Here is a 260,688-nt window from a genome sequence, read left to right on the forward strand (position 1 = left end):
TAAAAAAAATGGTATTCATTAAATAAATTTACTTTGATGTATAATATACTTTTTAAAATACAAATAAAAATGTCTATTTACAAAAATTTTGTCTGTCAAACTAACAAAGTTAACAGAAAAAGCATAATTGTAGTGTTTTTAATAATTAGAATACCCGATTGAAATTTTTAATAATTGAAAGATCTAATTTAACTTTTAATTATAACTAAGGGATCAATTATATAATCAAACCAATTTTTCAAGATGCTAAAATTATGACATTTTACTAATCTTCCGTTTTATATATTAAAAAAAAAACTCAAGTTTCACCGTGTAAGATAAAATATATAAATGGTAGACAACTCTCATCTTAAGAATTAATTTTTAGGATTGAATTAGGTCCAAAATTCATATTCTAAGATGGTATTAGAGGTTATCAGATCCATCAAACGGGTCACTCATCATGTCATCCACACACTAAGCCCAATAGTGTTAAACATGAAGGGGTGTGTTGAGAAAAAACTCAAGTTCTACATCGACTAGAGATAAGATTACAATAGTATATAAGTTAGAGACAACATTCATCATATAACTTAACTATTGAGGTTGAGTTAGGTTTAAACTCACATTCTAAGAATATACCGTCTCTATTGACACATCCTAACTTAGATAATCCTCTAGAGTTTAAGAATACTCATATGTTCAAGACGATAAGGCCAACTCTAATACTACTAGGGCTTGGATCCAAAAATATGCCATGTGGTAAGCTCACTAGTTAATGTGCAATTATTTTATATATTTCCTACCATAAAAAGTAAGTCAAAAAACTTGAATTTTTATAACACAATTATTAGTAGGATTTTTTATAAAAATTTATATTTAGTCATATTTAATTATAAATTCATGAAAACAGTTGTGAGCTTAGGTATTTAAAAAAAATAGTTTGTTATTTATATAAATATTTTGGATCAGTTTAAAATACATAATTATATATATGTGTGTTATATAAAATTTGATATTTATATATTTATTGAATAAAATTTAATTGTTTTTGTCGGGCCCCTGGATTGGGAACATGGGTCCGCCCGTTTGTCATCACATGATGCCTTAGCCAACAACTAATTAGCTCCATATTTTCTTTTTTGTGATTTTATTTTACTTTTCTTTTATAGTTTGCAGGTTTTTAGATCCTTGCTAACATTGAAATACAATGTCTTGATGTGGATAGGTAGAATATAATAGACCCTGCCTCCATTACAGTGAAATTGGATGCCAAGTTCAGGATTTTAGTATTCCAAATATATATCCCTACTTTTTTAGGAGTTAGGAGTTAGGGGTTAGCACCATGTACACTTCATCAGTTCCACTGGGAAGAAGGGACAAAAGACTAGTAGTTTTGCTGTAGCTTGAAGATCCTAGCTTCTTAAGAGCAACTTGGTGGGCTTCACAACAAAATAAAGTTTTCAACTGCAAAAACAGTTCTCTTACCGATTTACCGTACCATTTGTAAAACAAATTATTAAAAAAATGTATAGAGATGACTTAAAAGAGTAAAAATGGATATCATGGAATTCATTTGAGAAATTTTTGTGAGTTTTTTTTTTGTTGAAGTAAAAATTTGATTGAGTTGTTTGAAATAAAAAATTTGATATGACATTATAGAAAATGTAAATTATTATTAAAAAAAATAGAAGAGAAATTTTTTGTGGATTTATTGGTCGGAGTTGTTCTAAGAGTATCCTTGATTATTCCTTATTGTTTCAAGACGACTAGTAGTTTTGCTTCTTCTTTTTTTTGGTCGGTGTTGAGACTTATTTTATTGATGTATTTATAACTTTATACACAGCTGATATATTTTTTTTTATCAGACTTGGTGATGAATATACGTTAAACTTTATTTTCATTGATATTGCTACTGTTTATAGATATCATATTATATTATGGCTTTAGTTTATTGTTCTTTTAATATTTACCCACGAAATTTATATGTTTCTTTTTTTTTTACATAACCATATTTGAGGATGAAATTAAGATTTAATACATTGTATTCAAATCCTTCGGTAAACTAATCATAATTGTCGTATATGAATTTTGTTTTTGATTCGTGATAAAATTTTTTTGAATTAGATTTTTTATATTTAAATAGTTTTATCTTAGATGTCTGTCATTGGTTGATATGTATGTTAAATATTTGATAATATTTTGTGGAAACTTAAAAAATAGTTAGTATTTGTTTCAAAATCAAATTTAAAATAAATTTCTTTTTATCTCCTATTCCATCCTTATTTTTTGTCTTTCTCTCTTTCGTCCTCTTCTCTTTCTTCCTCCTTGTCATGAACATATAATCATAGTTACTCTCATAAACCCCTTTGTTTTGTTTCTTTCATGTTTCGTCATCTTTGTTCGTTACTCTCATGAATCCCTTAGATTTGTTCCTTTCATGTTTCGTCATCTTTGTTCGTTACTCTCATGAATCCCTTAGATTTGTTCCTTTCATGTTTCGTCATCTTTGTTCAATGCCTTTAGATTGAATGTTTTTGTAGTGAGTTGATTAAAAACATAGAAAAGTATAATTTAGGAATTAGTATTATTAACTTAAAATCAACAAATCTCCCAAAATTAATCAATACATCGACACTATCGGCGTGCCACCTTCCCCCACCCTAACCATTATTTTGAAATCGATGATGCTACGCAAGTGGTGCAACCCCCTCCCTCACTCCTCAAAGGAAAATCCGATTTGAAATAGGAGTTGGGAATGAAAACGACACGGGGTGTTTGAGGGCCAGGGCCTTGAAGGTCGAGCGAGAGAGGAAGGTGCGAATGGAGACGTTGCGAGCACCGTGTCATTGAGAAGGCAATGTCCATCGTCATCTCTGGCGTCATCGAAGTTGTCGGAACCCCGATCGCCGCCACCACCACCGCAACCCAACGCACCCTCCACCATCGAACCTTCCCTAATTGACGAAGTCTCCGAAGTTAGAGCACCATTTCCTCATGGTTCCTTTCGAGCACTACAAGAATACTCTTTGTGCCAACCATCATGTCGTTGAGAAGGAGATATCCACCATCATTTTCGACGTCATCAAAGTCGTCGCCATCAACCTATCCCCCGATGATGTCGTCAACCACCTTAACTCCCTTGTCTCCCGCCTGTAAGGGCTTAAATGAAAGGTAGTTGCTAACCTAATTTCTTATTTTGAATTTCGATTCATCATTTGATTCTTAAAATTTTTATATCCTCCCTTCTCCTTCTAAATGTTTGATTTATTCAATTTTAGTTTAATTAATTATAACGGCTTTTAACCACCAGGAATTTTTAATGTTATTTTGAAACAAATACTAGTCATTCTTAAGTCACCACAAATTACATTATCAAATATTTAACAGATATGTCATCACTTAATTAACGACAAGAATCTAAAATAAAAATTTTCAAATATCAAAAAATTGTTTCAAAGAAATTTTTTATTAAGGATCAAACACAAAATTCATATATATATTGCGAATCAAAAATATATTTAAGTCCTTTTTAAAAAAAGTCAAATTAATTTCATTATATATATATATATTATATATATATATATATATATATATATATATATATATATATATATATATATATATATATATAATGACTAGGGTAAGTAAACAACAAATTAAGGTGGATTTATCATTTATCTTATTGGTCTAAAATTTTGATAAAATCATTTATTTAAACTTTAACTCAATCAAGACCTCAAATATCTCAGATAGGATAGTCAAACTGATATTTTGACTTTTTTTTATTAAACTAGGTGATTTCATAAATTATATATCAAATTCGATAGTTTTAAAAACTATTATCCAAGATGATGTTTTTGACTTTTGATATTGATGATGGTTATAACTGATGTCAAAAGCCAATATAAAACCATTTAGTTTGGCAAAAAAAATCTTAATATCTTAACATAATATATCAATATTTATATTATATATAATTAAATTATACAAAAAAATAAGTATAAACTTAAATAAAGGTATATTTTACATATATTTTAAAATAAATAATATTATATATATATATATATATATATATATATATATATATATCATGTCAAAAATAACGTTATCTATTAAATAAAAAATATTGTTATTAGATAATTGTTAAAAAAAACATACTTTTCAAAAGAATGTGTGGACACTCCAGTAAATTAGGAAGTAACAAAACAAAACTACACTAAATTAAGACAACTCAAAATATAACCTAAATCCATCTTAAAATGTACATAGATTAGATTGGGCCAAATAATACTCACTTCTAATAAACCCATAATTATGAAAAACATAATCCAATATAGTAAATCTTTAAAAATATAAAGATTTAAATATATTTTTATTTCTCAATTTTGGAATCTAACTTTTTTAGTCCTTTAAGTTAAAATTTATTTATTTTTAGTCTCTTCAATTGGTGAAATATTTTTTTAGTTCTTGACTAATTTTTGATAATTCAGATGCATAATTTATGATGGTTTTTTTACCACAAAAAGACTAAAAAAAGCATTTCATAAATTTAAAATACTAAAAAATACAACTTTACATTTAAAGAATTTAAAAACAAATTACTGTATTTAAATAACTAAAAACTGAAAAACATATTTGAACTAAAATTAAAAAAAAAACATTTTTTGGGTCACTTTAACGACCTCTGTGACTGTAACTTGTAATACTTGGAGAAACAAACTGATTCGTTATGCGTAGTTTGCATTAATTAAGTTCAATTTAGTGTATGTTTGATAGTGGAGAAATAAGAGAAAAAGAACCAAAAGTTCTCAAAATTTTGTGTGAGCCTCATAATTCTTTTTTATACTTCTCTTTCATTCTTTATATATATATATATATATATATATATATATATATATATATATATATTACCAAATTCATCCTCTATGTTGATTTGATAACGTCAATGACTCAATATGAAAGTCAATAATTCTTGTGAAAATATTTTTTTTTGCTGAATTGTGAAAACTAAATATGAAGTCAATAACATATTCAATGTTCTGAAATAAAAAACACATATTCAATGAATCAAACTGATTTTTTCCATAAAAATTAAATTCAAATATGAAAAAGACATAGCAACTGATACACATTACTCAATCAAACTAAATTATCTTGTTTGGTAACAGCAACCCTGCTTATATTAGTATTTTAATATTAACCATACAAAACTAGTAATATAATATATTATTATAATAAATCTATTGTAATATTTTTAAGATTATACTTTTTGGTTTATATAAATAGTTAAGCCTATTCACTTATATACAATTTAGATCTACTAATTAATCTATTTAAAGATAATATTTATAATTAACTTATTTACGAAATAAAATTTTAAATTAAGTAAAAATTTCTACAAAGTAAAATTATACATTAAAAGGACTTACATTTAAATGAAAATCAATGAAATTTAATAGTCTTATCTATCTCATTTTAACATGCTCATGGTGAATCCACGTCTTGGTACACTATTAGTACTGTAGTGTGTGGAGTGTCAGTGTTCTGCTACCTCACACATGTATTACAACTTTTTTTTGTTCTTTGTCTGCCATTCAGTAAACTCACATCAACTTTATCGTTTTGCCAGACAAATCTAAATAACTTTTTAAGTGGTAACCAATGACCAGCCATTTCATTTAATAAGTCATAATATTAAAATACTAATATCATATCATATTATAATATTATAACTTATCTCTTTCATAATATAATATATTATTAAAATAACATATGATGAAGCCAGATCCTGATATGATATGACTTGTGTCTTCTGTAGTCACCTTATCAACTTTAGGCCTTTTTTATTATTACGAAAAATATTATTAGATTTTTTAAAATTTATTTCAACAAATTTCCTCTCCCATATAATTATTTCTCAAAATACGCTCCTCCTTCTTGGTGGATAAATTAGGCAAAATCACCATTCTGGGTTACTTTCAGAAATTATTTACCAGAATGGGTCTCTTTGTTTTTTATTTACTAAGGGGTGCTGTTTTGGCAGGAAAGTGCTTACCTGAGGGGCGCTTACCGGAGGAAGGCGACACGTGGAGGCTGCTGCAGGTGGTGCAGACGGGCTGGAAGCGCCCTGCAACAAGCGCGAAGGTCGCGCCCTGCATGCAGACGCTACTGGTCGCGCCCTGCACGCAGGCGCGTTGTCGTGCCTTCCCGAGGCGCCTTGGTTCGCGCCCTGCCCCAGCGCGTCCAAGCCCCTTAATGGGGTCCCCCCTCCCAATCCCCTTCGGTGTTCCCCCCCCCCAGCAGTCCCCTTCCCATTCCCCCCTCCCCAGCAGGTTTTTTTTTTTGTTTTTGTTTTTTAATTTATTTATTTATATAAATGTTATATTTTAATATATATATATATTTTTTTTTGCAGCAGCTTCTCCCCCTGTTTGCAGGTTCCCCTTCCCTGTTTGGTTAGTTTTTATTTTGTTTTTTAATTTAATGTATATAAATTGTTATATTTTATATATATATATATATATATATTTTTTGCAGATAGGCAGTTTATATTTTTTAGTGGATTTATTTGTAGAGGTAATTATTATTAGTTTGATAGTGTGTTACATTTTTAGTGCTTTGTTATATATTTTTTTGTAGGTAGATAGGCATTTAAATTGATATATATTTTTAGTGCTTTGTTTTTTATTTTATAATAATATAAAATTGTTAATTATTGTTGAAGATAATTATAGATAATAATATTGTTATTTAAATACTATATAAATTGTTATATTTTAATATTATATATATATATATATATATATATATATATATTTTACATATAGGCAGTTTATATTTTTTAGTGGATTTATTTGTAGAGGTAATTATTATTAGTTTGATAGTGTGTTATATTTTTAATGCTTTGTTATATATTTTTTTTATGATAGATAGGCAGTTTAAATTGATATATATTTTTGTGCTTTGTTTTTTGATTTTATAATAATATAAAATTGTTAATTATTGTTGAAGATAATTATAGATAATAATATTGTTATTTAAATATTATATTATTATTTTTGTTAATATTTAATTATATTAATTATAATTGATGTTATTTGCAATTGTAAGACTTTGTTGTTGTTGGGTTGATAATTTTAATTTCTAGAATATAATTTTAATTAAAATTAATAATAAATATTACTATAATATTGCTATTGAGCGTATTTAAAAAAGAAAGGCATATTGAGTTTGATACAATATATCAATAGTTTAAAATTAAAATCAAACTCTAAATTATAATTAATAACTTTTAAAATAAAAAGTTAAAATTAAGAAAAAAAATTGCTGAAATTGCTGCTATATATATATGTGTGTGTGTGTGTCATTATAATTCATTTACTTAAATTATGTGTTCATTTCTAAAATTTAAATTATGTATTTTTTTAGAATATTTTTGCGTACGTATTTAAAATGTATTTAAATATATTGTAATTTATTATTAATTATTTATGATATGTGTGATTATTAATTTTTTTTCTTTTATACAGGAGTTTTAATATGGCAAGTTCGTCATCATCTAATCATTATGACGTGGCATCTGGACCATTAGAGGATGATTTATTGTGGATGCAAAAAAATCATATATCACAACATATTTGGAATGGTGCTAATCAAAGGACGTTAAAAATTCGACGAGCTACACCACTGTATAATCATAGAGAAGCACCGCCCGAGAAATTATTCCTTATTACAAGTTTCGGGTTTGTACCCGATAATGAAATTGGCGCAGTTGAAAGTAAATGGAGCATTAGTTAATGCTTTTATTGAAAGGTGGAGGCCAAAACGCATACATTTCATTTGAAGTGTGGCGAGGCAACTATTACACTTCAAGATGTTTCTGTGCTACTTGGTATTTCTGTGGATGGAAGACCTTTAATGGCAATACAAATATTGACTGGTTTGAGTTGTGTCATGAATTATTGGGTGTCATGCCTGACGATGATGCAGTTGACGGGAACTCACTTTTATTGAGTTGGCTGACTTCTCATTTGCAAATATTAATGATTTTATAGGCAACCAACAAGGGCTTGAAAGATTTGCTCGTGCTTGGATCTTACGATTCATAGGAGGGGTAATGTTTGTTGACAAAAGCAGCAAACGGGTGCATTGAAATATTTGCAGTTTCTGAGAGACCTTAGAGAGTGCACAGTTATGCATGGGGAGTTGTTTTGGGTAACCTTTATAGAGAGATGTGCATCCAACAGACTATAATATTAAATCAATAGGCGGTTTCACTCTCTTGATTCAATTATGGGCATGGGAACGATGCCCAACGTTAGCCCCTCAGTTATTCCTCCACAACAACAAAACACGCCACTTGGTTACAGGTATACTTTCCTTTACTATTTTGAATTCATTATTAATAAACATGTTGTTGATGTTAATCATTATTCTATGTAACATTTTATTTTGTTATTTATTTTTTGTGAAGATGGTTGGGAGGTGAATTGCATCACATAGGCAATGACAATTTAATTGAGTTTCGTCGTAAATTAGATGTCATGAAACGCGACGAGGTAACAATTTTGATGTTTGTTTATTAAATGATGTTGTATTTCTTAATTAATTTATTAAATTTAACTTTTATATGCAGTTTTGACATTTGCATGTGTTTCAGCCATGACGGAAGAACGGCATAAGACTCATCCCAGTCGCCATATTCAATTGTTATTGCCTTTTGCTTTGCCTTCCACGCTTTCCTGTAAGAAATGTTGTAATTAAACATTCCATTGATCCTCTCTTGAATCAAAGAAATCTTGAGTGACGGATCTTCTTTGATCATCCCTATAAAAATAAGTACGAAAAATTATTGTACACCACACCAACAAACACAAAAAAAAAGATAAATAAGAATGAAAATTTATAATCATATCTAGTACACAAGTGGCAATCAAATCAGAATCCAATTTATCATGGTCTTGAGTTATACTCATATTCAAGCAACTGTGTGGTCCTCCCCATTGCGTAACTTTCCATGTATCAGTTTTTTTATTTTTTATAAAATTGCCCTCATATAAAAAGGGCATGGGATGTCATCGCTTCTATTTCCACAACAGACGACATATTTCTACGATTTAGATTCAACAACTTTGAAACTTTGATGCATTTTCATTACATATTGTTGTAATGCATTTTTTACTGCGCTTTTGGTATCAAATTCCATACCAACATATAATTCTTGACCCATATTAAAATTTGATCCCATATCTAAACCGCAAATTTCTTCTTGGTCAGGATGACTCCAATTAATATTACTATAGTGAGAAGCAGAATCCCAAAATGGAGTCTGACTTCCACCTACAAAAACAATATACCAAAAATTTATAATTCAAGGGTAGCGAATTATTTAAATATTATAATATTTATTTATATATAACAATAAATATACCTTCTCCCGATTGCACAACTGTAAGTGGTTCGATCAAACGGGCAACTTCATCATCTGTGTCAGACATTTCATCAATATCCTCATCCTCATCTAATGAGTCCTCAACGTATGAATTAGATATTAAATAATCATCATCATCAAAATCTTCTTCTGAATTTGTTCCAACTGTTGCACTACCCGATTCATTGTGAGACATATTATTTCCGCATGATAACAATGAATTTGTCAAATTAATTGCAGAAGCACCCGCAACATCAACTTCAACACATAATTCTATGACAGACATTTCTTGTTGTTGTTCAAAACTTTGAATCATTGTTTCAACATCTTCATCGTCACAAATTTGCAGTGCAATATATTTACCTGCAACTAAAAATCTACAAGTGATAGTAGATATACTTTCATGTTTTTGTAATTTTACCTTGTCGTGTATCCTTTTTTTTAAACTCTCAAAACTAATACCACGCTTTATTTGAATAGCTTTTTTAGGGCCTTCAAATGTGATACCATCATCAGTTTCGTACATCTTACCATTTAAATAGACGAGTGTAATAATTGAATTCATTTTTCAAAAATATACCTACAATAAAATAATTAATGTCGTCAACAAACAATAATATAAAAAATATATTAACATAACGTAAATTATTAACCTAAAATAAATTAACAACAACAAATTACTCTAAATAAATGAAATTACTGTCACAACAATTTCCTACTTCGCACACGAATGACGCAAAACAATCGGCATTTATTTTTAATGTCTATGTATAAATTTTGGCTATTAAAAAAATATACCAACAACATCAATAATTATGAGCTTAACTAATAATAATAATAATGTGCTAGACATAAAAACTACTACAATAAATAATTATTGTCATCAACAAACAAATATATCATAATTATAACCAAAAAATAAATTATTAAGTTACCAAAAATTACTAATTATCACACAAAAAATATAAACAAAATTACTATTTCATTTTATAGTTCAAGTCAATTTGTTTATGCACCTACAAAATATAATCATTATTATCATCACCAAAATAAATATTAATTAATGCTATAATGTATTGAAGATAAAAAATATTTACTAGTTTTGAACAAAATTTCTAACCGGTACGTTTCAACTCAGCTTCAAGGTTTCCAAATGAGCTTGATTTTTGTGTGAAAATGAAACGGAGGGCAGATGGTTTTATAGGGAACAGGGACGTGCCAGGGGCCCCACCACTAGTGGAAGTGCCTGCCAGGCTACCACTAGTGGTCGCGCCTGGCAGGTAGGCACGACTGGTAGCGCCTGGCAGGCAGGCACGACCACCCCTGTCACATCGTCCTGTCCAGACAAGCCACGTGTCGCGTTCTGGTGGAACGCGCTCCTCAGGTAGGCGCTTTGTAGTAAAATAACAGACCCCCTTGATAAATAAAAATAAAACAGACCCATTTTGGTAATTAATTTGTAAAAGGGACCCAATTTGGTGATTTTGCCGATAAATTATCTATTTCGTACTTGAAAATGTTAGATTCCAAGCTTATTTGTATTTTTTTCCCCGTATCTATTAATGCTTGTATTAGATATATACTTTAGAGGGAAGTTAGAGATGAAAAAAAGTTTAATGAAAAATTAAAAGAAACATAAATGTAAAAATTAGAGTGTGAAAATATTAAAATTAAAATTAAAATGATTTTACAAATGCGATACGTAAACCAGATTTTATGAAGAACTTTTCATGGATTAATAAAAGAAATTGTGAGCAAACCAAAGATATTTGCCAACCGATAGTCTGAAGTTAATTCCTTTTAAAACTAGAGATCACTTAAATGAGTTCTGCCATTTTTAATAAAATTTGTTCCATTTGACATTTTCATGATATGAATCAAACTCTAACAACATTCTTAAAAAAATCCATTCATGTATTAATAATATAAGTATGATGAACAAACTATTTCCTTTTATATTTTTCCCTTATATAAAAAGTAGCTTTTAATTAAAAATAGATTTAAAATATATAAGATTAGTTACATTTTGTAATAACAATGGAAAAGAAAAACCTTACAATTATTAATTTCTTCACATATTAAAAAACTAAGAAAAAAATCTAATAAACATGGAAAATATATGATGTGCAAGAGGAAAATATTAAACACACATTATAAGGACCATAATTTTTTTAAAAAAAAAAACCACATAATTACTTTAAAAAATTATATTGTAATTTAAATATTCATATAAGATCTAACTAATATTTCTTTTTTCCCTCTCTCGTATATTTAAATATTAAATGAATAATATTCCCACCTCATAACTTCATTCATCTCATTAAGGAATTAAGATGCTACTGGTATCTCGTACCTCTGCTTGATTTCTTAAAGTAAATGCTTTGTATTGTGATTTTTTCTATCGTTTACACTGGTAAACCCTATCTGTCCTTTAACAAAATGAGCATGTTTGTTTTGCTATTTGTCTGCAGAGTGTATTCCAATGAATGATCCAATGGGTGAACGAAGAAGTAAGGAGGGGCATGTGTTGGCCAATTAATGTCCGTTTGAGGCTCCAACAAAGAATAATCAAACATGCACTATATTGTTTAATTTAAATTTAAACATATAAACCCTAGCTAACACCACTTATCTTGCATGAACCTCAACTACGTGGACCCCAATCGTCATCCATTCTTGTTGTCTACAATTAAAATGAATATATAACAAAGTCAAAACTTATAAACTCATAAAATAATCAATAAAGGAAAATACTATTAATACATTTTCTAACGTAATATTTTAAAAACATATTTTTATTATTAATTAAAATATTTTAAAAACTATAAAATTTTATGGATCTCACTTCATATTTATAAATTTGAATCTTAGTCATAATTTTATATTTTTTTAATTAATTTTAACCAATAATAAAAATGAATTAGAAAAAATGTATTAAAATTGTGATAAACAATTAAATAAGAAATATTTCAAATAGATAGCAAAATTTAATATACTAAATAAATTAAATGTACTAACCACAATTAGTACCATCCACTTTTTAAGTGGTGAATCCTAAGCATCACTCACTTGATATCACTTGTCCTTTTGACCCTATCAACTTCTTCCGGATGCAAGAGACCTTCAAACTTTTTTTTTTGGCTGACTAGAGACCTTCAAACTTTTAATTACCACTACACACATGGGATTTATCTATAGATTTTAGGGGTTAACGAAGGTTAAATTTTTCTTGTAGTGAAAAAAATATGATTACTTAAACTTGACTTGTTTATTTAAATAAGTCTAAGGAAAGTTTGAGCTTAAGTAGCTTGGTCTTAACTTATTTATTTCATTTATAATTTAATTATTTACTTTTATGAAAATTTCTGAATTTAGTTTTAAAATTTTATCAATTTAGTATTTAATAAACATTTTAATACCATATATAATGATCTACAAATAAAAATATGTATTCAATATTTGACATGTAGAATTCAAAGTTTCAAACATTGTACTATTATATTTTCATATATAATCAAATAAAATCATAACATTTTTTACTCAACAAAGTTTTTCATTTTTCCATTTTAATTTTCATAATGAATATATAAATAACACAGGATAATAATGTTTTTATTATAAATTTAAGAAAATGAGTTTCTCACAGGCTATTAATATCTAAGATTATAAAGCTTGAATTTGATTCAATTAAATAATTGAACCAAATCTTAAGTTCGAAATTTATTTATTTAATTAAGAAAAAAACTAACCAGCTTGAATGAACATTATTTTATGAGCTGAGTTTCAAATGGTTCACAAATGGCTCAGTCTATTTATACTTTACTTACGGTATTTTCTTTTTTCAAAGCAAAAAATGAAGGCTTAGCTAATAATAGTATGCCAAAGTTCAAGATAATGATATTATTATTCCAATACTCATGGTGATATTTCTCTCTCTTTAGAATGAGTGTGAAGCACAATGCAAAAACAAAATATGAATGGAGAGAGTTGTTGTGACCACAGACAATTTCGTTGGCGACAAAAAAATAATAATAATTCAGATAGTGTACATGTGAAGCTCATGATATATTAGTTATGAAGTTAAATGATTAAGTCGTGCACATCGACAGAGACGTGAATGCAATAAATTCCATTCCAATTTGATATGTTTCAGGGAAGGCCCATAGCAGCTGATGATGGGGTCATATGCTGTTGTTTTTTTCCATTGAAAAGTTGAACTAATCAATATTGGAATTAAACTTGATATCAACAACCATATCAATTCAGTAGATCGAGTGGAAAGAAACAAAAAAAATTAATTGAGTTGAGAGTTTTAAATTAAAATAAAATATAAAAATATGAGTCTTATATTATTTTTTATTTTTTTTCTCTTCAAACGAAGGACACGGAAAGATATTAATTAAATTTTAACATAAAAAAGTTACACACCTAACAAATTATTTAACAGCCGAAGTCTTTCAGATTTCTTGCGATTAATTTTTAAATTTTACTTTTACGTTAAAATATTAAAACAAGTAAAAAAAAAAAAAACATATGTACGACCCTTGGCATCATAGTTTGTAAAAAAAAGAAAAAAAAAACACTTCGGCCTCTTGGCACGTATTATTATATACTGAAAGAAACATATGTTCACACTAGATTTGAGAAAGTTTTCAGATTTTAATATTAGAGGTCTCTCCGGCCTCATCTACGATTTAAGAGTTCTATTATATGAGCATTTAAAATTTGATGCAGTTTATGATATTGTATATCACCAGTATCTCATACTTTTTTTTTTTTTTGGATTAATGTGATTTTTTATTCATTATAATTCGTAGTTATTTTGTTTTAATATGTTAAGTTTTAAAAGTTTTATTATCATTTTTTATGTTTTAAAATATATTGTTTTTGTCCTTTTTTTATTTTCGTTAGAAACATTGTGTTTTATTAACTTGTAATTTTTTAAAAATGATAAAACAATATATTTCAAAAATATAAAAGATTAAAATAAAATTTGTAAAACTTAATGCACCAAAAGTGAAATATAATAGATCAAAAATGATATTAACATTTTAAAATAATTAACTTTATAAAATGGTGGTTAAAAACGGCCACAGTCTTTATTTTTTAAAATAATAGATAATTAACTAAAAAATCATCATTTCCTTAAAAGACATCAACACATAATATCATTGAAATCATAAAAAATTCTTATATTTCTCATTGAGAAACCAAAACCTTTTAACAATTTCATGAGAATTAGACTTTTCAAAACATGTCCATTTGCATGATTCCAAAATATAAATTCAAATAACATTAGTCTCTTTAAAACATAAATTCAAACTCTAACTCATGTTATATAACACATGAGGGTACGTTAGTCATTTCTTGGGTAACGGATATCCGTACGTGTTAGTATTACTATATCCGCCTCTCTCAACTAACAAACAGTTAATTAAAATATTGGTATCCCTAAGTAGCAGATATCCATTTTTAGTACCTATTTAATTATATCCATTACAGATTTTGCCCGTGGATATTCATTAGAGTATGTTTAGATAAAGAATTTTAACTGAGAAAAGTAATTTATCAGATAATTTAGATTTCTGTAATCTAGAATTCATTGTTTTGATGTTTTTTTTTGAAGAATTTAAAATTTTGGAATTTTAAAACAGAATTTTAAACAACTAAAAATCTGGAATTTTAATTTCCTTCTAAAAGATAAGAAATTGAAATTCTCTTCTTACAGTCTTCTTCAAGAAACACATCGTATGAGATTGTGGAACACCGATCGGATCTGAGCGTAGAGGAATATGTATAACTAGCACACCAAACATATCTTTTCTTTTTTTTTCATTCATTTTTTTCACCCTCGTAGTTTTAACTTTTTTTATCCAAACACAAAATTTTAAAAATAAAAAAATTTCAAAATGTTTAAAATTTCTCAGAATTTTAAATTCCTCCATCCAAACGCACTCTTAACGTTTTTGTCATCCCTAATCATTCTGTTTTTTGTCATCCCTAATCATTCTGTGTGTTATTGATCTCCTTTCAATGTCCAAAAAACGTTACATGATTTGAAACCCCAACAACACCGATGGCTTGTTTTCACGAACTAATAATTCAAAACCAACACAATGTAGTGCTTAACACTATGAAGCAATGAAAACCAAATTAATAAAAAAAATAGCACAAATAAAACCAAACTCTAATTTGATGATGGGCATGCAACTAACATTCAACACCAAAACAACAGCAAAATGTCACATTTACATCCTCTGATACTCCCGAAAATTTAAGGGCACTATATATTATTAAGAAACTTTCTCACTCTCCCAATACATGCAAATTAACAATTTTTTTTGGATAGGCCACACCTGGTCATTAAAAGAGACTATCCTACCTGAGTCGACTAGTTCAGTAGAACTACTAATATTGTAGGCAACAAACAAAGTTCTTCGTCCAACTCTGAGACTAGGAATGATAAACCACTTACCAAAACTCGAACTCAAAATTATTATTTAAGCTGAAACAAACTCGATTAATTATTAGTGCAACAAATAAACTATATATATCAAAACCCTTAATTAAGCTTCTCTGAATACTATAGCAACTCCGGATAACCGATCCATTCAGTGCTTCTCAATGAACTCCTTGATCCTAGAAATGAGAGCATCGGTTTGAGCACTAACATTGGGGTCCATATCCACAGCAATCTTATTCAGATAAAAACTATGTGTCATCCCTTTGCTAACATAAAGTTCCACATCCTTGTTGGCCTTCTTCATGGCCTCATAGTACTCCATCTCCGTGTCCCTCACCAAGTCCATCTCCGCCACGCATAGCAGCACCGGAGGCAGTTTCAGCCCTTCGAGTGGCGGTGCCGCCTCACCCATCGGGCACGTAAAGGGGTGGTCCTTGGTGGCCCCAACAGGAAGCGCCAAGGCTAAGAACTTGTCCAGCATGTCCAACGTTAAAAACGGTGTCTGTGGCATTTCCATCTCGGACCGGCTCCGGTTGGACCGGACAAAACCGGGGTGAACCGGAATTGCCCCCGCGACCCGGACCGGGCTTAGGTCCGCCGAACCGGCCCTCGCGGCCACCTCATGCACCGAGTTTCCGCCAGAACTGTCTCCTATGAGGAAAACCCGGTTGAAGTCACCGTGTTGCTCGAGCCACGGCTCGAGTGAACCGGACCGGGCCACGGTTTGGAGCCAGAGGAGGGTGTCAAAGCCGTCATCGATGGCGGCGGGGAGGCGGTGCTCTGGGGCACGGCGGAGGAACGGGGAAACCACGATGGACCGAGTGGACCGGGCGAACCGGGTGTAGACTTGGTAGTACATGAACCAGTCCGGTTCACTTATGCAAAACCCGCCGCCGTGGAAATGGAGGACAATTGGTAGTTTTTGGCTGTCTTCCGGCTTTATCTCTGGCAGATAAAGTCGGACATGGTGGCCACTCTGGCCACCACCGTGAGTAACGGCGACGTCGCGAATGGCAACGCCGTCTATGAATTGTTCATGGGGAGGGGCCGGTTCGGCCATGAACTTGAATTGGTCCGGTCCGGACCATGTCCGGTCCACTGAACCGTCGTCATAAATTTTGAGCCAACCGGACACCTCGTCAACTAGTTTCTTTTCTTGGACCATGTTTTAGCAAGTAAAGGGAAATGTTAGTGTGGTGGCTTGGAATTAGAAAGTATATTGTTGCTCTTATATAATGGAAAAGAGTTATGGCTTTTGAGCCGTTTGGTGTGGAAAAATAAAAAGATTAGTGGATCATATAAACTCACGAAGATTCTAGGAATTTCCCACGTAAAGGGTGTGTAAGACTTGCAAGTTCCAAGAAAATAGAAGTCATCAATAAAATAAAATAGTAGTAGATTTTCTTTATACCCTTTTGGTGAATTAGATGTGGAGAGAAGAGAACGATAATATGAAGAAATTAATTATTAATGCTGTAACGTGTGCGAATACGTGAGACTAATAAGACTAATATCAATAGAAAAGTAAATATATATATATAAACGCGCGCTAAATGTGTGATTTTTTTAAAATTATGAAGATTATAAAAAATTATAATTTTAAATAAATTATACAAAATTAATTTTAAATAAATTATAAACAAACTATATAAGTTTTTTAAAATTTATAATTATTATTTCAAATACTTTTCCTTAAAATATATGTGGATAATAAAGTTAATACTATATAATCAATAAAGAAAGCGAAATATTATCAACACATTTTCTAATACATTTTTCTACAATGTTATTTATTATTTAAAATTTAATAAAAATTAAATAAAATTATAAATTTTATTTCTTATTTAACAAATTTCTTGTGTCAATCTTTTTTTTATAATAAATATCAGTTATAGTTTTATGTTTTTTTAAATAAATTTTAATCAATAATAAAAAAAATAGTTCAAAAATATAAAAAATTGTATTACTTATCATTAAACAAGAAATATTTCAAATAGATAATACAATTTAAGATAACCACCACTTTTTAAGTGGGGACTAGTGAATGATAATTGATATCACTTGTATTTGTTGACCATTTGACCCTATCAACTTCTTCCGCACGCCGAGCCCTTCAAACATCAATCACCATTCATGCGTTCAACCAACTGTTCCTTTTTTTTATATATAAAAAAAAAGAGCAACTGTTCCGGTAATTTTTTCTTTTTGAAAAGCAAAATTTGAAAATCATTAAAAATAGACCAAAGCTTAGCATAAGTATAAGATGCATGTATGATATTATTTTGATACTCATATGGTGATCTCTCTCTCTCACACACACATACACTCGCGAATGAGTGTTAATAAACACAATTTAAAGACAAAAGGAACCAAACCCCCACCCCATGCCAAAAGAGACAAAAGGAACTTACTTACCTTCAATGACCACAAGTAGGCTGCAGGTGGATGGGAGGTGTTGCCCTTGTGGGATGGTTCAATCTGTTGCGGGAATCGCTTGAGTGAGACGCGCCATCGCGGGTGGGAGGTGTTATTCATTAAGGGTAATTTAGTAATTTTAAATGTAATTGGGAGGTGTAGGATGCAACTCCCCGTGAAAAAATAAGAAGCCCGAAATTGAGCCCAAGAAAATAAGATAAAAAAGAAACTAGGCCCAGTTATTTGCTAATTGCTAGCGTGCGCAGCTACGGTAATACACTAATACTACAGCAGTTGTTGAGTCAGCGGTTCTGGGTTGGAGACAGAGAGAGAGAAGTTTTCAGTTTCAGAAAGAAAGCAAAAGCAATAGCAATGGGTTGGATCGGTGAGACTGTTGATTCCATCAAATCTCTTCAGATCCGCCAGGTCCTCACCCAGGCTGTGAGCCTAGGTCAGTTCGGTTCTTCTTCTTCTTCTTCTTCTTCTTCAATTTTCAACTTCTCCAATCTAACCTTCTTTTTAGGGTTTTTTTTCTCAAACTTCTATTTAACAGTTACAAAAGCATAATGGGACATCATTGTCTAGAACTTTAATTAATTTCTTCACTTTTTACTATCACTGGTTATAGATTATCAGGATCACTGTATAACCCTTTGGGTTGACTTAGTGGTGTAAGATTCCTCTGATTTTACATGAGTCATAACATCTATTTAGTGGGAGACCGGTGTTCGATTTTCTCCGCGTGTAAAATTTTCTTGGGCCAGAGGCAGTCATACACCATCCGAGGACCAAAAAAAATTGATTTATGTTAAATAGATTATGCAAACAACATAGGGTATCTTGACATACTTTGTATGCACATGCTGAAGACAGTAATTGAATTGGTTTTTGGTTGATAACTTTGTATATGGTATGCTGATTTTGCTATATGTGCTGTTGTCAGGCATGATTGTTACGTCTGCACTGATAATATGGAAGGCATTGATGTGCGTTACTGGCAGTGAATCTCCCGTTGTTGTTGTTCTTTCTGGAAGCATGGAACCCGGATTCAAGCGGGTATGTCAATAGTATGGAAGTCTTTTTTCTGTTTCTTATACCCATAATTCAATTCTGTTGTTTCATTTGTGTCAATAATTTACTAATTGTAAGGTTTGCTTTCATGCTATATATATCCAGGGAGACATCTTGTTCTTGCACATGAGTAAAGATCCTATTCGGGCAGGGGAGATTGTTGTGTTTAATGTTGATGTAAGTTTTCTATCCGCTTGCTTCTTTATATTTTGAATAATAAGTTTGTTTATTAATTTTCTGCTTCTTTGTTTTCTGCTCACTACTTTCCTATCCTTATTGACATAATGTAACTTTTTTTATATCTAGGGACGTGAGATTCCAATTGTTCATCGTGTAATTAAGGTAAGCACCTCTTGGACACATTAATAATGGATATGATTGATTACTTCCTGAATCCCTCAGACACACAATACATATTCACTGGTTTAACATTCTTTTAGGCTTTCTGAAACATACATATTGACTGGTTTAGGCTTTGTGGAATTTATAAAAATTATGGTTGCCCTATTTTGGAGTCTCAACACTTGATCATTTTGTAGGTACATGAAAGGGAAGATACTGGGGAGGTTGATGTTCTCACAAAAGGTAATGTCTATTTCATGACCAGATAACTTACGGAAATGTTCGTCATGCTACTTTTCAGGTCCTCCATTTTAGTTAGTGGTTATATGTTAATGTAATGCTGTCCCTTGATTTATTTTATTGTCCTTGGCAGGAGACAACAATTATGGGGATGACAGGCTACTGTATGCTCATGGTCAACTTTGGCTGCAAAGGCACCACATTATGGGTAGAGCCGTCGGGTATAACATTTCTTTTAGTAGACTTGTTTACTAAATCTATCTTGTTTAAGCCAGTACTCACCTGTTGTGGCAACCACTCATGGTTTGTTACAGTATTTGGGTTATATGCTTCAATTCTCCAACTATAATAAGAGAGGATTTTGGTTTATTATTGGGAATTTTAGGTCTTTATTGGATAACGGGTAGTTTGGAATTTTGGGATTTGTTTCAAATAATAAATAACTTGATTTATAAAAATGAAGTTAATATTTTTTTTTTCTTACTTTGTTTGCCCTCTTGCTATTTTGTGGCCTCTGTGACATTAAAGCATTATGCATTTTCGGCTACATGCTAAATGCCACTAGAAGAGCATAGTATGTAACCATGTGCACAATTTCTAACACCCAATGGGTGTTTGAACATAAGGGTTAATCTGACTTTGTCCCGCAATGATACCAACTGTGTGGCATTCAAGTTTTCTTGTAGTATGAAGCATTTTCAGTTGATAAGTAGTTTTCTGGTATTTGTCAATGGCAGGTTCTTACCATACGTAGGCTGGGTGACCATCATTATGACTGAAAAGCCTATTATCAAGGTTTGTTTGCTGTGCCAATATATTCTGTTTCATCTAGCTGATGTAGATTGTTTACGGTTTGAAACTTAATAATTCTGTTGTCATGTCTGATCTATTGCACAAAGCAATCTATGAAGATGACCATTTTAAAGATGCATGATACATATTGAGTTGCAGCAAGAATGAAGTGCTCTAAAACTGTATCTTTCCTTGCAGTATATTCTCATTGGTGCTTTGGGGTTGCTCGTGATAACTTCGAAAGATTAAATGATGAATATGAAGTCAAAACTGCGGTCTAACTTCGGATGGTAGGGTGAGCAGAATATAATGGTAAGATTAAAAGATGAATCTGAAATCATTTTGTACCATTCATAGTATATGGGGGACAATATGATGTTAAGGATTTATGCAAAATAGTTGAATTTTGGTATATTCTTACTTCTTCCTACTCCTTGATGAGTTGGTATCTGACTGAAACCCCTCTTCCTTTGCATTTTGAGTGAAACCCCCCTTCCTTTATATTTTAATTTGGTGCAGTTTAAGATTAAGCATATAAATCAGCTGTTCCTTATCCACAATGCCTTCTGCTGCCTTTACAAGACTACTTTATTTCTTTGCGACAAATTTTAGCTTGCTGATGCGTTATAAATATTGATATAATTATTAAAATTTTGTCTACATCGATCCTTCATGAATATTATGTTTGTATGGTGTTAGAGTGTTAGTTTAGTTTTTCTTTTGATTATTTTATACTCCCTCTTGTCGCATTCATAAGAAAAATAATTGATTTTACACTTAATAAGAACATTGAATTTTTTTAGATAATTATAGAACATTAGTTAAGTTCATTAAATAATGTGAATTTCAATTAATTTTTTTTTCTGTAAACTAGTCCTTCCGATTTTTGGTCTTGATTATAAAAGAAAAAGACATGTTTCACATTGACTAAAGAAATAAGTTAGTTTTATTAAATTGTGTCATTTTCTAAAGAAATAAGTTAGTTTTATTAAATTGTGTCATTTTCTAAAGAAATAAGTTAGTTTTATTAAATTGTGTCATTTTCTAAAGAAATAAGTTAGTTTTATTAAATTGTGTCATTTTCTAATAGAGGTGTGGATTTAAAAGTTGTGAACTGGGATTCAAAAATACTATATATCTTTTCAATCACATTCCTGAAGGATGCATGAAAAAGATTGGATAATTCATTTTCATTTTGAGGGACATTATCCTTCTGCAAAATCTTGTGGACGATATCCCACGCCTTGAAATGGATCTAAAGATTGATTGGTGTCGATTTGGAAATCCACGATCTACTGAAAAGTATTTACCTGATAAAACATAATACATATCAAATTAGTATAGAAAGTATAAAAAAAAAGTTATTTATCATAAAAAAAATTAAGTACTTGAACACTTTAAGTCCATTCCTCCTTGTCAAAACTCAAAAGCATCATTAAGTAGCTTGGAATTATGAGTTGAACCTCTCCACCTGCTAAGACTGTACTTGAATTTCAAATCAAAGTTACAAATTACTAATACATTTTGTGATATCTTTTCATGATTACAATAATTGCTCACTTTTTGTTCCTCGCCATTGTCGGTGGCCAAACTTCAACTGAAAATGAACGGGAGCCACAAAATGATTTAATCTAATATATAATATTCTAGTAAATATTTCAAACTTAAGTTGTAATTTAAACACAAAGTTAATAATAAAAAGGATAAATAATAAAATTGGTACTTGAAAGTGTAAGCCACTGATAAATTAATCGATAAAAAATTCAAATTCAACCCCTAAATATATAAAAAGTGTGATAAGTTAATATTACAAATAATTTAATGATAATTTGATTCTTAAACTTTATAATTTAATGTCAAAATGGTTGTAAAAAAATATAATTTATTTTTAAATTAGTCTGAATATTATAACTTATTATTAAATTTATCATCGCATTACACTTGAATTTGACTATATATATATATATATATACTCAAACAAATATTTAGAATCCTTAAATTTATTACATTACTTCCTATTTCCTTCGATATTTGAATTCTCAAGACATTTTTTGAAATGTGAATCTTCTTTTTTAAATGTTTTTCTCTAGAAAACAGAATTTACTTTTGATCATTATTTTTTAAAAAATTAATTTATCAACGACATAGAAAAAAAATTATCTATATAAATATCACAAATTAAAATAGATAAAGTTTATAATCATCTACTTGAGCATACATGTAAACTCAATGAAAATTTATATAGTGCATAAAGATACACAATATATATATATATATATAAAGAAAATAAAAATATACAAAAAATTTAAAAGATAACTTGAGCAAATATTGTTTTAGGGTTAAATTAGTATTTTGGTCCTCTAATTTATTATTTATGTTCAATTTGATCATTTAATTTTTAAAACTGATTTAATTTGGTTCTCTAGTTTTTTTTTTCCGGATCTAGTCCTCTAATTTTTAAAATCAATTCTGTTTTTTTGAAAAATATGTATTATGTGACAATTTAAAACTACTTAATGGTGATTTTGAATCGTCACAAAGAATAATTTCTTATAATTTAAAATGAAGAACCAAATTAAATCAATTTAAAAAATTAAAAGACTAAATTGAATAAAAAAATTAAAAGATCAAATCAAATATAAATAATAAATTAAAAATTAAAATACTAATTTAACCCTATTCTATGAGTTGAAATGTGCTACTACTAGAGCTACACTATAGACGGTCCCTTAGACTTACAGGATATGACTACCTGGCTTAGTCTTGACCCATTGCAGTAGTTTTTTTTTTTTTTTTTATCTATAATTTTCACATATAATTTTCCCATTACACTATGTCTTGGTCTTCATCGTTTTCCTAAACAACTATAAAATAATATTTTTCTTTTGTCATTATTCCCTGACTACTTCTTTCCAATTTTATTTTATTATATTGAAAATTAGCATATGAGTGACTTCAGCATGCCATCATATAACTTAATAAACACCAATCAATATAGCATTGAACATGCATATTGTATCCCAACGCCATTCAATTAGCCTAACCTTTAATTTGGGTAGGAAGTGGGTCAAGTGTGTGAACGTTGGGAGTTTATTTGTGCTTAAAATTGGGTTCATTTGTTATTGCTTATTGGGCAAGGGCGTAAGAGTTAAGCAAAAGACTTTGTTAACAACACTCTTACTTTAGATTAAGGTTTAACTGCCTTTTAATCCATATAATTATAACATTTTTTTTGTTTTTAGTTTTTATAGTTTAAAATATCTCAGTTTGGTTTCTATAGTTACAATTTTTTAACACTTTTGATCTTTTGCTATCTAAAATCACTTAACGTGATTACTTTTAGATCCTTTACAACTGCTATAAAACTTAATTGTCTAAATTTTTTGATAATTTTTCACTGCTAATTTCAGTTTCGTAACAATTTTAAAGGATTTTGATGTAATGGTTTTAGGAAATTTTACACCGCAAGCATTAAAAGGTTAAAAAATTGTAATTATAAGAGCTAAAATGGGACATTTCAAACTACAAAATTAAAAGGAAAAGTTTTTATAATTACAGAAACCAAAAGGATAATTAAACCTTAGTTTAACTGTTCTTTTCTACAAAATTGTTAAATTTCTAACACAATAGAAATAATTAATAAGTTTCTATTTTTTTTATTAGCCGAAACAAATTTCTACTATGTAACTAATTTTATATGCAAATTACTTTTTTAAAAGTAATAAAGTTAATGATGATATTATTTTTTCAATTAAAATTAAATAAACTACGATGCAATTTACACTGGTATAAAAAGTACATTTTTCCAACTATTATGAATGTGTTTGGCATAAAATTAAGGTATATTTTTTCCCAACAAGGTCCAAAGTTGTTGGCTTACTTATATATTTCTCAACAAAAAAGAAAATTAGTGCGATAAATATTGGTCATTCAATCATTTGTCAGTAACATCTAAATAGTTTGCATACAAATGTATATCTTTTCAGCAAAGTCTGAAGTTGTTGACATACTTGTTAAATTATGATACCATTCATAACAATATGACGTGTAGTTGTAATATCTATCTATCTACTTGTCAACCATTTGACGAGGTTGTTGGTAAATATTATAAGTGACTAAAGTTATCGTTGGAATAAGTATTATTTTCTAAATAATATTAGTGTTGTTGACAAAAAGGAATATCTTATCTAAACAAAATTTAAATGACGTTAAATATATGTTTTTGCTAACAATTCATTTGTGGCTAAAAATCGTCGTGAATATCTTTTAATCTTGTAGTAAACAAGAGATTATTAAAGACAATTCAACAGACTGATGAGTTTTATATATATATCAAATGAAAAGAAAAACAATCTTACCAAATATCATAAAATGAAAAGAAATATCATAACATGGAAAGGAATAAAAGGTGAACTAAAAAAGTTCCTATACATCACACTAATTAGTTTCAAGATTTCTCTTTTTTTAGCTAGATTACAAAATGTAACATTTACTAAAAAAGTTCCTATACATCACACTAATTAGTTCCTATACACCACCCATATTTGTTTCATATATAATTATTTGAAGCTGTATAAAATGTAACATTTATAAACATGGTTTTCAGTTAATTGTAGAGGCGGGTCCATTTGCTGCTTCCAACATAGCATGATCTGTAGTATTCATGTTGCTATAACCAACATTAGGGTTCTTAGATGCATGCTTTGATATTTCTTTCTCAGCTATTTTTCCTGCTTTTTCCACGTGTATATCCATTTCTGCTTCAGCTTCTTTTGCCAACCTAACCTCGTGAGCAACATTCTTTCTGGCATCAGCGATCTCTTTCTCAGCCTGCAAAACCATAACGAATGTTATAGGCTGAGTGGCACACTTTTTTTCCCCTAATCCTTCCATTTATTGGAAGAAATGAATTCTGATTAATCCAAAGTTCAATGCATTAATTATTTATGTCAAATCATTTAATTAGGTAGAGGGATCACTTTGTTTCTTTTGACAAGAGACAAAATATTCAAATAAAAGAAGAGTGTAATTAACTAATAATATAATTAAATGGGCGCCTCTACATTCATATATATATTGATATAAAGGTAGATATGGCTTAGACAATTAGGTACAATATTGTCCACAAATGGAGACATGTAAATTAGGGACACTTAAATTGAAACATGTCTGGCAAAAGTCAATGAAAGTTTGTGGAAGAAAAAAATATAATTGTGATTTTTCATTATTTTATGACTAACATTAAGCAAAGAAAGGATGAGATTAAAATTCTCATGTTAATTAGAGTAGAAGCAGTTTATTAAATTAATTGGTCACGTGTATTAATTATTTTATTAGAAGTTTCACTAGAAAAAGCAAAGAAGGATAAAAATGACGAGCTAAATCATCTATATAGTACAGGATAAGGCATATTTTTCTAAATTTCCTACAACATTGGAGTGATACAAGAGGTGTGCTAAATTGTCTATAATGGTTTAAACAATGTCTAAGTTTTAGTGTTTTTTTTTGGATCGTTCCTTTATTGCCTCCTAATCCTGCATTATGAGCATTAACAATACAATGTTCAAGTACCTTTTCTTCGGCCCTTGCTTCAGCCTTGGCCTTACGCGCAGCATTTAAATCTTTTAGCTTTTCCTTCACAGCCTGCATTTTTCCTAAGATTTTGTGACCTTGTATTTCTCAGTGTTACTTTAAAGATATTAGAAATTAATGCTCTTTTTCCCCCGGTGAAATAATGCTCTCTTTATATAGATGATGAGAAACACAATTGTCTATATAATTATGGGTTCTTATTGCTTCCATTTCTCTCTCTCATTTTGATGGCTCTTTTGGTGAGCAAGTGTTGTCCTAAACATGTCAGGACAATTTTGTGGATCACACTAAATGGAAGATAAGATCATTTTGTGGATTGCATTGTCAAGACCATCTTGTGGACAAGAAACAAAACATCAACATTTTCCATATTTAGATAATGTATTCTAATCCATTAATTAACAGTATCAGTAAAGGATTGATGTATGTGGGCTTGATAATGGACTATGGAGAAAAATATATAAACCAACACCTTATTTCCTCAGGAATAAAATTCCTCACTTGCTTTTGTAAGAAAAATATATAAACCAACACCTTCCCTTATATATATGTGTGTGTACCCCACTTGGATATAATCAATATATGTATAGTTTTTTTTTTATCATTATATATGGATAGTTTAATTACGCATTATCAAATTACACTACACACTTAAGTAAATTAGTTTTAATTTAATGTTAATTTATTAGTATTATTTAAGTTAATGTAAATTTATTTTAAAAAATAAATATTGAAAAAATGGTATTTTTCACTTTGTTGAATTTTTATCTTAAATTTACAGTAGCTATTTATTATTCATATCACTTAAAAACTAAACCAATTGAAAAATTTAATTATATTATGTATTATTTTGACTTGGATATATTTTTTATGCTATATAAATTATTAAAGTATTTTTTTATTAATTACTGAAAATACAATGAAATAAACTACATTATAAGTATGTGAGTTCAAGTATAAATTTTTTAGTTCCCTTTTCAAATGTAATAATTGTTTATCTGAACTGTATTGAGTTGTGTAGTAGGATATATTTGTTTCTTTAAGTCTTTCAGTTAGTTTAGAAACATGTTACTTGTACAGTTTTAATATATTGAATGTTACTGCATGCTGCTGCGCGTAGTCCTTCAAATAGATAGGGATAGTGGCTTGTCTTTTGGGCCTTGCTTTCTGCAGTCCCTTATTGCTATCCGTAACACCTTCCTTAGGAGTGTATATTATGTGAGAATCAATCCTAGATCTTTCCTTATAAATTCAACGTATATAATTGTCAATTGAATTACACTCATTGAATTTATATGTCATTTTATTAAGGATATACAAGGTTGGAGGTGGAAGGAAAAAGAGAAAGAAATAGGTTACAATTTTAATCCATTCCACTAACATTCTAACAAAAACTAACAAGTAAGTAATATTTGCCATAAAAATGTCATTTTAATACATTAAGATAAATGTGATAGCCACTCAACTTAGTAAAATATATTTCCGGTTATTAAATTCTATTTCAGTCTTTCAAAAGTTTATATTATTTTCGTTATTCTAAATTGAAAATATTTCATTTTTATATTTATCATTTATAGCCATTATTAAATTTTAATTATAAACATCCTGGGAACTTAAAAAAAATGAAGTTTTTCCAAATGAAAAAAGAAAGGTTAAATTATATTTTTAGGCTTCTAATTTATTATTTTGATTTAGTTTGATTCTTTATTTTTTATGAATTTAATTTTATTCTTCTAATTTTTAAAATTGATTCAATCAGATCTTTCAGTTTTTAAAATAGATTCTTACAGTCATATAATTCTTACAATTTAATCTAAAGGAACAAATTAAATTAATTTGAAAAATTAAAGGATCAAATTGGATCTTAAAAATAAATTAAAGAACTAAAATATTAATTTAACCAAAAAGAAATATGAACAGTTATTTTAAGTGGTTGCTTCCTTTAAAACTCAATAAATAATTGTTATCAATAACATGTAAAAAAAATAAAAAAAGTAAGGTAGGAGGCCTTTCTTAAATATCAGCCCATTTTGGGCGGGAAGGGTTACCCTCTTCTCTCCAGTCCGAAGAGTCGCATTCGAATTGCAAGAAATCAAAGAAGAACTAATCAATAACACGAATAATTCAAGGTAACCAATTTTATCTCATTATCTCAGATTCCATTTTCCCTTGTTCGATTTGAGTTTTCGACAGTTGAAGAAGCCTAGAAGGAACGCTACTCATGGCTAAGTGGGTAAAATTAAAAATAAAAGTGTTAATTAATGTCACTTATTACTGCTTTGCTTGATTATTGCTATGCTTTGCTTTTCTACCAAGTAAATTTGAAATCTTGCTATGAAATGGACGCGGATTAGGGTAATTGAAGGAATAATATAGTAAAGTAATGCCCTTTGGGAGATATAAGGTTGGCCCAGTGATTGAGGATTGATAAAGAGAGAAGGGAGGGGGAGAAGTGTGGGTTCCAATCCCGCCAACTGACATTTCTAACAAAACTAATAAACTGACATTTGCCGATAAAAAAAGTAATGCTCTTTTAGAAGCACCCAATTTTAATTCCTTTGGTTTTGGGAGTTGGAAGCTTCATCAAATCTTAGCACAAATAAAGAAATAAAAAAAGGAATTTGTTGATGAAGTGGACAAAGGAAACTAATTTATTTGTAGCAGAGAGAGAAAGAGAAAGTTTTTGCTACCCATTTTAGTCATATTTGGTTCATTTTCTTCATTTAAGCTTCTGGTGTTTTTCTTCTGATAAACTTCATTTGGTAAAGCCCAGATAAACTATTTAAATAATAAAATCAATGATAACATTTCTAGAGACATTGAAAGGATAAACTGCTATACATTAGAATTATTATGCAGTGTTTCTGTAACAAATTGCTAGAAACATATCTAACAATGGAGGTTTTAAAAAACGGTCTGTGACCGTGATTTGAGCCGCAACATGAAGGTTTTCTAACTGTCTACGACCGCAATGCTATCACGACTGATATTTAAAACCTTAAGCATATATACTAAAATATTGATTAAACTTGTATTTTTTCTCTCCCTAACTTCAGGCCTGGTGTAGTATGTGAAAATATGTTCATTTTTGTTTTTGGCTAACTAATGCTTTGTACTTAGTGAGAGGGAGAAATGGAATTGCCTCCGCAGTCGGGTTCAATAGGGGCAGAAGCACTAAAACATATAGCTCCTGGATCATCAATTTCTGTTGCATATCACTCATCTTTTGGACCATATGAAGACCTCCTCTTTCTAGAGCTTGATGAGAAACTTCTCCCAGATGTTCTGAATGAAAGGTGTGCAATGACCGACAATCAGTTGCTTGTAACTCTGTCCCTGCCCTCAGCTTCCCCAATTTGTGTTTTTAACTTTAACATGATTACTACTCTATTCCAGGGTGGTCTTGAGAGGACAGCCTGACGAAGATGCAGTTCTTTGTACTCAATCCAAGACATACGCTATGAAGTTTGTTGGAACTTCCAATTCTGTTCTGCTTGTACCACCTGCAAATCATTCAGAATATTATGAAAATCAACTAAAGAATGATAGTAATAGTGATGAAGAGAAAGTTGTTGCACCTGTACTCAAAGTTGTATCTGGTAATATGGAGCTTATTGAGACAGCCCCCAGACTTGATAAGCTTAAATCACTTCTGTCAGAAAAACCTTACAAATTGGAGGAGGATGACATGGGAAATTTAGAAGAGAATCAGGAATCTAGAATAGGATTATATAACTGGAATGATCTAGTAGACAATATTCAAGCTAGTGATGAGGAATTATTGTCCGGACTGCAGGCTCTTTCGGCACTGGAGATTTATGGGTATTGGAGATTAGTTGACGGGAGTTACATGGACATGATTCTGGGAATGATTTTGAAAAATGCAGTGTTGAATGACTGGTCACTTAATGCTTTAAATGAAGATGAAGTTGTGAGTACACTGGAATCAGATGGATTTCCTGGGGTGCTTGCTAGGCATTGTTTGAATGTATATGGTAACAGAGTAAATGAGTGCATGCCTAGCTTTGTCTGGAAGTTGGATGAGAAGCGAGTATGCATACATTTTGCAAGAGACATCCTAAAAGGGGGTAAGAGGAAGTTAGAGAGTTTCATGGATGAATGGAGGCAGAAGATTCCAGACGGAATGCAGCCCACTTTTGATCTTGTGGAAGGAGAGGTATTAACAGAGAAAATTGGAGTTGAAACATGGGTCCACGCCTTCAGTGTCGCTTCTTTGCCTTCCACTCCAGCTGAGCGTTTCTCTATTCTTTTCAGAGAGAGGCCAAAATGGGAATGGAAAGATCTTCAACCCTATATCAGGTGAACATCTCATAATTATTTTTACCTTCAAATGCATAATCTTTTTTACATTTGAATTAACCCCTTCTGGGATGTTTCAGAGATCTGAAGTTACCGGGTCTTTCTTCAGAAGGTTTGCTACTCAAATACACTCGAAGGACACAACCATCAGCTGACGCAGAACCAGTTTTCAGTGCAAGATAGTATGTACTTGTGTATCTTCAACAGTCCTTATTTTCTTCTCCCTCACTTCAGATTGACAATGTCCAGTACTTCTATGTTACAGTTTAGAATTTCTTGTATTTCCACTATATGCGTGTGTGTAAAATTAAGATTCGTTATATTACTAGAAATAACTTTTGTGGTGATAAGCTTTGTGTATTCCCTTCCATGTTTGGAAATTACTGATCTCTTTTAAAATGTAGATCTACCAAAATCCTGAGACTAATTTACATGGCACCAAAACACTGTCACAAACAGGCTTTAGTGACAGAAATGGATTGCCTAACCCCCTGCCTGAGAAAACAACTGCCACATATAGAATATAACTGTCTCGTACATGCCTATAAAAAAAAACTGTCGTACACAAATTATGACTGCTTTTTATTTTTACTTTTTGACATGAACCTTCAATTAGAAATATTTGCTTACCAAAAAAAAACTCTACTTTAGAAATATCTTACACTTTTGCAATTAATGATTTAGCTATCCCTAAGATTAACTTCAACATGCCTTTGGACTAACAAAAATGAAGTTACTCATTATCTATATCCATTTCTGACTAGACCAAGTTCTAATGTCAAATTCTATGGATTTGAGTTAATGTGGGTTCTTGTCATGCTTTCACAGTATCATATCATGGAAAATTAACTGTTTTGTTCAATGATTGAAAAGTCAGATTATATTTGAGAAGTTAGGATACATTATTCAAATAGAACTGGACACTGGCACAGTAATGCATATACATGAGCACATAAATTCTTTGAATAATTTAGGTGCAAGTCTTTGGTTGAGATACATGTTTAATCTGTGAATGCAAATAATTGTTTCTGGGTTATACTTATTGAGTTTTACTTGTCTACTCTTGATTTTGATGTACATATCTGATACAATAATTTGTGATGGCTTGGTCTAATTTTTTTTTAATCTATTATTAGGCAAGAAAAGAGCTTCCGCATATGCTGTAACTGTGTGAGTTGGAAAAGCATAACATGTTTTTGTAATCAAAAGCAGAATTAGATCGAAAGCTTTACATTATACCCATTGGTTAGAACTTTTTGTGCTCGGTTCTGCATCTCAAGAGCTTCAGTTGGGCAATTGAAATTTTGTGGGACAGGTAATCGAAAACAAAGTGATGCTTATTCAGGATTTTCAGATCCAAAAGACCATCAGAGGTGGGAGTTGGTTCAAATGATAGGCACTTCTTCCTTTCTTCTCCTATTTATGCCTGTTTAAAGTCTTTTGGACTATTAGAGATCCTACTCGAATCTTGTGGTCAATCCTATTTCCAATAGGACTAGATGATAATTGAATCCAATTTTTTCCATAATTTTTGTATTGATAATAGTGTGAAAAAAAAGTCTAATTTCAAGAAGTTGTTTAAAAATAGTGGCGTTAGATTTCTTGACCCTTTGCCTTAGGAATAATTAGTTCTTGATTTCTTGATTGGGTGTCTTCATAAAGGAAGAGAAAAGGAAATGGAGAGTAGAATAATTGCTTATGGTTTGAATGAGTGGAAATTAAAGGAAATTGTGGGACTCATAAAAAAAAATGATCCCCTCCTCAATAGCTATGAAATGGGAGGGATAAATAAGTGTTTTAATTTTGTCTTTTAAATATTTAAAAATTAGATTATTTTCAATATTTGTATACTGGATTTCAACTTTATATAGTTGTTGATGGAGACTAGAACTTTATAATATTCGTTGGATTTAATCAAATTTAACATAATTATAAAAAAATTAAGCTAAACCACACTGCCTCAAGGGAGATAATAAACCCCAAACTGAGATTAACCCATCTAACTTAAAGTCAAAGTCAAACGTCTCGTAACGCAAAAACAGCTCCACCATAAACAACCTGCACAACAGAACCACCAGATTCTTCCCATTCGCCAAAGCACGTGCTTCAGCATCTTATCCCTCCCCCTTCTTCACCTCGAACGACGCCGTTTCTGTCATTTCGAAGAGTTTGATTAATTTTCAGGGTATCGTGGGAGAGTAAAATTATAAATAAAGAGGATCCAAATAGAGGAAGTTTAAATATTTTTTATTCCTAATAAATATTTGATTTTTTATATTTATTTTCTAATAAATTTTTGTATTAAGTTTTTAATAAAATAATAATTTTATTTTTTGTTCTTGATACTTATTTTTAATTTATGATAAATTAATCAATTTTGTGTTAATTATTTGTTAAACTTTTATTTATTTATTATTAGTTGAGACTAAAGCAAAATTGGTTAATTTATTAAACAGCAAAATCAAAGACATAAAAAGTATTATTTTATTAGAAATCCAATGTAAAATAAAATTTTATTAGAGAATAAACAAAAAAATAAATGTTTATTAATAATAAAAAAACATATTTAAGGAAAGTTGGAAAACCCAAACCCAAAGGCCCAAGCCCCACCAGCCAGCATTTTTCATTTTTGTTGAGGCGGGAAAAAAACCAAAGCACATTAAAATGTGTCTTTTCGCGGGCAGATAGAGAAACAAAAAAAACAAACAAACCCTACCTTCTTCCCATTCCCATCTATCAGAATCAGAGTAATCCAAGAAAAGAAAAATGCCTCCGAGGAAGAAGAAGCTCAATCTACAACAACAACAACAACAACAACAACAACAACCACCTTCCAAGTTCGGCATTCAGCACTTCTTCGAACGCGCTTCTCAGAAGCAGCAACATCTCCAACCCCACACCACCACCACCACCACCACCGCCAATGCACCACCACCAGAAGAACAACAACCACCCAACGAGGTGTCTCCGCAGACACGCTTCAAATTCTCACCTGGGATGGTAAGTGGTAACGCATTAGAATGTTTTTTGCTTACTGGGTCTGTTTTTTTTTTTTTTTTTTTTGCTTGTGGCGTTATGGTGGGGGAGGGGGGGGGGGGTAGATTCCATGACTTTAAGACCACGCCTTTCTAAACACCTGTGTCGGCCGCCCCAAATTTTACACTTGTTTTAAAAATTATCTTCCACTTCCGGGCATTGAGGATCGTGGAAGGAGTTGCGGCAAAGGTGAAAGGGGGTGCAAGTTTCAATCAGAGAGGGTCGCGCTGTTGGAAGTTGTGATGCAGATGCCTCCATTCTCAAAGCTGTTATTCATCAATGTCTTCGTTATTTTTTTTCGTTTCATTGCTTTTGGACTGGTCATGACTGTTGTGCAGAGAAGAATAGAATCACTGTGAGTTTTCTCTCATGTTAATGTTTGGTATGGGCAATGCATCAAACAGAAAATGGGCAGCTGAATTGACAGGTTTCATGTGTATCAGGTTAACGTGAGACAGTTGTTAACAGAACAATAAGGGCATGTTAAATATGACCATGGGTTTTATTCTACATTTTGGTGGCAGTAACGTGTTACTTTTGCTGCTGTCTAAAGCTTTCTTCCATTTCTATTGAGCAGCAGAGCTTCAGTTTTGACATATGAAAACTAAGTTTGGTTGAGTAGATTAGGTGGCATTAGTTTTGTTGTAAATTACTATTCTTTTCTTAGTATTGGACTGGATCAAAGTATTGTAGCATACCATTTTAATCTTTGAAAAATGGCAATATGCAACTTATCTTGTTTTTCACTCTAACCAAGTAATGTAGTGTACCATTTTGATCTTTGAAATATGCCTATGAGAGTTCGTGGGATGGGTCTGAGTTGGATGTTGCTGCATGCTGTTGTAGAGTGTATTCGAATTTTATATTTGTAGGGGAAAACCAGTGCCAGAGTTTCTGTTTGTTGTAAATGGGTTTGGTTTCAATTAGTATGTTTCTCTTGGCTTATATAAGAAAAAAATCTTCAATTGCAATGTAGCTTCCCCTCCCCCTTTTTCTTGACTTGTTCTAAAAAATTTAAGTAAAACGTGGTGTGCAGTTGGTGAAGCAGAGCCAGGATGAGGTGGTTGACGAGGTTACCTGGAAGATATCTCCTGTCAATGAGAGGCTCCAGGCGGTTTCGAAATACACGCCGGAAGTGATTAAAGCCTTGGCCGCCTCTTCCAAAATCAACTTGTCGCCAATTCGCAGCAGCGGCAACAAGGAGGTAATTTTTTTTTCATCTCTTTTTCTTTTAATCTGATACTTATCATTAAGAGAAATGCTAACAACACCCTTCTCATTTAGTGAGTCTGTCTTCATTCTATAGTTTTCAATAGATTTTAACTTATAATAGTGCTGTAAAAAATGTTTTAAGGAGTGTGCTGTTTGTACTCATTTCATCATCAATCTGAGTGAATGAGTAAATGAATGATATTGTGCTGCAGACTTGTCTTGATAAGGTTATTACTTCGCCGACTCCCAAGGTGCCATTGAGCTTCAAAAGGATAAGCTCGGCCCGCGATGTGAGTGGACAGAGCCCCTTCAGAACTCCACCATCGTATCGCCCTGACAAGGTGATTCCTTTTGTACAAAAATGGAAGCTTAAATATTCCGTTTCCTTGATTGACTAATGCTCTTGGAAATTTGTTTGTTTTATCCTTCTTGTATATCAAATGACTAGTTTGAGTTTCTTCTTTGCTGTTACTTGTAGGTGCAGCGTGTCAAGGATATTGAACGCATCAGACCATGCGACAATCTTTTATTAAGGCAGAACAAAAAGGTTAGGTTATGTTCTGTGCCATATTCATTTTGGTGAAGTGGATATGAAAGAAAGAAACTTTGGGATCGAGAAAGAGAAGAAAATCATTTAATTTTGGAATTAAAATGAACATGATATAAGTTTTGACATGACTGAAACGTAATTCTAAAGGATGGTATCCCAAACCATGCTTAGAGTTAGAGAGAAATGGAACCTCAAATGTATGTACGGAATAGCCAGAATCAATCACTTTAGCACATTTTGATGCATTATAATTCATGAGTTTTAACTTGTAAAACCTTGTGCTGCTAAAGTTTTATAAAAACTACTATTTTTTTTTTATCAGTGGTCAATGAAAACTAGTTTAATAAAATTTCTTTCCCTTACCGCTATGGAGAGGATCCCTCTAAAGTCTGAACCATTGTCAAACTTTATGTGTTTCATAAAGGAGTCTTGTGACCTAATACTTGTCATTCTCTGAAATGCTTAAACTTTTGTACTTTGGAAGCCACATATTAACATGAATATTTATTTCTATAGGCATTGCTTGAACTGTTAGATCAAGTTGAGGATGCCATTGCTGTTGATGATGTTACAGTTTGTAATAACAACACTTATTCCTTTAAAGTTCCGCAAGATCTAATTGCTAATGAGCTTCCTGTCAAAGTCAATCCTACAGTAGAAAGGACTAAATCAGATATACCTAAAGAGGTTGTTGATGTCTTCAGTTCTAATTATTTGGTTTTGGAGGTATGATTTTGGAACCAAGTTCTGTTTTAATGGTTTTTTGGTTCACAAAAAATGAATTCTGATTGGCTTATTACTATTAACTTTCTAATTTAGGTATCTGAACTTAGGTCTGCTGATTCATCTGATGCCCCATGCTCATCATACAAGGTCTTGTAAGGCTCATTGCTACAACTTCTTACTGCTTCTAAGAATCTGACAAATGATATTAGTTGATTGACTGCTTTCCAGGTGCTTCGTTTGCTAAATGAACAAACCGGAGAAGAGAGGGCTGTAAACCTTCATAATGAGTGGTAAGATGGTGTGCTCTATTGTACTTGGGCTTATATCGGTGTGCCTATCTGGCCTTTCAATCCCATATATTTTGTATAATAAAACATTTTATGTTATTGTTGTAATGGAATAGTACATGGCTCAGTTATTGTTCTCTGTTTTATTTATTATTTTTAGTTATTTATAGTAATGCTACTTAGTGCATGCTTGATATAAATTGTTTTTGGGGGTAATAATCACCTTTTTTCCCAAAAATTTCTTGTGAAGCTGACAAAAATAAGTGATTATTCTTTCAGAATAAGTTGAGTCAAATATGCACTTATATTAGGGTTGCATTCATTCTCCTTTGGTTATAAAATACACAGATATAAGGTGCTAGACACTTGCTTGACTCCAATTCAAAGTAATTCATTTTTTCTCTTGATCCTTTTTCTACATTTATTTACGTTCTATCCATTATAAAGGGGAGGAGCACCTAACTTCCCCCAAAGTAACTCTAATTCTCCGACCAATGGGGAATGGGGATTTCATTTCACTGCTTTTGCAGTAGCATGTTTCTCTCTGTTTTCTTGTGCCTCTTTCCATCCCAAAATCCATTCTTCTTTTATCATTGCATGTCTTGGGGATCTACTCTGCTTCAGACTATCCTGATCTGTAACATCCTGAGGTTGTATTGTCTCCAGGCTCTGCATGTGCTCCTATGTGCCTGCCAGCCATTGCCATTGCATTGTTCCAAGTGATATATAGAACAATATTAACCACAAGCTATAACAATTTTTCTCACTTATCAGAGTTATTATGAACTCTTGGCATAATGATACAGTCAATGGTAGTGCAAGCTTAGAAGAGTTGATGCTGTAACCCTTAAATGCTCTTCTTTGAGAGTTTGGGAGTGAGCATGGAGCTCTGCTTGAACTTGCCTGGTCTGCTATGATACAGCCACACTGGCCACTATTGAGTGTTGACTATCCTGCTAAACATAGGTTGATTATAGTTTCATTTGGGAGATGATATTGCCAGGATGAATTCCTATTTGTTTTGTCAATTTGAATAACCAAACATCAGATGTATTTGTTACTTTTTGTGGAGGGGCATCTGGATAAATCCAGACCTATGGATGCCTAATTCTTGCAATACAGCTTGTATTAGGACACCATAGGTCTACACATAGTATGACAACAGTGTAAATATAACAGTACCACTTGTACTAATCTTAATATTATAATACATATTACTTTTTGCTGATAAAAAAGTCTCTCTGGTACTTGATTTACTACATTTTTCACAGGCCTGTTGCAATCTGTATGCTCTATAGGTTGAGAGGGCAAATGAGTTTGTAGTTGTCATAATTATTGTAGTTATAATTGTATATAGCTGTTTTACTGCTGTGACAAGCTTTACACAACATTTTTTTTTTTATTTAAGTACCAATTCAATAGAATTAAGGCAATCCACTCCATTTCACAGTAACCAGGTTTTCTCTATTCATTCAGTTTTGCTGTCATTTACTCAAGTTATAATCATTCTTGTACAAGAATATCCAAATGTTTGAGTTATCAGTTTTGTATTGTCCTTCCTGTCAATTATTGTCTTTCTAATTATAATATTTCTAGCATTTCTAATTCTTTTTCTAAATCATCACAGGTTTGATAGTGTAATTGCACCTGGAGATACTGTGCACATAATCGGTCAATTCGACCTGGGGGGAAATTGTGATATTGATCACAATAAAAACTTTTTGATTGTACACCCAGATATTCTAGTGTCTGGAACACGGGTAGTTATCTTTTTCGCTCTCAACCATAGTACATATTTCCATTTGGAACTTCAGTCTTCTACCTTAATTTACTATGGGAAATATAATATAGGCGATTTATCAAAAAATTATTAATGAAACAATGATTTATACAATCTAATTATCCAACATTACTAATTACTGTGAACCTCTGAGAATTGTGATGAGCTTTATGTTTATAATAAGCCACTGATGTTTATGACTGTTTGAGTGTTTATATTTGCTTGTTGTAATGTTAAAAGGTTTATTTGTTCCTACTTTTTCTAATTGGGAAGCAGGCTTACTGTTGTTTACTGCACTTGTTTCTGTGTTTTAACAGATGTTCAAATATAGTGTTGGATGTATATTGTATTGTTATCACATTTTCCACTTTGTAGTCTCTCTTTGCTATTATTTTATTAACTTAAGCATCGTATTGAAAGGAAAGAAGAAAATAATGTGATGTTATTTAAGATAGTGCATAGCTAAAGGGGAGTTATGACAAAAATGTTTATATTTAACCTGCATGCCTGCAAAATGTTATTTTAAATATTTCTCTTTCTACACATATCAATGCCTTAAAATTGGTGGTTGAAGCATATATGTCAAGTGCAATTTGTGTAGTCTTATAAAATTCAATCAATTTATTTTCTAGTTCAACTTAAGAAATTTGATCCTCTTTTGCCATTCATTTCTCTGAAATGTAAGAAACTGGACACTTTTCAGGTTATATTGTGTGGTGAATGACCTTATAGCAGTTCAATGTATTCTATGATATATATTTATGTGTGCATCTGTGTATGTGTAATTTCTAATATGAAGGTTTGTTCCAGGTTGCTGCCAGTTTAAGTTGCCCAAGGAGAACTGTCTTAGACGAGAGGTTAAAAAACAATGATTACTCAATTATAGCATTAACTGGAACGCTGCTGCACCAAATTTTTCAGGTACATATATTCTCTCAGTCTGATGAATCAGACTTTAAGATTTTTTTTTAAAATTTTTTATTCTTCAATTTCATCTTGTTTTGCGGTGAAGAAACCCATGGTGGTGAGAGAGAAAGAGATAAAATTGTAATATTATGAAACCGTTATTGTATTATGAATGAGTTAGTTACAACAGAATTACACAGTAAGGTATATATGGAGAATTCTAACTACAAAAGTAGTTAGCTTAACTAATTAACTCTTATGTTGAGTCAGCAATGAATCAGCTGTATCTACTATACACTATTATGCGGTTTGGTTTATTGGTGCAGGCTGGGCTTACGAAAGAAAATCCTACAGTAAATTTCATGGAAGATTATGCAGAAGTGGTATTACAGAGAAACATTGAAAGTTTGTATGCATGTGGAGGTATGATATTGTGTCTTTATATGTATGACATTTATATTTATATTTATATGTACACACAACTCATCTAAAGTTTGGAAGTTAATCAACAGAAATTTTTCTTCAATTTAACTTATTGAGTGTTGACTCCGGACCATTTCTTTTGCATATGTACATTGAAGTAAATGAAAATGATGTTCGCAAAACCTTGAGAGATGCTATTCCTAGAATATTGAGTTGGATCAAGCAGTTCAAAAATACGAAGGTACATCAAAATGGTTTATTTTTTCTGAAACATTTTTTATTTTATCCTTTGTAATAGAAGTAATTCCTTTTCTGTTGCCAAATGTAACTGATACTTGAAGGCCATATGGTCTCTTTGTAACTTCTCTTGAATATGTATTTTCAGATTGATGATTAGTAGCAATCTCAATAGGTATAGCAATTAGAGATGTGATTTATATTTATTAAAATTGTGACTGATGGCTTGGTGTTTTGACAGGAAAGAAAAGACCTCAGTGTCAATTTTGGATTTGATGACGAGCCAAAGAATGTTGGCATATCAGAGGCTAGCTCCAATTTATTCTCTTGTGCTTAACTAACTGATCTTTTACATAATATCATGGGGACATAGATATGCATCTTGATTCTTGTAGATGATGCACAATTGTAATAGCTAAACAAGTTTTGGGGAACACTTCTAATGTTTAATTTCTCCACAAATATGCATCTACCTTTTCAATTTGGTTATTGTTGTGCCTTTTCTCTCTTGTATTTTATAAGAGTGTTTACTGTTGTGTGTTGTTATCATACACACATTAATTTATTTATAATCATAGGTAGAAGATAATTAAGGAAACTGAGGAAAAAGAAATCCTTACATATCTGTACAGATATACCTAATTTCCCTTTTTACATCCAATCATATTAAATCATATATTTAACATATTTAATATAATTTTATCTCTTGTCTATGGTTGTGTTTTATTTGAGCCGTGTTTGCTAATTTAGAATGTGAATGTTGATAGTGTATTGCCCGTGTCATCCGAGATGTGCTCATAAATGCTTCTTAGATTGTCCTTAATATTGTACATTTCCCCCAAAATGAACATTATATGTGTGTGTATATTTATATTCTGTTTGTGATTAATGTTGTAGGTAATTGATATTGAAGAGATGGCTTGGGCTCCAAAATATGGTTTGAAAGGAATGATTGATGCTTCAGTCAGAGTGAAAATTCAATCACAAAAAGATGATCCGGAGGAAAAGATCATGCCATTAGAGTTCAAAACTGGAAAAGCACCATACAGCCAGGCAAGTTCTGGTCCTCATTTAAATTCAATCATAAAGAATGAGATAAGATAGATACTCCAATGAACACATTTACAGCACTAGAAAGATTATATTAATACTAATTATTTTTGGTATTTTTAACTTACAACTCTTGCATTTCAAATCTGCAGTCATCAGTAGAGCACAGGGCCCAAGTAATTTTGTACACTCTCCTAATGTCTGAAAGGTGCAAACTATTAATTTCTAACAGTATATAGAAGATTTCTTTTCTGAAGCTTTTATTTATTTTGTCTTGATTATATTAATAGGTATCAGAAGGCTGTTGATTCTGGTCTTCTATACTATCTCCGATCCGACCAGACACAGGTAAGATTTGTTGCTTTAGATTATCAGTTTCTTTCTGTTATGAAAATGTAATATTGTTTTATTTTTTATTTACAAAGGGTATTGTGGTTCAAAGATCTGACTTAACTGGGCTTATAATGCGGCGAAATGAACTAGCAAGTGATCTTCTTAAGGCATTAACTTTGCAACAACTGCCTCCAATGTTACAGGTATGGGCTTTTCCATAATTTATATAATGTATTTTTAACAACTTCATTGGATTGCCATTACGAGCCTTCATTTTCTGATTGTAGAGTCCTAGCATTTGCAAAGGTTGTCGCCATCTTAATGTGTGTAGCATTTATCATAAGGTACTTCTTTACCTTTGGAAGTGAAGAAACTTTGCTAACAGTTATAACCGCTTCTGCAATAGACCCTGTTATGGTTGTATCTGCTGATGATTTTAAGGTTCAAAATCATGATTTACTTAGATGTGTTTTGCATAGGACCAAAAGTGACTAAGTTTTTTCCTCTTCAGATTTCTATATATAAATAAATATATTTTGAATTGCATTTTTACTTCTATAATAAAAAGGTCTTACTTTAAAATAACGATTCGTTTAATCAATTCAACCATTAAATAAATAAATTTTGTTTAATAACACACCCAATCGTCCGGCTTTGCTGCACTGTTTTCCTTCCAAATCATTATTACTGAAAATAATGTTTAGTGTTATCTAGTGTCATGTCCATAGATGTTACACATTTGTCTGTGCTCTGTTATATAATATGATTAATTAATATGTACTATAGTAATAAGGATATACAAAAAATCGAAAACAATATTTTTGTATGAAGTTTATCATTTTATTGCATGATTTGAGCACAAATCTATTCTAATTTCTAGGTAATATGTCTATTCATTTTCTTGTGACACTTTACTGTAAAATGCTTTAGGCACATGGTGGAAGCACAGAGAGCAGTGGGTTGGGAGAAGCTTTTGATTCTCTTAGTAATCACATGACATCTTCACATTCTAAGTTTCTCTGCCGTTGGGATCGCTTGATTGACTTAGAAGCTAAAGAGACTGAGGTTAATTTTCAAAATCTTTGTTCTAGTTTTACCCTCGATATTTGTTTTCAATCAACTTGTCAGTTTAAAAGTCTTTGTTTTTCTTTTACTTCCCTCCCTTTACTGTTTCAGCTTTTAAAGAAAGGGGTGTTGCAATCACATAGATTAAACAGTGGTGGCCTTTCTTCTATTGTTCTTGATGCTTCACAAGGAATACCTCATCAGAAATCTCTCAATGATAATAAATTCGTTTATCATTTCATACAACAAGATTCTTCTTCTAGCCTCTCTGGAGTTTTTGATGCGTCTTCTAGTGCCTCGTTGAAAAATGATTTAGATTTCACACTTAGAAGTGGAGATCATGTGGTATGAATAATTTACTTTTACTATTTTTGAAATATTTTTTTTGGTAAGGTATTTCTGAATTAGTTGATTTAGTTGTGATATCTACATGTTTGACAAAATCAAGGAACATTTTGGAATGTGGTGTGGAGTGGACAACCCGTAAAATAGCTGTTGTAGTGAAGAATGCACACAGTGGAGTCCTAACTCCTAACTCTTAAGTCTGTTTAGGAAATAAGAAGAAAAGCAAGGGCCTATCCAGAATAAGTAGGTAATAGTTTATAGATATACAATATAGGATTAGAACCCGAAAGTCAATAAATATAATAGAATGTAGAATTGGAACAAAAAGGCATGTGTACAGAAATATAGGAAAATAGAATCACAACGAGACATTAAACATGTTGCCATTGGCAACAAGGTAGTTATTAAGGATAGTGTATTAAGCACACGGTGAATGTGCTTGAGGTAATTATGTCCTTTTTATCCTGTACTGCATTGTACTAGCCTAGTTTTTCATATAGAGATAGAGAGATTTTCCATATAGAGATAGAGAGAGACACAACAGAATTATGCTATATTGGGTTAGTCATATCGTAACCTACAAAGTACGTCTAGGTAAGTCCATATATACTATCAATCATAGTTATCAGATCGTATAGCAGTGTGTTACTGCCAACCCCAAAAAGGCTATAGCTGGATGATCATCCTTATCATTTAGGTTCTTCATTTCTCCCATCTGCCACTCATTACAACCATGAATCATCAATTTAGGAGAATGGGATCAATCACATCGCAACTTTCATAGTGATCTTGTAGAAAACTTTTATTCCACTAAGAATTATTGGTTACGTGTAAGATATAAATAGGGATTAGGTCAATAGTTGTACACTAATTTAGGCCCAAAAATCAGGAGAGATATTCTCCTTTAATTGGCAGCAAGCTAAAAAATGAAATAATATACAAGAGGGGGCTTATCAATCGGACAATTCCATTATTGTTGTATATTTGAATAAATCTCCTAAAATTAATGTCTGAATGAATTGCCTAAAGAGGCTCTATCACTGACATTCCCCTTCAAGCTGGTTGATAGAATTGGATCTAATGTTCTTATAACTGGGCCTCAGAAGAGCTTTAGTTAAAATGCCTGCAGTTTAGATAGACCATAGATGATGTTACATGATCAAGACTAATACCCCATGGCCAACCTTTTCTTCTATGAAATGCTGTTCAATCTTCACATGCTTAGTTCTATCAAGATGAACTGTTCTTGGCAATGCTTATGACAACTTTATTATGACACAAAACTCTCTTAATTTTGCTTGCCTGTTCATTGTCACTCTGATATAGATTAGAAATTGGCATTACACTTCAGACAATCTCATGGAAATTTTAGTTGACAGAGCCTATAAGCCAGTCATTCAAGCAGTACTAAAGAGATATTATTGTTTCCTACCCATAAAATGGATGTTTTTATAACTGCCTATTGTAAAATGGTTGTGTTATGCATCTTATTTTATTACTGATGCCATTATCTTCTAATTCTTATTTTAACATGTTGTGTGACAAACAAAATATCTTCCTTTTGTATTATGCAAATGATACTGCTAATTCATTTGATCATGGACAGGCAAGAATGTGCACATTAACTTGAATTATATGTGTTGATGGACATATCGTTGATGCCGTAGTTTACTTAGGTGAAATCATCACTGCGAGGGATCTACTGCCCTTTCAATATGTGAAAATTGCAGTTTGAATACTTTACTTAAGAATTAGAAGTCCCAGAAACTTGTTAGAGACTATAAGGATGAGAGAGAGAGAGAGAGAGAGAGAGAAAGTGAGGGAGAGAGATGGTGAGAGAGATAGAGAGGGAGATGGCGAGAGAGACAGACGCGGGGCCAGAGAGAGTGATGGTGAATGGATACGAGTCGTGTCCAAAAAAGATAGACGGTGGGAGCGAGGTAGTAAGGATCCTAGGCGAAGCTTTGCCGGCACCAAGCCGGTGCAACAACTCAACCATACACGCACTACTTGGAGAGAGTTCAGACGTTTCAACCTTTTACTTCACGAGGTTTCCTGAGGATGCTACTGAGAGGGACCTCTGGTTTCATTTCAAAAAATGGGGGGATGTTAGGGAGCTCTTTATTTCTAAGAAGAGAAACAAAATGGGCAGGAGGTACGGCTTCGTGAGGTTCAAGGGGGTTTCCGACGTCCGTGCACTAGAGAGGCAACTAGATAACCTTGTAGTGGGAGGCCTGAAGATATACGTGAATATCCCGAAATACGCAAGAGAAACGGGGAGACCGGTGTCTAGAAAAACAGAGCCCAATCTCCAGGAGGTGGGTAGCAGTCAACGCCCGATACCACCTCAATCAGCACCTTTTCAGCAAAGGGTCCCTGCGCCGTCGTACGCAAATGTCCTGCGCAGAGATACAAGGCTCACAAAGCAAACGCGAAATGCAGATCAGGCAAGCTTCGGTCAAGAATGGTCTCAATCATCAGTTTACATCGACACCGTGGTTGGAGCTAAACCGTGGTTTTCCGAGGCGTGGGTGGGGCGTTTAAAGCATATATCCAGCTTCGACAAAGTTGACGATGAGTTATCCTGGGAACTAGGAGCAGAAATAGTTCCCAAGTATTTAGGGGACGATATGATCCTACTCCTTGGACTTTCAGATTCCAAAGCGGAAGAAATGGTCAATGAAGAATCTCAGCGTGGAACGACGCCATTTTATTCTCTGGAGAAATGGAATCAAAATATCAGAACGGGTCACAGATTAATTTGGGTCCTCTGTTGGGGGATTCCTTTGATGGCGTGGGATACTGCAAACATTCGCAAGATCGTAGCTGCGATAGGTGACCTGGTGGAGGTGGATGATGATGTGGAGGAGCTCCGTCGGCTGGACCGGGCGAGGGTGCTTATCAGAACCCCATGGAGGCCCGCAATTCAGCACACGGTGAACCTTGATATCGGCGGGGAGGTTTATCAGGTCCACATAGTTGAAGAAGCAACGCATAACTCCGGAAAGTGTTCCTGTTCTGGTCGTAGCAACTTCGGCTCATCGGAGGAAATCTCCTCGTTCGACGGCGACACCGACGACACTACCTTGAATGATGAGGGACCGCCGGAAATTGACAAAGAACCACCTGGGGTCGACGGAAACTTCGTCACCGTGGGACAGGTTAGGGGTAACTCACTTTTACCCGGTGGACAAACCCCCAATGGTCAGAATCCAGGTGCTGAACCAGTGGATAATAACCACGGTACCTGCTGCGCTGCCAATCAGCAAGGTGAATCAGTATCGGGAGCTCTAAATGGAAAGTTTTCAGAGACGAGCCCCATTGTAGAGATAGCGGAGGACTGCGAGAAAAAGGAAATAGCCACAGATGTCAGGAAGTCAGACGTCGGGATGAGGGAGAAGCAGAATAAGGCAGACGGTCCTCACCATTTGGATAAAGTTGACCATTTAGGAAGGGGGCAGACAATAGATGAGAGAGATTTCATAGGGTCACAGCTGGCAACACCCTATGACTTGTGCAATACAGGTGTCACCTGTGGAGAGCACGTGAACCTTGACGAAGGCAACGTTTCCCCTGCCTCACGTGATGTTAGTATTGGGCCTTTGAAGTCGGGCCTAGCAAATACCACGAAAACTAATGCTGATTTTTCACAACTCTGGCCTAGCCCGACTAAAAAGCCATCTGAAACTCCTGGAACATGGAAGGTTTACTCTAGAGGCAGGTGGTGCAAAAAGAAAATGTTTCTAAATAGTGTGGACTGCAATCTACCGGAAGAAAATGACACGAGTAGCTTGGCTGTTGATAATGGGCCTATGAACCTGGGCTTATTAAATAGCACAATTGCAGCACCCCAGCAAGCTAAAGTAGCATCAGATACTTCCCCCATGTCTGATTCAGTCCACCTTCAGGAGGCTGAACACCATTGGAGTGTGGTACAGAATTTGGGAATGACCTGCGACCTGAACCATGATAGCATCATTGAAAGTTTCCGGGCCATGGAGAACAGAGATAAGAAAGAGGCAGAGAAGCTGGGTAATAGAATTCGTGCCTCATGAATATTCTCTCATTCAATGTAAGAGGACTCGGGAGGGGCGTCAAATGGAGTGCAATCAGGAGGATGGTGAGGAAACACAATCTAGACCTACTGTGTCTTCAGGAGACGAAGAGAGACCGAATCGACAAACCACTGTGTCAAGCCCTATGGGGAGATGGTGATGTAAGCTGGGAATCGCATCCCGCAGAAAATACTGCAGGGGGCTTATTATGTATATGGTCTGATAATAGATTTAAAGTAGAAAGAAAAGTAACAGGTAGGGGATTCATTATGTTGGATGGCATATGGGTCAGCGAAGCTCAACACGTCTGTATAGTAAATGTCTATGCTCCCTGTGATTCTCAGAACAAAAGACTTCTCTGGGAATCCCTCAGGCAGCAAAAAATCCTGTGCCCAAATGTTTTATGGTGTCTGATGGGTGACTTTAACAGTGTTAGAAACCCTTCAGAGAGGGTGGGCCTTTCTCAGAGAGGAGTGGACGACAGACTTATCAGAGAATTCAATGACTGGATAGCGGATCTCGAAGTTGAAGAGCCGCCATGTGTGGGGCGTAAATTCACCTGGTTTAGACCAAATGGTGCTGCCAGGAGTAAATTGGACAGAACATTCGTATCAGCTGAGTGGTTCTCTAAATGGCCAGCAAGCACACAATTTATTCTGGATAGGAACTTCTCTGATCACTGTCCTGTTCTGTTCACTTCAAAATATGTGGATTGGGGACCTAAACCCTTCCGTGTTCTTGACTGCTGGCTCAAGGACAAGTCTTTCTCGAAAATGGTTCACGATTGCTGGTCACAGTTGCATCTAGGGGGGTGGGGAGGTCATGTTCTAAAAGAGAAGATCAAGCGGCTTAAAGTAAGAATGAGATCCTGGAACACTGAGCAGTTCGGTGACACATTCAAGAAGGTCCAGAACCTACAGTTCGAATTGAATAAGCTGGAAACTGATATTGCTGACAGGCAATTAACTGATCAAGAGAATATGCAAAGGAAACAACTGCAACAGGACCTTTGGGCAGCAGCACAATCATATGAATCACTAGTGAGGCAGAAAGCAAGGTCAAAATGGATCAGAGAGGGGGATTGTAACTCCCGGTACTTCCACTTGGTGATTAACTATAATCGTAGACACAACGCTGTGAACGGATTGACTATTGATGGCTCCTGGGTTGATGAACCAGCTAGAGTAAAAGAGGAGATTTACAGGTTCTTTCAACAGAGATTCCAGGACCCCCACCAATGCAGACCACAGCTGAATGGGATTAGCTTTAATACTGTCGGACAGCAGGAACGTCAGCTGCTGGTGGAAAGTTTCAAGGAGGATGAAATAAGGAGGGCGGTTTGGGACTGTGGAGGTGAGAAAAGTCCAGGCCCGGATGGACTTAATTTCAAATTTATCAAGCATTTCTGGCAACTTTTGAAACCGGACTTTCTTCGCTTCCTCGATGAATTTCATACAAATGGGGTCTTTCCAAAGGGAAGCAATGCCTCTTTTATCTCCCTAATTCCAAAGGTGCCCGAGCCTCAGAGCCTTAATGACTTTAGACCCATCTCTCTCATTGGCTGTACCTATAAGATTGTGGCTAAGTTGCTGTCAAACAGGCTGAAGAAAGTAATGCCAAGTATCATAGATGAAAGGCAGTCTGCTTTCATACAAGGTAGGCAGCTGCTGCATAGTGTGATTACTGTTAATGAAGTGGTAGAGGAGGCAAAAAGGGGTCGCAAACCATGTTTGGTGTTCAAAGTTGATTTCGAAAGGGCTTATGACTCCGTTTCGTGGGATTACCTACTACATATGCTGCGCAGAATGGGCTTCTGCAGTAAGTGGATCCAATGGATTCATGGCTGTCTCAAGTCTGCTTCTATTTCGGTTTTGGTAAACGGAAGTCCTACCTCTGAATTTTCTCCGCAAAGAGGCCTACGACAAGGCGACCCTCTAGCTCCTTTGCTGTTTAATATCACAGCGGAAGGCCTAACCGGACTCATGAGAGAAGCAGTTAATAAGAATCATTTCTCTGAAGTTCTAGTAGGAAAAGACAGCGTCCCAGTTAGCATTCTTCAATATGCTGATGACACCATCTTTGTTGGCGAGGCAACTATGCAAAATGTTGTCACCATCAAATCCATTCTGAGGGGATTCGAGTTGGCGTCTGGTCTTAAAATCAATTTCGCGAAAAGCTGTTTTGGTGCAGTGGGAAAAACTGAACAATGGACTAGAGAGGCTGCTGAACTGTTGAACTGCAGAATCCTCCCCATGCCTTTCAAATATTTGGGAATCCCCATTGGGGCAAACCCAAGGCGGAGTGAGCTGTGGGATCCGATACTTCGGAAGTGCGAGAGGAAGTTAGCTAGATGGAAACAACGCCATTTATCCTTTGGGGGGAGAGTGACCCTAATTCAGTCTACCCTTTCTTCGATCCCCATTTATTTTCTCTCTTTTTTCAAGTTACCAGCAAAAGTAGCAGATAAACTCATTGGAATCCAGCGCAGGTTTTTATGGGGAGGGGGATCGGAGCAAAAGAAAATAGCTTGGGTTAAGTGGGAAACTGTTTGCCTCTCAAAACAAAATGGGGGCCTGGGCATAAAAGACATAAGAACCTTCAACAAAGCTCTTCTTGGAAAGTGGAGATGGGATTTGTTTCATCAACATAAGGAGCTGTGGGCCAGAATACTTGCTTCTAAATATGGCGGATGGAGATCATTGGTTGATGCTAAAAGAGTCAGCAACGAGTCAGTGTGGTGGCAGGATTTGTTGGCAGTGACCCATGACCAACAATTCAATAATATACTTAACGAGGGAACAATGTGGAGGGTGGGGTGTGGGGACAAAATCCGTTTATGGGAGGATCGCTGGACTGGCAGTGGGCAACCACTAATGCTGAAATATCCCAGGCTATATCAGATATCCAGTCAGCAACAAAAGTTAATTCTGCAAATGGGGACCTTCATACAGTCAGCCTGGGAATGGAATCTTTTGTGGAGAAGGCCCCTATTTGACAACGAGGTAGCATCGGCTGTTGGGTTTTTAGAAGACATATCTCACATCACATTACAGCAACACGAAGCAGATAGTTGGACATGGAAACATGAGTCCAATGGTTATTATTCTTCTAGGAGTGCCTACAGACTGCTACAAGGGATTTCAGATGTGGCAAGCATGGATGATATATTCAAGGACTTATGGAAGCTGAAGATACCGACTAAAGCCACGATCTTTGCGTGGAGGTTAATTCGAGATCGATTGCCGACTAAGTCTAATCTACGGAGAAGGCAAATAGATATAAGTGACAGCCTATGTCCTTTCTGCAGTATTAAGGACGAAACTGCATCTCATCTCTTTTTTGAATGCAGCAAAATACAACATCTGTGGTGGGAATCCCAATCATGGATAGGGACTTCGGGGGCATACCCTATAAATCCTAGGCACCATTTTTTGCAGCACAACATTGGGATGAAAGGTGGGAAGATATACAAGAGGTGGAAGTGCTGGTGGGTTGCTCTAAATTGGTCCATCTGGCAGCAGAGGAATAAGGTTATTTTTATGAACGCCCCATTCAATGGTAGTAAGCTGTTGGAAGATGCACTATTTGTGGCATGGACATGGTTCAGAGCAATGGAGGAAAACTTTACAATACATTTCAACTTTTGGTCAAGCAATCTTCCAGCTGGTTTTCAGTAAACTAGGATGACACCAGCTGTGGTTCTGTAATCGTTGTAGCTTTATAGTAGGCTAGTAATCTCCTATCAGTCTGTACTCAGCCTGATATGAGGATTTACTAGCTTTACTTACATACTCTTGTATCTATAGTACCTCTGGTACTTTTTCATATATCAATATATATTATTTTTGCTGACCAAAAAAAAAAAACTGATGCCATTATCTTTTAATTAATAACTACTTTTTGGTTTACTTTTTAGATACTGAGTAATCAATCTAGCCATCAAATTATTGCTAAAGGGGTGATATCTGATATTAGTCCGATCCATGTATCTGTGAGTATTATAATACTGCCCCTTTTCTTTTTGGTTCTGAAATTTACCCTTTTGTAAGGTAGCATTTTTACTTCATATGATCATATTCACAACTTTTAAGTGCATATATCGCCATTACCATCATAATCCTTGGTTGGACAGTTGTCTTGCTGAGTTGATAATTTCAAATTATTTACATTGTAAAATTCCTCTAGGTTTCCTTTTCCAAGCGTTTACGAATTCCTGGGAGTTCTTCCACTGCACATGATCTCAGTCAGCAGGTTTGGAGAATTGATAAGGATGAATATGTGACTTCATTTGCTATTATGAGGTGCTTCTCTGACTACTGCTTCATTCAAAATTTAATTTGCTTAGTGTCTGCTGGTATTAAAAGTTATTTAATTGTATGATTATTTTTTGCATTTGTTTTGTAGGTTTAATCTTGTACAGCTTTTTCTACAAAATGATCAAAGTGCTCATCTGCGGAGGATGATTGTTGATCTTGAGGTGAATTACTTACTACATTTCTGTCTGAATTACTTGCTACATTTCTTTATGACTAACTACTTGACCCTTTCCTTTGTTCTGATTTCTTCTGGCTGAAGGCTCCTAGATTTGACAGTGGATCTTTAGTTAGTCAGGATCCAGCGATATCCTATGTTTGGTCAGAGAAGAGTTTGAATGATGACCAACGTGGAGCAATTCTCAAGGTTTGCATGAAGCTTTAATTTCTTGACTTTCTTTTCTAAATTTAACATGCAAGCTGGTTTAGTTTATCATTAAAATGATTTTTCTTTGTGACTCAGCTTTGTTATTGATTTTCAGATACTTACAGCAAAAGATTATGCACTTATATTAGGGATGCCTGGAACAGGGAAAACATCCACATTGGTCCATGCTGTGAAAGCCTTGTTGATTAGAGGGACATCCATTTTGCTAACTGCGTATACAAATTCTGCTGTCGATAATTTACTCATCAAATTAAAAGCACAGGTATCCATGTCAACATATTATATTGTCTTCATGTATTATATCATATCATTAAATATGGCTACATGTTGCTGGAAAAGAATGCATGCCATTTATTTAAATTGTTCCGTCAACTATTCTCCATAGTCCAAAGGTCTGAAGAAGATGTGATTGATTGGAAAAATATGAAATTAGAGTAAAATAAATACCGGGTTTAGGCAGTTTTGCTTTTGGTCTAGAAAGCACTCAAACCTCTAGGAGTGGTTAAAATGAACTTAACACATGAACTTAATGCAGCCATGAGTCAACAACTTATCTCATTTTTTGTCTCATTGAGTAATTTTAGTCTACATTCTATGTGAAGCACAGCAAACATGGCTTAGAGTGAAGCACATTAACATAAGCACTGTTTTTTGTCCTCCATAATAGCTTCTATCAAGCATCCTCCTTTTATCAATCAAGTTCAATTTATCAATTGTGGATGGTGGTCTATGGTGGAAAGCCAGAACACTGCCATATGATATTGTGGATAACATTGTGGACAATTTCTAGAAGCATGGTGGATGAATTAAAAAATGTGTGTATATATATATATAAATACAAAAAGAAAACTGCTAAATATAATAAATATTAATAATAAAAACTAATAACATATATGGAGATAATAGATTTAGAAATATATTCTATTAAATAAATTCATATTCATCAAGTCTCATAACATAAGCATAACTTCTCATAAGATCACTACCAAGAAAGATAAAAGCTGCACAACTAAAAATGTACACAAGAATATGTTAATAATCTCACCCTCTTGATGCTCCTTCTTTCCTTTCCTCTTTCCGAATATAATCATAATTCTTCTTGTCAGATAAAGAGGCATATCCTTTAGCTTCTCTTGAATTCTCAATCAATATTTTGCAATTCTTGCCTTGATTGCTCAGTTTTATCTTCAGATTGCAATTCTTCAACTTTAACCACTTTCTCTTTTCCTTTTCTAGTTGAAGCACTTCCTGAACCCTTTTTAGAAACTCTTGCAGGTTGCTTTATTTTCTTATACCTAGGAAGGGGAAGGTTTTCTGGTGGACTGCAGATTGACTACTAAGAAACAAAGGGAATCAAATTCAAAACCAATCTTAAAACAGATTCAGGTTGTTTTAGAGGAGTTTCTGGAGGTTTTTCAAGAACCCTGAGGTCTGCCACTGTTTGGTCCTCTTAATTTTGAAATCCCCTTCTACCACTGTTTGGTAAACTGTAAACCTTGGGCTCTTGATACCATTTAGAAAGTAAGAGAAAAAATTCATATATTATTCAGCAGTGAAAGTACTGCTTCAATAGAAAGATTACATTAAAGTCTTCCTTGAATCAAGGAATGATAGGATAGTAAAAGGAAATAAATAAAAACAAATAATGATGGAGATCTTATTTCAAAAATAAAACAAATCAAATTGCTGATTCCTCTAGTATGGAGATTTGCGACATCTCTTAATTGATACACTTAAAATTCACCTACTGTGTGTCTGCCCTGTGGCTTCTGCTATGTCCCTTCACCTAGGACTTCTACTGTGTCTTTACCTTAAATCTTCTGGCCCGTGTCTTCTACCTGTCCCCATGTTCTATTCCAGTTTCATGTAGCACCATGCTTTTTAGCTTCTACTTTGGTGAACTGTCAAGGCTTATCCTTTAGTGATTCAAAACTTCTGTTTTATTTCATTATTGTTCTCCCTTTCCTGTATGAAATCCCAGCATGGCAGCTTGGATTAAATCGATTTGATTGATGCCTTGCATGGTGTGCTAAATTATCTTTACTGATGCTTGCCTCTCTGTTATCTAAATGACTATCATATATTGTGTTTCCTTATGTTCTTCAATTTCTACTTTTTATATGTCATATTGCATGTCATTAAAATGTAAATGGATTTAGGGGATTGATTTTGTACGAATTGGAAGACATGAAGTAGTGAATGAGGAGGTTAGAGAACACTGCCTCTCAGGTTTGCCAATTTATTGCTTGTACACTCCCTTTTTAAGTTATAATAATATTTGTAATAAATCTTTTGACCGTAGTTTCTATTTCAGCAATGAATGTACAAGGTGTTGAAGATATCAAAATAAGGTTGGAACAAGTCAAAGTTGTTGCAGTTACTTGTCTCGGCATTTCTAGTCCCTTGCTTGCCAACACGAGGTTTGATGTATGCATTATGGATGAAGCTGGACAGACAACTCTACCAGTATGCTTATTCCTTTCGTATATTTTTCAGCCTACATGCGATACTTATTATTATTGCTCATCATTATTTAAAATATATATATGAAACTGGAGATCAGAGCTGAAAATCTTGTTACATTAACGCCAGAATTTACTCTTTGCTATTTATGTAATCTGATATCAATAACAAAAAAAAAAGAGTTTTTGTTGAGAAAAAAACTCAAGTCCCACATCAACTAGAGATAAGGCCAAAATAGAGTATATAAATGGAAGACAACCCTCACCTTATGAGATAACTTTTGGGGTTGAGTTAGGTCCAAACCCACATTCTAAGATGGTATAAGAGCCTATCCTAAATCCATTAAATGGGCCACCCACCATGTCATTCATGCTAAGCCCAAAAGTGCTCTGGGCGTGAGTGGTTGTGTTGAGAAAAAATTTTTGAGTCCCACATTGGATAGAGATAAGGACAACTTAGAGTATAAGTGGGAGGCAACCTTCACCCTATGAGCTAGCTTTTGGGGTTGAGTTAAGCCTAAACTCACATTCTAAGAGTTTTTAGGAACAAGGGGCCTATTACTAAAGTGTATTCTAGAAGGAATATAGGAAGATAACTCATAAAAACTTGGTATCTTATTAGAAACAATAAGGGCTTTCTTACCTCAATACAGTGTTTAACTTGCAGAACTTTGAGGGTCTGAACCTCCCAATGCTCAAAGGCCCCAATTCTCTCACAAATGACAAAACTGATGTCTCTTCCCTTCCTACTTATTTATCGGCAACATGCCTTATTCAGTCTATCTAACTCACCAATGTAAGGGTAACTAACCTGTCATAAGTAACTGCTTTTAGGGTTACCTAATAATAACAAACTGGACTGACTCACAAGTCAAATTAGTTGGCAAGTTACATGGGTCAGTTAGGTAGTTAGGAGTTATTTTGCTATGCGAGAAATGCTTAAATAACAGTGTAGATACTGCAGTGGCGTATTTTTGGAAACTTGTGGAGAGTGACGAGACTTGAATTTTCAGTAAACCATTGCATGATTTCTCTCTACCTCTTTGCGTACTGGTTTGCGAACTTGGGGAACTCACCCTTTAAAGCTAGCTTTTAAGGGGGAGAAACAAGCACACTTAAATACTCCAATGAGCATCCGATACTACTTGATGTGGGGCTTAGGCACCCCATAATAACCAAGTGCCTATCATATAAATACATATAAATAATGGTTAATGTAATGCACCTCAGTTACTATCAATTCGTGTTTCATTCTCTTCTATCTCTTGTCCTCCCTGTATAAGTAAAACTATATAAATACAAACAAAGCATGCCATAGGAAAAGTTAAGAAAAAGAAAATGATTGTTCATGTGTATGTAATAATGTTGTTTACTTTGAAACAAGTTTTGTTGTAAATATTGCCATTGCAGGTGTCCTTGGGTCCTCTAATATTTGCTTCGACGTTTGTACTTGTTGGGGATCATTATCAACTACCACCACTTGTTCAGGTATGCGTCTAAAGTATTTGGCCTAATAACATCGCAGTGTTTAACATTTCACTAACATTTATTTGAAAATTTTTATCTGATAATTCCTAGAGTGCAGAGGCCCGAGAGAATGGCATGGGCATAAGTTTGTTCTGTAGGCTCTCAGAAGCACATCCAGAGGCTATTTCAGCTTTGCAGAGTCAGGTATGTTCTGGATGCTAGATTTAGATTACAAACTTTGGTTTGGTCCTTTTTGCTCCTTCGTCTAATGACTTCACTTACTTGGTTAAAATATATACAGTATCGAATGTGTCAGGACATTATGGACCTTTCCAATGCCTTGATATATGGTGACAGATTGAGGTGTGGTTCATTTGAGGTAGCTAACTCAAAACTTGAGTTTTCAGGCTTAAACTGTGATTTGCCTTGGCTAGAAGATGTAAGGCTCTTTTAATCTGGATTCTGACTATCTTATCTGTTGAAGATTTTGCATTTATTGCTTAATTTTATCTATTCATAGGAGCTTGATCTCACTTGGTATTATAATAATAGATAGTACTACTTTAGGAAATATTGTCTGTCTTAATATAGACTATGTTGGGAAATTATGCTGAGCTGTATTTGTCAGTCATAAATAATGGATTGTCATACTCTAATAATAAATATGTTTATTATAAGATGTCTTCATAGTTCATAATTATTTTGGATAAAGTTCCAGTTTTAATAAAGTTGAGTGGGTGAATGTAAACTACACAATCTTTAAGGAAATAATTTGTCAATGTCACAGTTAAAAATATTTATACTAGGATAAGATAAAATTGTATTGTTTGTTTAATTGAATCTTATCTCTTCTTGTTTAAACATATGCAGGTTTTGAATCCTCGAAGACCTGTTATATTTATTGACACTGGTTTGTAAACATCATTTTCCTTTACATCCTTTTTATCCTAAAGTTCATTGTAAATGTGGTTGCTTATATATTTATTTTTCCATTTTAGACAAGTTGCCTGCTTTAGAGGCAAGAGATCAGAAGATTGTAAATAACCCTATTGAAGCTCAGATAATTGCTGAGGTAGGTCATTTTCCATCTTAGACAAGTTGCATGATAAATATGTTGGTGATCATCTTTCAATGGAAACAGGTTGACATCCAAACCCTAAAGTTGAACAATTTTGTGGGTTGACTGGATTGGTTCTTTTTCCTTTTCTGATTAAAGATTCGTTGGAAGGTGCAAAATCAATAGGTGTCGGAGCATGTCATTTGACTGTCTTGCACACAAATTAATTTTACATTTATTTATATGCAGGTTGCAAAGGAATTGGTAAAGAATGGAATCGGAAGTGAACACATTGGCATTATTACTCCCTATAATTCACAGGCAAACCTCATCCGGAATGCTGCTTCCATGACTTCCTTGGAGATACATACCATAGACAAATACCAGGTTAGGCTCAAGCTAGCATCAAGAATTGTTATCAATTAGGCCTTTGGACTTTTGAGCCTGTGTTACAAAAATTCAGTCTTCCTAATACAATCACAGTGTTTAACATGTCACTGACATTTAAGACATAACATAGCTGTTTCTGTCTGTTCATTTCCTTTAATTTTGTTTGTTCTCATTACACAGATAATGATCCTCATTACTCATAAACTGGTCATCTGTTTGTTTGTTTTGTCCAGGGTAGAGATAAAGACTGTATATTAGTATCTTTTGTAAGGTCTACCGAAAACCCGACAAGCTGTGCTGCTTCTCTGCTTGGAGACTGGCACAGGATAAATGTGGCTCTTACTCGCGCTAAGGTAATCCTCTTGTGGCTCAAACACTTTCTACCGTTTCCAGCAGACAGTTTTCACTACACTTGATCATAATTAAGCTCCACTAATCATGTTATGCTTAGTATTGAATAAATGCATATATAAAATGGATGAAAATGTTTTTTTTTCCCTGTTTTTCTTTCATATATAATTGTATATCATCGTACCTCATGTCATGATGAGAACTTTTGTAAACCCAACTCCCTTTAATTCAGAATTTATTAAACTAGCATTTTTAAATTAGCTCTTGATATTTTAAAAAATATTTCGTAATTAAGGGGAAATCCAACTAATTAATTGCTTTCTTATGAGTGTGTAACTAATGAGGAAGTTGTTCCTAGATATTTATTGGGTTATTTATCATAATCCAAGTACCTTTATTTCTTTTGGTTTTTATTTTTGTATTTTCATAATCCAAGTACTATACCTCTTCAAAAAAGAATGAAGTTTAATTATATATTGTAGCCATAAACCAAAAAATAAACAGTAATGACAGAAGAAATTGGATTAGTATAATGAAAGCTTTCTTGAAGGCAAAAGTCCTACTTAGAAGTTAGAACGAGGAATAAGGCTCTTCTTTCAGGTCTCAGGAGTCTTAATAATTATTCAGTGTTGTGTTTCTCGAACATTTAACACAACCATTTTTTTTTCTTTTCATACGCACATGAATATATTCCGTTAAGATGTTTTATTTTTTGTTGTGTCATAACTAATTTTGCTATGTTTTTGCTTACAGAAAAAGTTGATCATGGTTGGATCTCGGAGAACTCTTCTTAGGGTTCCTCTATTGAAACTTCTCATTAAGAAGGTTGAGGAACAATCTGGAATTTTAACTGTGACTAAGAAGGATATCTATCGAAAAAGTGAGCTCAAGAGATGTTCTCAAATGAGATGAATGGAAATTCTTTTACCCTTATTTTGATGGGTTATAATATTATATCATCATACAAATCTCATGTATGATGTTGTGATTGATTTAGAAATGTAAATCTATACTGTATAAAAGGAATTTTGTCACTCATCGAATAATGTAACGAAAAATATAGAAATGACAAAAGATAAACGTGAAACAATAGTTTTATATATTTAATTGTTGTAAAAAATACCTTTTATTTTTAACTAAGTTGATTTTACCTTTTAACATGAAAATATAGGTTTAGTTGACAATAATAATGGAACTTAATTCTTTTCGCGCAAATGTCTTTCATCAATTGCTTCGAAGGAAGGGAACTTGCCAAAAGAATCTATTCACGATTGTACTTTTCAAACAGGATTTCTCATCCCATAAAAGGGAGAACATAGGATAGAGATAGGAACCAGAAGAAATTTTTAATCAAAATTATAGCTAGCTTCTTTAATTAATTCTTTATAAATATTCAAATTTCTTCCTGAAAGTATAATTTGGTGGCATTAGTCTCAAATAAAAAAACTAAAATTTAATGTATAAAAATTGTGACATTAATTTTCCTGTTAGTTTTATCCATGATTCTTAATGTTGCTTATGTAACAGCTAAGGATTGAATTTTCATGAGAAAAAAAGTGTCACATTATCACATAGGAAAAAAGTATACTCAAATCCTGTGAGTATTCTAAAAAATATTTGCAAGATGAGTAATTATTTATAATATTGAGATTGAATATCTACTTATAAATTTACATGAGTATCAATGTAGATTCTCATATTATAATATGGGAGAGAATTTACTTACTCTAAAAATAAGTTTAAAATGTTACTCTTAATCTGGACTTTTTACCTTATTTTAATCTAACTGTTTAAATTAAACAACTAAATCCTCCTCACGTGACCTCTGTTCCTATCTTGTGGTCTTGTACAAATTCTTGAGCACCGGAAAGCTGTTCCAGCTCTCATCTTAATAAGGTAAAAAGGTCACGTGAGGAGGAGATCTAGAAGGAAAAAGTACCTTTTTACCTCAGAGGAAACTAGAAGGAAAAAGTAGGTGGAGATGGATAAGGTAAGAGGAAGCAATTTTCCATCACCTACTCTTGCTTTGCTTCTCAATTTCCCATCTCGTGATTCTGCTTCCCCTTCTTTAATCTTTTCTCATACTAAGATCTAAAATAATGGGTGAACAGAAAACAAGAGATCATTCATAGAAGACTAAAATTTCACTCACATAATAATAATAATAATAATAATGGGGTCTATGAGTAACTCAAATCCAAATCCATGGACTCCAAAGGATTGTTCTGAAGGAATTTGTAGCATCTATTGTCCTCAGTGGTGTTACATAGTGTACTCTCCTCCTACTCCAATTCTACTAGGTGATGGTGATGATGACCCTTCTGGATTTGAATTCTCTCCTCTCATAGTTGCTGCGATTGGAATCTTGGCTAGTACTTTCATCTTGGTCACTTACTATACCATTATCTCAAGGTTATGCAGGCAAAGACACAACACAAATGATCCAACAGAAGACGATGGAAACAGCGAATTGGCGCGAATTTCTTCGTCTGCCAATTCTGGTTTGGATGAGGCTCTCATCAAATCCATCAGGGTTTGCAAGTACAACAAGGGTGGTGGGTTGGTGGAAGGTCACGATTGTTCGGTTTGTTTGATCGAGTTCCAAGAGAATGAAAACTTGAGATTGTTGCCAAAATGCAACCATGCTTTTCATCTCCCTTGCATTGATACTTGGCTCAAGTCTCATGCTACTTGCCCTTTGTGTCGTTCTTCTGTCACCGCTTGTCCAAATCCGAATCCAAATTCTTCCATGGAACCCCCACCAAGAGTCATTGTTAATGCCTTGGGACACCAACTTAGGAGTAACCATGTTGTTGTTGTTGAGAGTTCTGAGGAACAACAGAAAGATGGTTAGTTTTGATGCTCATACTTTGAATGACAGTGAAGGGTATCATACATAGGGGAAGCTAATATTTGGGGAACAGATCTGCTTCAACAAGTACACAGAGATCCATGTTCACAAGGCATATACTATACATATATAGTAAGTGAATGAATTCTGTTCTTCCAATTATTTATTTGCATCTAATCAAAATAATTTGTCTTTTTAATTTTAGATTATCTTAGTGGTTGTCACTGTCGCCGTCACCCCAACCACCACAACTGTCACAACAACCAATGTTGTCACCAAAACCCTTGGTGCTCCTCCTTCCCGCATTTATACTATCATCCCTAAAACCTTCACCATTGTTTTAGTGGCCTCCAACCCTTCGGCCACCAACACCATGTCTCTCCCCTCCACTGCCATACACTAGATTAGACCAACCATTGTTGCCATGATCAAATTTTCCTGTGTATCACCATGGTTTCACTCCTCCCTCTTAAGAACCTCAACATTGGGTTTCAACACTACAACTATTGCCGCCACAGTGGCTAATGCTACAATCATTGCCACCACAGTCGTTGTCGCCTTTGCAATAGGCACCACCACAATGTCTGCCAACACCATGTCTCTCCCCTCTGCTATTATACCACACATCCAACCTGCCATCGCTACCATCATTAGGTTTTTTGGTGTACTGATTCATTCTTGCCTCGGTAGACCTTCAACATTGGACTTTTATGCAATGATCATCGTCATCATCTTAACCGTCATTGTCTCTGTCACACTGGTCAATGTTGCAACCATCGTTGTTGCATACCCAACCAACGTACCCCTATTTCCACCAAACCCATCCATTCTACTTGGGTACGATTCCTTTATCCTTGAAGAAAACCACAACTCTGCAACCAACTCTTGGACTTCTCATTCCCCATCATCAGATGACATCTCTATTCTACCATTCAAACAAAAAATCCTAACAACCATCAGAACCATCCACATATACACCTTCTTCCACCTATAGCACTTTTAATTAAAGTTGTTTTTCCCTTCCAACCATTGGATCAAGACACATATCAAGTGCCTTTTTTTTATATTTCACTTGAGCCTAAGCCTCTTTCAAATTCAACTATGATTCACAATCCAACATTTGGCCCAACAATTTTATGTACCCATTTTATTTGTCTGTAACCAAAATTTTGGGCCATTTTTACTGATCAAACAGAAATTTTTAAGGACCTTGAGGGCAAGGTCCAATCTGAAAGGGGTGATAATGTTAGGATAGGCTTAGGGAGGGAGGCTCAAATATGCCCTCAAAATTAAATGGTTAAGAGATTATACAGGATGCAATTTGATGTGTGTATTATAAATTATAATTTTATTGTAAATAATGAGATGTTGCCATATAGATAAATAGTATATATTGATTAGCATCAATTATGATTATATATAAATATATTTTTTTTTTCAGAAAAATGAATCAATTAGAAATTAATAAAATTTATATTGTTTTCCTTTTATTTTTTTATAGTCTTTAATAGTATTTTTCTTAGTAGTAGATTAGCATAGTTTTTTGTTCTCTATCAAGTCACTAATACTAAATGTTACATTTTGCTTTGTTCTTCACGCATGTACATTATTTATGGTATTATAAAGGGGTTAATCATTCAAGCATTACGAAAATTTTATTATTTTCTCATAATAAATCGATGTTAATTTACAACGAAAAGTGATAATCTGACCAAATTAAGGTGGTAATTGTGAGCATTCCACTGGCCGCAATAATCAAATCTTCATATTCTTTGATAATTATTGATTTCTTGCACCCTTGGGAACAAAGTTATGTTTTCATACAAGGAAGTACAGCACAACCACAACAACGTCTATCGGTTCACGTAATTGATGATTAGAAATATTTTCCAAACATATGATAATGACAATTTTCTTGATTTAAAAAATTCCAAAAGATACCTAGTGCTTGTCTGAAATTATCCAAATATTGGCATAACTATTGGCTCACATTTGTTGCAATTGGATCCAACATGGGGGTTTCTGTTGGTAAATTCCACTTTACTAAAGTGGGTTATCCTCACACATAAGCTTGCCCCGAATAGTAGTCTAACAACATTATTAATGAATGTGGACATTACGTTCTTATCACTACATAATTCAAATTCCTTGTTGCATAGAATAGACGCTTCCTCGCACTCTTGCATTCATGAACATAATAACAATATGAACTATTTGTATACGTACGAATTCACAAATTGTGAAGTGTTTTCTGATTCTGATTTAATTAACATTTGTTTGTTTTTGTTTGTGGATAAGTCCAAGATTTTATTAATATACTAAGTGATACATAATATGCTCACTTTTAATTTTTATTTGTTTTAAAAAGGGTATAATTTATTTAACAATGTCTCATTTGTACCCAATTCGTGCAAATGGTGCAATTAATGGTTTTTCGTACTGAATAATTGAACTTTAAAAAGGGAAAAAGTAGTTACTTATTATATGCAATATTCACTAGGTTACCTGAACTTTTGTTTTGAAATCGGTGGCCATCCGTGTTTATTATTTTTAATGAAACTTATCGTCTGAGAATCATATTTCAATAAGGCAGAGTATGCGGATAAGAGAAGAAAATTGCAAAGCTTTTTGTCTTACTGGAAAAAATTGCAAAGTTGATTAAGAAGCAATAACAAATATACACTTGGAATCAAATTAGCTATTTTGCCACTACTAGCTAGGACTAATTTGATAACATTAACTTTAATAATTTTTTTGTACTTCTTATTATTAGATAAAATTTTATGCGTATTTCATTAGAAAATACCTACGGGCCATATTTCTTTATTAGAATTTCCATAAAGTTTATATGACAATATTTTTTATTATTTTAACTATGAACTGAGAAATTGCAGTCTGAGTTGCGAAAAGAATTTCTGAAATAAAATGCTTCATGCTAAGCCTTGTCATTCATGGTTGATGACTCATCATTTTGTATATATACTTCTTTTAGGAAAGATTGCTGTCGATGTGGAAACTGGTGGCATGGATGAATTGTATACTTTTGGAAATTTCTAGATAGGTGTAGGCTTTCTAGCACTTTCATAACGTAATATATGAAAACTATAAGTGATCAGTTTTATACTTTTATAGGTGGGGGAAATAGTCATTTTAACTGAAGTTTTTCTATAAAAAAAACCCTGAAGTTTTCTTTTAAGAAAAAAAATTAAGTATTTGTTATTAAATAAAGTACTTAATAATATTTTCAATCAAACTTTAGCGTAAAAAATGTTGCCTAAAAAAAGCATGAAAAATGTTTAAAATATATTTTTTCTCCTTTTTATATCTTATTGTGAATTTTCTTTTAGATCTCTTATTTTTTTTTAAAAAAGATTTATTTTCATCATTTAACTTTCAATTCCGGAAGAAAAAAAACTAAATTTTAATTTGATTTAATGTTATCATTTTAAAATAACGATCACTTTTTATTTTATGACAATATGATTTGAATTTTTTAATTAATTTAATACGTAAAATTTGTATCGTATGATTCATTTATATAAAAATAATAAAACTCAACTAATGTTTGTAAAGAGTATATACATAATGAAAGTTATGTGAAAAAATAAATCTGATCGTAAAAGAGAATTTTCTTTTTCTTTTTGGTAGTATTGTAAAAGAGACTTAAATTGTTCACAACCATTGATGGAGACATTTTTTGTAGAGATCATTGCTGGAGACATAAATTTTACATATGGCCGTTTGATCAAACCTAATCAAATTTAACACAAATAATTATATTAAATTAGCATTCAAACATATAAAAATATTGAATAAATGATCTTTAAATTCACTTTCTATATTTTTAGAGCTATATGTTCTAAAATCGTAGAATATTTACTCAAACCAACACAGCAAAATAACTATAATTATTTTAACTTAATCCCTAAACAAAATTTTTATCAGTCTTAATCCTTAAATTTTTTTTACTTTGTTAATACTTTTAGGGTTTGGGTTATTGCGGGTTTTAGATTTAATTCCTTATTTATTTTTTATTTTTGTTAGATTTGAGTTTGATTTTCATATGGAGTTATGTATGTCTTTGTTTATTTTGATTTTGATTTTGGATTTGGTTTGATTTTGAATTGAGCTAGCTTGCATTGATTCATGGAAGAACGGGAAAAATAAAAAAAGTAAAATATAATTTTTGAGAGTTTTTAATAGTAAAAAATTATTTAATTTATTTTAATAAAATAATTTTTGGTGGTTTAAAGATACTAAAATAAACTACATAAAACATAATAAAATATTTAGGAACCAAAAATATAATCAACTATTTATTTTATCTATCAAGTCAGCATTGCTTGGTCCAAACAATGCTCACTGGGGGACAATGCTATGGAGGATACACCTATTTTCCCTATTTAGTACTGTTGAAGCCCTCACAGGACTTTAGCATATGAAAACAACCCTAAGAAATACCAAGTGTTCAACCAAACCAACAAACTAGACATGACAATGGGAGTCAGGTACGGATATTATCTTTCTAATCCCTTACCCCGACTTCTCAACATATCCCCATACCCGTCAAAGTTGGGACGGATTCGGACGGGTACCCACGGGTACGAGTTTTCTTGTCATGTCTACAACAAACTAAAAGTAAAGGACAAACTTAAGCAAATAAGCACCTAAACACGTTAAGCTCACATTCTGATTTGATCATCAGAGTCTATATGTCTCCACCGAAGTCATTCCCGGTGGAACACCGTAAGCCACCGTACGAGTTGCCAGAATCTGCCTCCTCTTCAGCACCACACATGCAACAATTGCATACTAATTTATACCAACTTAACTAATGTTAATTTTATAATGGTATATATTTACCCTATCTCTAGCTTTTGCCCCAAGCAGTTTCATATGTATTGGAGAATTTTGTTATGAACACAATAATTGTTGTTCAGACGAAATTCACTGCTGGTCAATTGTTTTTTTTTTCCCCTCTCTTTGACAATAATGTCACAAATTTATTAAGAAAAAATAGAAAAGATAAGTAAATAAATTAATTTTTGACAAACAGAATCGTATCTTAAAAGATAATTGTCATTTTCATATATAAGCGTGAAATACCCAACAGAGTTGTGGAGTCTGAGACACCTTCAAGTGGAGCACCAAACATGTATAAATGACCATCTAATCATCTCCAATCATTATTGATCACGGTCCCAACAATAAAGTGGAACCCTACTGACTTAGCTATAGCTCCCTGTGTAGAGAAATTGTGTTCATGCATATATAGTTCTTTGACAACAAAAAGAGATCACAAAAAAAATGGAAAAACATGATACAGGAGTGTTGATATATATGATGTTAAGAAAACTATACCACTAATTGAGATAAAATATGTATAAGTTACTTAACTAGAATGTGACATTCTGGGAGATAATTAACAGGAGACAAAACACTCAAAATAGATTGCTTAATAAAATTATACCTATTGAAGCTAGACACTTAGAGATTTTATATGATCCTCCACCATTGTTGCCTGTGATGAAGACTTCCACGTCAGCACAAGATATGGTATTGGATGTCCTTGGATTCATGAAGAACAATTAGCAAGTATTAATTTCAAATGGACAAATATATCTTTCCAAATCAAAACCTATGTTGTGATCCCGCAAGTAACAGTCGCAAGCCAAAGGAGCTTTAGTCCTACACCAAATAAAAGGACAAATGTTATATATATATATATATATATATATATATATATATATATATATATATATATATATATATATATATATATGTATGTGTGTGTGGGGTCGGCCACTAAAATCAAGTGGCTGGAAGGAGAGAGGAGTATAGCAAAATGACCATAATATCTGTGTATATGTTGAAACCCATGGTGACACCACTACAACAAAACAAGGTTGTGATCTCGTTCATTTTCCTTGTCTATTATCTGCGTGCATGTACAACTGTGCCAACTTGAATATGTTTATAGTTTCAGCAATATTATAAAAGTAAAAATACTATAGCATCACTCTCTCCCTCTAAAACACACACAAAACACAGTCACAGACACGTAAGTCACACATATATAGGGAAAATATTGATTTAATTAGGTGTGAATTTTTTTTACTTATTTGATCACTTAATGTCTTTTTATAAAATAAAAAATTAGCCATTATTGTTGAAGATTTGTTTCAAAATAGATCAAGTTTATAACTTCATGCAAATCAAAAGCTACAATTGCAACTTAATTAACACTCCTTTATTTTGACATATAATGATATAATTGCTATTTAAAACATAAGTGATCCGGTGGAATTTTGTTTCAAGAATAAAATAGATGACACTCTACGATGTTTCTAATAAACAAATATATTTTTATATTGGTGAGACTTAGAATTAATGACTAGTGAGTTCTATTTACTCAAACTAACAACATTATATTGTGTTTTTAACTTGAATCTACAAGACACGTTAAAATATCAATTCTAATGTGATTAAGATTCTAATTAGTATGTAAAAAGTTCAATTCGATTTATAAAGTCTAAATTGGAATTAATTTTGAATTTATTAATTATTTGAATTAGTATAAAACTTGTAAATAAGACATTGAAAGTGTTCACATTGTTGAACACTAGAGTGAACATAGTGTCCTAGTTCAAGCCCCGTCAGTGTCTCTTCTAGCTCCGCCTAACTATCAAATTTTGAACACAATGTAGGAAGTTAAATGTTCAAAAATTTAAAAGAGAAGGAAATAAATAGTCTGAATGAATTTAAAGTGCATAAAATGTAAAAAGAAAGCAAATAAATCAAAATGTAAAATATAATTAATCGTCAAGAATGTATAGAATTGAATTAAAAGTGGGTGTGAACATACACATCACTAAATGAATAGCCATTTTATTCGGTGTTTAGGTATTACAAAGGTATTTTCCCTATAAAAAAAAAGGTATTACAAAGGTACTAAAGTGCGATGTTTCAATCCAGGAAAAATGGCTACATTTGTTCTCTATTTATAATTTACAGATTTTTTGCCTTGATTGTTAAAACAAAAAGGATCTATACATGTGTGTACGTTTGTCTAGGATATTGACTATTTGTGTCATAGGTCACAATTAATTTGTGTCTTATTTTGGTAAATTGAGTGATGTGTAATTCTCATATATTTTGACTCGAAATTTTCAATATGTCTAGTACTCCAACACTTATGCTTTGCAGAGGAGGTGGATTAGCAATGTAAATGTTTTTTACAGTTGGGAGATCAAGTTGGAGTAAACCTAGGTCACATGAGTGAGTTTAGTGATTTTATAAGAAATTAAAGGTCAGATTATAATAAAATGAACGGGTGAGATTTGGTGTAACTTTTTCAAAATTGACTGGAATATAATGATTGGAATAAATTTATTTTTTTAAAATAAATTATTCTGAAGAAATAAAGATATATTAACCCTTTTTAATTAATTCAAACTTTGCCATGATTTAACGGTTGGACTATACTCCTTTTAATGTTTTTCTTATAATTAAGATAGATAGATAATTAACCGATCAATTCCTAAGGTCTAATAAAAAAGAAGAAATTCTACATTTGGAAAGAAATATTTGAGAACGAAAATAAGAATAGACAAAACACGTGTTATGGTGATGTAAAGACAAGCGTGCAAGAAAATGAAAGTTTTATGTTTTCTTTTTTCTTTATTGTGATGTGATGAATAAAGTTCTTGTTGGAATAAAATATAGCAACAGAAGCTTTTCATCCTTTACATTGTCACAAATATTAATTTTACTCACTATGCTTGGTCTCTAATCTCCTATTAGTATACCCATAAAACTGTACAGGCAAAAGGAATTTATATTCACAAAGCCTGTTTCGTTCGAAACAACCCGAATGACCACCATACATATATAGTGATATGTCTTATATTTATATTGTCGAATAATAGTTAATTTTCTAATTTTTATAATATTAAATTACCAGGGTTTTGTCTCCAACCCAATTTGTTGATTTTAAAGTTTTCTATAGTTCGTCGTATTTTGGATGTGCATATGTGTAATTGAATGCCACGTACATATAGGCACTATAAATCGTGATAGTGAAGGAAAGCAAACCAAGTCAAAGTAAAAAAATACGTTAATTTTTTGACACATATGTTATCTGATTTTCAGTGGTTAATTAAATTAAAATAAAGGGCGAAAACATTAAAGCAGCGGTAGCTTAGTCATCCATAAAGTAGTTTTCAATTGAAAATCAACAGTTTTTTGGTGAGAATTGTCATTTTGTACATTTCCTGCTTTTCATTTTCTACTGCAAATATTTCTTTGCATATATACCTAATGTACGTACCGAAAGAGACATAAAACAAACGGAGAATTTTCTTTACATGATTACTTAAATATATATTTACTATTTTCATTATCAAAACAAATATATTCAGAGAGTTCAAGAAACTATTATATTCCAAACCCAATGCAACATGAAATCTCTGAATTCTAAAAAATTAAAATAAGAAACACGGCCAATGGTCATCTTTTTTAAGAAACACTGTCTTAACTTGCGGAACATCGATCAGGTGTGGACATAAGGGGCATGTAGAACTGCACCCGTCTGTCAGGGGAGCAGTCGTCGTTACCTATCATGTAGCGAAGGTGCTCGTCGGTGCGGAGGGCTTGGATCATGCCTTGTGCCATTGACTGAATACTTTGATCATGTATAGTGGTATACGCTACCGTGTCCCGGTTTTCCTGTGATTTTCATCTCATACCGCATCAATATTCTTCTATTTAGAAACACACCAACCATATCTTTTCTTCTCTTTGCATTTATTTTCTTTCACTCTTGCAATTTTAATTTTTTTTATCCAAACATAAAATTTTAAAAATAAAAGAATTTCAATAAAAATATTTTAAATTCTTAAAATTTCTTAAAATTTAAAATTTGCTTGTCCAATTACACTCTAAGGAATTAATTAAATCACCAACGACAAAAGCAAAAGATCTTTCTGGTTTAGACGAAGCCACGACGAAGAGCATACTTTACGAGATTCATGCTTCTAAGAATATCAAATTGTTCCTGCATAAACAGTCAGACCTTTTTTTATTTTCACTACACCACAATAAGCTTTAAAGCTTTAATAGCAACTTTTTTTTTCCATTGGAGTAAGCTTTAATAGCACCTAAAAATAGCAATTTTATATTAAAAGTCTATTAAAATGGGTGTGGTGCCAAAAGAGTCTATTTGTCCAAACATTATCTTATGTACGTTATTGAACTTTTAACAGAAACATAGAACAACTAAATTATAATTAATTTTTTTGACAAATTTTTTAATGAAATTGTATATTAACGAAAAGTAAAAAGTAAATGATATTCTTGTTATGGATTGTGCTTAGCCAACATTTTGTTGCCACATAGAATGACTAAATCCTTCGGCGATATAATAATTGTAGTAGAACTTAGTTGATGATAAGAAAAAAAAGTAACAATAATAATGAGAACATGTGTGTTGGATATTTCACACAGATGACTAGTGTGATCAATTCTATATAAGTGGACGAAAACATAATTCGATAACTCTGTTTCGTAAGAATGAGTTAATTAAACTTAAATTTTAAATTAATATGAATGTTTATTGTATTGATTGTTGTCGAGCTTGTCAGGTCTCTCATTATTCAATTATTACTGAACAATACATAGATGTTCAATTATATAAGCTTCATGTTTGAGATTTCCAATCTCAATGAGAGATATATATGTTGGAGATTTCATATTGATTCATTATACAATCAAAGTAGTGTGAGAGACAATTCACACTTTATTTAGAAGTCAATTTATGGAATTGAATTATGTCCCACTCTGAAGTAACAATAATGAGAATATGTATCCACAATGTGAAGCTCAAGTGGCTAGTAACTTAAATTCTTCAAGCATATGATAGAGGTTTCATTCCTGATTATGTAAATAGTGTAAAATTTGTGAGGAGAGGAGTTACCTCTTAACCGATACTCAATTTCTTCAGGGATTAATCTCATGATTTTCAGTTGTGAGAATATTTGCTTTAAAAAAAATGAGAATATGTGAATAATGATGATATATATTGATAATGATAATACAAAAGCTAAAATAAGAAGGAACAATCCATTCACCAATCTTGTCTCACCTTTTCCTAGTATGTACTAACATATATTCGCTGAAATCTTGCTTTCCTTTAGTCATGCGTATATGAATTATTCATGTCTCTTGTTTAGTTGTCTTAGCATACTTCGAAGCAAAATAAAGTTCCTTTATGGTCCACATTCCGTCCCCAATTCATGCTATACCTGGCCCTTTGAGAGACTGAATTTTAAAAGGAAGTAGTGCACTCTGGCATTTTTGCATGCTGCGGTGCCCATTAATTGTAGTACTAGTTCTAGGTAGTTTAGAAAATGGTCATTTCCAAGACCCTAAAAGCCTTCTATTATTGAACCATTCCAAGTGTTTCAACAAATAGAGAAGTTATGGTCAAAGATTCTTGTCTTTGCCTCTGGGGAGTGAATCTACAGAGGGGTCAACTTGCCCATACAATTTGTACATAACAAATTGTACATGGGTGGATTAAAGAAATTGAAGGAAATGCAATCAAGAGGACAATGGGTTAAAGTATTAAAGTATTTTTAGATAAACAAATCACTTAAGTTGAAAGCCTACACTTTTTTATACATTTAGACATTATCTACACAAACAAATGTTGAAGTATAAGCGTCCATATATACCGTACTATATGTTTTGATGATAATAAAGATTATTGAAGTTTATAAACTGCTAACAGTGCATTTCATGTGCAAAAAGAGTCAGCTAAAATTGAATTTTTGTATGTTGCATATCATTTATGGCTTTTTTCAAGCTATAAGGTTGTTTTTATATATCTTCATAACTCTTCCTAAGCTTAAGAAGGTGGATCAAGTTTCTTTAATGAGATTATCATCAACAAGGTAAAGATAAGTATGACACTAAGTTAATGATATGCAGAAGAAGTTTATTCAAAATAAATTTGTCCTTTATCCTATGTAAATTTTTTCTATTGCATATGGTTTAGGGAAGTGCTTTCTCCCACCTTTCTGATAAGTTTATTTTCTTTTTTAGTAACTTGATCCACCTTTAGAAGCCTAGAAAAACCTATGAGGATAAATAAAACCCTCTTCATTGCATCATCTTCATCTCCAAGCTAAGCTGCAAATTTCAGTGCTACACAAAGCTAAGCAAATAATACCTATAGCTAATTGATTACAAAACTTTGCCAAGCTATGTATTGTTGGTGGGATATTATTGAGAAACAAAGGTATGATTTTAATTTCATAGCTTTTAAGTTCTACGGAGTGCCACTGCTAGCTTTAGTATATTAATAGTTGATGTGTTATGTAGGAGATGGAAAACAAAAAAAGAAGGTTCATGCATATATGAAATCAATTGCTTGGTTTGATCGCGGTTCAAAATTTGGAGAGGAGAACACATGCATGTTCGTAGTACATGCTATTTTTTTGGGAGGGGGATTATGTTCTTGTTTATTATTGTATGCACTTGGAGACTCTTATATTTTTTTTATTGATAGTGAAGTTATTTCTTTAGTTTAGATAACTCATAAGTTTTATCTTTATTTTGAAGTGATTTTTATGTTAAAAATTTGTGTCTCTTTTGTGAGCTTTTATTTTATAATTTTATTGATAATAATTTTTAATTTATAATATATGATGTGTGTGATCCTAAAACTGCAATAGAGTTACAGGTATGCAAATCAAGATGGTGAACGTTAAATGAAGACTAATCTTTTTTATATAAAAAAGAATTACAACTTATGGCTGAAATCGTAAAAAGCGACACTTTCTACATCGGTTTTTTCACTAACCGATTTAGAAAATGACTTGATATATACTTGTAACATGTGTCATTTTCTTCATCTCAATGTAAAAATTAAGGATTCTCTTCCCAACCCTTTGATGTTATAACTTAACATGTTCATATATTATTATCTTGACAACTTGGTTCTTCTTCAGCTTGCTTTACCCCCTCCTCCTCCAATCTCAATTTTATCTCTGTTTTTCATCTGCCTAATTCTTTTAACTATCAACTCCTCCTCCCTGAAAACATCACACCCAAAGTTTTGTCTATTTCCCATAATTTATTTTCCGCAAGTATATCATTTTTCAGCCAAATTAAAATAGCGTATTGCATTTCACGATATTACAGTAAGAGATGAAGTTACAGATGAAATGGCAGATACCCCTTAATTACCTCCTTCCTCTGTCTTGCATTTGCACCCCCTTTGACAATTTTTTTAACTCCTATATTAGTTCATGCCCTTTATTTTTAACTCCTACCAGATGACGACGACAATTTTCCGATCGATCAAGTGGTACCTCTAGAGAATGATCCAGAGATAACCTACAACTATAACATTTTTAATGTGTATATATCCTCTTTTCTAGGGTTTAATTTGTCTTGGAAGATATATTCCACTGGAAACTTGATAACATCATGCCATAAGTCACACTGAACCATGATCACCTTATTATCTTCTATATAAAACTTCACAAATTTAGTGTTAAAATTAAATAATCTTATGTTACAAAAAGTGCAATCAATTATTGATTTATAACTTATAAGTGCATTATCCACTAGTTTTGTGAGAATGCTTAGAGAACTAGGTTATTTATTACAAATAATGAATAGAAAAGGGTATACCCCTTGTACCCATAGTGATGATATGTTTCCTTTTAGCTTGTAAAAAAAATAATGAATAGAAGGGTACAAAATAATTAAATCTAAATATGGAAAGAATAATAATTAACAAAGTATAAATGCTCAAATTCTCTCTGGAATATTATGAAAGGAAAACTATTATAAAGAAATACAATTTTGCAAATGAACTTAGCTTGTTTTTCAAATGTTATTAGAGAAATTTGGTAGATGTTCATCTCTTTAATTTATACTTTTTTGTGAACACAAAGAGTATATTCTCAATTGACGCTAATACAAATCTGTATTTGGAACATAGAAACCATTAAAGTAAATTAAGTTTATCCAGCCATGCCTTTTGAAGAATCCAATTCCTTTTAGCATGCATAAGGGAGAAATTATCTACCCGCTATGCCATTGGTTGCTCGTCTCTCTCTTAATTTCGTTATATATTATCATAAAATTTGATTTGTTTGGTAAGTTTCTTTCCGAGCACCAATTAATATATGCGTATATTGACCTGCCCCTATGAAAGTGATTCCTACGTCTACTCCACTATAGAGAAAGGCCTTGGAATTTAAACATTTAAGCATAGATATGACGTAGACAATTGATTTCAAGTTGGTATAAATAATAGGACCCCTTCCCATGCTATTCCCGAGGAAGAAACACACAAACCTTCTTCCAAGTGTTCTTCCCATTATTCTACATTGTCCTCTCTTTGGTTCTCTATTATTTATTAATTGTGCACTCCTTTTGGTTCTCTAATATTTATTTCCACCGTTTTCTTAAAACAAAAGCCTCTTCAAATTCTCCAACAACTAATAACCAAAATGGCCACTGAAAAGCTTAGAAGTTGTGCAAACTTCCTTGAGAACTCTAAACCCTACTTTGCCATGATTGCTATACAATTTGGCTATGCAGGCATGAACATTATCACTAAGATTTCCCTCAACCGTGGCATGAGCCACTATGTCCTCGTTGTTTATCGTCATGCCTTTGCCACTGCTGTTGTCGCTCCATTTGCCTTCATCTTTGAAAGGTTCATACAACAACCACCCACCCTAGAAAGTCATAATAAGTTTTTTGTGCCTTTTCAAAAAAAGTTTTTTTGTTTTGTTTATGCAATTAAAAGCATCACAAATTAATGCTAATGCATTGTTTCAATTTCACAGGAAAGCTCAACCAAGGATAACATTCCCAATTTTCATGCAAATTTTCATCCTAGCTCTACTTGGGTTAGTTCCATAATTTGATGCACCAATCGTATATATTTAGACTATGTTTGTTTCATCTAATTAATTTTTTTGAAAATAATCAATTTTGTTTTAAATTTTTCTTGACAAAAGAATATTATTTCTTCGATCAAAAAGAACTAAATACATTGGCAAATGATTAAGTTGCTTACATCAAGTGTTTACTATTGTACACAGGCCAGTGATTGATCAAAACTTCTACTATGCTGGGTTGAAATTAACCTCCCCAACTTTCTCATGTGCAATGAGCAACGTGCTTCCTGCCATGACTTTTGTTATGGCAGTTTTATGCCGGTAAAATCAAGATAATTCCAATAGAAAAAGTTAATTTTTTAAGGGTTTTTTGTTTTATTTATCTCTAAAGGATTGGATTATGTGGAAAGGATGGAGAAGATCAACATGAAGAAGGTGAGATGCCAAGCCAAGGTGGTGGGAACATTGGTGACGGTGGCTGGGGCCATGTTGATGACCTTGTACAAAGGTCCTATGGTTTGGACCAAAGATGCACCTCATAATGGGCAAATCAATAATGCAACAAATACCACAACATATTCAGACAAGGATTGGTTCATAGGCTCTATCCTCCTAATCATTGCCACTCTTGCCTGGGCATCCCTCTTTGTTTTACAAGTGAGACCACTTAAAGTAAAGGAAAATATATACTAAATATATATTCATCACTTTCTCTTTCATCTTATTTTCATTCCCATTTTAAGTTATTCCTGTCTCTCTCTTAGATAAAGCAAAGAAAAATACTATTTTTTCCATTACATCACATACAATATTTTCTCCATTATTTATCTTTTTATCTCTATCTTCTTTACATCTCAATTAATCCCATTTGGGAGATGTTTATTGGAATCATATTCCTATGGCGAGAAATTTTTTATATATAATTATGTCTTTTATTTCTGGAAATATTTTAGATACCAAATATATATATATATATATATGAATGAATGAATGATATTTCAGAAATGTGATTCTCAAGAAATATAATTTCTAATATTGATGATTCTCAATAATAAAAAATAGATTCATATACTAATTACTAAAGACACCATAACCAAGCCAATTTTTGGCATCTTTTTGTGCTCTCTCTTTGTATGTTTGAGTTTGTTGACGTTACGTAATAAACATTTTTGTTGCATGTTTATTGGACAGGCCAAAGCCATTGAAACCTACAAAAATCACCAGCTAAGCCTCACATCACTTATCTGCTTCATAGGCACTCTTCAAGCTATTGCAGTTACTTTTGTTATGGAACACAAGCCATCCGTGTGGACAATTGGCTGGGATATGAACTTACTTGCCGCTGCCTATGCTGTAAGAATACGATCATTATTTTTTTTCTTCCATTTAATTAATTATTAATTATGGGGCTCTTTCTAATAGTATGTTAGTAAAATGATTATTTTAATATTTGTGTATTAATTGTATTAGGGGATTGTTACATCAAGCATAACATACTATGTCCAAGGATTGGTAATTAAGAAGAAAGGGCCTGTTTTCGCAACTGCATTTAGCCCTCTGATGATGATCATTGTAGCCATCATGGGCTCCTTTATCCTTTCAGAGCAGCTTTTTCTTGGAGGGTAAATTTCCTATCCCCAACTAATTAAGTACGCATGATTGAAACGAAAATAATTAATTACTTTTAAAATATTTGTCACAAAATATAAAAATATTTATTGTTTTAAAATAAATTAAGTCAAATTATGCACTCATTACTATTAATTATTTAATTATAAAGGACACAAAAATATTTGATAATTGGATTGCACAACAACACCAACAAAAAAATCGAATAAAGAAAACTACTTATTTTTCTTGGACTCGGTGGCTTTTACCGCGCATTAACTATAAATTGTATAGCTGCTGAGGCAAAATATTGTCTCTTAAATTCTATCAATAGAATATACTTATTATCAACGGAAAATCAATCTAACAACTTAAAAATAGACATTTTCGTTTAAAATAGAAGGGGAATTTTTGTTATCATCATTTTCTAAACAATTAAATTAAAGGGACGAGGAATGAGAGATAAATAATATAATTTTAATCTTAACAGAGTTTTGAATCCTCTATCCGTAAGTGGGAATGCTTTTATATTGTATAATATAACATAACATCTCTAAGTTTAATATATCCATACATCTCTAAGTTTAATATATCCATATGTACAATGAATATTCACCTTAATGTTACTACCTTTCTGTAACCCCAGAAGAACATATATATATATTTAACAGAACATATACATTTAAAAGAGCATATATATTACGACGTTTTCTGTACCCACAAAGAACATGTATATTAGGATTTAGGACAACTGTTGGTTGTTGCCATTACATTTTAATACAAAGCTACTACAATACTATAACAAATTAAAATAGAGATTTTAGTGATAAAAAACTTTATTTATAAAATCAAAGTTTTTATTTATTAAGTTGTCATTTACATATTTAATTCAACTTATTTTAATTAAATAATCATTTTTTAAAGGGAAATTTTTAAAATATGAACAATTGCTTAAAAAAAAAGTCTTTCCTAATCATGCACCAAACTTGTTGGAGAATTTGACTTAATTTGGTCTTGTGGGTGCAGTGTTCTTGGTGCTATCTTGATCGTTATAGGCTTATACTCAGTTCTTTGGGGAAAGCACAAAGAACAAGTGGTGAAGAACGAGGTAGAGGATATACCCTTGCCTGTAAAGGGTGCTCAACTTGATGGAAACCCAGAAACACTTATTGATTCCACTGATCAGAAATCTGATTCCAACAAGATCTCTTCACATATAATTAATGTGTCTATCCCTGAGCTTCCCATGAAATCTAATAACAGTTAACCAAAGAAGAAGAAAAAATCAGCAAATTGAAATGTGAATAGGGATGGCCTTTTGTTGTGCTCTCACCTAGTTTCAATATAAAAAAAAAAAGTTGGCTTATCGAAAAAAAAGGAAGAAAAAAAAATAGGGATGGCCTTTTTCTATTTTTATTTTTTATTTCCGGCATGCATGTCATCTATTTCCGTCCATCATGTTGTACCTTGTTGGCAAATTCTCCAATAGCCCATTAATCAAAAAGGAGTGTAGTTTTGTATCTTTTTTTTTTTTTTTTTTCTCTTTTTTACTACTGCATTGTAGTTTTGTTCCTAATAATTAGCTTTATTTAATTTTGTAGCACTTCGAACTGATTTGTTTTTTTTTTTTGGAATGCAAAAAGAATTTATTAATAATGGCATATTTGGCGCACAAGACATGTTCCAAAATATGCTAGCCATATTTACAAGAAATATGAATGAAAGAATCACATGGCAGCCCAACCAATCACTTCGAACTAATTAATTTACAAAAAAGATTAATCATGAAGTTTATCTCTATCTTTTTTCGCATAGTAATTGCCCGAGTAATTTTTGAATTTTCTACAACTTTCCCTTTTTAATGGAAGCTGACGCCCTGATTCAGATCCCACTAGGGCTGATAATGGTTTGAACTTTTTATGATATGATATACCATTGTACATTGCTATGAATCTAGTCTTAGTGCATCGATCTGATGCCTCATATATATATATATATATATATATATATATATATATTTGATTATCAATAAATTATAGATCTAATTGATATAGAATTTGATCTTTTTAAGGAAGATTTTAAGTTTAAGATTTGTGAATAAAAATATTAATTAATTTTTTTTTATTAAAAGTGATTAATTAATTTTTTTAATAGTAAATTCTACATCAATATCATCATTATAAAAAAAATACCATTAATTGTGACAATATATAGATATATTGAGAATCAATGCCACGCGTTTCATCAATTACATAAGTGATATTCTTCCTTTGAGAATTTTGAAACTTGTGTGTAAAAGATTAATTGCAAGTTTGCAACACTTCCAACCCGTGAGAATGACAGTTGGTACCCAACTAAGGGAATCACATCATAACTATGTGGGTACCCAACTCTCACCTTAGATTCATTAATAAAAACAGAAAAGCATATACAAGAGATGAAAGCAAAACACTCTAACAAGGGGATTGTCCAAGGCTGGACGTAGATTCTGAACCTAAAATTAGGTAAAGAAAATTTATTTCTCTGAAACTCAAACAATAACATAATGTATTGAAAAAACAAATTCTGCTGGGAGAAGGAATATTAAAATTCTTGTCATAAAGCAAGAAAATAGAATGGAATGGTGATCGCAAGGACAATATCACAATCATTAAAAAACTTATTTTCTTGATGTTTTATTTATTTATAAGACTACTATTCATTTGTGACTTTGGATGGCAATTGAAAAAGTTGTTTTTGAACTAACATTTATAGTTATTGGTGTGGGGTTACTTGAAGAAATTGGGTAAAAAATAAATATAATTTAATTAGATTCAACTGGCGGTGTTAAATTTCTTTTACTATTATTTGATATATAATATTAACGGATTGATTTTTGTGATAATTATTTTTGAAAGTTAATATTTAAAATAATTCCAATTAATTGATAGTATGTTTTTTTGAGGATAGTATAAAATTTTGACATTAATAATGCATAAAAATTAAATTTAGATAGACGTTTTATTTTTTTTTTTGTCACCATAATATTGTTGGAGAGTAACATTAAATTTGTTTGAAAGAATAAATCTTTAAAAATGTAGAAGAAGAATCATCAAACACATAAGTCAATTGATGTTGAATTGTTTCAACTTAACCAAAGATTTGGATTCAAGTCTTGTGTATGCGATTGTGTTAAATATTTAGAGAGAGTTTAATTATAATAATTTTATAAGGCTCGAACATACTTGTTTCCGATTGAGGATACCTCTAGTGTAGACAAAAAAAAGTTGTAAAATAAGAAGAAAAAAAATAGAAAAGTGTTCACATTAGAGAAACAATTTAGGAGGGACTTTTCTTGAGACTCACTAACTTAGGATCTCTTCCATAGGTGGTTGTATTCTTTGGTGCAAACAAGAGAAAATAGAAAACAAGAATAACAAAAAATTGAGTTTTTGTTCTCATTCTCCATATGATTGATATATCCTACTTATAGATATAAAATTGAAACTCAAAGATCGCACGTGGTTAATGTATGAAGTGTCCTTGGAGAGGTCCATATTTTTTGAGAATGTGTATCACTAAACTTTTATTGGAACAAATTTTGCGGGGAAAAACCTAGTGAAAAAAAAGCACATCATACTTTAATGTGTTATCATATGTTGTCTCATTAAAAACTAGTAATTAGGAAAATTCAATAGGACAAAATTATACTAGAGGAACAAATTAAGAGACAAAAGTGTCTTTTCTCATGCAAATTTATAAGCATCTTTAGGACAATAGTCGATCTTGTGCACCAATTACTTAAAAGTTTTACTAGATAGTAACTTTTTTTTTAAAAAAAAATTGCTTGTTTCTCGGGCTCATAAATTATTTTGTTGAATATTTTACCACCATATCTTTAAAATTGTCAATGATTTTTTTCTTTTTGAAAAAATTGACTTTGTTCTATTTTTTAATGCACCGTCGTTTTCAATTGGGTAGTATATGAAATATTATTTTCACATACAAATTATTGTTGATGCCATTTTCTTAAAGTTAAATCACAACTTTTTTCGCTTGTATTGAATCAGATCACGTACAATTAACAAGATACATTAATTCCCTCACAGAACTAAGATATAGAGTAGTACTTTATAAGTGTATCGAAAAAATGGAATAGTAATTGAATATTTATGATGAATATGTCTTCTGTATAAAGAATTTTCCGTTTAAGGACGTTTTGTGTCTATTCGTAAATATTGATCAATTTATTTGATGTCTCTACCAAGCATCACATCATTTCAAATGATATTTATTGAATAAGAACATTATTCTACCTTGTGCCTTGAACGAAGTCACTTTTATTATATTCAATTCTGTGTATCTTCATTATATGAATGGACACGTAATTTTAATAGATACTACTACATATATAAATAGTCACGTCATTTCATTTAATGTCTAACTCGTTTTTCATGAACATATTTCTTAATCTACTTATATTTTTAATTAACTTTTTTTCCAGCAAATAAAGATATATATTTAGTACCCAGGGTACCTAGAATCCTTTTACAAAAGAATAAGAATAAGTGACCAGTTGCTATAAAATTATGAGTATTCATGGATCAACTTGTTAATTTGTGTTTGGAAAAAAATAAATTTGGACCTATTAATTTTAATTGGTTCGGTTTGAATCAAATTTTAGATTTTTTTTACGTGACTCAAATCGACTCAAATCAAATTAAATTGATGTTGAACGGATTGGTTTGGTTAGTATCATTGGATATATGATAAAAAATAATAAAAAAAATAGTTTCAAAAAAATATAAAATAATAATTTTATTAAAAAATTAACCGATAATCCTATGACATACACCAAATTAATCAAATTCATGATGAGGAGGTCTAAAGGTTAAAGTTGTATTATCATTGTCAACAGGGTGGAGGTTCAAATGAGACTCGATTGCATCAATAATCATTGTGATGAAGTGGCCCTATGAGCATTTGAGCGATACACTTTTAGGATTATGTGAGCAAGGAAAAAGAAAGTGTTAAAGTGAATCTTGGTGAAATGTCATAAAAATATAAGTAATTTTATCATTAAAAAAATAATATATATATATATATATATATATATATATATATATATATATATATTCAACTTGGTTTTGGTTAATTAAAATTTAAAAATTCTCATTTCAATACTCGAACCAATTGTTATGAGTTAAATTGATTTAGTTTAAGTTGGATTTGAGTAGGAAAAAGTCCAAATCAATTTAATTGATTTGACTTGGATCATCCAATTCATTCATATCAATAAATACTCTTATATAAAATAACTATTGATTAATTATCTCAAAAAAAGAGAAAGTAAGAATAACTAAACATGCAAAATGATCCCACTACCTACAAAATAAAACGATATAAGAGAGAAAAGACATCAACAAGAAAACAACTCATAAGTCATCTACCAAAAACAAATAAGAGTGGGCTAATTAATCTCTTTAAAGTATTGATTAAAAAATTAAAAAAAATTGTAGAAATTATAAAAGAACATAAAGAAATTAGGAAAAAAATATAATTTACACATTTTAATAAAAAAAATTCTCTTTTTAATTTTTAACCAATGCATTAAAGAACACCAGACAAGACATAAAATAATTCCAACCCATGTATCCCACGTAGCATCTAATGTGCCAGTATATCCCCACCTATAACTTCCTGCCTTCAATGCATATAAACCGAGACCTTCCTTTGTCATTGGTCCTTCCAAATTCATTCACCGAATATTACACTGAATTCCTCGAGTCCCCTGCACCAAATTCCTTCATCAACCAATGATTGTAAAGCTGTTACATAAATTTCATACAATATTAATTCATGATCACTAATGTTTTCACACACAGCATTATGGTCCTTATTCACAGCACCCGTGCACCCTTAAGAAACCCATCCATTGCTAATTCCACTTTATCCCTTCCCATCCGATTCCAGTTTCACAACATTTGCATAAAATCACCCATTCACCTGATATCCATTTATAACTTCCCTGATACATGTCCCAGTATTTGACTGCGAGTTAATTCTTTCGGCCACAATTATGCATAAAATTTGATACTCTAAGTATTCTTTTATTGTCCAAACTAATTATAAGAAAGATAGACTCATTTTAAGATGTATTAGTTACTACTTTTCTTTGGTTCCAGTCATTTTGTGAAATCTATTAATATTAGGGCAATCACGCATTAGTTAGGAGTACATATGGTTGCGTTGATGCAATTCTGTTGAACTTTGTTTTATAGTCTTGGTTTGATGCACGAGGGGAACAAGAAAAGAGAAACAAAAGAATAAAAATAAATGAATTGAAATAATTATGGGTACTAAATAAATTATCTAGTTTGGTTAGATTCATTGTACAAGTCTTATATTGATTAATAATCTTATTACTTTATCACATACTGCACAATGTTACTTTAGAGGATTTGCATTGGCATGGTTTAGTCTTCCATGAAACATAAATCTTCACAAAACCTTTGAAGGAAGAAAAATTCGTTTACGAGATTACCATCAAAGGCAACGTTCTTTTAGGAAAAGAAGAAGGTTCAAGTTCGACACCGGATCTCTGACGAGTTGCCGTCGGGGACCGCCACGATCTGCCGCCGTACTTCGATGGTGTCACAAGAAATGCCCTCTACGAACAACTTCACTCTATCGCAATCCATCCTTAAATTCAGTCAATTGTACACAATCTCTAAATTCACTCTATCGAAAATCTGAAAAAATAATCAAAATATTTTTTTTTAAAATATAAAAAATAAAAATAAGATTTTTAAAATTGAATGTAATAAAACAAATGATTTGGTTCTATTGGGCGGCCACTGTTCTGCCATAATGATTCTTTAAATACTGTTATCAATGTGAAAATGACATAAAGGTGTAGTTATTATCACTATTTTAATTAAAATATACTTATAAATTTGTTAATATATATAATAATTACTTTAAAAATTATATTTTATATGATTTTTCTTTAGTTCACATATTACCTATGAATCAAAAAAGTTCACATAGTACCTGTGAATATATATTTTTAAGTCAAAACATCTTTTTAAGAAGTCAATTATTCTAATTTTAGTTTTTAAAATTTCAAATCCTAAAATAGTTGTCTTTTAATATTTCTAAAGATTATTTAAGATAACAATGTAAAGATGAAAATATGAATTTTTTTTTTAATTTTGATAAATAATTAAAGGATAAGATATTTTTAACCTTATATATTTTATTGAATCTTTTTTTTAGTTCCAAAATTTAATATTGTATAATTTAATTTTTGGGCTTAATAAGAAATTTGTTATTAGTCCTTATTGCAGACTAAAGTTAAAAATCAAGAAGAACTTAGGGAGTGAGGAAGGATTAAAAATATATATATTTTAATAAAATTCAACGAATAAATTACATAATTGTTCAAAAATTAAAAATAAAATTCACCAAATGTATAAGAAATAAAAACATATAATATCATTAATTTAATGTAATAATTGCTTAGGGAGTGAGGGAGGATTAAAAATATATTTTTTTTATAAAATTTAGAGACCAAATTATATAATATGTACACATAAAAAGTTAAAATAAAATTCAATAAAAATATAAAAACTAAAATATATTTTATTTTTAGTTTAATATAATATACTAGTTGAATTATTAAAATCCATGACATCATAACTGAGACGACTTCTCCTCACCCACGTGACCCCTCGCATCGCCACCTCAACTTTCTCATCCTCCGAAGTCCCCACACACACAACACGACAAAGCGGAAGTCCAACATGACAACAACGTCGTCTGCACACAAACAAAGTCAGAGAAATCCAACGAGTTGTGGTTCATCCCAACACATCTTGAATTTGGCATTAGAAAATGTGAATTTGTTTCTTAACCAAAATATTTTTTAAAAAGGTAATCAATTTTAAGTATAATTAAATGTCTGTTTATGAAAGGAAAAGAGAATGAAAAAAAGAAAAATAAATTAATATAAGATTTATATTTATTTTATTTTAATTTAAAATTTTATTTTTTTTCACTCTAATTAAATGTAATTAAACTTTAGAATAAAGATTAATTCGATAGATAATCGAAATATAGAAACTTGTGAAATAAGTGTTAGGATCTTATCAGAAAATCAGAAAGTGAAGGAATTTAATTAAGATAAAGAGAAAAATAAAATAACATAAGATTTATATTTTTATACTTTATTTTAAATTAAAATTTTATTTTATTTCACTTTTTTCTTTTCTTTTTTTCACTCTAATGAAATGTAATTAGAACAAAGATTAATTTAATAGATAATAAGAAGATAAAAACATGTGAAATACCAGAAAGATTTTAATTAAGATAATTAGTTAAAAAACAATCAGAACAGAACCAACACCATCATAATCATCATCATTGATTGGTCATAAACTCATAACATAACTACCAAAATCCTCACTATTTCTCTTCTCCCATTCTGACACGCAAGAAAACGATTATGAACGACATCATCGCGTGTGCTGCTGCTGCAGCTAACTCTTCTCTTCCAACCTCTGTGTTGGGTGTTCTTCACTTTCTCCACTCCCGAGGAAGATCCTCCTCTTGTGTTCACACTCCCTCTGAACTTCTAAGGGACTTTGCCACAAGAGAGTTCAATGCGTTTCTGTGGCTATGTCTCGTTGCTGTCACCACCCTTTTGCTCAGAAGACTCTTCAATCTCTTTAGGCTGTGGCATAGGGCCAAAACCATTCCTGGGCCACCCTCTCCCTCTTTCTTTGGACACTGCAAGCTTTTTTCCCGGCAAAATTTCACCTTCACTGGTGCGTTTTTCGTAATCATTTCTTTTATTTATTCTATTTTGAATGATCCATCTTGTGTTATGCTGGTCGTGATCTTTTTGTAGTTATTATAAGAAAGAATCAGTTTTTTGAGTTCTAGAGAAGTGAATTTCGGGGTAGTCTATAAATCTGGATTTTGTAAGTTATTGGGTCTTATTATGGTGATTTGGGGTCTTGTGTTATGCTGGTTCATGAGCTGTTTGGTTGTTGATGTCAGTTTTCTGTTAATTTTCTTTTGGGAATTTGTTGTGGATTAAAAGTGTTTCATGAAATGCATACCTTTTTGGTTTCGAATTGGTTGAGTGGGTGGGTTGGTTATAAAGTTATACATGGATAGAGATGAATTCCTTCTTATTCCTTCCACACCAAATAACCTTTTTGTTAATAAGAAGTCATCAATGAAGTAAAAATATGACATAAGAGTTTAAAGAACACTTAATATTGCTTTCTTTCTTTTTTTATGCTCATGAGGGGTATTATTCTAGATTCTAGATTAAATTGATTGTGTAATAATGCCAATTTTGTGGTTTTGCACATGTAGTGATTTGCTTTTGGCTGAGTAATGAATAATATTATGGCTGGATGCAAATTTTTTAGACTAATTACATAGGCCTTTTGATTTCCAGACGTGTTGTCAGAATCCCATCAAAAGTATGGACCTATTGTTAAGCTGTGGTTAGGTCCTACTCAGCTGTTGGTGTCCGTTACGGATCCAGCACTAATTCAAGAGATGCTTATAAAGGCCAAGGATAAGTTGCCTTTTACCGGAAAAGTGTTTCATCTTGCCTTTGGGGAATCAAGCCTCTTTGCCCCTTCCTTTGAAAAGGTGACATGTGAACTTTTGTGTTTCTGATTGGAGTTATGAAATGAACTATGTGATTTGTTCCACAATCTTAATATGCATGGGTCATTCTGTTTTGACTTTTGAGATATTCTTAGTTCTGATCAAACTACTCTTCTGTTCATATATTTTTATTATGCATCTCAAATGTCTGCAGAAATTACTGATCCTGTTGTTTTTATGTATCATGTTCTCATTCTGAGTTCTGACTACTGCATATTGGAATATCATTTAAATTGTCTTTAGGTGCAAAAGAGAAGGGAACTATTGGCAAATGAATTACATGAAAGATTGTTGAAGAGTGACGATGTGATTCCTATGAAGGTTGCAGACTTCATAACAGATAAAATAGAAAACATCAGAACCAAACGAGGTATCAATTCTAGGTTGGTTTCTCAGCATATGGCTTTCACAATAATGGGAGCCACATTCTTTGGAGATGGCTTCTTGGCTTCGCCAAAGGCTGCAATATATGAGGAACTGTTTATGATGATTGCTAAAGATGCTTGCTTTTGGGCCTCCTATAATGTAACTCCTTTTTGGAGACATGAATTTTGGAGGTATCAATGCTTATGCACAAAGTTGAAATGCTTAACTCAAGACATCCTTCAACATTTTAGAAAAGGCTGCAAACTATTTGGCCAAACTGACCAAGATGTACGAAATGAAAGTTCCAACAAAGAAACGAAGTCAGCAGATGGTGCACAATGCTGTTCTGGTGATGACTTCCAAGATTACTTTTTCTTTCGTGATCTTAAGGATCATCAAGATGGTAAAGAAGAACCTTGTGGGAACATCATGCGTGTGATATTTCATGGATGTCAAACTACATCTGCTTTAATCACCAATGTATTGACTAGGCTTGTCATGCATCTGGAAATACAGGATAAGGTTTCAATCTGCTCATTCTGTCTCCACTGTATGCAATTTGTAATTGCACTTTATTGTTAATCATTTTATTTTAGTTTGTTCTCCAATTAACAAAACCAAGAGTCTAATTCCTATAATGAATCTTCTTAAATGATGATGTATATTTAGTGTATCTGTTTATGTATAAAGTTAAAACCAGGAGTACACTTTGGTTTTACAATCTGCTTGATAAGAGTACTGTTTAAGGTGAATTTGTTTAAATAATTAGAATATTTTCTGATCCTTTAGAAAGGACATTCTTTGTTAGGAAATGTGCACATGCTCTGTACCTCTTATATGACATTTGTCAGTGGCTCTGTCTGCTATATGCATATGCTTTTTCCATGGGAGAAGTTACATTTTCTCACTTTCGTTTTTGAGATGAAATTTCTTAACTACATTGTTGTAAATACAATATCATTTTTATTGTAGTATCTTTTTGAAGAAAAACCACGTTTCTGTCAGAATAGGATTTCATTTCATTTATATGCTCAAAGGTGTGTTTACTGTATGATTTTCAATATCAAATGCTGTTTTATATTTTTTATTTGACTGAATGCAATTCTTGATGTTTTCCAAGGAAGCCTGTTACTTATTTTGCATTCTTTTGCAGGTTTATTCGGAGATTAGCATTGTAGGAAGAAACCCATCAAAATATGAGCATGAAGATGTTTATAGGATGCCTTTGTTATTGGCTACAATTTATGAATCTGCACGCCTTCTGCCCACTGGTCCAATGCTGCAGAGGTGTTCTTTGAAACATGGTGAGATATTGCTGCTTAAGAAAGCATGGGTGTACTTTACTGTGCATTATATGAAATAATTTATTTCAGGCAGAGTTTCTTGTGTAGAAAATCTAACTGATTTGTAATCTTTGCATGTTTTCTGTTTAGCTGTGGGCACTGCATACATGTGCTTATGCATGATTTCAAAAGACAGATATTAAATTTGAATATTCTAGTTCCTACGATCCATTAAATAGGGCTAGTTTGAGAGGAAGGTTGTGGTAATTTAAGGCAATACCAGTATGATTTACGCGCATGTTTTGGAATAATTATTTTTGATAGTTATTCTTAATGGATTAAAATCTAGTTTAGGATTGCCTTAAAAAATTTCTATCCATACTCCTGTTTTCATTTGTAATCATTAATGTTCGTCCTTATGTCAGACTTGTGCTTTGCAACTGGTTTAACCATACCTGCTGGAGCTGTACTGGTTGTACCTGTCGAATTGGTACACAAGGATGACTCTAGTTGGGGGAGTGATGCAAGTGATTTTAATCCTTACCATTTTTTGTCAACGGGTACAAAAGGATCAGGTACGAGCCTCGCTGCTTCAAAAACACATTTTGTATATTAGTAATCAAGAATCATAGATAAAACAAGGAAAAAAATGGAAAGAGAAACAAAACTAGAGAGAGAGAGAGAGAGAGAAAATTGTATTTTCTTAAATATTATATAACAAATAATTGACTGAACCTTCTAAGATGAGATTGAGTCCATCTGTCCATAATGGATACAGAATTGAGGGGTTTATTGTCTCTTAATAACCATAGGGTCCGAGGCTTAACCAAAAATCACAAAAGATCTGTAAAGAAAGTTGTGAAAGGTTAGCTGCAGGCCAGAGCAATAGACCATGATAAATTGTCCCTTTGTGATACCTTTTTTTATCACTTTTCAATGCCCCCTCAATGTTACCCAAGAACCTTGGAAGAACATGATAAGCGCCCAAACACTTGGGGAGCCCTTCTTTAAAAGCTAGGTTAAGTACTCCACTGAGCACCCCATACTAATTGATGTGGGACTTGGGCAAAACATAATTTCCAAGTCCCTATCATAGCACCCCACCATGCTTTGTAGTCCTAGCACCCATGTGGGCTAGCTGTGCACTTGCTCTTTGACTAGTCCCTGGTGAATACTGCAGTGTGTCAGTGTCACCACTCACGCTGATAAGAACCTTACGAGAACCACAGCACAAGATCTAGTTGTTGTAGTTGGAGAGCCCAAGACCTTATAAACTTCACACTAGAATCCCATACTTCCATTGTGGGACTAGTCCCATAATGTGCAATTGGATCCTAACACCCTAACTGTGCATTACAATACTTTGTACCGTTCGTTTATTTAATTTTCTTATGACTTTTACTTCCTTTAATATTTTTGCAGTAGTTTTACTTTTCTGACTTGTGTTGGATTACAAACAAACACACACACACACATGTATAAATACATATTTAATGTAGGCTTGGGCTGAGCTTCTATTTGTTTTGCCAGCATATATTTCCAATCTGCATGAGTTATGTTGGAATACATTCTTCTATACTATGTTTGGAGAAAGAAAATGATGACATTTCCTCTTGCTAATGCCTATGTTAGTAAATTCTAGCTTATCCCCTATAGAGAAATTTTTTAGTTTTCGTGTTTGAGTAGCTTTTGTCATCTCACCTCTCCATTGCCTCTTCCTATTTGGTTGGGCCATGTTAGAAAGAAAAAAATCTGTCTAATTTGGAATGAGAATTGACTAGTGTGGCCAGTATGATATTAAGCCTTCATATTTAGAACTTCTATTATATGCTCTCTGTAGGTGGTAGGGGATAAATTTTTTTGCTCATCTATCTCTAGCCTTTTGATATCGAACTCTTGCAGGTTCTACTGAAGACCTTTCTATTACAGGAGTCAGTTCATGTGTACTAAATGATCCAAATGAAAATGCAGCATTTCTTCCTTTTGGATCTGGTACACGTGCTTGCATTGGACAGAAATTCATCATCCAACTTGTTGCCTCAGTGTTGGCATCATTGCTAAAAAAATATGAGGTTCGTCCTATGAACCAGTATTTTTCCTCTTGATACCTATGTTGTGAGAGAAAGACCTAAACATAATTCGAAATTATAAAATTGCATAATGTCAAATATTGAATACTTGTCAATTCAGAAAATGAAACATATAAAAAGGAATGGAGATGAGGAAATGGACAAGGAAAGTAACTGTATGAATGCAAAGTGGTCGGTGGTAAACTTATGATGATGTGGCAAAGAGTGGTGGTTTGTAACTTGTAAGAAGTTTGTGTTGCTTTATATAGAGAGCCTCTAAAGCAGGATTGTTTGTGTTGTTGTTCCAGGGTAAATGGTGAGCAATGGTAGCACATGTAACAATGTGAAAAGATTTTAATAGGCTGAATTAAAAGAGTGATAACTGGCATTTTACAAGTATTTTCTTCAAGTTATGATCCCATGGATGCTATAACATTAATTTTTTTGTGTTCAGCATAGTGTATGGTTGGTACTTAATATATGAAATGTGTAATTGTTCTGCAACAACTGATGTTAGTTTTGAATACAGTTACGGCTTAACTCGGGATCAGATGAGGACTCAAACACAACCTTGAAGAATAATCTTCATCAGCATCATCCTAACTCACAGATATTATTTGTGAAAAGGGACCAGTGAAAGAAAAGAATCACAAGTATACTATGCAAATAAAATTGTTGGTTTAACTCAAGTCAACGGCACCGAAAAATATCAGCACCTTTCTTTTTAATTTTCACTACACTCCTTCCAAGATGAATGGGGGAAGCTCTCCTCTGGCTCATTGTAGTCATTGGGAGGATGGATGTAACCTGAGTTTCTTAGCTCAAGTTATTTTTCCTCCCAGTTTTTAAACATTGCCCTAGTGTTGGCTTCAGGCCTTGACACATCTTTTTGTTGGTGTTTTAAGCACTTTGGGTCTATTGTTTGCCTATGCAGCCTTGGGTTTTCCTTCCCCTTCTCTGGATGTGGACCTCTTTCTTTTTTCTGTTGTTATCAACTTTTTCACTTCTTGCAGGAAGTTTGTTTTTGTATCCTGATATAGTCAAAATAAAATGTACTTGGGTTGGATAGTTAGTGTATCTTAACTATCAGAATTTATGCGGACCATCTGTTTAGCCTAAAGGAAGGTTGACTATAATTATAGATGCTTTATATATTGGCATTTGAATGAGAAATGCTATATTATGTATTTGTTTTTTTTATCCGTAGAAATTAAACACGGTACTAGGGGGTTTACAACACTCACACACACTACTCAACCAACTGAGTTAGACTCCATTATATTATGTATATGGTAGTATTGGTGTGTGAACTCAGGACATTGTGCTTTTTGTGTCATGCATGTAAAAGCACATTCTGGTGTAGGACGGTGAATAGTCATCACTTAACAGACTTTGACTAACAACAGGTTCTAAAATTAAACATAAAAAGTTTTTAGGTAGTAAAATAGAAAAAAGAACAAATCTTCATTTTGGTAGCTGGCAATGTCAGATTTATTCCTCAAAGATTAAAAATTTAAATTTATTCCTTAAATGTGCAAAAAATGTGATAGATTGGTCCTGCCATTGACTCTCTTCTGTCACCTTAGCGATGACATAAAAGATGATAACTGTCACTTGTCATTCATGTGATTATCATGTGTTATCCATGTGACTAAAAGTTGATTTTTTAATTTAGTCTCTGAACTAAATAAGTTGTTATCATTTTAGTCTATGAACTTAATCGTTTATTGATATTTTGTCCTTGAACTTAATTACATACTGTCATTTTGATTCCTGATCTTAATCACTTACTGACATTTTAATCCCTTAACTATGTATTGTCATTTTGGTCCCTGAAAGTACTTAAAAATTTTAAATTATATCTCATGTTGCATGCAAATTATTAGCATAATCATCACCATATCCCCTTAATTCTATTTCATATCCCTTATATTTTTTCACCTTTCTCTTTCACACTTTGTAGTTCATTTTGACTTTCGCATCCACCATTGCATGCAATCGTCATTTATTCTTGAAAACATCAGTTCAAATAGGAAAATAACAGAAAAATATCTTAAAAAAATTGAGGCCTAAATATGATTTTGATCTTTGATATATACCCGAATTTTGCGTTTGATCCCTAATAAATTTTTCCTTCGCATTTATTTCCTGATATTTGAAAAGTTTTGTTTTAGATCTCGCTGATGCCATTCGTGGCGATTTAAAAATCGTTTTGTTTCAAAATCAAATTTAAATTTTCTGAAGGTCAAAAACTACCAAAATCATTTAAAATAAAAAAATAAATAAACTTTTCTCAATCATTTCATTAAACACCTTTCCCCAATCTCAAGGCTACCTTTGTCTAAAATAAAACCCAACCGTTAATTCACACGCAATCCAAAACAAAACCCAAAACTAGATCCTTTTTTAAAACCTCAACAACAACCTTCTCAATATCTGTAACTTCATCCTCAATGGTGATAACGACAACCCCTTGCCACCGCCCTTCCTCTCGTCAATCCTCACTCGTCTCCGACCACTAGAGCATGTCGCGTCCGCAAATTCCACGTCCTCACTCCAATAATCGGGGAAATACCTCTTCCTCTGCTAGCAGTGGTGGCGTCTCGTTCATCTCGACATCATTATTGTATTTTGTGACCTCCTTGCCGAGAATTGTGTCGCATCCTTCATCCTATTGGCCTCGGTCTTGAGATCAAGCATGAGCTTTTCCCTGACGGCGTCGATCCCCTCATCACCGACGAGGAATTGCGAGGTGTGTTTGTGTGTCGGCATTAGTAAGCTGTGGCGGCAATAACAACTCAAATTCGTGCGGTGGTGAAGATCGAAAGCGTCGACAAAGGAGTTAGAAGGGAGTTTGGTGCAGTGAAGGTGGCACTGACTTCCGTACTTCAAACAAGGCAACATGAAATTGTGAAGAGGCTTCCAATGGATACTCCAACATCCGACGGGGGAAGAAAGAGAAGAGGGTTGAAGGGAGAGGTGAAAAAGAAAAAGAAGGATGAAATAGGAGAGAAAAAAAATAATTTTTAATTTGATTTTGAAACAAATATCGGTGGAGCAGCCACAAATCACATGTCAATGACTGAATTGGACTGACAATGACGAAGGACAGGAATCTAAAATAAAACTGTTCAAATGTCAGGGAGAAGATATGAAGAAAAATTTATTAGAAATGAAAGACAAAGGTCACGTATATATTAAGGATAAAAAAAAATTATTTATTTATTTTTGTTAATAAACATTTTATAGCTTGTTTAAGAAGTTATATTTTATAGAAATAAAAAAATTTATAATTATTAGAGTATAAATGTAAGATAAAATTTTACATCAAATAAAAAATAAAAAAATTGAACATAATATAAATCAGGAAAATCAAATCCAAGGACATGGAGATCTTTTGAAGGTACTGGAGCATGTTTTTTTAAGACAAATTATATATATATATATGAAAGGGGATTACAAAATAAGACACTATACTCCATATGTTAAGCCTTGAATCATTATCCCAAAAAAACCCTCTCTACAAAAAGCACCAAAGGGTGCTCCGAGGGTCCCTCCCTTCATGAACACAATAAAGGATTAGTATACAATAAAGTTCTTGCTCTAAATTCTCTTCCCTCGCAAACAGTGGGCGTCTCCACTGAAGTGAGCGCACAAAATTTTGGCCTTTCCATCTGACAAACTCATACAAAAGCATCTTTGTTTACTGACACTTGGAAAAGTCGCAGGAATTTATCCTTTAGTGGCTTTTCCCCCACGCACCACTCATACCAAAAATGAGTATGATCCCCATTCCCAACGATCCTTTTAAGATTGTTAGAGAACAACTGAATGGGAACACAACGAATTTAAATTCGCTCCAATCATATCTTTCCACCGATGACATCGAATTAGAGGGGGATTGAACCAGACCATTTTGTATAGATCTATACCTGAAAGATAAGAGTCCCTGCCATATCACATTCTGCTCTAATAAGATTCTCCATCTCCATTTCGCTAACAAGCTGACATTAAACAATTCCAGATTTTTTATGGGGAGATGCTAGGTGCACCCAAGATTTTTGCTGGTGCACCCAACACTTAAAGGTAAAAGAAAAAAAAATACTCCTGACCTTTTTTTAAAAAATTTTGTGCACCCAGCTCTATTTTTCACGCTGCGACTGTGATTCTTCTTCTTCAGCACGCCCGTTCTTCTTCTTCTTCAGCGCGCCCAGCCCTTCTCCTTCATGCCCCTGCGCCGTTCTTCTCCAGCCCCCTCTGCGCGCATGGTGGTGTCTTCTTCTTCTTCTTCTTCTTTCTTCTTCTTCTTCTTCTTCTTCTTCTTCTTCTTCTTCTTCTTCTTCTTCTTCGTGCTCATGAGTCGACATTGTCGAGGTAAGCTTTGTTCTCCCTCCCCGTGCTGCGTTTCTGTTTCCATTGTTGCTTTTGATCCGTATAGGCTTTGAGTTTCATCCGCACGAGACATAGGTTAGGTGTAGATGATCTGCATAGCCTTTTCGTTGTTCCGCAATAGACATAGGTTAGCCGTAGATGATCCGCATAGCCCTTTAGTTGGTCCGTAGTAAACAACTTGATCCGCAATGAGATGATCCGCGTTAGTGTGAGAGATGATCCGCATTAGTGTTAGGCATGAACGAAGCTTCATGCGGATCAACTTGATCCGCATGAAGCTTGCGGATCAACTTGATCCGTAAATATATTTTAATTTTAAAAAACTTGTAATTTATGAAAAATGGTTTTAATTAGTGTTTAGGGTTAGTTTTGAGGCTTGTTTTAGTTGTTTTGTTTGTAATTGATACAATATTTAATGTGGCGAGACGCCTTTTCTATGTTTTTTATTCTCCAAATATTGTTTGCTCTTTACTTGAAGTTGCAAGGGATTAAGTCCCTCATTCTATTTCTGGTGGAGTCCTTTTCATCTTTAATATAATGTTATTTTCCTGAGCTTTGAGTGAACCCGTTCCCTACTACACATCTTTGATATTTGAGCATTATCATATGTTGTACATTCTATTCACTGTGCTACTTCATATCCCATGCATGAATAACATGCCTATAATCTGGTTAAATAATGATTTGAACGTATGTCCTCTCTTAAGGAACTTATGTTATACCTATTTATTGTGAAAGACATTTTCTTCGATTTTACATGTGTTTTACATTGTATATGCGCATTACCTTATAGAATGAGAAAACTCAATTTTGTGTAGCTTTGAAAATGGGTATTCCGTTGCATGATTGAAGTCATAACAGAATAGAATAAATCACTTTTGCTGAACTTCCAAGTTCCAAATGCTCAAATAGTCCAAAATCCCATTGTTGATTGACCATCACACATAAGCAGGTTGTGGGTCTATTAATGTTATCATAGTTGAGCATAACATCCATACCATGTCTCCTTGAATATTTCTACGTGCAAAGAGGCCTCATCCATGTATGCCTGAAATCATACAAAGTACCCATAAAACAATCAGAAAATTGACCACTAAAGCAAATAATTCACCTTAGAAAGAGAAGAATTACCAGCAAGTGGTATAGGCGTTCTTAGAAAATTAACATATATTTCCCCCTCTTGTTTGAACAAGTTAATATTGTGATGAAATTGTGTGGTTTAGTGATGAAATTTGTGGTAGACATTTGTAAATCATGGTTAGGACTAGAGGATTAGGTTGTGCCTTAGGTAGGGTTGTTGACATAGGTCTGGGGAGAGGGGATCGTGATGATTTTGACGGTGTTCCCCAGTGCCGAAGGTCTACTGCATCGGCACAGAGGCAACGAGTACCTGTCACTGTTGTCGATGATGTGCATGTGGTGCCTTTGGTACTTGTAGACTCGCCTGCGGTACCTGCTGATTAGCCGATGGTAGATGCTGACGCACAGGACACCGGTGCAGAGGCTGCTGTAGATGAGGTTGAGGGATTTCCTGGTGGACTCAGGGACCCATCAGTGCTTACGGAGTATGTTGAACATGTTACAACCAACATATGGTCCGGAGAGGTATGTATAATATTCAATTTAAGTTATTTGTTAAGTATTCTTTTTTATTGAGTTTTTGGTTACTTTAAAATATTATTTTAATAAATTGTATGTTCCTTTATACTTCAATTCAAGAACGTCATGGGTTGAAGTTATCCTTCCATGGGAGGAAGGTGCATAAATTAGGCAGGCCTGTTCTTGCAATTGAGGAGATGATTGTTGGGACATGATTAAGTTCTTTGATCGCGTGTTCAATAGACACCGACGATCGGGGACTTATATCCTCCTTTGTCGAGAGGTGGCACCGGGAGACTTCTAGTTTTCATCTTCCTGTGGGGGAGGTTTCGACCATGCTGGATGACATCACGTCTCTTCTTCATCTGCCGATCGTTGGCGACCTCCATGCCTTCCAGCCTCTGCACATCGACGTGGCGTTGCTGATGTTGGTTGAGTTACTGATGATCTCACCAGAGGTAGCCATGGCCGAGACAAGACATTGTAATGGACCATACGTACGCCTGTCTTGGCTACGAGACATATATCAGCACAGATGTCAGACCCAACACTGGACAGTTGCAGCTTGTGCTTATCTTCTTCATCTTCTGGGTTGCACTCTTTTTGCTAATAAGAGTGCAACCCATGTTCATGTTGTGTTCTTAGATGCCTTGCGTGACCTCACTCAGACTAGGAGATATGCATGGGGAGCTGTTGGCCTCGCGCATATGTACGATCACCTTAATGATGCCAGTATCAGCACCAACCAATAGGTTGCTGGTTACATCATGTTGTTACACGTAATTAACATGTTTTTCATAACTTAATTACAAAAATGTTTTGATGACGGTATTTTATTTTAGATGTTCATTTGAAATTTGTATGATTTTCATGTAACCTCGGTAGTGTTGGATATATGAGCATTTTTTGTCAGTTGCGGAGTGCAACACTGATCCAGACTACAACGAGGTGTCACCATGTGCGTGTCAGTGGATTGCCACGAAGAAGACTGTCAAGAAGATATCTAAAGCGACGTACAGGTTGCACTTGGATCGTCTCAGGATTCCAGATGTCTGTTGGATGCCATATGGGGAGCACCGACTGGTCCAGGACTTTCATTTGATTTCATGTTTTTCAGGACAGCTTCGCTAGGGGCTCGTTGCTGTTAGATGCAGGTCGGAGAGGGTTATGCGCCAGTTCAGATACGTCCAGGGTATCCCTGCACACCCTGATGATTCATGGGTGTCATTTGATAACGTAGACGATAAGTGGACGCACTACTCAGACCATCTTACGCAGCAGGTGACATACGTGTTGTGCTTGGTTAGTGTGCGTCTGACTACATAGACTGGTTCTTCGTCATATTGTATCCATTCATGACTGTGCCACAGACATCAGATCCTCCTCGAGATGCATCTACGATGCAGCCTAGACGTATCCCTCAGGTGCCAGAGTCGCATATCCCTCAGGAGCCAACAACAACATCGACACATGCGGATTCTGATGCGGACGAGCCTAGACATGCAGTGGTAAGTGCTACTATTTGGTTAGATGTATGTCATTTACTTGAATTATTTTAATACTAATTTGTATAATTCATTTGTTTTCAATTTAACAGGAGGCTTGCCATGCCATCGCCGAGACATTAGAGCATCATCTCAGCCTAAATGAAGTCACGCCAGGCACATCGACACATGAGGTCATCCAAAAATGCCTCAGGATTGTCAGGGGTGTCACAGAAGATGACAATGTGTATGTGAGGTCTCGACGTAGGCGACGCACAGATCAGCCATAGTTTGTTCACACCTTTGGTATTATCAGTTTTGGACGATGTATTTGACTGAACATTTTGTATATTTTAAGTTATTTTGGTTAATAATATTAGTTTATAATATTAGTGTTAACATTTATATGTTATTTATGTTTAAATTACTTGATTCGAAATTCATTTGAAATTCATCGAAATATTATGAATGGAAGTAACTAAATTAGAAATGTTATATTATTATTGCCTTAGTAAATTAGAAATGTCATTTAAAAATTAAAACATATCTACATTATTTATTACTAAGTAATTAATTTAATGAAAATTTGTTTAAATAAAACTTAAATTTTCAAAAAATACAGTCTGTTATGGATCAAGTTGATCCATAAAAGTGGATCTGTAAAAGACTTACGAATCAAGTTAATCCCCAAAAGCAAATAAGGCAAGGACAATTTTGGCATTTGTTAACGATATTGGATGCATCAGCAATAATACTAAATGCACCTAGCAACCTCCAATTAACTACTACTTCAGGAGTGTGGTTCTTGAATATTCTTTTTCGACTCCGCAAGGCGGTGCCTGATCCTTTTTATGGACTTGGAAATGCGGGAATCTTGGACATTGGAGACTCTGGTTCTTTACAACCTTTTATTTTGATTGGGCTTAGGAATCAATTACTCTGCTACTGATTGCGCACTACAACAAAGGGAAAGGGTTCCCTTTATATCTTTTGTGGCTCGTGGCAAAGGAACAACACTCTCTTACGTGCCTTTGCTTCTTTCTTTCTTTTCATCTAGCGAATTCATAGATATTCAATCTGCAGTGACCCTTTCTCTCTGTCTCTTTTTCTCGCATTACTACCTTCTCCTCCTTACCATTTTCACATACCTTTTTATTGCTCCCATTTCTCTCTCTCTACATCCTTTCTTGCTGATAAAGCAACTCTTTCTTCTTCAGTTCCATTCCATTCCTCACAAGAGTCTCTGCATTCTTGATTTCACAAGAACATACCCTCTCTGCAAGAACCCATTTTTCACTTTTTCAGCTTCGTATATTCGGATTCTCGGGAGTGAAAATGTTCGATGCGCCCAAATTCTATTCCAAGTGGTAATAAACCTTCTCTGTTTCCCTCCTTTCCTTTTTTATTTTCTTCTTAAAATAACAATAATGATGATGAAATTAAAATGTGAAACAGCAAATCGCGGTTGAAGTTAACAAATGCAAGAAAAGGAGCGCGGTGCGGAGATTTCTCAAGAAAGACATGGCCGACCTTCTTGGGAGTTCCCTTGATTACAATGCATATGGAAGGGTATTTTTTTCCTTGCTATCTGTTTCTTCACGTGTCTTTCACAATATTTGGAAAGAAATGTATTAGGTTCTTAATTATTCAAATTTAGTTACAGAGAAATATCTAATCTTTTATTAGGTTCTTAATTATTCTTCTCTCCTCATATTTCAAGATGGTATCAAAGCTTATTATCTTCCGATTTAAACTTGATTTTTTAATTTGTAATTTGAATACGTACCCCTGTTGTTATTTTTTTTTCTCTTTTTGGTTTTTGTTCTAAGTTATATTGCATTCTTCAACTGCAGTTTTTATTGGTGGCACAAACAGATAACATTGAGACATCAGCATGCCTCATAAATCCTCAGCAAGTGAAGTATGGTTGCTTTTAAACATTTTAAATGAGTGGAGGGGGTCTACATTGATGTTGACTGACTTTTATTGTATATGTTGTCGTTTTCTCCTCAATGGAAAAGGAGTACTCAATAGGACTAATGTTCAAATGGTCTGTTGTATATTTGTTCTTACATTCTTAAACATTTTAGTTTGGAATTTTTTTCTTGGGTATGACATCAACTTCTATCTCTGTCATTTTGTTAATCAGGATCCTGGACCACAGGTGCCAACTAATGTGACTGGTATGCTTAAATTTGGGACAAATCTTCTTCAAGCTGTGGGCCAGTTCAATGGTAAGCATTTGAAATTACTGTTGTTCGCTGTCATCCTAATAGCTTTCAATATATGCATCTTACTGTATTGTAACCATTATCATTGTGAAGGTCGTCATGTTGTACTAGTTGCCTATGAGTTTTACACCTTTGCTTGAGGATCCAGTTCTTCAAGATTATCTTCAGCCTGCTGTTACATCTGTTGATTCAGGTATAATTTGGATATTTTGGATGAACTGTGGGTTTATACTCTGATTGGATGAATTATAAGGTTTATATGCATTTTCGTAATTCATTAGTCACATGCAGATAAAGCGAAGGATGTAAACTTTGGTTGTGTTTTTACATTGTTAATTAGAATCATAATTTGCACAATGTATGCTACCAGGTGAAATGCCAATGGTGGTGTTGTAATAATTATATCGATTAGAATATAATATGAGTCATTTTTTTCTGTCACCGAATTATTTGTGCATTCGTATAATTTTATAGTATGTGAAGCCACTGTAGGTTGGTATAACTGATAAACCAAACATTTGAAATTCTGCATCAGCATTTTATTAATTACAGAAAGAATTTATAATATTAGCTATTGTAATAAAGTCATTCTTTTAGACTCACTATAGGCAAAATGTGTTCCATCGAGTTGTAGACTTGTAGGCACGGGAAAGTAATCCGCCTTTCATATATGTTTCTTTTAATTACATTACTGCATGCAAAATTTGTAGTTGAATGACTTGAATCCCATTACTTTACTCTTTTTTGTATGTTCAGAATATGAATTGAATGATTGGATCGTAACTGTACAAGGTTTGATGATGAAAGGGAAATGATCTGTAATCTGAATGGCTATGTTTAAACAAACCATCATTGCGTCAAATTGACATCATTTGACTTGTGAAACTGGCTGTACATATTTATCGATTGATATTTGATTAGTTTAAATTACTAAAACATCAGTGTCTAGCTTTGACTTATACTATTTGGAAACATAGGAACAACATCATTTTCTCAAATGCTACTTTCAATGCTCACAAACTAATGGATGATGCAGTGTTTCTTCTATGAACATGGCTAAGAGGCTTGGAAAAGAATTTCTCTCTTCACTTCAATCAGTGGTCCTCAAATCTCAAATTTGGCTTTATTAGGACAGGAATATAGGAAACTAGTACAGTCCCTGTTCTATTAGACTACAGTGGGATCTTTCAGCTTGTATAATTATGCATCTAGCTAATCTAGATGTGTATTATCTCTAAAACCTGTATTTTTTCAGTACCTCTGGTACTCATTAATGTTAAATTATATTTTGGCTGAGCAAAAAAAAAAAAACTAAAACATCGGTGTGATAACAATAAAAATAGAAAAGGGAAAGAATGTGATAATATTAATTTTACTTTAGAATTAGATGAGCATAAAGTTCAATCTAGATTGTTTGTGGTACTAAATTCTACATGATTGGCTTTAAAACACCTTACTGGTATAATTTATGGCCTCTTTCAGGTAAAACCCTTGCTCTAAAATCTTCCCATGATTCTGATTCCTTGTCTTCTGGGATTGCCCAATCTGATAAAGTACTTATTCCTCAAGATCAAGATAACTCTGCATCCTTGACAGATCAACTTGAAACTCCTGATATAACCTCATAGGATACACAGGTGCTTTTCTCCTACTCCATATCGAATATGTTAATGTAATTAGTTTTGAATTTTTGTTGTCACACACCTTTCTTTTTACATGGTTTTCTTGCCAAAGACATCTGGAGAATGATTGAAAACTTTGTGGCTTTTTTATTTTAAAATTGGTGCAGTTTATGTGAGTTTTTAGCAGTGTTCATTATCTGATAGTAACTAATGAGCAAGAAAGAATCTGGAGGATGGAGGGAAAACAGATACAAAAACATTATCACTGTTATGACCACCTTTGTTTGATGCAGTTATAGCTTGGTGCTCCCAATTGTACCAACCTGTGTCACCCTTTGAAAATCTTGTAGCACCTCCCTGGCTTCAAGTTTTGAATTTCCATGAATTCCCTCCAACTGCTGGACAATAGTCACCCCTTTCTGTTTCTAAATCTCATGCTAATTGCTTGACATCCAAATGGGTATTTGGTTTAAAGTTGTGGATTATGTGTTTTATATCAGTTTAAAGTCCCCCAAGGAAATAACCAAAATACTTATCTTCTGGTAGTTTTCTCATTTGAAAGTAAAGAAGAGATTCAAAGGCTTCTATGTAGTCCTCAACATTTCCCATTTGCTTTAACTCAACCTAATTTTCATAGGGATTTTCAACCTTTCTTATACCAAACCTTGCAATCAAGGCTCTTTTAAATATTGCCCATGTAAGACTGGCTTTGGTTTCTCTCAATAGTTTGAACCCATGTATGGTTGGGCACCCCATACTAAAATTGGCCAACTTAATCCATCAATCACCACCAATTCATGCCAAACAATGTGGATGGTTCACCACCATTTCCTGAACAAAATATTATTTTGTTGGATTTGGATAAGCTTCATATTTGTTTTAAGAGGTGATACACATACATGACTGGTATACAACATTATTTTTGTGTCCATGTCTCTCCATCCCATCATTAAGTACATTTTAAACATCTCTCTTTCTCTCTCTTGGTTGTACAAGTGTCATTTCTCTTATTTTTATATATACTTATTTTATCAAATAACTAACTTTTGCATTTCATTGGCATCTAAGTACTTGTATGGGTAATGAATTCTATATCAAATAATCAGGGAGCTGAAAGGAAAATAATTGTATATTGTTTGTATAATACATTCTCCAATATCCTTTTTATAGGGTAAGCAACTATGCCTAGAAAAGGAAATAAGGAAATGAGAAAATAAATATCAAGTACTGAGATATTTTGGACCCCCTAAAATATCTGTGATATTTATAACAAGGTTTTTCCAAATATACGTTCTGATCCCTCATTCACTGCTTTTGATTTGTGTTTTCCCTTTTTATGAAGAATTACACTGTGAAAGAAGATAAAATTCTTTGCATGTGTAAAGAAGAGACAAGCACGTGACGTATGATATCTGAAAAATTGTCCTCTATAATTTTCAAGCTTACAGATATTTTTTTGCTATTGTATGCATTGCTCTTGCAAACCACATCCATCGTGAAAAAGCTAAGGAAGTGTTTTAGTTGGTGAGAACATCATATCCTTGACTACTTTCTTTCTCTTATTATATCTCTTCTACAAAAGAATAAGTACAACTTCTCAGCTAGGATAATCATACATGTTAAATCATACATGTTAAATGTTTTCTAGATATCTTGAACTAAGCTTGTGGGTATTCTCTGTGAAGTGTGAACTAAAAGCATATATTTGTAGATCCGCATGGATACTCCCTCTGGAATCAAGGACTCAATTCCTGCTTGGATTAAATTTGCTGTACAGGCTCCCGGTGAAATTCCATACAGCGGAATATACTATGATCCCCTAGAAGAGGTAAGATTCTAGACTTCTTACATGTAGGATACACTTAGAAAAAGAGATGACAAATCTAAATATCTCTTTTTCCATTATGGGATAGAATTGTATCTATGACCTCTCTTTGTAGTACTCATCATGACAGAACTTTTAATGGTGATATGCAATGATGTTGAAAGTTTTGTAGTTTCTTTTAAGCCATTGGCACACTCTGGCTTTATTCTTATATTAGGAAGAAATATCCCCCACTCTTTTGCCCAAAGGGATAATGTTATGATCGATGTATATAAGAAGTGTATATAAGAAGTGCGATATTTAACCATGTTTCATAACTGGCAGACTGCATGTTAATGTTGAAGGTAGCACTGTTAAGATATTAGCCTATGAAATAAAAATTTCTTTTCCCTTTCCTTGTCTTATTTCAAAGTCAATGATCTATTACATCATAAAGTTTGGTCTTTTTTATCATGAATGGCATTGTCCTTCCCTTTTCCAATTCTCCTTCTACTTTCAAGTTAATCACGAGTTTCATATCTTTTCTTAACAAGAAGAAGAAACTCCCCAAGACCTTGACACCATCACCATCTCTGTTGTTGCAGAACTCATGCGTTGCCCCCCTAATAGAGGACCTGAAGGTTCGATGCGAACGACGACGGAAAAATCTCCTCGGTGTAAGCAGCAATTTTGGGGGGTCATACATGCATATATCACATGATTGAACTAGTTAGGACCATTATATAAATAGGCAAAGTATCAAAGTGGTCAAATAAATATAAAAGTATGGTTAAGGGCATATATGTTATGAAAGACTAACTGTAGATACCACCATTAGTGATATTATAATTTGATGAGGGATCAAATTATAATTATCAACTTTGGGGTAACTGATGGCCGGCGGTTAGGGTGGTCCCCATGAGTAGAGAGCAATGCAACTAGTATAGTTTTCTGTTTACCGTGGCAAGAGAACAATTCAGAGAAGACACACACATTAGGTACAATGTTTTGAGGAATCAAAATAATATTATCACATTACTACGAAATGAACAATGATATAAAGGATGATTGATAACATTAAATTAATATGACAATTGTTCAGTAGAGTATATTGCATGATTGACAATATGAATATGTTACATGAAAATGATTTTGTAATGTTATTTACATGCTATAAACATGACAAATTCACAAGTAGTAAATGATACTTGGTAACAATAAATCAATGTAACTCATGTAGAGTAACACTATACAAATTTCTTGATGTGTTAAATTTTGTGATGTATTAATGGGTTATGCATTTTACGAGTACCATGTACTTATTTCATGTGGGATAATAAGTATAAATTTAAATGCATCTTTTATGTGTTTTGAACATGATTATTATTTTAATATACTGTAAAATAAATAAATAAATAAAATTAAAATAATTTACTCAAGAAACATTTTAATTTTGGATTTGGTGCATCAATGTTCAAAATTCAGTTATGGTATATCATTTTAATTATTTAACATTTAAACGAGCTAATCGAATCAAGATATCACCAAAGTAACCTCTCTTGTGTAGATTGTTCATGAGAAATGTTAAATGTTAACGTGTTTGGTGTGATTATTTATATAAATGGTGATTGGCCCAAAGGAAAATTGTCATCTAACCACGTTACATGCACACTTGTTGTTGCTGAAACGTGTGATAATTATATGTGATAATTATGAGGTTTTGCATAAGTCACATCAAAAGATGAATTTGTTATTTGATATATTTTTATTATCAATGTTTGAACATTAGAACAAAGATATCACTAACAATTAATAACATTGTCCAAAGACTTATATTAAAGGTGCTCGAGATATCTTGAGATGAGATATATCATTATTTAAATGAATTGATGACTTCTATAAACTTATTGTATTATTTGTTTTGATCTTTAAGTAATATATTTAAAATACTTATTTGTTACAATTTTAATTATCTCTAAGTAAATGAATTTTATCACGTGTAATGCACAAACTTAAATACTAATTTAACCTCTAATAATCATTTAAGAGTCTATTGACTTTTTAACTCTTCAACTTTTTAAAATTTTTATTTTTAGTTTCTAATCTAAATTTTGTTTGGTCAAGTAGGTGTTGGAACTTTTTTTTTTTTCATTATCACTTTTGGTTCCTACTCCATAATCTCTCTTTGTCAAATGCTGATATTGTTAATATTTTATTATTATTTTATGTCATTTTGTGGTTGTTCATTATTTAGCGGTCAAAACTGCTAGAAAATCTTTAGCGCGCGGGAACATTAGAAGCGATTATATAATTTTTACCCGTCCAAAACTACAAAGAAAATTGCTCCTATGTGTTAGTGAAATACAAAGCAGAACTAAAGAATTGAACTGCTACAAAATATCATAAAATGATGATAAAAAATTGACATCATCAGCATATTTAATGGCAAAATTAAATGGCATGGACCCAAAGTGGTTCCTAATTTTATTGAAGAAACTGAAGGGGTGGACTTGGAAAATCAACTCTTGCCAAACATGTTTTCAATAATCAACAAGTGAAAGGACACTCTGATTGTCGTTCTTTTATCACAGTTTGTCAATCATACACTGTGAAGGAGCTATTAGTAGATATGATACAAAAATTATGCAAGGACGCTGATGATGAGTCTCTTCCAAAAGGGCTACATGAGATGAATGACATTAGCTACAAAAGTGAGACAATACCTTCTTCAGTCGAAGAGGTATTTGGTATTGTTTGATGATGCCTGGGAAGAAAAATTTTGCGATGAGGTTGAGCATGCCTTGCCTAATAATGACAAAGGAGGTAGAATCATAATCACCACTAGAATGATGCACTTTGCAGAGTATTTTAAGAGATCTTTCTTGTTCATGTTTACAAACTACAACATTTGCCTCCAAACAAAGCATGGGAACTCTTCTGCAAGAAGGCATTTAGATTTGAACCTTATGAGCTTGAGGATATGCCATGTTCATGCTTTTGATAGTACTTGATCTTGCAAGTGCTTTGTAGAAAAATGTTCCTGATAACTTGGGGAATATTTTTCACGGGCATGAGGTACTTAAACTTGAGTCACACAAACGTAGAGGTTCTTCCTAGATCCATTGGTATGTTGGTGAACTTAGAAAGCATGAGCTACCAAGAGAGATAAACAACCTCACAAAGCTAAGGCTTCTTCCAGTCTACTATAGAAAATATAACAATACTGTATGTTGGATATCACAATGGGTGTGAAAATGCAAGAAGGTATCAGTTGCTTGAAATCATTACAAAAGCTTTACTTTTTGGATGCTGATCATGGTGGATTAGACCTTCTGGAAGAGCTCAAAAGGTTGAAAAAGTTAAGGAAGTTAGGGATAAGGCGTATGCAGACAGAATATGCAACCTTGAATCTCTCAATGTTAATACAATAGCTGAGGATGAAGTCATTGACTTGGATTTTGTAACACCTCCATTGCTACTACGAGTTTTGAATTTGAAAGTTTGAGTGACAAAGTTGCCCGAGTGGATTCCAAAACTTGAGTATCTTGTCAAGTTAAGGCTTGGTTTATCTAAGCTCGAACAAGATTCAGCAGACGCACTAAAAGACTTGCCAAATTTGTGGCGCCTAAATATGTGGGATAATGCATGTATTGGTGAAATTTTGCATTTTAAAATAGGATTTCAAAAGTTGATACTACTGGATCTCACTCGATTAAGCAGATTAAAATCTGTCTCTATAGACAAAGGAGCTTTGGTTGGTCTTGAACACTTCAGATTTAAGGATAACCCCCAAATGAAGGTTGTACCTCAGGATATCAAAGACTTGGAAAACCTTCAATTTCTTGGCTTTGCTGATATGCCAACTGAATTAGTAGAGAGCATTGATCCAGCAAAAGGAGGAAAACAATATTCGACTATCCACCATATTCCACTTGTACTTATTCGTCAGCATGTGGGACCAGGATTTAATGACTGAGTTGCGCCCTGTTCCCACATTAGCCACTATCCGAAGACTGTAATATTAAGGTACTTTTTCCTCATGCCATCATATATTAATGTTGCTCTAATAAATGTTCGAAATTATAATATGAGGTCTGGCTAATCTATGTTCTTAAAATATTAATTAAAGAATTGAAAAATAGAAATTATTTATTGTATAAATTATAAGAGACGGTAAAAAAAATCATGGACAACTTAATTTTCTGTTTCTCAATAAAAATATTTTTATTTAAGTTTTTTAACCAATAACCTTAGAATTGGGGTTGTGAAAAAAATCCAAATATATAAAACCAATCCATATCCAATCCAATTAATTGGATATGAATTAAATATTTGTTTGGATTTTTAAATCCAATACAATTTTTTGGACGATGACTGCTAAGTTTTTTTTACCAACTTTAGCAGGAATTATTTTTTGATCAATATCGTCTAGAGTTATTTTGACTGACGTCAATTGATGACTTTTTAAGTCGTCAACGGTTGAGACTATTTTTCAGTTAATGTCGGTAAGGATTTTTTCAGCCAACGTTGGTCAGGACTATTTTTTGGCCGATGTCGTCCAAAGCTTTTTAAGTCAACATCAGTCGAGCCCATTTTTTGGTTGACGTCAGCTAGGATTTTTTTTGCCGATGTCTATTGAGATTATTTTTTTGTTGTAATCAGGTAGGGGTTTTTTTGCCAATGTTTGTCGAGATTATTTTGGTCAACATCGATTGAAAAACATCAACAACAAAAAAACCTAGCTGACGTCGACCAAAATATTCCTCCAATTGATGTTGATAAAAAAAACTCTAGTTGATGTCAACAAAAAATATCCCTAGCCAACGTCGGCAAAAAGAAATAATCATGGTTGACATTGGCCAACAAACCCTGATTGGCGCCTACAAAAAAATAGTTTCAACCAGCGTCAGCAAAAAAACCTAGCCAATGTTGACCATAAAATAGTTCCGACTAATGTTGGCAAAAAGATAACAACGACTGGCATCGGCCAAAAAAAACCTTATCGATGCCCGCCACAAAAACCCTAACCAATGTCAGCCAAAAACTAGTCATGGTCGACGTTGATTGAAAAATTCTAGTCGATGTCGACCAAAAGCCTTACTTTGTGGTTGGAAAAAAGACACATTTAATTATAAATTCAAATGTGGCAGATGTAATGTAGGGCAAAACCACTATAAAATGGATTGCTTTTTCATTTCTTCCGTCATCCCACCTAATGAATCCTTAAGAATTACTTTTAATAAAATTTTAAGTATTTGCAGGTTAATATCACCGACCAACATTGACTAAAAACCCTAGAAGACCTCAACCAAAAAACAAGTCTACCTAAGATCGGCCAAAAACATCCTTGACTACCAAAAATGCACTGATCGACGTCAGCCAAAAAATAGTCTTAGTTAATGTCGATCTAAAAATGTCTGGTCCGATGTTATAGCTGAAATTGCCCCCGTTGAGGTAGGCTGAAAATACCCTAACCAAGATTAATCGAAAATAGTCTTGACCTAAATCGGTTGAAAATAGCTCTTAAATGGACAGGTGCTAAGTTTTTTCTTTTTAGCGTTTAATTACTAAATTTTTGTAAAAAAAATCCTTATAATATTTAAATGAATATAAATTAGATATGACCAAATCCACATCCACTTAAATGGATTAGATCTTGAATCTGAATTGTATTTTAAAAAATATGGATATAGATTTAAGATCCAATCCATTTAAGTAGATATGGATTGGATTCGTAAAAATCGAATCCATGCCTACCCCTACTTAGAAAATTGGTTTGCGTTTGTCATAATATAATGCCATATATTAATATCTATTTATAGATGGTCTATATATTGACCAAAGGCAAAGGGGGATGCTCTAGATATTGTTCTTAGATATTAACTTAATCTCTTTGCAAATTCACAGGTCTCGAATGTAGTTCTTAGAATTTCCTGGAAGAAGTACTTTAGAGTGTGTTTGGATAAGAGACTTTAAAATCCTGAGAAATTTTAAATTCTAACAATTTCAAATATTTTAATTGAAATTCTTTTATTTTCAAAATTTTGTGTTAATTTGGATAAAAAAATTTAAAATGTGAGGATGAAAGAAAATGAATGCAAAGAAGATATAGTTGGTGTACTTCCAAAGAGAATAATACTATGTGGCATGTGGAGTTCACAGGGAACCAAGATACGACAATCACCACCACACTCGACCACAACATTCAGTCGCAAGACATGACCCAGACCCTCTACGCTGGCGAGCACCTGCGTTGCTTGATGGACGATGATGGCGGCTCCCGTGGCTGGCTGGTGCAGTTCTACGTGTACCCCTATGCCTGCATCCAATCGACGCTCTGCGAGCTTGGACAGTGCTTCTCGAAAAAGATGATCATCAGCGTGAGGGAAGAGTCGTGAATTCGATAACATAATTTTGAGAACTTTCAAGTGGGTGAGAGGATGAAGGTGATAAAGGAAATACACGAACATTTTGAAAAGCTCTTATATCAAGAAAAGAATTTCAATTTCTCACCTTTTAGAAGAAAATTAAAATTTCTCATTTTTAGTTGTTTAAAATTTTGTTTTAAAATTCTAAAAATTTAAATTATTCATAAAAAACATCCAAACAGTAATTTTTAGATTAAAAAATTTAAATTTTTTATAAATTACTTTTCTCGGTTAAAATTCTCTATCCAAACACATTTTATAAGATTTTGTTTTATTTTCTTATAGACTTTCGACCATTCATTATAGATTCTGTAAACAGCCTGGTTTCTCATGCTCAGTTCATTTTTCTAATTTTCTAGTTTTTGCATGATAAAAAAACAAAAAACAAAAAGAGGATAGTCAAAATAATTGGTAACAAATCGTTGATTCCAGCAACGCAACAAATCAATCCAACGAATAACAAAGATACTGCAATTATTTATAGTGGAAAGAAGCAAGAAATCTTCATTACAAACTTCAAAGAGTGAATCTACAATGAAGAAAAAAGAAAAAGAAAAAAAAATCACATGTGCATTCCAAAACCAAGAGAAGGCAGACTAAAGTTTAGAATACAGCAAAATAATTGGCAAGCAACAGTACTAGGTTCCATCATCACAACAAATCCAATAATAGTACAGAAATTACATTTGTCTTTATTATGAAAATGAAAATGTCCATTCAAATGAAGTGTTCAGTACAAGCTTTATAGAGCAGCTCCCACAACCTGCAATAAATAGCATGTAAGAAGAAAAATCAAATGAACTCTTAATTATTCCTTGTGTGTGAGAGCAAAATAGATAAAAATAAATTTTTTTGAAATTTATTAAAAATTATAAAATTTGGTGGGATGATTCAATTCGAAAGAGATACAGGTTGAACCACTTTGGCATTTCCACAAAGGCACAAACACTAACATATTTTTCCATATAATCAAAAAGTTCATGACACTTCTATATAGTTTTTAACTTAGTTAAACATGTTAAATTGAGTGTCAACACAAGATTAAGCAATAACTTAGTAAACATGCTAAAATTATTATATTCAAAGAAGCATTAAAACAACTTCAAATATAGTTACTATTTGAATATTGAATTTAGTAATTGTAAAATTAAAATTACACTAGTATTAGTTAATTCTCTCACTATAAAATATATATGATGAATCAAATTAGTTTTGTAAAACATCAAGCTCTAACATATAAAATAAAAAGCACTTTCAATATTTTAGGTTCGAAATTAAAATGCTACTTGCATATCATCAATTATAAAATATAGAGATAATAAATTTAATTCCTAGAATATATTATCGATAGGGTTTTTTTGGTTCTCGGCTTTATTTATTTATATAAATTAATTTTCAAACATATCAATTTATGGATCATAAAATTGTAGATTTTTTTCCTAACTCATCTCTAAAAGTTAATTTATAGGATGAAAGTTGTTTTTCATTCACACTTAACACTTTTAACGTGCTTCGTGCGTGGATATAATGAGTAACACTTTTTTTTATAGATAGATTCTAATGTCATTTTAGAATTGTTTATGTTTGACCTAACTCAATTTTAAAAGTTAACTCAAGGTAAGGAACCCACTAGTGATATATGCTCACCTTATTCAACTTGCTAAGAAATTCAACTTGACAGAAACTTGAAAATCAAAACAACACAAATGAAGCATTTTTTATGGAGAACATTGCATCTCTAAGATACATCAACTCACATAAAAGACCTGTATTAAAAAAAAAAAAACTCACATAAAAGACATGACAGAATCCAAGTATAAAAGGATAAATGTCTACATGATTGGTAAATAAAATTAAAACATGAAAAGAAAGACGAACATATGATTGAGGAAAGGGTATGTACCTTTATATTAGACATCAAAGCATTATCAGTTTGTTTAAGATTCCTTGGAGGACTAGTGAATAGAGCGGATGTCAAAATCATTGAGTTTTGGGCCAATCCAATGACGGATGAGTACTTGGGGAACATGATTGATGATCTCATAATCTTGACCTTTTTTTGGATCAATGCTCTCAACAAGCTCAGTTGACATATCACGGAAGTCAATAACTTTAAGGTTATCCAAGGCTTTGATGCCTGAGGATAGCTTCTTGAGATGGGGGATTTTGGCAATTATAAAATATTCAAGAGAAAGCAAACTTCCTTTATCTATTAATACAGAATTTACTCTATTCAAGCGAGCTAGATACAGTTCCTTCAATTTTGGAAACCCTCCACTTTGAAAATGCAAAATTTCACCACCATAGGCATTGTCCCAAATACCAAGCTTCAACAAATTTGGCAAGTTTTCTACCGATCTTAAAAGATCATCTTTCAAATTGGATAAACCCAGCCTTATCTCAACAAGAAACTCAAGTTTTGAAATCCAATTAGGCATCTTCTCCAGTCTTGTTTTCAATTTAAGGCGTTGAAGTTGGGGTAGGGATGATATAGGGTTCAAGTCAATGATTTCATCCTCACCTATTGCAGTGATATCAAGTGATTCAAGGTGTTTCATCTCTACCACGGAAGCACATATTGCATTCCCATATTCCCTCCGAACACGCCTTAAGCCTAACTTGCTTAATTGCCATAAGAATTTCATCTCTTGGATGAGATCTATCCCACCATGATCTACCTCCACATAGCAAAGTTTTAATAGGGAAGTCAAGTTTTTAATACCCTTTTCCATTAGCACACCAGTTGTAAATCCCAAGAGAGAATAACGTGCTTCATAGTTTCGATGGAAAGCAAGAAGATGCCTTAACTTTTTGAGCATGTTTATTTCACTTGGTAACTCATGAACCAATGTGTCTCTTATGTCCAAGGTCTCTAAGTTCTGCAACTTACCAAGAGATTTAGGAAGAACCTGTACTTTCGTACCCCTTAGATTTAGGTACCTTAAGTGAAAAAGATTCCCTAAATTACCTGAAATATAATTTAAGGATGTACCATGAAGGTCGAGTACTTTCAAAACCCTTGACTTTGAAGATAAGAGACCCGTGAAAAGCTCAAGCAGTCCTCCTTTCCCAAAAACATGAATAGCACGAATGTGTGTGTAGTTAGTGCTCTTCAACACATTGTTGGAACTAATGTCTACAGATAAGCGTCTAGTTGTTCCACTTGTGGCTGACTCATCACCTCCATGCACAAAATGGCAAAAACACAAGTCCTTCAATTTTCTTACTATCATTTCATGTAATATATCATGGACTTGACAACTTTTAACTTTCCCTTCAAAGCCAACTGTTGAGACTTGAACCAGGCTTCTATAAATTAACTCGGATAAGTACTCATCTGCAATTTGCTCTGAAGTTCTTCTTCCATCAGACTGAACAAACCCTTCAGCTATCCATTGTCGTGTTAACCTGTTATGATTAATGGAGTAGTCCTGTGGATATATTCCAAAATACAAAATGCATGGTTTCAAATAGTAAGGCAGGTCATCATAACTGAGAGATAAAATCTTTGTTATACTAGTGAGGTGGGCATTACGCTGCAACTCGAGGTTTAGATTTTGATTCACCTTTTGCCATTCAAAGACAGTTTTTGATTTTGTTGAAAGTAGACCACCAATGGCTACAATCGCCAAAGGCAGCCCCTTGCATTTTCTAACAATTTCATTTGACATACCTTCAAGCAGTGCAGGACATTGCCCGTGTAGCTCAAATCTGAATGCCTTCTTGCAAAAGAGTTCCCATGCTTTGTCTGGAGGCAACAGTTGTAGGCTGAGAATATGAACAGGAAAGGATTTCTTGAAAAACTCAGCAACATGCATCATTCTAGTGGTGATTATGATCCTGCTACTTCTATTGTTATTAGGCATGGCAAATTCAACTTGGTCACAAAAATCTTCATGCCATACATCATCAAAGAATATCAAATACCTTTTGTGCTGCAAGTATTGCCTCGCTTCAGAAATTAGTGACTTCTCGTCCATTTCGTGTAACATTTCTGGAAGAGGGTCTTTTGCCTCCCTACAAAATTGCTTTATCATTTCTATGAATAACCCTCTGACACTGTATGATTGAGAAACTGTGATGCAAGCACGATAATCAAAGTGACCTTTTACTTTTTCACTATCAAAAACATGCTTGGCAAGAGTGGTTTTTCCAAGTCCTCCCATCCCTACCACTGAAATCACTGTTCGCTCTTCTGTGCCCTTCAACAGCCAACCAACCAATTCATCTCTTGGCAATTTAAATCCTACAATTTCAGTTTCTTCAATAAAAAGGGAACCCATTCTGGTGCTGCTGCTTGATGGTGGTTCTTGTGAAGGTTGAAACTTATACCTTTCACTTCTTTCCTTGATTACAGAAATTGACAACTTAATGTCCTGAATCTTAGTAGCTATCTGATGGCGAGAAATTGATGTTTTTATCAGGCTTGTAATCTTGCAAATTGAAGCCTCACATCCAAGGTGGGGAACCACATGAATCACCCTGAGGTATTCATCAATGATATCTTCTATACGAAATGATGCTTCTCTCACTTGCTTCACCCATGTTCTTATTCCATGGTTGGTGTTTGCTTCATCTGCAGCCTTTCTATCTGCATCTTTGAGGAAAGCTTGAATGCTTTCTAGTTCATCTCTGATGTTTGAAAAATCTTTGTGGATGCCTCCTAACAGGTTTGTCTCATCATTTAGGATTTGGAACACTTGCCCCAAGGCAAATGCTACGGCAATTTCTGCCATTTCACTCTATCTCATATTGCTATTTCTCCATTATGATATTCCTATATGTATCCAGCATAAGCATTTCAGAAAAATATGGTGTCTTTTTTTTTTTTTTTTTGCCTTTTTTCTTCCTTTGGATACAGTATTTGTGAATGTTGCCAAGGCAAATCAATCTCCAAAGTCAATGAAAAGAAACGTGCACAGTTGGTGCATGACTTCCAATTTTCTAACGGTCATTTTTTTTTTAATGGAAACGGTCATTTGTTTGGTTACTTATTTTATGAAGTTGGTGATATGTAGATCGTGACATCCTCTACCTTTTATATATATAATATAATATGAATAATAAATTATAATTAATTAAAATTTTTTAAAACATGTTTAAATAAAAGTCTTTCAAAAGGGTAAAAGGTTTTCATTCACTTTTCTAACATCATAATAAAACTTGTCTAAATAAATAATAAAACTTGTCCAAATAAATAATAAATCATCTCGATTCAAAACAAGGTCGTCTAAGACAACTAGATATCACACATGGAGTGAGTTATCACATTCCTACCTAATAGAGAAACAAGACAACTAGATATACATATAATATAAATGAGATACAACTTACTTAAACATAACTCACGTAATTCCACCACTTTGTCATTTAAAATTCACTTTTCAATCATCAATCACATTACACATGAATCACACACTCCGATCAATATATAATAACACATCAATTTCATAATGAACAATTAGCAAGCGTATGCAATAATTATGCTAAGACTCAAACCTATATGCAATGTGATACCATGTCAGTGAAAAACTACCCTGAGGCGCTTAGGAGTACATAACAAGACACACCACAAAATGGGTATATCAAGTCACTCTCACTAACTAAAATCATAAAGAGACCAGTCAGGATCACGCTGTTTTGCAAGAATGCTCCAACCATGTGGGATCGACACAAACTTAAAGGAGCACTCAAACCGAGTGTATTTACCCTCAAGGTCTACACTCCGAAGAGTCCGTCAAAGCCTCTCCCTCCTGATTCAAGTCCAACCCCTAAAATAATTTTTTGCATGTAGACACTACTCATGATTTTACTTAGTGTTAAACACGTTCAACACATTTCGCTATAATTTAACACTGGTTCCTAAATAAGAAATCTACATTTTCTCTTTAATATTGCGCATAAACATTTTCTCAATATCAACACTGGTCGAGTTATTGTATAATTCATAGCTCACAACATAATTATTGTCACATAAGTGTTAAACATACACACTTATTCACAACCAAATATCATGCCCACAATTTAACATCTCATAATGTCACAATCAATCATCTCATGTTTACATGTATCTCGCAAATTGACACATTCCACTTTGTACTACTCAATCTCCATAATAATATTATAATGTCATTATAATAATTTATTACACCTTATAACTCATATACACATCACACAGTAATCATATTTGCATGACACAAAACATATATAAATATATATATAGTAAATCAAGCTACATTATTTTTAATCAAAAGAGTTTTTATAACAATTAATTTAATATTACATCAAAAGAAATTACCACTAGACATTAACCTTATAACTTTCTTTAATTTATTATTTTAGTATTACAATAAATATTTACACATAACATGTTAATCATCCTCGTGGAAAAATTAGAACAAGATAATAATATGTATAAAATAAGTCATTGAATAATATTATTTAGAATATAATTCACGTTAATAAAAAGAGCTCAATTTTCGTAAGGGTTCACACTCAACACAATAACACATTAATTTCACAGCCATTTCTCATTGGGACATCAACTAGTTCATCAAACATATATAATTCACAGTTATAATTATAAGGATAATATAAAAAATTACGGAAATACCCCAAAACTCATTCCAACTGATACTCTAAGGATCATTACATATGTTCTCACTAATCCCCAATTGTGAATAACTCGCCCCTTACCTTGATGTAGTGCTCAAACGTTCTCCTTTATCAATTGTGGTGTTTCTGGTGCTCTCTAGAGCTCCTCCTCCGGTGGTTGCTCTGTTAGGGTTCCCAAACATAGAGAAGGAGAAGAGATTGAAGCCTCTATTCCATTGTCCTACATGTGATGCATATTTCTCCCTCCACAGACATTGTTTTACAAATCCCAATGGTAAAGACGTGTGAAAATTAATCTCGAATCACATATCAAAATTTCACGATAATCTAACGGTTAACGAGTTCGGGATTGTAATTTTACCGAGATAGCTCTGAGTTTCTGCGAAAAAAGAAAAGTTACAATGCAAATGGTATTTCTCTCAGCTCTGACATGTTTTCATAATTTCCAACGGTGAAAATGTTAGGGACTCGATTTCAAACTTGGTGCTCAAGTTTCACGACGATCCAACAGTGAATAAGTTTTAAGATCGTCATTTTTCTAGGATAGGTTTGGTGGTATGCGGAAAAAAATAGGGTTTTGGGAGGGAGAGAAGGAAAAACGAAATTGAGAGGAAGAGGAGGCTGAGAAGTTATCGTCAATCTGAAAAATGGTCGTCTAGATATATTTATAGTGACCTGCATCCAATGAAATGCGAAAGGCTTAATTAATATATATATATATATATATATATATATAGCTTTAACTTCCACGGCTTCTGTGCATTATGCAATTGTTTATAATCTTCAAACCGTATTTATTCTTGTTTATAACCAACTTGCTGGTGAGTGATCCTCGATTATGAAAAATGCTTACTGTTGACCGCGAAGTTTTGAAGAAATGGTGCATTGGTATAGCTTTGAAATCCACCCTAGATATAGTAATAAGTTTAAATTAGTTTTTTTTCCTCTAATTTATTATTTAGTCTCAATTTGATTTTTTAATTTTTTTAATTTGATCTTTTAATTTTTAAAATCGATTCAACTGTATCTTTTATTTTTTTTTAATTTGGTCCTCTAATTTTTAAAATCTATCCATTTTTCTAGAAAATGTATATTTTTGATAGTTTAAAACCCTTAATGACAGTTTTAAATCGCTACAAAATATGATTTCTTAGAATTTATATTGAAAGATCAAATGAATTGATTTAAAGAATTAAGGACCAAATTTAATCCAAAAATAACTAGACGACTAAATTAAATCTAAAAAATAAATTAGAGGAATAAACATCTAATTTAACATAATAATAAAATAATTAATGTTCCAAATCTTTAAGTGACAACTTATTCAATGTTTATATTTTAAAGTTAAACGTTAATCCCTCTTTATTTTTAATTTAAGTTTGATAAGCTTCCTTGAAATTTCCAAATAGCATTTGATTTGTCCTAAAGTCACCTTTGTTTATTGTTAGTTCTTTAGAACAATCGGGTATTTGATCATGAATACTTGACTCGGTGTTGATGCGTAGGCCTTGATGCTTATCTATTTTGCTTGTCTATTTAGAGGTGATGTTTATCTTAATTAATGGGGTCCTTCAGGATGGATTTATGATGTCGCAGGAGTTTTGAGTTTCTTGAAAAGGTTAAACAATATAATTTTTTTATCAACAAAGATTAATGTTATTAGTTTTTGTTAATAAGAATTTGAACTCACGATTCTTCTCTTCTTTTCTCTATTCACCACCAAGTTAATCTTATATTTCCTTCAACCATGTTAATAGCGTAACCTATAAAATCTTCTGAAGTTGTGGTTTCTTTAGTTAGAGTGGGAAATTCTTGCCATTTGGTTAACAAGATGCCATCCTTGGCCATATTTGTTGTGCTTATGCCCTTCACTATCAGCTCGACTTCAGGGTTTTTATCTTATCCACGGTGTTAGAATTTTGTCAGTAGTAGTGTATGTTGATCATGGGCGAGCGCCTCCTTTGAGAATTGAATTTTGAGCAGTACAAAAATTTAAAGACCATAACTCAATTCACCAAAAATAAAGAATTGCCGGTTCGAACCAGTTTTAAAACTATGGAGAATAACATTATTGTAATTTCAAACATTTATATGAGCACAATTAATATATGGCATGAGGGAAAATTATCTTCACATTTCAGAGACTGGCTGATGTGGGAATAGGACACGACACAGTCATGAAATCTTGGTCCCACATTCTGACAAATAAGGACACGGGGAATATGCTTGATAAACAAATAATCGTGTCCACCTTTTGATCAGTTCTTTCTACTCTAATAATTCATTAGGCATATCAGCAAAGCCAAGAAATTTGAAGGTTTTCCAAGTGTTTGAGGCCATGAGGTACCACCTTCATTTGGGGGTTATCTTTAAATCGAAAAAAAAAAGGATTTTTATCTTATTATTAAAAATGGCTTTCTACAAATTCTTTCCTTTTAGCTGCTTGGATGTGAAAAAATTCAACTGAAAATATTAAGCAGCTTACTGATTGTAATTTCTATAGATTTTTATTAAAATCACATTTTTTTATTTACTATACTAACTTTAAGGATTATGTTTTTTTACTTTTTTTAAAGATTTTCTTACATTATAGATTTTCTACAGAGCCTGGTTTCTCATGCTCTGTTCATTTTTCTTATTTTCTAATTTTATCATGATAAACAAAAATAGAAAAACAAGACAAGGATAGTCAAAATAATTGGTAAGCAACATTGATTCCAGCAACGCAGGAAATTAATTCAGTAAAATAACAAAGATACTGCATTCTGGAATTGTTTATATTGGGAAGGAACAGGAAAATGTCCTGTTAAATGTAGAATATTCATTGCAAACTTTAAAGAGTAATTCCACAAACTTCAATAAAGAAAAAGAAAAAAAATCACATTTGACTTCCAAAACCAATAGAAGGCAGACTAAAGTTTAGAATACAGGAAAAATAATTGGCAAACAACAGTAGGTTCCATCATGACAACGAATCCAATGACAATACAGAAATTACATTTGTCTTTATCATGAAAATGAAAATGCTCATTCAAATGAAGTCGTCTTGATTGCAAGCTTTAAGAGCAGCTCCAACAGCCTTCAATAAACGCCAAAATGAAGAAAAATAAGGATATATTTTATTTGGGAACAGAATATGGAAATTCGTAAATGCAGAAAGAAAACAAGCCCATTCACTGCTAGACATTGATATTCTAGTTGTTACAATATAAAACAAATCTTACTAAGTTTTTTTTTTCTTCTAGTTTTCTATTTCAAAAGCAAAAAAGTTATCTTCAAAAATAGTGATCAAACAATTCCTATATATTTACCTTTTCTTCAAAATTTTGAAAACCAAATAAAAGAGTAATATAGTACAAATATATCGGTTAAAAAATTGAAATATGCCAAAAAGTCTTATTTAAGAGGAGTAATTTATAAATTAGTCTTTAACAAGTAACAGACGACATTAAATGCAGTCACATGATGATTCAAAAAAGAAAGTCATACAAATGATTCAAAATTTGTAAGAAAAAATAAAAATAAGTCACTAGCAACATCATATAACAGTGGATAAAAAGTATTTATTGTATATCGCAATTCTTACTCCCATGACATTTTCATTTATATTTTTATTAGCAGATGCTTTGCTTCTGCCTTTCCCTAGAGTGTAATTTTCTTTTTGCTGTTCCTTTTCCTTCATTTATAAAAAAAAAGTAAAACGAAAAATTGACACATAAGTAAAGTGTAGGTTGTGAAGTGGGTATGAGTATATGGATACCCAGTGGGTACAAGGATGAGAATTAAAATTGCTACCCACGCGATATGGGACTGGGTACAGGTCTGGAATATTTTTTAAACACGAGTATAGGGATGGATACTATAGAACCCTACCTAAATCCTACTCATTGCTATCTCTACTCAGAGGTTCACCTTTCAAGACGAATTGCATAAACTAAAACCTGGAAATCTGAACAATACAAAAGAAGCATCAAAATTGTATATTTACTCAAAGACACATCAACTCACATAAAAGACAAGATAGAATCCAAGTATAAAAATGTATAAAAGGATAAATGTATACATGACAGGTAAATAAAATTAAAACATGAAAAGAAAGACAAGCATATGATTGAGGAAAGGGTATGATGTAGTATCTACCTTCATATTAGGCATCAAAGCATAATCATTATGTTTATGATTTCTGGGAGGACGAGTGAATAGCGCGGACTTCAAAATCACTGAGTTTTGGGCCAATCCAATGACGAATGATTACTAGGGGCACTTGATTGATAATCTCATAATCTTGACCTTTTTTTGGATCAATGCTCTCAACAAGCTCAGTTGGCATATCACGGAAGTCAATAACTTTAAGGTTATCCAAGGCTTCGATGCCAGAGGGTAGCTTCTTGAGATGGGGGATTTTGCAAATTATAAAATTTTCAAGAGAAAGCAAACTTCCTTTATCTATTAGGACAGAATTTACTCTATCCAAGCGAGCTAGATACAATTCCTTCAATTTGCGAAACCCTCCACTTCGAAAATGCAAAATTTGACCATCATAGGCATTGTCCCAAATACTAACCTTCAACAAACTTGGCAACTTTTCTAGCGATCTCAACGGATCATCTTTCAAATTGGATAAAGCCAGCCTTATTTTAACAAGAAACTCAAGTGTTGAAATCCAATTAGGCATCTTCTCCAGTCTTGCTTTCAAATGAAGTCGTCGAAGTTGGGGTAGGGATGATATAGAGTTCAAGTCAATGATTTCATCTTGAGCTATTGCAGTGATATTAAGTGATTCAAGTTGTTTCATTTCTTCCACTGGAGCACATATTGCATTCCCATATTCCCTTCGAACACACCTTAAGCCTAACTTCCTTAACTGCCTTAAAAATCTCATCTCTTGGATGAGATCTATGCCCCCATGATCTGCCTCCACATAACAAAGGTTTTGTAAGGAAGTCAAATTTTGAATACCTTTTTTCATTAGCACACCAGTTGTAGATCCCAAAAGAGAATAATCTGCTTCATAGTTTCGATGGAAAGCAAGAAGATATCTTAACTTTTTGAGCATGTTTATTTCACTTGGTAACTCATGAACCAACGTGTTTCTGATATCCAAGGTCTCTAGGTTCTGTAACTTACCAACAGAATTGGGAAGAATCCGTACTTTAGTATTCTTTAGATTTATGTACCTTAAGTGGAAAAGATTCCCTAGATTACTGGGAACATAATTTAACAATGTACCTTCAAGGTTGAGTACTTTCATAACCCTAGACTTCGAAAATAGTTGACCCATAAAAGGCTCGAGCTGTTCTCCTTTTCCAAAACAATGGATAGCACGAATATGTGTGCTGTTAGTGCTCTTTAACACATTGTTGGAACTAGTGTCTATAGATAGGCGTCTAGTTGCTCCAATTGTGGCTGATTCATCATCACCTTCATTCACAAAATGGCAAAAACTTAAGTCCTTCATTTTTCTTACTATCACTTCGTGTAATAAATCATGGACTCGACAACTTTTAACTTTCCCTTCAAAGCCAACTGTTGAGACTTGAACCAGGCTTCTATAAATTAACTCGGATAAGTACTCATCTGCAATTTGCTCTGAAGTTCTTCTTCCATCAGACTGAACAAACCCTTCAGCTATCCATTGTCGTGTTAACCTGTTATGATTAATGGAGTAGTCCTGTGGATATATTCCAAAATACAAAATGCATGGTTTCAAATAGTAAGGCAGGTCATCATAACTGAGAGATAAAATCTTTGTTATACTAGTGAGATGGGCATTACGCTGCAACTCGAGGTTTAGATTTTGATTCACCTTTTGCCATTCAAAGACAGTTTTTGATTTTGTTGAAAGTAGACCACCAATGGCTACAATCGCCAAAGGCAGCCCCTTGCATTTTCTAACAATTTCATCTGACATACCTTCAAGCAGTGCAGGACATTGCCCGTGTAGCTCAAATCTGAATGCCTTCTTGCAAAAGAGTTCCCATGCTTTGTCTGGAGGCAACAGTTGTAGGCTGAGAATATGAACAGGAAAGGATTTCTTGAAAAACTCAGCAACATGCATCATTCTAGTGGTGATTATGATCCTGCTACTTTCATTGTTATTAAGCATGGCCAGTTCAACTTGGTCACAAAAATCTTCATGCCATACATCATCAAAGAATATCAAGTACTTTTTATGCTGCAAGTATTGCCTCACTTCAGAAATTAGTGACTTCTCGTCCATTTCGTGTAACATTTCTGGAAGAGGGTTTTTGGTCTCCTTACAAAATTGTTTTATCATGTCTATGAATAACCCTTTCACAGTGTATGATTGAGAAACTGTGATGCAAGCCCGACAATCAAAGTGCCTTTTTACCTTTTCACTGCAAAAAACGTGCTTGGCAAGTGTGGTTTTTCCAAGTCCTCCCATCCCTACTACTGAAATCACCGTGGGCTCTTTTGTGCCCTTCAACAACCAACCAACCAATTCATCTTTAGGGAATTCAAATCCTACAATTTCAGTTTCTTCAATGAAAAGGGATCTCATTCTAGAATCATGCCATCTACTGCCTTCTATCGCTTCAGTGTTGCTGCTTGATTGTTGTTCTTGTGAAACTTGAAACTTATATCTTTCACTTCTTTCCTTGATTAGAGAAAGTGACACTTTGATGTCCTGAATCTCAGTTGCTATCTGATGACGAGAAGTCACTGTGCTGATGAGGCTCGTAATCTTGCAAATTGAAGCCCCACATCCAAGATGTTGGACCCCATGAATCACCCTGAGGTATTCATCAATGACATCTTCTATTCGAAATGATGCTTCTCTGACCTGCTTCACCCATGTTCTGATTCCAGCCTTGGTGTTGGCTTCATCTGCAGCCCTTCTATCTGCATCTTTGAGGAAAGCTTGAATGCTCTCTAGTTCATCTCTGATGCCTAAAAAATCTTTGTGGGTGCCTCTTAGCAGGTTTGTTTCTTCCGTTAGGATTTGGAACACTCTTTCCAAGGCAAAAGATACTGCAGTTTCTGCCATTTCATTCTTATCTCATACAATACTGCTACCTTTGCAATTATGCTGTTCCAATGAATGTTTTAGATAAATTAAACAGTGGACATAAATAAATTAAGGGTCTTGCTAAATAATGTTCTTAGGCATTGGTTAAGAAACTAAAAAAAAAGAAAGTATTTATTGTGGAAATCACAGGAGAGCATATAAAAAATCATGACAACGCAATTTTACATATTCCAATAAAAATTTCTCATTTTAGTTCCTTAATCACTATCCTAATGCTACTAGTTAACATTTGCCATAAATGAAAGTTAGAAAACTAACCTATTTAAATATTTATTTAACTACTCCTTTCACCGAAACTATTTTTTTCTTCCCCCACAAAATTTCCTTATTTTTCCCAAATTTTTTTCCCCCCCCCCCCCCCCCCCCCCCCCCCCCACACACACACACACACAATCAAACACCCAAAAGTCATTGGGATCTGTAAATAAGAGCTACGAATGTGTTACAAGTTAACTTACCTGACACTGCTGAGATTGCGAAGCCGTGAACACCATTCCGTTGAGGGTAACCCGTTCCAACTTCATCTCTGGTTCTGATTCATTTTCTTTTCACAAACCCATCTTCACCATTCACCCATCACTCCAAATCCCCAACTCAATCAACCGGATGTTGCAATAACCGAAATTGAGTCGTTTAGTATTTACTTACTCACTGGCGGCAGCGTTGAGTTCTCCAATTGCAGGTGGATGCATTCACTGGTGTGAACTGAAATCACTAATTTTCAATTAAAGTACAAAAGCACCTAATGCAAGCTGCAACACACTTCCATGCTGTTTTCCACGGTGACCACAGTGAAAAGAACGTGAAATTTCAGTCATCATTAATCATTAAGGCTGTGTTCGGTGGGAGGAGAAAAAATAGGAGAGCAGGTACGTCAAAAAGAAGATAATTATAAAAAAAAAAGAGAAATAAAGTGAAAATAGATGTTGTTTGATGGAAGAGAAATAAAGAATAAACATTTAAAATAAAGTTTTTTCTGTTTAAACCACAAATATTTTTTTCTTGAAACAATTCTTGTTCGAGACAAATAATATATGGACGATTATGTAGTCTAAATACAGATACAATAGGACACAAATATGAAAATATGACAATTTTTTTTAAATTATAGATACAACAGGCTTTGGATATATTAATAAAAAATACATTGACTTAAAATAAAGAGCAATAGTACGGATGTTAAAATGCAATTATGCAAAGACTCTAGAATGTTGTTAAAATAATGCAAATATGTAAATTCTATTTTAGCAGACATTGCAAACACTTGCTGAAAAAATAAACTCTCTCATCAAAAGAACATTTAGAACTGTCAAAAGGGATTGTCACAGGCTTGGAGAAGAGAGAAGGGATATGTCATGTTTTTGTTTATGTTTTGAGAAGAGAAAAGGAGTTGTGTTTTATGTATGTCTGGACTTTCTTTTTATTTTAACAATCCTAAAGTTAAAACCATAAAATTATACTAAAAAATTAAAAAATGGCTCAAGTCATATTGGAAGTGTATTTAAAATAAGTTGAGTTGTATTGAAGTCGTGTCTAATCATCCTGAGTCGTATGAGAGTCATAACTCAATTGTGTTCTACATTTTCTTATAAAAAAATAAAATAAAAAATTGGATACTTCATGGATACCTATCGAGACGTATCAAAGGTTTATCGGTATTTGACATGGATACGACACCAATACTTTATATTTTTTAAATATAAGATTATATAGATGGATCATAAAACTCTTCCTTCAAGTATTTTTTAAAATATTTTTTAAGATTATTTTAACTGTTCTCTTGTTTGTTTTTGTTTTTTTATCATGATAAAATTAAAAAAATAAAATGAGCAAAAGATTTTTCAGTATAAAACTTTCAATGCATAGACATTAAACTCTTTAAATATATCCTATTAATTAAAAGAACAAAAGAATCAGGTTTAAAGTAAGAGCACAAAAATGGAATCTATGATCAGATAAACTTATGCCATAGAGGAGGACTCCTAATGCAGTAAGAAATTCCTTTGGTGAGTGTGATTGTGGCTCAACTACCTTAGGCACTGGAACTCCCCCACCTCCTGCCACAATTGTCTTTCACACACTCTCAACAAAAAATTGCCACTCTATGAAGGGGTGCCAATCCATTTCAGACACCAACTGCTTCCATGAAATTTTAAGAACAATGCCCAGGACCTGTGAATTTGATAAGAGTTTGAATTAATATCCAAGAACAATATACAGAACTCAACCCTTTGGCCTTTGATCAACCTTTTTTTACCTTGGATATGAAGTAGACACTATTATGTGGAACTATGTGTTCATCTCTCAAATAGGGTTTCTTTGATTGCCTTCACAGAACTAGTACTTAGGTTACAAAATGTGTTCGGAAGTACTGCTAGTACTAAGTTACAAGTGTCAGCACCTTCCAACTCCTTTGCTCTCTAGTTTCATGACAAGTTGCAGCATAGTAAGAATCTGTCAGTTTAATATGTAATAGAATTCATATATTGCTACTGACACCTTCAATCAGCAGAGATATTTTCCCCAAATCATCATCTTTTAGGGGATGAGATAGAGTAGATGACTTGGAAGCTTGGGAAGGACATGTAAGGATGAGAATTATGGCTGCAAGCCATTTCAACAGAGAAAATAAGAAGTGTCTTGAGCACTTGAAGCATGCTAAACAAATCTCTGATCCTCCAGATCACAAGGTAGCTCTTGGAGGGACATAAGGTGGAATTTTGGATCGCTTAAGAGGATTGGAAGGCCTTAATGCCAGTAATTGTTGATCCCCCTTTGAAAGTCTCCAATGCTACTTGGCTCTCTGAAGAAGGGGATGAAAGAATTGGTCCCAATGCGACCTTTCTTCTTCTCTCTTGTGCTACCTGCTATATTGTATTAAATGGTTAGATATGTAGATCTGCAGAGCAGTTATAAGTTCATAGGGGTAACAAAACTTGCTGCAACTTTAAAGGCAGAGACAAGTGAACACTGACTTCCAAATAATATCATGCAGATGTTGTTTTATGTTAGATTTCAGCTTAAAATTAATTGACACCAAATTAAGTTGTCCAATAGATATTGACTGGAAAAAACATCCTATTGGAACTTACAAGCTCAATTGTTTTGGTGCTGTCTGATGAATTTTCTGACCTTGGTGTCAGTTTCTCAATTTTACAACTACTGTCTGTCTTTTTGTAGTCTCCATTTATTGGGAGACATTGCTGCTATTTTGAGCTGTTTAGCCCCTTAGTCTAAGGAGTGAGAAAAAAATGGTGCTGTCTAACACTCAGCAGTGAACTTTAAAGGTGCTTATATGGTGGTATCTTTAGATATCATCAGTTCATATCATCCAGACTCTTTGAAATCTGCTTGTGCTAGGAAAATTGAGCCTTGTTTTTCAGTGCAATCGAGAGGCTGCACTTGTGGAGGTGCATATTCATTGGATTTCGATTCAGAGTGTGTTAAAAACTCAACACCTTATGGAGGTTTAAAATCATCAAAATCTGTTTCATAGCATTTAAACGTTTTGAATTACATATTTTCTGGCGGCATTGAACTGCTAAAAAACGAGCCACCACTAAAAGTAATAAAATAATAAAAAAATTTATGACACATCATTATTTAACAATCAAAATAAAAGGAAGGACTAAAACTTAGAGAAATATTGTTGATATTTGTATAAAGTTTCTATTTGTAATAAAAAGTAAAGTAATCATAAAATTTTATTAGAATATATAATAAAAAAAAGTTGTAAGACTTTGAGCATTTAACGAAAAGTTTAGAAACTAAATCAGAAATCTAAAAAATTTAAAGACTAAAAACATAATTTATTTTTTAATAATTAATTATTTTTAATTAAATTATAATTAACTTAATAATTCTACATATTAAAATTATTAATTAATAATCTAAAAAAACTAAAATCATTCATTTATAAAAATTAAGGAATTGTTGAATTTATTGCTAAAATATCAATATGAAACCCAAAACTTCGGCCAGAAAACCAGGGGCCCAAACAGAGGAAAGAATAATTATACCTTTATGCAGAAGGCATAATTATAATATATGTATCTTTTCATTGACTTTTGAGATTAATTTTCCTTGGCAGCATTCACAAATAGAGTAAGCAAAGAAAGAAAAAAGGCAGAAAAAAAAAAAACACCATACCTTCTGAAATGCTTATGCTGCATACATGAAAACAGCATAATTGCAGAGTAGCAATAGGAGATAAGAGTGAAATGGCAGAAACAGCAGTATCTTTTGCCTTAGGAGAAGTTTACGAAATCCTAAAGGACGAAGCAAAGCTGCTAAGAGGCATCCACAAAGACTTTTCAGACATCAAAGATGAACTAGAAAGCATTCAAGCCTTCCTCAAAGATGCAGATAGAAGGGCTGCAGATGAAGCAAACACCAATGATGGAATAAGAACTTGGGTGAAGCAGGTCAGAGAAGCATCATTTCGTATAGAAGATGTAATTGATGAATACCTCAGGGTGATTCATGTGGTCCAACATCTTGGATGTGGGGCTTCAATTTGCAAGATTACACACCTGATCAGCACATTGATTTCTCGTCATCAGATAGCAACAGAGATTCAGGACATTAAATTGTCACTTTCTGTAATTAAGGAAAGAAGTGAAAGGTATAAGTTTCAAGTTTCACAAGAACAACCATCAAGCAGCAGCACTGGAGGGATAGAAGGTAGTAGATGGCATGATCCTAGAATGAGTTCCCTTTTCATCGAGGAAACTGAAATTGTAGGATTTGAATTGCCAAGAGATGAATTGGTTGCTTGGTTGTTGAAGGGCACAGAAGAGCGCACAGTAATTTCTGTGGTAGGGATGGGAGGACTTGGAAAAACCACTCTTTGCAAGCACGTCTTTGATAGTGAAAATGTAAAAAGTCACTTTGATTGTCGTGCTTGCATCACAGTTTCTCAATCATACACTGTCAGAGGGTTATTCATAGACATGATAAAGCAATTCTGTAGGGAGACAAAAGACCCTCTTCCACAAATGTTACATGAAATGGATGAGAAGTCATTAATTTCTGAATTGAGGCAATACTTGGAGCATAAAAGGTATTTGATATTCTTTGATGATGTATGGCATGAAGATTTTTGTGACCAAGTTGAATTTTCCATGCCTAATAACAATAAAAGAAGCAGGATCATAATCACCACTAGACTGATGCACGTTGCTGAGTTTTTCAAGAAATCCTTTCCTGTTCATGTTCACAGCCTACAACTGTTGCCTCCAGACAAAGCATGGGAACTCTTTTGCAAGAAGGCATTTAGATTTGAGCTAGGTGGGAAATGTCCAGCAGAGCTTCAAGGTATGTCAAACAAAATTGTTAGAAAATGTAAGGGGCTACCTTTGGCGATTGTGGCCATTGGTGGTCTATTGTCAACAAAATCTAAAACTGTGTTTGAATGGCAAAAGGTGATCCAAAATCTAAACCTGGAGTTGCAGCGTAACCCCCATCTAACTAGTTTAACTAAGATTTTGTCTCTTAGTTATGATAACCTGCCTTACCATTTGAAACCATGCCTTTTGTATTTGGGTATATATCCAGAGGACTACTCCATTAATCACACAAGTTTAACTCGACAATGGATAGCTGAAGGATTTGTTAAATCTGATGGGAGAAGAACTATAGAGCAGGTTGCAGATGAGTACTTATCTGAGTTAATCTATAGAAGTCTGATTCAAGTCTCGAGCATAGGCTTTGAAGGGAAAGTTAAAAATTGTCAAGTCCATGATTTATTACATGAAGTGATCGTAAGAAAAATGGAGGACTTGAGTTTTTGCCATTTTTTGTATGAAGGTGATGATGAATCAGCCACACTTGGAACAATTAGACGCCTATCTATAGACACTAGTTCCAACAAAGTGTTGAAGAGCACTAACAACGCACACATTCGTGCTATTCATGCTTTTAAAAAAGGAGGACTGCTTGACATTTTTATGGGTCTCTTATCTTCGAAGTCTAGGCCTTTGAAAGTACTCGACCTTGAAGGTACATTGTTAAGTTATGTTCCTAGTAATTTAGGGAATCTTTTTCACTTAAGGTACCTAAATCTAAGGAATACTAAAGTACAGGTTCTTCCTAAATCTGTTGGGAAGTTAAAGAACCTAGAGACCCTGGATATAAGAGATACGTTGGTTCATGAGTTTCCAAGTGAAATAAACAAGCTCAAACAGTTACGACATCTTCTTGCTTTCCATCGAAACTATGAAGCTGAGTATTCTCTGTTGGGATTTACAACTGGAGTTGTAATGAAAAAGGGTATTAAAAACTTGACTTCCCTACAAAATCTTTGCTATGTGGAGGTTGAACATGCAGGAATTGATCTCATCCAAGAGATGAGATTCTTAAGGCAGTTAAGGAAGTTAGGCTTAAGGTGTGTTCGAAGGGAATATGGGAATGCAATATGTGCTTCAGTGGAAGAGATGAAACAACTTGAATCACTTAATATCACTGCAATAGCTCAAGATGAAATCATTGACTTGAACTCTATATCATCCCTACCCCAACTTCGACGACTTCATTTGAAAGCAAGACTGGAGAAGATGCCTAATTGGATTTCAACACTTGAGTTTCTTGTTAAAATAAGGCTGGCTTTATCCAATTTGAAAGATGATCCGTTGAGATCGCTAGAAAAGTTGCCAAGTTTGTTGAAGGTTAGTATTTGGGACAATGCCTATGATGGTCAAATTTTGCATTTTCGAAGTGGAGGTTTTCCAAAATTGAAGGAATTGTATCTTGCTCGGTTGAATAGAGTAAATTCTATCCTCATAGACAAAGGAGCTTTGCTTTCTCTTGAAAATTTTAAACTTAACAAAATGCCCCATCTCAAGGAGGTACCCTCTGGCATCAAAGCCTTGGATAACCTCAAAGCTCTTGATTTCCTTGACATGCCAACTGAATTTGTTGAGAGCATTGATCCACAAAATGGACAAAATTATTGGATCATCAATCATGTTCCCCTTGTATTCATTCGCCACTGGATTGGCCCAAAACTCAATGATTTTGAAGTCCGCACCATTCGCTTGTTCTACAGGGAGTGATAAACAAACTGATAATGCTTTGATGTCTGAAATGAAAGTACGCACCCTTTCCTCGATCATATGTTTGTCTTTTTACTGTTTTTTTTTTTTCATTTTCCTGTTTTAATTTTGTTTAGGGTAAATTACTCTCTCCATTTTAAGATGTGTCGGAGCTTCCTAGGTCCTTACACATACTATATTTAATTCCTTTTATTCCTTGCCATAGGGACCAAGGGGATTAAAATAATGTGTATGGGAATAAAAGTAATTAAAAATTGTATGTGTAGACTAGAGACTAAAAAGAAAATTTTTCAAGTATAAAGATTAAAAGGGAATGTTTTTGTAACTATAAAAATTAAATAAACAATTAAATTTTATTAAAAAAATAAGTGAATAAAAATAGAAATGAGAAATCAAATAGGATTTACTATCATTTTAGACCCTAGGCTTTTTAGAATTTCTGTTTTTAGTTATTGAACTTTTTCTTACCTGTGTTTATTGCAGGTTGTGGGAGCTGCTCTTTAAAGCTTGTAAACATGACTTCTTCATTTGAATGGACATTTTCATTTTCAAAATAAAGACAAAATTAATTTCTTTATCATTAGTGGATTTGTTGTGATGAAGGAACCTTCTGTTGCTTCCGATTATTTTGCCTGTATTCTAAACTTTAGTCGGCCTTCTCTTGGCCTTGGAAGGCAAATATGAGTTTTTTTAAGCAAAGGTTGTCGAATTACTCTTTAAAGTTTGTGATATAGATTTGACAACTGCAGTATCTTTGTTATTTGACTGGATTAATCTGTTGTGTTGCTGGAATCAACTGGTTCTTACCAATTATTCTGACTGTCCACTTTTTTTTTTTTATCAGAGTAAAATTAGAAAAATAAACCGAGCATGAGATTTCCCAAGCCTGTAAAGAATCTATAATGTAAAACACTACAATAAAATCTATAAAACAAAAATTTTAAAGTTAGTATAGTAAACAAAATGTGATTGTAAGAAAAATCTACAGAAATTATAATCACCTTAAGAACAAATTTCTTTTTCAGTAGAATGTTTTTCTCATATCACATAATTAGATAAAAAAAAAAAAAGCCAGCATGCCCAAAAAAATAATGTTATAATCACAAAAGCATAATTTTAAATATACCATATCAGTTAAGAGAACAGTAGAATCAGGTTCAAACAAGAACTAGCTACCAGTTAAGAGGACATTCCTCATCAAGACATTTTATTTTTCTTCTTTCATGGTGTTCATTGTAGGTTGCTGGAGCTGCTCTTTAAAGCTTGTAATCAAGACTTTTTCATTTGAATGGGCATTTTCATTTTCATAGTAAAGAAAAATGTAATTTCTTTGTTATTATTGGATTTGTTGTGACGATGGAACCTACTCTTACTTGCCAATTATTTTGCCTGTATTCTAAACTTTTGTCTGCCTTCTATCGGTTTTGGAAGGCATATGTGTATTTTTTTTTTTTTTGTGTGTGTGTGATGAAGATTTGATAATTGCAGTATCTTTGTCATTTGCTGGATTAATCTGTTGCGTTGCTGAAATCAACTGCTGTTTAACAGTTATTTTCACTGTCCACTTCTTGTTTTTCATTTTTTTATCATAATAAAATTAGAAAATTAGAAAAGTAAACAGAGCATGAGATATCCCAAGCCCTGTAAAGAACCTATAAGAATATCTGTAAACCAAAAACATTTAGTATAGTAGACAAAATGTAATTGTAAAAAAATCTATAGAAATTATAATCAGCTTAAGAATAAATTTCTTTTTCAGTAGAATGTTTTTTTCACATCAAAGAAACTAAAAAGAAATAATTTACAGAAAGCCGCGTTTAATAATAAGATAAATAGCCAGCATGCATAAACAAATAATGTTAAAATCTCATAACATACTTTTAGATATACCACATCAGTTAAGAGAACAGAAAAATCAAGTTCAAAGTAAAAGAACAAAAATGGTATCTATGATCAGAAAAACTCACACCATGGAAGAGAAACATTCCATTAAGAAACATCTGATAGCAGATCCTTTTCTGGGTGTGGGTTTGGCTCATCTACCTTAGGAGCTGGAGCTCCCCCACCTCCTCCCATAACTATCTTCCACACACTCTCAACAAATCGCCACTCAATGAACCAGGGGCACCAATCCATTTCAAACACCAATTTCATCCAACAAATTTTAACTATGTCCCGGACCTATGAAATTGAAAAGAGATTGAATTAATATCCAAGAGCAATAAAATAGAACACACCCTTTTGCCTTTGATCAATTTTTTGTTACCATGTATATTAAGTATACCCCTTTTGTATAATGGAACTATGAGTTCATCTCTCAAGTAAGGGTTCTGTGAATGCCTTCGCAGAAGCCCCCAGTTCTTGAAAATGTCCCTATATATGTTCTGAAGTACTGCTAGCGCTGAAGTTACAAGTACCAATACCATTTCATTTTAACTCCTTCCCTATCTAGTTGCATATGACAAGTTGCAGCATAGTAAGAATATGTTAGTTTAATATGTGACAGTATTCCTACAACAAATACAACTGACACCTCCAATCAGCAGAAGTCTTTTCCCCAAATCATCAAGTTTTGGGACAGCAATCCAAGTCATTAGTAACTACAGGCTCATTAATCACAAACTAAAATATTTATCATCAGTGTCACAAAGTGATCTTCTATAATAGTTGGAGGCATGAACTGAGCAGGGATGGGATAGAGAAGATGACTTGGAAGCTTGGGTGGGACATGTAAGGACAATAAGACAGCAGAATATATTGATTGCTTCAAACCATTTCAACAGAGGTGATAAGAAGGGTGTTGAGTACTTGAAGCATGCTAAATTAATCTCTGATCCTCCATATAAAGGCATCTCTTGGAGGGACATAAGATGCCGTTTTGGGTCATAAGGTACAGTAATTACCCAATGCTGGCCACCGACAAAGGTGGAGATAATGTTGGAGCAATTAGGTGGTGGTTGTGGTGACTATTTTAATATAATTTTTTTTAATAAAAAAATATAAACGAAAATTTCAAGATATTTGATTTTATTGATAATTTTTTTAGAGATTTTACTGTTAAATAAAATTTTAATTTAATTTTAAAATATTTTAATCTTAATCTTTTAATTTAATTTAACTAAAAATATATAAGCAATTACTTTTAAAATGATGAATACCTCAGGATGTTCCAACCTATTGCAAGGCCCTGTATTTTTTTAAAAATATCATTTTTTTAACAAATATATATTATTAATTTTTATCTAATGAATAATATTTTGTATAATATGGTGTTATGATTATAATGATATTATTTATTTTAAAATATATATTATAAAATAAGAAATAATAGTGGCACACTTTTTCTAACACATACTCTATAATTGGTTAAAATTTATTTAAAATTATAAAATTATAAGAGGTATTCGTTAAGGGAGGAACGAGACTCACCAAAATTTATGATTTCTACGCTAGTAAGTGCATTGCTAACATTTGTCTTGCAAAATATATCTTAATTTAAGTTTTATTCTTCTTTCATTCTATAATTTAATTATACACAATGATATATAACAATAATAAATCAAGTCGACTCGATCTTGTTCCAAAGGATCAGATTCGGGTTCGAGAAATTATTAAATTTATGCTAATTTATCATTATATTTCATTCATTTAAAAAATTGCCAAATTAGAGAATATTTATAAGAAATGAAAATTTTACCCTTCCCTTCGCTCCAAAACTTACACTCACAAAAATCCTTGAGGAAAATATTCTCCATCAATTAGATGATGCTTTTCAAATTCGTTGTTTTTTTATGTAGTCGACATCCATTGAGATATTTTTTTCTTTCCGATTGAGGTGCAGAAAAATAGAAAACTATTTTATCAGGCAACAAATATCTTGAATAACCCAACATGATTAATTCAGCTAATAACCAAGCTTTACGAAGAGTTTGATCCTGAACTAGCAAGGTGGTTGTCAACTAACAACATCCATTTAAATCTAAAAGTGCATGAGGCTAACATTTCTATTAAGAGAAAAGCTACATCTGCTAGCTACATGAGAACAGATACAAACCAGAATAGACAAAGAAGAGAGAGGGTTATCAGATACTTTGCATGGGAGACATACAGTACTAGAGGCTAGTCATCATAGCACTAGTACGTACTTACTCTGCTACTGTTACCATGAGCTTCCAGCAGAGTTAATCCCCCAAAGTGTATGTTATTTACCCTTCCTCGTCATAATCTTCTTCGTCCTCTTCTAGTCGACTACCTAGGTTTGCAAGCTGCATAGTGTCAATGCCCATCTTGTCCACATCAGATAGGGACCAGCCTGGAATTTCTTCATGTTTAATCTCCATGGCAGTGTCCATGGAAGTGGGCTCAGGCAATGAAGCCGGAACAGCTGTGCCAGCATTTTTGTCTTCGTTTTCATTTAAGTTAGCATTCAGATCAATGTTGCGGAAAGATTGAGTACTTTCCTCAGAAATCACAAAGTTCTCCTTTGGTAACTCCTTGGATTGTGGACCATTATCTATTGGCACACTAGTGTTAGGAATATCATTGCTACTTTGCAGAATAGAGGTGCAAGGCTCGGATTCAACCTGCTGATGACAGATATCTCTTTCAATAGTTCGAGCCCCTCGGCCACGGCCTCTTCCTCTACCTCGGCCTCTTCCCCTACCAGGAGTGCCAGTGTGGCCCAGCTCACGCTATAATAAAACAAAAAACGATGTTCACCAAAACAACAGAAGTCCATGACTAAGCCATTTTACACACAAAACACCAGTTCAGAATAAATTTAATGAAAAATATTACTTTAAAAGAGAAACAAAATATCCACTTAAGATCACATACTTGTAGTAATTTAATCATTACAAAATTGGAGATTAGTGAAACTTCAACATTATAACTAGATATAATTCAATGGTAGAATTAGCAGAAATCATTTTCTGTGAGGGGTTATGAGATGGTGTAAGAATGGTATTATTAAAGAAATATAACTAATTATGAATTATCCAGGTTTTTCATGAAAGTGCAATTACCATCTTACTCCTCTTAGCCTCTTCATCACTGTCATTGCCGTCGTCACCAACAGCTTTCCTGGTAGAATGTAGCATTCGTAACTGCACTAATTGCTTATATGGATAGTTAAATCAGAAGTATAGAAAAAGATAAAGGCTATTGAAATTCAAACCTTCTCTTTGGAAGTGCACGATCATCAGCTCCAGCCTCTGAATGGCCATGGCCATGGCCATGCCCATAGTCAGGAACTCTGCTGACAATGTCTCTTAGAAAGTCAAAAACACTATAACTTTGTACACAATGTTTCCTGCAATTTTCATTTACCACTGGTTAAACTAGGCTTGCTGTATATTCAACCTATAAATGAGATGGAGAAACAGGAAAGAGAAGTGGTATTATGTCATACATTAAACAGGTCGCGAATGTTATATAGTTTGATTTAACAATGTCAGAGAAAGTGAATTTTTAACTCCTAGATTGGTTACAGGTCCCCATTTTTTTTTGGAAGGCTACAGGTCCCCATTCTTCAGCTCTATCAACTACTCAGGGTTTTTAGTTAACATGGTGTCATGCAGGCTAGTGATAGTTATCTTCAGTTCAAATATAGCACAAGATACGAAAGGAATTACAAATTGCACATACATTAGAAATGTAAATTATGAAGTCACCTATTTTTCAAGGCAAAGATGCCATTTTTGTAGTGGTGGACAAATTAACAAACTCTGCACATTTTTTCCCTTTAACTCAACCATTTTCAGCTAAAGAGGTGATTCATTGCATGAATTTCAATCCTCAATTATCTCTGATAGAGACCAACTTTTCATGAGTCATTTTTGTAAAGAATTGTTAGGAGGGCAGGCACTCAATTTCATATGAGCACCACTTATAATCCTCAAATGGATGGGAAATGGAAGTAGTTAACTGATAACCAGAGGCATAGTTATGGTGCTTGACTGGAACAAAGCCAAAACAGTGGGCCCTTCACTTAGCTTGGGCTGAATTTTGGTTCCACACAAATTACAATGTTTCTACAAAAATGTCCCCTTTTTGTGCTATGTGTGATCAAGAACCTCCCTAGTCGCTAAAGGAACAATTATTCCATCTAAAATTAATCATGTTAATCGGTTGACCCAACATAGGGATGACTTGCTGCATGAGTTATGAGCCAATTTAGTTAAGGCCCAAGACCAAATGAGAAAATATGCTAATCAATTAGAGGAACAAGTTTTCTTTTTATTCAACTATAGGAGCATGTTAAATGACTTTTTCCGATCAAAAGCACATTTCAATAAATTCTCATAAGAAATCAATTAAGAGATATAAAACTTAAAAGGCTTAATATGTAGGAAGATTTTATCATACATAACATGGAACTTGACCATCTTTAACCAAGTGATGAGGACTAGGAATTTTGCTACCTCAATGTTTAATAATTAAACAAATTTCAGCAGCGTCAAATAGGCCAAAAAAATTCTTTTCAAAAAAATAAATAAATAAATAGGACAACAAATGGACACACTTCAATCCTAAAGGTTTATTGAAGTAAAAAAAACTACAGTAAAAATATTCATTGACTTACAAATGCAATGAATTCATGGTCTTTGCTCCTCTCTGAAGGGTTACTTCATAAGTGCGGTCACAAAGATCTTGCAAAAATAACTCCAGAGCTTTAGCTGTAAAAAATTCATGAATGATATCAGCAAAATACGAGGGAGCCGAGAAAAAAAAAATTATTTATGAGGGAAAAGACTGAGCTGTGGCCATGTGCTGGCTAGGTAGTATGTAAAAGCAACTTACAAACTAAAACAGGAACTGCCAACGCTATCTTTCCGACATCCTCATCTGCTTGCATTATCTTCTTTATCCGAGCCTGCAAATTATTGTTTTCATCAGATACATCATTCTTTTCAGATATCTTTTTCCTTAAACAATGGAACAGAAAAGAGGAAGTATTGGAATCTGAGTTATATTTTAACATTCCTATCTTATTGGTTAAGAATAATATGATTCAACTGAAAACTTAGTTTCCATTTCATAGAATCTAATTCACCACCCCACCCCCTTCCCTTTCTACATTTTCAAATATGATGATTAGTATCTGTTAGCTACCTAATAAAATAAAGGGTACAAGAAGCAAGGGAAACAAAGTAATCAGAAGTATTATTAATTAGACATTTCTTCTATGCTGGGAAAGCATAATGCTGTTGTATGTTCTCCCTAACTAAAAGTTAAAAGCTTCAGAAATTAGTTCAATCTAATCTTTAGGATAGCAACGTTACATAAGAACAGTGAATCAGGATTCAGGACTCAAAATATCATGTTACTATAGATTTGAAAAAATAATATACTTGCTACCTATTCTTGGCATTGACACATAAAACAGCAAACACATGGTGACAGGCACGACGAAAGGCATAACCATTTAGATAAATCGTATAGACCATTTAAAAATCATGATGATAGTAAGGAATATATCCAAGGACTATCATTAACCAATAAAGTATTGTACATGCGTACAAACACACTTTACATAATAAAGATCTTTGCTTCAGCAAAATCAACAAAGGAGCTATCATATTTCTAAACCCCAACCACCGCAGATGGATCACAGGATTCAAGAAAAAGCAATTTGCTTGCTGCAAATTTTCACTTCATAAGAACAATTCAAATAACTAAAACTAGCATCATAAATCACCAAAAACACCCACATGAGTATAATCACATTTTGTTTTGTAAATGGCCAATTGTATCATCCACAGGAAACAATTCTGTTCGGGTCAGTTAGGACTTAATGCGAACGGAAAAACTCTGATTTTAAATATTTAACGCATTTTTTTTATTGGTACGGAGTATCTACCGATTTTATCATGACTAATCTCCGTCAAGTAACCTGACTAACCACAATAATTAACGCATTTGAATACTCAAACTCGAGGTATCAACTAAACCCATCTACTTCAATTGTTAACCCCCAAACAGATAAATTCCCAGAAATCATACTAAATTACAGCTTTACCCAATTAATTAAAACCCCAACCCAGAAACTCCCAATTACAACAAACTCAATTGTAACTGAAAAGTGAAAAAAAAAAATACTTACAGCGGGGAAACGGGTATCGAGCTTCTTCCGCATGGTATCGAATTAGGGATCAATCAGGCACAGAGGAACGAAAACCCTCGAAAAGAAGTAGAATTAGAAGAAGGAGGAGGAGAATTGGAAGCTGAGAATAGGAAATGACGAAGCGGAAGACAAAATCAAAGGAAGCGTGCGTGCGTGCGTGGCGATCTCTCAGATCCGAAGGTGGCTCTGGCTGTCTCAGAAACCAACGAGGTTCTATTACTATTGATTCAGCGGAGTATTCGTCCGTACGAGTTTGACGAAGAAAATATTAAAAGAAAAAAAAAAACAAAGAAACTGTTGCGAAGATGACGATAGAGAGTAAACGGCTGTGAGGCTGAAGGATTCTGACAGGCCAATACATGGACAACACCTGGCAAGTGACAACAGAAAAAATGATGACAGCAAATATGGGTTGTTGAAGGATGTTGGTATGTTACGATACCATACAACAATAATTGAAATCCGATAAAACCATTCGTTAGGTTTGTACTCTAGTACCAACAACAACCGGGGTTGTTCATAAATCAATCCAAACCCATGTGAATCAAAAAATCAATAAGCAAGTAAATTAGAAATCAAATGGATCAAAAAAATTTTAAAAAATCAAAATTTTGTATTCAATTGGATCGAATTTTAAATTTGAATTTAAAAATTAATTGAATCTAATCCAAATTCAACTTATACATGTATATATATTTCTATTCATAAATTTATAATATCATTTATATTTTTATTTTTATTTCTTATATATTTTTAAAATTATCATATAACTTATATATATTTATAAAAATACATTTAATTAAAAAATAATATCTATTTGAGTTAAGATGGATAAATTGTTAGTTATATAGTGATACGTAAATGAAATATTTAATATTTTAAATTATTTTTTATTATATTTATTATATATATATATATATATATATTATTTCTTATTTAATATTTTTTTTAAAATAAAATAAGAATAAAATTAATTTAATTCAAACTGTTTTAAATTAGATTAGATTAGATCGAATTAAAATTTTAAACTAAATTGGTTGGATGATAAATGAGCAAAATTGAAATGATTGGATTAGATAATTTTTTCTTCAAACTCATTCCAATTCAATTTGCAAACACTCCTCCCAACAAGTGATTTGTAGGAATGACATTAGGCTCAAATCTCATAGGAATGACACGAGGCTCAAATCTTAAGTATGTTATGGATGTAAATGTTAATTGATGTTTACAGTGAAATCTTTGTTGTAGAACGAGTATATTTCTTTATAATTATGTGTCACACACAAAAAAATTAGTATGTTTTATTTATTTTTTTAAAGGATTTTAGTATGTTTTATTGTATGGGATAAATATATATATTTTTGTATAAATAAAATTTATATTAATAAACATTTTTATTATTAATAATCATCGTAATTACTCGATTTTGGGTTTAATCACACTTAAGGCTCATCACTCCTTCCTATGAGTGTATTCTACGGGAATCGAAATAGGTCATTTCTATAAATCAATGTTCATTGTCTCGAACAAAACCAAATCATTCACAAATGGATTGGGTTGAGTTGGGTTACAAAAAATTGTGAAAATCGAACTAAACGAACTGATCAAATTTGATTGGATTAGGTCCTAAATTTAATCAAAATAGATCCAAACCTGCAAACACCCTTACACACACATGTAGGAGAATGCTAATATCCATCTTAGCTAGAGTGCATTTTGAACTATTGGTTGTTTTATTTTTCAAAATTTAAGGATATTATGATATTTTATCATTTAATTTAAAAATAAAAATAAAATCTTTTTCTCTTTCCTATTTATTTATTTTCCATGATTTTCTCTTATATATATGAAATTTTTTTATTTTTTAAGTTAAATGATAAAGTATGGTCATGCTCTTGAATTAACTTTTGAAAAACAAAAAATTCAATGATTTTGTACTCTTTTTTATGTTGAATACTAATGCACACCAACTAGGATGGATATTAGGCATTCCCCAAAAAAATATTTATATTTTTCTAATTTTATGACTAATCATGATAGTCTAACATAGAGTAATAAATCCTAATTCAACATATCTTATATTAAATTTGTTTCAAATTTTATTTAAGAATATTGAACTATTATTTAATTTTATGCATAAATTTATGAATTTATTGACAAGTTCTTTTTAATATTTACTTTCAATTGTGAACCAATATTTCATGTTGTTTGGTACTTTAATTTAGTAGTATAGATTTGGTGATGGTGGTTAGAATATATTTTTTAAAATTAAAAACCAAATTCATAAAATATTTTTTCTTGATTTTGATAATGAATGTAAAACTAATTGAAATTGTGTTAAAAACCAATTCATCTCCTTTTTTTTTAAACACATTTTGTTTTAAAAATTACATTTAATAACGAAAAAATTGAAAACTTGCAACCACCTTGAGTGGGACCTTATGTTTGTAATGTTATTCATTTATGATTAAGTTTAGATAAATCGATGTTATGTTTGTTTGTTTTAATATTATATGTGAATATTTTTAATGTTATGTTTGACTTATTTAAGAGTAAATTTTCAATTTACTTGTAATAATTTTTAACAAGAATAAGGATTGGATAGAATGGTTATCCAGGTGAGAATGAGAGGAGATGTGAGTATTTTAAATGTAGGTATCGAGATGGATATTATAGGATATATCCTACTCATTGTCATTCCTAATTAGATATCAATAGATGATGAGGAAGAAGAAGAATAAAAAGATGAAGAAGTTGAGAAAGCTACTCAAAAGTAAGAGCATAAGCCTTTTTGGGAGAAAAGAAGAACTTTGAAAGGTTCAGAAACTTGCTGGAGAGAAACCATCCTGAATATTAGAAAGAAGAGGATAAAAGGAAAAGAAGAAAAAGTATCTCAAAAATCAATAGTTATAATTAACATCAATAACTTCAATTACATAAAAAAGAAATTATAAATTTAAAAATGTTAATTAAAAATAATAAATAATAAATGCACATAATAAAATGCATTAATTATATTTTTAGTTTCTAAACTTCTAAAAAATAATTTTTGATTTTTGAATTGTTATTTGCTTAGTATTCTTCTAGTTTTACACATAAAATTAATAATAAATATTTTTGTTAAACTTATTATTTATTAAGTAATTAATTATTAAAAGTTAGACATTTAAATAATTGTGTAAATAAAAATTTCAGTCCCCTCTAATACATTCTTGGATTTGTCCCTGCTTGTCATCTATTGTTTTTTTTACTGTGTACTTGTGTTGTTAAATGATGATCTGTCATTAAATTTTATTATGTATTAAATAACTTATGATGGTTAAAAAACAACAAAAATGTTTTCTCTAGTTGATTCTCACAATCCCAGATCACAAAGATCCATCAACTTACTTAGATCAAGGCATGCTCCTCTTCTCTAACCTTATATTCTTCCTCTAGTTACTTTATCTAAACTCATTTTTCTCTTTCCCTTCTACACTCTTCCTCTCTAGGCACACTCCCTCTCCTCTCTCCATAATCGATTTTCCTCAAATCCAAATCATCTTCCTCCTCAAAACCCTAACCCCCTAACTCAACTAAATCTCTGCCAAAATACCTTCCCCCTCCCCACACACCACTGCCACGCGCTCTAGTCCTCCAACAATGCCTTCTTCATTTCGTAGTGGATCCTAATCATTGACCTCATAACCAACATGTTACCTATCTCCAAATCATCTTCATCGCCAAACTTCAAATCTTCCCCAACCTAGCTCATAGTCACAAACAATTTCTTCTTTGATCCACAAGGAAACCTAAACATGCGCACAATCGTTCACACAACCTTAACAGGAACACTACCAAACCAAAGATGAGGATAACTGCGCAAGGTACGTGCTAGATTGGAACTTGACACGCGTGAGAGCCACCATAACAATGCACCGGCTGATTATTCGCCAACAAATGTAGAAAATGCGATCTTAAATACTTGCAAAACACAAAGGGCTCAAAATAAGTGAACACGTCCAGATCTGAATTCAGCGAATGTGGCAAAAAAAATTGTTATTCATCGTGACACATGTGATTGATTGAAGAATCTGCGAAGTGCATTTTTGTTTCTTGCTGAAATTGAGAAGAGAGTGAGAAAACAATGAAAAGAAAAGCTGAAATTGAGAAGAGAGTGAGAAAACAATGAAAAGAAAAGTAAGGTTCTGCTTGGGTTTAAGTGCTTGCACATTTGATGAATAATATTAGGAAATATCGATACCTTATGTTTATTATTTGTTGTTGATTTGAGGTTTGCGTAGGATGTCTTTTAATTTGATGGATCTTTGTGATTTGGGATTGTAAGAACCAAGAGGAAGCAATTTCTAACGATTTTTAATCACTAAAATTGTTTAATATATACCTTTTTAAAAGCTTTACCATGAAGTGGATCAGTAAATCACCAGAAGGGGATGAATAGTGAAACTTGAGTGATAATGACTTTTTCTGCAAAGGAGCATGCAACTTTTCAAAGTTACTTATGGAATACTGCTATAGAAGCTCCTTGAAAATATCAAACTCTGGCTAATGTAGATTATTGTTTTGTCTCCTCTAGAGAAAAGTATATATTGCTTCTGATATTTGAAAACTATTTTGATCAAATTTTTTATGAATTGTATCAATGATATATCACCTTTATAAAATGTGTTAGAGAGTGTGATGCTACACTTCTCATCTAGGTAATTCCTTCCCGAATCAGATTTTTTCCACTGTGCACCCCTTGAATAAGTATTTCACCCGTGAGAACCACTATTTTTCAGTAGTCAAGAGACAATTTTGCCCTCATCTTCACCGTTAGATATAAAAAAAAATAACAATACAGATTTAAAGGTAGTAACTGAATATTTATTTGGTTAAAAGATATATTAAAATAAAATTATATATGAATAGACTATTTTAACCCTACATTAAAAGCAACAACTTGTTTCCATGTCCTTCTCGGAAAAAAGATCGATGGCATGGTCGGTGAAGCTGCCACACATCAAGCAACGATCGTGCTTGTGATTTCAGCTGTGATTATACTTTTGTGGGATGTGACCACAAATTGCGGTGGAGGCAAATGATTTTTAGGGTTCATGGCTATGGACATGGTTATCAAAATCGCATTTTAAATAGTAGAATTGTTCAATTCCACGAAGTCTCAGCGAGTTAAAACGAGAGCAGAATCAAAAATCAGAATGAACTCAGTCGAGTTTGCACAGACTCGGGCGAGTTAAGTTAGACTCGCCAGTCTGTGTCGAGTTTGTAGGTTTGTGAAAAACTCAAAACGACGTCGTTTCATTTGCATTTCATTTTCTGTCTTCCTCATTTGTGGGTTTGTGTTGCAGCTGCTTAATGGTTATTTCATTTTCTTTGTAGTTTCTTCCTCCTTGTGATGTGTTCAATGCCGGAGTTCGATGGTGAGGTGCGACGGTGAAGGGATCCTCCGCGAGATGGTGAGGTGCGACTATGCGAGTTCAATACTAGGTTTTTTTGGATCCCTTCACTACCTGACTAATGTTTGTTTCTGTTTCTGGGATTTTGTTTTGTTGTTCATCTTCAAGAGTAATGTTCCTTGGCATTTGGTGTGAGTTTTGCTGGTCATTTGGTGTGTTTCTTGTTGTTGCATTTTGGTATTGTGTTGGACTATTGTCTACTGTTTTTGCAACTACGAGACTAATTGATTGTCATGTACTGGATTTTATCATCGCTGGGGAAATGAAAAGTTACAGATTTTCCCATATTTGTCAAAATTCTAATATTTTAATATTAATTGAGTAGAATGACATATGAGGTATGAATAAATTATCTTTTGTTAGTTACTTCTTAGTATTAATGTCTCTTGCGTTTTTATAAATTAAAATTTGAAATTACTTGAGGTTAAGGGTCAAATGGTACTTTAATTCCAAGCTACGTCAGTTGTTAACTTCTTACCACATAGAAAAATAGAAACATGAAATTCTTCACTCCTATCATTAGTATTTTGTGTTTCATGGCTGGCCAGATTTGCTGGGGGATCATTTTTGCTATTGGAGCTTCTATTTAGTTTATGTATGTCATATTGGCCATAGACAGGTATTGACCTCAAAGGAAATTAGTCTTGGTAAATGACCAAAAATACTCCTTTGTGTATGAAGAAACATTGTGGATCATAAGATAGACATTGACTTTGGATGTTAGTATGGTATGATTAAAGAATAATTGACCATTGTTTTGTTTTTGGGTATCAATTCATTGTTGTTTTAGAACTGGAAAAAAAAGGGTGGTTTTTTTTCCTCATAAACAAATGGTATGAAAATAGTTATTCTTTGTATGTTAGTTTATCTAAGACTAAAAGTCAACAATGCATCCTGATTTAGTTTTCTTCCTTGTGGTGGTTGATTAGCATATTTTTTGTAGGACAATATCATTGTTACATAATGTCCTAGTTTGAATATATTAGAATTGGCCATATCACTGCTATATATCACTGTTACATATAGAAATATTAGTATATTTTTTAAATTAAATAAATTCTTATGAGTTTAAGATTTAATTTTATGAGTCAAGTTTATGGAGTTTTCACACGTGTACGTAGAGTCGTGAGTCTAATAATCTTAACTATGGATAACAAGAAGGGGAAAGATAGCGTTCACACGAAAAAAGAAGGATGTTCATATTATAGTGATGAGTTCACAGGAGACATTTTCATTGCCGGTGTATTGTAAATTCAAAATCAAATTCACAATTTAAAATCCTGAACAATCAATCACAATTACAAATAATAAACACCACAACATCGTTGCAACACAACAACACGACTTCAAACCCCAAATCAACAATTAATGCAATATTATTAACTTAAAATCAACACAAAACACAACAACGCAATAGTAACTTAAAATCAACAAATCTCTCAAAAATTAATCAATTCATTCCAAATTTAAAACCCCAAATCTAATTTATCTTTACAATTCAGAGCAACAAGGATTCAAAAAAATAAGCTAACAAAAACAACAATGTTCTGTGTGCATGAATACCACATGGAGACAATTTTTTCACAATTGGAATACTGGGTGACGTCCTCTTCTACGTTGATGAGGGAGTTGTGTTCACAGAGCACCTTCTAATGGCTTTGAAGGCTTTTTTTCCTGTTTCTCTCTCTTTCAACGGTGGTTCCAAAAGATTTTGGAGAAGAAGCAGAGTTCACTTTGTGGGTATAATAGACATATATACATTACAAATATTATCATAAAATAATATTTAATTTATTTTTTTGTACTTTCTGGCACTATTCACTCTGAAATTTATATATGATCCACTGGTGGACCATTTCATACACTAGTTCATCGTAGAATAATGCTCCCTTGAATCCAATGCCAAGTAGATGCAATAGCTCGCCGAGTTTGAGATTCACGATCTACATCAAGTGTATAAAATCTAGTTATAAGTGAAATTCATCGATCACTTGCTGGTGACTGGTGAGTTCCCCCCAAGTATTTTACCATAAATCCTCATATTATTTCATAGGCAAATGCTTAGCACACTGAGGAAAGAATTAAAAAAATTATTAGAATATGTAAAACGGTATTGTTTAATGTTTTTTTCCTATAATTTTCATAATAATTCTTGTATAATTTTCACAATAAATATGTTTTTCTTTTAATTCCTTAATCAGTACCTAACAGCATACTGATTAGCAATATCATATTCCTTAATCCCTTACTATATAGAACACCCCCAATACTTCTAGCATTACTCACTAATAATGCGATCAACTTCATTAATTATTCAAGATTTATACAAACTTCTAGAGTCTCACATTCTTTTTCAGTGTTACAAAATTTGTTGTATCGTAGGTCCTTAATATGAAAAATGAACTTCCACAAGTATGGCAAGAATGTTACTGTAATTAGAAAAGGAATGTGGGTGAGTCCTTGGAACTAAATTTTGCGAATTTGGGCTGCTGAAATTTTGTGTATCGTAAGTCCTTAATGAAAAATGAACTTTCACAAGTACGGCAAGAGTGTTATTGGAATTAGAAAAGGAATGTGGATGTGAGTCCTTGGAACTAAATTTACAAATTAGGGCCACTGTAATTTTGTGTATCGTATGTCCTTCATTGAAAATGAACTTCCACAAGTATGGCAAAAATGTTACTGAAATTAAAAAAGGAATGTGGGTGAGTCCTCGGAACTAAATTTTACAAATTGGGGTACTTAAGTTCTGTGTATCTTAAAGTCCTTCATGAAAAATTGAACATCCACAAGTATGGCAAGAATGTTATTGAAATTAAAAAAGAAATGTGGGCGAGTCCTTGGAACTAAATTTTGCAAATTAGGGCCACTGAAATTCCAAAACCTAAGCCATTAGAACAGTGATACAGATTTGTTGTTGAATAAAACGAAATTGAAAACAAGCTTTTAATTTCTCTGAGGAAAATTATTGTTAGAATAAATTATTTTAGTTTGATATGGGTTAGAGGTACTCATTCAACTGGGTTTCTCTCACAAAAACTACTAGTGAAAAGATATTTGAAATTTTTAACCTATTAGGAAACAAGGGATTTGTTAAGACAATATCGAGCATTAATGAAGCCCAAATTATATCATAAAATTACTTCCATTGGTTTTTCCACATCAGAAGCTCTTGACGCCTAGGTAATAACTTCAACAAGTAATTTCTAAGTTACCGTTTTTACTTTGACATGAAATTTGAACTACATAGAAGTTGTGATGGTATTATTTGAGTAATTAGCCACATGCCCGGTCGGGAAAGATTTGAATTATTTGTGTAATTATTCTCCACACATTAGACCGTGTAGTTAAAATCATTTTTTAAAAAAATATAGAGCATTAATGAAGCCAAAATTATATCCCAAAATTACTTCCACATATTGATTTTTCGGCCACAGAAACGCCCAAGTAATTTTAATTCAACAAGTAATTTCGAAGTTACCTATTTCGCTACTCGGATAGACATAAAATTTGAACCACATAGAAGCTATTTGAGTAATTAGCCTCGAGCTGGTTATGGAATGACTTGAACTACTTAGTAATTAGACGCGTCAGGTAGTGTAACTAAAATCATTTTAGGAATCTTTATTTATGCTAAGATCATGCCCAAATCGATGAAAGCTTGCTCATACCTCTTCAAACTTTCGGTAGCAAAATGCAAAATAATAACTCCAAAATGCATGATATCCCGTTTCTCATTCAATAAAGATATTTGCATTAATTAAAATCTTAAAATAAATAAACATGGTAATGCCCTCTTTTCAATCCCTCTCCGGCAGATCCAAAATAGTGAAACATTTCTCCTTTGTACAATGGCATCATCACACTTTTTGGAAGGTTGTCCCTCCGAAGGCTCTAGCATCTCTGCCACCTCCGAAGGCATTTCCCATAAACCAAGTGCTGAAGAAGAGAAGAATCATGATGAGGTGACAACTATGAAGGAGAAGGATGTCAAATCTGAACAAGATCAGGCTTCCAATTCCAATTCCCACATGGTGTTGGATTTTGTTAAGCTATCCAAGGATTATTCAATTCGAGGGTCGAAAGTGGAATTGGATTTTTTCAATCCAATGAGCTTGGGGGGTTCATCTTCTTCTAGGACTAACAACAATGAAGGAAGAGATGAGAACAACAATGAAGAGAAATCATCTGAGGCTAAGACTTTTTCTTGCAATTTTTGCAAGAAAGAGTTTTCTTCATCACAAGCTTTGGGAGGACACCAAAATGCTCACAAGCAAGAGCGTGCTCTTGCCAAGCGTCGCCAAGGGATTGATGCTGGTGCTTTTGGCAACCCTCATTTTCTTTATTACCCTTATCATCCCACACACTCCTTTTATGGATCATATAATAGGGCACTTGGGGTTAGAATGGAGTCTATGATCCACAAGCCTTCGTATCCTTCACCCTCACTAGGTTTTAGGTTTGGTCAAGGGTGGTCAAGATCACAAGAGATGCTAAACCCTTCTCTTGATAGATTGAGGATGGAGACTTTGCATGCAAATAGTGGAACTAGGATCCTAGGGAGTGATAATACTAATTTGAGGACACAAGATGATCGTGGTACTATTGGGCACAACATTCCATTCCTTGGAGAATCTTCTACAAATGTTGTTACGAAATCAAACTCAGCCCCATTGAGTAACTTGGGTGGTGATCATCCCAAGCAAGAAGCACCCTCTAGTCCTGATTCTTCTGATGAGATTGATTTGTCACTTAAGCTTTAAGTATTGATCTTGTTTTTAATTTGGATAATTATCAATGTTCTTGTTTAATTCAATATTGGTACTCTCTCGTTTGAGTTATCTGGGGCTCTACGAAATTTTAGTTGTCAAATTATATATTTTATAGGAAATTATTAGTGCAAATTGTGTTTTGTTTTATTTTTCTTTTTCCTTTTCAATTGTAGATGGGTGATGTGATATTTGAGTTTATTAGCTCATTGTTATGAGTTTTTTTTTCGTACAGACTTTTGATACCTATGACAATTAAGATGGTGAAGCACTCTTGTTTTATTAATATTTAATTTATCAATCACTAGCTGTGATCACGGTTAAGAAAGGTTTAAGCTGAGCTAAGGTCAAGTCATCCAAGCCAATGTTTCTTCATAATTATCCAAGCCATTTTTTATGATATAGTAGTATTTTTCAAGCAGACTCAATGAGCTCTTAAGCAAATTATTAATGGTTGTTTTGTTCGGATCTGATTGAAAACAGTTATTTTTCTTTCATGTTCATTGATTAAAATATGATGCATGATTAAAATGTCACGCACTCTCGGGTTAAATTTTTTTTTTCTGAAATGTTGTCAGATCGATTTTTGTTGTTGATGACTGTAATTGTTTTTTAATTAGGGAACAAAAATAAAGACACATGTCTTAGTTCACTAAACAATTTGGATCGGAATGGCCTGATGGGATGAGATAAAATATTCCTTTTTATTTGTTCAGAATGACTTTTTAAACCCTTCAGTTTAGATACATAAAATGAATTCGAAATAAAGTTAGACTAATTTGATTAAAATGATATGAATCATATGCAGATATATATATATATATATATATATATATATATATATATATATATATATATATATATATATATATATATATATATATATATATATATATATATATATATATACTTTCTTTCTTTTTTATGATTTATCACCTATATATAATAATTTTATTTCAGTAAAATATGATGATAGATATATCTTCTAGGAACAATAATTTTTATGTTTAATATTTTAAACTTGATTAAAACCACGATTTTTTAACCAAAATAATTAAAAATGTTATTTTTCTGTTCTTAACCGTTTAATCATTAGTTTGTTTGGAAGGAGTCTTTAGGGATTTTTTCACGTAAATAATACAAAAAAAAATAAAATATTTGCACAAATAATACAGAGAGAAAAATAGTGACCTGAATGATATAAATTATTATTCATGTTAACAAATTGGTTCCTGAAAAATCAATTTTTTTATGTGAACAATATTTATTTTTTGAGTAAGATTTTTTTTTATAATACCACGATATGATATCGGTCTTCAAGGAATCAATTTCATAGTGTGTTTATTTTTTTTTCTAACCAATGTCATGAAATTGGTTTCTCAAGAACCGATCTCATAGCTTGGTTTTTTTTTTGTTATTTGTTTTTAATTTAATTTTCTTAAAATTTTTTAATTTTTTTTCCTTTTTAATTAATTATATTTTTATTTAAATTATTTAAACTGAAAATAATTTTTAGTTTGAGAACACATAATATTATTTTTTTAATTTTATTTGTTGTTTAAAATTAAATAAAGTTGATTTAAGAGAAAGTGTTGTTAATTTTTTAAGATGATACTTCTACTACATTATTATTTTTGTTTATTCCTATGTATTTTCATCTTTGTCATGTTTTGAGTAATGATAATTTTAATTTTTATAGATTATAGTTTATTTAAAATAGATTTTTTCTCAATTATTTATGAGTCTATTGTTCAATATAAAAGAAAAAGTAGGCTTATATAAAAACTTTAATATAAAATAGATCTATAAATAAATTAATAGATCAAATTAAATTTTTAAATAGATTAAATGAAACCTAAAAATTAAATCTATAACAGTTAATAAAAAATTTTAAAGTAATTTTTTGCATACTCATAATTTTAATGCATGTCTATCTCTTTTAAATCACTTATTTATTTTTATTTTCATCTTTAAATTAATATTAATTTTACTTATTGATTATAAAATGAAAATATAATCTATTCATTTAAATATAAGTTGAAGTGAATTTTTTCAAAAGTTTTTTGGCTCAATTTGCCCAGGAATCCCTCGATTTGCAAAGGTTGGGAGGTGTGTCCAATCAATGCAACTCACACCAACAGGTTCATTGATACAAGTATGCACACATATGTGTGATGAATTTTGTTATTCGAAGTCCATAAGCATTAGCTAGTTTCATTGAAATTGAAGGTTGGTATGTAATAGTAGGTTGGTCTTTTTTTCCCCCATAAAGCATGTAGCAATAGCCCCTACAACTACAATTACAAGTCAAACAGGGATCACGGGCGAATTTCTCCCTCAACACAACACACTGACCATGGGAGTGTTTTTATTCCCTTGTATTTTCATTTTATGTGATTATTAAAAAACATATTTGAAATATAAAAAAAAACTTTTGTAACCAATGGCATACAAAATATTTTAAAATTACCAACAACAGAACAAAATATATAAATTTGAATTAATATAACAAAATTTTACAAATACAAACAATATGACATACATTCAATGTTGTTGGCTTGAGCCTACACGATGAAGGCAATTTTTCTTTGGATGACTTGCAATGTGACACACAAAACATCGTTTTAGTTGACCTTATTATCGGATATCCATTTCGGTGTGGATACTAGTGGAGACAAGACGACCCTTAGTACTTTTTCCTTTTCTGGGTTGGGAGAGATCATTGGCTTGTGACATGATGGTTAATAGGCTTCGTTGCGCAATTCTCCAAACAATTCTCTATATATGTTGGAGACACTTTCCAACATATACATGAGATGTATGTTGTTTTTGCACTAATGATGATCATGCTTACAAACAACAACAAGACAAGAATAAGGCATGTGTAAATTTTAGAATTTACCACAGTCACATCACCTTTTATTCAGCTTGACTGTGAAATCTCCAGTGGGCCAAACCTTTCTTGGGTTTATTGTCTCTTGGACCAAAAATCGTGTGTCGTGTCGATCAAACTCAAGGACATTGTGAGTGTTTGCCTTTCTGAGTCTGTCTTCGATGGTCTTACTTAGTACTTCCGTATAAATTTGTCCAGATGCAAGCATTGTTGTAGCTTATTTCCCTCTTTTATTGAACAATGCATTACACCTTACATATGTAGATTTTACTAGCACACCCATTGACAGATTTCTTGAGTACGAAATTAATTTACTCAGCAAGATTGGTGGTCATGTGCCCCTATCATCGACCACCATCCTATGCAAGAGTTCATTTTTCTTGCAGAATCTCACTAAGCCAATTAATTACTCAATCAACATATGCTTCCTCCCTCAGCATGTTGTAGTAATAATTGAACGTAGGCTCCATCTTTGCATATGCTGAGTAGTTATAAACAGAAATTCATTATAGTGAATAATACAAAATGGAGTGACATTTAATATGAAGAGAAAGAAGTTTGGAACTCACCCATATTAATAATTAATTTTTTGATAGAGTTGTTCTTGTACCTCCTCTAGTAATTATGTGCAATGTGTCGAATACAGAACACGCACAGAATTCTGTGTCATTCACCCACTATTACATCTTGAGTAGACACTTTTGATTGACTTGTGCCTGTTTGAAATTAAACACAAACCATGTTGTGCGGTGACATGCCTTTTTATATTTCGAAGGAAGAATAGCCAGGCTCCCGCTGATTCATTCTCGACAACAGCAAAGGCTATCAGAAGGATTTTATTGTTGTCATTTTGTGCAATTGCCACAAGAAGGGCCCTCTCGTACTTACTGTACAATTATGTTCCATCGACCAAAACTATAGACTTGCAATGATGAAACACATCAATAAATTGTCTGAAACTCCAAAAAAGATTATGGAACATGATGAAACCCTCAACCGGTTGACCTCCTTGTGGTGACATTGGTTGTGCTTCCTTCTCCACCACTATACCAAGAAGAAATTGATGCATAGCTTGCAACAATCTCAGTAGATTGTGGCACGATCTTTCTCAGTTGTTGTAGATGTCTTCAATAGCCTTTTTGCTTTGTCAACCATGCTTTATGATACGTGGCGGTGTATCCTTTAATGCTTTTGATGTGTGCTATCAAGGTTGAGACTGAAGTTGTTGGACAATTTTTGATCAAGTTATGAATGCTTTTACTGATGATTTTCTTTAAATATATATAATTCAAATCAAGTATATCATAATACTTAGGTCTAAGTTTCAATAATATACAACAATATTTATTAACAATAATAAGTTTAGATCTAAAGTCAAAAAGAAAATGATGAATATTTTAGGTTAATTTTTTATTTTAATTTTTAAGAAGAACATCCAAATAACATTGCATTCAACTTTTTTTCACTAACCTATTGTAAATCAATTTTTTGCTGGTATCCAATGATTTTCCTGATTTTTTTACTAGCTTTTTAGTTCTTTAACCGGCTTAGTTTGTTTGAACAACATACTTGACCAATGCACCAAATTTTCAATCTGATTGGTCTATTTTCAAAACATTGGTTTAATTACCTAGCTAGTGAACCATTTTATCATAATAATAAAATGGATATTACCTTTTATTTTTATCCGTAGGAATTGAAGACAGGTATCAAAGGATTTACAACAACATAGACACCCAACTGAGTTATTAAATACCCTTGATGCTTAAATTAGCTTTTATGTAATGATATAAATTTGCTTTTATATATTAGTACTTGAATTGTCAAGCATTTATGTTCGAACTTCCTCACTAAGTCTACCAAGTAACGTCACTATTTAAATAACAACTACAGGACACAGTTAAATGGATGTGTCCACTTTAAACATTATATAAAAGCTGTTCCATTTTACTAGGTTATCTATCTTACGCACACCTTTCTTGCTTGGTACAACAGTAGGTAGCGATTTTTTTTGTCTTTCTAAGCATTTTATTTCCCATTTTTATTTTTGTTGGCATTTTTGTGGCTTTATGTTTATACTGGATTTGTTCATCTACACAAATTTATATTTTTTGTTCTTTGGTGCTTAATTTGGGGAAAACATAATAAAATTAAAGTGATTGTAAATCAATATATATTGATTATGTCTTGTGGTTAGGTCATGGTGAGGGCTCAAGTAATTTGCATTTTTAGGGTTTGTTTAGGGCTCAAATTCGCATTTATAGAGGAAGAATGTGTCGACGCAAGTTAACACTAGTGGTTAAGGATCCAGATCAAGATATGGGTTCGGCCTCCCTTGACGCCACTGAATCTCATTTGGTGGGCAACTCTCCTTGGCGAGATCCTTTGATGTGTAGGGATTAGTTGTTAATACTTCGAACTAGGTAAAATTGCTAATGGTTTAAGTCTAGTAGCCAAGCATATTATTGGCACCTTTTTTTTTGTAGTATTAGGGTGGTTTCTTGTTCTACTACATTGAATAAAAAAATGAGAAGAGTGAAGAGTGAAGAGTTTGATAAATTTTACAATAAAGAGTGCAGGTTTATAGGTCCCTCATTATTTTTCATATATAAATGTATATACATATCTCACACATTTTGTTGACACATATTTATATATATCTTACACATTTTGTGAAATTTCTAGGAAAATATCGACTATTTGCACTTACAAAATGGACACCAACAACATGAGGCCTATTTCAGATGCAACCAACATTGAGGCCAATGGATGGAAATCTAAAGACAATCGTAACATGATGGCAAAAAGAATGTAAGAAGCATTTATCTATCAAAATATTATTATTATTATGTTTGATATGGTAATAGCATTTGTTGAACATAATTAGTTTGAAAACTTTTTGCTTATCTTCGTGTGTAACCAAGGGTTTATGCATAATGTGAATTGATTTTATTCCAAATCCTGGTTTTTCTTTGCTTTTTTCTATATTTTTTTTGTTTATCCAAATAAATATATTATATAGGTAATATAAGAGATACCCTAGCCCTTATACAAAAATATGATTGTCCAAGACCTTCATCCTCGTCAACAAAATCTATCATACATTTTCCTACAAACTTTAGTCATATCTTACTGTCTACAACTTTGGTATTATAGTCCTACAATTCATTCAAACATTCCATGAGATTCATTAAAGAAAAATGAGAAAGTATTTCATCCTAAAAGACAATTATACCCATGATCTATACTTAATCAAATCAAGAACACATTCAATTTTAGGATTTCAATTCTTGAAAATGCTATTGTTTTCCAGGGTTAAGCATCTTTTTGGTTTCTGTAAATATGGAAAAGTTTGCCTGTAGGACCTCGTTCTTAAATTGAATGTGTTCTTGATTTGATTAAGTATAGATCATGTGTTTTTCCATTTTTGAAAATTTTCACAATAAACCATGCTACTAACTCTGTTAAACAAAGTCAACAAAGATACACTTTGTGGCAATTTTTTACCACCACAAAATGCAAATTATGAATGCGCATTTTGTGGCATCTTTTAACCACATAGATCACCTTGTTTATTTTCATTGGGCATTAACATTTTTTCTCAAAGGCATATATTTGCCACTACACAATGGAAGGTTTCAACTTTCTCTTGGAAAAAGTCAACCTCAAACCCCATTCCTGCCACCATAAAGCACCATCAAGTTAATTTTCTAACAATTACATTCTCCCTCACTCACTCTCTTACTCTTCCAATCCCACTACCATGCATTGTTAAAAACACATATAAGATTGTATAGATATGACAACCAAGGTAACCTCATCAATCTCTACACCTGCCAAAAAAACCTTTTCAACACCCTTTTTAGCCTACATATGATCATAAAGCTTTATAGGAAACTCATCAAACAAGTTGTGTGAAACCTTCATGATACCTTTCCTTATGTAAGAAACAATCAGCCTTTTCCAACAAACAACATATCATTCAAGCTTTTCATCAAACACCTTGTGCACACAAATGCACATTTCACATACATGGTGTTATTGATGTACAAATCAGATTCAAACCCACAAACCAAAAGTGTTTAGGCATGGAGTTGTGCCCCCAAAGATATCAGAAAAATTAAATAACATAGGACCCATGCATCATTTTCTCATGGAGAAATACAAACAAACCACTTGGAAAAGGAGTCCTTGAACAGAGCAATCCAAAGAAATAATGAGATTTGAGACTTACCATGATGTAGTGTCGCATTCACCTATTTTTTTTTATTTTCCTTTTCACATCACATCCTCTCATATCAATTTTTCCATTGTGTGAAAATTATTCAATCTCCTTAGAGGCAGATAAGAGTCGCCCTAGTCATGACCTTAATGAGAGTCGTTTGACCATAACGAGGGTTTAACATCCCACATTGACACTTCAAGTGTTTCCAACACTTTGAGTTCTTTTTGGAGGCTTTAACATTTTTAATGCCAGAGAGTCATGTTAAATGTTGGAGCAATGTTGACCATGCTGCTATGGTGCAACACCCTAACGAATATTACTTATTGCTTGCTTATATTACTAAATTTTGAAAACTTAGAATATAAGAATATCAATGTTAACTATGCGGAAACTTTAAGTTAAACATACATTACATAAACAAATCTAAAAAACTCTTGGCACTTAGGTTCCTTACAAAACATAACTAAGGTACATGAAACCTAAACTAACTCCCATACATTGGGAGGTAAAAATCGTACATGTCTTCCTCCAAGCCAAAAGCTCATGCTCCAAGCTCCTTGCAAGAAGCATCCACCATGTTATCCTGTAAAAACATGAAACTAAAAGGTATGAGACATAATGCCCTAGTGATTGTTCTAAGAACTTTGGACTAACTCTTTATTCTTAAGATTTTTCCTTAATTCTCAAGGTCTCTCTATTTTCTTATGACTCATACTTACAACTAATATTCCATCCTATTATCATTTATATCTCCTTGGATCATACCTTAACCTTAGGCATCTCTATAATTGACCACATTGACCAACTTTGAGGCCATTGGTGCCATAAGGCACCTAAACATCATTCTTTTTCTCTTGCCCACTCACTAGTGTCCCATATTCCTATTACATTGGATGACAATGCGCATAACCTTTCTATTTTTTAACTTGCCTAACTAGGGCTTACATCCCCTCTCCATAGGCCTGACATCTTGCATACCCATCTAGACAACTTACATAAACTTTCTATAGGTATAATGCCTCTTCTACCTCTTACTATGGCATTTAGTTACACATGTTTCCATCCAATGTATAGGTTTACCTCATAATTCTTTCTTACTAGCTATGCTCAAATCTCATTTTCTACCTTATCATAGGGAACAACCAATCATACATTTCCCAAATATACAAATAACACATTTCATAGTTACACTCTATTTTTCATTAATTATCCCCCCCTCTTTTTCTATTAGCTTTCACTTAGCTTTGCCATCAAAAGCGACCATCTCACTTGACCTCGTATTTATATCCCCTCTTTGGTCTGAGGGGCTGAGGCCAGGCCTCGAAAAATCACAAGCTAAGCCTCAAGCTAAAACTATGTTTTGCATCACTAAGACTAAGCCTAAAAAATCCCAGGCCAAGCCTTAAGATCCTCGAAGCTAGAACCATGTTTTGCATTGCTAAGGCTAAGCCTACAAAATCTGAGTCTAAGTTTCGTGTTGCAGATTGCAATTTCACAAATTATTGCGAATTTACTTTTTATGGTCATCCACAACTTCCCAAAAGCAACCCAAGCATGCCATTCACTCACATAACACTTCTACTACAAAATCCAACCTTTAAACAACCTAAACAACCTTTCAATCTATCATATCTCTCAAAACCCATCAAAACTAAACTTAGAGATCAAAGGGGAAAATCATGAAATCAACAACCATGGAGGGATGAGGAGGATCAAGGGTGAAAACACTCACATTGAGAGTCTCGAATCTGAGCTCTGGGGCACTAGGTCTTTAAATCCCTACTCCTTCTTCCTCTTCTTCCTTTCTTTTCTATTTCTCCCATAACTCACCTTTCTCCTTTATATTTAAACTTTGTGCGTGTGTGTGTGTGTGTAGGCTTAGTGGGCCTTGGCCTTCCTCAGGCCTTGGATCCCTTTTTGGATCCTATTATCTTATTCTCATCAATTCCTATTATAAGGTAACTTTTATTAATAAGAGTATTCTTTAACCATTAAATATAAATATTATTTCATAAGAGAGGTCTCTTTATTATTTATTTTTGAAAATCATAAATTTTGGGGATGTTACATTTGTCTCCACCTTAAAAGATTTTCGTCCTCGAAAATCAAATGTCCATTATATCCCCATATCCCCATGTGTCTCTATTTTCAAGGTCCTAAAGGATTTCTATCCTTAGGGCTCTTTAACTGAGATCATTCTCAAACTAATCATCTGAGTTTGATTTTAATCTCTCTAAGAATCATATTCCTAGGATTACTATAGGTTCCTTGTGATCTAAGATTGCACTAGTTTTGGTGTTATCTTAAGAAACACCTACTACCCACTCTTAGTCATCATAAGACTTCCTTAGATCTAATCCCTTTCATAATTCTTACAAGCAACTATTCATGTCTTAACTTTGCTTGGGAAAATTCTTTTCCTAAAATCCACCTAAGGTGCTATTCAAACTTAAAGTTGTACTCTCCTATGATTTCAACCACTATATATATTGCTCTAAACCATTGAGTAGGCTTCTTCCAAACTATTTATTGTTCATTGACAATTCTTCCTCTTTCATGTTCTTATCTTATGTTTTCCTTTCCTTATCTCTACTCTTGGGTGGTCTATCTCATGATAACTCAAGAAAATTCTATTCTTGAAGTATCCAATATTAGAAAAGTTATTAACTCTGAAATTTTATTTTCTTACATGATTAAATTTCAAAAAATGATTAGTTATGTCAATTTCATCAAAATATTTGATTCCAAAATGAAGACGTCTTATTGCTAATTTTATGCAAAAACTAACAAATAATAAAAATTCACTATTTACAAATAATTTTGTGAAAAACAAATAGTACTTGTATCTATCTATTCTCATAAGGTTTTAATGGTTATTTTTCCTTTTCTTCTACTTATCTTATCCAAACCATGCACATAAATTCATCAAATATGAATTTAATATTCCACAATGTTTAAATTTTATATAGAATCAATTTTCACCAAAATGTTGCAACATATTTGGGACATGTATGCTCTAAATGAATCAATTTTATATAGAATCAATTTTCAAGTTGATCATATGATTGTTGCAATACCACATATTGTAACACCCTTAATTACTATTAAGGAATTTCTATTTATTTTCATTATTTGGAAAATGATTTGAATATTGATTATAAAATAATCTTCAAAATGTGTGAGAACATTTATTTCCTTTTTAGACAAATGCCTAGGTCACACAAACTCTAATACAATCTTTTGAACACACTCTTTCTCATTGATTAAAATTTATTGAAAATCACATAATTCGATGGACCTCGCATCATATTCAATGACCTAGTCTCCTAATTTTATAGTTTTCAATGCATTATAACCAATAAGAAAGAGTTTTTTTCGAGGAGTGTGTTGAAGAGTATGTTGTTAGTACTTTTTTTCCTTTTTACTTTAAAATATTATTACTCTTCACTTCCAAGGAGAACTATCCTTGTTAACTTATCATTTGTTTAAAAGTGTCCTTTAATGAAATATCATCTTAATAAAAACAATATAATTCAAAAAACATTAGGTCTATAATGAATTATTAAGACACGATAATACTTTATTTAAACATCCTCAATTTTATCACTAAACAATTTGATTACACCAACTGAATATACTCATACATCGTTGAGATTAAATACATAAGATATTTTAGTCGCATTCATCTTAATTATGAAACCCTAGCTAGTCTACCCTTTTTGCACAAAAAAAGGTTAGAACTTAGAGCAGTGTCTTGATTAGTAACAATAATATAAAGCCCATTGCAACTGGAAACATGAGACATCCTAATGAGGATCATTACCCCCACAACACTTGTCATATATCTTCCTCACCATCTCTTTCACTTGTATAGGATCATCCTTTGTTCTCTGAAAAATGATAAAATATGAAAGTGAGTCTTCCACCCTTTCAATAGCCCCAAACAAGATGGACTTATTAGTGCCATAAAACCTACATTAGTGGACACCACTCAAGGTAACCCTAATTCGAGTATCTACATCATGACATTTTATACACTTTTGGCCTTATTTCCATTACACCTTTCAGGCCTTAATGGTCATATGCAACATCGTGGATGACGATTGGGAGTACAAGTGACATGATGCTTTCACCAAACACGGATAAAGCTTCATTTCGATTAGGAATGTCAAGTTAATTGTGGGAGTCCCTTGATCTAACAGGGCTTAAAATCTTAGCTTAATTTGTCACAACTTGACAACATTTCCCAAAGGCGATTCCTTTGAGCCAACGAACAACCCCTAAACGTACCAATTGTAGTCATTCACTCCTCTTACAACAACACCTCACATTATGCTCCACACCGAGAGTCACTTTTTTTATCAAACATATGATTTCCTTGGTAGATACGGAAGGACGTTAGAGGACACTCCCACCGAGCATGAATTTGAACCCTATCTCTGAGAAACATTGTTGTCTCTCAAACCTCATCTTGTCCTTGCCATTTTATGTTCTTCCATTTGTTACCACTTCCTCAAAGTGTGTGCCAAACTCCAAATGGATCCATTTCTCGTAGTGTGGACCACCATTTTTGAAACGAATGAGAAAATGAAGGAACTCATTTCTTCTCACGTCTTAGCATCATAGTCATTAATTTTGTCTAACAATGTTTATATAGGTAGAACATAAAAAGAAATTAAGGCCAACTCCATGCCATGCCCTTAATTGTGTCTAACAATCCATTACACATGCTTTCATAAACTTCCTAGCATCATCAATAATCTCATTTGCCACTAACACTTCATTCAAAATTTGTCTAACTGCTATAAAAGTTGTCTAGAATCTATTCACCATTTTACTTATCACTTCCCTCAACATATTGGCAAATAGTTTAAAAAACATCTTTTACATACTTCCATTGAGTGATATGGCCTACATTCCCCAATTCACCGAATTAACGTTCTTTGGTACTACCACAAAAATAGAGGAATTATTTCCTTTCACCATATTTTCCTTTCCCGTGAGGTTTGATAGAAATCTGTTGATATCTTTTATAAGAATTTGCATGCCAATATTATTTTATGAATTTGAAGTAATTTGGTGCTTATTCTTCAAGTTTGTGTGTTGTTACTTTTGAGCCGAGAACCATGCCTCAAGGAAGGCTCCATATGTGTATAAGTATATATTCCTAGTGGGCAGCACATTAACACCTCCACACACCCAAAGTGTATTGCTTGTCATTGATTTTTCTTGGAAAAATCACTTGCATAGATTTTGATGATTAATTTAGTATGTGTGTTCTCACAATATCAGGAAGTTTAGGGCATACTACGTAATTGGGATAAGGAACATCTCTGTATTTACAGAAATTAGGGTGAGTGACTAGTCCATTTGGGTGGATTCTTATTCATAGGCTAGGGATGAAAATGGGAGTAGTTGAGTCATTAGGTGATTGTTAGATTTCTCATTGTTCTACAATGTAGGTATGTACGTAGATTATAGTTCTTACCCTTAGGGTTATATTAGGATTATATGATGTATAAAAGACGGGAGATTCTTCCCGAGGCAGGGAGATAATATGCTTCTTCAAGGAACAAATCTTGGTGGGTTTCATTAGTAAATTTTTTGAGGTAGTGCCCTACTCATCCTCAAGGTGATTATGCTGAAAGTGACTCTTTGGTTTGAGGTTATCTAAGACATATTGATCTTTAAGTAGACCATCCGCGGAACAATAACAAAACAACTTTGGTCTAAATTAAGACATCAATTAAGTAAAAGAGGTTAGATCTCAAAAGTTAGTTATATGAGGAATTAACTATGTTAAAAATCTCAAACATCTTAGGATATGATAACATTTCAGGTTCTTCAAGAACTTTTTCTTATTGCCTTTGCTTAAAACTTTGATAATAGTATCATATAGGATTTTTAAATTAAAGTGGAAAAGGGAACTTCCATAAATGTTGGTGTATATAAATTTACATATATTGTTGTTTTGCTTCCCTTCCATTTTTGTTAATTTGTAATGCAAAAACTTTTAAATTTTTGGAGATTACATATATATATATATATATTCTTTATTCATATTGTGATGACCACCTATACTAATTTTAATTTTTTTGGACTTTTATATACTTTATAATCTTTGCTCATATTTTAACATTTTACATGAAAGCATATCAAAATGTACATGAAAATCTATTAATATTTAAATTAAAAAGTAAAATATATTATAAGGAGATTAAATATTTTAAATTAACTAGCATTAATATCTAAATTATTATTAATAAATATTTTAAATAAATTATACATTGATATAAAACACTTAATATATATAATTAACTTTTTGTCATGCTCAATTTTATTAGTGATAATTTGTCGTCTGAGTAGTTGTGTTTTTTTCTTCAAAAATTGTGTTTAAATATATAAGCTTATAAATTATAATTATAATCAATACGAATATATAAGATTTTCTTAAAAAATTTCTAACACAATATGTCGTGTGCATCACAAGTAACAACTATTTGAACCTAAACATTTACAATTCACCTTGACAACATGTTTCTAACAATGAGGATAAGAAGGATGTACTCGTTGAGCATTTTGATGGGTATGAAAGTTGAATCTTGTTTACCATTATTTGATTGATTCTTAACTATTAACTTCATTTTAGCTTTTGTTTTGCTAGCTCAAATTTGGTAAATTTCCTTTTAAGTTTCTCAAGCTTGTATGGTCTATAAATTTTTTACATAAAATATTGATTTTTTCACAGTGCTGACTTTTTTATCAACCGAGGTCATCCCTCTTGGACACAAAATATACCTATGCTTTTGAAGTTTGTAGAAAGACTTGAGGAGGAGGTGTTTAATTCAGCTAGAGATGAGGTACCTCAATTTTGTTTGCATCTCTCGTATTACTGTTTTTTTAAAATTTATTTTGTGGCCATTTTCAAAGAATATTCATGTCTTAACAAGTACGTAATAAAAGAATCTACATAGGTGACCATATTTTCTAAGGAAGTAGGTTATTTATTGTTCTTTGAACAAGCCATGTCTTCCTTTGCCAGTATAGAATATAATCATGGTTTAATATTCCTTTGGATTTTAAATGGCATTGCTTGATAATGGTCTCGACTTTAAATTTTTCAAATGGACTTTACTTTGAATTAAGTTTGTAATTTCTATCAAATCTTATATGTTAGAAATTTATTGTTATAAACACTAAAATTTATTAACCAATGAACTTGCTTTTCTCACTTACAAACAAAAAAACATCACAAATAATGTGTTATACAGGTTTGTTTTGTAAAAAAAAAAAAAGTATTGTATTGCAAATATTTGTTGTTTTTTTTAAAAAAAAAACTTAATGCATATATTTGCAGGCCGACTACATTTCAAGGATATCAGCAAAGATGAATAATCCAGTAAGGGAACCGCTTCAAAGTGATGAATCTAATCTTTTGCCCTCTAATGCTTTTGGCTCAGGTGAATTTTTCTCTGCTCAATGTAATGAGATGAAATAAATTTTTATTTAGTTTATATTTTAGTGGAATTGATTTTGAACCTTTAAAAGTGACAAGATCTATACAAGGAATGATCAACTCTATTTAGCTTTAGCTAATAAGCTCAAATAAATAAATACCAAGTCCTTTACCCCTAAACCACTACAAAAATTTTGCTTGCCAATTTTTGTCCTAGCTAATCCATGCAATTTTATGAGTCATTCCAAAATCGTAGAAAAGTTCTGGACAACCTTTTTAGAATATTCAAGACTTTCGTTGGAATTTTAAGGAAAGATAGATAATAGATAACATAAGGCAACCACCAGAGACAATTTCTATCCTTTTCATGTTGCTAGTCAACGCTTCATTGACTCTATAACAAGTGCCCAAGTGACAACCTTTTTCGAGCTTGCACCTATCCATAATCAAAGAAACTTAAAAAGAAGGCTTCTGGTACTAGAATGTAAGAAATTAACACCTACCGTTGGGAAAGAATCCTCCACGTTAATACAAATTAAAATAAGGTGTTTTTACCAAAATTTATCTTATATAAGTTCAAACCCCTCAAAGAGTAGCCTTAATTATCGATCCATAGATTTTCCATGATTACCTCCTCAACCAACAAAATTTCACATGTATACTGTGGGAGAAATATTGATCCCTTCATTTACTAAGAAACTTGAAAATTTCCCAAGAGAGAGGGTATGGCCCATCAAACGACACATACCCTCGACAACAATCATAAAAAGAAAGAGAGATAAGGGATCCCTTTACCTTAAACCCTTAAACTTAGGCATTTGCTCTGTTGGCCAACCATTAACAAGCGTAGAATTATTGGATGGTTCCTCTGTGTTTTCTATTAAATTTTCTTACCTTTTTTATATGTGAAAAAATTGTTACTTGGTGGTTTTCTTGATGCTTTGCAATTTTTTTAAAAAGGTTTTAGCAAGCTCCAATTCCTTCTTAGGTTTTGCCTTTTTTTTTTGTTTGCAGTTGACTCTAAGTAGATATGTCTAATAAGGTTGCTCTTGTTAATATCCTACACAATGAGCAAATGCATGATTAATGTAATCCTTATAAGATTTAGGCAATCCTCATTATAAGAATTTTTTGTGATTAATAGAAGCTTTATTCCAACTTTTAAGATGATATAAAAGAATATTCTAAATTTATAATTAGGTGACTCATTTTAATTTGTCTACACATGTTTATTCTTAAGCATGATTGATCGAGGAGGTGTTATTATTGACTTACCAACATTTGTTCACACTCCATATGTTTAGTCCTGAGTGTGAGAGGTAAGATCTCACACCAACTAGTTTGAGATATGACCAATGTAGTTCTTATAAGATTTGTGTAACCCTTAATTTACAAACCAATATTGTGAGATTGAGTTAAACTGTAAGTCTAAATTTTAAGAGCTCTCTTTCAATGAAATGCATTACAAACTCTCAAGGAGTCATTTAATTTTATAATTTGTAATGTGCATCCAAAAGACATAGATATATGTTTTTTTTAGTCTTTTCTAGTCTCTACTCTAGTTTGGTCTTCTCTCTACATGCTTGGTTGGTATCGCCTAAGGTGCGATTCATTATTTGTACCATAGGTGATTATTTTCTTCGTTAAGTTATGTATATTGTTTTTCATTATATATTCTATTATATTTTTCATTTATAACCTTTTTTCTAAACATTATTTCTTTAATTTGACTAATTCTAATTTAAATTTAATTAACCTTTAAATTTTGAATTTAAACATATCATAACAATTTAAAGATATCTTTTTATTTTATTAAACAATCAACATTTATATCACCAACAAGTGATTGATTTGAGTAACAATAAACTTAAGTCCATTAAGCAAGTGGTCAAGAATTCAAAGCAGAGGTTGTGTGCAAAGAAAATAACTTGTTGGGGTTGGGGCACATCTCACAGTACTTTCAAATCTCTTGAAGAAGATTAATCTCGATGAAAGGATGAAAGATTAAAAAAATACTGTTTGCAATGATATCCAACCAAAAAAAAAATGAGGAAAGAGGAGAGGAAAAGAAAATAATAGTAATATATTATTATATTCTAATAAAGATTAATCATGGGAATGGTAGATAACTAAAATTTTAAGACTAATTTTTCAATCTATTCTAAAAAAAAATCTCTCTAAATCTTCTTGTTGAGATGCAAGTGTGAATATAAAATTTTAAACATTGAATAAAAATAGACAAGTTGAACGATATATAAATGAGAATGATTCCACAAACTTAATGTCCCAAGATTTTAGGATAAATCTGACGCGTCATCTATGTGATTTGCATGTAACTTGTTGATGAAGATTTCTTGATGTTTTTCCTTAAATTCCCAACATTTCTCTACATTAAAGGATAAACAAACATCATGGGAGAAATTTTAAAACCCTTTATTTTCCCCTCCCCTTCTCTAAAATTCTTAAATCAATACGATAAAATTATATAAAAAAATTAATTATCATTCTGTCTCCCTTGGTTTCTCCCTTATCTCTCATTTCTCTTAAACTAAGGTATTATTTTAATTTGAAATTGAAATTTTAGCACACTACATCAAATGAAATTAAAAATATATATATATAACAATAAAGTGCCTAGAATTAAATATTTATTCCTTACATTTGTCACTAATTTCGAAAATATTTTCTTTAAGTTGTTTTTATAGGGAAAAATAAAATATTCATTATTAAGGATGAATATTTTACTTTACTTTTTTTCTAAAACAATATTGATTTCATTATATTTAATGATGAAGATGTAATTCTTATACATTTTTTTAGCCTTAAATATATTTTTAGTCCCTATAAAGTGAGAGAATTTTTATTTTAATTACTGTTAAAAAATTATTTATTTTTCACACTATTAAAATTTGAAATCACTGTTTTTAATCCTATAAAATGAGTAAATTTTGTTTTTGCTCCTTGTAAAGAAAATTCTTTGATTTTCATCCTCCAAAACATAATATAACTAGTTTTCCCTAACATTCATTTTAAGGTAGATAAATAACATTCAATCATTTTAGGAAACTAGAAAAAAAAAATTAGAGGTATCATTTATTGACATGGTACTACATATACTAGTATGGTAATACTTAAGATAGTCACTTGACACATGACAATGGGACCAAATTAATATAATTTGTTTTTGTCTTTTTCATTACATATAGTTTTCCTAGATTAATACAGTTAACTAGGTTTTCTCTAACTAAATTAGTTATTAGAACCTAAGTGAAATTTTAGGAATTGTCATAAAAGATATCATTTTTAAAGTTTGTAACCAATCAAATTTTTATACTTTTCTATTTGAACCATTAATATACAAACTACTTTAATTTGAAAATATTACATTAACACTCCTTATATATATGTTTGAAAATATTATTCTAACACTCTCTTAATACCCCTCAAATTTTACACTAATACCCTCTATAAAGGAGATGCATGCATGTAATCGTTAAAAAAAATAGAGGAATGTTTGTGTAATTATCCAAAATCTCATAAGATGTTGTAATTTGCTATAATATTTATTTTTTAAACATGCAATTTCTAATAACTATTGTCTTTTTACTGAATTTTTTAATGTTTTTTCCTCTATTTTCTAACCTATATAGTCCAATGGAGCTAGCTTTTGCCTTGAGATAATTTCAATCTTGTAACATTCTTATATAAAAATTATCATACTCATTTTTTTTTATAGAATCATACTCACACATATAGAAAAGAATCTATATGAGAATTTAATTAATTATTATACTTCTTATATATTGTAGTTACACATATAAACGAAATCATATAAATTCTTTGCTAGATATAATATTTGGTCGATCGTGGAAGTTTTTTAAATTTGTCATTTGATCTCTAATAAATTATTTCTTGAATTTTGTTTCCTGATTTTATTTTTTGTTATTTTGTTGTGCCATTACATTGATTATATTAAATAGTCTCTGAATATTTTTGGATTTTTCTTTTGGTCCATAATTGTTTTTTATGAAAACTGCTGATATGTTTGCTATCAGATGGTGATATTTGAAGTTAATAGAGAAAATGTAAAGGTAGGAACAAAATAAATTTTTTAGAAACCAGGAGTTAAGAAAAAAAAAATAGGAACCAAATACAAAAGTTAAAAAAAAATTAGCTACTAAAAATATATTTATATTTGAGTCTAAATTCATTTACTATATTTTTTTCATTTATTCTTAGGAGGATATTGCAACTACTTTCATCCCAACCCGTTCATTTACTAAATTCATTCACTGAGTGTATATGTTAATCTTATGTTTCTAGGAGCAGGAACAGAAGCAACTACAGAATGGAGGGAACAACTTTATCAAAAGGTAACATTAAACATAGTGTTTTTGTACCGGATAATACTTATATCATTTCTTTCAAAACCAATTGTTCAATACATGGGATTACATGATAACTAGTATAGACACTAGATCAAGATGATGTAACCCTTGCAAGCTCATGGGCAACACCATTGACTTGTCTCTTTACAAAGCCAATATTAAAAGTTGGATTAAGTGCGGTAGGGCTCTACAGTACTGAATTAAATCTCCTAATTCTGTCTTGTCCACCACTGATGAACTTTTCACCTTGTCCACCACTCTTTTGCAATCTACTTCGAAAATAAAGTTTTCCAGTCCAAATTAAAGTGGAGACAAAGGAAATAGCTGAAGCAAGGTCTCATGCTTCACCTTCCACCATTATGTTCATACACGGCTTCGTGGAATTAGTCCTTAATTAGCATGACAAGTCTTCCATGCAAGTTCACATTCGAATGCTGGCAGAAACTAGAGTAGTCCACATTGCATTTCAAGAACCATGAGGGGGAGGAACCCACTGTTCATCATTCATAGCTGGACCCGCAATCTTGGAAAAATTCATCACCCCTTTGGATTACCACTTAGTCTATCACGTCTTTGTTATTCCATAGCTTATCATTGCCACCCGCTGTCTATGATTCACGCTCACACTATTCAAAAGTTTGAACACGAGCTCTGATCTTGAGTCCACTTCAAAATTAAATAAGATCATCAATGGTTTGCCTAAGATGGACCCTCTCCACCAACACCCAAGGATATCTTGGCAAGCATGGAAAACAGTTTCATTGAGCTATCAACCCCACGATCCCTCAAGTTGGTTCTCTCGTTGGAAGACAATTTCTGCACAATCTCCACAATTTTTTTTACCCGAGGTGACGCACGAAGCTTCCATATCTCTTAACTTTTAAGAAACTTCTATAGTCAATGAAGTTGTGCATAATGAAGTTATATGCACTTCTAACAGCATACTCCCCACTCCTTGCGTGCCTCCAAATTACAGAATCCTCTCGGGTAACTTCCAAAGCCTGAATTCTCAAAATTGCATGAACCTCACGTGGAATAATAAATGCCGAATAAGTCCATCATTCAAGCACCCATTCACGGAATCAAAAATATCCCCCACTTTCAAGTTTTGAAGCCCCTCAACCATAGGAGCCTCAATACTTAATTGGCTCTCCATGTTCAACCACGGTTAATTCCACATACCAATACATGCTCCATTTCCCAACTTCCATATATAACCTTCCTTGATGACTATTTTAGAAGAGTAAATGTTTCGCCCAGTAAAAGATGGGTTATGCCCTAATGAGGCTCTCGTAAAATATCCTCTTGGAAAATATTTAGGTTTAAAAATTTTAGCCGACAAAACGTTTGGCACAGAACAATCCTCGATGCTTGCTTTCCTAACATGGCCAAGTTGAAAGCAAATAGATTTTTGAAACCCAATCCCCATCCTCCTTTAACACACATCTTCTATCACGCCAACCAATTTATTCCTTCTCTCTCCTGTTAGAATCCGACAAGTAAGAATTTATCATCTTATGAAGTTCATCCTCTAGAGGTTTAGGTATTTGAAAGAGGCTCATCCATTATGTAGGGATAGCCTAAACCACATATTTCAAAAGGATTTCTCTACCAGTCATAGAGAGCATTTTCCCACTCCAAAAATTTATCTTATTCCACACCTTATCCCTAATGAAATTAAAGATAGCATTTTTATTCTTCCTAATAACAAATGGGAAACCCAAATACTTTCCACCACCCCCACTCTCCCTAACACCCAAGGTAGAAGTAACTACATTCTTCAAAATAGGATCAACATTCTTTATATAAGTTACTTCAGACTTTTTGCAGATTTATCAACTGACCTGAGGCAGAAGCATACTCATCTAGAATTCTTCTAATCACCAAAGCTTCATTCTCATTAGCTCTAAAGAAAAGGAAGTTGTCATCTGCAAAAAGCAAATGGCTTACAATAGGGGATCCTTTGCAAATCTTCACACCGTGTAGCTCACTTTCCTCTCAGCATCCTTAATTAAGGCAAAAATACCTTCAGCACACAAAATGAATAAGGAGAAAGTGGATCTCCTTAACAAAGACCTCTCTCCAAAATAACAGGGTCAACCATCTCATTATTAACATTCACAAAGAAATTTACTAATATGCCTTGCTAATATCAATTTTCAAAGCCACATCTCCTACCTACCCTTTTGTTTTACATTTCAAATAATGCAAAATTTCAGAGGCCACCAAAACATTATCAGTTATGGAGTTATAGATCTACCAGGCACAAAAGTAGATTGCCCCTCAAATGCACATTTATCAATTACCTCCCTCAACCTATTTGCAAGCACCTTGGACAAAATCTTATAAATCACATGCATTGCATAGCGATATAGGTCTAAGGTCTCTCATGCCTAGGATTCTCAACTTTAGAAATGAGAACAATACTTGTATCATTAACAGACTAAGGAAAAGCCCCTTGCTGAATCCAAAAATGCTGATAAAAAGTTGGACTGAATCCATCAGGCCTCAGAGCTTTATCTGGCTGCATCTGAAAAATTGTTTCCCTAAATTCATCTATTGTAAAAGGACGAATCAATCTGGCATTATCTTCATGAGTTATTTTGGGTGCCATCTTCTGAACAATAGGATCCAAAACACTCTCACTGCCCAAAAAAAGATCTACAAAATAATCAAATATTAGAGCACAAATGCCCTCCTAACTTTCTACTCTCTTGCCCTCCTCATCCTCCTAAAATTTTATGTGCTTTTTTTTTCTTGCGTGCTGAGGCAGACGCATGAAAATATTTGGTATTCATATCCCTCCCTTTGTGCAACGGACTTTAGATCTTTGCCTCCAGAAAGTCTCCTCTTGCAACAAGATTTTAGTAAGAAACTCTTTTTCCTTTTGAAATTCTTCTATAAGAGCTTTCATGTACTTCAATAATTTTAACAATTTTTCATGAACTTCCCTTTTCGAATTTTTGAATTTTTATTCTATAAAATTATTTTTTTCATTTCTATTCATACTTATGCATGTTGTGATCATTTTCTAACAATTAATAATTAGTATAAATTTAGTTATTGTTGCCGATAGTCATAAATCAGAGTTGAAGTAAAAATGATCGTGACACATCCTCATTGCAGATCGAAACGATGAAAAGTAAATATTTCAAAAAACTCGATAACCTTTACAAAGGTTTGAATAGAAGATATGAACAGGTAAATGATCTTTCCAAGTCTATAATGAATTTTGGCAACTTTCATTTTGCACATTTTTTCTTCTATGTGTAATTAATTTTTTCTTTTGCACTAAAGCTTGGGTATGTTTCTCAACCACCAAAGATACGTGAGATGGCGAAATGTGAACATCATAAGCGGGCATTGGAAAACACTTTTGCACTCTTCCAAGTGAACAAAAGTGAAATAACCCCTGATTTTGAGCAAAGAGTCGATAATATTGAAAAGTATATATACTCTATTACGAAACCTAAATATGTTTCTTCACAATTGCAAATTTCTCAAGTGGAAGCAACATCTACAAACATACCAACATCACAAGTAATGGGTCCACATGATTCTCATATGACACAGCCAAATTCTCATCAAGTGGCAAACCAATCTAGTGCTGCAGATCCACAAGAAGAGTCTGTTAAACAACAAGGTATAATTCTTCTTATGCAATTAATAATGAGTTAGTTTGTTTAAGCTTATTTTTTCAAATAAGTGTTTTTTTAAATAAAATAAGTAATTTTATGATTTTCTGATGTGTTCATTTGTCTAAATTATTTTTATTTAAAATAAGTAATTTTCTGTTTTTTTTTAAGAAGCAAATCTTATTTATTAAAAAAAATGCTTATTTTAAAGTTGTTTTTGTTAAGTTTAAACAAACTCACTAATACAAGGGTTATTATTGACAAACGTTCTTTTTGTTAATTTCTAATTACTAGGTTATGGAAATGTTGTACAACAACAAACAAGTGGTGAAATAACACCACCTGTCATCAGCACCTCTGGGATTTTAGCTTCACCCTTGCTTGAAAACTGCAATGAAGAGAACGAAAATTGTCAAGGCCATATTGTCATTTCGGATGATGCAAGCCCTGCAATGCAACACTCGATTAATGTGGTTGGCTTAGAACTTACTGTGATATATTTCATAATAAATGTTTCTATACACATACTAATTAAAAGGCTATAATTGTGATATTTTTTCTAGATGAACTTTGTATCGGCTGAAGCATTGGTGGATTCTTGTGAAGACATTGGAATGGTATTCCATTTGAATGATGGCAAGTCAACATTGGAACCACTAAATGGACCACCACTTAGTGCAATTGGCTCTGACTTGGAGGGAGTTAATGTGACAGATTCACAAGCAAGATATTTGACTCGTCGTAAATTTGCTCCTAGAGAAAGAAATATGAACCATTTCATTAATTCAATGCCTGCAAGTGAAATTTTTTTGCAGTTAACTAGTTCAGAGAAACTTTTCTCAAATTCAAGCACTAGTCAGGTAAACTTACCTAGGGGAATAGTAGTATATTTTTTCTTTCTAGCTAGTTTGTTTACCAAAAAATATTGTCTACTAAAGAATATCCCGTGACCTTTTATTTGAAACATATATACTAAATTATATATATATATATATATCATCCCATACATTCATTGATTTCGATGAATGATTACAACTCGTACCACCTCATTTTCTACACCTACACTCTGATTTTTCCACCTTGCTCCTATGAAATGATGTTCACCAAGATGTTGTGGACTAAAACATTGTTCAGTTTATCTAGTGAAATCTGTAATTCAATTGGTTGCTTCTTATGTTGAGAGTTCATGTCATCATATTTCATTTGAACCCAAATGTATTAAAAATTAAAGTTGATAATAGTTTTCATGAATACTAGATCTTCATTTTATAGCAGTAGTTATAAATTACCTTTGTGGTTATGGTAAACAAGTGATGTCTTATGAATAAGTCACTGTTTGTATTTTAATGATGACTTTAAAAAATTGTTATTATGAGTATCTGATATATTAAAAGTTTTGTTTTGGGTTCTTGTCATTAATTATGTGATAATGTGACACCATCTCAACGACTTGTGTATATATTAAAAGAGTTGTTAAGATGTTACTCATTACTTAACTAACAACAAGTATCCGAAATAAAACTTTTAATATAATAGGGTCTCAAAACAACAAAAAAGTTATCAAAGACACAACAAAAATCAGATATATTTTAGAGATCTCAAATATATTTTAATTTTTTTTTTTTTGCATTTAACTTGCAGAAGAATCTTGTTCTTAGTAATTTTTTATACTCCTATGCATATTGTTCTTACAATTTCCAGCAATTTTTTATACTCCTATGCATATTGTGAGCTCATGTAATATTGTTCCTTGAACTTTTTATCACTTTATCCTTTTCATGCGTAACAAGAATGACAACTTCATTCCTACATGTAATTCTTAGTATGCATGAATTATTATTGCAATGTTTATTTATGGAAAGCAGAACCCTTCGAATAACTTAAGTATGGGTAACTTTTGTAGGAAAATAATGCTCTTTCAGAAGAAATAAAGGAGATAAATATGCGACTGATAGACACTGAGGTAGTTGCTGATAAAGGGAAAATTGTCACCACTGCAGCTGAAGGATATATTGCCCATGGTGAAGGATTAACTGTAAAATTATTGTTCAATTCAGTGAGTGTTAATGTAAACCCAATGTCAAATCATGGTTCTTATAAAAAGGTGAATTATTTTATACTCTAGTTTCAATTATAACCTTATTTTTGCTGTTTTTCTGTTCCTTTTATATTGACTATAATCTTGATCATGTAGCCAATAATTCAACCGCTTTGGTTGCATATTCCTGCAAGTTATCCACATTGCTCGGTTGCCATTATAGATGAAATGCCATTGGAAGCCAGGTTAGGGAATTGGACTGTTTTTTCTTTTATTTGTATTTTTAAAGCAATTATTACTTTTCTACCACAATATGCATATTTAAATTATTATTCTTTCTTATCAAGTGATTAGATACAAGCGGTTAATATGTTAAAATTTAAATTAAACTATTTGGTTATTACCTGAATTCGATCTTTGATAAAAATAATTATTTGTCAGATTTTATTTATCTCTCGATCTAATTCTGAATTAGTCAGAATTTTTTTTCTTGATGAACTGGAAAATTAAGAAAAAAAACAATTATTATTTCTAGTATTTCCATTTAGAAAGACAAAATTCTTAGCTTCTCCTTGTTTTCCAATTTTGAACAAGCAGGAAGGACCTAGATGAAGATCTATCAATGAAAGCTAAGTTGAAGTTGACACTTTGTCTCCAAAGGCTAAGTCAACCTTTGTCACTAAAGGATATTGCAGTGTCATGGGATCGTTGTGTTAGAGAAGCAATATGTGAGTATGCGCAACTCTTTGGTGGAGGAACCTTCACCTCAAAATATGGAGGATGGGAGATATGTCCTAATGATATATAACTGAAGGAATGTGCATATTCTTGTTAGAAATTCATTTTGAAATTTCGAAAGTCTTGTCTTAAATTCAAGCACTACAATGATGCGGAGTTACTTCCATTAAATATAACATTATTCATTCAATTTACTGTACAGCCTAGATAATAGAGGTTGTGTGAGTACATTATTAGGCAACAAACCTAGTTAATTCTATATATTTTGAAGGGGTGAATATGTTAATGGCTACACTACAATGCAATTTTTTAAATGAATTTAATTTTCATGCGCTAAGAAGGTATATTTTTTAATATTATCAATTAATAAAAAATCGTATTATGATGACTTTTAAATTTACTTAAATTTAAATCAAATAAACAATTTAATTATTATCTTATTAAACTTAAAATATCTGCTCAAAAATGGGTGGTTAGTAATACCATTTTGAATTTATTTCTTATTTGGTTATCGTAAAAACCACCTCGTGTTTTTTTTAAATATTTGAGTCAAGACAATTTGATGATCATTAAATTTTCTAAATTATAAAAAAATAGGTTCTTAGTAATGATTATTTTAAATTCACTTTTTTCTTATCTTTAAACATGTGGATCAATTGGTATAAAATTATTCTAACCTACCAATGATCTTAAATTCAAGTTTTTAGTATTTAATTATGTTAAATATTTAGAAAAAAAAATTGTTCATAATAATATTATTTGACTTGAATAAGATTGTTTGTGAATAGAGACTAGGTGTGGTTTATACCAAAACAAATTCTCTTATTCCATAGTTATTGTGAGAACTTTATGTTGAAATGTTTGAATCGTGACTATTTAGTAATCTTTACCATTTCAAAAACAAAATGAATGACTTTCTTTCATATTTTCATAAAGATATTTTAACTTAAATTAATCAAGCCCAAAAATTTTATAAAAAAAAATTATGCATCTTTGATTTATCGTTACACTCGAGCCTAGAGGACATGCAAGAGCAAGGAAACATCTTTGTCAAGTTTAAAAAAAGGTTTTCATAAATTCTTCTTATTTAAAAAATAACAAAATATTTTAAACAATAAAGTCTCCTAAGATATTTTAAACATTGAAGTTTTACTTAAGTGTATCTAATGAAATTATTTCTCTAAATCAATATTTTTGGAGAAAAATATATGTGATGAAAAAATTCTATTAAAACCAAACATGAAATCTTGTACTAAGCAAACATATTTTGATCATTTTTAAGAATCATGATCCCTAAGATTCACGATTCTTAAGTATGAAAAATAAATCTTTTATCAAATGTTCTTTTATAAAAGGTGCAAACAAGGATATGCAAGAGAGCACATTAGTACAAGACCACACGGTAGTTCACTGTCATGAGAGCAAATAACTAAATTCATTTCTAAAAGTGTGAAACACTGACAAGTTAATCAATGACAAATAAAAAAATAATTGCAAAACAGTTGCTAAAACTACATTCTCTCAGCCAAATTAGTCCTTTGTTAGCAGTCGTTAATAATTCTCTTAATGGATGAATAGTACCAACGTTAAATGAAATGTTGTAAGTGTGTCTCTCGCCTAAGTAGCCTTCACCATGGTGTCCACGACATCAGAGATCAAATTAAAAACATTAAGAGACTAAAATGGCAGTTATTATAATTTTTTTCCTTCTTGTGTTCAGGTCAACAAGACTAAAATGAAACATCAAAGGACCAAAATAAAAATTTTAATTTTATTTCTTAAATTTTTTTTTCATCTTCTTGTGTAGAAGTCAGGAGGGACCAAAATGAAAAATTAAAATATTTTTTCTAAAAATTTCTCTTAGAACATCTTGATTTTTACCAATTTCTATTTCTAATTATTCATAAATTTATATTTAAAAATCTAAAGAGAATTCGAAAATTGAATTGGAGAATTCTGATAAACATCATTGTCTACACATTATCGAGTACCCCTAATTTCATCAAATTAACTAGAATCTCATTTAGCCAAAGTGTGGCTGAAAAGAAATGTAAAAGTTTTATTTTACACCTATGAGGCATTTGATAGGAGAAAAATTTTAATTTTTTCAATAATCTTATATTAAAAATCTTAAATTCTCGTATCCCTTTTAAAAAAAATAAAATTCATGAAAAATAATATTTTTCTAAAATATTTTTAAATAAGTTTTCTACCAAAATTTTCTCATGTAAAAATCTTTTTCTCCCCAATTTAATTTTTCTTTTATTATACTAAAAATACCATATTACTCTTATTAATATATTAAATAATAAAAATAAAATACCAATAAGCATATTTTACTCATTCCTTACAAACTTTTCACTACTAAACTCATGCTAAAATAAAAGACATAAACAAAGAATATTCCACATTTTAGACCTTTCCATGAACACGCATGCAAATATAAGTGATATAAGTCTGAATCTAATGAATCCTCCAAAAAACTTGGGTACCTTTCGATTGCGTCAAAAGTGATAGAAATCGAAGGAGAATGAGCTCGCAGCTCTTAACTCTTCACCCTGCACCAATTCCCAACAACACTAACCCAAACCTCAAAAAACTCAAAACAACAACAACAACCCCTCTTTACCAAAGAATCTTCATCCCTTCCCATGTCTACAGACACCCTTCAGCCATACTCTTGGAACTCTGCACTTCCCTCAAAGAGCTTCACCAAATCCTCCCTCTCATAATCAAAAACGGTTTCTACAACGAGCACTTGTTCCAGACCAAGCTCATAAGCCTCTTCTGCAAATTCAACAGCATCACTGAGGCAGCACGTGTGTTTGAGCCCGTGGAGCACAAGCTTGATGTTCTTTACCATACCATGCTAAAAGGGTATGCGAAAAATTCGACTTTGCGCGATGCCGTGAGGTTTTATGAGAGGATGAGGTGTGATGAGGTTATGCCCGTGGTGTATGATTTTACCTACTTGTTGCAGCTGTCGGGGGAGAATTTGGACCTCAGGAGGGGGAGGGAGATTCATGGGATGGTGATAACTAATGGGTTTCAGTCCAATTTGTTTGCCATGACTGCTGTTGTGAATTTGTATGCCAAGTGTAGGCAGATCGAGGATGCATACAAGATGTTCGAGAGAATGCCGCAGAGGGACTTGGTTTCCTGGAACACTGTGGTTGCGGGTTATGCACAGAACGGGTTCGCCAGGAGGGCTGTGCAGGTGGTTTTGCAGATGCAGGAGGCTGGCCAGAAGCCGGATTCCATCACGCTGGTCAGTGTTTTGCCAGCTGTGGCAGATTTGAAGGCTTTGAGGATCGGAAGGTCTATTCATGGTTATGCTTTCAGAGCTGGGTTTGAATATATGGTTAATGTTGCGACAGCAATGCTGGATACGTACTTCAAATGTGGGTCTGTGAGGAGTGCGAGGTTGGTGTTTAAAGGGATGAGTAGCAGGAATGTTGTTTCTTGGAATACAATGATTGATGGTTATGCACAAAATGGTGAATCTGAGGAAGCGTTTGCGACGTTTTTGAAGATGTTGGATGAAGGGGTGGAACCCACGAATGTTAGTATGATGGGGGCTTTACATGCTTGTGCCAATTTAGGTGATCTCGAACGAGGGAGATATGTTCATAGATTGTTGGATGAGAAGAAAATTGGTTTTGATGTGTCTGTAATGAATTCTTTGATATCCATGTATTCAAAGTGTAAGAGGGTTGATATTGCGGCCTCAGTGTTTGGTAATTTGAAACATAAAACAGTCGTCACATGGAATGCCATGATATTAGGTTATGCACAGAATGGATGTGTAAATGAAGCTTTAAATCTATTCTGTGAGATGCAATCTCATGACATCAAACCTGATTCCTTTACATTAGTGAGTGTAATTACTGCTCTTGCAGATTTATCAGTTACCCGCCAGGCTAAGTGGATTCATGGACTTGCTATAAGAACTTTGATGGACAAGAATGTCTTTGTCTGCACAGCTCTCATCGACACGCATGCCAAATGCGGAGCCATCCAAACTGCAAGAAAGCTTTTTGACTTGATGCAAGAGCGACATGTGATAACATGGAATGCAATGATAGATGGATACGGGACAAATGGCCATGGAAGAGAAGCTCTGGATCTCTTCAATGAAATGCAGAATGGATCTGTTAAGCCAAATGAGATAACGTTTCTCTCTGTTATCGCAGCTTGTAGTCACTCGGGTTTAGTGGAAGAGGGCATGTACTACTTTGAAAGCATGAAGGAAAACTATGGCTTGGAACCTACAATGGATCACTATGGTGCCATGGTTGATCTCCTTGGTCGTGCTGGCAGACTAGATGATGCTTGGAAATTCATCCAGGATATGCCTGTCAAACCAGGAATTACTGTCTTAGGTGCAATGCTAGGTGCTTGCAGAATCCATAAAAATGTAGAATTGGGTGAGAAGACTGCAGACGAACTATTTGACTTGGACCCAGATGATGGTGGCTATCATGTATTGCTTGCCAACATGTATGCATCTGCTTCAATGTGGGACAAAGTTGCTCGGGTGAGGACGGCCATGGAGAAGAAAGGGATCCAGAAAACTCCAGGCTGCAGTTTGGTTGAGTTGAGGAATGAAGTTCATACATTCTACTCAGGAAGTACTAATCATCCTCAATCCAAGAGAATCTATGCTTATCTTGAGACTCTTGGAGATGAGATGAAGGCTGCTGGGTATGTGCCTGACACCAATTCAATTCATGATGTGGAAGAGGATGTGAAGGAACAATTGCTCAGTAGCCATAGTGAGAGGCTTGCTATTGCATTTGGACTTCTGAATACAAGGCATGGCACGGCAATACACATCAGGAAGAATCTAAGAGTTTGTGGTGACTGCCATGAAGCCACTAAGTACATTTCGCTAGTGACTGGGAGGGAAATTATTGTGCGCGATTTACGTAGGTTCCATCATTTTAAAAATGGAATCTGTTCTTGTGGGGATTACTGGTGACTCAATTGATACCTTTGTTATCATTATTCAATCATGATTCCTTCTACAAGGTCCTAGACTAGAGTAACTTGAGTACCTCAGTGGAAGAACTAGTTGAAATTTGTTACCCTAGAAGAATGGCATTATTTGGATCAACCTTTGACCATCAGTGGCCATTCTAATGCCACGTTTTAGCAGTGGCCACCTACTCTTTTCTTGAGTTGTATAATTTTTTAATGCCAGTATATCCTTGAGTTGTACACCTTTTTGGATTAATGTATAATTTGATCCTTTAAAAATGTTAATAGTGTTGTTTTTGTCTGCGGGTGTCTTTGTTTATACAAAATGGTTTGCGAAGTTATTAACATGTTTTCAAGTTCTCCATACTGAAGTTATAAACTAGCTAACAAGCTCGTCCCTCTTGGGTTATGTTTGGGAGTACGGATTAGTGGGTAATGGAAGAGAAGGGGAAGGTTTATAGGGAAGTTTTCATTGTTGGTAGTTTCTAAAAGGGGGGAAGAGAGCTTGGAGAGGTTTTCTTGCTCTGTCCAAAGTTTTTTTTTGTTTTTATTTTGTACTTGGTTAACGGGTATGCTAAAAGGGTATGCAAAAAACTCTAGTTTAGGTGAAGCCTTGTTTTTCTTCTATAGAATGATGTGTGATGGGGTTAGACCCGTTGTGGGTGATTATGCTTGCTTGTTGCAATTGTGTGGAGAGAATTTGGACCTCAAAAGGGGTAGAGAGATTCATGGGCAGATAATAACTAATGGGTTTAAGTCCAATTTGTTTGCCATAACTGCTGTTATGAATTTATATGCCAAGTGTAGGGAAATTGATGATGCGTATAAGATGTTCAAGAGAATGCCACAGAAGGATTTGGTTTAATGGACAACATTGGTTGCAGGATAAGCACAAAATGGATATGCCAAGAGAGCATTGCAATTGGTTTTCCAGATGCAGCAAGCTGGCCAAAAGCCTGATTCTGTCACATTGGTCAGTATTTTACCGGCTGTTGCAGATATGAAGCCTTTGAGAATTGGAAGGTCTATCCATGGTTATGCTTTCAGATCAGGATTTGAATCTCCGGTTAATGTTACAAATGCCCTTCTTGATATGCACTTCAAATATGGGCACACAAGGACTGCAAGGTTGGTTTTTGAGGGGATGAGTAGTAAAAGTGTTGTTTCACGGAATACCATGATTGATGGTTGTGCACAAAATGGTGAATCCGAAGAAGTCTTTGCAACTTTTCTTAAGATGTTGATGAAGGGGAGGTACCTACACGTGTTACAATGATGGGAGCTTTACTTGCTTGTGCTAATTTGGGTGATCTTGAAAGAGGGAGGTTTGTTCATAAATTACCGGACAAGCTGAAACTTGATTCTAATGTGTCAGTAATGAACTCTTTAATATCCATGTATTCTAAATGCAAGAGAGTTGATATAGCAGCTTCAATATTTGATAATTTGAAGGAGAAAACAAATGCCACTCGGAATGCCATGATATTACGCTATGCACAAAATGGGTGCGTAAAGGAGGCTTTAAATCTATTCTGTATCATGCAATCTCAAGGCATTAAACTTGATTGTTTTACATTAGTCGGTGTAATTACTGCTCTTGCAGATTTCTCAGTCAACCGCCACGCTAAGTGGATTCATGGACTTGCAATAAGAACTTGTATGGACAAAAATGTCTTTGTTTCCACTGCTCTTGTTGACATGTATGCAAGATGTGGAGCCATTAAAACTGCGAGAAAGCTTTTCGACATGATGCAAGAGCGACATGTTATAACATGGAATGCAATGCTAGACGGATATGGAACACATGGTCTAGGAAAAGAAGCTCTGGATCTGTTCAATGAGATGCCGAAGGAAGCTGTTAAGCCAAACGATATAACATTTTTGTCTGAAATCTCAGCTTGAAGTCACTTGGGTTTTGTGGAACAAGGTCTCTTCCTCTTCAAAAGCATGAAGGAAGACTATGACTTGGAGCCTACTATGGATCACTAGAGTGCCATGGTTGATCTCCTTGGTGGCGCTGGCCAGCTAGATTGTACTTGGAATTTCATCCAAGACATGCCTATCAAACCAGGGATTTCTGTTCTAGGTGCGATGTTGGGTGCTTGCAAAATCCATAAAAATGTAGAATTGGGAGAGAAGGCTGCAGACAAACTATTTGAGTTAGACCCAAATGAGGGAGGGTATCATGTGTTGCTTGCCAACATATATGCCTCTAATTCAACGTGGGATAAAGTAGCCAAGGTGAGAACAGCCATGGAAGATTAGGGGCTCCACAAAACTCCAGGCTGCAGTTTGGTAGAGTTGAGAAAAGAAGTTCATACATTCTACTCAAGAAGTACTAATCATCCTCAATCCAAAAGAATTTATGCTTTTCTTGAGACTCTTGGAGATGAGATAAAGGCTGCAGGTTATGTGCCTCACACCAATTCAATTCATGACGTGGAAGAAGATGTGAAGGAACAATTGCTCGGTAGCCATAGTGAGAGGCTTGCTATTGCATTTGAACTTTTGCATACAAGCCCTGGCATGACATTACACATCAGAAAGAATCTAAGAGTTTGTGTTGATTGCCATGATGCCACTAAGTATATTTCACTTGTTAGGTATCCTCATTTTAAGAATGGTATTTGTTCTTGTGGTGATTACTGGTGAATTAATCGATCATATCCTTTCATGTGATCATAGCCCAATAAAACACAAGGATGGATAAACTTCAAATAAGACTCATTAGAATTTTCTTTTATTTTTTTCTTTTCTTTTCATTTTATTAATAGCCAAAGTAATATATTTTTGCTTTGTATATTACATGTGCATGTGCACAGCTTTCTATCTATTTTGCCTGTTTCAAATGACCATGGTTACTTGGAAGAGACGATGTTTCTAATGTCTCCGGCATATGGCTATCTCCTATCAGTCTAGAGTCTATACATTCAATTATCCTAACAACACATCAACAAAAAATTGCTCAAAACACAGAAAACGTCTGTGAAACAGTCCCTAGATATCTGTACACCAAAAACATTCAAGGCACCATCACCCTCACCTCCACCACCAGAACTGTCTAAACAGATATGTCTTTCTCATCCTAGCATTGTAGGTGAGGAAGGCTCTGGCTTTGACAGGATCAGCATTTAAATATTCGAATGCATACATCTGTTTACCCTCTTCCAACCCATCTATCTCCATCACAGCATGTAATAGCTCACTTGCATCAAATGAGCATTTGCTTTGCTCCATGGCATCAGCCAGACGTCGGATGCTCGATGCCACTGTCATCAATGCTTCCTGAAGAGCATCTGAGTTACGAGGCCGCTTTGGAAGTTGTCTTACAGGCTGGGCCACAGGAGGCTCTTGAAAACCATCTGGTATCTGGTCAAATTCTGGAATTCCAGTGTATGATTCAGTTCCATCTGTCTCACTCATGTCTTCTGAACTGGGAGAAACAAAGGAGGCTGCTTCATCCTCAAAATTCTTCATGTCCATTAGATGAGTTCCACTCTTCCTCTTAGCCCAATGACTTGGGGCTTGATAATTTCCACAAACGATTTTAAGTTCATCATACATCTCTATCTGCTTTCCGCGCAATCCTCTCGCATTGGGATGTGCCTATTCATTAAATCAAAGAACACCATAATAGGTATTGTACACAAATTCATACACATTCAAGAGTGGAGAAAAATGAAACATTACTTACAGCAACATAATTCTTCCAAAGCTCATCACTGTCACACTCAATCATCTTTGTATTTGGGTTCCACCAGAAACCATCCTGACTTAGGATATCTTTTATTACTCTATACCTCTTCTTAATTGTTTTCAAACGGTTGATAACTTTCTGATTATTCAAATTCAAGCTGAAGCAAGTGTTTACTGCTACACAGGCAGCCGTGTATGCATTTTCATTGAAACATTTGTCAATTTTGTTTCCACGTTTTGCCTGAGCTGCCAGGGCTTCAATTAGACACTTATCCATCGCAATTGACCACACAACATTCCTTCCTTTATTTTTCATCTCCCTTCTTTGTCTTTGCAGATCATAGTGCTCCATTTCTACAGAAAATACAGAATTCAATACACTGTTAAATATATTTTGCTTTTAATTTTATTCATAACACTATACATATTTAAATTAATAGTATTATCCTCATTTACTAGAAGATAATATGAACCATGAAATTAACAAAAAATTTACAGAAGAAAAAGGTAAGGAAGGATCTAGTAAAGAAAACAAACAGTAGATGTATAATGTAATATCAATAATCACAAAAAGTCAAAAACACAGTTTGGTTATTTGGTTCATAGATTTTAAGACGTGTTTATTAGTGAACAATTACTAATAAGTAGAAAGTAGTTAAATAAATAAATTTCCTCTAAAATAAATAAATAAATTTGAAAACAGAGTTTTGCCTGCAAGTGTAAGATAAAGTACAGAAAAGAACTTTAAAATAGTGAACACAAATTTGCAAAACATGCAAAAGCAAGTGTTGGATTAAATTTTGGCCAAACATCCTTTCAGCCAGAAGGAAGTCTTCTTCAATGTAAATCTCACTTTATGTGGAATGACGCAAGCTATACATAATGCACCCATTGGTGCATTTAACTCAAGCAGAAAACTTGTTGCTGGATAGTGTTATGTTTATGGTTCCTCTAGGTATTTTTATCTAGATTGATTCATTGGCTGTGGCGGTTATGCTATTTTTAATGTGCAGAAAACAGGATCCTTAACGATTGAGTTTCCCACCCTTTTCTAGCCATGTATATACTTACAAGGATTCTAGTTTAAAGATATCATCTAATCTGCCCCTTTTTATAGTTTTGCTCACATGGTTTTGAAAGAACCAGAAAATGGAGCTCTATAAATCAAACATGAACAGTCAAAGAAGCTTCACTAGTGATGGATTTCTCCAATGAGCAAGTCCTTAAAATGCTCTGACATCCAAACAAAAAAACCTTTTCAGCCACAAACTTCGGCATCGGTTCCCAAAATTACTAAGGTAGCAGGAAAAGCTGCCCAGTATAATCCTTGATTTGTTGGAGACCAGCTAGAATCCACAATGAGCAAAGGGAATTGAAGAACAGAGAGTATACATTTTTCCCTTTCAAAACAGAATTGAGTATATAAGATGGGAATTTAAGAACAACATGGACGCAAATTGAAGTAAATAGACCACATTTTGTAAGCAACCAAACCCCAAAGAAAAAAAAAGGTTTAACAGGAAACCAAGTTGAAAACTAACACCAAACACAATAAGCTGAATTTCCAAAAGGAAGTTACACCAAATGCCTTCTTAAAGCCACATACATATCCCTCACACTGTCCTCTGCTATCAAACATTATTAACATAAAAATCCAGTTTTATTTCCTACAAAAGCAAATTCAAACTCAAACCACAAGTTGTTCAAACTACTACTCCACCCAATTTCACCATATTAAAAAAACTCATTCTAGTCCTAACATACGCTTACACATCACAGTGACAATTAGCAAAACAAATTTCTTTACTCTGTAGCAAAAAAAAAAAACATTAGGAAAAACAGAAAACACAAAAATGTGATTACTAAAGTAAAGAATGTGCATTTTCCTTTACCACTGTAAAATAAGAAGAAAATTTTTAGCTCAAATTAAAATACAACTTAATAAAAAAACAAAAGACGCCAAAATGTGATTACTGAACTAAAAGATTGTGCACTTTGCTTTACCCCAGTAAAATATAAAAGAAAATGTCATTGTTAAGTTCAAATTCTAGAAATCAAATTGTAAAGCTTCAACAGCTACAAGAAAACAACTGAACCAGAGTGAGAAGAAAATGCAGAGAAGAAAGCAATACCAACAAAATCGGATTGATGAAGATTGGATCCCAATCGCCAATCAGATCACGGAATCCGAATGCCGCAGCAGCGCGTCATTGGAGTGCAGAGAGGTAATTGCGATAGCACATTGGAATGGTTAGGGTTTTCTCGGGAAAAATGATGAGAAAATTCTGAGTTTTCACTTTCTCGAAGACCAAATGCGGAAAAGAAAAGGTTCTGGCCGTTTCAGTCAAGGGATCAGGTGAAACGCAGTGCGAGAGAATTTACTGATTCACAGACACGTGTGATGAGAAAAATGAGTGACCGTCGTAATTACTGCGTAAAAATTACCGTCAATCAATTGGTCAACACTCAACATTACATTGTCCTTGTATTATCTTGAGAAATTAGTTTGAATTTTTTTACAAGATTTGTTTTAAAAAAATGTTTTTGTATTACTTATTCTGTATTAAAATACCATTAAGTATTTGATCATTTCTTTAGTCAATAAATAATAAATAGTATAAATTACTGATAACAACTTTTTTTCGTCCTGTGAAAATTGATTAACAAAAAAATGACTAGTCACAAATTAATAACATAAATTTATAATTTTTATTTTCTCTTTAGAAAAATAATTCACAAAAAGTACAAGATGAAGACTTATAATGAGAGAAAGCATGATATGCATAAATAATATTAAATTATTAAAATAAATTTATTGATTTTTATAATATCAAAAATCATATTGTATATAAGTTATTAATTTGTAAATTTCCTGGTCGTTATATATTTGATTTCTAAATATAAAAAATAATTAAATTATACTAATAATAATTTTTTATTGATCTGTTAGTGTAAAAGTTTTTACACTAACAATGAATAGTCATCCAACTCTTTTTTAAAACAATGATAAATTCTTTTTGAAATGCTACCTTTTTCTCTATGTATAAAATCCTTCTAACTAATTCATAAAACTAAAAAAGTTTCTTAATTTGGTTTTTTAAGACAAGTTTCTAATTAGTAACATTAAATTCTTTTGGTACTAGCAAAATTAAATTTGTTAAAATTTAATGAGTTTTGAAAAATTACTCTTAAAATTATAAGGAAAGTTTAATGTTTATCCATTGGCAATATAAGTGTAAAGACATTTACACTATTGAGTAATTAAAAATTATCATTGATATCATTTTTAAGATCATTATTATAAATATTAACAAACTTATTATATATTGTAATTTGTGATTAAATGATTATATTATCAATGCATAACCTTTTTCTTTTTAAAAATAAAATAAAAAGATATTAATTTTCTAAAGTAAAACATGTGCTAATATAAAATAATTTTAGCCATCATATGGTTATATGAAATTGATGTGAATACATATTATTTAAATCCAATGTAATGTATTTAACTTTTTATTGCAAATTATCCCCATCGTCCTTAATATAAGAAGCAAAAGGTTTTTTTTTTTTTCTAATTATAAGAAATACAGACTCACTTTAAGATGTATTAATAGTTAGTTTTTTTTTTTACCTTTCATTTCTGAAATTCATTAATAAAGCACTCATTCATTTCTCATGCATTTATTAGTCTATTAATAATACAAGTTACATTTTGTAAAATCATTAAATATAACTACTACTTAAATCAATAAATTTAAAGATACAAGTCACACTGAGATATAACACAATTTTAAAATAATAGGATATGACATAGTTATAATACAATATACAAAATTAATCTAGAATTAAATGTAATCAAACTACAAGCAATTAAAAAAATATAATCAAACTACTATCGTGAACTAATGTAACCAATGAGGCCATTAAATGAGTTAGTAATTTAGTATACATTAACTTATGAAACAATGCACACCTTAAAAAATAAAGCAAACTCTAAATTCAAACCATATCATGTTTCCACAAAATCAAATCCAAGAGTCTAACAAAGTGGCCACCACCACGACCCATTTAGCAAGTTTTGTTGCCCCAACAACCAAGCTTGTAGCTCAATATTGATAGCAACCATAGTCTTTTGAAACATGACTTTGACATAATCTTCAATCCTTAGCAACCTTTTCCTCAGTTAATCCTTTATCAAGAACAAAAGCATGTCCAGTTCTATTGATCACCTAGGTATTACTTCGGAGAGGGTTAATTACTTCATAGACAGAGTAATGACCATAGTGTTAGGTGATGATGACCTTCGTTCAATGGCAAACCTTCCAACAGAAAATGCAGGGCGTGTCGGGCTTGGGACAGTCACGTTGTCACTTGCAAGCATATGAACAACACTTGACATTGTTGGTCTATCTGCTGCATCTTCTTGTACACACAATAGTCCAATGTGCATACACTTCAGAACTTCACTACTTACACATGATTTTTCTATTAACGGATCCATCAATTCCAGACCTTTGTTTTCACACCAGATGTTCCATGCCTATAATTGTTAATACACCTTTAGTTAAAGTCATTTATATTTGTAGGTAAAATGTGTTGTAGGTCTCTTAATTTTCAGTTAAAAATTGTTTTAGTTTCTATGCTTTAAATATAATGTTTTGTTCATGGAATGTTTTATAATTTATGAATTTCAATCTTCATTGTAGAACCTATATATAATACTAGGGCGAGTAACGAAATTCACTAATTATAAAACATTTCATGAAAAAATACAATAATGTTGTTAAAATAAAGGAATCATGACAAACTTTGACCTAGAATTGAGGGGCCTGCATCAATTTTACCCTTTATCTTTTTTTTTTCTTTCCTTTTTAATGGATACAAGTGTATAGTAGGATTTAGGAACATGCATATATGAGAAGGCTTTGGCCACGGTCTGAAAGATGGAATTTATTGATCCTTTTTCCACTAATGATCTCTGGCAAAAGAACACAAAGCTGAAAACATCGGACTTCACTGAAAACAAGCCTTCCATGGCATATTCTGGAGCCATATATATCCACTAAAAAACAATTTATCACTTAAACTTATCAATCTCACATTACATATAAATTTATTAAGTCTGACAACTTAAGAATTAAAATATTTTGCTATGTTTGTGCCAATACGTACTCATGTTATTCATGTAAAGACTTTGGTTTAGTGTGCATTCTTGCATAACTGAAAGAAACAAATATGAACTTTTTTTATACTTACTAAGTTCCCACAACAGTATTTGTATCTGCCTCCATCTGGTGACATCCAAATATTCTTTCTATAATTTTCAGAATAGTATATAAGTTGGATTGGGACTACGTACTTACTGACTGCGACATTAAAAGAAGACAAATAACGGAGAAAGTATACTTGGTTTTGATCAAGGAAAAATAAACAAAGGTGTCTCAATCTCATAGCTTGAATACAATTATGGGTCAAACTTGCTGGTAAATTAACCATAATTAAATACGTGTTGAAAAAGTCTCCTTGAGGATAGTTGTTAAAAACAATAGAATAAAATATATGCTTAATTGCATTTCTAATTTCTCTATTTTGATAATGTGTGTCATATTATTTTTTTTAATTTTTTTTTTCGCTAATCAAATTTATGCAGTGACGGAGGCAGGAATTGAGTTTAAGGGGGGCGAAGATTAAATCCCTTATTTTTTTTTCTTTCTCTATAGGGTGCCATAAAAATATTTCTATAACGTAAGAATTTTAAAGGAAGTTTAAAAAGGGAAAAAATTATATGCAGATGCCTAAGTATTATTATACTACTTCGATTTTTTTTACCTATCTTTTAAGAGGTTTCTATGTAGAAAAAAATGTAAAAAAAATATCCTAATAAAATAGTTAAGAGATTTCTTATTTTACCTTTTTTTTCATTTCTACTTCACAATAAATATATATGTGTAAATTAAGGGATACTACTCTGGTCTCAATTATAAGCAAAAAAATAAGGAAAAAAAAAAAGAAAAATTGATTTCACAATTATTATAATTTTTTACTTATGTTGTTATTATTTTACATTATCAATTTGCTTAGCTTTAAAGCTAAGATGTATTATAATCATTTCTCAAAATTTAAATATTCAAAATTTTATGTATATTTTTCCATTAATTAATATAATTAGAATGGTAAATAAGTTCAGCTATTTAGTTTAAAGTTGACAATTATTTGTCAACTTAATGGTTAACTGTAATACATGTTCATTAATGATTAATTGCCAACTCCTGTTTAGTTATAATCATTAAATTTATTTAGTAAATCTCTAACTAATTGTCAACTTATTAGATTAATCAATAATTGTTTACCTAATTATCAATTAAACAAATGAACATGTATTATAATTGAAATACTTTGTTGAGCCCATTTGTGTAATTAGTTAAACATACATGTGAGTGTATGTATATCAGGATATGTATTTCAATAAAAAAAAATGTTTATTGTGTTAATAAAAATTATTAATTTAGGTTATTTTGAGAAAAGAAATATAAAATTAGATTATACACCTTAACATGGAATTCATCGTGATTTAGTCCACTAGTATTTGAGGCTGAACAAATCATTGATAATTTATAAATTTTAGAGCAAATTCACTTAAATAAGTTTTTTAATCTGAAAATTATAGTTTTCTTTTTCATTGGTCCATAACTCATCTATGACTCTCATAATAATAGTAATAAAAAAATAAAAATCATCTATGACAACTGATGTTACCAATTATAATCGTCATCCATTTAATTTAATTTAATTTACACATAATTTTAAATGCAAGTCGAAATTAGGTAATTGCCACACGCAATTGGGATTAGTTATTGGTATAATGTTATTATTTTATTAAAAAGGTAGGTTAGTAGTATGAACATATGGACAGCTTGTCTGATGAATCTTCAGCATATATACGACAGGATGTTGGAATATTTAAAGGATCCAATAACAGATTTTGATTTTATATTCATAGCTTTGTATAGTTTGAAGGTCAAATATTTGTTGGGGGAGTATTTGATTTTCCTAAAGTTTACTTTTTTTTTCACTGTAATTTTTACTTCCATCTTAATTAATATTTAAAATTTACTCCTTTTCTAAATAAATGTCTTAAATTTTATCTCATCTGAATCCTTAAATTTTTTGTTTAACCATTAAAGAATTGTTACTTATAGAAAAGAATTAATGTTATATTAAAAAACTGACATAACATCTGTTCTGGCACAATATGTATCTTTTTTTTAAATGTGACATGTATTTTAGAAGAAGGGAGTATAATCCAACGGTGGAACAATAACTTAAATTTCTAATTAAATTTTTTAAATACTTTTATTAATCTTAAATTTATTAATGAAAACATAACATGGGTATAACTGTTATGTTTTCACTGAACAACAGCAAAGTACCTATGGAACCACACTTAATTTTGTCTGTAACTTACCGCCAAGGAAAATATTTCATAACTTTGCCATTCCATTTTCAATTATTTATGCTAATCTCATCTTATCAAGAGGCCTAAATAACATCAGAGGAATTTGGCTATCAGTGTTACCTTGCTCTGCATGCAAGATTTTGCAATCAATGATATGAATAGAATATACATATATATATATATATATATATATGTGTGTGTGTGTATGTATATGTATGTATAGATAAAACTTTAGGATTGCAATCCCAAACACGAAAAAGCTTCTCAAATGTAGAGGAAGCTGACCAATTTGTTGTAAACCTTGCTCTGGATGCAAGATCATATGTAATCAATAATATAAATAGAATCTATATAAATAAAACTCTAGAATTGTAAAGGAATCCTAAATATAGAAAGCTTATCAAATGTAGAGGAGGCTGGCTGACCAATTTGTTGTAAACTTAATTGTAATTTCTTGTACAATCTTGGTATTTTCAAAGCAAAACTTTTATCATGTTATATCCACTACCTGGGTAAAATATTTGATACTGTTACTTCATTAACAGAAGGATCCTTGGAAGTTTTTGATGTTGATTCTTCTTCTTTGGTCTGCCTTCCAACTGAAAAGGCAGGATGATTAGGTTTTGGAAGGGCTATTGTGTCACTTGCCAGCATGACAACAACCGTCGACATGGTTGGTCGATCTACTGCATCTTCCTGAACACATAACAAACCAATGTGTATGCACCTCATAACTTCACTGGTTTTATATGTCTTTTCCAGTATTTGATCCAACAATTCCAAGCTTTTTCCTTCACACCAAAGTCTCCAACTCTGCATGCAAATATGAAATTTTTTAGAAATTCATGTTTAAACACATGCATATTTCTTTGGCTAAAATAGAATTTTAGTCTCTTATCTATATTTTATATTTTAGGTTTCAGATTGATCTCTTAAGTTTAAAAAGTTTCATTTTAATATCTTATAGTATCTTTGTTAGACCAAATTGGTCCTTCCGCGATTTTTGACACTAAAAGTCAATTTTGACTGAGTGACATCTCTCATAGTTTGTTACATGTCACTAAGTTTGACAAAATTAGTATAATAAACTAATTAAAGGACCAATTTGGTCTAGCAGATCAACTTTAAAGAATTAAAGTGTAACTTCTTAAATTTAAAGGACCAAACTGAAATTTTTAATCTAGATAAATGATCAAAATCCTATTTTAGCCTAACTCTTTTATATTATTCATTTCTTAATGGTATGATAGCGGGAAAACTCACATATACAAGAAGACTTTGACCATGTTCTGAAAGATAGAATCCACTATTCCTTTTCCCACATATGATTTCTAGTAAAAGAACTCCAAAGCTGAAAACATCAGATTTCACTGAATACAACCCTTCCATTGCATATTCTGGAGCCATGTAACCACTGTTTAAAATTAAAAGAACACTTAGTATAGCAAATTTGTGTAATTCATTAAATATTAATGTGCCATGATGAAAATGAGTCGCCAATAACACATACTAGGTGCCCATAACTCTTTTTGTATTTTCCTGACTCTGGCCTTTTTCAAATGTTCTTGCCAATCCAAAATCTGATATTTTTGGATTCATGTCTTGATCCAGAAGAACATTGCTGGCTTTCAGATCTCTATGGATTACTCTAAGTCTAGAGTCTTCATGAAGGTATAGAAGTCCTTTTGCAATTCCATTGATAATGCTCAGTCTTAACTTCCAATCTAGTTGCTTTCTTTTTTCCTTATCTGACATGCAAGTGACAAAGGAAAGATTTGTTAACACTAATATATGGAGCAGAAAACAAATAACAAAGTTGTACATAGAATTTGTGTTCTTAAGGAACCTGTAATTTTCCCTTCTATTGAATAAATCTCATTGAATGTGATCAATAAATTTAATTTCCAAAATACACAATTTGTAAGTAGAAGCACGAATTCTGACACAGACACTAAACACAATGTCTAAATATAAGATGTTGTGACACAACTAATATATACAGTATTGTGAAAATAAAACAATCAAGATTTGTATACATATCCTTATAATATAGTCTGAATGCTTCACCAAAAATGTTAGGAGACATTATTTTTTAATATTTTACATTTTATTTTAAGATGATTGAGGTGTCTGTGTTGGAAATATACCTGACAGTCTGACACCTCAAGTGGAAGACTTGTATGTGCTTTATAGGCAATGATGCTTATATATATGGTTCTGTTTCATCATATATCTATATATATATGGTTTTTCATGGAAAGGTATAGAAAGAATTGTTGCTTATAGAAAATTCAATTTTGGCAATAAAGTTACACCTCTCTACTCCTACCACATAGCAATAAAAAGAAAAGAAAATGTGAAGGCAAAAAAAAACTAGCATTGAGTTTAACTAAAACATACTGAACAAGTGAGAGTCAAGGCTAGAATTTGGCATGTACTCGTACACAAGCAGCTTTTCATTTTCCTCAATACAGCAACCCAAGAGTCTCACAAGGTTCCTATGTTGCAGTTTGGCTATGAAGATCACTTCATTCTTGAACTCCTCCAAACCTTGACCAGATGTTTTAGAGAGTCTTTTGACAGCAATTTCTGTTCCATCTTCTAAATTACCCTAAAAGAAAAGGATAAATAATAACTATGGCAACTAAAAGTCAAAGCAAAATTGTACATAGCTAGCATGCAAATCCAAAAATTCAGTGACACCTTGTAAACAGGACCAAATCCACCTTCTCCTAATTTATCCAACTCTGAAAAGTTATTAGTGCTCTGTCGAATCCAAATTAAAGGGATTGTAGGAAGGTCTACAGTCAATGCATCTTCTCTTTGAACATGGCCATGAAAAGATGTAGGGGTGTTCACTGATAGCAATCCATCTACAAAGAAAACTTATTACTTTGTATTTTGCATTATTGCAACAGATGAGTTGTTTCACCGTGTTTGTAATGTCAATTACCTTTGTTTGACAGATACTGCCTCCACAAGTAGTAGATAGAGCAAACTACTAAAGCTAGTGCCACCAATACACTCACTATGATTATGATCAAGGTTGTTGACTTAATTTTACCTCCCTTCTTAGCTGCAAGTGCAAAAATATAGCAAAGATGAATATGTCACTTTTCTTTTCTCTTATATACCAAATGTATTCCACAAAAACACATAATTTATGGAAGTTCTAATTAGTCAAAGGATTCAAAGTGACAGATGAAATAGTGTTTAATTTATAATTCTTGTTTTGATCTCTTTTTATCAAAATCCAAAAAAAATAAAAGAAAAAATAAGTTATGCACTAATATTATAAAACAGTTTTATATTGTTATTCAGTCACAAACAATAATATATAATAAGTTGTTGACTTTTACAATAATTATCTTAAAAATTATGACAACATTGATTTCTAATTGATTGATATTATACTAAGTGTCATTGTATTGTCATTAAACTAAACAAAATAAAACTTACAATCAAACATATATGTGATGTCTCGAACCTCGGACTGTTCAATAGTATTGCAATTAGCAAACCATTAGAACAGGTTGTAGACAGACTACAATCAAACAATTCTTCAAAAAGTAATTAACACATTCGCAAAAATACATTTTTTTTTGCATAAAATAGAAAATTCTGACTTCTGATTGCTCATATATTAAGCCTCCATATGTGGCACCTGAATGACCATTTGAATAAATGATAGGAAATGTGAACTGAATCTCTTTAGTGTTCTCATGATAACATGTAATTAACAAATTTGCAAATATACATTTTTTTGCTTGAAATAGAAAATTCTGACTTCTGATTGCTCATATTTTAAGCCTCCATGTGTGGCACCTGAATGACCATTTGAATAAATGATATGAAACATGAACTGAATCTCCTTAGTGCTCGCATAATAACAATTTTTTATTAGAATTTAATTTAAATGCGTTGATAATGTAAAATATCATTATCAGAATTGTCATATATAATTAGTTTATTAAATTTTATTATAATTAATTTTAAGAAAACATATTTAGGACCACTTTTTATTGGTGTAAAAAAATGCATTTATAGTTCATGAAAATTAACTCTTCATTATATTATTTCAGAGGCTTCAATAAATTATATTCCTACTCGGAAGACTATTATAAAAAAAAAAAAAGTGTTGGGCTTGATCACAAACTCTTTCTTAACAATGCTTTTGTTATATCCACTCCCCTTTTTTCTAACTCCCCTTACTGCCATAGATCTCACTAAACCCAATATGTCCTATATCATCATTCAAGAAAGTACAATTCATAATTGATGTTTAAATTTTTGTATTCCCAAAAAGTACTTTCTAGAAAACAAAAATTTAAACATCATTCCAAAATATATTTTTTTAAAACACATTAGGTTATGGAAAGTACTTTCCAAAATATAATTTTAATTTTTTTTATTCCAAAAAGTACTTTCCAGAAGTTTAAAAACATCCAAGAAAGTACTTTCCAGGAAAAAAAAAAAACATGCTTCATTTGTTATAAAATCCAAAAAGAAGATCATCTAAGTAAAGTGACATATAAAGAAAGCATTTTTATGTGTACTATACCCCTCCTCTTGAACTTCTCACCAAATTATACAACATGTACAAATCATGTATGAAAATTCAAAGCTTGTAAGCATTTTTCCTAGTTTGAAACAAGAGAATAACACTATCAAATCAGTAAAACCAAGAAAATGAGAAAGAAATGAATGTTTTATTGTCATGGAAGTAAAAAATAAAGTGAAAGAGATGAATGATTCTAATGAAAAGAGGGGGAATGTTTTGTTGCCATTGAAAGAGTGTATTATATTGTTCAGGAGTATGTCATCGTGTGAGGAAAAGAAGAAGATTTGAGATTAAAAAAAGATTATTTAAGTCATTTGAGTTTAAAAAAGAAAAAGGAGAGTGTACTTAAGTATAAGAAAAAGAGAGTGGATATAACAAATGCCCTTAACAAATGTGCTGACCCAAATATGAGCCCGTTTACCTAATCACAAATGGTTACTAAACAAATTGTCCGCATTAACCTCCCGGGGGTTAACTTAGAAAAAACCAAGATTATTTCTGAAAATTTTAAGTGAAAGAAAAATCATGGTATAATGATCAATTTCGTTACTTCGATTCAAAACATATATATTATTTTAAAATATTTTTATGCCAAATGTTATGAACCTATATATATAACTTACAAATTAATTAATAAAAACTACAATTAAATGATAAAATTATATTCATAAAAACTACAAGTTATTATTATTAATAATTACAAATTAAACATAAAGATTTCTGATAATTTATGTAACATGTATGGAACACAAATTATTAAGGATGTTCTATGCTCATCCTTAACGTTCGGAAAAGGTACATTTTATAAATAAATAAATAAAAAAGATATTCAGTGCATACGTTGAATGATTTAATATTTAATTGAAGAATATAAGAAAATATTAATGTGATATGATTATTTTTTAAATAGAAATTGACGTGAAAGAATGACTTCTAATCTGAAAATGTAAGCTATCTTTTCCCCAAGAAATTAAAAGCAGTCTTTCTCTATCAAATACTAAAGTTTTCTATTTCTGTCGCACGCACAAATAACACAACTCCACCTAAACACCACAAAGCACAATCATATGTTCCAAAAAGTCCATTCACCAAAAAAGAAAAATGTTCCAAAGTCAAGTGTGTCGTGAACACTTGCATTATTCCAAAGCAACACGCACCAAATAATCTCACCAAATCATTCACCCATCACCAGCTACCGATCCTTCCTGAACCAGGTCAAAAGCACCCACTAGTTTGTTTTTTTAATAAAAAAAATAATTAGAATACACTCATATATATATATATATATATATATATATATATATATATATATATATATATATATACTAAAGATTTATTTCTATATATTTTCATGTGTAATACAATCATTAATTTTTATAATAACTGCTGTAAAAATCATATTTAATATACGTTAGTAGTATAAAAAAAGATTAATTACATTTGCCGCTGAGTATGATTTTTTATTTGTTTATCTCATTTATTTTGTTTGGGTTTAAGACTTGAAGGAAGCCTTGACATAATGGATGGAGTTTCTGCTAGTTCACATTTTGAATCGTGAAATCAATCTCTTGCAAATGAACCAAATTGCAATTCAACACACTTAAGTGGCAGTGCAACATGCGGGATGAAACCAAGAAAACCAAAATAGTAACCTAGCAATAAAGTTGAACAATTAATCAACTAATTATATATATGTACCTGGATTAGGCAAAAGAGAAGATGTTTGATTAGTAATCTGGTAGAACATATAATCATCATACTTTATAAGACAACTTGGAGCCAAAACTTGCCATCCTAGGTTTGCAGCACAACACTGAGGAACTTTGACTAACATAGCCTCCAAACACTGACTGCACTCAACATTAGTAAGGTCCCTACTGCACTGCACCAACCCATACCTTTCCTCACCATTACTCAAATTGAACCCTCCCATTGCATATAATTTGTTGGTCTCCACAGTGGCTTCTCTTCTCAAACTTTGCATGTAATCCTCAGATTTCTGAAGCTCTTCTGGATTAGTTGTGTTCTTGGACCCTACAATTTGCCATGATGGAGTTGTGGTAAGGTTCCCAAAGAAGTTATGGTTTGAGTACCTACAAAACCGTCCCAATAGCGAGTGAGGCCTAACACAAATCTTAAGAGAGACTATTTTAAATTGAAAAGTTATATGTTATGCCAAGGTTTTAAAAAACGATCCACAACCATGATTTGGACGGCAACATAAGGTTTTTAATTTAACCATCCACGACTGCAACTAGGAATGCCTTGGTTGCATTTGTCCGTGATTTTCTACGATATCAACAAACGTGGCCAACACAACTGCAACCAATATTTAAAACCTTGTGTTGTGCCTTTTGTTAAAATATGGGTGGCCTTTTGCGTTATAAAAGTTAATAACAAATAATTTTTTTGTTGAATGGGTTAAAAGCTTGAGCTTTAGTAGTCTTAATCTTGAATTGGTCCTTAGTACCTGAGAATGCAGTAGTTATACCATATCACAGCAGAAGATCTGTTAGGACAGCGTTGAAGAATTTCTGAGGCTGCAGTGGAGACACAAAACTGGCAGAAGGATCCTGTGACATCACCCCTGCAATCATAGAGGCCATATACAGCATCAACTGTGCCATTTCCTGTGGTGGTGTGATTGTATCCTTTGCTTGTGGCAGCATCAGAAGACAGCCACAAGAGGGTGTTGTGAAGGTTGGTTTGGTATGTTAGGGTTAGGGCTTGTTGTGTTGTTGAGTTGTGGCAGTCATCATTCATGTAGTTTGGGGATTGTGCACTTGCCATGGTGAAGACGGTCATGAAGCCAAGAAAACTTTGGATGGTAATGAGTGCTTTTGTTGCCATTGTTATTGTGTAATGAAATGATAGGCATAGCAATATGTTATAGACTTGTAGTAATAGTAGAATTCAAGTCCCCAAGACTATGGAGGGTTGTGTGTGAGAGGATCTTATGATATTAATTCACATATGTTTGAAAATCAATGACCAAGAAATTGAGCAATCTACAGAAAAGCACCACTTTGAATTTAAAATGAAATAGTTGAATAAACCGGTTATAGGATGATTGCACCTGTTTCTCTAACATAATTAGGATATTAAAGTGGCGCTTTCTGATGTCAACTAAGAATATTATAACACCACAATTCAATGGCCGGCCAAGAAATTTAGCAATCTGAAGAAAGGACCACTTTAAAAATGAATAGTTGAATAATCCAACTAGTGGCACGACTTCTCCTTTTCTCAAACATATTGAAATATTAATAAAATGAAGTGGATGAATCTTCTGTTGATTTATTACTAAATATTATTGAGTAGAAAACTCATAATTTTTTTCTTCATTTTTACTCATACATCACGTTTCATATTGAGCATGTTAGAGTCTTTTTATTTAAGTTTATTTTTTTTCTTAAAAGGAGAAGTTGGGCCAAACAATTTATAACAAAATCTTAAAAAAAATTAAAATAAATAAGCAACCAATTTTCAATGATTAAAATTTCAAAAAAAAAAAAAGTAGCTTGATTGTAATTTATACTACAAAATATATGAACTTTATTGGTAGTTATATGTGGCGGTTATCATAAACCACCGTAAAACAGTGTAATTTCTGATAAATATTTTAACTGACAATTACATACATATCTTGGTAATTATAATCGCCATTACACTTGTCATTTTATCTAACAATGCTTGTCTTAGGACGATGAGGCGACCCGAGTTTTATTACCGTACCATATCTCTAATAATGTATTAAAATTTAAAAAATAAAGAAAATTACTTAAATATAAAATTAAGAATCCCTAACAAATAGTTGAAACTTCCTTTGTTTTCCATCTTCTCTCAACCCCAAGACCGTTAAAATTAACACTTTTTGAACTATTGTTTTAAAACTGGGATAGGTCATTGACCCAACAAGGATATACTAGCTAGATCAGTGAACGTCATTGGTTAAACCTAGTGAATTGATATATGTTGGATCAATACTATTTTTCTTTCTGTAGACTCAAAATAGACATTTAGCAAAATTGAAAAAACAAAAATAGAGAATAGAAAAATGATACTAAGAAATTTTAATATGAAAAGTTTTTTCAATGTAAAAGGTAAAAATTGGAATCAAGTCCGTAAATATCTCCCTTATTAGAAGTAGGATTACGATGACTCTCTTAATACGAGAAAATATCTCTCAATCTTACCAAACAAGAATGGTTTACAATTTCTCTCAATTTTCACTAAGTGTGGTGAAAACTAAAACTTTCTTTCTCATTATCACTCTTGCTTTGCTTCTCTTTAGATGAGATGAAGTGGGATGTTTCAACTTTTCACATGTCTCCCTATTTATAGGAGAGGGATGTGGCCTTCAAGAGTGAGTGGTGGATACTAATAAATGAGTTACATTCAAAACTCTAACTCTAATATTCAATTTTTTAAGTGGAGTGTAGAAGTCTCAAGGTCAAAGAGACCAATTTCAAGTCCTTGGAAAGTGCTCCTTAACTTCCTATGCATGCTTTGAAATGTGCTATTCAATTTTTCATGTATTTGAATTTGCATGTTTGCTTGAATGTGAATCATATCAACCTTAATTATGGAGGAATTTCCAACAATATAAATAAATATTATATAAAATAACAAACATATATGTGATTGGTTAAGAACATATAAAAGTAGGATATGAGGTTACATAGAAACATCTTTTTACATGGATCCTACCATGTATGGTTACATGTTCTTACTTTTCATGCTCACTTATGTAAGAATTAGTCTGTACTAAATGGAAATATAGTGGCTTTATTAACTTAATTTTGTTTGATGAATTTAATGTTTAAATTTTTCTTTTGAAGAAATTTGTATATATTCTAATTGCTCTATTGGTGCACTTGGATGAGAATATATCATGTTTTGGTTGTGGTTTTGATTTTGTATTATAGGAATGGTGAAAAAAATAGAAATACAATTTTAAAAGGAAAAAATGAAAATTCTACTTGAAAATTAAGTTTAAATATATTTTTAGTCTCTATAATTTAGTATTTTTTTTAAAGTATCTTAAAAACTTAAAACAAAACAAACATAATTTTTAAGAATTAAAAGAAAAAAATTTACAAGAATGAAAAACAAAAAACATTAAATTGTAGTGACTAAAAATTATTATCTTTGGTATTCTTTAAAAATATGTTTGTATTAATGGTGTGCATATATGGAACCACTAAGGTATTAGATTCCTTTATTAGCGACCACTCTTAGAATACCACTAAAAAAATGATTAACTAATATAAAAATTTAATCTCCACACCAGCATTAGTGGTTTAGAATTACCCGTGTATGTGCCCTTTTTCTTAGCGATCCCATAATAATGGTTATAAACATTAACATAGGTGCTATTTAAGCACTAAAACAAACTTTTCAAATAGGGTATACAAAAAAAAAATGTATGGGGAATAATTAAGGTTGCTTCAAAAAAGTTACACGTGAATCTATCTTCCGGGTTTTGGGAACTTCTTTTTTGTAGATTCCATGTATTTTTCTTATATTGGGGATTATCTTTTCTGTTTTCTCCCGTCTTCCGAGATGTGGATTTACAACTCACTTCTCTTTTTATTCTAACTCAAATCCAAAAGTTTGTATTATTCTTTTCCAACACCTTCGGTTTAGGTATATTATTCTCTTGTTACTCTCAAACACACTTCAATTATGTTATTTTGAGATGCTAGGATTTTTTGTTTGTGCTTTTCTCAAGCAAGTGTAGTTTCTTTCCTGAGCAAAAATATAAAAAGGATCTCAAGGATAGGAAATTAAAATAATCATATAATTGAAAGTTGAGAAATAACGTATACTGTATATTTTCTCTCATATTCATTTTCTTCTATGCTTCGTGATTTTACATCTCACACGCATACATAAGTTTATTTAACTCTATAGTGTTACTTAATTCAAGGAAATTGTTGATTGAGACATACTTTATACTTCAAAACTTATTTGTTTTTTAAATGTTTATTAGTTGTAATTACATTATATGTTCATATATATATGTGTGTGTGTGTTTAATTTATTCTATTGCTAAATTTTTATTTATGATATATTTTCCTTGCAGCTGTAACCTAAATTTGTTACTATCAATGGCAAAAACATCCTCGTCTAATGAAGTTAGGACACTAGTTTTAGTCGGACGTACTGGCAATGGCAAGAGTGCAGTAGGAAATAGTGTTCTTGGAAGGAGAGCCTTCAAATCGAAGTCAAGCTCCTCTGGTGTAACACGTGTTTGTGAATTGCAAAGAACTATTATAAAGGATGGACCAATTGTTAATGTTATTGACACCCCAGGTAAAGCAACATAACTTATTATTCATTACATGATTTTGTATTTGATTTGAGTTAAAAAGGATTGTGATTGCTTAACTATTGTTGTCTACGCTTCTTGGAAATTTTATCATGTATAAATATAAGCTTTAAGTCCCTATAAATTAAATAAATAATTTATGTATGTACAATTTAGTTCCGATATAACTCTTCATTTTAATTAGTATTTAATCCTATAACCTTTGTAATTTGATCACCTTGAACCTACTACTAGCAAAAACGTACAAGTTTTAGATCCCTACAAATATAATTTACTTGCAAAATATGGCAATACAAATATATTTGTTCTTTGTTTTTAGGCCATCCAATTGTCCTTGTAAGATGATAATTTTTCTTTGCATTACGAGGTCCAAAACAAGTGACGATGATGAGCATTACTTTTATATATATATATATATATATATATAGGGAATACAAGTAAAAGTTATATTTGCATGAACATAAAACATATTTAATTCTAAATCTAAAACCAAATAAATTTTGCAGGACTATTTGATGGAACTCATTCTGCAGGAAAGGAAATAGTCAAATGTATTGATATGGCCAAGGATGGAATTCATGCTATTCTTATGGTATTCTCTGTTAAAACTCGTTTTTCTGAAGAAGAACAAGCTACATTTCTTGCCTTGCAAGCATTGTTTGGCCACAAAATTGTTGACTATATGATCGTGGTTTTCACCGGAGGAGATGAGCTAGAAGAAAATGAGGAGACACTTGATGATTATTTAGGTCATGAGTGTCCACAACCTCTTAAGGTTTTTTACCATTATCATTTAAATTAATATATGCTATTTTCATTTTCATAATTATCAAGTGAGAACTCTTTTTATCGTGAGAAATGATAATTATAAATAAAAGTCTCTAAATCATACTTGAATGGTCAAATAAATACACATGATTTTTTTTAAGTAGTCATGTAATTACTAAGTAGTCAAATAAACACACATGATTTATATGATTATATATATATATATATATATATATATATCTTAATTTCCAGAATAAGAAAAAATTATCATTTGATAACTCCACACACACATCAAAGGTAGTAGATAATTTAATTTATACAATTAAATGCTATACTCATAAAATATAGTATATTTGTTAATTTTTTTATTCGGTGTAATATATTTATTATATAGTTGTTTCTTTATAAAAGAGTTTGATAACTATAAACATTTGTCAGTGTAAGAAATCTTATATTGTCACTAAGCCTAAAAATTATTGTTGATAAGAGAGTTTTCGATTGGATGACAACATATATTTTACAGTATCATATCAATGAACAAATTATTTACTCTTCATAAATTCATTTAAAACAACTATAACTAAACAAAAGAAAGTAACTAATGCAAAATTTATTCTCTAAAATCATATATTAAAAATTTCATGATTTTTTTGTTATTTTTTAGAAAATAAATTCCAAAATATATTTCAAAATAATAAAATCTAAATTCACGATAGTATAATAAATAGAAATTTAAAAATATATGTAACAGTTTAAATAAATTTTTAATATTGTTACTTCAGATAAAATAATAGAAGTTATTCAAAATTTAAATAGATATAAAAATATTCAAATATTTAATTATTTTATTCATAAAATCTGTAACAGTAAAAAAACCATATTTAAATAATTTTAAAATTATTTAAAATTTTAAATATTAGCATTAGTTTAATATAATTTTTTTAATCATTGAAATTTATTTTATGTTTTTAATCATAGTAATTTAAATTTTAGTTGTTACAACAACTTATACGATCTTTTAAATGTTAGAAGAATTTACCATATTTTGTATACAGTAAATACAAGATATAAAAAGATATAAAGCTTGCATGTATTAATACAATTATAATAAATAAAAATTTCAAATATTATGATATTAAAAATTCATTTCCCATTTTGTATGGTAAAAATATTAAGCCAAATTTAAAGATTAATATATTATTTTACATCTTTTATTATTTAATTAAATAGCATACATGTTTTTTTTTTATTGTCCCATACCTACTTTTCTTTACAACTTAACATTTTGCATTACTATATTACACATAAAAGGTACAACTCAAGAGGTTTCAAATATTGTTCGATATTTAATTAAATAGGACTTGTTTAAATAAATAATTATGTGTTTATTGTAGTTTATTTCGTAAAAGTAATAAATCTTTGGCTAACTTTTTCAAACGTTAATTTTTAAAAACATTTATTTTCAAAATTTCATATTTATTTTTACTTATTCTCGTAAAATTTTCATTCACTTTGAGTAAAACGACTTTAATTTTTTTAATGCATATTTGTTTAGTTTTAAAAATTAAAAATTTAAAAGTAATCAAGTTTATTATTATTTTTGAAAATTTAATTTGAATAATTTTTTTAAATAAAGTTACAATTATTAATGTCTTTAAAATAAAAACTACTTTCATAGTTGTATTCAAAATGGAAAATAAAATTTAATTTAAGTAAAATATTTAAAAATGGATTATTATTATTATTATATATATATATATATATATATATATATATATATATATATATATATTCTTTAAATCATTTAAAAAAAAACAAGTCCTTATGCACAATGAAATGTATGTTTTATTAACAAAAGTGACATAGTAAAAATGCCAACAGTTCTTATTGTTGTGTAAGATAAAAAAAAAGTGTATAGATAACATTTTTTTAGTGTTGTATATAATAAAGTGTTTTAATGTAATTAATTTGTGGTATTTCACTATAAAAATTAACATATTATATTGTCAATCATACTGGAAAATATACACATTATACTCAAAATAATTATACATTAATAAAAATTATTTTTAATATATGAACTATGTGTTCATATTTAAATAAACCCATGTTAATGAGTCACATTCTTGTCAATTACTTCTGCTTTTAATACTACTTACATAAATATCTTGAAATATATAAGAACATATTCTATGTGAATTTTCAATGCAAACTTTAGATTTTGTTGATTCAATTTTGATACAGTTTTATATTGGTGTAGGATATTATGATCCTATGTGGCAATCGTAAACTACTTTTTGATAATAAGACTAAGGATAAAGAAAAGCAATTAGGACAAGTTCAACAACTTCTTACTCTCGTCGACATGGTTATATCACAAAATGGTGGACTACCATTTACAAACGAGTTATTTATAGAATTAAAGGTGAAAATTTTATAAAGTTTTATAGTGTTTCTTTAATATTGACACTTGGATAGATAATATATATGACTCCATTGAACTTATCACTCGATTGCATAGGAGAAAGCAACAATGCGGGATAACCAACAAAAAGCACTTGACTCCTTAAAAGGATATTCAAAAGAAGAAATGTTTGAGATTAAAATGCAAATGCAACAAAAATATGACGACGAGCTAAAACGAATGATTAATATGGTATATTTTATCTTTTTATGTCTTTTAATATTTATTTCATAACATTTGATTTTCATATATATTACATTGAAGCTAAATATGTTAACTTTCTTAGAGATAAAATATGTAAAATATTAATTGGTGCATATATGTATTTGCAAAAGTGAGATTATATAAATTGGAAATAAACATACACTTAAAATGTTATTTTACATTGAATCGTTGAGATTATTTTTTTTCTTCTATTTTTGTAGTATAGTATTTCTCATATTATGAAATACTATTATATGTTTTTTTCTTGCACTAATTAACTGCCAATGTTATTTTGAAATGAAGGTGTAATCCCAAGGAATTATTATTATTATTATTATTATTATTATTATTATTATTATTATAAATCAAATGAATACATTGATAACATTGAATTTCTTTTAGGAGAGGATTTCACATTTAGTAATGATAATGTCTTAAGATTTTCTCCAAATTAAAAGAGATATTTGGGGGGAGAATGGATTGTAAGCAAAACTTAGCACAATATTTTGTTATTTCTATCTTGGTTGGCGGCTGGTATCATAAATTAAGAAATAAAGATATTCAAATCAATTTTAAGTATTGGAAATCTTTTTTACTTAAATGTATTGGGCTGATTCAATTAGTTTGTTCTTTCAAATAATAATTTTATTTTAATATACAGGTTGAATCAAAGTTGAAGGAAGAAACTGCAAATCTTTTGAAAAAATTGGAAGAAGAAAGAGTTGCTAGACTTAAGGCTGAGGAAAACTATAGGTCATTTCAAAATGCATCAAATGATGAAATTCGAAGACTTAAAGAAGATCTAGAAAAGGCAAATAGAAGAAGAGATCCTGGGCTTCCTTTTCCATTTAACCTATTGATTCCTTTCCGGGGTAGGAGACCAATTCCACCTCCTTGTCCCATTCTTTGATTTATAGCACCTTCTTAAACATTTCTATTATACTTGCATGGTTGTAATTAAGTGTATGGATTATACTCGTCTAAATGTTGTAAATATTTACTAAGGATTGCAATGTGTAACTAAACTGTGGTGTTTGTGTTTGCATTGAACTTGTTAATTTATCATCATTTTTTATCGTCACATACTTTTTTATTTTAAGTTTATATTTATTATGATTTATTGTGTGTTTAGATCTTGTATAACCAAATTATATATCTATTTTCTCGCTTGGCTTTTGTATTTCTACGGAAATTTTAATTTTATATTTCATGCTTTGTTTCAAATTTTTATGTATGTAAAAAGATCAAATAATTATGAAGTTGACAAAATGTGTTTTTTGGATTTTCTTTTTCTCTTTTTAAATTAATTGATTAAACTAAATATTATGATTTTCATCTTCTTGAAACGATCGAGATTCTAGAATTAAGTTTTTTTTTTTTGTCGTGTTTGGTTTAATTGCAAAATTTTAAAATGAAATTAAACTATCAACAGAAGAATCCTTTCGGTTTACATATTTGATGTTAATTAGCTTTTACAATGCATCCCTGCTGGGGTTGAAGAATAGTTTGAATATATTTTTATTTCTTATAAGTTTATTTAGCTTCATCTAGTTTTTTTTCCTGATTTTGATTCTCTTAAATTTTAAAACTTGTGAAAACAGTCTATATCACTACATGATAATCATGTGATATAACTAAATGCATGTTATGTGATCATTAAGTGGTGACACAAATTATTTAAAATTTACATCGATCAAAAATATATATATATAAAATACAAGGATAAAATTACATTATGACCTATTCACAGAAATTATAAAATGGTTTATCCTTTTTTTTTATTATTATGATTGAAACATTTTTTTTCATGAGCTGGTCTTCTAATTATTCATTTGATAACTACCCATTTCTTACATAGCTACTTGATGGAGAGCATCTTTATGTAACTTAAAAAGTTGCATTGAAAGTTTGAAAAAGGAAATATCCCACTATAGCAATAACTTAGCCAATCAAATGAAAGATCAATAAGAAAAATTGTTAAATTAACAAATATAATGTAATTTGAAATTAGTGGGCCATATATAAAAAATTACCATGATACTTTAACCTAGCCCTCTCTTCTTCTCCCTCAAATCCTCTTTCAATATCTCCCAAACACTGATGCATGTGGTATGCATGATTTTAAATATCGGTCTACAACCGTATTGGCGGCTTCAATGAAGTCTTAACATCATTCTATTATTCTTTTTTGTCACTATATATTAAATTAAATTTACATTTTAATCTTCTATTTTGAACTTTCCAAGTGTCAAAGGTTGCATGGGTTCAACTATAGGGATGTTAGGGAATACCAAATTTTTAAATGAATGAAAAGTTATGTTGTATTATAAATAAAAGTTATGCCAATAATTAGAATAATTGTAAAATTCTTTTTTATATTCAGTGCAAACATATAATAATTTTATGTTGCAATTAATGGCTACAATCCATATTGCAACCGCCACAACACAATAAAAAACGATGGTCATATGTAATATATCCTACTCTTGTGTTTATCTCCTCACTAGCTTCCAATTGACCCGTCTCAATAGTAAAACTTCTTACCTTAAACCTATTATTTTTTTTCCTAATATGTTGGAATGAAAGATAATACTAAAGAGTTTACAACACTCATCAATTAAATTTGTCCAATAGATAAAAAATATAAATTTAATCCTTGAATTTACAAATTAATCTTATTGTTAAATTTGTAAAACTATTTTATCATTAAGTTATTAAGTTATAATGTTTAAGAACCAATTTAAGTATTTGACAATAAATTATGTATTTTGAGGATAAGCTTGTCATTAAGTTTCAAAATTTTTAGAACTAATTTATCATTAAATTATGTACAAAATTAATTTGTTGTAGTTTTTGAATATTCATGGACTAAATTTAATTTTTTATCTTAAATCAATTTATTAACTCCTCACACTTTTATAAACAAATTTGATTATTTACTTATTAAAATATAAAAAACAAACACGTGACAAAACCCTATTCACTACATTATTCTAATGACTGAGAACCAAGCAACTGCACACTGCAATTCCCACCACAAAGTGAGATTTTGTTAGAAATACTCTTATAGACATTGGATTCACAGACTCCTTTGTTAATATGGTGTGGCACTGGATCCTTTAAGGCCATCCCGTGGTTTACGTCAAGGTGATCCAATCTATCTTCCTATCTTTTTGTTCTATGCATGGAAAGATTATCTCAATTATAATTTTTGTGGTTATGATTAGGGATGAGAATAGGCCAGATCAGCCTATATGAGCTTACGACCTGACCTATATAAAGTCTGGTCTAAATTGACCTATTTAATTAAAATGTTAGGCTTAGACTTTTTTTAAAAGCCTATTAAATTAAATAGACCAAGCTTAAACTTATTAAAAAGTCTTATACATAACTTTTATTCCTATAATCAAGTAAGACTTTAATTATAATTTAGGTGTGAGTCATGTGTCCCTTTATATTCCTCTTTATTTTTATTGACTTTCCTTTTCCTTTACGTTTCTATTCTATAACAAAGGGATATTAAATATTTAATGTGAAGAAGACTTTTAAAAATGTTATCAGGCCAGGCTAAGCTTTTAAAAAAGTCAGACTGAGTCAAAATAAAAGCCTTTAATAGGCCATAAACCAGACTCATGCCTCAAAAATCAATCGTAAGCGAGGCTCAGACCTTTCAAAGCCTAACCAAACCAAACCTATTCCCACCCCTTACTATGAAGAACCTACGTCATCATGGAAACCACCTAATATAGGATGATATAAAATCAATGTTGATGCATGGTGTTGTTCGTAGGTCAGATAATGAAGCCAGTTGTGGTGAAATTATTCGTGACTATGAGAGACATTATGTGGTGGGGTTCAAATTGGGACTGGAGAACGTTTTGGTGCTTCTATTTAACTGTTTATTCTCTCAAGTCACCACATTACCTTAAGTCAAACACACTGCATATTCTCTCAAGTCAAACACACATAAAACTTGCACATTCATTCACACTGCATAATTACTTTTATGTGTTTTCAAAATCAATTGTCTAATTATTCTATCAATATTAGGTATACAAGTTCTGCCTCTATAAGTTAAGTATTTTATTAATACCTTTAAAGAATTCAGTTTCAAAAAAAAAAAATAGATGTAAAATGAATCAATGGTGGTTTGAGATGGATGCACAATAAATGTATAGTCCCGGTGGATTTTCGATTAGATAAAGTTAATTAAATTAACAAATTTGACTCAATCTGTTTTAAAGTTTTCTTCTCCTTAAGTCAAATAGATTTTTTCGAAAGTTAATTACATTTTAAAAAAAATCATTTTAAAGATAATTTTTTATGCTTTTAATTTTTATCTATCCTTTTTTATTATTATTACAATTTAATGATAAAAATATACTACTATAAAAAACTTTAAAATTATTTTTAAATCTAAAAAATTATAAAATTATCAAACAATTATAATTTTCTTATTTTTATTTTTATTTCAACTTTAAAATAAAATTTTAAAATCTAAAAAACAAATTTAAACATTAATCGAGTTATGAATCTAAGCCGTGAATAGTTTTCTAGAACAAAAATGTTAGTATTTGCACAATTCTTCTCCTTGATATATAGAAGTGTTAATAATACACTCTCTTTTTTTAAAAGAAATAATACACTCCTTTTAGTTCCGAGTTATAAGTTTTTGAAAAATCATGTAAATACAAGTGAGATTTATTAAATAAAAAACATAAAATTTTAAATAAATTTCAATTAATAGTAAAAAGTGTATTAAAAGGAGTAGGTATCAGACTACCAGGTAGTATATAGTTTATATTTTTCTTTAATTAAATGTCTCTCTGTCTATGCTTTTTCAAATAAGAAATGTAAAACAAAATCAAATGTATACACAACTTACCAAATTTATTTCTTCCAACAAAAAATTCCTTCTTTCTTCAAAAAGACAAAAAGAAATTTTTTTTCCTGTATTAGTGAAAAAAAAAAAGTTGCATGCTCACCCTCTTCAGTCTTCACATTCCATGCATGTTCCTCTGCGAAATGACACTAAGCCCCAAACTCTTTCAACCAAATGACCCATCTGTCCCTTGCAACCTTCCGCATTCCCAACCCCTCCAGATAGCGCCACCTAGCCCCTTTTCCGACGTGGCAAAATCACAACGGAAGATTCAAAGCACAGTGCCCGGGTGGCACTCTCGTAAATAAACCGAAACACCAAGGGCACGCTCGTCAAATAGAAAATTCTGAGCCGCGTTGGTACTTAACCGAAAATAGAATCGCGAGAGTCTCAGTGAGGCACCACTTTTAGCTCACGCCAAGGGCATTACATTTTCATTTCTGTTTGCAGCTTCTGAAACCTTTGACACTTTCATCATTGTTTAGGGTTTTCTCTCGATCGTAATTTCTGCAACAATGGGAAGAAGAAGAAGAAGAGAAACGTTTCCACACGAAGAAGATGAGCGAGGTGAACAACAACAAGTCAACAACATTGCAGAACTCTCGTCAAAATCATTTTATAGCAATTGTTAATATTGTGATTTTTTTTTTTTGGTTCTGAATCTCGTTTCTGGTTTTGCGTTTTCCAGAGAAAATCAGAAAGAAAGGAAAAATCAAAGAATCTGTTACCTTCGAAGTTGACGACGACGACGGTAGTAACGCTGTGAACTTAAACTCAATCATCGTTCTCTCTCTCTCTCTCTCTCTCTCTCTCTCTCTCTCTCTCTCTTTCACACTCAGAGAGTAGTAACAATGTTCGTATTCAGCAAAACCAAAAAATATAACAGTTTTTTTTTTGGAAGTAAAGATGCTGGAAGAAGGAACACGTTGTTAGTGAGTTCTTTCAGTAGAAGATGTCACACTTTTTTTTTTCTTCCTTTAATATTATTGTTGGTTATATTTAATTGTTATTGTTGAAGATCGTTTTTGTGATTTTTGAATAAGATTTTAAAAAAAAGATGTGATTTATATTAAAAATACGAAAGGAATAGTTGTAGGAAGTTGTTAAATTAAATTCTTAAAATGATTTTCTGGTTAACGAAAAGTTCAAGCTGCTATCGTCTTGTGGTTATCTCGTGACAGAGTTTGGATGAAAGTGTTAAGAGTATCATATAATTTTGTTTTATACATTTTTAATATATAATATGGATTTTTTTGAACAGGAATATGGATTTAATTGAAATATATATTATATTAAAAAAATTAATCTATAGTATTGTTAGTCTAAATTTCAGGTAGAATTATGCATTGATTGTCCCGTGTGTTCGTGATATATTTTTCGTAGAAATTCATTTTCATATATAGAGAACAAGCACGCACCCTTTTGTTTTACTGCTCTATTTTGGGCGATTTTTTTTTTTTTTTTGCAATTTCTCATTTTTAGAAAATTCTGTCTATTATCAATTTCATTCAGTTTTGAGTTTTATTACATTGCTAAACATCACATGTTGAATCGATCAGGGTTACTTGTACACTTGTACAGTGGTGCCTGTCAGTAGCCTGTAGCATTGATGATGGTGCTCTGTTAATGAACAATTTGTGATTTATTTATTTATTGTCCTCAATTGGAAAAGCAGAGGAAGACTTGGATGTTTTTGAGAATGATGGGTTTATTGTTGATGATGCCGAAGATGATGAGGAGGAAGAAGGAGAAAATAAAAAACAAGCACAAAAGAAGAAAAAAGAGAGGTTATTATTAATTCCTACCCTGTTATGCATTTTCATACATCTGCATTGTGTATTCATCACTGTGTGCTTTTGCTACTCATTTTCAGGAAATCATTGAAAAACATTGTTCTTGACGATGAGGATCTTGAGTTGATTCGCGAGAACAAGAGCTTCAATCAAGAAACATTGGTTAGCTTCTGCCTCTATTCTATAAATAGTCCTTCTGTGTATGTGTTTCTAAGCATTAGAGAGGCTTTCGTCATTTATCATGCTTCTTTCTTTCATCTTCATTTGTTTTTTCTAGAGAGATGGAAAATTCAAGAGGCTTAGAAAGGCTGGTGTAGACTCTGAGCTGATGGAATACTCTTCTGATGATGGAGGTGATCTGTATCTGCTTATGGTTTTATTATCTTTATTTTCTCTTTCTATTGCTTTTTAAAATGTCCTATGATAGCTTGCAGTGTGTTCTGATAATCATCTTGTAGTTTGGAACAATAATGCCTGATCCACATTGTGTTTGGAACAATAATGCCTGATACACGTGTTTTCATTCTGGTTTCTTGGCATGCTATTGTTTGTAAATTGATTAAAAAATTCTCGCTTTCCAGTATCACTCTTTGATGATATTGCTGAAGATGAGACTAACGATGATGTAGAGGATGACATGGCAGATTTTATAGTGGATGATGAAGATGTCATCTATGGTAAGGGAGATTCTCTCAGGTATTTTCCATATACTCAGTTCTTTTAGTGGTTCACTATTCTGATGTCATAACCTATGACAGATAAGTTATTACCTCTTTAATATGTGATTTTGTTGTCAACTTTGCCTATAGACAAAAAAAGCTTAAAGGCATAAAAAATTCGCCTGCATTTTCGAAAGACAAACATAGTTTTGGCAAGGAAGGTCAGCTGGAAAACCACATTGGGAAAGTTCAAATTCATGCTACTAAGTCTGATGATCCTAACAAGTATAAATCATTCATCCCTACTGACATGCACACAGCTGGAGAGGATAACTGTGTAAATGATATGGACATACCTGAGAGAATGCAGGTGATGATTACAAAATGTTTGTTGATTACTAATATATCAATTGTCAATGAAAATATTTTGATGTAACTTATAATCTGTCACAAAATTTTACAGATAATTCAGGACATTGTAGGATCTGCAATTGACAGAATGAGTATAGAAGAAGAAAGTTCATGGATACTATGTCAACTAGCATCCAACATAAATCCATTGTTCAATGAGGCTAAATCCTGCAGATTAGTCAATACAGCAAAAAGGGAAGATATTATTAGTTTCTTGGAATTGCATCATACAATGAAATATGATGTAAGCATTTATATATTTAAATTGCTTTATTGGGTTATACAACGATTAATATTCCTTTTTAGTTTTTTTTAAATGTCTTAGCTGGCTTTACTTTTTAGATTCCATTTATTGCAATGTACCGGAAGGAACAATGCCTTAGTCTTCTAGAAGATCCAAAAGCGGAAGAATTAGAAAACATATTCAATGATATTGAAAGAAAGCCTATGTTGAAATGGCACCAGGTAATTTCAAATTTACTGTTTTTCTGTTGAATAGGAAGAACGGTAGATAGTTAAAATAGCAAATTTAGTGAATGAAAGAATTTAATACTTTAGAACTTGTTGGAATTCCTTCATTCTTGGTGTAGATGCTCTGGATAATACAGGAATTGGATAAAAAGTGGTTGTTTCTTCAAAAGCGGAAGAGCTTGCTCATGGAATACTATAACAAACATTTTGAGGAAGAACGCGAAATGTCTTTCCTTGTTGATGAATCCAGTTTTCATAAGCAGATATTTGATTCAATCACCAATATGCTCAAGAAGGCTGAAACTGAGAGTGAGATTGATGATATTGATAGGAAGTTTAATTTGCATTTTCCACCAGCTGAGGTGTTTCTTGATAGTGGTTTTAAAAGGCCTCTGACAAAATCATACTACACCAATTGCAATAAGGCAGGGCTGTGGTCACTTGCAAACAAATTTGGCGATCCTGAGAAATTTGGTTCTTTAGTTACTCTTGAGAAAGTGGTAATTTTTTTATTTGTTTACCTCTGCCCAAATATTTTCTTAATTTCATTTGCTTTTGGGTGACAATTGACTGGAGAGGTTCTTGGACTCCAGGGAACAAATAGTGAAGAAGATCCGCAGGAATCTCCAGAGGAAATAGCATCAATGTACAAGTGTCAAACCTTTCAAACTACAGAAGCTGTACTTAAAGGGGCTAGACACATGGTATCCTGTTGAATTCATCAATTGGTCTTTCATAACTTTAAACTCTAGTGATAATCTTAGCTTACAAATCTACAATTTTATTTTTCAGGCTGCAGTGATGTTAAGCAGTGAGATTCCTTTCAGGAAATATGTGCGCACCATATTTATGGATAAGGCATTAGTTTCAACTAGCCCTACAATAAAAGGAAATACAACAATAGATTCCTTTCATGAATTTGCTGGTGTTAAGTGGCTGCGGGACAAACCTCTCTCAAAGTTTGAGGATTCCCAGTGGCTATTCATTCAGAAGGCTGAAGAAGAGAAACTTCTTCAAGTTAAAATAGAGTTGCCTGATCATACCATAAATGAATTGACAATGACTTGTAAAGATTCCTATCTCAAAGATGGTGAAGGAATATCTACTAGGATTTGGAATGAACAGCGTAAATTAATCATGCAGGATGCCATTTCAAATTTCCTTTTGCCTGCTATGGAAAAGGATGCTCGGGCATTGTTAAATGCTAAGGCTAAAAACTGGTTATTAATGAAGTATGCAAAGGAAGTGTGGAACAGAGTCTCTGTGGCACCGTATTTGAAAAATGAAAGTGACACTGCACAGAAGAATGGAGTCATGGCTTGTTGTGGGGGAAATGGAAAGCCAGGTACCTCATTTGTCATGTTGGATTCTGGAGGAAAATTGGTTGATGTGATGCATGCTCGTTCACTTACACTACGATCTCTGAATATCATTGACCAGCAGAGCAAGAAAAATGATCAACAGTGTGTCCTAAAGTTCCTAACAACTTATCAACCACGTGTTATTGTACTGGGAGCAGATAATGCATTCTGTTTAAGGTTGAGGGAGGAGATTAATGAGGTAATCTAAATCCTATAGCTTAATTTGTTTTCTTGATGGCGTAGTTATTCAATTATGTGATTCTTTAAGAGTCATCAAATGCATTTTTTGGGAAGAAAGAAACTGATTTTGCATCCTTAAGGGATGTGGATGCATCTCAATTAGAGAAAACCATACTTATGTTAGGCACAAAATGAGACATCAAAGCACATCAATTCTTGACTGTTTTGTTGCTTTACATTTTCTAAGAAGGGTTAGGTTGCATGCAGATGCAGATGCAAATGCTGCAGGATGCTATTTTTGTATTTTCTTTTGCCTTTGGAGGGAAACAAAGCATGGGCTAAAACCAGGTTATTTTCACAGTATGAGATGAAATATTTAAAAAAGATCCCTGTGGCACCATATCAGAAACACTTCTTTTTACTGTACAATTTGCTTTGTAATATGAAAAGTATGTACATATTATTTACTTTCCATCAAGGTAGCATTTCTTAATTTTAAAAGGATGTTTTGCAATAAGGATTGCATTAGTATGAGAGTGTAGATTGGTGTCTTGAATTTTTTTCTTAGGATTTAACTAGCATCATGAACTGCAGTTCCTGTATTTCAAGTTGTCAACATTGCCTCTGCATTCTTGCAATCACAGCTTAGAGCTTATTAATTTTCCTTTGTATTGGAGTTTCATTAATGTCATTCCAGCAGTCAGTTATTTTGTTAATGCTGTTTGTTTTTTATTCTACTGTTATGGTGTTATCAGTACATGGCAACTGCTTTCTTAGCTTCTTTATTACATGGTTTTGTTCTTTTCTTTTGTCAATAGACACCATGAATTCAATAAATTATTTCAACTGTCAGATTATTTCAATGATGTCGGAGCACAATGTTCAAAACTTTAGTCAACAAATGGAAGGAGTGCCACCAGTTGTGTTAGGGGATGAAGGCTTGCCTCGTCTTTATGAAGATTCAAAAATTTCTGAGAACCAGCTTCCCAGACAACATGGTAATCCATGGGATTATTGCAATCATTTCTGTCCTCTCTCCTTCCTTTTCTTTCCCAACATTTTGATGTACTTTTTTCCTGTTTTTAAAAATTTGTAGGCATTGTCAAGAGAGCTGTGGCTCTTGGACGTTACCTTCTAAACCCGCTGGCTATGGTGGCAACATTATGTGGAGTGAAAAATGAGATTGTGTCATGGAAGTTGAACACCCTGGAGAAATTCCTAACAAGTGATGAGAAGTTAGAGATAATTGAATGGGTCATGACAGATGTTACAAACCAAGTAGGCATAGACATAAATTTGGCCATCCGACATGACTGGCTGCTAGCTCCTTTGCAGTTTGTTTCTGGTCTTGGACCCAAGAAAGCTGGCGTGTTGCATAGAGAATTACTTGGGGGTACTGATGTGAGAAATAGAAGGGATTTGGCTAAATTTGGGCTGGATAAAGAGAAGGTTTTCTGCAATGCTGTTGGCTTTTTAAAGGTTTCTTGCGATGAAGAAAACTTTGTTGACAATGGTAGCAATACTCTTGATCATACAAGAATTCATCCAGAGTCGTATAATCTTTCTGAGGAATTAGCATTAGCTGTTTACAAGAAACATGTTCCTGATCCAGAAGCTAATTTTTCTGGAGTGAATGCAATTGAATACATTCAAAATGATCCAAACCTGCTTGAGAATTTTGATTTAAATGAATATGCTGATAGATTGGAAATAGAAAAAGGTGAATACAAAAGGATTACTCTTATTGACATAAAGATGGAATTACTTCATGGATTTAAGGATCCTAGGATTCCCTATACGGAACTGACTCAAGAGGAGGAATTCTATATGATAACTGGAGAAACTGGGGATGCACTTGTTGAAGGAAAAAGAGTTCAGGCAACAGTTCGTAACGTGATGTCTAAACAGGCATTTTGTGTGCTTGACTCCGGAATGACTGGAGTACTTTTTAAGGAGGACTTTTCAGATGAAACTGAGAATATCTCTTTAACAGACAAATTGCACCAAGGTGCCGTGCTTACATGCAAGATCAAACTAATTGATAAGAACAAATGTTGGGTCAATCTGACTTGTAAATTGAGCGAGCTGAAGAATGATGGTGAGCAAGGTTTCCATGACATGGATCCTTATTATCATGAAGGAAACATCATTTCAATTAGTCAGGTGGAGAGAGCAGACAAAATGGAGCTTGGAACTAAAAATTTCAAGCCCAGGATGATTTCTCACCCCAATTTTCAAAATATAACTGCAGATCAAGCAAAACAGGTTAATTTATTTGTTGTTTGATATTTGAGTTAATTTTAATTTTCCAGTCACCTTATGATTTTATTTTATCTATTCTTTATTGAACAGTTCCTTGCAGATCAGGAAGTTGGGGAATATATTTTTCACCCAAGTTCAAGGGGTCTTAGTTTTTTGATCCTGTCTATTAAAATTTTTAATGGAGTTTATGTACACAAAGACATTGTGGAAGGTGGCAAGAGTCAAAACTTGCCTGAACTTGGAGAGACATTAAAAATAGGAGAGGAAACATTTAAGGACATAAATCAGGTTGGCATTCTTAATTTAGATTTCTGATACATTTAAGGAGGCTTCAATTGCTACATAATTCTTCCATATGTTTTTTTATTGCTTCATTGTTTAGGTTTAAACATATCAAGTTATTACTCGAAATTTCTGTTCTTTGTTGTTTATTTCCTTTAGAGTAATGAATCATGATATGAAGATCAAGGTTTATTATTTTTTATGTCATGATTTGGCACATATTTTAAATTTAATCAATTTATGCATAGAAAACAAATGCCTATATATTCGGGACATGTAGGTTAGTTGTTGCTTGAATATTTTACCAAGTTAATTTTATATTGGTCCATGGATAATTAGCTTGAAAATAAATTCATTTTGAATTTGTTTATCTAGTATTTGTGCACATTTCTTGATGCTTTTGAGATTTACTTCTTTCCTTCAGTTAATAATTTCCTCTTCCATGGAAACAGGTTATTGAACACTATGTCAATCCATTGGTAGTTCATCTGAAAGATATGATTAATTTCCGAAAATTTAAGAAGGGCACAAAAGCTGAGGTTGATGAACTCTTAAAACTTGAGAAGGATGAATATCCAAATAGGATAGCATATGGCTTTGGCATTTCATATGAGCATCCTGGCACTTTCATCTTGTCTTACATTAGAAGTAGAAATCCACATCATGAGTTTGTTGCTATCCAGCGAAAGGGATTCAAGTTTAGGAAGCAAATATTCAAAAATATTGAGCAGCTGGTGGCATATTTTCAAAATCATATCAATGATAATGTTGCACCTGCAAAATCCTGCATAGCAGTTGGATCATTTAGGGAGTCCTTGTCTGGAGGATGGAGAAGCAACAATGTAGATCAGCACACTGAATCAATAGGTATAAGCAGGACCTTTCAATTTATTTACTTATTGGACCTAACATTATATACTTCGATACTTTAATTTATTAAACTTGTGGTGAAAGAAGTTCTGGAATTTGGGGGAAATAGCAAGTTTATCTATTTTAGGAATGAAGTTCTAATTTATTTGATATTAAAACCACCTCATATTTTGCATTTCCATGATCTCTTGCATCATACTCAAGCTTTCTTCCTCCAATTTCTTCACATGCATCAGTTCTCTTCATTTTCCTGTTAAAGCACTGTGAAACTGTTTACAAGCCAATGATTATCTTGAACTTTTGTTCCCTTCTCACAAGTAATAAACTGAGTCTTCCACAACTTTCCAGTGAACTAGTATCCGGGACTTGGGAAATTTCTTCACACTTTTTTGTTTGCCTCAATTAACCCTCATATATTAGTTGTAGTTGTAGATGAGTTTGGATAACGTATAGATGGACTGGCTTTGTTTTACATTGTTATGAGATTATTACGTACATATAATGTATATTGAATGTAATTATGTACTTTCAAAATTCATAATAGTGTAAACTGAATAAACTCTTGACACGACTTTCATTTTTGTTTCAGAAATAAGAAATAGATTTTATTTCTTCCAGAAGCATTGTTGCCCTGTGATCAAATTAAAAGTTTTTATGTCTCTGGCAGCCTATTCCTCTGAAAAGAATAGTGATCTTGGATTATTTGTTCGAATTCAAGGTCACTGAATTGTATATAATGAAGATATTGTATTTATACCATTTGTATGTACACTGTACAAAAGTATTGTATGATTTAGAGAGTTAGAGAGAAGAGAGAAAAATATGATAAAATGGTAATATGGAAAATTACAGAAAAAACAAATAATGTAAAAGATTGTTGGTAAAAAAATATAACCCTATATACTATTGTCAAATATGCATGTTGTTATTACAAATTTACAGTACAATATTAATAATATAAGTTCCTAGAAGAAAGTTACTAACATTATTGAATTTAGATTGAAGTAGAATTTGTGTTTCCTTGTAGACATAAGTATCCCAGAATACAATATTGATGCTTTAACTCCTTTTTTTTATCTGACTCATTTGAATTATGTATTTTAGCTTACAATGACAGTGGAAATGGTAGTAATGCTGGTCGTGGCCGTGGCCGTGGAGGCCGTGGACAAGGCCGCGACCGTGGAGGCTGTGGACGTGGCCGTGATAGTGGAGGTTGTGGACGTGGATTTGGCCATAGATCTGGCTCTCGTGATTATTTTAATGGTGATGACAATGATGGAAGTAGTTTTCCAAGTTCAAATTGGGGCTCTGGTTCTAGAGATTCCCCTGATGATTCCTTTGGTGCAGGTAAGAGTTGGGAAGTGAGGGGTTCTGGAGAAGGCAATGGCGGGAGACAAGGTAGGGGAAGGGGAAGAGGAAGAGGAAGTAGAGGAAGCCAAGGTGATGGCCAAGGACGTGTTCCTTGGGGTGGAAATAGCCACGAGAGAGGTGGTTATAGTGATGGCAATAGTGATAGTGGTTGGGGACAAGGTCAGGATCAGGGAAGAGGAAGCGATGGTAATGGCCAAGGACGTGGTCGATGGGGTGGAAACAACTCAAATGAAGAAAGGTGAGCTTGTTTTAAAGTTCATTAAAATTGTTTTTGATAACATTGATTTTGAACTCTGGAACATGTGTTCAAATTAATCTTAAGTTCTAAATTTACATTGAAGAATGTGTGTTCTATTGAACAATGTGTTAATTAATTTTAGGAACAAGGACGAAGAGAGCAGAGGAAATGGCAGTTGGGGATTCGGTAATGCTGGGTCAGGAAATGAGAACTCAGGATGGGGGAAGAATGCAACTCCCTCTGGTGATGGCAGTGGATGGGGAGGGACAGGGGGTAGTAGTTGGTAACTATTTTAACTGCCAGTGATTCCTAGTGGTTGTTATTTTCCTCTCTAGAAATGAATGATATCTTGTTTAGGGTACATCTTATTATATATTTGGCCTGGTTACTGGTTAGTATTTACGCAAACATAATATTTGCAACGTATTACTTGATAAGTTCGTCATCACATTTAGGGACATATTTTAACAGTTTCTCTTTATCTTAATCTTTCTTCCCTCCCCTGTTCAATTAAGGAGATTGTTATCATACAATTTTATCTTTTATTTTACTTTCATCCATTTTTTTCTCTCTCCAATTCTTATTGTATCTATTATTTTCTCTTTATTATTTTTCTCAATAGAGGTAAATATTATAATTGCCCCATCCTTTCTTTGCTTTTGGTAGGAAGAGAAATGCTAAAAAACACTTTTTAATACAAATTTATTAGTACACTCTATTATCGACTGAAAATTTGTTTAAAATTATAAAATTGTATGTCTCACTTTTTAGTAATGAACTATACTTCTAATTTATTGATTTTCAATAAATTTTATACAATAAAAAATTGTTTTAGGAATGTGTTAGTAGCGTGCTCTTGGGGAAGGAATTCTCCTCCTCCACGTAAATGTTTGTTACGTGAGATACAATGAATCACAGGGTTAACAGTGAAGTTCACGCTCAAATGAGATTTTGGTTCAACTTCTTTCATTGATGTTGAGATGAACTTGTATTTTTACGGAGTTCTTAATACTTCATATTGAAATTATTAAGGAAACTAAAAATTGATTGATTACATAATTAAAAGGGAAAAAACTGAATTTGATGATAACCTTGATCTCGGGAGAGTGCAGGTACGTTTATTTGGTATTATTAGATACTTGTATAAAACATATCTATTGGTACTTGAGATTTTATTATGTAAAATTTTCTTAGAACAACGACAATCATGTATCGTGAACGAAATTAATCTCTTACCCAATAGATTGCAAAACACACATAGTCTCTAAAAAAAAATTAAACCCATTTAAACCATTCATCACCTTGAAAAAAAATAGTAACAAGTGTGATGTGATGTGTAGGATCCAGTAGAATCTCGCTTAAGAAAGCAAATTCAACATTAGATATTGTTAGTTGTCTTAACTTACTTTTAATTTCACTGTATTGTATGTTTCAATTTATTTAATTTTTTTTATATATAAATATTTATAATATATTTATTGTTTTGTTTTATTTTTTTTTAACTTTTTTCAAAGACTATTTTTTTTATCACTTTATTGCATTGACTTTGTTAATAATTAATTTTTGTCAACAAATCTAACTAATTACCTTTTGTGAGATTCTTATCTTTCAATCACGATTTATTGATTTTAAATTTTTTTCAATAACTATTGTTTTGAAATCTATATTTTAATAAATATCTTTGAATATTTGTAAATACTTTAAAAAATTCATAAAATTTGTTAATACCTGTGTGACAAAAGGATGGGTGTTGCTAGGTGCACTCAGCATTATTGCTGGTGCACCCAACATTCTTTGTAAATACAAAAAATGCCCCTGACTTCTTTCTCCCTTTAAAAGCTATTTTTATTCTAAACATTCGCAACAACCATTTTTTGTGCAGTCTTCTTCTCCCATTTCTCTCGTCAGTGCCACATTTTGTTCGGTTCATTGGCAAAGGTTAGGTTCGGTGAAGGTGAAGGTACCCGTGTTCAGTGTTGCGGTGGTCGTCGGCGGCATACGAGGTACCGTAGATCGCGCGGATCAAGTTGATCCGTAAAAAGTTTATGTATCAAGTTAATCCACATGTAGATTTTATGCCTTCGGATCAAGTTGATGCTTACAAATCAAGTTGATCCGTAAAATACTTGCGAATCAAGTTGATCTGTAAGTAACTTGCAGATCAACTTCATCCATAAGAAACTTGCGGATCAACATTGTCAACTACAGATCAACTGTGGATCAACAAAACCATATGCAGATCACATCATAACATACACAAATCAACCAGAATGAGTTAGGTGCACAAAAACTACTTTAAATATACCCAGGGGATATTTTTACCTTTTCACGTAGAGTACTGGGTGCACCAGCAATAATGCTGGTGCACCTAGTAACACCCAGAAGGATTAGTATCCGTGACGGCCCATTGCCACTCGTACACCAAACAAATTATGGGAAATCACAAGTGATGCTAACAACATATTTTTAATATAACTTTTATTATTTTAGAGATTAATTAATACTTATAAAATCACGTGTGATATCTTTGAAATACTAAGAAATAAGATTTGCATAAATTTAAGAATTTCAATAAATTTTAATTGATGCCATGAAATATATTAAAAAATTACGTCGTTAATATTTCTCTTGGAGTCATTAGTAGCCACTAGCCACTCACTGGATTGACATCATTCAGGTCGTATATGTGGCCTCATATTCAGAGTCATTATTGAACACATACTCATTCTTTATCATTATTTTTAACTTCGTAAAATGGTCCCAACTTATATTATTGAACCGAGAGAATCTTTATTTTCATTTTAGTTAATTATTTTACGCTATATAACCCGTAAGCCGTGACGTTAGCAATGAATATTCATATAGAACAATGTTTGTCTTATTCATTTCTGGTTCAAACTTTCAACGTTGTCTTCTGTCGTGTACTATTGAAGTTGCATATCCATCACTCACAAAATCTAAAGCATGAGGTTATCTATAGTTTTTTTAATGGGTTAGATATCACACGTGTCATTGGTTTAGATCAATTTGATGAACTTGACAATTCGAACGGAACCAATTGAAATTTAATGTTAATTGGTTTGAGTATTTAATTCACACTTTCTATATCCAAACCAACTTGTTCATCATGAAGTTGCTTCGATTTTGATTAGACAAAAAAAAAAAAAATTCTAAAATTCAAATCAAATTGAATCAATTAAAATCAATTGATTTGGATATTATTTTCTCCCAAATCTGAACCAAATTTACCCTTCTAAATCTGAACCAAACCTACCAGTGAACACCCCTAGGTGCCACTGGCCTAACAAAATTTCACAAAGGGAGAGAATTAAATATAGATCCTTATGCTAAATAAACTGTCCCCTATGTGAATACAATTAAATCTTACACTAATATGCCAACCTTATGCCTTACACAATGTTATCTATATAGTATCAAATAATATTTGTCATGCAATAATAATGTTAAGTGCTAATGCTACATTCCATATTTGTCTTGTGACACCGTCCCACAATTGTATTCTCACTTCTTTTTCAACCCTCACGTTTTTGTAACTGTCACTTGCTATTGCTCTTTGGATACTTTTTCAGTTTCCTTGTTTTTTTTTTCAGTTTAATTGGCAAAATCCAAGACGGGTCTTCATGCAAATTGTACACTAACATAGTTAACTGTAGCTTTGACTCATGTTGGTTTTCTTGTGTGAACCCAAAAAGGTGGGAGGAGTCACACTCAAATTATTGTACTTGATGTTTTTCTACATGGTTAAGGAACGAGTGGTGTTTCTCATTTATTTTTCCACTACCACCCCCCTTTTGTTGTTTTAATGTGATGATGTTTGTGGTATGATGTTAGAGATACTGATCTCTCTTATGCTATAAAAAGAGATTTTGAAGTATCATTGGTGAAATCTGTGGAGGGTTTGTGTTAGCTGACTGAACCAAAGATGGGGTTTCAGCCATTGAATTGGTACTGCCGGCCAGCAGAGAACAGCATTTGGGCAAAAGCAGTGGATAGTGCTTTTGGGTCCTATACACCTTGTGCAATCAACACTCTTGTTATCTCCATTTCCAATTTGGTTCTTGTGGGTTTGTGCTTGTATCGGATATGGCTTATCACTTGCAATGCTAAAGCTCAGAGGTTTTGTTTGAGTTCGAATTGCTATAGCTATCTTATGGGAATGTTGGCTGCTTATTGTGCTGTTCAACCTATTTTGAGATTGTTAACTGGAAATTCAGCTTTCAACCTGAATGGCGAAACCGAATTTGCTCCAGTTGAGGTAAGTGTGTCATGCATACTATACTCCAATGAGGTCCCTTTGCATGAATGCGCAGTATCTTCTGTCACTCCAGGTTGATATTTGATGATGGCTTCAGCTCATTTAGTGATAGTTAGGAGATAGATGCTATGCTGCAATTGAAAAATGTGTACAATTTGATTGGAATGTGCAATTTTAAACGCTTTTTGCTTTTGTGGTTTTGCAGATAACTACACTGATCGTTGAAGCGCTTACTTGGAGCTCAATGATAACTCTCATCCTCTTGGAAACAAAGGTTTATATCAGACAATTTAGATGGTTGGTGCGCTTTGGAGTTATATATGTTTTGGTGGGAGATATTGTAATGCTTAACCTTCTTCTGCCAGTGAAAGATTACTGCAGCAGGTAGATTTCAATTTTAAGCCTAAAACCTTGTTTCTTCACTTTTTGGTCAATAATGCATTGTATTTCATACTGTTTTTTTCTCATATTCTAAGGAGTAATATAAACAGTAAGCTTTTATTGCTTTAGTAGCATCATGAGTTTTTCTTTTTCTAAAATAATTTACTTTAATGTGATGGACATACCCAGTGAAATATGTCTGTTAACAATAAGCCCGTTCAGTATATTGACAATAGTCATGGGCCTGGGAAGGAAATTAAAGAATTAAGGGTTACCAGTTTGAGATTAGTATGCATGGAAAGTCAACCGAGTTTTTTCAATTTACAAACGATAAATATTTTGTTTTTCAAAATAAAAAACTGTCAGTTGTTTGTGTAAAAGTTTATGACTTTCAGTGTGTCACCAAGGAAAAGCATTGAATGCCACAGAAGAGGAAATGAATTCCGGACTTTTATTTGAAATGAATCAGAAGAAAAAAAATATATACTTCATTCTTGATGGTATATGCAGCAACATACTCCAGCTTTCATTTCATTTTTGCAGATCTGCTCTGTTTCTGTACATTAGCAGTTTCATCTGCCAGGTGAATTTCTGATTTTCTCATCTTTTAATGAAGTTCAAAATAATCTTCATTATACATGTATGTTGATTTCAATTCTAGACTGCAACTTTAAGAAGAGTGTCGTTTTCTTAAAGCAGGCTACTAAATTCATATTTATTGTATAATTATAAGCCTAGGCCAATAATGATTATGTGCATTGTCTAACAGCCTTTTAGAAAACTTGATGCAATTCAGCCTGGATTTGTACTAGTTTGTTTGTGCTTAGAAATAAATGAACCCAATTCGTAGTTTAAAATCTAGCAAATACGGTGTTTGTTCTGTATATTTGGGTTTGAAAACAGTAGCTTTGAAGGTGTTGCTTTAACATGTTACATGTGAAACATTTAATAGGTTGTGCTAAGTATGATCCTGCACTAGCATGATATGCAAGTATCAACTTGTAAGTTAAAGCAGATTGGGATGGAAGAGCCATTAGTGTGTTACAGTTTTGTTATTTAGTTCACCATGAAACAGCAGGACATTCAAAGTTGCTATGCCACTAACTCAGATACATCACAATGAATTTATTGTGGCTACTTTTCTGATGTAGGTGTTGTTTGGTACCTTACTTTTTGTTTACATTCCGGATTTGGTTCCTTATTCTGGTCATACAACAATGCAAGCTGAGCTACCTGACCATGGTGAATATGAACCTCTTTGTGGAGATGATCAAGTTTGCCCTGAGAGGCATGCCAACATATTCTCTAGTGAGTAGTATTAACAATTCACAGCTTTACAATTTGCTGTGTATTTTTTGGTTGTTTTCCTTTTTTGTGCAATTAGGTAGTCTCTATCCTCGTAACTCTATTAACTAGTGATGTTTTCTGCATTCTGTGTAGGAATATGTTTCGGATGGATAACGCCACTCATGAAACAAGGCTACAGAAAACCAATAACTGAAAAGGATGTTTGGAAGCTAGATGAATGGGATCGAACAGAGACATTAACTGAAAAGTTTGTATATTTTCTCCACGATTACTGTATGAAATTCTTACATCCTGTATATATAATTTAAAGTATTTTTTGGTTACCACAGGTTCCAAAAGTGTTGGATGTTAGAATTTCAAAGCTCTAACCCATGGCTTTTAAGAGCATTGAACAGTAGTCTGGGGAAAAGGTGCATATTGACAGCTTTTTTATGATACTTTGTCTTTCCTTAGTTGTTTAATCTTTATTTGGACTCTACAAAGATGAACTTAGTAATATTACGGTCTCATTTTTAATTTGATTTGGTTTCAATGTTTTGTTAGGTTTTGGATGGGAGGCATCTTTAAGGTGAACATTTTAACCCCCCCCATTTTGATCTTTAACTTTAACTTAATTGCTTCAAATTCAAATGAATCAGTAAACATTTCTCATTGTTACTTACTTCTAATTGCACATTGAGAGGTTTATTTGGTCACAACGATTTAAACTTCAAATGTAATTTAAATTGATAAAATCAAAATTAACTAAGCTTAAGTCATTAGCTTTACCAAATGAAAGAATGACAAATGCTACTTGTCAAGAACCAGCAATGCCAAAAGCTTAAAAAGTTAGGGGAAGGCCTAGGAATGGTTTTATAACTCTGAAACACTCTCGCAAAAGCTCTTTGGGCATTAGAATAGTCGGTGTACATGGCTGCAGCCTGTTGTTCATTTTATAGTAACCAGTAATCTCATCAGAGTTTAACTCATCTTGTACGACTTGCTTTGTATATAGAATTATAATCTGTGTATAGTTTGCCAAAAATTGTACATCAAAAGGCATATAATAACGTTGTGAAGTTTTATGTGTGCTGACTCCTGTGGAACTTCAAATTTTTTAATGATCTTTGCAGATTGGTAATGATCTTTCTCAGTTTGTGGGACCTATTTTGCTGAATCATCTCTTAGATGTAAGTTTATTTCTCCTTCAAACCAAATTGGATTGATGTGAGAAGAAAAATAAGAGTGCGGAGAAGCATAATCATATTATGATAAACCCAACAACACATGCATACACTGAATAGACATGATAAATAAAAGAATGGACACACAACAATTAAAATTTGTCAATTCACAAGCCTATTTGTTTTGAGATCATATCATCCCTCACTATAGAGAAAAACATTATGTACAAAAAAACGATGAAGATTGTTTATGATTTCAAACTCAGACTTTAATGTGTTGCATACGGTAATTTCCTGGTTCAGAGGTATTTGATTGCAAATAAAGCATTATTGCAACCAAGTCACTTTAGGCTTATTGAAATCTAATATTGACCATTCATTTAAGATTAAATGGTCAAAATTAGTTCTAATCTTACCTTCTTCATATATACAAGTTGCCCTTTTTAAATGATAATTTTGTTATTACGTTGATGATTTCATTTCTACAAGTATGTTTGTGGCTTGTTCTGCTAGCTACATTATCATTTATTGTGATTTATGCTGAATGACAGTCAATGCAAAGAGGAGACCCATCTTGGATTGGTTACATCTATGCCTTCTCAATATTTGTTGGAGTGGTATGGCTACTGTCTCTTATAATTTAAAGACCCTTTAGTACAATGTAAAACATGTTTTAAGGGTTTTACAGTATATGAGTAGCATGAGTTCATACTTTTTCAAATAATCAAATGATGTACTATAATTTCAGAACAAAAGATCAATTAGCGTTACCTTCTCATGTCAGTTTTTATTTTCATATAAAAATAACTAATAAAAAAAACATATTATCACTCTTGGTTTTTCTATAGCCACATTTTCCCAATTGAACAAACTAGTTTTAGAACTTTCCCTGAATAAGTGACTTGTACGAATATCTTTAATGCATGAAGAATGATAGAGGAGTATATATACTTTTTTCTGACAATGCAGAGTTTGTTTTTAATATCATAGCTGTCTTGTACTTTTGATAGCATTTATTAACATGAAGAAAAGAACAATTAACGAGTCGTTCAACTCTTTTCAGGCAGTTGGTGTTCTTTGTGAAGCACAGTATTTCCAGAATGTTTTGCGTGTTGGTTTTCGGCTTAGATCAACTTTGGTATGATGTCTCTTTCTCTTAAGAGTCCAGCTACCTATTCCTCCAATCTAGATAGCCCTAAATAAACTGGTTTATCCTAATTTATTTTATTTATCAACACAGTTAATATGATGTGACCTTGTCTAATTATATATAGGTGGCTGCTATATTTAGAAAATCTTTAAGGCTAACTAATGATGGTCGAAAGAACTTCCCATCTGGGAGGCTTATGAATATGATAACATCAGATGCCAATGCATTACAGGTTCATTTGCTACTTATACTGAATATTCATGTCTATTGTCTACTTATTAACTGAAACTTTATTTTTATTAATTAGAGTGTAAAACGCTCCCATGGTATAAATCTTATTGTTAATGTTCATTTGCAATGTGTAGCAAATATGTCAACAACTTCATGGACTATGGTCAGCACCATTCCGTATCACTGTAGCTATTGTTCTCCTATACCAGCAACTAGGTGTTGCTTCACTTATTGGATCATTAATGCTAGTTCTCATTATCCCACTGCAGGCAAGTTTTGTCACTTCTTTTATACCTCAGATATGTGTATTATGGTTTTTGCTGTCTGAAAGACAAATATTAGGAAAAAACCCTGAGAATCCTTGTCTAGCAGCACTTGATATCTTTCTATTCTTTGTATAGTACATTTGGTACATTAATAATATGATTCCTATTGGTGAGAAGCTAAAACTCAATTAATTTTAATAAAGAGAGCAAATGTTAGAGAGTTTTGAAATTAGTATAGTTGAAACTGATATATTTGGTATGTTGTTCCTTTTCTTAACAATAACTGCTCTCTTTTTTCTTATAGGTTTTGATCCAATAAATAAATAATTTTATTGTTTTTGAGAGCAGACATTTGTGATTAGCAAAATGCGAAAACTGACAAAGGAAGGACTGCAACAGACAGACAAAAGGGTTGGTCTCATGAATGAAATTCTGGCTGCCATGGATACTGTAAAGTATGAATACATTAAAAAATGTCCACTTACAACATGTGACTCAGATTGTGTTTTAACAGTTTTTGTGATATGCTGATATGATTCAGATGTTATGCATGGGAAACAAGCTTTCAGTCTAGAATTCTAAGCATACGAGACAACGAGCTATCATGGTTCCGCAAAGCCCAGCTGCTATATGCTGTATGAGCCTTGACATAATTTTAGAATTTAGTGTTACTCTATTGTTTCCATTATCCAGTCTGTGATTCATGGTGACAACTAATGGATTTAATATTAATCATCTTTCATGCATTCTGCATCAAGAGCACTGGGTTAGTCATTTACACCAATTGGATTAATTATATACTCCATTTAAAAGTAGCAAAAGATTGATGGCTTACAAGGTCGATAAGTACATTCAAATTTAATATACATTAATCTGTCAGTATAAATTGTTTTCAAGGAAAAGGTCACCTGGTATGATATCAGAAAATGACTTTCTAATATGTTGCTAGACCTTCCTTGGGTAATAATATTTGTATTGCCTATTGACATTGTTGTTGGGTTAAGCTATATCAGGGATGATTTTGAAGGCAAATGTCAGTGTTTCTTAAGCTTGATATATGTAGCAATACATGCTACTATTGCCTACATTTGGGGCTAATTCCAAGGATACTTTGCCACCATTCATGAAATTCCAGGCTTGTAATATCTTGGGATCTCACACCAAAATAAAAGAATTGTTTATAAGTGTGACAAACTATTTTGTCAGAAGTATTGTACTTAATGCCATATGCTTATAGGACCCACAAGTTCTTTTATTGGAATTTTGTATCAGTTTGTATTATTTTGGAGATATATTCATCTATCATTCATACAACATATACAATTACTTATTTCTATATATGCATGTAACACATGACTAAACATGTTCTTAGAATGCTTGTAAACATTCTTATAACATAGAAATTCTCCTAGATTGTGAAAAATTTATATATATATATATATATATATATATATATATATATATATATTAACTACTTGTCTTCTGTTGCAGCTTAACAGTTTTATACTGAACAGCATCCCTGTTCTTGTGACGGTGACCTCATTTGGAATGTTCACTTTACTGGGTGGAGAATTGACACCTGCCAGGGCATTTACCTCATTATCTCTGTTTTCAGTTTTGCGCTTTCCTTTAAATATGCTACCAAACTTACTAAGTCAGGTTGTTGTTGTCCCTTGTTACGTTCTGTTAACACTTGTTTTATTTGGCGATGTCAAATTGTTCCTTACTGATTGTTTTTTCTAACAGGTAGCAAATGCAAATGTCTCATTGCAACGTTTGGAGGAACTGTTCTTAGCTGAGGAGCGAAATTTAAAACAAAATCCACCTATTGAACCAGGACTTCCAGCCATCTCAATTGAGAATGGATACTTTTCATGGGATCGTAAGGTGAATTTGTCTATGATCCTTCTGTTCACAGTTACTAGTTTTTTAAAGTTGTGTTAATTTTCAAAATTAACAGGCACAGATATGTTTACAATATAAGCCAAATCTGTGTCAACTGGAATAATGATATTCATAATCCTTGTAGGTTTTAGATTACCATGTTGTTGCTTTTGATGAATGAGATTCTATAGTTTTCAATTTTTTGGATACATTTTATAATTTTGATATTAGTAACTCACACTTCACTTCATGCATGAAAACTGTATTCAATTCACAGGAAGAGAAACCGACATTATCAGATATCAATGTGGAAATACCAGTTGGCAGCTTAGTTGCAATCATTGGCGGTACTGGAGAAGGCAAAACATCACTTATTTCAGCGATGATTGGAGAGTTACCTCCTTTAGCCAATGGAAATGCTACAATCAGAGGCACTGTTGCTTATGTTCCTCAGATTTCATGGATTTACAATGCCACAGTGAGTTGCAGCTTGCTTATGATTCAATTTTTATCTATTTTTTTAAACCAAATTACGTGAAAAAAATACCACATTTATCATTCTGAATGCTTTCTTTTCTCAGGTTCGTGAAAACATATTATTTGGATCAAAATTTGAATATGAACAATATCGGAAGGTCATTGATATGACTGCTCTACAGCATGATCTCAACTTACTACCTGTAAGATTGTTTATAAAATGTCATCTTCTCTAAACTAATGGGAATTTTCTTTTTATAATCATCTCATTTATATCTTCTCAGGGACGTGATTTTACAGAGATCGGAGAAAGAGGAGTCAATATTAGTGGTGGTCAAAAGCAAAGAGTTTCCATAGCTAGGGCTGTATACTCAAATTCGGATATATATATATTTGATGATCCTTTGAGTGCTCTTGATGCTCATATTGCTCAAGAGGTATCTTCCTTATTTCTTATCAAGCTCTAGATGACAAGTCCATGTTATGGTATAAGTACCATCTATGGAGGCTAGGGTACATTGGTTGAAATTCAAAAATTACTTCCATCCTTAACATTTAACAAGTATAAACGATGTTGATTCAAATTGTCAATATTATGTGAGCAAGAATCAAATCTAACTGATTTTTATTATTAAGAAACTAATGCAAGGAATGCATGCTCGTGGATTTTTCTTTCTTTACCTTCGCATAGCGAAGAGCCTCTGGGCAATGGGGTACGAAGTTTTTATATAGTATAAATGTTTGAATTTCAGATATCACCATTAATGGTTGACCATTTAAAAATTTGAAAATAGATATGATCATAGTTCATATAGTCTGAGTTGCAATTACCTTTAGGTTTTCAGGAACTGTATAAAGGAAGGGCTACGAGGGAAAACCAGGGTTCTTGTCACCAACCAACTACATTTTCTCCCTCAGGTGGATAAAATCATTCTGGTTAGTGAAGGAATGATTAAGGAGCAGGGAACCTTTGAGGAGTTATCAAAAAGTGGGCCTCTATTTCAGAAACTAATGGAAAATGCAGGGAAAATGGAACAAGCAGATAATAATGAAGATAGAGAAAGTCATGGCACAGATAACGATTTACCCATGAATAATGAAGCAATTGAGGAATTACCAAGTGATGCAAGCTATGAGAAAAAAGGAAAATTACGAAAATCAGTACTTATTAAGAAAGAAGAGCGGGAGACAGGCGTGGTTAGTTGGAAAGTTGTAATGCGGTAAGATTGCCATGGAACCTCAGAAAAGGATGAATTTATTTGCTTTGAGTTATTGTTATTAAGAAATTATGAATAAGATAATTTTGATTGTCAAATGATAAGGATTAGGAACACATGGTATTCCCTCCATTAAAATGACAAAATGTTGATTTTTTCTCTTTCCTTTTCCTTTTGGCCTTGTTGACACTTATTTTGTGCTTGAATTAAATTAGATGCTGCAATTTGGTTATGACTTGTGATTATTTACAGGTACAAATCTGCACTGGGAGGACTGTGGGTAGTTTCCATACTATTTTCTTGCTATACATTAACAGAAGTTCTTCGAATTTCAAGTAGCACATGGTTAAGTGTGTGGACATCTCAAGATTCCACTGCAGATTATGATCCAACGTATTTTCTTTTGATCTATGCACTTTTCTCATTTGGACAGGTCATTGTGCAATCAGTCTCTATTTAATTTTTTGTTTGGTAATTTGCATCTTTACAGAGAGTTATATTTATCAGCTTTTGGGAAAACGAAATGAATATTTCCTTTGCTGCATTCAGGTATCTGTGGCACTTGCAAACTCTTATTGGTTGATCATTTGTAGTCTTCGTGCTGCCAAAAATTTGCACGATGCAATGCTAGATAAAATCCTCCGGGCTCCTATGGTATTCTTCCAAACTAATCCGGTTGGCCGCATAATTAATAGGTTTGCAAAAGATACGGGAGATATAGATACCAATGTTTTTAATTTGGTGAACATGTTTTTGGGGCAAGTCTGGCAACTACTTTCGACATTTGTTCTTATAGGCACCGTGAGCACCATATCCCTGTGGGCTATAATGCCACTTCTGATCTTCTTTTATGCAGCTTATCTATATTACCAGGTATGCCCCATATCTTGTCCTTAGTTTTAGAGTCGTCTCATTAGATTATTCACATGCCAAGTTGGTTTTATCTACTTTTGCATTATGGATTCTCTTGAGATTTGGATATCTGGAAAGAAAGGGGTTTCTTTTTTATTTGCATAGAGAGATAGATGAATGATAGCTAAATAATGGACACGTGCAAACATTTTATGGGTATTATATATTTTTCAGAACAATTTACATTGAGATACAGGATTTTCTTTTGGTTAAAGTCCAGGTTAGAAGTTTTAGTATTCTGTTGCACAATATATTACAAGGGAAATCTTTCAGATATCTGAAGGCTGAAGTCCTTCTACATCCACTGAAGTTTTTCTCATGATGCATAGTTTATAGTCTCCAAACTTCATAATTGAACCACAGTAACATTATCTCAGCAATGAAGGCCTGATTCATATGCACCCTACTTCCTACTATTTTCTCTGTTTTTTACAATATTGCTATTATATGTTAAAATTCTTTAAAGAAATTAATTTATAAATAAACATGGAATAACTAGTGCAAACTGCAAAGGTATAAGTTCCTAACCACCATAACAAACGTGTCAAACTGGTGTTCAAGTGAAGGTGTGCCAATAGAAAACAGTCAAACACCCTTCTGGAAAGAAACACCAGAAAAGTTTATTATTTTTAAGTTGGCACTATGTTGTCATGGTTTGAGGAATTGATCTTTTCTACTAACATCTTGCCTTGCAGAGCACAGCTCGAGAGGTAAAGCGCATGGATTCCATTACAAGATCTCCTGTTTATGCACATTTTGGTGAATCACTGAACGGTTTGTCAAGCATTCGTGCATATAAAGCATATGACAGAATGGCACACATTAATGGAAAATTCATGGATAAAAACATCAGATTCACTCTTGTGAATATCAGCTCAAATCGTTGGCTAACCATAAGGCTAGAAACATTAGGAGGCCTGATGATTTGGTTGATAGCAACATCTGCTGTCTTGCAGAATGCAAGAGCTGCAAACCAGGCAATGTTTGCATCTACAATGGGTTTACTTCTCAGTTATACTTTGAACATAACAAATCTCTTGAGTGGTGTCCTCAGACAAGCAAGTAGAGCTGAAAACAGTTTAAATTCTGTTGAGCGTGTCGACACATACATAAATTTAGAAACTGAGGCTCCCGGTGTAATTGAGACACATCGTCCACCACCAGGATGGCCAACATCAGGATCAATTGAGTTTGAGGATGTTGTTCTGAGATACCGGCCAGAACTTCCTCCAGTGTTGCATGGATTGTCCTTTACAGTACCTCCAACTGAGAAGATAGGGATAGTTGGAAGAACTGGTGCAGGAAAATCTAGCATGCTTAACGCACTATTCCGGATTGTGGAGCTACAAAAAGGAAAAATCATTATTGATGGTTGTGATATTTCTACATTCGGATTAGAAGATGTTCGAAAAGTTCTTACTATCATACCACAATCTCCAGTTCTTTTCTCTGGTATTTTCCATGAACAGAATTCTTGTTCTGTGCTAAATTAGACAACCAAATATGAGTTTGATTTTAATCTGCTGTTACGAATGTTTTTATATTGTAATTGAAATCCACAATTGCAGACCACAATGGCAGGTATTGTTGTACCAATATGTCATGAGTGTAAAGGTATATACACTATCATCCAATCATGAATTAGCATATTATTAAAAGAAAGAGTTTTAAATGGTTCTCATAATCAAACTATTGCAATATGTGGCAATAAATGATTGGATGATAGTTTAAAAAACATTGACAGTGGATCAAAATTAAATCCATGAATTATTTATATTCTAACTCCTAAATAAGCTTGGTTATTGGTACCTGCATTTTGTTTCATGGAAAAAAAAATATGAATTGTTTATTTTGGGACCTGCATGTTAATCATCATGGAATTAGAACTAAAATTTGAAGAATTGTTTGCATTAGCAAACTGTCAGTCAGAAAGTATTATCTTTCTTGACCATATGAGAATATAAGGGTTAAGACATTATTATTAACATTGTATTATCTTAAATTTTCCCTTGGTTGTGAATAAACATTGTTTATTAGCTTCAGTAAAACTTCTCCCTTCTAAAAATTATCACTCTTTCTCTTAGGAACTGTTCGTTTCAATCTTGATCCATTTAATGAACACAATGATGCTGACCTATGGCAAGCTTTAGAAAGGGCGCATTTGAAGGATGTAATAAGAAGAAATACGTTTGGTCTAGATGCTAAGGTAGGTAACAGATTATGGTATAATTATATTAGTACCTCTATATGATTGGTTTTTCCTTGAGAGTCTTTTTGAATTATCAATTGCAAATATGAAATATGACAAGGTAATCTCTTGTACTGAATAAAGGTTTCAGAGGGAGGAGACAATTTTAGTGTTGGACAGAGGCAACTGTTAAGTCTAGCTAGAGCATTGCTACGAAGATCAAAGGTTCTTGTCCTGGATGAAGCTACTGCTGCTGTAGATGTTAGAACTGATGCACTTATACAGAAAACTATCAGACAAGAATTTCAGTCCTGCACAATGCTCATCATTGCACACAGACTAAATACAATCATCGACTGCAATCAGATTCTGCTGCTAGATGCTGGCCGGGTATGTCCAAGTACCATTAGTTACAGATATTTAATTCCTACATGCATCAGTTATTATGGCTCTATAAGAACAAGATAAGCAATGTAGATATGAATTGGACAAACTATGTTTTTCCTCACTATACATGACACTTGTTTTTAATTTGGTCCCTGTTGGAGTACAAGTGTGAGGTGAAGTCTCACATCATGTAGGAATGAGAAGGTTGAATACCATATAAGTGAAGGAAAAACCCATAAACCTGAGACTTGCAGTTTTGAGTTAAAGTGTGGTGTCAAGTTCACTTATGTAGTTACTCATGGTCCATTGGTGTAAATCTCCCCGGTATTTACCCTTTACCCCCCTCGGTGGCAGAACAGCCCTCCTTCAAAAAAGTTTCAAATTTAGTTCTCATTTTGAATGTTGACCTCACTGTCTATTGTTGTTATAACAATTTGAGATTGGCATGAAGTTATGATTAAGTATAAGAACCAAATTAAACATAATAGTGTAGGGACTGAAATATAATAACTTTAGCCCCTACACATGAAACCTATCTTTAATTTGGTCCCTATAGTCCTATACTACACTTCACTGCATGACAAGTTCAAATTATTATAGACAAATAAAGTGCAGACAATTATATATAGAGAGACTAAATTGAAAACTTTTAGTATAAGTACCTACATAGAAATCACTGTCGCATTTAAGAATTAAAATATACATATATAGAAGAAATATTCACACTCAATTTTATTAGATCTTATTACGAATGGTTAAGATTAAAACACAAAGTCATGTGACTTTAATTGTAATCATCCATGTATGGTTCTACCGCCCATATTTACTCCTCTTTCATATATATGAGCGAGGAGCAAATTCGAGGATTCTTATTTCACAATCACTGATCTCAAAGTCAACATTGATGATCCAATATTAAGATTCATCTTCCTCTATGCTTTCCAGGTTCTTGAATATAGTTCACCAGAGGAGCTCTTACAAAACGAAGGAACTGCTTTCTACAAGATGGTTCAAAGTACTGGACCTGAAAATGCTCAGTATTTATGTAGCCTAGTATTTGGAAAGACAGAGAATAACTCTAATGAATATAACAAGGAGTTGGAACACCATGTGAGACAATTAGCTTCTTCTCACTGGACTTCTTCTACTCAGTTTGCCATAGCTTCTACCCTTTCTTCATTACACCAGCACCTTCAAGAGCCAAGTAGTGAAGAAAATAAAGATATCCTTCATAAAACAACGGCTGCAGTTACAACACTTCAAGAAGTTCTAGTGGGGAAGCATGATGAAGACATAGAAGAGACACTGTATAAATACCATATTCCTACAGATAGATGGTGGTCTACTCTCTATAAAGTTATTGAAGGTAAACACACAAGAATCATATTTAAAAATAAAATAAAAAATCCTGATAGGCATATGTCATTTTTCTTGGCAAGTATTCATGTTTCCTTTTCATATATATAATTCATGGAATTTGAGTTGGGATCAATCACTCATAAGACATGTTTGGATAAAAATTTCTATAAGTACTTCTTTGGTAGAAGCTAAAATGAATTAAATTTCCCATTTAAGTTAAAATCAACTTATGCACTTTTACTTTTATAGAAATTTTTTTGTTTCTTAAGATTTTTTTTGTTTAACATCTCCCCAAGCTAAGGTGCATATAAGTTAATTTTAATTTATAAAAGAGTTTGATTCATTTTGCTTTTTATTTTCTTCTCTTTTAAGTACTTAGTGAGAAGTTTGTTCAAACAAGGTCATACTATTTAACAAAGAGTTTAAATATTTTCAGTTCCACTCCCAAGTAAAAGTATTTGTTGGTACAACAGTTTATCCATCAACCCAATACAAACGGCTGTAATCATAAGATACAATAACTGAATTAATATGACGTGATAAGTTTAACAGTAATGTTTCTGTAATTTTTGTCTAAAAAAATGTTTCTGAAAATAATAGTCCATCTACTTTTTCTACTAAGTTATCCATACTTCGAGGTATTATATATAGTCAAGTTATACTTATTGGTTTATTTTAAACTTTTATGTTTTGCTTCTAAATTTGCTGATTCTATATTCAATTTTTTCACCAGGTCTTTCTCTTTTGAAGAGGTTGCCTCTAGACAACATTCAACAACTAGAACTTGATTTTGAAGGGAGATCTTTTGACTAACATACATCTTGAGGGGTGTGAAGAAGAGTTTGCAAATGCAATTAAATCGGAGGGATAGCCACAATATGACAAGATTCTTTAGAATTTTCCCCCTCTTTGTTACACCAGTTTCCTCTCTGTATGTTTTAATACTTTCTCTTATGCTAATAGGGTTACCAAGTAATCCATATTCAATATAATTATTTTAGCTTCCGCCGGGCTAGGTTATTTTAAATTTTACATTCTACTTTAAGTTTTTAATTTGGAAAAAAATGTTTATTTATACGTGTAATTTTTAATTAATTAATATTTTTATTTTCTAAATATAATAACATTCTATAAAACCTTTAATAGATTTTTTAAAAATATAAATATATTTATAACCGTATAAAGTATAATGAATAGACTTTTTCTAAATTTAGTAATTACCGGAGTGAATTTTATTTTAATTTTCATTGAAATGCTTGTGTATATTTTTTCTATTTAGGTCTACAAACATAATTTAATATGAACATGTAAATTGTGTAAATAAAATAAAAGAATTCATAATTTAATTTACCACGTTACTATAGAATAACTAATGTTATATTGGTCCGAGTGAAAATGAGTTTAGATTTTTTGAATTTGAGTGTATGAAAAAAAAAAGGTAGTGAAATGAGAGACCACCACTCCAAGGAGAGAATTTTACATCGATTATCGATTCTAGAACCCATGTAAGATATAGGTGTCATAAAAAGTTATTACTTTCTATATTAGGTGCAAAGTCGATGTATAAAATCACTTTTTATAGTGGTTTCTAATTAAGCTAAAAAATATAGAAAGTGAACATAACCTACATTGGTTAAGGCATTAATCGATATAGAAAATAAGGTTTTTTTTTAATATTATTTTTATTTTAGATTCATCTATATGATCATATACATGTTGTATGTTTTCTGTATCTATCTATGCTATCAATTTTTGGTTCATACTTATCATAAATTATAAATTCAATATTATCATCAATAAAATTATTATAAATAGATGTCAAGATAAAAAAAAATTCCAAAAACAGAGCCTTATTGTAAATAGGTGTTATCCCTCTCCAAACCTCTTAACGATGATCCAACCAATGCCACCATGCGAAGTGTTGTAAAGTGTGAGCTGTCAAAATGTCAACATTCGTGGATGTTACAAATGGTATCATAGCATACCTCTCTCCATTAAGGTGTGGTTTGAGAACGAAAGAGATGAAAGTTGATGGACGTGTAACACCCCGGACAAATCACATCAAAATGAGAGGAACCTAGAAGTTATACAAGTATGAGACTATACAAACAATGATGATTTAAAGAAATTAATTGGTATTACCTATACCATCAAGATGCATATACTTTTATGCATTTCATAATTCAACATGTTTAGTTTGGAGCAATTATTGGATAGACGGTTTTCTACAAAGTATGCCAAAAAACGTGAGTGATGACAAAACACACTGAAAAGTCTTAAGTTTGTTTGTGGGAGACAATTAGTATTTTAAATTAATTATTTACTTATATTCAGTGCTTTGTGAAAATTTAAAGCATTGACGGAGCACTAATGTTTTTAACGAAAAACAAAAGAAATGATCAAAATAAAACTTTAAAAAACATAAAGGACCAAAGTGAAACTTTAAAGTTTAATATACCAAAATGAAACTTTTGAAAACATAAAATACCAAAATGAAATTTTTAAAACTTAATGTATGAAAATAAAATAAAAAATTCTAAAACATAATCAATCAAAAGTGACATTTAGCCTATGACCATGTTCAACAAACAACCATTTTAGCTAGTTTTTTGCTATGTTCGGCAAAACATTTCAGGTAGCTTCTAGCTTTTTTTATTAACTGAAAAACTTGTTTAATTATTTAGTAAACAAGTTTTTTTTAGTAGTTTCTAACGTTTTTTAAAAAGCTACTTAAAGTAGTGTTTTTTGAAACACTAACTTCTAGCTTTTAGGTTTTGATATTTTCTTTTCTTTTTATCCTTAATATATTTATTAAATTTCCTAATTACCTTTTTAAAATAAATTATGATTTTATTATTTTTATGTCATTTTATATTTTTCAACTATTTCAACAATTAGTTTTACTGTTATAATTTAATAAGCTAGTTTTTCAACTTCTAACTCTCAACTATCAACTAATTTTCCAACTTCCAGCTAGTTTTGTTGAAATAGCCTTTAACTCTTTTTAGTAGCCAAAAAATTGATTTTACAATTCAATAAACCAATTTTTTAAGTAGCTTCTAGTATATTTTTAGTAGTTTCTAATACTTTTTAAAATACTACTTGAAATAACATTTTTAAAAAAAATATTAACTTCTAATTTTTTATATTTTATCCCTTTTTATATATCTTTAAAATATTTATTCAATTTTCTTATCACCCTTTTTAAAATATATCATTTCTGTTCTTTTACATTTTTTAACTACTTCAATAGTTAATTTTATCAAATATTTATGTTAGTCAAAACTAGTTGAAAAGTTAGCTGGTAGTTCGTAATTCAAAACTTTTAAGTTAATTTATCAAGTACTAATTGTTGAAGTAGATAAAAAATATAAGATGACATAAATAACGTATTTAAAAAGAGTAATAAGAAAACTAAATAAATATTTTAAGAATAAAATATAAAAAAACTAAAAGTTAAGTTTTAAAAAATGTTACTTCAAGATTATATTCAACAAGACATTTCAATTAATTTCTAATTTTTTATTAGTTGAAAATTTTGTTTGACTGTTTGATAAATAAATTTTTTAATAACTAAAAAATTAGTTAAAAGCTAAAAAGTGAGTTGGAAGTTAATAAAAAAATTTAAAAATAAGATAAAATAACTTATCGAACATAACCTAATAAGTTAATTTTTTTTGGCTTTTAACTATCTTTTCATGTAATTTTACGGAATATTACTTATATAAAATAATGAGAAGAATACTTATATTATAATTTTTTACCTATATTTTAATTAATGGGAAAAACTCATATATATATATATATATATATATATATATATATATATATATATATATATATATATATATATATATATTGTACTAAAAAGAAATACGGCAGCAAACACAACAATCAAAATTCGTTATACAAACACACACACACAATAAAAATATATTGAAAGACATATTTCTAACATTTTTTCATTTTCATAAAAAAGTACATTTTTTTCATTTATTATTTTGTCAATTCACTAACTTATTTTCCATTATATAAATTATTCAATTTGACGTTAAAAAAATTATTCAATTTCACCTTCAATAATCCAAATTTTGAAAAGAAAAAAAAATCATTTTATTAATTCTTAAACAGCACTTCTGGAATGTAGTGCAACTCAGTTTTTGATGATGATAAAGCTTGGGAGTTAAACGACACAGTATTGTTAGGGCTTTTACTCTCTAGCCTTGAAGCTGGTGAAGTGAGGATAGGAACAAAATCAAATTGAGCACTTTTCTTTTTCTCCTCTGTTCTTCAGATTGGAAGGTAAATTTCAATTTCTTGTCTTTATTTTCTAATTGCCTTCCTTCCTGTGGTTATGCTTGTTGCGTGTGTAAAATCAAAATCTTTACTTTTTTTATCCAACTAAGACACCCTTTTAGCTCAAAGATAATCAGCTTTTGTATGATTTTAAATGCAGTAGTTTTTTCAAGTCACAATTTGATTATTTCCCCTTTTTTATTTATGTATATGTTTTACTCTTGGTTTGGTTTTTCCTTTTTTGTTGTTTCTTTCTGTATATGATGCCTTTTGTCTAGCTGTGGCGTTGTTGATGTCCTGCTAGCTTGAGTTTTTTCGTTTCTTTTGGATTTATTTGGCAATGGTCATTCATTTGTTCATTGGTTTTCTTAATATTGTTTATCTTTCCACTTGAAATGTTCTTTGATACATTGGCAAAAAGTCATGGGTGCTGAAAATATGTTTCGCAGAAGCTGGATTTTGTATCCTTTTTTATGCTGGCTTTAGTTTTGGAGTAGACTTTGTGATTTGTGATAACATTTCTTTTTGTGTTTGATGCTTTCTATAAAAGGCTGGCCATGAAATAAGCATTAGTTTCTGATGGCACGTTAATCATTCCATTTGATAAGCATAGGTTCCAATTCAACTTGATAATGTTTTGTTTTCATGAACTGCCTTTTAATTCAAAGCTGACAATGGTTATTGTGTGCTTCCAAGTTCCAACTAGTAATAGAATGGATATACTTGTGCGAAAGCAAGTATATTTTAGTTGTCTAGTTTGTTTGTGTTGTTTGATAAACTGAACAATTAAAAAATTGTGCTAATTGACCTGAATCTGTTCGAAATGATTTTTGAAAAAAGGAGTGATCGTGTTCAATTGATTAATGAGTAGCAGTATGAGTATGGATTTAGTTCATTTCAGAGGAAAGGAATATGAGAGGTGGGTGGTAATGATACGAGAGATTCAAGAGAATGGATGCAGCTAAAACAGTTCCTCTCCTTTTCCCCCTCTAACCATTTCTTTATGCCCCAACATCTACTCCATAAATGTGCAATTTTGTGCTTGCACCCATTGTTTCTGTTACTGCTTGAGATCAATTGGAGAGAGAAAGAAACAAGTTTGGTGCCCACAATATAAGAACTGATGGTATCCATTAACTTATTTTTTTCTCTCCTATGATTCCATGTGACAGCTGAAAATCCAAATTTCTAGCATTACAGGCTGTGCATGTGTTCCCCTGTACTTCCTAGTAATGTAATTGAGTTTGGTAATTGATGAGCTATTCTGTTATAGTTTGCACGAGACAATTTGTTATGTTTTAGGTTTTCTTGCTTGCTTTCTTGTGTTTGGCAAATGCCTGTGCAGCCTGCCCGAATTTATGCCTGATTTTTAATTCTCTGTTGTGTTATGCTTATTTGATGCTTAAAATATTCTGTTGCATTGTGATTCATATTGTATTGGCATTGCAGTTTGTACATGAATATTTCCAGTTATATCTACCTTGCAAACTTGCCCTTGAGGCTTTAGTAACCTTGGGATATAGAGGAGGATTCAAATGTTACTGCTTCTGCAACTGTTTCACTTGCAAATGAAAACAGACTTCTTATAGATTATTTCATTGGTCCACTCGAGACTCGGACTGTAGTCATGCCCCACATTAAAGCTATTATATTGCAATGAGCATAATGTTAGAATTGCTGCTATTGCCTCTATTTCTTGGTAGAAATCACTGTGAGGGCACGTATGTTCTAAACTTGGAGATCATTTCTGGGTGAACACAGGGGATTGCAAATTTAAATGTGGTTTTGAAACAGTTCATGGCCATGTCAAAAATACCTAAGATTAAACCAGGAGATGTAAGCACTACAAAAGATATATTTGTTTCAGCTGTTCGCTTTGCCATGTCTATTGAGAGACCATGTTTTCCGTTTGGAGATGAGCTGCGAATCTCTGCTCAAGAGCAAATTGACTACATGCTAGGAGAAGATGGAGATACTACAATCATCATGGCTGATGATGAAGTACAATCAATAGTAAGAATGGGTGTTTATAACATCATTCATTCATTTGAAATGGATTTGTCTTCCTTGCTTTTGGACCCTACCCTTGAGCTTGAGGGTGTGTATGATAGGATAATGAAAAGGGTATCTGATCTTGAATGGATGTGTAATGTACTCCCAAAGATGGATCTAATGAAGAATTTTGTTTCTAACTGGGCTGCAATCTCAAGTAAAATTTTGGGGATTATTGAAGACAAAAAACTAGACCATGTCATGTGGGGGCTGAAAGTGAAATTGATAGAAGTAGCATGTAAAGTTTTGGAAGCAGTTGCTTATGGTAGCGTGATTCTTCCAGCTCCATGTCGGGTGCAATTGCTAAAGACCTGGTTTCCATATCTTCGGAAGATGAAGCCTTTACTGGATTCAAAAGCCGTTGAGGAGACTGGTTTTCCTTACAAAATGGATGAAGATTTGAGTCAGGCCATTGAGGGAGCAATAGTGTCACTGATATTGACATTGCCATCAAATGATCAAGCAGACATCTTGGCAGACTGGATCAAAAACCGGGAAGTTGGATATCCTGACTTGAGCGAGGCTTTTGAGGTCTGGTGTTATAGAACCAAATCTGCCAAAAGGAGATTAGTAGAAGGTTTAGATGGCCATGGTGATGGTGCTGCCAGCAGCTGAGTTTGGTTCTGAAATACTAACCTTTGCTCTTTTTCTTTTTTAAACATAATTATGGATAAATTTAGCTTCATCATTGTAAGATTAAAGTTATGATGTAAGATGGAGGTGTTGATTCCTTTTATGACACAAGCTGAATGAATTGAGGTACTCAATCCTTCACTTTTTGTTTATTTAATTGTACTAGACAAACTATCTGGTGAAAGTAGCATACAATAATCATATCTGAACATCAACATTTGGCCATTAAACCAACAGTGACTCCTATCGTTTTACATTGGCTGTGCAAGGTAATTCAGGATCAATATATTTCATTCATTAATGTTATTAGTTGTCTCACAAGGAATATATTTCAACTTTGCTTGTGTATGTTTTCTTATGGTAAAAGATTCGTGCCCGGGCTATGTGATGACAATTCAGCTAGCTGCATTGGGGAGTACACAAAAGGCAATCACACACACTATTAAGATCAGTATTTTTAAATAATCTTAGGCAGGACTGGTTATTCATCAATTTTTTGTTTTACATGTTAAATTTTAAGCATGATCTACATGATGGAGTTTTTTTGTTAAAATAAAAAACAGTTAGATGCAAGTTATTCTAAGATAAAAGAAAGAAGTCAGAAGCAAGTGTTAATGGACTTTACACCTGATAAATTGTTTAATGGTCTTATGCGTACAATTTACTATGACAGGAATCAGATTTGTAGTTGTTCGTTATTCCGATGGTCTTGAGACTTGTGCATATCAATCTGCATGCATGCTATTTATCAAAAGAAAATTACAGTTGGTCATCACAAAAGTGGATTCCGGGGCAAGAGTTTCTTGGTCATCCCCTTTTTGAAGTTATTTGTTTTGCCATCAATGGAATGCGACTAGAAGAGTTGTGCTGTTATAAATAGATTTTATGTTTTTTTTTTTACATTTCTCCATAATGTAACATTAAAAAAGTTGTTATTTTAAACAATTATAGTTATGTTTCAGTCGAACACAAAATCTCAAAACGTTTCTTAGATAGATTTCACAACTTATTAAGCACCGCCAAGGGTCGCCGTCACTTGTATATATATAAAAGAAGAAAACAAATATGTAAACCAACTCATTGTTGGGACCGATTCTTTAAAATGCCTACTATTTTCTTGTTTCCAATTATTTTTGTTTTTCCTTACAGTATTTTTAGTTTTTCTAAAACCAAACCAACATAAAATTACTGAAGGAGAATGAGATGATGTAAGGAACATGTACGCACATACATGAAAAAAGTGTAATTTTGTGAGACAATGTCATATACAACATTCTAAAAATTCAACAATGTATTTTAGAGCAAAACCATTATGGGATAGTAAAAACTGTTTATACATTTTGAGGTGACAAATAAATTTAAATGTCCTTTCAAGAAGGAGGCAGAAAGGAGCATCATGCCCAAAGCAGTGTGATGACCAAAAATACAATGACGGCCAATCCAAGACAGAGTCCCACTATTGCCATGAAAGCCTGGACAAGGTCAAATTAAATAACTCAGATGACAAAAATAATAATAAAAAAAGGTTTTCAATTTGAACTTACCTTCCCGTGTTTGAAACTTAAACTTATGAGTAAACCAGGACAATCCTCTGTCAACAAAAGGTGTCAGTGTCAATGCTCTGCATAAGAAGTAACTCCGTTGTTGGAAATGGTTGTCATTGTACTAAGTACTAATGTTGATGTATCATAAAATTACAAAAGGCCTTTGCCTAATTTAAATGTGAAGACAAGATGGAAACAACAAACATATGTACATAACAATGACAAGGTGCAATCTAGGATGGTAGAAAGATAACTTATCCCTCCATATACAGCTCTGATCCTTAAGATGAATGGAATTTTTAAAAGTCGTCATCATTTTTCAAACAGTTTACAAGCCAAATGCCAACTGTCATCCTTACAGCCAAAACAGTATCACAAAGTTACAATCTAGAAATGGAATGATACAGGAACATGTTTCTAACTAAATATACAAAATTTTAGGCTTAGTTGGGGCACAAGACAAGAACATATCTACATGCATTACACAACTAACAATGTGAAAGGGTTCAGGTAACTCACCCTCCTGCTCTTACAAGTTTAGTGATTTGACTACCAGCCCACACCATGGCCATCACTTTGAGAAATCTATACATCACTGTGAAGTTGTTAAACGTCATTTCAATAAACCATAACGGACAATACATGAGAGAAATAGCAGTAATATGTTTTTACCTTTTTACAGCTGCACCATAGCCCATCTTTGCAGGTGCTGGAGCAATGTAAAACCTGGCAAACATAAAGTGTATTCTTAGTTGCAGTGACCTCGAAATAATTTAGAAGGATCCAGAGATTGTGAATAAGGTATCCTAAGAAATAGTAGGCATGAGGAAGACTAACTCCAAGTAACCACCCTTGCCAAGAGAAGGTAGATAAGTAGGAAGAAGTGGGGAACTCAATACAGACTTACAATTTCTTATACAAACTAGATCTCTAAGAAAAAGAAAAGCAAAACTGCAAGCTAACTAAGAGGCACATTTGTTGACATACCACACAAAAAGAAACGTTGTGAGACAGTATGCAGTGTTCAAAAGTCCATAGGATAGGATTCCAGAAATTCCATATCTCCTCAGTTTCTGCAGGGTCTTGCCATATTAAATAAATATGTGCTACAATTATTTCAATGCAAAAAATTCACACCCACAATGCAGATACAGGGAGAGAGAGAAAGAGAGAGAGAGAGAGAGAGAGAGAGAGAGAGAGAGAGAGTCATGGATTGGAGACAGAGAGGGAACCATGGTGAATGTTAACAATGAAATTCTACACATGCAAATGCAATGTACTAAAGAGCAAATCGACTATACTATTTTTTATCCATGAAGGCAAAGTGACAAAGTCCTGTCACTTTACTGTTTGGTTTCTTGATTTTAAAATATTACTCCTTTCTTCCACTTCTCTCACTTCCTTCCAGGTAAGATAATGTAAGAGATAACTAGTTCCATTTTGAACTAAACTGGACAAACTATTTAGTTTTAGGATAGTTAATAATCAATTTCATTTCATAAGCTTCTTAATCATAAGAGGCAAGAGGCAAATCAGAAAATAATACATGCATGAAGAAGCTATCATCATCAGATAAAACAACTTTTCCAGTATCTAGCAATCAATTAAAAGATATTGCAGGGCAACATGTACATACTCATTGCTTGACAGAAAATTTCCTTTCTTATTCTCTTCACTGTCTGGTGAACCTGAAAATATCTTGTCATTGTCAATTATGATACTTAAAAAATTCAAAGTAAGATCTAAGCAACAGCAAGGGTCAAAATTTGCAACCATAATTTAATATAACATCTACCTGACTACTTTTTCCTTACAAGCTTAGCTTAACTCTTCTATTTCTAGGCACATTCAATCAGATTGCAAAGAAAATTTGGTCCCTATGAGATGGCATTTTGTTCAAATAAATCTAATCTTAGAATATTCAAGCTTTTATCAAGAAAACAAAATAATGTTGAGCCTTTGTCCCTAAAACATTAGACAAGAAATTGTTTTAAACTTAGTTTGTAGGAGAACTGGTAATGGTATATATATGAAGGGGCATTTGTCGTGGCAAAAAGCAAAGTGCCAGCAGAAATCAACAGCATAGCCACTGCTAAAAGCATGTCGCAATTTCTACAATCTACATATTGATTAAAAGTGAATGGCAAAAAATCAGACCCCCAATTATGCGAGCACCCTGTAATGCCCTCCATTTAAAACAGTAATTAGAAACTTGGAACAATTTAAAAAGACAGATCCTAGTTACTGCAACATTTTGGAAATAGAAAAAAAATACCTTCATGGCTGTATGCATCTGATAGCTCTGGTGACTGACCTTAGACCAATGATAGATAAGATGACAGTCCAATTAGTAAACAAATAAGCACAGAAAGAGAAAGTAAAATGTAGACATTATTTTTTTTTTGCTCAGCAAATGTAGACATTATTGATTGTAGATGTGGAAGAAAGTTTCAATAAAAGGTGCAAAAAGAAGATTCCATGAAATATCACACGTATTTGGTTGGAGTAAAGTGTCAATCCACTGTATGCTAGAATTACTATACAAGGCTGGTTAAACCTTACATCCAGCCTTGAGGACAAGGCCGTAATTCAAGAGGGTGACACATGGCAATGATACTATGATAGGAACCAGATAAAAAGGGCCCAGGCCCAAATTGAGGGAATGTTAAATTTGGTTGGGACAGTGTGTGTGATGTGTGAAGGGATAAGGAGAGAAAGGTTATTATGAGAAAAAAGCACAGTAGTAGTTTGTTGTGAAGCAGTTTGTACTTGGCAGAGAATGCATAGAGTGTTCCTCTGAAATTCTAGGCAGGTCAGAGTTTATGTCGACTAGAATATTGGTTTTATCATCCTTTATTTTAATAAATACAATTCCTTTATTTTCCAATATACTCAGGATCCTAATGGATCGCCAAAGTTCATATTCTGTAACAAAAACTGAGGTACTTACCTCCTAAAAGATTAAAAATGAATTTTCTTTATATTTATTTTCTTTTGGTTATTTGCATTGACATTTGTTTCATCTAATTATTATCTAAAACCATATAATATCAATTAAATTTCAAGTTTCCAACTGCAATTTAACTCAAAGTACAGAGCTTCCCCTCCTTGTGTTGTGTTTCTGCAACCTCAAACAGCCTAACTCAAAGCTTACTTACATGTTTCAACTTAAATCACAACCTACTGGTATACCAATCATAATTGGAACCCAAACTACACTAAATATTTAATCAAGGTTTTAAATTATAACAGTAGTTGCATTGCAATTACCAAAATCACATTCAATTGCAGACAAATGCACCCAAAGCAGCTGCAATCGCGATCACTATGGTTGCAGAGACCTCCAAAACCATGATTAATGGTTTACAACCACAATTTGACACCTTTTCCAAAGCCATGGTGCAGACAGATGATACACATTTCAAAGCCTAGTTTCTTAGATACATTTTTTTGACAAGGCCATTCAAGGTTTAGCTACCTTACACTTCACAACATGGGTTGCAATTGGTTGGCATTGGCAATAAACATGACACATGGAAACAAATTACACAATAAAATCAATTCAACATAAAGAAATAGTAATAACAATAAGATAGATTACTAACACTATCATTGCTGAAACTTGAACAAAGCCTTCTTCCACGGAAAGTGAGGCACAAACGGGTATTGCTCTTCAGTTCAGGGAAATACCATGGCATGAAAAGGGTACCAACCCTTTTCTTGGAGAAGCGAGGGAAGCACTCTAACTCAAACTTGAGACATACCCAGATAGCAGAAAACGAAACAGATCATAAATTTGGAAGGAAAATGCAGAGAAGATTGTGAAATGTGGCTGAAAATTTGAAGTGACGGTACCTGGTGGGTGTGGAGATGAGTAAAGAGTGTGGAATTGAAGTGTGGTGCAAGTTTATCAGAAAGAAACATTGATGGATACCGCTTCCGACGATAATACCAATAGTGAGAGAAGTGCGATAAGAGGTATTCACGGCCTGATTTTACATGTGTTTATATTATTATTACAAGTATCTTAGGATCATAGCCTTCTAATTTTTAGTTTAAATTATAATAAATAAATAAATAAATACTTTTAATATATAAATTATATTTTTGCAATAAAAAAATATAAATTATATTTTCATATATAATTAACAATTCAAATTTTGATATAAAACTATTTTCAAATAGTTCTTTAAACTATTTTTCAATTAGGTCTTTGATTTTGTAACTTTTTTTAGAAAAAATATGTTTTTGTTCCTATAAATATCAAAATATTTGGAATCCGTCCCTGTAAAATTTTGAGTGTATTTTTCGTCCTCGAAAAATTAAAATCTGTTATCTTTTTGCCCGGATGAACCTACTTGTCACTCTTTCATTGATTTTATTAATAGCTACTAGGGTGGGTGATTTCTAGGGATTAAAAATCATCAATAAATGCAAAAAAACCCATAAACTTGTAAATTCCTCTTTTCTAACATCTTTCTTCCCTAATTTTCTTCATCTTCTCTATCCACCAAGCTAATCCCAGAGAGGTGAATTCGGAAGCCAAGTTATTGAGTTTGTCGGCGACATTTGATTTCGACAGAACATTGGAATTGGTATTCGTAACGTTGAGTTAGGAGTGAAAGTGTTAAGTTATTGGAAGGAATGACAATTCAAAGAAGAAGAAGAAGATAACAAGGTTAATAAGGTGGTGCTGACCATAATAGAACATTTAAAAAAGAAAAAAATGTTTATTTAAATTCGAAGAAGATGAAGAAAGTTAGGGAAGAAAAAGGTTAGGAAAGAGATATATACAAATTTGTGGGGTTTTTTTTCTCCTACATTTTGTGACAATTTTTAATCCCACTCTCATAGTTGTTAATGAAATCAATGAAAGTGTGACATATAAGTTCACATACTCAAACTCGAACCTACGTCCGGATCAAAAAGTAATAGATTTTAATTTTTCGAGGACAAAAAAAAAAGATTCAAAATTTTATAGGGACGGATTCCAAACATTTCGATATTTATAGAGACGAAAAACATATTTTACGCATTTGTGATTAAGTCCTTATAGATTTTAAATTTGCCTTAATTTTTTTTTTCAGTTTCAAACCATTATAAACTAACCCCATAAACCTACTTTTTTTTTTGTAATTTAGACCCAAATAAAAAAATTAAAACCTATTTAAATTTTTTCAAATAGTCATCATAATTTAATCTTATTTTTAAACATTATCCTTCTATTTCATAAAAAAATACATCTCTCAATCATCATAAATTTGTCTTTGTCTCTCTATCTTTATCTTTTATGATTTATTTTCTTACTGACTTATCTATTTGAATTAAAAAAATAACCTTATATGACAATTTAAATCATTTACTATATATCTAAAATATAATTTGTATATTTTGAAATAGTTATTGATCATTTTTGTACCTACATGAGGGTATTAGGATAATTTTTTCCTTTCAGGTGGTGAGTTCCTCCTTCGATATGGCAGGAGTGGATATTTGCAAAGACACTCCAACGCTTAAGTCAATGATCTTTTCAAATATATATAGAGAATGGGAATATTAACATGAAAATGAATGTTTGTTACCTCGAAAGTCTCATCCATTATATGCATATGTTTATGGGCTTAGGATCGATGCGGCTTACCTTTTAGATTATTACGAATGCTAATTTGTGATTACTTGCTAACGAGGTTTTGATGGTGATTATATTACTTTTAAGTAATCACTTCTCTTAATATCTTCAATAAAGCCAACTTGTATTTTACCATATGTCCAAGTGGTGTTTGGCCTTGGCTAAGGGTGTCTAACTATGGCCAAGGGGTATTTGCTAATAGCAAGGGGCGTTTGCCCATGGTTAAGGGAGTATCCAACCGTGGCCGAGGAGTGTCTGGTTATGACTTGAGGATATCAGCTATTATCAAGAGGTGTTTGATTGTGACCAAGAGGTGTTCGTCCATGGTCAAAGGGTATTAGACCATAGTCAAGGGGTACCAAGTATAGTTCTATGACCAACAGGTGTTTAGCTTGGGATAATTTTTGCATTCATTTTATTGGCAAAAATTATGTTGCATGGGTGTTTCATTCAAGATTTTCATCATATGGAAAGGCCTATGCGGTCATGTGAATGTGACCTCTGCTATACCCATTGATAACGATGTCATTGCGAAAGGGCAAACAACGGATGCCTAGCTTATCACTTGGATTCTCTCCTCTATCGATCCCACTATATAATTTGTGTTCCTTCTCTACTGTGAAGGATATATGGGACTACTTGAAGCGTGTTTACAAAGAGGACAATGTTGCCAAATGGTTTCAATTGGAGATTGAAATTGCTAATTATCGTCAAGGGATTCTTTCTATTCAAGAATACTATTTTTGGATTTCTTAATCTGTGGGCTAAACATTAACCTATTCTGCATATTGATATTCCCAAAGCATTGTTTGCTCCAATCCAACGGGTCTACGATGCAAGTAAACGGGATCAATATTTCTTATGAAGCTTCATCCCAAATTTGAAGTCGTGTGTGTTGTTCTACTGAATCAAACTTCCATTCCTTCTCTTCATGACCATTGACAACTTTGTTTAAGATGTTGTTTTTGTTGCCTATTATGCCCATGGTAAAGGGAAAGGTCATGATATGACAAAAGTTCAATGTTTCTATGACAAAAAGTTTGGCCATATTACTTACAATTGCAATGAGAAATTTTGCAACTACTATAAGCAATGTGGTCACATCATCCTAGACTTTCCTACTCGTCCTAGGAACAAATCAACAGAGGCCTTTCATCTCCCTCTAGTCCTAGAATCTCTAGTGTTGAGGCCTTGACCCACCCCCAAGAGCGTCCAACAAATGGTATTGTTTGCTTTATCTACCTATTGGACATTCATGGTAAGCCAAAAGATATCTCTCAACCTTGATTTGTTGATTTTCTGGCCTTCAACCACATGATTGGTTCCCCTGAACATTTACAAGATTTTCATAGTTACACTGGCACCCAAAATATTTAGATGTTCATTTCCTACTATGCCTCCTCCTCCTCCTCCTGTTAACACAAGTGGTGGCAAGAGGAAGAATCCGAGTACCTCTAATCTGGAAGATGTGAGGGAGAAGAAGTGGAAGGCTACTACTTTGCCTCAAGTTTCTGCTTGGTCCCATGTCGATAAATACTTGGCTTTCCTTTCGATGAAGGATGGTGATAATAGTCAAATATGCTTTAATTTTACAAATGATTGAAGGTGAATATCTGCCATTTTTGATATATTTAGCCTTGTTTCGACTCAAAGTTAGGATAAAATAAGAAATTACACTTAGATACTTTGGGTTGATAAATTGTTAGGATTTCTTTATGTTTTGTGGAGTGTTGCAGGCATGTAGTCAGAAAATCACAATTGAGAACTATTTGCTTAAGCGTGACTTGATGTGCGCTTAAGAGAGCCAAGACAAATTGTAATGGAGGAGCCCTTGACATGCCTTGGTCAAGTGAGCCTTCTTGGATGCTTAAGCCAGAGGATTTAGATGCAATTGATGAAGACAAAACTCGTTTAAATGTGACATGTTATGCGCTTAAGTGAGCTAAGACAGTGAGGACACTTAGAGCCATTGGAGGTTCTCACTTAAGCCTAAGTCCCAAGGCACTTAAATGAGGGAGACCTAGCCAAGGAATATACGAAGACCACGCTTAAGCAAAACATTCTATGCGCTTAAGCAAGGAAAGTAAGTAGCCAAGTCATTTTGAATCAAGGGGCCTTGGTTAAGTCAGAGAGTCGTGTCAAGCCCAAGCATGCTACAGTTTATAAAAACTTGGCTACTGATTGAAGTAGTAGTTCTGTGTGAGAGAGTATCATTTCTAGGCTTTTAGATTGATTTCAATGTACGATTTCTATTAGCCATTGTACTTAAATGATGAGCAAGTAATCTCCCCATTTGTCAGGGTTGGAAACGATTGAACCTAATTTCATTGAACCTAATTTTATGTAATTCTCATTTTAATACAATTGTTCATGTTTTTATTATTCTTCTTCTATTCTTAATACTTGTTCTAGACTGATAACCTATTGCTTGATCATATGAATCGCCAGTTTAGTTAACAAACACTCTTTTGGTTCTTGAACGAGGAAGAATACCTATTTGGAATTGTCGTTAGACATAGCTCAATACCAATTACGCTCTGTTAATTCTTAATCGATAATGTTGATTATTAGATTAATTTGCCAAGACATTTGAATTTAATCTAAATAATTAAGGCTCTTCCACCTAAGACATCAAGATTAAAATATATTTGTGAATTAGGGATATATTACATGAATAATTAGATTAATTGGGTTTGTTATACTAAAAGAAGAGAAAATCAAGTCCAACTCTGATTATTCAAACTTCTTGATTCTCACAACAATATTGCGATCATTCTCTTGCTATCTACTATATTTTACAATACTCTTATTTTCATACTAGTTCTTTAATTATTTGTTTTACTATTAATTGTTCCCATCAAACCTTTGAGAAAACACTTTTAACAAAACCTTAGCCTTTTAATTAGAATTGTTTGGATAAATATTAATTCTTTAGGAGAATACTTAGACGCAAATCCTAATACTATTTTAAAGCTTGTGATTTCACTTGATCATACGAAAAATCCCTAACAGATGAGAAGTCGTCTCTTTGGGATAAGGAGTTCAACCCCAAGGCTCTTATTAATTAGCGACCGGATGCTCAGTCAGGCTGACTGAGCCTCAATGGATGTGATTTCTCGCTTCTAGAATCAATCTTGGGGCATTGCCGAGTTTTGGGTTGATGAGTATGAGAAGGCACATGCCGAATCCCAAAAGGCTCGAGAGGATATTGTGAAGGCTGAAAGAGATTTTTCAGATCCATTGCAAGTTTGCAACTTTACTTACAAGTTGTCTACCTTTGTAAAGGAAAAGCAAATAACAAAATTGTAAGAGCTAATAAATATGTGTCAAGGACTGCATATACTAATTTAAAATTTCACTTACAGGTAAAACCAGATCCTATTTTCCGGAACCATCGTAGTCCTGGTAAGGCAAGTGCATTGTAATATTCGCCGCATTTCATATTTTCATGCTCGAGGTAAGGTTGATGATTTCAGCAAGGAATCGTATTTTTAGTAATTCTTTTATAATTATAATTTACAATATTTAGGTGAAGTTTATCACTTCATGTGGCATTATATAAGAAACAGCACTAGAATATTCAATGATTTCGTCAGTTGATATTCATAATTTCTTTTATGAAACGGATTCTAACTCCATAATTGAAATAATCAATAATATAAAGGTATCAGATTCTTTATACTCAAAATTACATCATATTTTGGAAGTTTAATTTTTATAGACGGTTAGATTTTTATATTATCATTTATTTAGAAATCACTTAAATAAAACTTTTAAAGTAATTAACTTCTCCATCAAACACATAACTCAATTGCTTAACTAAATGTCTTAAATTTATGTTACATGAAAATTTATGATTTATAATTAATAATAATATAAAATCTTTTTATAGTCGATGTACACTAAAAGTTCAACAAAAAAAAGTATGTACACTAAAAGTGTAAATTATTCTTTCCATACATCAAACTATCATGCATAATAAATTTATTAATTTTTATAGTTACTATATTAAAAATTAAGATAAACTCACCTCCTTTATCCAGATTTGAAACCAACTCTAGACTATATGGAGAGTTTAATATATAATTAAATAACAATATAAAATATTTTATACCACTCTAATTAAATTCTAATACTACTTATCATTTTTTAAAACCTCTTTTTATATAAGAAAAAAACAAAAGACAACACCTTGTTGTAATCATAAACTCTTAATTAGGCCTGGACAAAGTGGTCTAGGTCAAAATAGATGAGTATTAAGGGGAAAAAGTTTAATGCGAGTGCTTGGTGGTAAAATAATTACGTCTCTTATACATAAGGGGAGTTTAATAATATATTAGATTTTAAATCCGTGTCATACATGAGTTTGTTTAAAATATAATATTTATACTTTATTTATTATTTTTTAAAAATATATGTGTATATATATATATATATATATATATATATATATATATTATTAATTTTAAAATATTTAATAAAATTTTAAATATAATTGCGTTAAACTCGAGGAAGATGATTAATTATATTTTAATTAAATAAATCTTATCTTAAAAATTCAAGACTATTGAAATTTATTATGATTTACCCCAAATAATAATAGCAATGTAATACCTATATGAAAATGATAAATTTTTAAAAAATAAAAATATAATAGATAGGAATGTATAAAATATAATTATCTAAATTTGAGTGTTAGTTTTTGCTATTGTTGATATTATGTTAACATGCACTTAATTTTTGTATGTTTATAAATAATTATTTTAATATATATTTTTTGTAAAAATTTAAACTATTTTAAATTTATTGAAATAGTGTAAGTTTTATTAAATGTATATTTTTTTAATTATTTTAAAATAAAAAATTCACCATGTTTACTACTTCTAATGTCTCTTAGTTTGTTGTTATTAAAAAATTATTATTTTTATATTTTATATATATATATATATATATATATATATATATATATATATATATATATATATATATATATATATATATATATATATATATATATATATATATATTATTTCCTATTGAATATAACGTTCCTGCAAAATACCTGTGAGGGTTTCACATAAATTTAATTATCTTTTTTTCAAAGTAATATATACAGAGAAAATATTATGAAACACATTTTTAGTGAAAAATCTACTACTACTCTGAATCAAATTATGGATTCTTTCAAATTCAGTATCATATTTATAAAAGTATTACTTTTAATTACTATGTTTTTAATGAAATATATTTTAAAATAATTAATTTTAAAAAAATAAATTTTAGAACACATATAATATAATACTCTACTGGATAAAAATAAAAAGTTAGTTTTAAAAGACTATTTAAAATTTATTTATCAATAAGGATTATAATTTCATTTTTAATATAAGTAGGTATGTTCATTCTTAAACGTTGCTATTACTATTACTATTATTATTATATGAAAAAAAAAATGTATAATGAATGGTATTTGTGCAAGTAATTTAACTCTTCATTAATATTAAATTTGCTCAAATTTATTGAGGAAGTTTAACTTAATAGGTTAAAAATGGTGTGTGAGTATTGTAAATTTTATGGTACCATGTTTAATTCCTACAGATAAAAAGAAAAATTGTTCAAATTTAATCAATAATTATTATAGAGTCTATTTTTTTGGGCTAGAAACACTTCAAGTTAAATTTACTATTATATATATATATATATATATATATATATAAATTTACTTATTATAAATGATTGAATAATTAATCATATAAAATATTTTACATCACTAATATACTCAAATTAAATTCTTACTCGCCTGGGTCTCACACACATATATATTATAGGATTGTTATTCAATCATATATTAAATTCCCCATATATAATACACTCTGATTAAGTTCTTAATACTTATCATTTTATTTTACAGAACCACTTGTCATATTTTAAAACCTCCTTTAATATAAGAAAATTGCAAAAGTTTATACATGTATAAACTTTTAATAATATTTTTTTTAAAAGCAAATATTAATTTTTGTTAGTAAAAAAATTTAAATCCACGACCTATTCCTTTCTGCCTTCATTCATTATCATCAAACTAACCTTATAGATCCTTCAAATAATAAACTCTTAATTATGGCTGGACAATGGTTAAGGTCAAAATAAATGAATAAATTTATAGACATATGAAGTCATCAACATCTTATCCTAAGACGTTCGTCGTGCATGGGTGAAAATAATTCTCATTTATAAGGTATATATAAATATTGTGTACACAGATGTTATCGGATACAGGTATGATAAATTTTAATATTTATGTCATATGACATTATATAATTAGACTAAAATATATTTTTTATTTTTTATTTTTTTCGTTTAGATGTAATTTAATCCTTTATGTTTTTTAAAATTCAATTTGACCTGAAACAAATCTTAAATCAAAGAAATAACTAATGTTTCAAAAAAATAGTAAAAAAATATTGTTGACCTAATAAGATGGTATTATTTATTTAATTATTGTGATATTTTCATTTTTTTTTGCAATACAAACAATGAAAATCAAACCTAAATCCTCTAGCATCTACCTTAACCTCCACCACTAGGCCAACTCCAGTAATTTTGTGATATTTTCATTTAAATTGGTATAAAAATTATAAAATGAAAGTGTCCATAAAAGCCAGATAAGTATATGTCATATATCCGTAACAAAAACAAATTTGGCAGCACATGATGATGATCTAATCATACAAATAACCAGCTATAAAGCAATTATGTTGATTCAATTTTGGCTTAAATGTATTTTTTTTCCTTCCTATTTTTTTAATTTTGATTCCTGTAGAAAAAATTATTCATTTTTAGTTTTTATAAGTTTTTTTTTTTTAAGTTTGATACATATATGATATTTTATTATTTTTGTTTTTGTAATTTTGATCGTTGTAAGGAAGAATTTATGATGACTATAAATGAAAAAATTAGAATCTTAAATAGATTAAATTAAAAAAACACAAACTTACAATGACTATAAATAAATTAAAAAATATTTAAAAAAACTAAATTAAAAAAATGTTAATTTATAAGGACTAAAAAATTAAAAAAATAAACTTACTTAAATAAAAAATTAAAATACCTTCTCCAGCTCTTGTAGGTGCAAAATCTCAATCAATCTCCACTAACAGGCAGAACCAGTAAAATTAAACAAATCTCTTGCCAACAATGTTACATTTCTTACAAAGCCTAGGATTCATCGTAAACAAAATCTTCTTCAATGAATGAAACATAAAGTAGTGAGAAAATAATATAGTATTCACAAATTAGGCTAATAAATTCACCTCGCCTCTCATTAATTGGAGAACGGTTCAGGGCCCTTGCAAGGATATCCGAATATGCTATTGCTAACACTCTCTTGTGCTTCAATGGATTCATCACTACCCTTATCCTCCGGATTTTTTTTTTAACAATCTTTACTCTATAAGTATCAGTGGGTGCCAGAGAAAGAATAAATTTGGAGGATATTCGTTCTGTTTCATCTCAATGTTCTCCCATTATTTATGTTTTGATAAAATTACAATATATAAAACGTTCCTTTATAGTTTTCCTTAGAACTTTTCTTCTCTTGGATAAGTTTTGTTCTAATACATCAAACCCTTGTATTGTATATAGTATCAAACCCTTATACCCACCAAAGTTAATAGGCATTTGACTTCTGTTGGTAGTAGCTTCTGTTTTTCATCGTAATTGCATCATATATGAAAAATATTTAGGCAAATTCTAAAACAATGCCATGCAATTAGTACTGTTGTTGAAGAGGTATAGGCAATGTACTCCACATAAAATTTTTTCATATACCCTTTTCGTTGTGTCTAATTTTTAACTTGTTGAAAACTTGAAGAGCAAGTCATTGAAGCCGATACATGATGACAACAGAAGCTGAGACTGAGAGGGTAGTGGTGATCCAGGATGCATCAAGAGATGTTAATTCAAATGCAATCCTAAGGGCCCTGGAATGGTTTTCTGTTAAAGCTGGAGATCAGCTTATAATTGTTGCTATCCTTGATTGGATTAGCAGTCCTAGTATGTTTTCTTTACTTCCAAGAAAGCGTTGTAAGGATTTGGATTCAGTTACATTTTCTTTTTCCATGTTTGATCTGATTATAAAAAAGAACACAGAAGGATATGTGAAATTAGATACTTTAAAGAAAAGTCATAATTTGAATATTAAGCCGTTTTACTTACTAATTGTAATTGATATTGCTAACTTTTTTTTTCCTCTTTAGTGGGTTACATGGTCAGAGTTGATTCCAGTTCAATGATTTCAACAAACAAGAAAATAATTGAAAAAAGGCTTACCAAAATAAAGGAAGAATATCTTAGGAACCAGAACATCGAGGAGATCTCCAACTACTGTAAATTGAATGAGGTTAGCACAATCCATATGCTTAACAAATAAGTCTGAAATATCGCACAAGAGTAGCTAACACTTAACACAGTTAGAAAAGGGGTTTGACAAGCTATAGGGCAGAAAAATTATACAGATTTCTGATGTATTTATATGATGAATATGTTCTATACATATATACCCTTAAATAATAATCTTAACGATAAACTGAACAGACCTATACAGTGTCTAAGAATAAAATGGTTTATGAAATTTTTATTTGGAAATGATGTTTCACAGATTGGATTCCAATTAGAAGTACTTGTAGGCTCTACTGCAGAGGTTGCTTCTAATGCTGCTAAGGAATTTCAGGCGACAAGGTTGATACTAGTTAGGTCCGTTTCTAACTTCTAACTCTTTTTTGCCTTGCTCTATAACATGCAAGTGAAACCGAACGGCAATTAACTACTTAAGATGGAATTGTACATGTTGCGAAAACTAATACAAAATACCAAAAAAAAATCCCACTTAAGCAGAAAAAGATGATGTCTAGAACTATTAAATATAAGATCTTCCTAGTTTTTTTGTCTTAAAACAATTTCAGAAATCAGAGTTATGCAGATGAACTGCTAGAATCAAATATAGGTGATAATGATACAACTAACGATCCCAATGTTCGAACATTTCAGATCATAATTTGACTTGCAACAGAAGTTGAAATGACAAAGAATGAAAATAAAATGAACACCAGCATTTTTTGGTTCTCCCAATATAAGTTACTTCCGCAAGCAAGTGAAAGAGAGATCAAACCAGAAAGAATATAGTAATTATATACAACTACTCTCAACTTGTTAGGAGAGAACAATTATCATTCTCTCTATCAATAGGAGTAAAAACACCTTACAATCTCTCTCTAGAAACTATAAAGAAAAGATACACAAGATAAGAGACTGAGATAATGCAAAACATCAATCAAGCCTCCCTTAAAATTATTTAGGCTTTAAGACTGCTATTTGACTGCAAATTAAATTTGGCTAGAATCATCCTCAGAAGGATAGTCATTCATTTGCTTCTTGGCCATCATTTATTTAGCTATTAACAATTTATTTTCCAACATTTCTCCCACTTGAAGACTTTGATTTGTAATCATATCTTCACACTCTTTCACACACTTTCATCCTTGCTATTTGTAATCATGCAATTTGATGTTTGATGTTGTAAATTGAGGAAATAACATTCAGATTGTTGATGTGCTCTGTTATTAGTGTAGATTCACTCCTTCAAAGAGTGTAAAGGCTTCTTTTTAAGAATATCCTGTTGTTAAGTGATTTAATCTTGTACGATTTGGTGAGAGCATCCCAATCTCCTTTGCCATCTTATCTGAAATACTTGACAACATTGAATCTGTCATTGTTATATGCAAATTGGCAACAACATTGTCATTCATCACTTTCCACTTTTTATCAGTTATCCTTGTAGGTTTGCCTTCTATTGTTGATTAGCAATTATCCCTTCTCACGACTGCTTCTATCTTAAACTTTCATAGGGAGAAATTACTGCCAGTAAACTTCTCAATATCAAATTTTTCCACCAAAGTACTCACGACGATTTGTTTTATAGTTGCACCGACTTTATTTAACCATGAAAACCTAATGGCCCTGAATCCCTAATATCACTGTTAGCATATTTCAGATTGTAATTTAACTTTCAACAAAAGCTGAAATGAGAAAGAGTGAAGATAAAATGAAGGCTATGAATTATGTGGCACTCCCAAATGAAGCTACATCCAGAAGCAAGTGAAAGATGAAACACACTAGAAAGAATATGGTAATTACAACTACTCTAAACTTGTAAGGAGAGAAAAATGACCACTCTCTTTCAATAGGAAAAAAACACCTTACAACTGCTTTCTAGAAACTATATAGAAAAGCTACACGAAAGAAGAGAATGAATAAAATGGGATAGCTGCAAAACATCATTCAAAACTCCTTATATAGGATTTAAGAATGAACTTTGACCACGGATTAAATGTGGCTAGAATATGCCCATAGTCATTCATCTGCTTATTGGTCATCATTTTTTTAGCTATTAACCTTATTTTCCAACACCTAATTATAACTAACGACAGTTCAAGTGGACGGGACTTGGATCCCTTAAGCATATGGCCTTCGGTTCTATCCTATTCATGTGTAGGAAAAAAACAACACTATTGGGAGGGGTTCCTACTCTTAAGCCTGTATTCCAAGAGATTAGTCTCTCTGGCTCTCATGTACTAGGTGCATGAATTATGACACTCTCTACCCCGACATACATATAGTGAAAGGAAACATGGAATAACGGGAGTAATTTAAAAAGATCACTACTAAAAAATGACTATTTTACAACATACATTCTAAGACGGTTATGAGAAACCGCCTTAGAATTTGACGCGGTGACATTTTTGTAATTTGGAAAGTGCAATTTGTTTTTTACGACACACATTCTAAGACCGTTATAAGAAACTATCTTAGAATGTACGACAGTGACAATTTTGTAATTAGAGGGAAAAAACCACATGTTTTCCATGATAACCATTATTGTTTTAATTCCCTCTAATTACGAAATTGTCATCGCATCTCCTTTGAAATCCCTATCTAACTCATTCGTCCCTCACCCACTTTCTGTCGTGCCCTCCGTCACCAATTCTCAACCATCCACTCCTCACTCATTGTCTTTTGTGCCCTCCCTCACTCAACTCGTCTGATCACCTGTGGTGGTGGCCTCACTCTGTTTGTCTACTCAGTGGTCGTCGAACGTGTGTCACGTCGTTGTCGTGTGCTGTCATCGTCATACAGGTAAGTACCCATATTTGTAGTAGTTATGAATTTCTCGTATCTTATCCGACGAA

The 260,688-nt window shown here is 32.3% G+C and overlaps 18 protein-coding genes, 3 long non-coding RNA genes, 1 other non-coding gene and 2 pseudogenes across 32 annotated transcripts; 17 read left to right on the forward strand and 7 right to left on the reverse strand.

Moving 5' to 3' along the window:
- Positions 1-15,673: 15,673 nt before the first annotated feature.
- LOC100806530 (probable carboxylesterase 15) lies at positions 15,674-17,247 on the reverse strand. The gene has a single exon (XM_003527469.5). It carries the CDS (start codon positions 17,038-17,040, stop codon positions 16,024-16,026), a length of 1,017 nt encoding a protein of 338 aa, XP_003527517.1. The 5' UTR covers positions 17,041-17,247; the 3' UTR covers positions 15,674-16,023.
- Positions 17,248-18,542: 1,295 nt separating this feature from the next.
- On the forward strand, positions 18,543-21,395 carry LOC100807064 (signal peptidase complex catalytic subunit SEC11C-like). Its single transcript, NM_001255564.3, has 8 exons — positions 18,543-18,741; positions 19,234-19,346; positions 19,467-19,538; positions 19,668-19,703; positions 19,901-19,946; positions 20,077-20,164; positions 20,681-20,738; positions 20,934-21,395. The coding sequence occupies exons 1-8, from the start codon at positions 18,663-18,665 to the stop codon at positions 20,982-20,984; spliced, it is 543 nt and encodes a 180-aa protein (NP_001242493.2). The 5' UTR covers positions 18,543-18,662; the 3' UTR covers positions 20,985-21,395.
- A 3,629-nt stretch (positions 21,396-25,024) lies between these two features.
- On the reverse strand, positions 25,025-26,450 carry LOC102665037 (late embryogenesis abundant protein 6). Its single transcript, XM_006582315.3, has 2 exons — positions 26,307-26,450; positions 25,025-25,565 (listed from the first exon to the last, which is right to left on the reverse strand). Exons 1-2 carry the CDS (start codon positions 26,382-26,384, stop codon positions 25,338-25,340), a joined length of 306 nt encoding a protein of 101 aa, XP_006582378.1. The 5' UTR covers positions 26,385-26,450; the 3' UTR covers positions 25,025-25,337.
- Positions 26,451-28,302: 1,852 nt separating this feature from the next.
- LOC100807595 (sister chromatid cohesion protein DCC1) lies at positions 28,303-32,232 on the forward strand. 3 transcript variants are annotated; one of them, XM_006582316.4, is made up of 5 exons: positions 28,303-28,456; positions 29,448-29,623; positions 29,724-30,647; positions 30,728-30,829; positions 31,784-32,232. In XM_006582316.4, coding segments are annotated over exons 2-5 (1,191 nt in total). In that variant the 5' UTR covers positions 28,303-28,456; positions 29,448-29,459; the 3' UTR covers positions 31,785-32,232. The 3 variants fall into 3 exon arrangements, with proteins under 3 accessions (XP_006582379.1, XP_003527519.1, XP_040872694.1); XM_003527471.5 differs by lacking the exon at positions 31,784-32,232 and having other exon boundaries at positions 30,728-31,621; XM_041016760.1 differs by lacking the exons at positions 28,303-28,456; positions 31,784-32,232 and adding an exon at positions 28,462-28,556 and having other exon boundaries at positions 30,728-31,628.
- Positions 32,233-33,091: 859 nt separating this feature from the next.
- LOC100799415 (DNA replication ATP-dependent helicase/nuclease JHS1) lies at positions 33,092-58,187 on the forward strand. Of its 2 annotated transcripts, XM_006582317.4 has the most exons (34): positions 33,099-33,647; positions 34,720-34,887; positions 35,108-35,236; positions 35,374-35,442; positions 35,962-36,171; positions 36,265-36,318; positions 36,400-36,461; positions 38,086-38,218; positions 39,049-39,159; positions 39,471-39,567; positions 39,726-39,808; positions 40,046-40,111; positions 40,702-40,857; positions 41,007-41,062; positions 41,145-41,202; positions 41,280-41,390; positions 41,475-41,531; positions 42,118-42,252; positions 42,364-42,597; positions 50,569-50,643; positions 50,838-50,953; positions 51,057-51,129; positions 51,228-51,332; positions 51,448-51,615; positions 53,513-53,582; positions 53,668-53,819; positions 55,226-55,303; positions 55,394-55,486; positions 55,584-55,721; positions 56,153-56,192; positions 56,281-56,354; positions 56,589-56,726; positions 56,963-57,082; positions 57,834-58,187. In XM_006582317.4, exons 1-34 carry the CDS (start codon positions 33,414-33,416, stop codon positions 57,990-57,992), a joined length of 3,822 nt encoding a protein of 1,273 aa, XP_006582380.1. In that variant the 5' UTR covers positions 33,099-33,413; the 3' UTR covers positions 57,993-58,187. The 2 variants fall into 2 exon arrangements, 1 of the variants encoding a protein (XP_006582380.1); XR_414977.4 differs by lacking the exons at positions 56,153-56,192; positions 56,281-56,354; positions 56,589-56,726; positions 56,963-57,082; positions 57,834-58,187 and having other exon boundaries at positions 33,092-33,647; positions 55,401-55,486.
- A 512-nt stretch (positions 58,188-58,699) lies between these two features.
- On the forward strand, positions 58,700-60,321 carry LOC100809014 (RING-H2 finger protein ATL52). The gene has a single exon (XM_041016761.1). It carries the CDS (start codon positions 59,254-59,256, stop codon positions 59,932-59,934), a length of 681 nt encoding a protein of 226 aa, XP_040872695.1. The 5' UTR covers positions 58,700-59,253; the 3' UTR covers positions 59,935-60,321.
- Positions 60,322-73,284: 12,963 nt separating this feature from the next.
- Positions 73,285-76,981, forward strand: LOC100799947 (WAT1-related protein At5g07050). Its single transcript, XM_003526297.5, has 7 exons — positions 73,285-73,666; positions 73,800-73,862; positions 74,058-74,174; positions 74,264-74,510; positions 75,045-75,206; positions 75,324-75,475; positions 76,488-76,981. Exons 1-7 carry the CDS (start codon positions 73,458-73,460, stop codon positions 76,726-76,728), a joined length of 1,191 nt encoding a protein of 396 aa, XP_003526345.1. The 5' UTR covers positions 73,285-73,457; the 3' UTR covers positions 76,729-76,981.
- A 6,846-nt stretch (positions 76,982-83,827) lies between these two features.
- On the forward strand, positions 83,828-90,017 carry LOC100809563 (cytochrome P450 78A5). The gene is made up of 7 exons (XM_006582320.4): positions 83,828-84,268; positions 84,913-85,112; positions 85,374-86,018; positions 86,650-86,800; positions 87,205-87,354; positions 88,682-88,851; positions 89,378-90,017. Exons 1-7 carry the CDS (start codon positions 83,947-83,949, stop codon positions 89,483-89,485), a joined length of 1,746 nt encoding a protein of 581 aa, XP_006582383.1. The 5' UTR covers positions 83,828-83,946; the 3' UTR covers positions 89,486-90,017.
- Positions 90,018-92,561: 2,544 nt separating this feature from the next.
- LOC102666043 (uncharacterized) lies at positions 92,562-96,712 on the forward strand. 2 transcript variants are annotated; one of them, XR_003267479.2, is made up of 5 exons: positions 92,562-92,934; positions 93,029-94,845; positions 94,960-95,618; positions 95,725-96,347; positions 96,437-96,712. It is a non-coding gene; the product is annotated as an uncharacterized lncRNA (long non-coding RNA). The 2 variants fall into 2 exon arrangements; XR_001388836.3 differs by having other exon boundaries at positions 94,960-96,347.
- A 485-nt stretch (positions 96,713-97,197) lies between these two features.
- Positions 97,198-103,291, forward strand: LOC102666138 (uncharacterized). Of its 4 annotated transcripts, XR_005892115.1 has the most exons (9): positions 97,198-97,690; positions 97,779-97,892; positions 98,177-98,244; positions 98,345-98,373; positions 98,473-98,557; positions 98,648-98,747; positions 100,037-100,191; positions 101,888-102,004; positions 102,586-103,291. It is a non-coding gene; the product is annotated as an uncharacterized lncRNA (long non-coding RNA). The 4 variants fall into 4 exon arrangements; XR_001388837.3 differs by having other exon boundaries at positions 98,177-98,373; XR_005892114.1 differs by having other exon boundaries at positions 98,177-98,373; positions 100,124-101,700.
- Positions 103,292-104,673: 1,382 nt separating this feature from the next.
- LOC113001904 (uncharacterized) lies at positions 104,674-108,378 on the forward strand (annotated as a pseudogene).
- A 1,967-nt stretch (positions 108,379-110,345) lies between these two features.
- LOC100800476 (uncharacterized) lies at positions 110,346-131,961 on the reverse strand. The gene is made up of 5 exons (XR_005891898.1): positions 131,094-131,961; positions 124,332-124,938; positions 122,533-124,246; positions 119,204-122,074; positions 110,346-113,150 (listed from the first exon to the last, which is right to left on the reverse strand). It is a non-coding gene; the product is annotated as an uncharacterized protein (transcript).
- On the forward strand, positions 126,144-129,592 carry LOC100801561 (disease resistance protein RPM1). The gene has a single exon (XM_014776843.3). It carries the CDS (start codon positions 126,295-126,297, stop codon positions 129,124-129,126), a length of 2,832 nt encoding a protein of 943 aa, XP_014632329.1. The 5' UTR covers positions 126,144-126,294; the 3' UTR covers positions 129,127-129,592.
- A 1,038-nt stretch (positions 131,962-132,999) lies between the features above and the next one.
- On the reverse strand, positions 133,000-137,701 carry LOC100810093 (class 2 transcription repressor NC2 alpha 3). Its single transcript, XM_003527476.5, has 6 exons — positions 137,231-137,701; positions 135,928-136,000; positions 135,710-135,803; positions 134,303-134,437; positions 134,151-134,208; positions 133,000-133,817 (listed from the first exon to the last, which is right to left on the reverse strand). Exons 1-6 carry the CDS (start codon positions 137,261-137,263, stop codon positions 133,332-133,334), a joined length of 879 nt encoding a protein of 292 aa, XP_003527524.1. The 5' UTR covers positions 137,264-137,701; the 3' UTR covers positions 133,000-133,331.
- An 8,857-nt stretch (positions 137,702-146,558) lies between these two features.
- Positions 146,559-147,470, forward strand: LOC102663393 (zinc finger protein 3). Its single transcript, XM_006582738.1, has one exon. The coding sequence runs from the start codon at positions 146,559-146,561 to the stop codon at positions 147,468-147,470; it is 912 nt and encodes a 303-aa protein (XP_006582801.1).
- A 27,838-nt stretch (positions 147,471-175,308) lies between these two features.
- LOC100802087 (pentatricopeptide repeat-containing protein At1g11290, chloroplastic) lies at positions 175,309-178,114 on the forward strand. The gene has a single exon (XM_003526301.5). The coding sequence runs from the start codon at positions 175,380-175,382 to the stop codon at positions 177,828-177,830; it is 2,451 nt and encodes an 816-aa protein (XP_003526349.1). The 5' UTR covers positions 175,309-175,379; the 3' UTR covers positions 177,831-178,114.
- A 120-nt stretch (positions 178,115-178,234) lies between these two features.
- On the forward strand, positions 178,235-180,481 carry LOC100802617 (pentatricopeptide repeat-containing protein At1g11290, chloroplastic-like; annotated as a pseudogene).
- A 282-nt stretch (positions 180,482-180,763) lies between these two features.
- On the reverse strand, positions 180,764-183,872 carry LOC100810618 (uncharacterized). Its single transcript, XM_003527477.5, has 3 exons — positions 183,658-183,872; positions 181,524-181,879; positions 180,764-181,435 (listed from the first exon to the last, which is right to left on the reverse strand). The coding sequence occupies exons 2-3, from the start codon at positions 181,875-181,877 to the stop codon at positions 180,869-180,871; spliced, it is 921 nt and encodes a 306-aa protein (XP_003527525.1). The 5' UTR covers positions 181,878-181,879; positions 183,658-183,872; the 3' UTR covers positions 180,764-180,868.
- A 5,358-nt stretch (positions 183,873-189,230) lies between these two features.
- Positions 189,231-196,547, reverse strand: CRK10 (receptor-like serine/threonine-protein kinase SD1-6). 3 transcript variants are annotated; one of them, XR_005892116.1, is made up of 8 exons: positions 196,013-196,547; positions 195,241-195,635; positions 191,935-192,057; positions 191,685-191,854; positions 191,382-191,592; positions 190,492-190,729; positions 190,245-190,395; positions 189,231-189,794 (listed from the first exon to the last, which is right to left on the reverse strand). It is a non-coding gene; the product is annotated as a receptor-like serine/threonine-protein kinase SD1-6 (long non-coding RNA). The 3 variants fall into 3 exon arrangements; XR_005892117.1 differs by having other exon boundaries at positions 196,034-196,530; XR_005892118.1 differs by lacking the exons at positions 191,685-191,854; positions 191,935-192,057; positions 195,241-195,635; positions 196,013-196,547 and having other exon boundaries at positions 191,420-191,576.
- Positions 196,548-199,226: 2,679 nt separating this feature from the next.
- On the forward strand, positions 199,227-204,411 carry LOC100803675 (immune-associated nucleotide-binding protein 9). 2 transcript variants are annotated; one of them, XM_003526302.4, is made up of 6 exons: positions 199,227-199,374; positions 199,631-199,860; positions 200,383-200,651; positions 202,905-203,069; positions 203,166-203,300; positions 203,974-204,411. In XM_003526302.4, the coding sequence occupies exons 2-6, from the start codon at positions 199,656-199,658 to the stop codon at positions 204,220-204,222; spliced, it is 1,023 nt and encodes a 340-aa protein (XP_003526350.1). In that variant the 5' UTR covers positions 199,227-199,374; positions 199,631-199,655; the 3' UTR covers positions 204,223-204,411. The 2 variants fall into 2 exon arrangements, with proteins under 2 accessions (XP_003526350.1, XP_040872696.1); XM_041016762.1 differs by having other exon boundaries at positions 199,282-199,367.
- A 4,181-nt stretch (positions 204,412-208,592) lies between these two features.
- Positions 208,593-218,642, forward strand: LOC100804204 (transcription elongation factor SPT6-like). Its single transcript, XM_006582322.4, has 18 exons — positions 208,593-208,761; positions 208,883-208,945; positions 209,870-209,981; positions 210,068-210,149; positions 210,265-210,340; positions 210,569-210,683; positions 210,797-211,016; positions 211,110-211,301; positions 211,400-211,522; positions 211,648-212,028; positions 212,122-212,232; positions 212,321-213,088; positions 213,923-214,067; positions 214,166-215,334; positions 215,422-215,619; positions 216,066-216,480; positions 217,588-218,092; positions 218,235-218,642. Exons 1-18 carry the CDS (start codon positions 208,710-208,712, stop codon positions 218,377-218,379), a joined length of 4,872 nt encoding a protein of 1,623 aa, XP_006582385.1. The 5' UTR covers positions 208,593-208,709; the 3' UTR covers positions 218,380-218,642.
- A 2,584-nt stretch (positions 218,643-221,226) lies between these two features.
- Positions 221,227-236,291, forward strand: LOC100811691 (ABC transporter C family member 12). Its single transcript, XM_003527479.5, has 27 exons — positions 221,227-222,368; positions 222,574-222,752; positions 223,293-223,332; positions 223,901-224,057; positions 224,190-224,304; positions 224,387-224,467; positions 224,601-224,625; positions 225,170-225,226; positions 225,772-225,837; positions 226,284-226,358; positions 226,495-226,602; positions 226,736-226,870; positions 227,216-227,322; positions 227,409-227,502; positions 228,359-228,526; positions 228,614-228,754; positions 229,029-229,229; positions 229,333-229,431; positions 229,513-229,665; positions 230,066-230,448; positions 230,698-230,878; positions 230,995-231,318; positions 232,053-232,809; positions 233,442-233,563; positions 233,690-233,935; positions 234,878-235,298; positions 236,025-236,291. Exons 1-27 carry the CDS (start codon positions 222,036-222,038, stop codon positions 236,102-236,104), a joined length of 4,848 nt encoding a protein of 1,615 aa, XP_003527527.1. The 5' UTR covers positions 221,227-222,035; the 3' UTR covers positions 236,105-236,291.
- Positions 236,292-239,435: 3,144 nt separating this feature from the next.
- On the forward strand, positions 239,436-242,502 carry LOC100812225 (BTB/POZ domain-containing protein At3g05675). The gene is made up of 2 exons (XM_003527480.4): positions 239,436-239,593; positions 241,037-242,502. Exon 2 carries the CDS (start codon positions 241,385-241,387, stop codon positions 242,252-242,254), a length of 870 nt encoding a protein of 289 aa, XP_003527528.1. The 5' UTR covers positions 239,436-239,593; positions 241,037-241,384; the 3' UTR covers positions 242,255-242,502.
- A 979-nt stretch (positions 242,503-243,481) lies between these two features.
- LOC100812769 (uncharacterized) lies at positions 243,482-247,808 on the reverse strand. Its single transcript, XM_006582323.3, has 8 exons — positions 247,672-247,808; positions 247,422-247,568; positions 246,092-246,125; positions 245,453-245,504; positions 244,489-244,542; positions 244,336-244,401; positions 243,817-243,893; positions 243,482-243,744 (listed from the first exon to the last, which is right to left on the reverse strand). Exons 1-8 carry the CDS (start codon positions 247,738-247,740, stop codon positions 243,569-243,571), a joined length of 675 nt encoding a protein of 224 aa, XP_006582386.1. The 5' UTR covers positions 247,741-247,808; the 3' UTR covers positions 243,482-243,568.
- Between the last annotated feature and the right edge of the window lie 12,880 nt (positions 247,809-260,688).

The sequence above is a fragment of the Glycine max genome, chromosome 6, assembly GCF_000004515.6.
Source record: "Glycine max cultivar Williams 82 chromosome 6, Glycine_max_v4.0, whole genome shotgun sequence".
Classification (NCBI taxonomy): Eukaryota; Viridiplantae; Streptophyta; class Magnoliopsida; order Fabales; family Fabaceae; genus Glycine; species Glycine max.

Excerpts from the sequence above, each read along its gene's own strand:
- LOC100806530 (XM_003527469.5), bottom strand. The coding sequence starts at position 17,040 with ATGGTCCAAGAAAAGAAACTAGTTGACGAGGTGTCCGGTTGGCTCAAA.
- LOC100807064 (NM_001255564.3), top strand. The coding sequence starts at position 18,663 with ATGGGTTGGATCGGTGAGACTGTTGATTCCATCAAATCTCTTCAGATC. Across the intron at positions 19,704-19,900 it reads TTGTTCATCGTGTAATTAAG|GTACATGAAAGGGAAGATAC; the intron begins GTAAGCACCTCT and ends ATCATTTTGTAG. Across the intron at positions 20,165-20,680 it reads ATTATGGGTAGAGCCGTCGG|GTTCTTACCATACGTAGGCT; the intron begins GTATAACATTTC and ends TGTCAATGGCAG.
- LOC102665037 (XM_006582315.3), bottom strand. The coding sequence starts at position 26,384 with ATGCAGGCTGTGAAGGAAAAGCTAAAAGATTTAAATGCTGCGCGTAAG. Across the intron at positions 25,566-26,306 it reads AAGCAAGGGCCGAAGAAAAG|GCTGAGAAAGAGATCGCTGA; the intron begins GTACTTGAACAT and ends ATGGTTTTGCAG.
- LOC100807595 (XM_006582316.4), top strand. The coding sequence starts at position 29,460 with ATGGAATTGCCTCCGCAGTCGGGTTCAATAGGGGCAGAAGCACTAAAA. Across the intron at positions 29,624-29,723 it reads CCAGATGTTCTGAATGAAAG|GGTGGTCTTGAGAGGACAGC; the intron begins GTGTGCAATGAC and ends ACTCTATTCCAG. Across the intron at positions 30,648-30,727 it reads GATCTTCAACCCTATATCAG|AGATCTGAAGTTACCGGGTC; the intron begins GTGAACATCTCA and ends GGGATGTTTCAG.
- LOC100799415 (XM_006582317.4), top strand. The coding sequence starts at position 33,414 with ATGCCTCCGAGGAAGAAGAAGCTCAATCTACAACAACAACAACAACAA. Across the intron at positions 39,809-40,045 it reads AGCAGTTCAAAAATACGAAG|GAAAGAAAAGACCTCAGTGT; the intron begins GTACATCAAAAT and ends GTGTTTTGACAG. Across the intron at positions 41,391-41,474 it reads AACTGCCTCCAATGTTACAG|AGTCCTAGCATTTGCAAAGG; the intron begins GTATGGGCTTTT and ends TTCTGATTGTAG.
- LOC100809014 (XM_041016761.1), top strand. The coding sequence starts at position 59,254 with ATGGGGTCTATGAGTAACTCAAATCCAAATCCATGGACTCCAAAGGAT.
- LOC100799947 (XM_003526297.5), top strand. The coding sequence starts at position 73,458 with ATGGCCACTGAAAAGCTTAGAAGTTGTGCAAACTTCCTTGAGAACTCT. Across the intron at positions 73,667-73,799 it reads TTTGCCTTCATCTTTGAAAG|GAAAGCTCAACCAAGGATAA; the intron begins GTTCATACAACA and ends TCAATTTCACAG. Across the intron at positions 73,863-74,057 it reads TTCATCCTAGCTCTACTTGG|GCCAGTGATTGATCAAAACT; the intron begins GTTAGTTCCATA and ends TATTGTACACAG.
- LOC100809563 (XM_006582320.4), top strand. The coding sequence starts at position 83,947 with ATGAACGACATCATCGCGTGTGCTGCTGCTGCAGCTAACTCTTCTCTT. Across the intron at positions 84,269-84,912 it reads GCAAAATTTCACCTTCACTG|ACGTGTTGTCAGAATCCCAT; the intron begins GTGCGTTTTTCG and ends TTTGATTTCCAG. Across the intron at positions 86,801-87,204 it reads GAGGTGTTCTTTGAAACATG|ACTTGTGCTTTGCAACTGGT; the intron begins GTGAGATATTGC and ends TCCTTATGTCAG.
- LOC100801561 (XM_014776843.3), top strand. The coding sequence starts at position 126,295 with ATGGCAGAAACAGCAGTATCTTTTGCCTTAGGAGAAGTTTACGAAATC.
- LOC100810093 (XM_003527476.5), bottom strand. The coding sequence starts at position 137,263 with ATGCGGAAGAAGCTCGATACCCGTTTCCCCGCT. Across the intron at positions 135,804-135,927 it reads GGCAGTTCCTGTTTTAGTTT|CTAAAGCTCTGGAGTTATTT; the intron begins GTAAGTTGCTTT and ends AATTTTTTACAG. Across the intron at positions 134,438-135,709 it reads ACCATGAATTCATTGCATTT|GAAACATTGTGTACAAAGTT; the intron begins GTAAGTCAATGA and ends TGAAAATTGCAG.
- LOC102663393 (XM_006582738.1), top strand. The coding sequence starts at position 146,559 with ATGGCATCATCACACTTTTTGGAAGGTTGTCCCTCCGAAGGCTCTAGC.
- LOC100802087 (XM_003526301.5), top strand. The coding sequence starts at position 175,380 with ATGAGCTCGCAGCTCTTAACTCTTCACCCTGCACCAATTCCCAACAAC.
- LOC100810618 (XM_003527477.5), bottom strand. The coding sequence starts at position 181,877 with ATGGAGCACTATGATCTGCAAAGACAAAGAAGGGAGATGAAAAATAAA. Across the intron at positions 181,436-181,523 it reads TTTGGAAGAATTATGTTGCT|GCACATCCCAATGCGAGAGG; the intron begins GTAAGTAATGTT and ends TTTAATGAATAG.
- LOC100803675 (XM_003526302.4), top strand. The coding sequence starts at position 199,656 with ATGGCAAAAACATCCTCGTCTAATGAAGTTAGGACACTAGTTTTAGTC. Across the intron at positions 199,861-200,382 it reads TAATGTTATTGACACCCCAG|GACTATTTGATGGAACTCAT; the intron begins GTAAAGCAACAT and ends TAAATTTTGCAG. Across the intron at positions 200,652-202,904 it reads AGTGTCCACAACCTCTTAAG|GATATTATGATCCTATGTGG; the intron begins GTTTTTTACCAT and ends ATATTGGTGTAG.
- LOC100804204 (XM_006582322.4), top strand. The coding sequence starts at position 208,710 with ATGGGAAGAAGAAGAAGAAGAGAAACGTTTCCACACGAAGAAGATGAG. Across the intron at positions 211,302-211,399 it reads ATCATACAATGAAATATGAT|ATTCCATTTATTGCAATGTA; the intron begins GTAAGCATTTAT and ends TTTACTTTTTAG. Across the intron at positions 215,335-215,421 it reads CTGCAGATCAAGCAAAACAG|TTCCTTGCAGATCAGGAAGT; the intron begins GTTAATTTATTT and ends TTTATTGAACAG.
- LOC100811691 (XM_003527479.5), top strand. The coding sequence starts at position 222,036 with ATGGGGTTTCAGCCATTGAATTGGTACTGCCGGCCAGCAGAGAACAGC. Across the intron at positions 222,753-223,292 it reads GTGAAAGATTACTGCAGCAG|ATCTGCTCTGTTTCTGTACA; the intron begins GTAGATTTCAAT and ends TCATTTTTGCAG. Across the intron at positions 223,333-223,900 it reads TTAGCAGTTTCATCTGCCAG|GTGTTGTTTGGTACCTTACT; the intron begins GTGAATTTCTGA and ends TTTCTGATGTAG.
- LOC100812225 (XM_003527480.4), top strand. The coding sequence starts at position 241,385 with ATGGCCATGTCAAAAATACCTAAGATTAAACCAGGAGATGTAAGCACT.
- LOC100812769 (XM_006582323.3), bottom strand. The coding sequence starts at position 247,740 with ATGTTTCTTTCTGATAAACTTGCACCACACTTCAATTCCACACTCTTT. Across the intron at positions 244,402-244,488 it reads TATGGTGCAGCTGTAAAAAG|ATTTCTCAAAGTGATGGCCA; the intron begins GTAAAAACATAT and ends AGTGATGTATAG. Across the intron at positions 243,894-244,335 it reads AAACTTGTAAGAGCAGGAGG|AGCATTGACACTGACACCTT; the intron begins GTGAGTTACCTG and ends CTTCTTATGCAG.